Below are 218,836 nucleotides of genomic sequence, written 5' to 3' on the forward strand. Positions count from 1 at the left end.
CTCGACCCCTGCCTGTGCCTCCTGCCTGCATCAGCTGGCCTCTTTTACCCCAAATCTGCCACCACCAAGACTCCAGTTTTTCCCCCTGTTTTTTTAGCAGACCCTTCTTGACCCCAACAGTTCCCCGCAGCCTGGACTGGGCTGTTCTGCTCTCCCACAAAACACCAACAACCTCAAGTAGCTTTGAAGGGAAGCTGCTACAAGTATACTTGAAATTGCTAATGTACAGGGACCTGTAAAATAAGACATTTAGTTTTAATGTTAGACATCACTTACATTTTACTAGCTTTTATTTTTTCCTGTATTTTACTGTAATGTATATAATTTCATTTATACTTTTTCCTAACTGCCCTCTGTACTCATTACCCAGTTACCCACTTGTAAGATGTTTTGAAACCTTTAACTCCTTGCCTGGTAAAGATAAGACAGACCTTAGACAGTCTGAAAAACTCCCTGAGTACATCCCTAATAGCAGGAACCTAAAGAAACAAGGGCCTAAGGAGACGCCAGTGTCAAGAGAAGTGCTGAGAGCTGGAACAAACAGGAGCTGAAGGACGGACGAAGTAACTCTCTGACCAGAGATGGACAGTAGAGACCTAAGTTTCACTGAGGGACAGTGTGAGAAAGGCTGTGGGGACCCCTAAGGAGGGGAGAAGACCCTCACTCTATTTTTACTACGCATGCTCAGGCTATGTAAATGATTCTAAGAACCCAGTAGCATAAGACTGCCTTTTCTAAGAAATCTGATGCATATGTATGCTTTCTGTGTGTATTAGTCAGAGAGTTTTGTTAGAAAGGGCGGCACTTGTGGTGGAGCGACCCCCAGTGCTGCCCAGCACTGCCAATAAAGAATCCCTGCTGAACAGTTATACTCATTCCTGACTGTTGAGTGAAGCTCTTTGTTTCAGCTTCACCTTCCGTCTTCTCTGAAACTGTAATTTTCAAAAACTGAGCTTTCTGCCACCGGTGAGGCTGATGAGAAAAGCAAAGACGTATTTTCTGCATATTAATGGACAGAGGTGGTGACATCCTTCCCATCCCCAGCATCGACACCGGGTCGTGCCCCCGACACCAGCGACGGGCGTTTTGGGGAACGCCGGACTTTGCCCCCTGCCCCCATCCCAGAAGAATCGTCCCCACTCAAAAACGGGACCAGGCGTGGAACCCGCCACCGAAACCGTTGGGCGGTGGGTGGGGCGATGTTGCGCGGGGCGATGCTGCGCGGGGCGATGCTGCGCGGGGCGATGCGCGGCGCGATGCGCGGGGCGATGCGCGGGGCGATGCTGCCGCCCGGCGGAGGTTGCGCGCCGCGCAGCAGCCCGGGGGCGGCCGCGGCTTTCCTCCTCCCCGCCCCCCCCCCCCCCCCCACGCCTTTCCCCGTCCGGGTGTTTTTAGGGGGAAAGCGGGGGGGTGACGCTTTGTCCCGGGTTCAGGGGGCAGCGGCTGAGGAGGGGCTGCGGTACCATCGTGAAGGCAGCTGCAAGGAGATAGGTATAGCTTAAAATAAATAAATAAATAAATAAATAACGGTTTGCTTTTGGTTTGAGTTTTTCTGGGGGCAGGAGGGGGCGCTGAAATATTCCAACCGAGTGGTTCCCTTTGCCTGCTTCTCACGAAAAAAAAAAAAAAAACCACACAAAAAAACCAAAACCCCAAAACCAAAACAAACTCTGAGAGCCGAAGGGCCCGAGCAGGACGCAGGGGGGGGGCTGCGGGTTTTGGGGAGCAGAGCCGGCACCCCGCAGGAGTCTCCCGACACCCACCCTCTGCGGAAGCTGCATCCACAGGATCCCACCCTCCGCTGCCTGCACCAGCCCACAGACACGTTCATCTCTACCAACAAGAGTTAGAACAGCCATCCTGAACAGGTAACCCCTAATTTTTGCTATAAACAGGTATAAAGAGCGAGAAAAAGACGGTCCACGAACGGCGTCCCCAAGGTCCCCATGTGCCGTTCCCACGGTCACCCCTGCCAGAGTGGCCTGACAGTACCCCCTGGCCACACGCGGGAGGTGGCAGAAGGCCTGCCTAATCCTGAAACCCAGAATTTACGGGTTATTTCCCAAGCATGGACAACTGTCGCGCCACATTTCTGGGAAAAGAACTTTTTAAAAGCTGTTTGTAATTACAGGAAGAGAGGGAGCCCCTGTCCAAGCTGTCTGTGTGTGTGTAAACTGGCAGTAATACTACATTCTCAGTCAAAAGGAATGTCTTCGGCGATACATACAGAACTGTTTACTTCTGCCATGTCACTGCAATGTCCAAATAGTGTTTGTTTTCCTACCGACTGCTTATTAAAGGAAGGGAATGACACAGGGGCGGGGGGACAGGGATGTGCAAAGCACAGAGCCTGGCTGGTTTTCTAAAAGCTTCCCTTAACTAGACAAGATTGTAGCCCCCTGTAATACATACAGATAACATCTGTGCTTATCACGGGACACGGAGCTCCAGGGCACCAGTCACCAAATAATCAAACAGCCCCGCAAGCTTGGCCGGGTTGCCTATGCGCACAGGATGGTCTGGGGTGTTTTACACCAAAACTCACATTTTTTTCTCGGTGACTGTGCACAGCCAGAGCGTGCACCCTTGCAGACTCACACCACACCTTTAGCATCACAACCACAACCTCGTGTGTGTGGGAAATGCTCCTACACACTGTTTTTCTCTGATTTTGTAAATACCTGGTGAACAGCATCCCAAACCTCTCTCCCTTTGAGATGTCGGGTCTCTTTTCCCCCTTTTCCCTCTTTCCCAGTCATGTTTCTCCACCTCCACCCCTAGCTGGCTCTATCTAGCACCCACCACAGCAGGCAGCTCTCTGCAGACAATTTGTTTGGGGGATTTTTTTTAACCTGACAATGCCTGTCCTGACACTGGCCAGCCATGGGCAAAGCCTTCCCGAGGCTCTCTGCGGAGAGCGAGCTGCCGGGCTGTCATCTGAAATACAACCTGCAATTGGAAGACGTGTGGGCACCACCTGCCAGGAAGAATGGACTTTTCACCGCTGGATTACAGTTCTTATTTTCTTGTTTTATGGCACAGCAGCATTTATACGTGGATTTAAACAGAGGGTTAGAGCTCCAGCTAACTCCACACTGAGAGCTGACACTACAGACTATGACGTTTCACTTATCAAGGTTTAGTAGCATCCCCCTTGTTGTCCATTTAGTTTTTGCCAGATATTGTCAGGTGTTCAGACAGGGTCCACGTGCCTTTATTGAAAGTTAAGCAAACAATGCAATGAGAATAAATTCAGTATTGAACCAGACAAGAAAAAACCAGCAAATGCAAGTGATACATTCATCAGCTCCCACCCCCTGCTCCCTTTCCTCCCCCCACCCTCCCCAAAGGGGAATTTATCTGCCCATGCACCTAGACCAGGGGACGCAGAAGTGGGGCTGTACCCCCAAAGGCACCAGCAGCAATGGGTATCACAAAACCTCTGAGTAGCCCAGCTGGGCTTTTAGCTTTTGCTGGTTTCCCTTTTAGGCTATTTTTAAAGGGTGATAAGAACAGAAGCTGACTTTTCTTCTTCAGGGAGAGAAATGCTTGTACCTAAAACTGGACAAATTGCAGGAAATACTACTTCAGTGTTCTTATCACTGCGGGTAGGATTACTTAGTTAACTTCCCCAGCTGCGCTTTCCCCAAACCAGTCACCTTTTAAATCTGTTAATTTGATGTATGCAGGACTTAAAAGGTGCACTTAGGTGGTGCCTAACCTTTGCTGTAGTTTCAAGATGGGAAATCAGGTACTTAAACCAGATGACACCTACTCTGAAGGCTAATGCACACCAGCTGAAAGGGACTAGCAGAGAAAATAATCTGGGAAGAGCATCTGGTCTCAGGATGCTTCTGTTTTCCTACAAATAAGAGAATGAAAAATAATACTGAAAGTTGAAACTGAGGAGAAATTACGCTGCCCAGGACTTTCTGTGGTGTAGCAAGCAGACGGCCGTTGCCTGGAATGCAGCTGTGGTGCACAAAGACCTGCCTAAATCCAACTGCCTAAATTTTACTTTCTGAGGACTGAAAAGCAGTGGATTGAGCTCAAAATGCATATTTTTCTGTAGACACTGGAGCAAGTTTCCTTCTACAGTGCTGATGCTGCAGAAAACTGAATTTGGGACGCCCTGTTTGGGTGGAAGCAGAGCTCTTGTGCCTGCTTGTCATGTGCAACGTCAATTAACTGAAAAAAAGATAGTGTGGGCCCTGATGTTGGTTTTCCCCTTCCAGACTCACGAACCTAAGTTGAATTTCTTTGTTCTCCTTCTCTTTATTTTAAACAGCTATAATGTCAGTGGGTTGCTTATATTTGGTGAGTGGCCCAAGGTGTTTGTGGGGATTTCTCTCCCGCGTAGACCAGTCCTGGGCTCCCTCCCCAGTACGAGGGAGATGTGGACATAGTGGAGTGAGGCCAGCAAAGGGCCATGGAGGTGATGAAGGGATCAGAGCATGTGTCACACGAAGGGAGGCTGGGGGAGCAGGGACTGCTCTGCCTGGAGAAGAGGATGCTCGGGGGCGGGGGGGTCTTGCCCACGTCCATAAATACCTGATGGAGGAATGAAGATGATGGAGTCAGGCTCCTCCCAGTGGTGCCCAGTGGCAGAACCAGAGGCAACAGGCACAAGGTGAAATGCAGAAGGCTCCACCTAGGCATAAGGAAAACATTTTCTTTGTTTTGGATGTGGAGGCTCCATCCTTGGAGACACTCAAGGCCTGATGGGCCACAGCCCTGAGCAACCAGCTGGAGGTGGCCCTGCCCTGAGCAGGGGCTTGGGCTGAGTGATGTCCACATGTCTCCGTTACCCTGTGCAAATTAAACATTTGGGAAATGTTAGTGACTCCCAGGCAATAAACAAACTTAGTTCAACAAAAAGCGGAGCAGGACTGAGCCGCTTAACAAAATCTGAGCTAAATATTAGACTGCATGTGCCCAGCGATGGTGTGATGCGTTGTGTACAGTTGTTTACCACCCCTGTAATAAAGCAACTTTATGTTGGTGCGTGGATGGTATGAGACAGATTCTGCCTGCAGGAGGGACGCTGCGGCGCTGGGGACGCCGTGGTCCCGCTGAGCTTCTCACTTGCGGGGGCAATGGCACCGCCTCAGCTCGACAGCAGAAGTCTGGGCAGGTTTAGCCCCACGGGGCTGGATACCCGACTGCAACGTGCACGGCTTCGGCTCTGTGAAGGATTGCAGTCTTCAGATTTCTGGCTCTGCCACGTTTACAGAATCGGACTTAGTTGTGTCACCCGATATTAATATGTTCCCTAAATACATTTTCAACATGCAGACATTTCAGCCTTCAGATTCCTCAGATGGTCTTGAACCTGATCTCCTACAGTGGGTGGTTCTTCATTCTCCCAGTCCCCACCTTTGCCTTCCGTGCCCTGGGAGGTGTGGCTGGAGCCTTTGCCAGTGAAGACTGAGGAAAAAACTTGTTGAGTACCTCAGCCTTCTCCATATACTGGGTGACCAGATCTACTGTTTCCTTCCAGAGAGGGCCCACACTTTCCCTGGTCTTCCTTTATCCCTGAAGTACCTATAGAAGCTTTTTTTGTTGTCCTTGACATCCCTGGGTGTTACATTTCCCCTTTTCCAGTCAGTGGGAACTCCACTGGACTGCCACAACTTCTCAAATATGATGGATAGTGGCTGAGACCCTTCATCCACCAGTTCCCTCAGGACCTGCGGATGCATCTCATCAGATCTCATCAACTTGTGCACCTTCAGGTTCCTGACATGGTCTTAAACCTGATCTCCTACAGTGGGTGGTTCTTCATTCTCCCAGTCCCCACCTTTGCCTTCTGTGACTTGGAAGGTGTGGCTGGAGCTCTTGTTGGTGAAGACTGAGGCAAAAAAGTCATTGAGTACCTCAGCCTCCTCCATATCCCAGGTGACCAGGTCTCCCATTTCCTTCTGTCGAGTGCCCACATTTTCCCCAGTCTTCCTTTTATCACCAACATACTTGTAGGAGCTTTTCTTGTTGTCCTTCATGTCCCTGGCCAGATGTAATTCTATCAGGCTTTTGCCTTCCTAACCTGATCCCTGGCTGCTCAGGCAGTTTCTCTGTATCCTTCCCAGGCTCCCAGTCCTTGCTTCCACCCTCTGTAGGCTTCTTTTTGTGTCTGAGATTGTCCAGGGGCTCCTCGTTCATCCCTGCAGCCTCCTGCTGTTCTTGCCTGACTTCCTCTTTGTCAGGCTGCATCGCTCCTGAGTTTGGAGGAGCTGATCCTTGAATATCAACCAACTTTCCTGGGCCCCTCTTCCCTCCAGGGCTTTCCCCCATGGTCCCCTGCCAAGCAGATCCCTGAAGAGCCCAAGTTTGCTCTCCTGATGCCCAGAGGCCCTCCTCACTGCCCTCAGGATCTTGAACTCCCCCATCTCATGGTCACTGCAGCCAAGGCTGCCCTTGAGCTCCACACTCCCCACCAGCCCCTCCCTGTTGCTGAGAACAAGGCCCAGCACAGCCCCTCTCCTCGTTGGCTGCCCCATCACCCGGAACCTCCTGGACTGCTTGTGCCCCGTGTGCTGTCCCGCCAACGGATATCGGGGTGGCTGAAGCCCCCCGTGAGGACCAGGCTTGTGGAGGTGAGGCTGCTCCCATCTCTCCATAGACGGCCTCATCTGCCCGCTCTCGCTGGTCGGGTGGCCCGTCCCGGTCCCTTCCACACCACTGGCCGTGGGGCTGACACGCTCCGCGGCACAGACCTGGCACTGAGTCGGCAGGGGTAAGCAGCGGGGGTGCACCAGTAAATAGAGGAGGGGGGTGCACCCGTCCTGTCCCGCCTTGCCGGGGCACGAAATACCTTCCTGATAGCGCTGCAGCACGGGACCATCCTCACCGCTGATTAGCACGTCTGTTATCGGCTAAGGATAGCGACCCTCCGTCCTCAGGACAACCTCTCTGCTCTCTTTCATGAGCGTTGGCCTTATTTTATTAAGTAACTGATTTATTGCTGACTCAGTAGCGAGGGACCATCCCGTGGTAACTCTTAGGTCTGCACTAGGGTAAGATCTCGGCCAAGGGGCAGCTCTCATCTCTGCGCCTGTGGTTGCATTTACAGCCGTAAGGTTTCCTGACCACCTTCCAGAGAGGTTTTGCAGCCTGTGCACTCGTGTTTGGATGTTGATTTAACCCTTTATCGCCCTGTTTAGCGGAGGAGCGCCGCTTCGTAGAGAGGCACCGATGGCCTTCCAACGTGTACCTGAAGCAGCTCGCCGAGTACAGGAACTACGTCCACTCCCAGAAGTGCCACTGCGCGGTCATGTAAGGGCTGAGCAGGCGCTAAGCGCGTCTCGCTGGGGGAGTCTCAGCCAGGGACTTGCGCGGAGCACGAACGTCCAAACGAGAGGCTGAGCTCCCCTGGAGCACGGTGCCCTGCTGTAGTGCGCTCACTAACGTTCCTTGCTTTGGTACCAAACCACGCTGCTTTTTCCTGGAAGCACTGAGAAATAGATCTAAGGTTTCTTTCAAGCACAAGGGTTTCACGCCCATGGGGATTAAGCGTCGTACGGGGCAGTGTCGTGACAGTCACCTGTTCCCTCTTGTGATTCCTTTAGTCGTTATTTTATTGGCTCTCGTGATTATTTCTGGCTGCTAAACCAGCATCTGTTGAAAACAGATTTTTTTGTAGATCTTGTGCAATATGAGCGGCGTAGCAGCGCGGGGAAGCTGGGAAGCCAACTCATAAATTCTTCATTTCAGAATGCAAAGATTTTCTGCAGCGTCTGTTGGATTGCAAAGCAAAGGACAGGCTTAATAAGCATTCTAGTTAGTCCTCATTTTCTACTTCAAGTTAGGCCTGTAGTTCCCTTTACTGAGAGACTTACAGCTTTGTAAGCAGCTGTTTGAACCCCAGAGGAATGCCTGTGCAGCGCTGTATTCTCTAGTGCCTCCAAATACCTAAAAGTTGAAATCATTTTTCCTCCCGGTAAATGGGAGCAGAAAGTCTGCTTGAATAATCCGAGAAACACCTTGGTCAGAGTGGCCGTATTGTTTTTCTGCCCATGAGGGAACGGTCAGGGAGAACTCAGTGGGCTCAGAGCAAACCCCCACGGTGCTGGAGGGACTGGGGGCAGAGGGAAGGGGCTTGACGGCCGTCCGTCGGGTTTGTGGCAGAAAGCTCCCTGGCAGCAGTGACATTTTGGGGAGAAGTGGGTCTCGCACTCCGCGGCCCCCCGGCAGCCGAGAGCCTGAATGTCGGCCGCTGGTCTGAGGGGTGACCCCACGGGTTCGCCCGTCCCGTGAGGGACGGCGGCTTTTGTGATGGGGCTCTGAGCTCGGCCCTGCCCAGGGGGCCCAGTTTAAACTGGATTATCCTCACGTGCTCATCAGCTGCCCCCCGTGAGACAAACCCGGTATCTTCCCTGGCTGCCGGGACCCTTCCCAGATAGAACAGGGAAATCCAGAACATCATGACGAGGACGGCCCTTGCAGACGCTGTGGAGAGTTTTCTTGACCTAAATCCTTTGTTCGTGGTGCCACTGACTTGTGTGTGTGTAGTGACATTAATGACAAAGTGAACCCGACCTTTTTCTAAGGGGATCTACCTAAGCAAAGGTGCTTTTCTGCCGGGGAAGTCTGAGCAGGGAGCTAAACGCTTCATTATCATCATTCTCGGACTTTGGGTTCTGCTTTGCCAGCTGCCTTTAATTTTGGCATGGAGTCTGAGCCCAGAGAGACAAAGAAAAGACCCTGAAAACGATTATTTGGTGTTTCCGCGGTGTCCGCAGCAGGCCATCTCCGACGGACCTGGAAACTGCAGCTGTGCGATGCAGACGGAACAGCAAATTGCTGGAGCTGAATCTTTTTTTTTTCTGCTTTTAAGAATTGTTTTTATATTTCAATACAGTTTTATAGGCAAATCGTTCTTTTCAAATTCCATGCTAGAGTCATAGGGATTTTATTGTGTGTTTGGGGTTTTTTCCGGTGATATTTTGCAGAGGTTGAGAGGGTAATTCTTTTTCTATTTTAGGACACACACAAAAAAATTTTAAAAAAGAGCTTGTGACTCAGCTGGCTGCTGCAGGCTTCAATTTCTGAGGTTAGTTTTATGTAAGAATGGTAACTCTTTTTTTTTTTCAACTTTCTACCTGGAGATCCTAAAGTTCTTTAAAGGGTGAGAAGTACTCAGCTACATCTCGCAAATAAGGAGCCTGAAATGCAGAGTGTCACACTGCTTCTTCAAGATCACTAAAGAAAACTGAAAATGTTAAAGAAAAAAATGAATAGGAAAGTAGCATGTGTGGAAATTAAATGTAAAAAAAGCTGATTTTCTGTCATTATGGTAGAAATTAAAAATTGTAAGTATGAGCTAACTGGAGAGCCACGAATAAAAGATGCAGTTTTCAGAAGCATAAAGCCACGCAGAAGAAGGAAGATGGAGCTGAAGTGCAGCTTGCCTGGGCCCTGGGAGCACCCTGGGTCACAGCACGGGCTCCAGCCAGCAGCCAGCCCAGTTCTCGAGAGCACGGATTATGTGTGTGTCCTGCTGACTTCTTGTACAAAACCGATACAAAATCGTGGCGATGTTCCTCCGCCTTGCATGTACTCCTGCATTTTTAATACTTGGAAGCTTTCCCGGGTTTTTGCTAGAATTTAGCCTGTTACTAATAATCTAAGTATAGATAACACATAACAAAAAACTATTTTTAACTTTCTGTAAACGTTTTATAAGCATTTAAATCGAGGCTTAATGGAAGTACAAACGCTTTCTATCCAACCAAGAGCAGTATTTTGTTATTCTCTATTTCAGTCAGTGGTAACCGCAGGTTTTCTACAGAGATGCCAGGCTGTGTAAAAATGTTTATTCTTTTTTCACAGATTACTGCATCCTTCTATTCAGTCACTAAAACAGCTTTCCATTTTACTGAGCGTCCCATAATGCCCCCTGTATCAGGTGCAGATGTGCTGTCCTTGCAGACGTAGATCATCTGGTAAATTGAAACTCTTAAAAGAATTCTGACTATAAACTCTTTTTCTGTAGGATGATTTTCAGTAGAAACGTAGTGCTCTTAAAACTATTTTTTAAAACGACACTTTAGCATTCAGAAGCGTGACTGAAAGTAGATTGTGATGCTGGGTGAGGTGCTGTCGGCAATTTTTTTTGGTGGAGGCTTTAGGGCCGCATCCATCACGGACAGCCAGGAGTTCGGGCAGTGCTGGGTTTGGTATTTCTGAATAACTTGGTATGGTAGAAAGGAAAAATTGCTATGCTCTAAAAAACCTCTCTGTACTATGGTGTATAGCAAAAACCAGGAACCAGCTGAAAAAAGGGTTATTTAAGGAAGTGGTTTTGAAAAAAGTCAGATGTGTGAGGAGGAAGGTTTGCGCTGGTCCCAGCATCTCCTGAACTCCCGGGGCATCGGCAGCGTTGGGGTCGAAGAAGGGGTCTGGTGGCGGATTCAAGTGCCCTTAGGCGGGACTTAGAGGGTCTGACATTACATTTCCAGACGTGGGTGTAAGTGGAGTTTTGTCTCCTGAGCCCTTCATGAGAGGTAACTCTCAAAATCCACTATTTTAGAAGACAGTGCTTAGAGTAACGGATCGCACGACATAGTCCTTGTAGGCTTGTCCTGAGCCAGCACGGAGCTTTACCGGGACTGACAGCAAAAGCTTTCTGCTCTAACGACGCTTTCCATCGAGAGTCACAAAGCCCTGCGTCCTCCTCTGGGCCTTGGTCTCTCTGATCTGAATAAAAACTATTTTATGAGGCATGTGCTGAAACTCCTGCATGTTTTCCTTTGAACACACCCTGACTAAATGTTTGTGGATTGAATATGTAAAATTTTGATACAAAATAAAAACTCTTCTCCGTCAGTCTCATGCGATGATTTACCCAAGTGCCTTGGAAGGTTTGAGCGTCGCGCTGGAAATCCTGTTTGTAGCTTGGCAGAGTCACAGGGTGGTTTGTGTGGGGAGGGGCTTTTCAAGGCCATCTGGTCCAACCCCGCCACGGGCAGGGCCACCTTCACCCAGAGCAGGTTGCCCAGAGCCCGCCCAAGCTGGCCTTGATGAGCCGTTGGCAGGCGGAGCCGCTCCCCACGTGCCGCACGGGCCGGCCCTGGCGTCTCGCTCAGATCTTGGCGAAAGCACCCAACACCCAACACCCAACGCCCCGAAGCTCAGCCCTGGGGCCACTGGAGCACCCCGACACCCTCTTTCCACATCGGTGGCCAGCAAATGCCGTTTCTGTTTCTCCCCACCGGCCCAGCCCACCATAGCCCTGGCCCAGGGAGCAAAGCCTTGGCCATCCAGTCAGGCCTTCCCCGGCCCCACCCGCCGGCCGCTCCTGAGCTTCGCGAGGCGCTGCCGTGTGCCGGCGCCGTCCCTGCGGATCTCCGGAGACCCGGCACCCCACGGCGGAGCGTCCCCGGGTTCACAGCGGGGCACGGAGCGGGGCTGGGACCTGCGAGCTGCGTCCCAAAAAAACGTGTTTTCCCAGAAGCGGGGGATTTGGGGAGGGCGGGAGAAGCTGCCAGCTGTGAGAGCGACACGACAGACCGAAAGCAGAAGCTGATTTCCCAGCAGGAGCGGGGTTGAGAGGAGCAGCAGCGAGAGAAGCCACGGGAAGTGGAAGCAGATTCCAGGCTGGAGCGGACTGGTGGGAGCTTTGCCAGCCAGAGAAGCCCCTTCGGGGAAGCAGGCGGGGATTTCTCGGCAGCAGCGGGATCGGGGGGATGGCTGACACCAGGGAGGACAAAGGGCTGGCGAGTGCCACCGGGGACGGGGGGTCAGCAGAGGAATTGTCTCAGGAGCTGCTGGGGGTTTGGGGGATTTTCAGTGATGGGAACACTTTGCTCGCCGAGGTGACCATGCCGGGGGAAGAGCCACCTTCTCGGTGCTCTCTGCAGAGCTCTCTCCTCTCCACTCCCCCCAGGATCCAGCCCTTCCCTCGCCCCCCACAGGAGGGATGCTGCGGCGCTGGGGACTCCGTGGTCCCGCTGAGCTTCTCACTTGCGGGGGCAATGGCACCGCCTCAGCTCGACAGCAGAAGTCTGGGCAGGTTTAGCCCCACGGGGCTGGATACCCGACTGCAACGTGCACGGCTTCGGCTCTGTGAAGGATTGCAGTCTTCAGATTTCTGCCTCTGCCACGTTTACAGAATCGGACTTAGTTGTGTCACCCGATAGGGGTGCTGAATCCCTTTGGTCCCATCAACGTGTTCCCTAAATACATTTTCAACCCAGGTCAGCTAAAGGAACAATCTGGGACTTTTTCAATGCTGGAAGTGGTTCTTCGAGCACTTTTGGTTCCCAGTTCACGTCTGGGGGAAAACACAGACCTTCTGGAACCACAGCAAGGCCGAGCAGCCGTTTCGGCCCTCGTGGAAGCTGTAGGCAGGGAATCCCCTGTTATGGAAGGTCTGCAGGAAGGAATACGGACACACCACACAGTTTTGGGTTTTTTCCCTTCTGGGGTGGGAAGGCTGTATGGCACAAGAATGGCTGATGATTAACTTACTCACAGGCTTCCTACTGTCCGTACTGTCCCCCCAAGGAGATTTCAGCATCCTGCAAGAGGTGAGCTGAGGGGCAGGTCAGGCCTAAGCAAACCCGGCATCGGGGGGCGAGGCAGCAGCAGGAGCTCAGCCCCGGCAGCGCTGCAGCTCGTGAGCAGCTGCCGCAACCCTCGAACCACGGCACGAGCTCCGAAAAAACAGCTGAGTGTCTTCTGCCCGTGAACTGTGACTCAGTCGGGCAGTTTGGATTTTCCAGAAGGACAGAGGGAAAGCAAAAGTATTTCTGCTTTGAACCCTCAGTCGGGTGAAGAGATGACATCCTCGTGGGGAGGAGTTTCCAGGGAGGGAGGCACCGTGCAGCTGATAAATAGCTCGGCCAAGATCGAGATCGCTGCCGTCCCGTCCCTTCTGCCTGCGGAGTGGTGGTGAGGGGCAGCGCTCCGCTCGGCTGGGAAGGGCAGCATGGCTGAAGCATTCGTGAAGAGCAAACTCCGGGATGACAAAGTAACCCTGTTCGTGAAGGACGGCTGCCCTTACTGCAGGAACGCCATGGAGATGCTCAAGCAGTACAACTTCAGGCCCGAGTGCCTGCAGGTGTGTGACATCACTGGAATGCAGAGCGTCCAGGAATACTTCCGACAAACAACTGGGCAGAACACGGTAAGTCCTCGCAGCCGTGGTTCGGATCCTTTATCCCAGCTGCCCCGTAACCTGGCGAGCTGTTGCAGAGCCCGAGGCCGGGCGTCTCTCCCCACCACTTTCCATGTCAGGTCACCGCAGACGCCTCCCCCCCTTCCCACTTTTACCGATGCTCCTTGTTGCGGTGAGGGGAGCTCACAGAGAGGGGGGACCCTCCTCGGCATGGGGGTGTCCTCCTCCCGCAGTCAGACGTGCCCGTGGTTGCACAGGAGCCAGGGAGAGGCTTTCCCAGTGCTGTCTCCCACTGTCCACTTCTCCCCTTACTGTGTTCTGCTGCTCTTGCCTGTGCTCTTTGTCTTCAGCTGCTGACCTATTCCCATCGCTGTGATTTCACTTCTGCCTCCGTTTTCATTTCTGTTTACCTTCCCTGGCTTTAGCCGGGTGCTTCTTCCCAGCTCGACAGGGATTTTCACTTCCCTCTGCGAGGAGTGGCACACACATGCCTGGGGGAGGTCTCAGAAGCTGAGGCTCAGTAATTGCTCCTGGTCTTCAGCAGAGGGTTGCTTTTCTTTTTTTTTTTTTTTTTTTTTATTAATTTGGCTCTGCATTGGCCGCTGCTTGTCTTGCAGCCTGGCAGTGATCGTGAGATGGGCAGGAAAAGGGACCAGAGTAGGCAGGAAAATAGCAGATGGGCAGGGCTGTGAAGGCGGAGGGCAAAAGGCCCAAAAAAGGGCACCTGGAGAAGGGGTTGTGCCACAAACATCAGTCCGCTGTGCCAAGTGACCCTGGCAGTGCCAGTGGCCATCGGGGCCGGCATCTTCCCATCCCCAGGGAGCACTCGAGAGGACGGGGTGCTCCTGGGCGCCCGGGGGACCTGCCACGGGCACGGCCTGCGCTGGTGGGTGGTTTCATCCTCCCGCAGCCTCTGTAAAGTGCAGAGGGTTCCCCTGCCCCCCCTTCTCGCGCAGCAGGCGGGAGGCTGGGGGCAAGAAGAGGAGGATTTTGTCAATCACGGACTCCTTGGTGTGAAGTCTGCTCGCCAGACAAATCCTCTCACCATGCTTTGCCGCCGGCAGCCCAGCTCTAGTGATGAACCCGCGGTGTTGTTTTTGCCCAGGTTTGCGTGTTCATCGGGAGACACTGCATCGGAGGATTTTTCGAACTGCAGAACTTTCGCTACAGGCTGCCCTGTATGCTGCAGCAGATCGGGGCCCTGCACAGTAAGTCCAGGGCGGGTTCTGCCCAACAACAATACTTTTTCACCAGTCACAGCAAATCTGAGCACTTGTAAGAGTGGAGCGGGACTTGATAGAGCCGTGTGGTGTGTCAGGACACAACACCAGAGTGGGAATTTTGCCTGGGATCTAGACAAAATGCATCGGCTCCGCGACGTTTCTTTCTTTTTTTCTTTCTTTTTCCCTACGTCAGGACATGGAGCCTGCTGCTCTCAAACAGTCTCTGAAGTTTCAGCCTGACAGCTTCTAGACAGCTGATGGCTTTTCTTAGAGTGGAATTGATTTTTACAACCGCCTGGACACCCTGTGGGGGCCCCACTGTCCTTTCCTGCTGGTGGGGTGTGTGGGGACCCTCCGCAGGACTTTCTGTGGTGCCTGCGTGGGGGCTCGGGGAAGGCGGCAGCAGGGAGCCTCTCGCCCACAAGAGATGGAGCGGGATGAGGTTCGTGCAGGGCCCAGACGTGCTGCAGCTGCTTTCACACAGGGCAACGGCCTGCACGAGGGGAGCAGGGCAGGGAAGAGCCCTTCAGCACCCAGGCTAAGGTGGTTTAGGGCCCTGGGCTTGCAGGTGCCCCTGAAGGGGCTCCCAGGACCCAATGGCCACCAGTTAGAGCAGAACCAGACCCCAGAGCTGCCTCAGTCACCAATGGCCTGTGCTGGGTTCACACTGCCCAAAGCCCCACCTTCAGCAAAGCCTGGGCAACCCGGAGTTTGGAAAAGAGTCATCTGCAACTTCAGTATGAAAAAAGGTCACTGTGAAACAACTGAGGCCACTGACTAGTGGCTTAAGGTAGCCCAGACACCGGCCTGCAGGCAGATGCACACGACATGGGGTGCCCCAATTCCTGGCAGAGGGGGGAGCAGACCTTGCACCACCTGAACCAGGCGATACCCACAAGTACCAGGCTCTGAGCCCAGGTTTGCTCCTTTCACGCGCTTGGCAATCGCTTCACAGCGTGACGATGGAAGGGACCAGGAGAGGAGACTCACAGGATGGGTCTGGGGGCAGGAGAGCTCCGGGGGTTCCCGTCCAACTCCGTGCTCCCAGCAGGGTCACCGACGGGACCCGAGCAGGTGGCCCAGGGCTTTATCCAGCCAGGTCTTGGAGGATATCCCAGGACATGGAGGATATTCCTCTGGTCCTCCCTGCGCCGAAGGGCAGGTGCTGGAAAGGGGGCAAGGAGAGACTCGTGTGTTTTAGGAAGTCCCAAATCCTTGGCTTTTTGCAGGAAAGGAGGCAGGGCCGTCAGGGCAGGTGGCCCCATGGGCAGGAGGAGGCAGATGGAGGGTCCTGCTCCAGAAAGTGCCTCAGGGACACTCAGACGTTGGGACGTTGGTGTCAGCACCACGTCTGAGGGGGCAGGAGCGGGAAGGGGGCGTGAGAGGGCTCTTAGGGACATCACGGAGGAAAACCCCTGTGGGAAGAGGGACAGCCCAGCTCCACGTGAAGGCGCGAGCTGCCCTAATCCAGCGCAAGGAGAGAATGCGGGGTGCTCCTCTGCAGCACACAGCGGAGGGCAGGTACGGACGGGGCTCCGGTGCTCCCACTCATCAACGTCCCTTCAACAACCTGTTGTAGCACGTGGAGCTGTTTTGAAACTGATATTCCCCGTCGTCAGAAGCCAAGAGGCAGTTAACTGTGCAAACAGACACGGGGGTGCTCGTGGGCGTGGGTGTGCACAGTCCTGCTCCTGCGTGTGCTGCACGATCAGGGGCTTGGAACCGCGTCAGCAGCTGGAGTCAGACACACAACGGCTCGTGTGGCCGAGTGCTGGAGTTCACAGAGTCAGCGGTCCTCGGTGTCTGCACCGAGTGAAGCTTACTGCTTGGGGAAGATGGTTTTCAGCCAAGATGGGTGGACTTAGGGACGTGACACGTGATGTGCGTGTGCACAGGCACCCAGCATGTGCGTTACACAGACACACAGGTGGGCTGTACGAGCGATAAAGAGACAGGCAGGTATGCGTATGTAAAAGCGCGAGTTAAAAGGTCTCCCCAGCCTGTTCCCTACCGCTGTTGTGTTAATCAAGCAGTTGCTAACGAACAGCAGAGATCCGCACCCTTGACGTCGGCTGTTTCTACTTTCAGGCCTGTGATGACCGTGAGCTGGGACGGCCTCGTTCTGCCGGACGCAAGTCCTGGAGCCAGCTCCTGGCACCCTCCTTCTGCGGGACCAAAGGCACCTTCTTGGGGAATGCAGCTTCTTTTCCTCTCACTGATCAGTGCTTCCATACGTTCACATCTCTGATCCTCTCTGTAGCTCTGGAAAGAGAATGTGTCCAGCACGTGATCGGATTCAGCCCAATAAAATACACTTGCTCTGAGTGCCCACGGTCACCGTTGTGGTTTTTTTCACACACCCATTCACGCGCTCACCCTAAACGTCTCTTTTCACCCCACAATCTTCTTGCTGCCGCCTCTCCCAGGCGGCCCTTTGGAAATTCTCAGTGTTTTCCATGGCCAGTAGAAAGTCCTGACGATGCTCTGAGCTGGAGCTGAGCCCAGGCTCCTCTCTCGTGGGTGTCCTGCAGCGCAGCCCCGCAGCCTGCGCCCGCGTCCCTGCCCCCACGACCCGTCACCTCTCGGCAGGGCCACGACGACGCGTCCGGGCAGCGCTTTTTTGGTGAGGATTTTGTCACAAGGCGCTGCCGCCGGGGAGCCATCCAGCTTGTCACGTTTGCTGTCCCCGTCCCGAAGGCAGAGCTGCTGGGCACAGAGAGCGCCCGGGACCGCGCAGGCAGCGGGGTTACTGGCTGCAGAACACCCCACGGAGACGGGGCACGGGCCGCGGGCAGAGCTGAAGCCGACAGCGCTGTGTCGGGAAAGGGATGTGGGGGAAACGCGCAGTCGGCTGCTGCCAAGACAAACTGGGTGAGGAGCTGCTTCAAGACTGGCATGGAAGTAGCTCTGTCTCCAAAAAAAGGTTTCACGGCTGCTTCAGCTCGGGGATGAGGCAAAAACCAAACGTATAAAACCCTTCTGATTCTTCTCTCTTTTACTTCTCTCTAACTTCCACACACCCCCCCCCCACTTCTTTTTTTAAACAGAAAAATTAAAAGTTTGTTTTCTTTTTTATTGTTTTCCGGTTCAGTTAAAACCTGCGGACTTAAAGTTGCTGTTTGTTTAAGGCCTGGAGCTTGTTTGGTTTTTGATAGCCAGTTTAACCCTTCGGGTCTGCTGAGCAGACAAAGGGGCCACCCTGCCAGCATGGCCCCGCAACAACCCCTGGACAAAGGCTCCCCAGGGCACGGCCCCTCTGTCCCAGGGCCAAGCCGGGATGAGGCAGCACGAGCCCGTCCCCGCCGCCGGCTCAGCCAGAAGCCCTGTGACCTCTTCCAGCTGGAAGATTCCCCCGTGACACCAGCTGGGGCTGTGTGCTCCTTACCCTCATCAGGGTGAAAGAGCAGAAATCACAGGCTTCCTGCCACCCTTGGGAAGGAGTGGGAAAGCCAAAAGCTTCGTTCTTGGCAAGTTTAAAGTCCGTTTCCTCTTGGCAGAATGGCAATCCCCTCGTGTGGCGAGTGCTAGAGAACTTCAGCTGACTTGTGCAATTTTCTGCAGATTGCTGGGTTTTCAGTATCTTAACCCTCTCCAAGACAAAGGGCAGCCCTTGAATATGAGAAGTTCAGTGCAGACATTTCCTAGATTGCATGACAGGCTTTTTCAAAGCTGTTCTCAAGCAGAACTCGCTGCTTCCCATCCTTTTATGCAGTTAGAACTGCCGCTGGGTGAAGAGTTTAAAATCTAATCACAAAGTTTGGAGGTATTACCCTCCAGAAACAGTGTCACGGGAGGCTCTTGTAGGAATTTTCTCACGCTTGATCACACCCTGCATGTCTGGAGGTTCGTCAGAACTGCTGCTTCAGGTTGTGTTTTACAGAATTTTGCATGATGTGCAGTAACTATTGCTGCTGATGATGACAAGAGAAACTGCTCAATAACAGTGACGACTGCAGCCACAAATTTCTGGTTTTAGTGCTTGAAAAACTCATACTGCTTCCCTTCTGGAAGTAACTCCACATAAATCCGAATAATTAGAAGTTTGTGGCTGGAAGACTCCCTAGAGCTGGTGTGCATAGCGTGCAGCTCCCAGAGCAATTGCTTTGACCCGTGCTACTCTCTTCCTTCAAAAACCCCCAAATTCTGTCAGGTTTGCCTTGCTGCATCCCCCTTATCTCCCTGGCAGCAGCTGGTTGTCCCATGGTTGGGGCCAGCCAGGCTGTTGGAGAGATTTGAGGGCAGCTCCGGTGTTGGTCTCTGTGGGTGGTCAGTGGGACAGGGACACCCTTTGAAAATGGGGAAAGGGGGTGTCGGTGTTGGACTGGGCAGGCGGTTCTGGGCACGGGGAGGTGCGGTACGAAATGGAGAGAAGCGAAGCAAGAAGGTGAGTGGGATGTATTTATTGAATGTCAGCCTCTGTTGCTAGAAGAGGGAGTTGAAAGGGAATTGGGAATTGGTTTGACTTACCAGAAACAAGAGGCAGCATGGAAAGTAAATACAGAAGCAAAAATTGGGGAAGAGTGCAAAAAGCCTCCAGCAGCGTGAGAAAAAGGAAGAAAAGGGTTATAGAGAGTGGTTTGTCCAAGGACTGAAGGAGACGGCAAAGAAGCAGAGCAGGGGCTGAGAGGCAATAGTGACTCAGAGTTTTAGAGGTTTGAAGGGTGATCGCAGGGAGGTTCAGGTCGAGGTGAGGAGATGGGGAAACCATCCTGTTCCTGTGGGTGGATGGGTTTTGACTTGGTAGCATGGAAAAAACCCAAACACATCTCCGAGCACCTGCTGAGTGTTGTTACCACACAGGTCTTTTGTCTCTCAAATTAAGAAAGGCAAGAAGAGTCACTTTATACTGATATTTAATCTCATCCTCTTACTCAGTATTAAACTGTGAGGTTTATATGGAACTGAATTCGCCCAGAAACCGTTGTTTCTGAGAAGGAATCTAGCAGAGTCTGGTGTTAGTGCCACGGGACACTTAATGCTCCGAGTGGTGAATCCTGAAGAGGAAAAGGCAAAAAATCCCACTACAATCTTCATACAGCTTCCCTTGCCCTGAGACACGACTAACTGGAATGAACTTTGTAGAATTTGTTTTCAAGTCAAAATGTAATAACCTGGGAAATGTGAAAGATTGTGTAGTTCCTAAAACTGTGTGTTTGAACATGCCCCTTCAGTAGGGTGGACATATGATTATCCACACTTCCACAGTCCATATCATGATAGTCTCCTTCCATGGGTGACATCCTCTACCTACATTTAACATTTAAAGTGGTGTTTCAGCTCTGTGGGTTGACTAAACTTCTCAGAGTTTTAAGAATTTTTTTCCAAATCACCATCCACCTTTCCTTCTCTACCTCATTTCTTATGTCAGTTTTGTCCACAGAGCAAAAGGTTGTTAAATAGGAATGCCATCTAATCCAACCATAAAATCCATATCATATAATGAATTTCAAGATCTAGCAAACTAATATAATTAATTTTTACCTTACTGGAAAGATGACGAAGCCCATGGCAAGTGCAGCTCTATTTGGGTTTACCTACCAAGTTGGGGTACATTGCTGCACCTTTTCCTGAATTACTGTACAGCCTCTGGAAGTTGTCATCCCCCTTCTGCTGAGCTCATTGACCGCTGTTTTCCCAGTGAGTTACTGGTTTGAGTGGCAGGGGAAGTTGGCACTCAAGCTGGTTGGCTTGTGGTAAGAATTTCTCATTTGAGATGAGAAGCATGAAAGATATGAGAAAAGAGAGATTTTGTTTCCCTGAAATCATTTACCAAATGAGGCCACGGGGCATGTAAGATTGCGGGGTGTGGATTTTACCTGTCGGCTTCCAGCAGACCAGATACCCGCCAGTGGGGTGTATCAAGATAAAAATGGTCATTGGCCATATTCACCACTGTGATTTTCTCCCTGGCTATTAGGAATTCTGATTCATATCCTGGTTGCTTCGTGTGTAGCAAATAATTTAAAAACTATCCGAATAACTGGGAAAAACACGGTGGTGATGGTTTGACAATTTTTGACAATTACAGTTTAATGCAACTCCTTGTGTATTTGTCACGCACCCAAATAAACCTCTCAGTCCAGATCCGAGAGAAACCTCAGTTTCTAGAGAAAACCTTATCAATGCAAACTACTACTCAAGTGTAAAAGTGGTGAAACCCAGAACATCTCCACACTGAACCGTGAGGTTCTTAGGCTGTGAACAAGGACAAGCACTGGAGGAGGTGTGCTCCAGCAGTGTCATTTACTGCAAATCCAAACTCTGTTACACAACAAGAAGCATTAATACTTCATAGGAGGTAAAATCACAGTATTGCACAAGACTGAGGATTTTTGAGCTACGTCTATATTTAGCTATTTCTGCTTTCCTGTCACGTGAGCTTGCAATACAAGTGCAGACAGCGGGCTGCATGGGTAAGCTCTTTCCTGTCCCTGGGAAAGGGTGACGTATCAGGAGCTGTAGAGGCCAAATATTCTAACTCTTCACTGAGACCCTCCAGTGCCAGAGTACTCAATTTATGGCATGGAATCTAACTTTGACAAAACTACCCCCGCATAACTTCAAAAACGTTAAGCAAGAAGGGAAGCAGTATGAGTTTTTCAAGCACTAAAACCAGAAATTTGTGGCTGCAGTCGTCACTGTTATTGAGCAGTTTCTCTTGTCATCATCAGCAGCAATAGTTACTGCACATCATGCAAAATTCTGTAAAACACAACCTGAAGCAGCAGTTCTGACGAACCTCCAGACATGCAGGGTGTGATCAAGCGTGAGAAAATTCCTACAAGAGCCTCCCGTGACACTGTTTCTGGAGGGTAATACCTCCAAACTTTGTGATTAGATTTTAAACTCTTCACCCAGCGGCAGTTCTAACTGCATAAAAGGATGGGAAGCAGCAAGTTCTGCTTGAGAACAGCTTTGAAAAAGCCTGTCATGCAATCTAGGAAATGTCTGCACTGAACTTCTCATATTCAAGGGCTGCCCTTTGTCTTGGAGAGGGTTAAGATACTGAAAACCCAGCAATCTGCAGAAAATTGCACAAGTCAGCTGAAGTTCTCTAGCACTCGCCACACGAGGGGATTGCCATTCTGCCAAGAGGAAACGGACTTTAAACTTGCCAAGAACGAAGCTTTTGGCTTTCCCACTCCTTCCCAAGGGTGGCAGGAAGCCTGTGATTTCTGCTCTTTCACCCTGATGAGGGTAAGGAGCACACAGCCCCAGCTGGTGTCACGGGGGAATCTTCCAGCTGGAAGAGGTCACAGGGCTTCTGGCTGAGCCGGCGGCGGGGACGGGCTCGTGCTGCCTCATCCCGGCTTGGCCCTGGGACAGAGGGGCCGTGCCCTGGGGAGCCTTTGTCCAGGGGTTGTTGCGGGGCCATGCTGGCAGGGTGGCCCCTTTGTCTGCTCAGCAGACCCGAAGGGTTAAACTGGCTATCAAAAACCAAACAAGCTCCAGGCCTTAAACAAACAGCAACTTTAAGTCCGCAGGTTTTAACTGAACCGGAAAACAATAAAAAAGAAAACAAACTTTTAATTTTTCTGTTTAAAAAAAGAAGTGGGGGGGGGGTGTGTGGAAGTTAGAGAGAAGTAAAAGAGAGAAGAATCAGAAGGGTTTTATACGTTTGGTTTTTGCCTCATCCCCGAGCTGAAGCAGCCGTGAAACCTTTTTTTGGAGACAGAGCTACTTCCATGCCAGTCTTGAAGCAGCTCCTCACCCAGTTTGTCTTGGCAGCAGCCGACTGCGCGTTTCCCCCACATCCCTTTCCCGACACAGCGCTGTCGGCTTCAGCTCTGCCCGCGGCCCGTGCCCCGTCTCCGTGGGGTGTTCTGCAGCCAGTAACCCCGCTGCCTGCGCGGTCCCGGGCGCTCTCTGTGCCCAGCAGCTCTGCCTTCGGGACGGGGACAGCAAACGTGACAAGCTGGATGGCTCCCCGGCGGCAGCGCCTTGTGACAAAATCCTCACCAAAAAAGCGCTGCCCGGACGCGTCGTCGTGGCCCTGCCGAGAGGTGACGGGTCGTGGGGGCAGGGACGCGGGCGCAGGCTGCGGGGCTGCGCTGCAGGACACCCACGAGAGAGGAGCCTGGGCTCAGCTCCAGCTCAGAGCATCGTCAGGACTTTCTACTGGCCATGGAAAACACTGAGAATTTCCAAAGGGCCGCCTGGGAGAGGCGGCAGCAAGAAGATTGTGGGGTGAAAAGAGACGTTTAGGGTGAGCGCGTGAATGGGTGTGTGAAAAAAACCACAACGGTGACCGTGGGCACTCAGAGCAAGTGTATTTTATTGGGCTGAATCCGATCACGTGCTGGACACATTCTCTTTCCAGAGCTACAGAGAGGATCAGAGATGTGAACGTATGGAAGCACTGATCAGTGAGAGGAAAAGAAGCTGCATTCCCCAAGAAGGTGCCTTTGGTCCCGCAGAAGGAGGGTGCCAGGAGCTGGCTCCAGGACTTGCGTCCGGCAGAACGAGGCCGTCCCAGCTCACGGTCATCACAGGCCTGAAAGTAGAAACAGCCGACGTCAAGGGTGCGGATCTCTGCTGTTCGTTAGCAACTGCTTGATTAACACAACAGCGGTAGGGAACAGGCTGGGGAGACCTTTTAACTCGCGCTTTTACATACGCATACCTGCCTGTCTCTTTATCGCTCGTACAGCCCACCTGTGTGTCTGTGTAACGCACATGCTGGGTGCCTGTGCACACGCACATCACGTGTCACGTCCCTAAGTCCACCCATCTTGGCTGAAAACCATCTTCCCCAAGCAGTAAGCTTCACTCGGTGCAGACACCGAGGACCGCTGACTCTGTGAACTCCAGCACTCGGCCACACGAGCCGTTGTGTGTCTGACTCCAGCTGCTGACGCGGTTCCAAGCCCCTGATCGTGCAGCACACGCAGGAGCAGGACTGTGCACACCCACGCCCACGAGCACCCCCGTGTCTGTTTGCACAGTTAACTGCCTCTTGGCTTCTGACGACGGGGAATATCAGTTTCAAAACAGCTCCACGTGCTACAACAGGTTGTTGAAGGGACGTTGATGAGTGGGAGCACCGGAGCCCCGTCCGTACCTGCCCTCCGCTGTGTGCTGCAGAGGAGCACCCCGCATTCTCTCCTTGCGCTGGATTAGGGCAGCTCGCGCCTTCACGTGGAGCTGGGCTGTCCCTCTTCCCACAGGGGTTTTCCTCCGTGATGTCCCTAAGAGCCCTCTCACGCCCCCTTCCCGCTCCTGCCCCCTCAGACGTGGTGCTGACACCAACGTCCCAACGTCTGAGTGTCCCTGAGGCACTTTCTGGAGCAGGACCCTCCATCTGCCTCCTCCTGCCCATGGGGCCACCTGCCCTGACGGCCCTGCCTCCTTTCCTGCAAAAAGCCAAGGATTTGGGACTTCCTAAAACACACGAGTCTCTCCTTGCCCCCTTTCCAGCACCTGCCCTTCGGCGCAGGGAGGACCAGAGGAATATCCTCCATGTCCTGGGATATCCTCCAAGACCTGGCTGGATAAAGCCCTGGGCCACCTGCTCGGGTCCCGTCGGTGACCCTGCTGGGAGCACGGAGTTGGACGGGAACCCCCGGAGCTCTCCTGCCCCCAGACCCATCCTGTGAGTCTCCTCTCCTGGTCCCTTCCATCGTCACGCTGTGAAGCGATTGCCAAGCGCGTGAAAGGAGCAAACCTGGGCTCAGAGCCTGGTACTTGTGGGTATCGCCTGGTTCAGGTGGTGCAAGGTCTGCTCCCCCCTCTGCCAGGAATTGGGGCACCCCATGTCGTGTGCATCTGCCTGCAGGCCGGTGTCTGGGCTACCTTAAGCCACTAGTCAGTGGCCTCAGTTGTTTCACAGTGACCTTTTTTCATACTGAAGTTGCAGATGACTCTTTTCCAAACTCCGGGTTGCCCAGGCTTTGCTGAAGGTGGGGCTTTGGGCAGTGTGAACCCAGCACAGGCCATTGGTGACTGAGGCAGCTCTGGGGTCTGGTTCTGCTCTAACTGGTGGCCATTGGGTCCTGGGAGCCCCTTCAGGGGCACCTGCAAGCCCAGGGCCCTAAACCACCTTAGCCTGGGTGCTGAAGGGCTCTTCCCTGCCCTGCTCCCCTCGTGCAGGCCGTTGCCCTGTGTGAAAGCAGCTGCAGCACGTCTGGGCCCTGCACGAACCTCATCCCGCTCCATCTCTTGTGGGCGAGAGGCTCCCTGCTGCCGCCTTCCCCGAGCCCCCACGCAGGCACCACAGAAAGTCCTGCGGAGGGTCCCCACACACCCCACCAGCAGGAAAGGACAGTGGGGCCCCCACAGGGTGTCCAGGCGGTTGTAAAAATCAATTCCACTCTAAGAAAAGCCATCAGCTGTCTAGAAGCTGTCAGGCTGAAACTTCAGAGACTGTTTGAGAGCAGCAGGCTCCATGTCCTGACGTAGGGAAAAAGAAAGAAAAAAAGAAAGAAACGTCGCGGAGCCGATGCATTTTGTCTAGATCCCAGGCAAAATTCCCACTCTGGTGTTGTGTCCTGACACACCACACGGCTCTATCAAGTCCCGCTCCACTCTTACAAGTGCTCAGATTTGCTGTGACTGGTGAAAAAGTATTGTTGTTGGGCAGAACCCGCCCTGGACTTACTGTGCAGGGCCCCGATCTGCTGCAGCATACAGGGCAGCCTGTAGCGAAAGTTCTGCAGTTCGAAAAATCCTCCGATGCAGTGTCTCCCGATGAACACGCAAACCTGGGCAAAAACAACACCGCGGGTTCATCACTAGAGCTGGGCTGCCGGCGGCAAAGCATGGTGAGAGGATTTGTCTGGCGAGCAGACTTCACACCAAGGAGTCCGTGATTGACAAAATCCTCCTCTTCTTGCCCCCAGCCTCCCGCCTGCTGCGCGAGAAGGGGGGGCAGGGGAACCCTCTGCACTTTACAGAGGCTGCGGGAGGATGAAACCACCCACCAGCGCAGGCCGTGCCCGTGGCAGGTCCCCCGGGCGCCCAGGAGCACCCCGTCCTCTCGAGTGCTCCCTGGGGATGGGAAGATGCCGGCCCCGATGGCCACTGGCACTGCCAGGGTCACTTGGCACAGCGGACTGATGTTTGTGGCACAACCCCTTCTCCAGGTGCCCTTTTTTGGGCCTTTTGCCCTCCGCCTTCACAGCCCTGCCCATCTGCTATTTTCCTGCCTACTCTGGTCCCTTTTCCTGCCCATCTCACGATCACTGCCAGGCTGCAAGACAAGCAGCGGCCAATGCAGAGCCAAATTAATAAAAAAAAAAAAAAAAAAAAAGAAAAGCAACCCTCTGCTGAAGACCAGGAGCAATTACTGAGCCTCAGCTTCTGAGACCTCCCCCAGGCATGTGTGTGCCACTCCTCGCAGAGGGAAGTGAAAATCCCTGTCGAGCTGGGAAGAAGCACCCGGCTAAAGCCAGGGAAGGTAAACAGAAATGAAAACGGAGGCAGAAGTGAAATCACAGCGATGGGAATAGGTCAGCAGCTGAAGACAAAGAGCACAGGCAAGAGCAGCAGAACACAGTAAGGGGAGAAGTGGACAGTGGGAGACAGCACTGGGAAAGCCTCTCCCTGGCTCCTGTGCAACCACGGGCACGTCTGACTGCGGGAGGAGGACACCCCCATGCCGAGGAGGGTCCCCCCTCTCTGTGAGCTCCCCTCACCGCAACAAGGAGCATCGGTAAAAGTGGGAAGGGGGGGAGGCGTCTGCGGTGACCTGACATGGAAAGTGGTGGGGAGAGACGCCCGGCCTCGGGCTCTGCAACAGCTCGCCAGGTTACGGGGCAGCTGGGATAAAGGATCCGAACCACGGCTGCGAGGACTTACCGTGTTCTGCCCAGTTGTTTGTCGGAAGTATTCCTGGACGCTCTGCATTCCAGTGATGTCACACACCTGCAGGCACTCGGGCCTGAAGTTGTACTGCTTGAGCATCTCCATGGCGTTCCTGCAGTAAGGGCAGCCGTCCTTCACGAACAGGGTTACTTTGTCATCCCGGAGTTTGCTCTTCACGAATGCTTCAGCCATGCTGCCCTTCCCAGCCGAGCGGAGCGCTGCCCCTCACCACCACTCCGCAGGCAGAAGGGACGGGACGGCAGCGATCTCGATCTTGGCCGAGCTATTTATCAGCTGCACGGTGCCTCCCTCCCTGGAAACTCCTCCCCACGAGGATGTCATCTCTTCACCCGACTGAGGGTTCAAAGCAGAAATACTTTTGCTTTCCCTCTGTCCTTCTGGAAAATCCAAACTGCCCGACTGAGTCACAGTTCACGGGCAGAAGACACTCAGCTGTTTTTTCGGAGCTCGTGCCGTGGTTCGAGGGTTGCGGCAGCTGCTCACGAGCTGCAGCGCTGCCGGGGCTGAGCTCCTGCTGCTGCCTCGCCCCCCGATGCCGGGTTTGCTTAGGCCTGACCTGCCCCTCAGCTCACCTCTTGCAGGATGCTGAAATCTCCTTGGGGGGACAGTACGGACAGTAGGAAGCCTGTGAGTAAGTTAATCATCAGCCATTCTTGTGCCATACAGCCTTCCCACCCCAGAAGGGAAAAAACCCAAAACTGTGTGGTGTGTCCGTATTCCTTCCTGCAGACCTTCCATAACAGGGGATTCCCTGCCTACAGCTTCCACGAGGGCCGAAACGGCTGCTCGGCCTTGCTGTGGTTCCAGAAGGTCTGTGTTTTCCCCCAGACGTGAACTGGGAACCAAAAGTGCTCGAAGAACCACTTCCAGCATTGAAAAAGTCCCAGATTGTTCCTTTAGCTGACCTGGGTTGAAAATGTATTTAGGGAACACGTTGATGGGACCAAAGGGATTCAGCACCCCTATCGGGTGACACAACTAAGTCCGATTCTGTAAACGTGGCAGAGGCAGAAATCTGAAGACTGCAATCCTTCACAGAGCCGAAGCCGTGCACGTTGCAGTCGGGTATCCAGCCCCGTGGGGCTAAACCTGCCCAGACTTCTGCTGTCGAGCTGAGGCGGTGCCATTGCCCCCGCAAGTGAGAAGCTCAGCGGGACCACGGAGTCCCCAGCGCCGCAGCATCCCTCCTGTGGGGGGCGAGGGAAGGGCTGGATCCTGGGGGGAGTGGAGAGGAGAGAGCTCTGCAGAGAGCACCGAGAAGGTGGCTCTTCCCCCGGCATGGTCACCTCGGCGAGCAAAGTGTTCCCATCACTGAAAATCCCCCAAACCCCCAGCAGCTCCTGAGACAATTCCTCTGCTGACCCCCCGTCCCCGGTGGCACTCGCCAGCCCTTTGTCCTCCCTGGTGTCAGCCATCCCCCCGATCCCGCTGCTGCCGAGAAATCCCCGCCTGCTTCCCCGAAGGGGCTTCTCTGGCTGGCAAAGCTCCCACCAGTCCGCTCCAGCCTGGAATCTGCTTCCACTTCCCGTGGCTTCTCTCGCTGCTGCTCCTCTCAACCCCGCTCCTGCTGGGAAATCAGCTTCTGCTTTCGGTCTGTCGTGTCGCTCTCACAGCTGGCAGCTTCTCCCGCCCTCCCCAAATCCCCCGCTTCTGGGAAAACACGTTTTTTTGGGACGCAGCTCGCAGGTCCCAGCCCCGCTCCGTGCCCCGCTGTGAACCCGGGGACGCTCCGCCGTGGGGTGCCGGGTCTCCGGAGATCCGCAGGGACGGCGCCGGCACACGGCAGCGCCTCGCGAAGCTCAGGAGCGGCCGGCGGGTGGGGCCGGGGAAGGCCTGACTGGATGGCCAAGGCTTTGCTCCCTGGGCCAGGGCTATGGTGGGCTGGGCCGGTGGGGAGAAACAGAAACGGCATTTGCTGGCCACCGATGTGGAAAGAGGGTGTCGGGGTGCTCCAGTGGCCCCAGGGCTGAGCTTCGGGGCGTTGGGTGTTGGGTGTTGGGTGCTTTCGCCAAGATCTGAGCGAGACGCCAGGGCCAGCCCGTGCGGCACGTGGGGAGCGGCTCCGCCTGCCAACGGCTCATCAAGGCCAGCTTGGGCGGGCTCTGGGCAACCTGCTCTGGGTGAAGGTGGCCCTGCCCGTGGCGGGGTTGGACCAGATGGCCTTGAAAGGCCCCTCCCCACACAAACCACCCTGTGACTCTGCCAAGCTACAAACAGGATTTCCAGCGCGACGCTCAAACCTTCCAAGGCACTTGGGTAAATCATCGCATGAGACTGACGGAGAAGAGTTTTTATTTTGTATCAAAATTTTACATATTCAATCCACAAACATTTAGTCAGGGTGTGTTCAAAGGAAAACATGCAGGAGTTTCAGCACATGCCTCATAAAATAGTTTTTATTCAGATCAGAGAGACCAAGGCCCAGAGGAGGACGCAGGGCTTTGTGACTCTCGATGGAAAGCGTCGTTAGAGCAGAAAGCTTTTGCTGTCAGTCCCGGTAAAGCTCCGTGCTGGCTCAGGACAAGCCTACAAGGACTATGTCGTGCGATCCGTTACTCTAAGCACTGTCTTCTAAAATAGTGGATTTTGAGAGTTACCTCTCATGAAGGGCTCAGGAGACAAAACTCCACTTACACCCACGTCTGGAAATGTAATGTCAGACCCTCTAAGTCCCGCCTAAGGGCACTTGAATCCGCCACCAGACCCCTTCTTCGACCCCAACGCTGCCGATGCCCCGGGAGTTCAGGAGATGCTGGGACCAGCGCAAACCTTCCTCCTCACACATCTGACTTTTTTCAAAACCACTTCCTTAAATAACCCTTTTTTCAGCTGGTTCCTGGTTTTTGCTATACACCATAGTACAGAGAGGTTTTTTAGAGCATAGCAATTTTTCCTTTCTACCATACCAAGTTATTCAGAAATACCAAACCCAGCACTGCCCGAACTCCTGGCTGTCCGTGATGGATGCGGCCCTAAAGCCTCCACCAAAAAAAATTGCCGACAGCACCTCACCCAGCATCACAATCTACTTTCAGTCACGCTTCTGAATGCTAAAGTGTCGTTTTAAAAAATAGTTTTAAGAGCACTACGTTTCTACTGAAAATCATCCTACAGAAAAAGAGTTTATAGTCAGAATTCTTTTAAGAGTTTCAATTTACCAGATGATCTACGTCTGCAAGGACAGCACATCTGCACCTGATACAGGGGGCATTATGGGACGCTCAGTAAAATGGAAAGCTGTTTTAGTGACTGAATAGAAGGATGCAGTAATCTGTGAAAAAAGAATAAACATTTTTACACAGCCTGGCATCTCTGTAGAAAACCTGCGGTTACCACTGACTGAAATAGAGAATAACAAAATACTGCTCTTGGTTGGATAGAAAGCGTTTGTACTTCCATTAAGCCTCGATTTAAATGCTTATAAAACGTTTACAGAAAGTTAAAAATAGTTTTTTGTTATGTGTTATCTATACTTAGATTATTAGTAACAGGCTAAATTCTAGCAAAAACCCGGGAAAGCTTCCAAGTATTAAAAATGCAGGAGTACATGCAAGGCGGAGGAACATCGCCACGATTTTGTATCGGTTTTGTACAAGAAGTCAGCAGGACACACACATAATCCGTGCTCTCGAGAACTGGGCTGGCTGCTGGCTGGAGCCCGTGCTGTGACCCAGGGTGCTCCCAGGGCCCAGGCAAGCTGCACTTCAGCTCCATCTTCCTTCTTCTGCGTGGCTTTATGCTTCTGAAAACTGCATCTTTTATTCGTGGCTCTCCAGTTAGCTCATACTTACAATTTTTAATTTCTACCATAATGACAGAAAATCAGCTTTTTTTACATTTAATTTCCACACATGCTACTTTCCTATTCATTTTTTTCTTTAACATTTTCAGTTTTCTTTAGTGATCTTGAAGAAGCAGTGTGACACTCTGCATTTCAGGCTCCTTATTTGCGAGATGTAGCTGAGTACTTCTCACCCTTTAAAGAACTTTAGGATCTCCAGGTAGAAAGTTGAAAAAAAAAAAGAGTTACCATTCTTACATAAAACTAACCTCAGAAATTGAAGCCTGCAGCAGCCAGCTGAGTCACAAGCTCTTTTTTAAAATTTTTTTGTGTGTGTCCTAAAATAGAAAAAGAATTACCCTCTCAACCTCTGCAAAATATCACCGGAAAAAACCCCAAACACACAATAAAATCCCTATGACTCTAGCATGGAATTTGAAAAGAACGATTTGCCTATAAAACTGTATTGAAATATAAAAACAATTCTTAAAAGCAGAAAAAAAAAAGATTCAGCTCCAGCAATTTGCTGTTCCGTCTGCATCGCACAGCTGCAGTTTCCAGGTCCGTCGGAGATGGCCTGCTGCGGACACCGCGGAAACACCAAATAATCGTTTTCAGGGTCTTTTCTTTGTCTCTCTGGGCTCAGACTCCATGCCAAAATTAAAGGCAGCTGGCAAAGCAGAACCCAAAGTCCGAGAATGATGATAATGAAGCGTTTAGCTCCCTGCTCAGACTTCCCCGGCAGAAAAGCACCTTTGCTTAGGTAGATCCCCTTAGAAAAAGGTCGGGTTCACTTTGTCATTAATGTCACTACACACACACAAGTCAGTGGCACCACGAACAAAGGATTTAGGTCAAGAAAACTCTCCACAGCGTCTGCAAGGGCCGTCCTCGTCATGATGTTCTGGATTTCCCTGTTCTATCTGGGAAGGGTCCCGGCAGCCAGGGAAGATACCGGGTTTGTCTCACGGGGGGCAGCTGATGAGCACGTGAGGATAATCCAGTTTAAACTGGGCCCCCTGGGCAGGGCCGAGCTCAGAGCCCCATCACAAAAGCCGCCGTCCCTCACGGGACGGGCGAACCCGTGGGGTCACCCCTCAGACCAGCGGCCGACATTCAGGCTCTCGGCTGCCGGGGGGCCGCGGAGTGCGAGACCCACTTCTCCCCAAAATGTCACTGCTGCCAGGGAGCTTTCTGCCACAAACCCGACGGACGGCCGTCAAGCCCCTTCCCTCTGCCCCCAGTCCCTCCAGCACCGTGGGGGTTTGCTCTGAGCCCACTGAGTTCTCCCTGACCGTTCCCTCATGGGCAGAAAAACAATACGGCCACTCTGACCAAGGTGTTTCTCGGATTATTCAAGCAGACTTTCTGCTCCCATTTACCGGGAGGAAAAATGATTTCAACTTTTAGGTATTTGGAGGCACTAGAGAATACAGCGCTGCACAGGCATTCCTCTGGGGTTCAAACAGCTGCTTACAAAGCTGTAAGTCTCTCAGTAAAGGGAACTACAGGCCTAACTTGAAGTAGAAAATGAGGACTAACTAGAATGCTTATTAAGCCTGTCCTTTGCTTTGCAATCCAACAGACGCTGCAGAAAATCTTTGCATTCTGAAATGAAGAATTTATGAGTTGGCTTCCCAGCTTCCCCGCGCTGCTACGCCGCTCATATTGCACAAGATCTACAAAAAAATCTGTTTTCAACAGATGCTGGTTTAGCAGCCAGAAATAATCACGAGAGCCAATAAAATAACGACTAAAGGAATCACAAGAGGGAACAGGTGACTGTCACGACACTGCCCCGTACGACGCTTAATCCCCATGGGCGTGAAACCCTTGTGCTTGAAAGAAACCTTAGATCTATTTCTCAGTGCTTCCAGGAAAAAGCAGCGTGGTTTGGTACCAAAGCAAGGAACGTTAGTGAGCGCACTACAGCAGGGCACCGTGCTCCAGGGGAGCTCAGCCTCTCGTTTGGACGTTCGTGCTCCGCGCAAGTCCCTGGCTGAGACTCCCCCGGCGAGACGCGCTTAGCGCCTGCTCAGCCCTTACATGACCGCGCAGTGGCACTTCTGGGAGTGGACGTAGTTCCTGTACTCGGCGAGCTGCTTCAGGTACACGTTGGAAGGCCATCGGTGCCTCTCTACGAAGCGGCGCTCCTCCGCTAAACAGGGCGATAAAGGGTTAAATCAACATCCAAACACGAGTGCACAGGCTGCAAAACCTCTCTGGAAGGTGGTCAGGAAACCTTACGGCTGTAAATGCAACCACAGGCGCAGAGATGAGAGCTGCCCCTTGGCCGAGATCTTACCCTAGTGCAGACCTAAGAGTTACCACGGGATGGTCCCTCGCTACTGAGTCAGCAATAAATCAGTTACTTAATAAAATAAGGCCAACGCTCATGAAAGAGAGCAGAGAGGTTGTCCTGAGGACGGAGGGTCGCTATCCTTAGCCGATAACAGACGTGCTAATCAGCGGTGAGGATGGTCCCGTGCTGCAGCGCTATCAGGAAGGTATTTCGTGCCCCGGCAAGGCGGGACAGGACGGGTGCACCCCCCTCCTCTATTTACTGGTGCACCCCCGCTGCTTACCCCTGCCGACTCAGTGCCAGGTCTGTGCCGCGGAGCGTGTCAGCCCCACGGCCAGTGGTGTGGAAGGGACCGGGACGGGCCACCCGACCAGCGAGAGCGGGCAGATGAGGCCGTCTATGGAGAGATGGGAGCAGCCTCACCTCCACAAGCCTGGTCCTCACGGGGGGCTTCAGCCACCCCGATATCCGTTGGCGGGACAGCACACGGGGCACAAGCAGTCCAGGAGGTTCCTGCACTGCGGGGATGAGAACTCCCTTCTCCGGGTGATGGGGCAGCCAACGAGGAGAGGGGCTGTGCTGGGCCTTGTTCTCAGCAACAGGGAGGGGCTGGTGGGGAGTGTGGAGCTCAAGGGCAGCCTTGGCTGCAGTGACCATGAGATGGGGGAGTTCAAGATCCTGAGGGCAGTGAGGAGGGCACGCAGCAAGCTCGCTGCCATGGGCATCAGGAGAGCAAACTTGAACCTGAAGGTGACAAGTCCATGAGACCTGATGAGATGCATCTGCAGGTCCTGAGGGAACTGGCAGTTGAAGTGACTCAGCCACTATCCATCATATTTAAGAAGTCATGGCAGTCTGGTGGAGTTCCCACTGCCAGGAAAAGGGGAAATATAACACCCATTTTTAAAAAGGGAAAAAATCAAAACCCGGGCAACTACAGAGCAGCCAGTCTCACTCTGTGCCCAGCAAGATAATGAAGAAGATCCTCCTGGAAACTCTGCTGGGGCACATGGACAGTAAGGAGGAGACTGGTGACAGCCAACATGGCTTCACTGATGGCAAATCGTGCCTGAGTGATTTGGTGACCTTCTACAACGGGGTGGGTAAGGGAAGAGCCACTGACATCATCTGCCTGGACTTGTGCAAAGCATCCGACACTGTCCCACATGACATCCTCGTCTCTAAATTGAGAGAGGTGGGTTTGATGGATGGACCCCTCAGGGGATCAGGAACTGGCTGGGTGGTCGCACCCAAAGAGTTGTGGTCAATGGCTCCATGTCCAAGTGTTGAGCAGTGACAAGTGGTGTCCTTAGGGGTTGGTGCTGGGACTGGAGCTGTTTAACATCTTTGTTGGGGACATGGACAGTGGGGTCAAGGCAGCCTCACCAAGTTCCCACCAACACCGAGCTGTGTGGTGCGGGGACACGCTGAGGGAAGGGATGTGCCATCCAGAGGGACCTGGACAGGCTGGAGAGGGGGGACGTGCAAACCTCATGGAGTTCAACAAGGCCAAGGGCAAGGTCCTGCCCGTGGGTCAGGGCAATCCCCAGCACAAACCCAGGCTGGGAGAGGAGTGGCTGGAGAGCAGCCCCCAGGAGAAGGACTTGGGGGGGTTGGGGGGTGGAAAACTGCCTGTGAGCCAGCAACGTGCGCTGGCAGCCCAGAAAGCCACCCGTGTGCTGGGCTGCACCCAGAGCAGTGTGGGCAGCAGGGCGAGGGGGGGATTCTCCCCCTCTGCTCCGCTCTGGGAGACCCCCCTGCAGTGCTGGGTCCAGCTCTGGGGGCACCAACAGCAGAAGGACACGGACCTGCTCGAGCGGGGCCAGAGGAGGCCACGAAGATGGTCGGGGGGCTGGAGCACCACCCTGTGAGGACAGGCTGAGAGAGGTGGGGGGGTTCAGCCTGGAGAAGAGAAGGCTCCGGGGAGACCTTAGAGCAGCCTCCCAGGACTGAAAGGGGCTACAGGAAAGGGGGGAGGGACTCTTGGTCAGGGATGTGGGGATAGGATGAGGAGAAACAGTTTTAAACTGAAAGAGAGGAGATTTAAATGAGATCTAAGGCAGAAATTTTTCCCTGTGAGGGTGGTGAGGCCCTGGCACAGGTTGCCCAGAGAAGCTGTGGCTGCCCCCTCCCTGGAAGGGTTCAAGGCCAGGTTGGACGGGGCTTTGGGCAACCTGGGCTAGTGGAAGGTGGCCCTGCATGGTGCAGGGGGGTGGAATTAGATGATCTTTAAGGTCCCTTCCAACTCAAACCAGCTTATGATTCTATGACTCAGAGGAAGGAGAAATGCAAAGGACAGGCTGCCAGATGTGTGGACACCAGATCTGAAAGGACACCAGTCCACTGCCGTGGTATCCTCTTCCTTCAAGTCAACCCACATGCGCTTGGCTCCAAATCAGCCAGCCAGGTATCAGCCACCCACCGGAGACTTCAGAAATCTCCTCCGACAGCCAACGGATTTAGTACTGCACTGCATCAACCCTGGATGCTCCAGGAATGGTGGAAGCAGAGAAGAAACTCCAGGTGATGGCAGCGCAAAGCTGTGGCGTGGTGATACTGTCCAGCTCATCCCCGAGTTACTCGGGTGCTGTCAGAGCACATGCTGACACGTGCTGATAAGTAGTGCTTATCAGAAGCATCACTGCATAAATTTCACAACAGGCTCATAGGCAGCCCCATATCCATCGGGATAACGGCGACATGGAGGCAGAAGTGTTGTTATTATGACTTTCCACAGAAAAAAAATAACAAAAACCAAAACACAACAAAACATTTAATAAGCTATACTGATAAATTGATATCCCATTGGGGAACTGGAAGATGGGTAAGTAGATGTGCCTAGACTGACCCCAAGTCAGAGGGGTCTGTGCTCTCCTGCCTCACCATGGGGAAGCCGAAGGCAGCTCCCACCTTCACCAAACAGAGGGGACAACCTGATTCCTGCAGCTTCAGGAGAACCTCAGGGTGGTTGAGACTGAAGCCCTGTAGCGAGGAGGATGCCACAAAGTGCTTCCAAACACATCCTGTCACCTGAAGCAGCAGGAAGAGAAGCAAAGCAAGTCCACTGTGGACCGAAACCACTGGTGGGTGACTCTTGCCAGCACAGGCGCCCTGCTCTCCCATGTTTAATCCAGATCTGACTATACAAAGTCGACATTTCAGAAGATGTGCAGATGGACCAGTGGAAGACAAATTCCAAGTCCAAACCAACCAAGGAGGATCTAGCTCTCCTTCCTTTGGTCCTAACAATTACAAAGTCTGTCATCACACATACATATTGCAAGTGAGGAAGAAGAACCTTCAATACGTTGGACCAGACAGAGCCTTGCCTCACTGATAAGAAAAATCCCCTTCTGGAACACCCCAGCCCCATACCAGTGGTCTGAACACAAACCCTGGGTCAAAGAGATGCACCTGTCATGATCACCTTCATCAGGGTGATGACAAATCCTGGAGGTAATTAGGAAAGCTTCCTAGAGTTACGTGTCAGGAAACAAATATACTCTTTGGGAAAATAAATATCAGTTCCCTGGAAGAACCTGGGTTTATTTACTTGAATGGACATCAGCTGTTTGATTTCATGAGACCTGCTACAGCATACTGTAAGATTCCTATTTTCTTCAAAGAAAACCCCAACCCTGAAAGAGCAGGTATTGGATGTGACTCATTACCTTGATTCAAATGTACAAACTAAACAAAATTATATACATATGGTGGAGGGGCTGACACATGATGACTGAACTGTCCCAGGCAATTCAGTTATGGGTGGGAACCTGGCCATCAGCACAGGAACCAAAAGCCAAGGGGACACGGTTCCTGGCTACGCTGCTCTTCGCGTGTCACATGCTGGTCCCACAGCAGGGTGGTGAACCACCCAGCTCAAACACACTCTGGACTGGACTAGACTCTATAGCCTAAAGCAGTCTTAATTGTCTTCTCATGCAGTTTTTCCCCAACATTAGACATTTTTAAGATTCAGCTGGACAGGATGCTGGGTCATCTTGTCTAGACCATGCTTTTGCCAAGAAAAGTTGGACAAGATGATCCTCGAGGTCCCTTCCAATCCAGGATTCTATGATTCTATGAAGTAGTATTATCCAGTACCCTACCTCTGATCTAAGCAGAACTGAAAAATATTTCTTGTTTTAAAAGTAATTGATAAATTACCTGAAAGATCTTGAAATTCAGGCTTTTGACTGAAGATGAGGTAGTTAGTGGCAATAAAATGAAGAAGCCAAGTTGAAAGGCAATCAGAATTGTGAAACTGTATGAAGGAAGGAAACACAAACAACACTTAATGCTACCATGTCTAAAACACAACCACACCTCACATGTCAACATATTCCAGATTTTCACTGTCAACGTAGCAGTTTACTAAATAACGTTTTGACTGGAGGAGGTAACAAAGGAAAAGTCATTGATGGAAATATGTAAACAGATGGAGACCCAACAACAAATGGTAAAACTCCCTCCCCCAGAGGTGTGATCTAACTCCTTGGGGCTCCTTTGGTCACGTATCTTGGAAATTTTTGTCTTCTCCACAGAAGCAGAGCTTCAGAAAAAAGAAGGTAAGAAGCGCGGCATGCGGCATGTTGGTTTTGTTGTCTCTTTTCTCCACAAAATCCTAATTAAGACAATATCCTGCCTGAGACTTGTAAACAATTCATTTTTTATTTTTCTCTTCTGTTTTCCAAATCTGTCTTTACCGTCTGTCTCTCTTTTTTCGACCTCTAATGATTTCTTTTCAAGCTTTTTACGTATTTCACTCAATATTATACCAGGATAGGTCTCCTTTGCCACTTGCAGATCATACAATGTTCTTTTTGGCTCAGAGAGGAAGTAGTGCACTTTCACTTGCCTAAAAGACATCTTTTCTGGCAGAAGCTGCAATTAAGCTGAGTTACTGCAATGCGTCCTTGATGAAGGAAATTGCAGAGATTATGGTATGACTGCACATTCTGCAATAAAAGGCTGAAGGCCTTATTTTAGCCAGCCTTGTGCCAGATATCCCTAAATAACAAATCGTATATCCATGTTTGTCCTTGGGAATAGAAATTATTAAGATCTTTAAAATCTTAACAATTAAACAGCCCCCACTAATTAGAGTCCACATCTTATCTGATATATACCACACATACCTTAGCTTTTTTGAGCAAGCTGACAATGCTGAGACTTGTGGATGCCAGTTCCCTGCTGGGCATGCTCTGAAGCTGAGTGATAATGTAAAGCTCACAAATATGCTGGAGTCTCATTACTTGGTACATCTCCGCACAGACCAGGAGAGACATAGCTTGGAGAATGCTGGCTGAAAAACAAGAAAGCATGTTACGTGTATTTTACCTTTCTGGCCAGAGGATCAAAGCCACTTCTCACTGAGTCATCTTTTAATCACCTAACCACGAACACAAAAGCAAGCCACTGTTGACCACCGTCTTTTATTTTTCATTATTATCATTATAAATTTGCTACATGACACTCTTTTTCCAGATAAACTACTTAATTAACAGGAAAAGAGTAGTTAGTACTTCTTAGAAGCTAAGTGTAATAAATGGTTGCCAATATCCTCTATCTTGAAGATGCTGAGTCAAGTGCTGCTGGTCTATTTAAAGTAAGCGATGATTAATAAGAGGATTTAGCTTTCTAACTTCTCTTTCCAAAAATAATCTCTATGATACATGCACAAAAAAATATGGTAAAAAGGCCAAAAACAACTGCAGAAATGCAACTGCATTTTTTAAAAAATATGGTCTGGTGGTTGCATATTTAAACTGAAAGACAAGGAAATGTTAGACGGACTGAAAAGAGAAACATGTGGAAAACCTGAGAATAAGGTAGAATTATTTGAAAAGACAATAAAAACAAAAACACATATCACAACATTATTCATTCATTCATTATCAAAGGAAAATTATCTGTACTTAAATCATGTTTCATATTTATCATGTAGATTTTCTTCTCACTAAAAAAGACAAGGTTAAGACACATAGAATACTCTAGCTCAATTTTCCTTGCCAAATACTCCAGTTGATGTACTATTTTTCTGGGTTTATAACATATCCATGTGTATAAATAAGATATTCTTGTAAAATAACCTTGCTTATATTAAACTTAACAAAATAGATGCTAAACAAAATGACAATTTTGAAGTAAAACCCAGAATTAAGATTAGAAAGCAGTATTACTGTGATGTAGAAAGAAAATTCCAAATATCCTAATGGACCAGAAATGAAATTTCACAGTGTTTTGAGCCTTGCTATGTAAGCACAAAACAAATACAGCATTTAGTTAGTGACATTTGTTCTGTATGCAGTTGATTTTACTTGAATAAGGCTGATTTCTTTTTTTATTGCACAATATGAACAAGTTCTATTTCTTGAGACATTACACATCAAAATATTGGTGTTTTTTAATGAAATAAGTGCTGCTACACTACTCTCTATTAATACCCTGCCACAGAAAAATTAGTAACAGATATAAGTGTATTTTAAAATTTTCTTACCTGGGCAGCAGGAGTCGGTATAAAGATACTCTAGAAAGGAGAGGAAAGTGTCTTTGGAAACCCCATACACTGGAACCAGAATACTATTTGCTTCTAGATAATTACCATTAAACATAGCGGCCATTACCTCACAGCGAGCTACCAGAACCGCTCTGTGGGCTGGTACAGTGGCATCTGCAGGACACAAGACAAAAGTCTGTGATGATTTTAGATAGACAGAAAGATCTTGATTTTAAAGCTCATATTTCCACAGAAGGCCTTCACTTCATTGAACATGATTAATGTGTTTAAAATTAACAATATCCCATAGATAACTAATAACACACTCTCTAAATACCTGTTAATATGTTTATATCTGCCTAGTGGCCACCAGCAAACAAAAAGAAACACCATTTTTTTTATGACAACCTGCTCCCAACACCAGGTGCTCCAAATAGGGCAAACTTTTATCAGTAGAAACCAGCTTTCAGCTAGCAAAAAATCTGACACCACTGTAGTTGCCCCAGTTTACACCAACTGAACCTCTGGCCCATTACATAAATAGGCAGTGCTGTGAATTATTGTGCAGATTAGTAATTTTGTTCATCAGTGATCCCACGGGCAATGAATGTGTGTTCCAGAAGTCGAACTTTCACACAGCCACACAAAGCAAAGGCAAATTATCCCAGATGAAGTTCCATTAAATCCATTAAGTACCAATTTAACCAGATTAAGTATTTTGCCTAAGTGAATTTCCTGATGGCTGTTTTATGAAAATAATGCTGATAAATTTTTCCAGAAATGTTTCCATTTTGTAATATTTGGAAGCAAATCATTTACTTTACTGCAGCATTCGGAAGACCTAGTAAGGTTACAGCTCAGGGTGCAGAGGTCTCACAGGCCCGTAATGACAAGGTTGGGAGCCTGAGCTGCCAGAGTTCTGCAGAGTCCAGCTGAACTCAACAGTCCTGAGTGCAAGAAAGTGCCAGACAAGTGCCAGGCAGAACAGCCACTGCAGGCAGAAAGAGATGTAAATTATTTAGTCAAAATTATAATAAACAGATCAACTGACAGGCAAGATAAATGTACTGTAAATACTTAGATAGAAGTTACTGTCTTAATTTCCTCCTTAACCACAGCCCTGCCACCTACTTAATTCCTTGAAGACATCTGGCACTTTTTCATTTTTGCTCTTTTTCTATTCACCTGTGCTTCTACTTCCAAACTGTCTAAGCTGCATACAAAATGTATGTCTTCTTATATAGAGAGAACACATGTAAATAATATTACATATTTACACATGTAACATGGGCACTACGCGATGCAGACATGATGTAAGATATGCATGCAGTTTTTTATGGGCATGTAATTGGATATTTACCTACTAATTAGGAGGTTCAATCACATTATGAGTCTACACAGACATAATAGGCTCCCATTTTCAATGGCTCCCAAGCACTTTTGTAAGCTAGAAAGCTCAAAGCAACTCCCAATATTCAAGGAATTCGCTGAAGGCTTAAGAATGTATTTGACCGATCGAGACTAAAGCCTTCAGTTTCTCTTAGTAAATATTTAATTTTTACACAATTATTGTGGCTGATGAACTAGGGGAAAAGGCTTGGAAGATTTATCAAACATTAGGAAAAACAGCTCACATTCTGTCAGTGGATAAGCACACTTCTTTTAAAACACATGTCAACCCATTTGACAGTAGCATTTTTTCTGTGAGGTGTATAGCGGTGGTATGGTCTCACCAACCTCCCACAAAGCCTCTCTCAGGAGTGGGACACTGAGAGAAGTTGTTCATGTCATTAAACTCAGCATCAGAATTTTGTTCTCATTTTCAAAGATTTATTTTTCTTTCTGCATATTACACAGAACATCAAGAAAGAATCTGCTTGTCCTCGTGTGCTTACTTTTGAGGGATTAATGCTTCATATTTGGCTCTGAGATTTAAAGCTGAAAATAATTAAACAATTGTCTAATCGTAAAAGACCATTTCTGCACATAGGGTGAACATGCACAACTTGAGAAAACCGTTTGCAGTTAAAAACTGTCTCATTCTTGTTCTCACAATAGCACACAACACTTTTTTCCCCCTGCGTTTTTATTTTTAAGGGGTGAGCGCATTTAATTTTCAGAAAAAAAACACCCGTGACACTGCAGCGTGCTGGTGCACACAAGCACGTTCTTTGCAGGGAAAAAGGGAATGGAAGATGGTTTGCTGAGGAGCACTGGCACCTCTGTGAGCAGACCCACGTAATGCCACAAACCACCTTTGTCACTTCAGTCCGTTACAGACAAGCCAGCACGGAAAGCCAGCCTCTGCTCCCCTACATCTTCTTAATCCTGGCCTCAAAGAGGACTAGATAGTTACCATCATCTCAAGAGACTTTTTTTTTTTTTTTTTTAAAAAACCCCACATTAATTTAGATGTTTCTTTTCACACAGGTAGGGTTAAGCAATGGGCAGGTCTAACTTAGGCATCTGCAAGGCTGGAGGTTGCTTTCATAAGGAGTCACCTATCACACAGAAGTTGCAGAAACCTGTGACGGAAACATGAAGATCAATGTGGGAGCATCTCAGGGAGGGAACACTGGAAGGGCAGTAAAATACAGGAGGTGTTGATGGCACCTAGATTAGCAGGTCATCAAAACCTCAGCACATCTACTAGGAATGCCACCAGTGAATAAAGCATAGGGAGGCACAGGAGTGGGACAGAAGTCCCTGTCAGATTCCAGAGGGTGGAGAAAGGCACATCCAGAGCCAGCACCAGAGGGAAGGAAGGTGTCAAGAGTCAGTAACCAGCACCTCCGGTCTTTTCACTGGGGGCAACGAGTGTAGGTGTGGCCCAGGGAGTCCCGGCCTCTCCAAGGTTTGATGCTGGGCAGAGCCCTTGGTTACATCCGGGTGCTTGTGCAGGTGGGACAAGAGTGAGATAAATAAGTTTTAAAATAAAATCACTGTCCCCTGAGATGCAATCCCTGGTTTAGCCTTGCTGCCTGGGTGCTATGTCATTGCAGGAGCCATTCCTGCCGCACACCCCTCGTTTTGCTGAGCCCCCTGAGGCGTGCGCGTGAATCGGAGGGGCACAAAGTCTGTCACAAAGGTGACGGGCAGAAGGTGTTTGTACAGGCTCGGCCCTGACAAACCACGGAAAGCATCCACAGGGACAAGCGTTAGTTCTAAGAAAAAAAACTGCTTTCCACAGTGATAGCAAAGCGTATGGAATTTCTTAGTTTTGACGTGGCAGACCACACAGTCGCCTCCATCTCCCACTGTCCTGTAGAGAGGATAAATGCTGGAGCACAGCAGTGCCCACGTCGACAGGAGCAGAGGTACCGTACCTTGTATTTTGAAGATGACATCAGCTAGGACAGGCGTATTAAAGAACAGCCTGAGAGAATTATTATACAGCCGTTTTATCTGGTGAGATTTGCAGTCCTTTACGGTGCTTAGCTGCAAAATAAATGATTAATAAACACCATCATCTATAGTTGCCCACAGAATAAAAGATGACAAGATGTCATTTACATGGGGAAAATAAAAAACAGCCTTTTGCTTTCCACTTTATGTTTTTTTTCCAGTGCTGCTCAGCACGTGCAATCCTCTGCAATCACCTTTACTGTTTATTTTCCTGTTTCCCACAGTGCAGCAGCTCCAAGGTGTCTCTGTCTCCTACAATCACACCCCAGCTCTCACCTTGGGACTCTCTGACCTGTGGCAAAACCCTCTCCAGCACCTCCAGGGAGGTTGGACTGCATCACAAATTTTCTGGACTCCAAACTTTCTCATACACGCCCTGTTCGGACCCGAGGCTGTGGTAACGCAAGGTGAGCACTGATGGGGGACACATCCACCCCCGGTGTGATGCTGCATGAAGATGAAAATCACCTAAAAGTTGTGTCTTTCCTGACACTGGCCTGGTGTTGCCTCCACAGAGGCAGAGGGAGCTCACAGGCTGAAGCATTATCTCTCCCAATAATCTGGGCACGCTAGTGTCAAGACCCTCCAAAACCCAGCACTTCCAGGTAGTTTTCAGTTTTGTTTTTCTTACTTTAAAAATGGAATCTGAAGCTACCAAAAGGAACAACAACCAAATCATATCGCTAGATCGTGATAAGTGAAATTCAGATGAAGTTGAATTTATGGTTAAAATCTTACCTAATTATTAATTAATATTTAATTTTATCAAGAAAAATCACAGCTCATTTCTATGTCTTTGAAGAAAAGCTTTTAAATGTGAAACAAAAGTACCCCAGAGGCATAAAAAAAAAAAAAGAAACAACAACTCAGGCTTAGTATCTTAAAAGTTTTCAGGACTTTCTAAGTGCAATCCCATGGATGTTTTAGCTGTGGACACTCAGGACTGGCAAGCCTACAACTGAGCAATCAGAAGCATTAAACAGCCAAGTAAATTTTGATCTTCATATTATATTAAGATGGTCTGAGGTGATTTCACATTTAAATTGACACAAATACTTTGTGCAAGTGCTGTAGTATCAGGGAACGTATAAACCCTAGCAGCAAATGGCTGTTAAAATTAATTCTACACTGTAACTTTTTATTAACATAATAATGTGACATAAATTACATTTTACTGTGGAGTCATCTGCTGAATTAAATATAGTTATTAAATGAATTAAGTATATATATTTAATGAGTTATAGACAGCTTTCCACACCACAGCATTTATAAGAGAAACCACCTCTCCTGATGTACCGCAGAAGCATCACTTTGGCCCATATTCAGGAAAGCAAAGCTTCCCTGGGCAGGCTGTATTACACGAGAATTAGCCACATGCAGTCATATTGTTAGACAATGTGCAAAGCTGTGGATATGAGTAGGCCTTTTAGATACTCACTTCTGTGCTTTTTACCAATTACACTAATTCTGCATGTTACTGCTGTGTTTCTGTGTTGTACACGCCTGTGAACAGCCACTGATAAAGCGATAAAAGCTGTGTAAGCCAAAGTGGGTTTAAAACTAAGACTGACAAGGAAACCTTGTCTACAAAACGATTTCCCAAGAAGTTAAGTAACTAAAACTAAGTTACCCCAAGAGAGTTAGATTTACCTTCCCTGGAGTTTTCAGGATACATTTAACTTTCTCAAGCACATGTTCAGTTTTTTCTGGATCCTTCAACTTCTTTTTTGTATCCTCTTCTAATTGTTCCCACTGGAAAGCACCTGTCACAAGACCAGGTAAAGTTGGATTATAAATCAACAAGGCACAGGCCTTAGCAGGCAGAGAAAAGATAGTGCCAATGCTAAACACATCTTGCAGAAACTATTTTTGGAACATAAATCAGCCAGGGTTCCCTTGCTTAGGAAGGGCAAGAATCAATTCTTGCACAGTAAAATTTCCATGGTATTTTACAAGAATGCAATCAAGTACAGACAGATTTGGGTCTCTCCCTTGGTTTCAAAATCAGTATCTGAATCCTTCCCAGTTCAATCGCTACCTATTGCAGGTAGACATTCAGAAAAAGAAATCCTGAATGTTTCGATATTTGTGGAAGATCTTTAGCTTCTGCTGACATTGCTAGTTGCATTGCTTTGTAGGTGTCTGAACCAGAAATGTCTCATGCACAGTTATTTTCCGAGTACTGGTAGCTAAAAAAAAAGTGTGCAGTGGACTTGCTATTTTTCTTGTTTTCGTAGTCAAAGCCTTGATGTTCTCGTAGGTGTCCCAACAGCTTTCTTGGAAAAATGAAAAGTGTTGACCAGTGTTAATAATAAGTATATAATTATAATAATAGCTATAAACAGTATTTATCTTAATACTCTTTGCTGGGGTAAGTCTTAAAGACACCATGGAGACTCCTGGTAACTCTCAGCTCTGATCCCCAGGGCAAGGAAGAGTCAGAGACAGATGAAGCTCAGGGTAAAGCTGAGCTCAGCCCAGCCCTGACAGCGCTCTGCTGCAGACAAGGCTGGAACAGCCCACGGCGCCCGCATCCCTGTCAGCCCCTGTGTGCCCCGCAGGGATGGTGAGGGCTTACAGCCCCGTGGGCATCATGTTCATGGTCCTGAGAGGCTGAAAGCAACGATGCTGCCTCACGATCTGATCCCTTCTCAGCCTGTGCCTCAAGTGTCGTCACCTTTTTTCAGGCTGGTACGGCAGAGCTTCGCCTGCAGCCGTGCAGTTTCCCACCTCTTTGGCTGGCATAAACAAAAGTAAAAAGTAAAGTCAGCGCACAAAAGGCAGCAGACACAAGTCGTAAATGGTAACAGATGAAGACACTGCACTTATCTATCACCTGCTGAAGCTCCAGCTTTAATCCTCTATTCATGTCACCGATAAATAATTTTTAAAATAATCAACTCAAACTGAAAAACCTCTGTATCTGCTCTTTATGCTTGACACTGGTTTGGAAAGAACTGAAAGGGATGTTTTCAATGTACAAACTCTAGCTGAAAGCTGAAGGAGTCTCCCTTGTACCTTCACAAGCCAGTGTTCATGTCTCAGCTACCAAGGCAGAAATCCTCTTCATATTTCCGGCAGGTATCAGTCTACAGGTATTGACTAAGCTACTTTATAGATGCAGCTCTAACATTATAATTATTTGTGGCTTTTTTAATTACAGTTAAAATCAGAATGCATCATTAAATCCCCTGCTAATTCTTTCAACAAACATAAATTATATATCCTTATGTACTGACAGCTTGCAAAATATTTTATAAAGAGCAAACGGGTATCAGGTACTTCCCGAAAAAAAAAAAAAAAAAAAAAGGTCTTTCACCTGAGGAATCCTAAGCAATATTTGAAAATTTAGAAAAATGTCAGTGCCATTTTAATAGACAGCTGGCATTAGGTAGGGGAGGTCACTGCCTGAATTGGTAGCAAAACTCACACAACACATCAGACCCCCCTGTGCTCCAACTAGTCGTTGCTGTTTTCAGCAGCACACCCAGAAGAGAAACCACCTGAGATTCCTTAAGTAACCCGGCACTCTTGTCAATGTGTTTAGAACATACAACCATTTTAAATATTTTAAGAGCCCCAAATCTGAAACTGTCTCAAACGCTAGATATTTTTGGCAGCGCTTTTGAAGATTATTGATGTTAGCTTACGGACTTTGTGTGGTAAAATATCACGCTTAGTTTATGTTCATTAGATTTGGGGTGCCAACTAATTTAATTTGTATTAAATCTAGGCGAAGGGCTTTTTGCATATAGACATTGTTTGTAACAATCACAAGGGATAAAATGGATGTAGCCACACGGCAGAACGTCATCTCCCCACACCAAGGTGTGTTCCTGAGCCTGATGCACGTGCTCCTTCGTGAGTCATCAGCTGTAGGAGAAACGAGTAGCCGGGCCCGTTCTGGGGAGGGTACCTGAATAGATGAAGTGGAGGATGTCTGGGAGACAAGAGAAGAAGACGGAGTCCTTCACCACCACCCTCACCGGCGGGACGCAGGCCGGGATGCCGTGGGGGTCCGGGGGCAGGGCTGCCCCCGCCTCCACCGTGAAGAGGGTCTGGGCCGTCCGCACGATGGAGGCGTCGCGGATGTCGGCCGGGCTCTTCACCCCGAAAAGCAGCATGAAGAGGTGGCTGGCGGAGCAGAGGATGATCTTGTGAGCCTCCACCACCGTGCTGAGGTCTTCGGGGTAGAACGCCACGTCCGCGCACTGGCAGCAGCAGAGCAGGTTGTGCAGGTCCGCGTCGTAGTGCGAGGCTTCGCCCTTTAAGATCGGCATTTTTTCTGCCAAAGACAAACAGTTGGGCTGTAGAACTGAAGCAAGTATTAACTGCAGGACAACTCTATGCCCAGAGACCTGATCAAAGGGAGGACAATTTCTGCAAGAGGTATTCGATAAGAAAATTTCTTATATGCCATTTGAGTATGTTTAGTAAAACACTCTAAAAATGGAAATACTTGGCAGAGTAAAATAAGAAATATAGCAAATACTTAGCTTAGCAAAAAGTGGCCATCCTTTTATGAAACCTCTTTAGGCACTTGCATTTGAAAGAAACCTTGCCTGTGAATCCCAAACCTAAGGGATCTGACTGAATTTCTAGTACGTGCGGTAAAAGACAACTACATATTTAGAGGTAACTACTTGTCAATAATTATTTCACTGAACAAATGCATCAGATTTGCAGAAATCACATGCAGGAACTCACGTGCAGGGGCCTACACCTCTGTTTTATTTGCAGCAAATCATTTTTTTTTATTTGCAGTAAATAAAAATATTACTTGTTTTATTTGCAGCAAATATTTTTTTTTATTTGCGGCAAATAAAAATATTACTTGATGACATTGTGGAATAATAAAGAACAATGTAATGACTTTCTTTTATAATTTGTCTGTGAAGCTTGTATGTAAAGCTTTTATTAATTAACCTTTGCATTGTTTCATCAAGTGCAGCAGAAAAAACACTCATTTTTGTCTCAAATAAATTAGAAGCCCGTTGTAATGTTACATATTGCTATGCAATTCTCCACAAATTCATTAAACCATCACTAAAAGATGATGCAACTAGAGCAACGTAACCAGAATAGCTGATGATAGATAGCACAGCTTACAGAAATGATCACAGAATGTTAACTGAGCAAAGGACATGACACACATAACGAACGAGACTAGAGACCAGACTTCGGCGAGCACCTGGCTGTTCAAGCTGAGGTGGTTGGATTCGATGGCACTTCTGCATCTTTTTCCTCGTCTTCATTTTTTCAGATGACTTCTGATTCAAACTTTGGATCATAAAATACTCCAGCTAAAACACAAAAGGTGTTTTTAAAAAATCCTAGCTATTTAAGGACAACCTAGACGTCAAACTAAGGAGAACGAGTGGATGCTGTAGGCAGGACTGAGGCTCCTGCCACCTGAACAGTCATCCAGGAGAGTCCCAGCACCCCTTTACCAGCAGCAGGTACCAAATGTAGTTGGAATTAACACAATTTAAAGGTCTATTTATTCAAATGATGGTGTTTAATTCTCTGGTATTTAATCCTCCTAGAAATGACAGGCACAAAGATATTCGGTTTACCGACTTCCATGGATGCTAATTACAGGATTACAGAGAAGAATAAGACTTGATGGATAATGATCAGGTGCAAGTGATGGAAATAACAAGATCATAAACGATCTCTTCAGCTTGCAGATAACCACCACCACCACGCAACGCTACCGTGTCCCCTGAAAAAGTCACATCACGGGGTGATCTTTGCAGGCAAGGTTTGTTCCACTGGGACAGACTACGAGCGTCATCACTGCAATAAAAAAATGTACCCAAGGGGAATTGATGCCTTTTACAGGAATGAAGAGGCACGAACGACGGTTCAGTTCAAGTTAATGCATGTCTTAAAAGCTTTTATCACCCAAGGTATTACTGTAGCACATATAGTGCTTTCTAGAAACCAGAAAAATACTCTGGCTGGACCAGCTGTTGAGTGGCTTTCTCCTTTTTAACTGGAAATTAAGAGACCCAATAAAAACTGTCTGACTGTTGTGCCAGATATTCCAAGTCACTACCAAATCCCATGGGAACACGCTGTACTTACACACCAGGGACAACAGCACCGACCATGTGAAATTACTGTGCTGAAATAACTGCATATTTTTTTTGTGCAAGTCCAGGTGCCACTGGGAAAGTAACCAAAAGGTTCAAAAAAAAGGGGCTGAGCTTAAAGCACCTCATAAAACTGAAAATGAAGCATCAGTGTAAAATAATTTTGTGGAGAAGACAAATAAATCTGAGAGACTGTATTTAGAAACTGCTCAGTGGGCTTCCCTGTCTTCAGGAGAGTGGAAGAAGAATAAGCTCATTAGAGGCGGGACATTTTAACAAGCTTCTCAACTTCTGCCTTGCTCAGCTTCACTGCAGCTGACCCCAGGCTCTGCTCAGGATTGCAAACTGCATCACGACTGCGAGCTGAGCAACCACAAGAACATGCCAAAAAAACTAGGCAATTTACCAATCTTACCTGTCTTGCTTTGCAAGTAGCACAGCTGTAGGAGTTTGAGCAATTAAAATTTAAAATATTGAAATATTATGGAATAATTCAGCTTGGAAGGGACCTGTGGAGGTCACCCACTCAGGGCACCTGCTCAATACGGGACTCATCCTCAAAGTGGGATGGGGTTGTTGAGTGCCTTGTCCAGCTGGGTTTTGGTTATCCCATCCCAGCAAGATAAAAGGACAGGAATAGAGCAGGAAAAATTCTAGAAGTAGTCAAAACCAGAGTACCCTCAGTACTGCCACTTTGGCTAGAATCATAGAACCACAGAATTCCAGGATGGTTTGGGTTGGAAGGGACCTTAAAGCCCACCCAGTCCCACCCCCCTGCCCCAGGCAGGGCCACCTTCCACTAGCCCAGGTTGCCCAAAGCCCCGTCCAACCTGGCCTTGAACCCTTCCAGGGAGGGGGCAGCCACAGCTTCTCTGGGCAACCTGTGCCAGGGCCTCACCACCCTCACAGGGAACAATTTCTGCCTTAGATCTCATCTAAAACTAGCTTTGGGGGGCGACTTGCCCTCGGTGGGAGGGCTCGTGGTGAGCCTCCACTCACTCTCCAAAGTCCTGACATCACCATGCACCTTCTGTGCACATCACCCTGCTTTCAGCCCGGGGGTTTCTCACTCACCACTCCTCCAAAGTAATTCTGTATGTAGAAATCATTAAGAGCGTGCAATTCAAGGTACGTGGCTCCTAGTTCCTTGGCAAGCTGAACTCCCTCGGTGGTGGTGACACAGCTCCTCCTGTCTGAAGTGCACAGGGGGCAGGTGCAAGGTACTCCTGGGGTAAAAAGTCATGGAGAAAAAGCCATTTTTGTCAAACAATCCAAATGTCCAAAGCTCAGCGTACATTACACCAGCGTTACTTTACATTCGGTTTTGCTAAGGCGGAAAAGTTAAGCAGGACTTGACTTCCAGAAGCCAGGTTTGGCTTAGGGCCACGGCATCCTTATATGCACAGGTGCTGTACAAGTCTGCAGGTGTTACCATTCATTAATGTCAGCCTTCAACTTGTTCAATTATTATGGCCTGTCCGTGCAGGAAGCATGGACAATAACAAAGGGAAAAATTTCCACTGCCGTCCCGGCTGTTATGGGCATGTACATACTGCAGAATATGAATCAATTATATATATTTTACATAATTTTTTTTTTAAGCCAAAATAAGTATTTTTAAGATTATGCTGGTTAACTGATAAAAATCTGTTAGCCCCGCCAGCTGAACTTTGCTTAAGGCCAGTAAGAACTTGCCGGCTGTGGATGTGCTTTCAAATGCGCCGTGCATGCTCTACGTTAATTTCCTCTGCTCAGACCTATGGATAACGTGTAATAACACAGCTTTTTTTAATTTCTTTTGGCAGCAGCATTTGCTACTACAGAGGATTAAGATCTTAGTAATTTGTGTGAGCAAACTGCTGTGTTCACAAATACCTCCTAGAAACAAAAGGGTTCTGTGTGTGCACAGCAGTCTGCTCCGGCAGGTCCCAAAGCGAAACTGCGGCTGCAGAGCCTGACTTCTCCCACGGTCACATTGGTTAGGGAGGAAGGAAAGAAAAAAAAAGAAATGAGAAGAGAAATGCCAGTAGTGGGGTCTCTCAGATTGGTGGTATCGTGTGCTTAAATAAAAAGTGTAAGAAACGGTGTTGGGGAAGACAAACATTAGTTTAGCAAGACCTTGCCCTTAGAATGGCAGATTTATTACCCCTGTATAAATCAGAGCCTGAAAGCATTTCATCATTATCCATTAATTACTAAAGGGAATAAAATAAAGGTTTAATTCTTAAGAGTTCTTTAACAGCCCTTTCTCAATCACCGACCAAAAAGGTATAGAATTGGACCCTGGCAAAACTGAGCATTATGTCCCCAGATGACACACTATTAACAGTATATTAAACTATATGTTTATATAGTTTAATATTTCTTTGTACATTATAAAATAAATCTACATCCATCGTGTCCCTTACTCATAGCAGGATGGATGCTCAGAACCACGTTTCTGTCAAAGTCATTAAATAAAAGACGACTCCCAGGCTCAAGTTTTGCATTCATTGTCTTAGGAAAATAAATGTTTAAAAATTCAGGCCCCATGATGAAAAAGACAACGAGAATCAAGAAAAGCACAATGCAAAACAGTTGGAAATGCAGAATAAAGTTTGTATCTCTACTGGTGTCTGTACTACTCTTTCTGAACTTTATTTCCCTGGTGTGAACAGACAGGAGCCACTGCCGTCTACCCAGACCACGGCTGTGTTCTCAGCAGCGCTGCCCTTGCCAGCTGCTGGACACTTGTAAGTCCACTCGGTCCTTCCACAGTCGTGCAGCTTCAATTTTCATGTTGATTAGACACCAACAACTTCTGTGCTAGCTAAAAATTCAGTGTGAAATTGATTTGCACCATTCTCACAGCAGACTACTGCCCAGCCTGGGCAGGGCCTTGTGTGAACGCACCAGCTATACCCTAGCTATACCCTAGCTGTACCCTAGCTGTACCCTAGCCACTCTGCTGTGGCAGGTCACCTCTGTTGACGTGGCAGCACGTGGCACTTCGTGGTACCCGAAGGGCTGATGTGTCCGTTCAACATCCTCGAGAATTTTGAGGCATTTTCCACCTCCCCTCCAGCTGATGGACTTTGTTTTAATCCCCTCATGCACTAGAGATATTTTATACCTGAGACATGGCCAGAGGGACCTCAGAACCCTAGGGTTCACCTCTTACACTCAAATGTACGCTGCCTAATCCAAAACACTGGATTTAATCTCCGTGTGGGATGGCTCCACAAGAAGAGCCCTTGCAGAGGTCAAAGCAGGATAGGATGCCTTTCATCTCCAGGGTTAATTAAGCATAATATTCTTGCCAATACTCCAGACTACAGAACCATAATACATGCACATATTACTGTCATCCTGACAGACTAATTGTTTCTGTTAACAGCTTGGAAGAACAATCAGCTTCTACTGAAATTACAGCATCTCTTAACTTTCAAGTGAGGTTTTAACTATTCCTACAGAAGACTGGATACATACCATTTTTTCTTGCCCCAATCGCAGAAATTATTACTGGAACAGAACAGAGGTTCAATGCTTTTTTTATCATTGGGACATAATTATCCTTTAGTTCTTGAAATGAAGTCCTGTCATTGATGGAGTATTTAATCACAATAATATCAGCTCCTCCAATGAGACTGCGAGAGGTGTACCAGTCACTGTCAAATATATCCTAAACAGAAAAAACACTGATCAGAGATTTCCTGTCTATAAAGGAAAAGGTGAACTATTCAACAGTCTTAATGCAAAACCTTACAAAAGTATTTTTAACTGATAAATTAATCTCTTATTTGAAGACATTCAACAAAGAGGAGAATTCATGCTTTGTAATTTCCTTGTCTGGAGAACAAGTTGCTGATTATAATAAACAATAAATCTCTTTTATGAATTCAGGAATTCTTCAGGAAGAAGAAAAATAGCATTTATCTAGGAATATACTTTGCAGGAAGAAACTTTACTGGTTTAATTACTTCACTTCTAGAAGTGTTCATTAGGCAAATAAAAGCAGATTTAGTAGTAGAGGCTTGCAGCAATTCACACAAAACCATTATTTATCATAATATTTTAGGGAAAGATTTATACAGAACTGTGCTATGTACCCAAGAACCTTTAAACACAAGTTTCACCAGCTGGGTGTGATTTTTATCTGCTTCACAAGGGCTTCCATGTAGCCTTAACAAGTGTTAATGTCTTCAGGACAGGCCTTTAATCACATAACTAAACTTTCTTTTTTGATTTCACATTCAATTTGTCATTGTTCTGTGCTATAAGCGTAGGACTTACACTCCAAAATTATTTTGTATCCTGTTAATTTACAACTGTGCCGTATCCACATGTAATATACAGTTATTACCTGTATATTTGTCATGAGAGCTATAATTTCACAATTTCTATTTGCCTAAAGGTAGCTCATAAATGCCACTGAAAGCCATGGTTTGCACATACGCTCAAGTGAAAATTCTTGACAGAAATCTGGAACGGGTCCAGAGAACTGAAAGTCAACTTGAAAAACTAAAATATTATGACATCTTGGAACAGAGACCTTATTGCAGCTTTTCAATACTTTAAAAGGGCTTTTAAGAAAGATGGAGAGAGACTTTTTACTAGTGCCTGCAGGGAAGGAATAAGGCAAAACAGTTCTAAACTGAAAAAAGGTAGGTTTAGATTAGCTGTAAGGAAGAAATTGTTCCCTGTGAGGGGGGTGAGGCCCTGGCACAGGTTGCCCAGAGAAGCTGTGGCTGCCCCCTCCCTGGAAGGGTTCAAGGCCAGGCTGGACGGGGCTTTGGGCAACCTGGGCTGGTGGAAGGTGGCCCTGCCCATGGCAGGGGCGTGGCACTGGGTGGGCTTTAAGGTCCCTTCCAACCCAAACCAGTCTGTGATGCTGTAACAGTCCTGTACAACATGAGGCAAAGCCAGAAGAACTTGGGATCTTGAGAAAAAAATGGAAACAAGCAATGATGAAATAAAGTTGTGGAAGAGAGAAGTAAGTGAGCACGGAAGAAGTGACGAAGGGACACAAATTTTGGGTTGGGGATGGTTAATGTGATTTTGAAGAACAGGTCACAGAATAAAAGCATTGCAGGTGGGAAACAGAGAAATATATAAAAGATCATTAGTATCAACAAGTGTCTTGCATTGTCAATATGATTATTTCTGATCACTTCAAAAGAGGTGTTGTTTCAAATCTAGGGTGAGGTAGCTGCAATACTCTTAAGTACAAGAGGTAGCGTGAACTTGACAAAAGTGTATTAGCAAATATTTGCCTAGACTGTCAGTGCACATCACACCCAATTTAGGGCTTGCCTTTACAAAGAAATAAATCAGGAAATAAAATTAAAGTATAATAGGTATTCCTGTTAATCTCTTTAATGTGTGTTCTTGTTCTGTAATAAGAAAAGCACAGACAATTAAAAATGATCAATAGCTGTTCTATGATTCACCATGTTGACAAGAGCTTTAAGAGCACTGCTCTTGGTATTTGTTTTTTCAGCCAACTCAGTAAGAGACTATTATAATCCCAAGCAAAGGAAAATCTCCAGAATCATTTAGGCTGTGTTAAAAACGTTTAATGGAAAAAGTCGATACAAACCAAAAATTACCACAGAGTATTTAGTTGTTCTGTGCTGGCAGACTGAAAGCATGCCTGTTGCTTTGCAATTTCTTTCTAGCTGCCTGGCTTCAAGCTCAGCCCAGGTTTGCACATACCCACCTTGACAAGCTTGGTGATAACCAGCAGTATCACCAGCAAGGTCTAGAGGACAGGCACACAAATACAAAAGAACTCTGCCAGAACTTTAAGAATTAATGATAAAAAACGTTTATGGGAACTTCTTACAGAATGTACTATGTGTTTTTTACACATAGCGATATGTTTGTATGTGGTTTATAGCTCCCTCCATTTTACAGTGGAGCTATATCTCAAGCGCATCATGACACCATTTCATGTTACCAAACAGAAAGATTTTGGGAAGATTTCTAAGTTTTTGCTCAATATGACCACAGCCATGCCCAAGGAAAGAACCAACTCTGACTCTTGTGCTCAGCTTCAGCATAAACCTAGTCCTGATCTAGAGCAGAGGACAGGGCTTCTAGACACCAGAGTGCCCAGAGCTGTGGCTCCATCCTGACACCAGCTCCCCAGCAGCAGAGGACAGGACACCAGGTATCTGATACACAGCCAGACACGCACTCTGCCCTCATCCTGGCTCACCAAGGAGAGCATCGTCCAGCACAGCACCAGCCTGGGAGACCCTCCATGCCCTAACCTCAACCAGTGGCAGCTCTAATGCTCTTCTTGTTGATGGGAATCTCAACGGAGTATGACGTGTGGTTGTCTGCATGTGCCTCCTCATGCATGTAACACAATAGTGTCTGAAGAGGTCAATATCATACAGCAAAACCACACAAAGGCGCTTTTTTTTCCTAATGAAAATAATGCTGATTAAAAAAGTACTTATATTTTGAAAAACAAACAACAAAAAGAAAATATGGCCATTACCTCATATGATTCCCCTCCCCTTTTTGTACTTTGCCCAACTCGCCACATTTCCATCTCTGCAGGTGTGGGGAAAACTAGCAAAATCCTTACTGAAAACAGCCTCACAGGTGTGCAAATACAGCTCCTTGTTTAACTGTCGGGCAAAGAAAACCTATGGAAAGGTGGGGCAGGCTGTAACAGCTTCCCAGGTGTGTGCGGTGGGTTTGTGGAGGTCTGTGCTTTCTGCCACTGCCCTCTGCCACCACTGTGTGTCTCTCTTAATCCTATCAGGAAGGATTTTACCCAAGTTTATGAAGTTCTGGTGGGGATGGATCCCACTTCCCCAGCGTAAGGGCCGGCCCTGCGTACATCAAGAAGTGAAAAATGCAGAACGCGCCAACCCAACATCTCCCAACACTTGGGTTCTGTTACTGTTGGGAAGTTTCCCTGTGCCCTCATTTATTTGATTTAATAGCCCTGAGAACCCATTATTGAGGATGGATGTCATGTTTAAAAACACAGAGGAGAAAGACATGTTTCAAAGGTCTTATTGCAATTATTTTCATTTTGCATCAGGACTAGCACAGACTGCTTGGATTGCTGCTCTGTGCTGGGAAAATCCTCCAAAAACATCCCCGACAACAAAGGGTTATTTGCCCAAGGCATCACTGAGACAGAACATCTGGAGCTCCTTGATTATCACTTTTAGGGAAGCTTTCATGCAGAAATGACAGAGGGAATTTCTTTAGACGATGAACACCGGTTCAGACCCAGGAATAACGTTAATTCCAGGCTCCATCTATGAAATTTATGTAGCAGCTACTCCTCATTGCGCTTCCTGCTCTTGTCATTTCCCAAGACAGCCATTGACAAAAGGAAAAAGTAACTGCATAGCTAAGGTTATTATAATATGACCTTAGTAATTATAATTATACTCCTGTCGCTATTCCTCTCAGGACTTATTAGAAAAAAAACTTCATTCTTTCCTTGCGTGTCTCCATTGTACACGCCTCATAATATATTCTTCCCATTAGTAAATCATACTTCTCAAGCATTAACGTTGAAAATAAAGCCTTCAGAGGCAAAGAAGACCCGATTTTCCTAGAAAATCACATGACCCCTCATGAGGACAATACTTGCTTTGTTAAAAATAATTTATGAATGCCTTTATGGAACAGCAGTGAAATCCACTGTGCCCTTGCAATGCCCACACTCCTTCTAAAAGCTGCTTGCAAATGTCCCCACGTCCACCTAGCCCAGCCCTTGATCTGGGGCAGCAAACGCTCTCTGGGGGGACAAGGGAGCTTGGCCACCCCCAAGGACCGTTCCCCTGGCATCTCCCCAGGATCCAAGAGGGCTACACTGGGAATATTAAAGTTCATCTCTCTGTAGGACCCATTTACAGACCCATTCTCCATTAACAGAGCCTTCCTTCCAGTGATCATTTCCACACCACGTACCAGAGCCTTCCCTATTTTTTTCTTTGCAATTTCTAATCAGTCGGATCCACAGCAGAACAAATTTTGCAGGTGTACCCTCCATAACTTACTAGATCCCTGAACTTGCTCAGCTAAGTAACATGCAGCATAGAATGAAGTATTTTCTTCAGAAATCGAGGAAATTCAGACCACAACCCTAGAATGCCACGTTTGTTTTTCACTCGAGGCCTTTAAGTGTTTGAGCTCATCCAGAAACAAAATTAATGAAGGCTAGCATTGTCCTTTATGAAAGTAACTTAATAATATTGGTAAAAAGAACAATAAAGACACAGTAGGGAAAAAATTTTACTAGGATACTATCACTTGTTGTAAACTGCCAACTTCAGACAGTGAAGCTTAAAAATGAGAAAGGATGACATACTAAAAAATTAAAAGTTGCAAGCTATGGTTTTGTACTGAAGTAGTAATAGGATTACTAAAATTAATAAATAAATTTTAAGAGTGGATCAAACTCCTTTACATTTAGACATTTAAGAGCCAGCACAAGGATCACAAGGATGCTGCTGCAGGGAAAAACCCAGATAACACCACCATGGATAAAACCATGGAGATAAGAAAGCTCAGAGTTCAAAGAACTGGTACTTCCGGTGGGGAAAAAAAAAACAAACCCACAGAAAACTAAGAAAACACTTATGGAAAGATACTGTTGAACAGGAGAATTTGAAAAAAACAATTCACAGAACACCTTTTCAACGTCTCAGTTAATATACCTGGGGGAGAGTGACTCCCATGGAGGTCTGCAGCTCTGTGCGAGCCCCTCAGCAGCCACAAGCACGGGCGCAGGCCTCACCCAGCACAGGGCACTCTCCAAAACACAGCTGCTCTGCTTTCTCCTTTTAGAATCATGGAATCACAGACTGGTTTGGGTTGGGAGGGACCTTAAAGCCCATCCAGTCCCAACCCCTGCCCTGAGCAGGGCCACCTTCCACTAGCCCAGGTTGCCCAAAGCCCCGTCCAACCTGGCCTTGAACCCTTCCAGGGAGGGGGCAGCCACAGCTCCTCTGGGCAACCTGTGCCAGGGCCTCACCACCCTCACAGGGAACAATTTCTGCCTTAGATCTCATCTAAATCTCCTCTCTTTCAGTTTAAAACTGTTCCCCCTCGTCCTATCCCTCCCCCCTGATGACGAGTCCCTCCCCCCTTTCCTGTAGCCCCTTTCAGTCCTGGGAGGCCGCTCTAAGGTCTCCCCGGAGTCTTCTCTTCTCCAGCTGAACCCCCCAACTCTCTCAGCCTGTCTTTTGTAACATTTCTGCTACTGGGAACATGACGATGTCAGTGATTCTCTAGAAACTGGGCAGTTTTTATAAACTATGGGGAAAACAAAAAATTTTTGGAGGTATTGTTCCCTGGGGAAAAAAAACAAACCAAAACAAAAAACAAACAACACAACAACAAAACCTCCAACAACCACACAAAAAAACCCCAAACAAACAAAGACACAAAGAAAACCAATCAGGTGGCTCACAGAGGAAAAAAATTAAAAAGGACAGCAAGACCCCCAGCTCAGGACCAAAACACTCTCAGATCCTTATAGTCCTGCTCCAAGTGAGAGAGGAAAGAACAAGAGAAAGAAACAACAATGCAGGCAGGGAACACTCATAGTGAATTTTTCATTCTGCCATTTCTTTTCCAGCATCATAATTAAATGAATCAAAATACAAATTATAGCTACTACGCTATGATTCATTCTGAAGTTGAAGAAGATTCACTTGCCATCAGATGTTACAAATTTTGCCTGCACTTTTTCTGAAGTTTTCACTTGTATATATGCAGAAACATAACAAAATTCAGTGTAAAGTGACTGAAGTTGCAAACTACATGCAAGCCTATAAAATGGCAACTCAGTCCCAAAGACTGTTACATTTGATACAGAGTGCTAAATAAAGCAACCTTTCCAAAGCAAATCTTAAAATTCATCTTGCAAATTACTCCTTGTAAGATACTAGCTCCCACACTGAGGTTTACCCCCCAAAAATTAGGAAAACTGGGACATGCTAGTTTAGCATGCTTTATGAGAGCACAACTCAAGCACACATTAGGAACTGATCAGCTGTCAAAAATCATGATATTCAGCACGGATGTTAGCATATATATACATTTTTCCTAGTTCTTTATATCTCCTCTCGTCCTGGGTCTGTATTTTTTTATCAAGCTGTTTTCCAGCCACGTAAATCACAGGGATGTCGGCCCTGCACGTGGCAGGTATCAGCCTGCAGCTTTGCAAACGTTGCGCAGGACACCGTGGGCCGTAGGGATATACCCAGTGACCGACACACAGAGAACAACATGGTTTTGAAAACAGTGAGATTTTGCCTCCAGAGTTTGAAAAGTATGCCCCGCCACTACCTCTACAACCCCGTGTTATCTGCGTGAAGGTTTCCATCCTTCCCAAGTCACCCTGCACCCTGCCACGGGGCAAGGAGCTTCTCACAACGCGCTGCTGCTGTTCTGCGTGTCAGCAAACATGGATTTATCTTTGTGATTTTCTAAGCAAGCAGCGCAGAGAACACAGTACTGGCACAAACAGTTAAAATATTAACGGAGGCGCTGGGGGAAAGCAGCAGTCCCACGGCAGGTTGGAAACACGTTCCCCCGTGCCTGTCTGTGCGTCTGACGGGCATTGCCGTGGGTAGTCATGCCCAAGAAGATTTGCTTTTATCTCTGCCGTTTGGCAGACAGCTTTGGCCAATCTCAGCATATAAAATACCGTGCCCTCGTGACACTGCTGCTGCCGTTTCACCAGCCACGTGCCCACCAGGACGATGCCACCACGGCAGCACTGACCATCTCTTTCCTATGTCTCCAACCCATCAGTGCACAAGCACTTCAGCAGCGGCTGGAAAACCTTGCTGCAGCACTTTCAAAGAGACTGAGAGCACTGAATAAGACACCCAACATCATAATGCCATCAGGAAGGGTTCAACCGGAGACGCTGGAGCTGCTGTCTCCTCCTGCAGACTCAAAACAGTTGAGCAGTGTCCCGGGCTGACAAAGACATTGCAGCAGAGAGTTAAACACCAGCAGGCTCACGCTGTACCACAGTCTATCTGTCTCACAAGAGGGTCCCCCCCTGCCCTGGAGAGCTCCACTTGGTAAACTTGCACCCACGCTGCTTTTCCAGACTGATAGCTGTAGAGGACAAAGAGCTCAAGGGCACCCTTGAGTTTGGAGACTCACAGCTATCGGCGTACTCAGTTGCCAAGTTTATGTCTAAGACTGGCTTGACTTAATCACATGGATTTAATCTAGATGAGATAAAGATCTCAGCTAAAATGCAAACCCACCTTCATGCTGTGCTCAGACGAGGTGTAAATAATGCAAGACCCACCACACCACCACCTCTGCGCTTCGCTAACATGCAACAGGAATCCTCTTCCATAAGGAATATGACTTGAGGCAATGTCAGCCAAGTTCTGAATTGTGCTGTCCCATTTCCCCAGGCTGCCAGAGGAACAGTCCTGGCAGGGCCTCTGCGACACGGCAAAACCTGAGCATCCCGACTGTGGAAACCAACCCTGTTCTTCTAACCCCAGCAGGGAACTCGCCTCCTCAGAACAAACAACCTGCAAAGTCCACTCCACCTATCTGAGATGTCTTCTACTGAGCAAAAACATGCCCATTTTTCCTCATCATTCCCAGTAATAACCCTCCTGCCTCCTTTATCTGAGAAAGGAAAAAAAACAAGAGGCCTCAGAAAAGTAACACTGCAGACAATAACAAGCTACCTTTTCAAGGGCAAAAATAAGGTCTCCAGAACTGAAGAACCTTGTTTGGTATAAGACCAAATGCAAACAAAACAAGATAAAAAGACATGAACTGCATCTCCTCTCCAGGTCCTTTCTTCTGCCCTTCTCCAGCTACCCCTGCCTGCCTCCCCACCTCCCTCCCCAGCCTCCAATCCTCTGAAACACCCTTTGAAGTCTTACAGCCTTAATTTATATTCAGGAGATTTTTACTCATTGCTGCGCTCCAGTGACTCCAGCAAACTGCACGTGCGGGTCACATGCAGCCTCAAAGATTAAGAACAGGGTCCCCCAGTCCATCTGAAACAGTGACTGTACGTGCAGCTGACAAAAAAAGGGCGAGAAACAGAGAACAAATTGATAGCTAAACTGGACCATTCAATTTTAAGATTACAAACTTCTGTATTTCTGGAACTGTTGGGATTCCTGCAGATTCCAAAACAAGTTTCCCTCACAGGACTGCAAAAATCATCCTAAGGATAGAATTATGGACCTGAAACTGATTATTGATTTAATTTCTAAAAGCTGCTAAGCTTTATTTTTTTAAAATCATTAAGTAGTCATTAAATATGTTTTAATTTAGATTATCAGTATCATTTCTTACATAATCATTGATCTGCTCATACTCATAACTAAATTATCTCACTTACTAACAAAAGTGCTGAATACCTGGAACAGAGCCAAAATCCTTTCCATTTACCTTCAAATAAAGGAAGCAATGTTAAGCTGCGATTATTCATTATTACAGAAGTAAAATGACTCCATATACTGTATTTTGCAAAATATCAAATCTTATAATCTGTCACTTTGCAAAGCTGGAAAACTGAATGCCTTTTCATTTTTGCAGAAAAATATATACATTTTGTTTTATTGCTGATAAATATTTGGAGAGAGTGCTTATGATGCAGTGTCACAAAAACACGGTTCTTGTTTTCCACTGTATTATCGTCCATAAAATTTTTACTCAACAGCACAGTTGAAAATACCACCTTCCTGAAGAGGAGGTGGGCAGTGGCTTGTTAATGAGAAACTTTCTGCAGCACCTTCGAGACTTTGCAGCATTTGCCTGGCTACGTTTTATATGCTTTCAGTATTTGCAATGATCAACATATTAATAAAATCCCACAATAATGGAAATAATTTCAAATTAAGGTATGTTTTAATTTGATTAAAACCACTTATGCGGTTAAGCATGGTTATAAAAACTGAGACCAATCCCTTACCCAGACAGGACAGTCGCGTACCACCAGTCTGACATTTCCAAACACGCAGGCTTGGTACTCGGTAAAAACTGGGATTCCAACGTGACTGGCAGACAAGCTGCTGTCGATGTGGGAAATGAGAGCACTTCTCCCGAGATACGTATAGATCAGGCTCGACTGCTGGCTGTCTTCAGAAAACCCATCTCTTTCATTCCCGAAGGCTACAATATTAACCAACCTAAAATAAAAATAATAAAGGCAGAGCAGTGTTAACAAAGATGAAGGGCAGGGATAAGAGAAAAAAAAAATTAAAATCCCCTTAAATCAAAACTAACATATTAATCCTTCCGAATCCTCTTCCCTCCCCAGATTTCAACACCCCCCCGCCGTAACCAACAGCAAAACACATACATGATCTCAAATCCCACAGCAGGACGAGAGCGAAGCGGAAAAGAAACCTGGAAACGCCGCTCGCATTACAAATCCCCAGCTGGCTTGGCTGGGTTTTTTATGTGTCGGTGTCCAGGCTCAGCCTCGCTGCTGTGACCTCTGGGGCTCTTGTCGCGTTCCGTCCGGGCTGGCGAGTAACTCGGTGCTGCGGGCGATGGACCGCGGCCACACGCCGGAGCTGCGGCGGTGGGAGCGGAGTGGCAGCAGAGTGGGGACAGCCCAGGCGCTGGTGTCCGCGTTGCTCAGCGGCTGTGGGTGAACTTGAGGCGCCAGGCGAGCGGCCGGCCGCTCGGTCACGGCCATCGCATCCTGACGTCAGTCAGCGGGAGCCCCGCACACGCAACGGGGCAGAGCGAGCTGACGTCTCCGCAGAGCCCGCACACGCTGCGGGCAGGTCGCCCGGGGCAGGTGAAGGCGACCCAGAAGAGCTGCCTCCCCCCCTGCGCCGGGGGGGGGTGTTTGCAGGGCTCCGTTCTGCCGCCGCCGCGCAGGAGAAGGACCAGCATCACGACGCCGGGTCGCTGCCACGGCTCCTCCGCACCGCAGGGACCATCAGGCTGAAGGAGACAGCAGCGCGAAGATCCTCTGTTAAAGTATTTAAACCTTTTTTAAAAAAAAAATAAATAGTATCTATCTTTTCAATATTAGGCTGATAATTTCCTAAATGTGACGTTTAAAGCACTCTTTTCAGAAAGGACGATCTCTAATTACAATAAAATCAACACAAGCACCTGAAACCAAATCCATTCTAAAACAGCATGTTCCCTGTCAGATACCACGTTAGAGCAAGAAAACAGAGCAAAAATATTTTAGGCACACTAAACAATAAATAAACACTCACAGTAGTTTATTTATCTATAGTAGTATCTATATTAGTAGAACTATGTGAACACGCTTAATCCCACAGGCAGGAACTCATGCAACACAGGTTTTCATACAATTATCAACAAAATAATTAACAGACCTTTGCCTGAAACAGTCCCTACTCTGAGAAAGACACTGTTCCACTACTGGCAAATGTGGCTGTCACTGCCAAAGTTTTACAACCAGTACACAATATTGTACTGATTGGGTGGGCCATTTTTAAAAATCATAAGCATTAATATCTGGTGTATGCTAATGAGGTCAATTATGGTTTATATTTTTGTTATAAATTCTACAGGGTCTACTGAAAAAAAATCACCATGAAACAACAACAGATAATTTACCAACATTTTTGTTTCCCCATGTTTTATCACATTCCAGCTTCTTCTCCTTTTCAATCTAGCTTTGCTTAGAAAATTAAAAGACAAATTACAGCTGCAGGTTTTGGTTGTTCCCCCCCCCCCCCCCCCAAAAAAAAAAAAAAAGAATTGAATCAATGTTTCTGAGGTGAGTTAAGAAAAGTGGTCAAAGAAAGCCACTGTTTTTTTCCTCAGGTGGTCCTCTGACTGTGATGCATCGTCCTCCTCATCCAAATCCTCAGGAGAGTCCAAACACCAGGTATATGAGGTTCATTTTGTGAGAGCCGATGTACTCAGAGACATCACGCTCTTGCAGCCACGTCTATCAGTGTGCTCTTTAAAGGGCACTGGATATCCCCTGAAATCCTTAAATCTGAACTTGTAGCTGTCTAGATGTTGAAAATGAGGAAACCTTCGAGAGAAAAGTTCTGTACAACACTGAGCATAACCCAGGTAGCTAAATAAATATGCACACCTGTAAAAAACACACACACCAATATATGTACACATATACATATATTCACATACATGTATATATAGATATACACACGCAGACAGGCGCACACACAGAGAACACCAATTAAAACTGGGCTGGTAAAGAAGACAGCCCTAGTTAGAAGTGACCCAATTAACCCAAATGCCAATTAGCATAGCTTCGTCGTTGCTGCAGACCTAGCTCTGCCCAAGGGTGCGAAGGGCAGGAGGCCCAACAGAAATGGAGGGTCGCTGAAAAACATTTGTTTTCCTCTCACTCCTTCCTTGAACCACCTGGGAAGCTAATTAGGACTGCCAGGAGCATCAATTCTGGCAAATTACGCAGATGGTGGAGGTGGGATTCATCTCACCTGATGAACAGCACTTAAAGCTTACAGATTAAAATATTATGCTGTTTTAGTAACACACCAGCAATCAGAAGATTTAAAACAACATTGAAAGAGCAAGCATTAAAATTGGATGAACGTGCTGTCTGTTCTTCTGCGAAAGTAGGTCCGTAAGCTCATTTTTGTCTGCCCTGCTGAGGGACTGCACAATACATTTCAAGCAAACACAGAAAAAAACAGAAAAGGAAACAAGCTCACTCTTGCGGGGCAATAAACATCACAAATGGAGAAGATGTTTGTCACCCCGACCTCTGATTCATTCTGCAAGTTACGTGGACGTGGCGAGGGAAAGCCATAAAGGATTGTTTAACTGAGAGAAGAGGATTGTAGAGGATTGCTTGACTGTTCCCTGCTTGGCAGTCTAGAAGTTGACTATCCTACGACATTTCAGCCAGCAGGCATTTGCCGTTGCTTCTGACATACAAAGATAAAACTGCAGAAGAGGGACTTTTTGACCGGGTTCAGAAAACAATGGCATATTTGGTCTTGTGCACTTTACACTGGAACATTATTATTTTGGTTCAAATTATTTCTGTTGAAGCTTTCCAGCGAGTATCTCAGATAAATCAGTGAAAACAAACACGCAGTCCTTGCTGACAAAAGGGTAATATTGTCCACGGCGAGGAGATAACTGACACCAAGTCAAGGAGAAGGATTTTTATCTTGTGGAACATGCAGCCTCACTTGCTCTGATCCACATAGGACTCACTGGCCCGTGTTTTCAGGACAGTGAGGGGATTTAACACACTTGGATTCAAAGTTGTTGCCAAGCACACTCGTTAGCTGAGTCTCCACGCTGTGCAGAGATGATGATGATGTTCTGAGCAGCTTTAGGTGCACTACGTTGTTCTAGGAGAGGTAAATTCCCGGAGTTTTTTTCAAAGATAATAGATGAGTCCAGATGACAGGAATACCTCTGGCTGAATAGAGGTGTTTCCTCCTAACGTTGCAAAATATACCCTGTGACAGGCTCGATTTTATCAGCACCCGTCCAGACCAGAGATGGCTGCTGCGAGATCTGCCAGCCGAGACCTTCTGTGCGGACAAAGCACCAGCAAACAAAAGGAGTTTTTCTGTTATTGTAGCCATCTGCCACATCCAAACCTACGAAAGCCGCCTGTGTGTGGGAAAGCGAGGGATGCATGGCGGGACAGTGTTAAGGTCCTCTAATATTTTTCAGTACAGCCACGGCAGAAAAATAGTGTAGGGTTGGTCAGGCTTGGAAGCAAATTATCTTTCCCCCGCGTGAATACTTGAGGGACAGGAGCTCCCAGGCAGAGCTCGCTGTCCCTCCAGCCCAACAGATTTCACCGTTGACTGCTTTCTAGAGGTCTCTAGATGGAGACATCAAGAAAAAAACCAGCACAAATCTGAAGGTTTTTGTACCAAGTTGTGGAACCGCCATCCTCAGAGGATTCAAGGTTTCACTGGAAAGGTCCTTGCGCAATCTGAGGTCACTAGGCGTGCTTGGAGTGGAGGCTGGGTTAGATGACCTCCAGAGGTCCCTTCCGACCTGAATTATTTCCTGACTCCACAAATCCCCTCCCTCCTGGAGAGTGACCACTAAGCCCTGTCCTTCACTTCCTCTTCTTACACCAGCTTTCAACCCCAAAACCAACCTCTCGTCCAATCTTGTGGCAACTTAGTTTCTTTGCAAAGTTTAATAAGCTTTGCAAAAAGCTTCTCAAGGGCTTTTTGAAAACGTGAGAGGATTATTTTGCCCACACGACCCCCTTTATCAGTGTACTTACTGCCCTTCCTCCAAATGCCAGCGATGCTGGACTTCTCTGCAGCCTCTCCAACGCCTTCCCAGCAGACTATGTTCATCCGCATCTCCCTTGATCTCGTGCTCTATCACAGTCTGTCTCATCTCACCGGGAACTGCAGCATCCCCATCGCTCTGGCATTCCCCAGATCCTGTTAAAGCAGTTTTTGAACATACTGGCAGCCTCTGATGGCTCCTCCAATGATACACAGACCCCCAGACCCACTTCCATGGTTTCTTATCTGAATTTCTGAGGAATGCGCTCATAAATGTTATCTACTCCTAGCCACTTACTAACATTTAACTCTTTTTTTCTAGTATAACTCTATCAGATCAAGTAACGTACTATCAGCCCAATATTGAATCAAGAGTATGAAGGGGGTGGAAAATGATCTGATGGGAGGAGAAAGAAAAATGATACTTTTTTAATTTTAAAGTAGATCCTGTCTGTAGCAGAATGGAGCTGTGAAAGCAACTACTGCATTGTGGAGAGCTGTTAACAGTGTGAGTGTGAGCCGTGGATTACCAGAAGCCAGCTCTGCTGCTGCAGAAGTCCAGGGCAAGGACCATCGTCCAAGCTTGCTGCCTCCAGCCGTGAAGGGAAAAGGTGAGTGGGGAGCCATCTGGTGCCTACGTGCCCCAACCTGCTGCAGAGATGAAGGGCTGAAAATATTACATGCTACAGAAGAAGACAATGGTAAGAATCCCCAACTGCAGATGTACAGCTGCACCCTGTAATTTAATTTAACAAGTGTTATGAATTGCATTAGAATGCAGGTCAAAGGATCAAAAAAATTAGTTTCTCTATTAATTCTGCTGTTTTAGAACCTGAAGCCATCTCCTCGCAGTGGATACGGACCATCATGGCTTGGCTGAGCTGCAAGGAGGGGTGGGCATGGGGCAAGCAAAGAGGGGATTGGGAAAGGGGTAGGTGATCCCCACCAGAGAGTAGGGGGAAAAGGTCTCTTCTGGGCTGGCCTGGTCAGATGTGCTGATCAAACCACCCCACAGGTCTCTGCTAGCTGGGTGTCACCTTCCAGAGGGTGGTCGGGGGATGTGGGACCACCTTGGCAGGAGATGCTGCTGTAGTCTGGGGGCAGGGAAGGGATGGCATACGCTCAGTGTGTTCTGAAATTTCTGGACTATTTTCACAGAATCAGAGAATCCCAGAATCTAGATTGGAAAAGACCTTGAAGCTCCTCCAGTCCAACCATGAACCTCACACTGACCGTTCCCAACTCCACCAGATCCCTCAGCGCTGGGTCAACCCGACTCTTCAACCCCTCCAGGGATGGGGACTCCCCCCCTGCCCTGGGCAGCCCATTCCAACGCCCAACAGCCCCTTCTGCAAAGAAATCCTTCCTAAGAGCCAGTCTGACCCTGCCCTGGCGCAGCTTGAGGCCATTCCCTCTTGGCCTGCCGCTGGTTCCTTGGCTCAAGAGACTCATCCCCCCTCTCTGCACCCTCCTTTCAGGGAGTTGCAGAGGGCCATGAGGTCTCCCCTCAGCCTCCTCTTCTCCACACTAAACCCCCCCAGTTCCCTCAGCCGCTCCCCATCAGACCTGTGCTCCAGACCCTGCACCAGCTCCATTGCCCTTCTCTGGACACGCTCGAGTCATTCAATGGCCTTTTTGGAGTGAGGGGCCCAAAACTGAACACAGTCATCGAGGTGCAGCCAAAGTGGATTTTAATCCACTTTATGATCCCCTGGATAAGCGCTTAAGACCCAGTGACCCAGCACGTGAATTCTAGAGGGAGAAGTGCCTCAAAGTACTTAACGTGCTCCTGCAGAAGCTCTGCCCTTTGCCTGCCCACAGTTTTGTTCACTAATGTAAAAAGTTTCTAGTTTTTCTTACTAAAAACATATCACAGGAGTGTAGATAGCATTCATCACATCAGGTAAATAAAAATGATCTAATAATGTCACCTAAACATATGAGTTAATGTGCATTTTAAGAAAATTAAAGAACAATTTACTTAGATACACAAATATTTACCAAATAGTATATGCGTAATAAAAACAGTTATTCACCTATCAAAGCTCTAAATTCTCAAAGAGTCATAAATTAAACTTAATCGGGAGTAAGTTTCCTGTTTAAAGTGGCCTCTTAACCCTTTTTTTAATACTCCAGAATTAAAAGACAGACCACATTGTTAATTAGCTTTCCTTATACAGATGTTAAGCATCTTCCAAGTGGTCACTGGATGGCCATTTCATATCTAAAAAAAGTAATTCTGGTTTCCAAAAATCCAAAGATCCGGTTCAGAGCTAGACTTTAAATCATATTTCTTTTTTTATTATTTAGTTATTTTCCTGATTTCTGCTTTCTTATTTTCCCTTCTGCCATGATTTCACTGCTATTTAGTACTCCTAGTTCTCAGCCTCCTCTGCTGCCCACATACCTCTAACTACGGAGGCAGGTATCAAGGCAGCAAGCGAGGATGATCTGTGTGTGGCAACCGAGTGTTTTTCATGGATTTGAATGTTGCCCTCACTGCTTTCACTGTAACAGAAAATCACTTCATTTTAGTCTCATAGACTCTCGCATTCCTATATTACTTATTCCAGAACAGGCAGCCCACTCTCAGGAGGTACTTGGCTGCTCAGGAGCCTTTGCTGGGTGACAACCGTACATGTGATGTGAGAAACAGCACGTGGTGAAAGGACATAAATGACAGTGTCTTTATAAATTGATTATTTTTAAGAACAGAAGCCAGTGAATGGCTATTTTCCTGCCTCAGACCCTGGGTATATAATGTATAGTCACAGAAGTGTTCTGGTTTGGGCTGCTGTCTCCAAAGGAGTGTTAATTGAGGTCTTGCTACTGAACTAGCCTATTTTTGCAAAACTAATTGGAATTTAGTATCTTCAAGGCTTTTCCACAATCACATTTTAGCCAAAGTTTACTACTAAGGGCTGACGGAGGGATGGAATGGACAACATGACTGTCTAAGCATTGCTCCTCTGGAAATCAGCCTGGCAATCGCTCCCTCTAAGAGGAGGGAGATGGAAATTCACAGCACTGCGTCATTTTTTGTTTTCACAATACTTTCTTGGATTTTTTTAAGTTGTTGTTTTGTTGGGTTTTTTTTTTTAGTTTGAAATGCACATCTGCACTAAATACCTCACCTCTGAAATCGCCGAGGAGGACCAGGACAAATTTGCTAAGTTTTCACATTCAAAGCTTTCAATAAAAAGCTGACATTTCTGAATGCCAGCTCTCCAAACGGAATAAAAAACCTTTTTTTAATCCATAAATCAGTATTGCACTTTGTAAGCTTCACTTGTAAGCTTTACTTACTCTAAGTTGAGGTAAACAAAAGTCACCACAAATTATCTTGTATTTGTTGTTGATCTAGAGTTTGCAGAGATATAAACTGGCTGATTAGCACTAGATATTTCCTGGTAAGTAGCTTCAGTGTCTATTGCTTTATTAATAGCATTGTAGTTGCAAGAAAAATGAGGCCAAAAGGCCAGACTGGACAGCATGAATGATGGTCTGCTCAGAAACAATCAAAATAGATTAGCATTAAGGGCCTAAATTTTTCATATTGCAAAAAAAAATCACCTACAGAAAAGAGCAAGAAGAGGAATTTTCCTATATTATAACAACATACTATTCTTGATACTGCAGAAAAACTAAAAGAATTGCCAAACAGTTTGAAAAAGGAGTTAGCAAGCAATTGCAAAGAGAGGTGGTTGAGCTGGATGAAAAGAACACACGTACAAGTTACGTATCAGGTTTGTTTCCCACTTACTGTCTATGAAGGTCTAGCAAACACTGCAATCAGTACATTGTCTAAACTTATTTTTTTACTTCTTTTATTTTCTGTTTCATGGCAGGTGTGTTGCTTTTCTGATGGTAGTACATGCATTATAAATTTCCATCTGCTTCTCTTCTAATAACCTCATAATAAAATGTTATGTTTTGTTAATATAAGAGAACACCATTTTGTTTGAATTTCATAAATACTTTTCCTCCTTTCTTACAGCTAACTTTTTCTTTACTGAATCATAAGAAAGAACAAAATTGGCATTGTCTTCAAAAATCATGTTCATAGCCTGCTAAGATCTCACTTCCCAGTTTAAAACTGGAGACAGAAACAGCATATGACAAATAGCATCAATTTTATGATGGTAAAAGCCCTATTTTTGCCTTACTTCCACTTCAGAGGCACTGAATAAGTCTCCAAATAGTTAAGACGCTCTGACATTTTTACACTGTAAGTAGAAACAGTGAATACTACTAAAAGGTAACATTTTAGGCACACATTTGACGTGTTTTCTTTCTTCTCTGAAATAATTTACAACAAAATTCAGGCTTTTTCTGCCAGAAAAGATTGGCAGTCCTTGGTTTTGTTGTGGTTATTTTTATATATATTTGAATCATCTGTAATCTTCACTCAGTTGTCTGCAGGGAAGGTCTTAAATTACACAGTGATTTTCAGTTACGTATTTGGCAGCAACTTAAGCCATAGTCTTGAATGTAGATTCGTATCTCCAGAAATCTTGCCAGCGTCGCCTAACAATGCTTTTTTGTCTAACAAAATTAGGAAAGTAGGGGCATGATGTTCAGAAAAGACCAAGCAGGGCAAAACATTTGGGAGCAAGGTAGAACAAAGTGGAAAACAAGTTATAAAGAACAATATCAATTGTGTTTTCTCTTTAATAGGGGTTTTTCTATAAGCCTGTAGGTTTATAGACTTTCCCATGGATTTTACAAACAGTAGTTTATTCAACAACATCCCTACAAGACAGTTTTATTCTCTTCTTTGTCTTGATTTTGACAAAAATATGTCCTACTGGGACAAAATCTTCTGGTTTTACACTTAGTTTCCCCCTCTGAAAGACAATGTTCAGTAAGTCTGTGTGCAACGATTTATGCAGCTTGTGCTTCTTAAAAAAAAAGTGGTTTTAAGTGAGTTCAAAACAAAATAATATACAGCATCATGACTAAAACAAAAATAACTCATGCTTTAAGTGGAGTTACTTAATGACTGGACTTACCTCCTATTTCTTATCCATTACATGAAAATGTGAAAATTTAAAAGACAAACCATAAATGGAACTTATTTGAAAAGCTTTGGTCTTTAAGAGTATTTTCCATTCTCTATCAGTCAAAACATTTGTACTAAATTAAAACTGAGCTGTCAGCAAAGTAATGAGTTAGTGTATAGAAATATTTTATGTGACACATGTCTACAGACTGCTGAAAGGGATTAAATTAATTGAGTTTCAATCTTATTTCGGTATATCAATGGTGTAATGCATGCTTCTCTGCTAGAGAACCTGTTGTTTTAAAATCCAGTCCTTTCACGATTTTAATTCCTGACCAAGAGAAGCTTGAAACAACCAGACAGGAAAAGCAACAAATCTGATAATATGACCCACAAAATTTCTGAACTCCAAGAAATAATTAGTTCAAGCCAGATATGCACCACAGAAACCTCAGATGGAGTGAAAGTAAGCTCTTCAAAAATCTTACCCACCTTCTTGCAACCCACGTCAATGTATGGAGCATTCATGGTAAATGCCCACCCATTAGATACATCACAGTACAAACATCTCAGAAGCTCCAGAATTTCTAAACAAAGATGAACTTTTCACAGGTGAGTGATCAAGACATTTGCTCGTGATGAGAAATGAACATTTTATGGTTCTGATGTTTTGCATTCTGCATCCATCTGAAATTGTGGCTCACTTGATTTATAGTACACAAGGGACCGATCATTGACCTGATTTTGCAATTTCATACTTGACCAGTGAAGACAGGAATAGCTTGGCAACAGTAAAAGAACTTTTTAAAGCAGGTAATGAAGGAAACTTAAAAGAAAATGGATAGTGCAATATTTTGCCTGTGATTAGACAGCATTTTTCAAAAGGATGAGGATAAGCTCTTCATTGTTAACTTCATGAAAACTGCTCCACTCGTTTGGGACGGTGAACCTTCGAGACGGATTATTGCAGGTGGTGGTCATGCCCAAGTAAACTCTGAGCACTCCTGGGGAGACAGAGGTCCAGTCCCCTGTTTTATAAATGAAGTTTATAGAAACAGTACCAGGCACCCAGCTACTCCCCTGCAAGTGGAAGGTGCCTTAGGTTAGCTCCATGCCCACGAATCTTAGAAATTTTATCCATATCACCTAATTCTCTTGGTGTTCAAAGCCCTACCAAGATGCAAGGGGAGGGGGTAGCCAGACCTCAGTCCTTGATGCTGCAGGAGGTGTTTTAAAACGGGGGGAGCTGTGCCCTGACGCTGCTTTATGGTCTGTATGGAAATTCTGAAACAGACTTTTATGGAGGGTGGATTTTACTGAAGGAGCATCAGAATGCCAACCCTTACTCCCTGGCAAATATCAAAACTGTCACTATGGATGCAGATAGAATATGTACCTTAACACAACAAGCTAGGGACTTAAATCCAAAGACTTCTCATGTGTATTGGTCTCTAACCTCCTATCAGGCAGACTGTGAAGGCGAATGAAGAATTCCTCTCATTCCTAATTGCCAATCTTTCACTTCTTTGTCCTTGGTCTCATTTCAGTTGCCATGTACACTCTGATGGTAAGACCACCATTTTTGTTATCAATAAAAGAAATTCCCCTCACTAGCCTGCAGAATCTGGACTCATTATTTAACAGCTTGAGACACAAAATAACTGAGCAATGGCATCAGTTTCTGCACGGATCACCCTTTCAGGGTCTGTTTGTACGACGTTACGTGAGGGTTAGGCCTGACCTGGCTCTGCTTGCACACACCGTATGATGCTCTGACTTTATAGAAAAGCAGAGGTGGTGTACAAGCAAAAACTCAAATGGAGTACAGCAAAGAATGATGAGATAGTAAGAAACTTCAAAAATATCAATTTAAAAGGTATACACACTTCATAAAGTGTTGAGAATTAAAGCAAGTTCACAGTTATTTCTTATTAGAATATGAAGGTGGGGCAGGCAAACCAATCCATCTTTACTTCTGACTTTAGAAGTAATTACATTCTAGCTTTATCCTGTCAAAATAAACAACCAGATTGTCACATCCATTTTTTTCTGGTTGCAATCAGCAGAAGTTTCACTTCTCTCATCTCCCTTTGGGTGATGAGCTACCGCAGCCGATACTCACAGGCTATGAAATAATGGCGGCTCCTCAGAAGCTCCTCAGGTAAGTGCTGGACTAGAATAAAGTCATGCCAAGACAGTGATCCATTTGGAAAAACAAAAGGGCTCTTACTGAACACCACAGCTCCCGGAAGGAGATCCTGCAGAAGAGTTTATTTGGCTCTCCTAGCCAGATCCCCACGTGGCAGAAAAATAAAATATTTGTGTGTTCCTCTGCGCTTGCATCTTCTCAGAACACCAGTCCAAAAGCCTGGCCTGAAAAATCAGTTTGTTTTCATTTGTGACCTTCGTACGGAGAGGAGGAGGAGAAGACTTCACATCAGGGCAATTGCCAAAAGGAAGGATCACATAAATTCTTGGTCCCATTACATAATGTGGACTTTTGGAAAAGGGTGTGTAAATGAGGCACCTAAATGAATGACACAAGTACCTGCTGTGGATGTTAGCTATAAGTCTTGCTGCCTGAAGGAAGGGATGTAAGATCACAAACGTAAGTTATCTCGTTATAAGTACTAAGGATGCCCAAAATTAGTAAGGCATTTTGTTGATCTAGTCTCGTGAAAGGAAATAACAAAGGGTAAGAATACCATGCCTAGCTATTTTAGTCTCAATATTTGCTTATAACAAGCTTAAAGAAAATCTCTGAACAATATTGCATCGCAATTAATTAAATACAAATTCTCAGACGTTGAAACAGGTTCTGGACTGTTTGGCTGCCACTTATTAGCACTGAAGCATCTTGCATTGCGCCGAGATGAATCTACGCCCGATGTCTTTCTTGACACCATCTACCAGAAAATAGACCACAATTACAATTTCATCTAGTAAGACATTATAAAGTCCCACAGCTACTCTTGGTGGATTTGGGCCAGTAGTATCAGATGGTTTGGAACTGGATATCATGTGTCAGACACCCGGTGGGATGCCATGCCACCAGCTGGAGGAACGACAGGATTTTCTGAGGTGTCTTGAATAGAGCTTAAATGACACTTTTTATGTTTTAGAAGGAGGGCCTCTTATGTAATACCATAAACTCTTTTTTAAAACTAATTTCTGATTATTAAGCAGAATGGCAAAGATGAGCACTAAAAGTACAGTCAGTAACATTATTATTGGGGAATGTAAGTGAAAAAGTTAATTATAAGAAAGGGAAACATCAGCAGGGTGATGTTAAAATGCTATCTGCGTTTTAAACAGATCTTGAGCTGTTATTTTGTGTTCATTTATTTTCAATACTAATTTAGGCCTTCCCAGATTGTTTCCAAACTCTCTGTTCTACTAGAATCAACTAATCTACATTTGACTGTTCTTATGGGTTTTTTTCTCTCTCCTTTTGGCCACACTATTCTCTACCTCCACAGTTGTGTATTTTCAAGTAAATTTTTTAAAATAAAAGTCTCAAATCCTTTACCAAGGTGACCGCACAGGGTTGGGGCAGCAGCTGTGACCATGATAGCATTAAAAAGATTCTCTTCTCAAATCTTTGGAGCACGCTGTCACTTACTGCTTGAGTGAATGAGCTCATTATAGATGTGAAAAATTCCTAGTTACTCTTAAAGAATATTTTCCTTGCTAGAATTCTTAAATAAATTTAGGCAAGTCACTTGAAACAAATTTTAATGGGCAATGACTAACCATAAATTTCTCATTTTCTTGACAGTTAATGCTATGATTCATTTAAGCACAGCGTGCTTACCTGAAACCACCACTGAAGAAAGGTGTTGTTTCACATAAAAGAGCTGGATGTTATTATGTACTCAGAAAAAAAAACCACCCAGGTTTTCCGTATCTCAGTTCAGAGATATGGGACTGGACCCGAAGTTAACAGGCACTGTTTCTGTTCATTTTTGCTTCATTTGCCAGGAATAATGGGGATCATTATCCTTTGATCTTGCTAGAAAATGGTGATATGTTTTTCAATGTAAACTTAGATGTTACAGCGGTACAGTTTGAGACATACACAGAGCAATTAAGGTAAAACAAAGATCAACAGGCAGAGAATATTTAACACGTAAGTAAAGGAGCAAGCTACTGGGCATTAGGCCTTTAATCCTGCAAAACAGTATATGTGCCTCTGCCTTTATTCACCTAATGAATTTTGTTAAACTTGCCTTTGCGTCTGCCAGCATAATTAGGGAGCAGCATGAGATTCCCGTACCTTGGTAGATGAACTTTCTGTAAAAATCTCCCAGTCTTTTTACCGCTCCAGGAGTTTTGCCCCTAACTTCACGGCTGTCATGGCTCCTCTACTTCATCACGCCGGGAGAGGATGAGCTGTGCATGTTTATGTGGTGGGATTCTCACACAGCTCAGGCTGCGCTTCACAGCCAAAGGAAGGCACTACTGTAAAAAGTACTGCAAAGTCATGCCCTCATAAAAAAGAACTGTTTTCAGCAGGTACAATACCCCTAAATTATAAGGCTTATGCTTCTGTATTGAAGCATGGATTATCAAAGTCTGAAAAACATCAACAGCGGTTATTTTGTTAGCGTTATTCATTTTTTACTAATGTTTACGTTGCTCCTGAGGTACAGCGATGACGTTGCAGAAGCCTGTGTTATGTTAAACACCAGGAGTTTGTCAGGGGTCCCCCGGTGAAGCCGTACTTTTTTATTTCACCTGGAACAACTCTGGCGAAATAAACTGATATTCTGTCACTCTTCGCACCCGCAGCTCCTTCTAAAGGGACTCGGTGGGGCCTGGGGGAACCCCCGTCCTCTCTGTAACTGAACTGGTGACCGATTCCAGCCACCCCACAGCAGACCCACCAGCAGCACCGGCTCCAGACCCCAGCCTTGCCACGCAGCCGTCAGCCGCTCTGCAAAACACCCCAGGAACGGGCACACACCATCCCCCTGCATTTCTGGCTGTTGCTGGCAGCCGCCGGGACCCTCGCAGCCCCAGCAGGAACCACCGTTTCTCACAGATGTGCGGATTTCCTTACAAGTCAGTGACTGTGAAGGAAAACGCTGTCCCCTCGGGTCCTGAGAAGAGCTCCGGGGTGAGCTCTGCAGAGCCAGGCCCAAGGAGGGTTCCGGGGCCTTTGGCAAGCAGCCTCCTACATGTTAGAAGTGGCTAAATCTGTCATTGCTTAAGTAATGGAAAAGCTAGTCATCCCTGTTAACGAGCAGAACTGCTGCCCTCTGCAAGGGGCAGCAACTACCAGCTGCGTTGCTTATCTGAAATCTCAGCGTTTAGAACAGCTCTGGTTTTGCCGCTTTTGAACTGAAAAAGACAAGAAATCAGGTTTATTTAGCCCACCGGAAATTTTGGATTCCTCCTTGTTTCCATTTTGCCACGAGGAGATACAGGGAGAGTGTTTGGGTAAATGCCAAAAACATGTGTAGTATTATTTTTGTTTCATCTTCAGTACTTACACTTTTTTTCCTAGAGGAATACTCATCTATAGCAAAACTGGGGAACATTTCAAATGTTAATTTCTACTTCAATTTCACAGCTATAAAGTACGGATAATATTATTCACTAAGGAACTGACTGATTAAGTTTGAAAATGCAGGCTACATGAAGCAATATTATTGACTTACTATATTTTACTGCTGTGAATATTCTTGGAAAGGATTCTTCCATTCTCCACAGGAAAGAAAAATTTTATAAAAGATGTCCATAGAAATTAGTAGATAATTACTGTTAAAGTTTGCACTGTCCAAATTATGGAAGACCATTGGGATGAGAGATAAAAATGGAAGTAACACACATTTTTAAATGTGAGTATGTTTTGTCTCTACAGTTAAAACTAATCAGTTATCAGCTATTAAAAAAGCAATGGAAAAAATAACCAGGAGTACAACATTACATAAAACCACAGAGTCACAGACTGGTTTGGGTTGGGAGGGACCTTAAAGATCACCCAGTCCCACCCCCCTGCCCCAGGCAGGGCCACCTTCTACTAGCCCAGGTTGCCCAAAGCCCCGTCCAACCTGGCCTTGAACCCTTCCAGGGAGGGGGCAGCCACAGCTTCTCTGGGCAACTTGTGCCAGGGCCTCACCCCCCTCACAGGGCAGGGTTTCCTTCTTGGATCTCATCTAAATCTCCCCTCTGTCAGTTTAAACCCATGCCCCCTCATCCTATCCCCACACCCCTGATCAAGAGTCCCTCCCCCCTTTCCTGTAGCCCCTTTCAGTCCTGGGAGGCCGCTCTAAGGTCTCCCCGGAGCCTTCTCTTCTCCAGCTGAACCCCCCAACTCTCTCAGCCTGTCCTCACAGGGGGGTGCTCCAGCCCTCCGAGCATCTTCGTGGCCTCCTCTGGCCCCGCTCGAGCAGGTCCGTGTCCTTCTGCTGTTGGTGCCCCCAGAGCTGGACCCAGCACTGCAGGGGGGTCTCCCAGAGCGGAGCAGAGGGGGAGAATCCCCCCCTCGCCCTGCTGCCCACACTGCTCTGGGTGCAGCCCAGCACACGGGTGGCTTTCTGGGCTGCCAGCGCACGTTGCTGGCTCACAGGCAGTTTTCCACCCACTAACCCCCCCAAGTCCTTCTCCTGGGGGCTGCTCTCCAGCCACTCCTCGCCCAGCCTGGGTTTGTGCTGGGGATTGCCCCGACCCACGGGCAGGACCTTGCCCTTGGCCTTGCACATGAATTTAGCTAACACCAAGCCTCCTTTCCACTCAGCACATGCAAATTGAGAATGAAAATTCATGTGAACACCTGCATGTCCAAACTGATAGTGAGCTTCAGGTTTTCTTTCAGTGCTGAGTCTCATGAAAAATATGGTGAGCACTGCAAGGTGACATAGGCTCCAGGGAGGTGATATTCATCCTCAACATTTACTGCTTTCCAAATTCAGATGATGGTGCTGGTTTCTGGGGTGCTGAGCCAGTACGGTGCCAGGAACTGCAAGGCCATACAACCAACAGAGGGGAAAGCCACCACTGCACTGCTCTTCTGTGCTTTCCTGGGCCAAAATGCAGCTACAGAATTATGCAACTTTTCATGGAGATATCTGTGCCAGATAAGCATGCAATTTTCCCCGGATATTTGCTATGCATTATAATAAAAATTATACTTTTTACTTGAATGGGGACATATATATGTGTCCTGGATGTTAATTGAAATTAAGGACATTTGTGAGCAGAGTTAATATCTCCTATTAAACTCATATATATACATTAAAAAATCAGAAAAGCCTTCCAGGTGCTGTGGCCCTGCTTCCGTGTGACTAAAAGCTTTAGCAGTTTTCCCACTACAGTGGCTGGCTTAATCAAAAGGTATTGCCTTTGCCTGTAATCTCTGCGCTGTCTGGGTCCTTAGTCAACCACAGCCTCAGCAAAAATTCACTGTAATCTGAAGAGTTAAATTAATTGTAACTTTTTTTTATGTATATATAACACACATTTTACTGTAACTTTCATGTAGGATAATTATTTCTGCACTAGTTTTTCCTTCATAAGCCTTGGCTTTCTAGGCTTTCTAACTACTACAGTTTGCAACAACAAACCACGCTTCTCAAACACCTCTTTTGGCAGAACAATCCCATCATTCCAGCATCACAGCCAGTGCTGGTGAGGGAACTCTCTTCATCTCATGGAAGAAGAGTCATTCACGGGCTAGTCAGGACATCTGCATCGACGTCCCAGCTTGTCTACACCGGTCTGTAGGACCGGCTCTCCCACGGCACTGCCCGCAAAGGGCAGCCTCCCCCCGCACATCCCCTCTCCCCACACACAACCAGAGGCCCAAGCAGCTCTCCAGCAACTTTATTTCCATTCCCCATCCTCTGCTTCTTCCAGTAACCTTCGAAAGCAGCTGCCAAGCCAAGTGGGCAGAGCGATGGGACACCTGGGAATCGGTGAGCACTGACTCTGACAGCCCCTGTTTGTACCATCAGCAGGGAACAATGTGAATTATTTCCCCTAATCACACGGGAAAGCACAGGTGTGAACTTCAGAGCTGATTTCATTCCAAAATTAAGCACCAGATGAGGAACTGCACAAGCTATTGAAAAGGGCTTCAACAGTAAAAGGTGGTTTAAAATGGTTTTCCTACCAACTAGATGCTTTTCCCTGCCTGGTGTGGTCTCCTATCCTGCCAAGACTGCTCTCACCAAAGTATGTGCTCCATGAACTTCTCAACCCCGACTTTATAACACTTTTTACATCAAAGGTGTCCTTTATTTCACAGGCAGAACTAAATTAAGTCAAGGGGACGCTGCAGGACAAGGCACCAAATGCAGAAGGAAAACGTACAGCATCCAGGTTTACAGCTAATATTGTCTAATTAAGGTTTGCAGTGCAGCTACATCAGATCAAGGCTCAAGCTGCAGTTCAAACCACTGCAGTCATAGCTTTCACCTGTCTTTCCTGAAAAGATGGCTCCATGACAGGATAAACATAACTTGTTTATTCTGTTCAAGCTGCTTGTGAAAGCGGCTTACAGAGCCCGAACGTCTCACAGAGTCATCATGAAAATTTTCAATCCAAAGCACAAAATACATTTCTCTGTTCTTTGCCTGGCTGATCAATGATGGGGAAACAGATGGTGTTTGCTCATTTGTCAAATTAAACTAAACCCCCAAAGCTATCACCAACAAAACACTCCTCCTGGATGACTTGGAGGGTTGATCTTAACGTCGCTCTCATCAACACATCTCTCTGGGAAGCTCTAAGTACCCAGACACTCACTTTTTGGTCTCTTGCCCACAACTTCTCATTCCTTCTGTCCCTTCATTGTCTCCTACGTGCTGCCTCCATCTCACTGCCTTAAGTTAACCTCTCCTCGTCTCCCTCCTTCTCTCGCTATTTGTCTCTGATTGCCAACAGTCACTTCCCAACTTTCCTGAGCCCCCACAGCGTTCCCTGGATGGGTCTCGGTCCCCCACCCTGCTTCAGCCTCCTTGCTCCCCAAAGTGCCTTTCGCTGCACTTCAAAGCTCAGACAAATAAAACAGAATAGTGCATAAATTTTTTTTAAAGGTAGCAACTTTAACACCCTGTAGGTTTTGTTCTTTGCCATCAAAAAAAAAAAAAACCAAAGAAAAAAAGGAAACCTAACAGCCAGCCAACTCTGTTTCAAGCCAACTCCTTTGTTCACAGCCACCTGAGTTAATAACCCTCTGTTCCTTCTGTGACCATCGACAAGAAAATTGAGGAGAAAGACAACTAACTGACAAACTTTAGATATTAAATAAACACATTCTCCCTGAGAATAAGAATACGTTTAAAGTAAAACACCTTAAAAGCTTGCAGACAGTTATTATGCTTGAGAAGTACTGAAGGGACTTATCTAAGCCTGGACATGCAGTTCCACTGATTTCATATGATTAACAGTAAACGTATGATTAAACACTTTGCTGGATTTTAGCCAGATAATTAAATTCTGCGAAAGCCTGAGCACGCTTCCACTAATACGAATATGTTCATGAAACTTTCAAGGCTTCCTATTACTAACATTCTGCTAAATGTCATACAGGCAACAGCATATTACTCGTAATTGGTACTTTTGTAAACTGAACTGCATCTTTATTACCTTAAGTAATAGTAATTTTCTACTAATGCAGTACTTAAAAAAAAGCAATAAAAACACTATCTAAGCAATCACACGAGGCAGCGCAGGTATATCTGAAGATCTTACAATACTTTTCTTTTACATGATCCACGTCTGTCAATAGGACAAGACATCCACCCTTAAATTTCGTCGGAGGTGCAGGTAGCTGGGTGGGGAGGGAGGGAAGGGAAGGTTTTCTCCACCCCTCTCTGCACCACCCAAAGGGATGCGTGCTCCAGGCCCCTCGAGTGTCACCTGCCTCACCTTCCTGCCCTGTGGCTGCAAGAGGAGAAGGCTATGTGTCCCTTGAAAAAACAAACAAAAAACACCCACAGAACTGGTCAGTACATAACAGCATTTTCTAGCAGATGAAGGAGGAGGAGGAGGAGGAGGAGGAATAGGGGAAGGGGGAGGAAAGCGTTTCCATGCTGTAGTTCTTATAAAATACAAAACTGAATCAGGTCAGGTCAATCGCACTTTGGAGGTGCCACTTCTCCTTGTCAACCATGGAAACAATGTAAGGAGGCTTGATCAGAGGTGGGCATCTAGATTTAAATGCGGTGAAACAAACTGATTGTGTGCTTTGTTTTTTTCATTGATTGTCATCAATCAGGCACAGATGTTTTCCTCTGATACCTCCCTACACCTCACTACCATTAAATACATTTATATGAACAATGCTGTTGACACAGACCTACTTACCCTTCACATTCCTCAAAAACAAGACAACCCACTGCACTCACAAGAGAAACTTACAGGCGAAGACCAGGTGAATTCAAACTGAACCTGATTATGACCGGAGTTTGCCAACAGCCAGCAAATCACCCGAAAACGCACCCCAAAGAATTGCAGCCATGCAAGAGGATGCGTTCATGGGGTATCTCTGCTCTCTGGACCCCAGGGGCAGGGCAGGGGAACCCACCGTGTCCCGGTGCCCAGCCCAAGCAGAGCTCTGATGGGTTATTGGGGCAAAGCAGTTTTTATACAGTGAACGCACACAGAGAAACCTAACTTTTGGCTCTAAACAGAAAGCACACTTTTTCAAAGGAATGTATAAAAATGCATTTACAATACATAAAAACAAACAAAATGGGCGACTATGTTACATATCAGGTTTTTATATCCAACAGCTTCTCCTTTATCCAAGAGAATCAGCAAGAACAAGCTATACATGACAAATGCTTGCCACATTATTTGATGAACTGCCAAAAGGACCTCAGTGAGGAAAAGGAAAATAAATCTTCTATGGACTCATGGTAGCAATACACAGATAGGCATAAAGAACATCACTAAAATATCCTCAAGTTTTGTATGTCTCTTTGTGGCACCTAAACATCCAGAGATAGCTCGCATATCTATAAAGTTAAAAATTTCCATGTCATTTATGCTGAAGGCATTATAAGTATAAACTGTTAAGTATATAAACATAACCTTTACACCTGACCATTTACCTTAAACTATGTAATGTGTTTTATAAGCAGTGACATACTATATCCCCTCCTAAAAATTAAAACAATTCTAGCAAAATTAGCATATATATAAAATATCAGGTATTATGAAGCACTCTGCTGTAAATGAGTCTTTTTGAAATGCAAGTGCAAAAACCAAAAATCATTGGCACAAGATCAGTCACATTTCTGACAATGCAGTTTCTTATCTTGCTCAATTCTACGTGTTTCAGTGCTTTAACATAACATTAACACTAGAGTTTAATCTGGAGACAATCTTCACGGCCACAGTACATTTTTATTTCACAACAATTGTTCTTCAGTGGGGCATTCACCAGGATTCTGCTTTCTGGGCATGACTTACTCTGCTGCTTGTGAGTTGCTTTGTTTTTCCATAGATAAATCACTGCTATTTTTGTACTTGTCAGCAAAATAATCAGAGTCAAAGCTCACAGACAAATCTGGAGGACTCACATAAACATTTCCATTGTCTATTGTGACTTTATGAATCCTTTGTTTGACTCCTTTTGATTGCCACTGTGGTGTTGGTGATGGCTCCAAAGGGTTTATTCCCTCATATAATCCTTCTCCTGTTTCCAAAGTAATTCTATACTTATGCCAAGGACAAATAATACATGCTTGACCATTGATATCCTGCAAGAAGAAGAAGATAAAAACAGCAAGTCATTGTCTTCTAAATCTTCTCCTGGAAGAATCTCTAGGACAGAAGACGTGTTTGGTGCTTTGGCTGTATGGCTGTCTGCTATTTTACATATAGAACCATTTCTTTCAATGTTCTGTTCACATAAAAGTATTTTAAAAATACAGTAGAGTTTTCACATGACTCTATGCTGCTACATTATTTTTGTTTACCTACCTCTATTTCTCCAAGACATAAAGGGCCTCCTTCATCTGAAACATGGTAGAACACAGCATTAGTTTATGCAGATTTCCTGCTTAATTGTTGCAACATTGAGATCATATGTGCAAATATCTTACGGTAGCAGCGGGAGTCCAGAGCATGAAATTTCCCTTCATGGTAGAAAACAACAACTTCTCTGCCGTTGACTTTGGCTGTTATTCTTTGGGACTTCTTTATGTCATCTTCTTTGCCAATTAATATAAGACCATCTGGCTCCCTTTCAACAGTTCCTGCGTCTGAGCTGTGCAAATCCACATCCTTAAACACAAAAAATTCAAAAAGCCACTTATAAATCAGTTGATGTTTGGATTTCTGTGTGTAGAATGGATGTCTTGATCCCAGAGAAAGCCCCGACCCGTGAGGTGAAAGGAGCAGAAGTTTTAGTAAAAGACTATCAACGTGCACACGAGGCGAAGCGCAGGAGTCTGGTGATAACGTTTGGCCAACGTGTTCACTAACAGAACCAGGGCTTGGAAAACCAGCTGTTGCAAACCTGATACCTGAGGCTGAGGCAAGATAAATTCTCAATCACTATTCATTTACTCTGCACTTTAATCGCCACCACCCCTCAAAACCTACGTGCAAACAAATACAACGATGGGAAATGTAAAATAGTGTCCAATTTAGCTATGCGATGGGTGGCATTTACATGTAAATCCAATGCTCTTTAAATAATATTATGGCTAGAGACACAAAATGATACAAGTTGATTAAAAAATTTGATCTGCAAAAGGGAAAAAAAAATATTTAGAAGCTGTATTCAACTTGGTCTTTTTAGCAAATGTCTCTGCCCTTCCCCTCCTCCTCTTACACATTTCAAATGTCTAAGAGCCTCTCCCAGCAGAGGACATAAGTAGTTTTATCACAAAACCTGCCTTCTGATTAATTTGCTATTAGCTCCTGTGTTCCAGTTCCCTCTGAATTCCCAGTACAACCGCACGACCACCCGTTCCCCAGCAAATCAGGCTAAAAAAGGTCTTTGTACACACCGAGACCAAAGGGGAACCACGGGCGGGGGGTGGTCCCGCTGCAGGGGGGTGCAGACTGTACCTTAGGCCCACGCCAGATGGCCAGGGAGAGGAGAAAGCAGATGAAGAAATGGAGGCCCAGAACAACGAGGTCCAGCATCGCCTCTCCCGGCTGCGCCTATCGCAACTGTCCTGCCCGGCCTGCCGATGTCATGACGCGCGTCGCGGCCCCTCTTTACGTGCAAGCAGGCAGCAGGGCCAGCCCCTACAGCACCAGAGGCAGGATGTATGGAGGCTCCGTGCGGCAGCAGCCAGCTCTGCCAGGGCTGATAAGGAGCCGGGACGTGCTGGGGCTGGCCTGATAACGGGAGAAGAGAGCCCCAGGTTCCTCCCGCCACTGTCCTCCCCGTCAGCCCCGAGCAGGACGCACCGAACCGAAATGCTGCTCAGAGCCCGCATTACGTTACGGGTTTATTCAGGACCAGCAAACACGTGTTTCCCAGAAAACTGTTACACCGGGAAGGCTGGTATAAGCGATGGTGTGGCCTTTTTAAGGCCAGTTGTTTTCTGATTTGCACATGAGCAACCATAAGGACTGGCTCTCTGCCTTCCAGTTTACAGGAACTTCCACCCAGTCTTACCCAGAAAGTGAAACGTCACTGCCAGACTCACAGGACGATCCAATAAGGCGTCACGCTTATTTTCTTTAGAAATAGTTAGTAGGTGGTTAGTGGTTAGCAGCAAATTCACCACAAGAACCAGAGTAGGAAATCCCCAATTTTTCACTATCACCTTTTGGCTGACTCTGCCTGTAGACGTTCCAAATTGGCCAAAATCTTAAAATTCAGAAGCCTGTAGTTAGAAACACTCTTACGGAGACACCTCTAAAAAATTGTGTATCTATATCCAGACACATATAGAAATAGAGACACACACATACATATCTACACACACCAACAGACACACACAGACGTATATATGTGTATATATATGTATATCCAAACCAGCATTAAAATAACACTTGGCACCAAACCTCCAGCTCATTTACTGATGACATTTCCACAGTCAGCCCGGATTTCGTACACAGAAATTATCCAGGCACCCCAGCCTGCAACCTGGCTCAGACTGCCAGTGTCTTGTGGACCCTACGTGGCCCAACTGGTGCAATCAGTAGCCAACGGCTTCATTTCAGAGTCAAGGCTTGCTTATCTACAACCGACTGCAGATTCAGAACTGCCTGGGCACATCTTCCAGAAGAAAGCCCTTGAGGCAATGTATGCTTGTCGATAAGTTTAACCGAGTTTGTTAAACACGTGGCGGCAAAAGACTTTCTTCCCTTAGAAAAGGAGTGCAGTTAAGGACTCCTTATCACCAAAGACCTGTAACTAGGCTGCTGTGGGCCACCTTCTCCTCCATGAAGTGGACGTGGACCTGCAAAGTACGAACAGAACGTGAGTGAACTCAACCTAGAGCAGTCCAGGAGGCGGGGAAAGCTCAAACGGAGGTGGCAGTTTCTCACCTAGAGGAGTCCTCTGAGTTTGGGACAGGAGCCAGCGTAAGGGAAGGGCAATGGACACCCATGGTGAGGTTGCTTTCACCCAATCACCTTCTCCTCTGGAACCAGATGAACAAAGACCTGCTTTCTCCTCCCTTTCTTTAAACAGGACGGACATGGGCATTAGGCACAGATCAGGAGGTAGGTGAGCATCACTTATCAAAAGCACATTAAAATGGCAATTTTTCTGCCTGCCATCTCACAGCCCCTTGGAAAGCACACTCTCTGTCACACTTTAAGGTGAAATAACCCAATTTGCTGGTGTTAAAGCACAGGATGACTGTGTTAAAACCATCCATTCGAACAGGATATGGAGTACAACAGCCCACAGAACCCCTCCGGGTCCCACGACAGAATCCTGAGCTACCAACAGGCCACCAGAGCGGCACCTACCGATGCAGGTACAAACATTTCAATCAAAAAAGAGAAAAGGCTGTTTCCCCCGAAACACACACTCTTTAAGCTGATTTTCTACTAGATTTTTTCCAAATGTTTTCTTAAGAGTTTGGCTGCTTTGATGTTTTCTGAGTCACTCCACACCGCGCTGGATGGAGGCATCTGTGCAGCCAGGTGCTATCTGGTGAGAGCAACGAGGGATTTGGGAGCTGCAAAAGGATTTGTTTTCCGGCTGGAAATACAGCTGGGTTTATATGCTGCAGTATCACGGCAGTTTCCTGCTCTAACTCCTTTTCCTCCCTTTGGGGACAGGGAAAAATATCACAAAACACCAGGCATGGGCCCAAGGTGCCCCAGAGACAGGGGTGTCGGGGTGGGGAGCTGTCGGGGGGGCTGCCCCGGGTGCCACCAGCTCCTGTGGGGAGACCAGAGTAAGCAGCAACATGATTCCCCCTCCAGCCCCTCACCCCCCAGATCCCCCCACTCCTCCCCTGTTTGCCCCGGCTGTCCTGCAGAGGATGCTCCGCTGCAGGGATTGGTCCTGGGGCTGCAGGGGATGAGGACCACTGCGGGGAAATGCCACCAGTGGCAGGGGGCACAGCCCAAGCCCATAGCAGGTGACAGTGAGCCCCTATATTGTGGCTCTGGGGAGAGCCATGCCGCCACCATGGGGGGAGCTCGGGGTCCCAAGCGTCGGTGGCGATGGAGGAGGATCCCCCTTCCCTGGTGGCTTCAACCTCTCTGCCTCCGTCCCTCAACCCTTACGCCTGCCTCCTCCTCCTCCGCCACGCTGGCACCCCTGGCACCCCCAGAATCCCAGGCACCCCTGTCCCACCCATCCTGAGGCTGGCCGCGCATCCTGAGGAGGGGGAACAGGAAGGGACTGAGCTGCCCATGGTCTTTTACCTTCTATCAACTTGGAGTATATCTTTTTTAAAAAAAAAAAAAAAAAAAAGTTTTTGGGGGTGTGTTTCTGTGTCAAACACATGGCCAGGAGGGCAAAAGCTGCAGGGTGGCTGTTGCAATGCAGAGTGCCTGAACATCGTTCCCCTTCAGAGCCCAACTATGTCCTTACAAAGATGAGTATTTTGGTCATATTTTATGGATTTCGTGATACCTCATTCAGAAATAAAATCAGTCAGTCCAAGAAATTACTCTTCCTTTTTTTTTTTTTTGTCATTGCTGTTATTGTTTGAATTCACTACGAAAGTATGGATGCCACTGTTTAATTTCAGGTGGGCTAGTGTACTTCTTGCGTTAATTAATTATTAGTTAATTAATTAGCTGTGCAGACGGAGCAGGGGGCTGTAACAGCACGCTGCAATGGGATGTACGTGTATAAGATGCACCCCCGCTTGTGGCAAAAGCCTTCTAAAAATTGTTCTATTTATTCCTGCCTGGCACGTTCCAAGCAGGGAAGGACACTGCTGCGAGGCTGCACCCCTTCCAGTTAGCTCTGGTTGTAGTCACAAGATTTCCATTACACCCACACCGCCAGCTATTTTTTGTCACGTCAACATCCCAAATTAAGCCGATCCCACATTTTTCTGCGACGTGAGCGCTCTATTTCTGTAGGGCTGGGCAGGAACCACGTGCAGTTCACAGCAGGTAGCAGAGGCGTGTCGGTACCCTGCGAAAGGGATTGAAGCAGAGCAGGTAGCGGCAAGGGCTCTGTGCCGGCGGACGGGAGCGGGGTTGGATGCGTTCACAGGACGTGGTGGATTCCCTGTCCAAAAGACTGAAAGAGTCTGAAAGGCTGAACACAAACCAAAAAGCGTCTTTTCTCGGCGTCTGCTCTGGTCCGTGGGCATCACATCTCATATCAAAGCTCTCTTGGCGTGCCCGGTGAAGGCACCAGATGCTGACAGGCAGCCGTAGCCTCTCCGCCTCAACAATCTTCCCCCCAAAAAATTGACCTTTCTCAGAAGGGGATGCTACTCCAAAACCAGTGACCTCGTGCGATGTTTTTACAGAACCCCATTCCAACAATTCGCAGCTACTCGTAATTACTGCTGCTAAGGGTCGTTGTAAAGGTGGGTAAAGCTGAAACTGCTGTGTAAATGGGACTGAACTCTGTTCAGTATGAAATAAACAGTGGTGGAGCCTAAATCCCCACCCAGCACGCAGAAAGGGGCTGTAAAGAGCATCCAGGGGGCATTTGTTCCTGCCCCCTCATCTACTGCAGGTTCACACATACCTTGGCAATTCTTGACAAGTATTTTTGACTTTTAATAAATTCCAGTGACAGAGTTTAGACCACTCGACAGGCTGTTTTAAAGTGTAACCACTTAAGAGTTCTTTTCTTTTTATCTTCCAAGCAGCTCAGAAAAACAGCCCTGTCTGAAAAACAGACAGTTTTTTTTTTCCACTCTCAGCGGCCGCATTTGCTGTGCTCTCACATTCACAGCTGAGGACTTGTCAACATTTCTCTGATGGCTGAAACATATCTAGTATGATTCACAAGTCCCTTCTTTATATTAATTTCCTCCAGATTCTCTCATCTCTTTACGCCATTCCTAAAAGACAAAGCCACAGAGCAGAGACAATCACCTGAGGATTCGCTAGTGTTAAGAATAAAACAATTGCCTCTTGTGGCTTACACACAACACTCCTTTAAATCACCCTCGAATGTCACTCACTTCCTTCGCCACCACATCATGCTGTTGATTCATACTCTGCTTCTGGTTCTGTAAAACCTCCAGCCGTGCAGGGCTTTTTTTTTTTTCCCCCCCAGCAAAAGTGCAGCCCACACAGCTGGCTGTTCACCGTTTTAGTATCCTCCCCTTTCCCTTTTGTTTTGACCTTTAACTAATCCATGATGAATTTTGCCTGATTGATTTAAAATAATTTCTCCAGCTAATCAAGAAAACTTGGAATTTTAGCCTATCCACGGAAGAGCCAATAGCTCTCCCAGGGTGCATTTTCTCATGTTTAATAAGAAAAGAGTGCCTACTCTTGCATTCAAAGTACTTACCAAAAAAGTACCAAACAGTAATACATCCAATTCTTGCAGAATTTATTTGATCAGCCTTCCTGCTTTTCAATTTTCGGTATCTATTAGAGTCTGATTTTAGCCAGTTATAAACCTAACTAACAGGAATTTTAGCTAGATTCAATTTCCATAGCTTGCTTAAAATAAGATCAAATAGGCCATTTCCCAGGTGTATTCAAAGTCTGGATTTCCCCACTGGTTTTTTCCTTACTGACTAGGCTAGTTATCCTGACAAAGGCAGCAGATGATTATTTCAATGTGATTTGTCGGCAAATTCACAGTGGCAGTCTCTTACCTCTCCAGTGACCCCTAGGACCTTGTATTTACAAAAATAGCTCCCATTTTTGTTCATCGGGACAGTGGTACCTCTCCTGCCTTTGCAGGCACCTGAAGATAGGAAGAAAGGTTCAGAAGCTGATCAAGCCAATGCCCTTGGTAGTCCCAGATAAATCCCAAGAGGGTGGGTTGACCTGGCTGCATCTGATCAATACGCTCGAACCTGCTGACATTCCGGCCCACCCCCCCTTTTCCCTTTTGCTCCCCAACGTCCCTTCAGAGTTAATGCTGCCTAACTCGTGCAGCATGTCTGAACAACAGATTTGTTTTCCCCTGTTAGCTGGCCAACCTTGGACGTTGCAAACCTCATTTGATTCATGTTACAATAATGCAGATGCATTAGCATAACGAACACAGAAGTAACTGAATATCACCACATCCTTAATGCATGGTTTGGACTTAAATTAGCTCAGTTCTGTACCAACATGGGTACATTGTTCACTGCAAACGGAGGCAGGAAGGGGGCATGAGGGAGCTTTTGCCTTCTAACTCTTCAGAACAAAGGTTCACACGCAAATAATAAATAACTTGCAAAAGTCCAAGTTCTGTTTTTAACAAAGAAGTCACTGCTTTCTTTTTAAATAAGCATTTTAAGATGACCAGACACAAAAAGAAGCACTAGACTAGACATACTGACTTAGGATCTGATCACAGCCTGTACTGGGTGGCTCACACGCCACAAAACCTCCTTGCAAGGGAGCATCCCTGCCTCCTGACACTGCTGCTCCACCCTGTGAGCTGGCACATTCCTGGGCTCTCCTGCATCATCTGGAAACCTGCCCCGGACAGCCTGTGATACAAGAACTTGTTGCAAGGAATTACGGTGAGAAGTTTGTTTCTCCAATTCGTTTTTCCATTTCACGGAGTGGCACAAACTGCACTTTTGTAAGCCCAACACTTCAGAAGTACATCCTAAAAGCTCCCCCCTTTAAAGAAAGAACTGTCCACAGAACTGACAAAAATACAATTTTCCTTAGTGATTTCTTTAAACATTTTCCAGTAATTTCTTTAAACATTTGGTCCTTAAAAAAAAAAACGCACACACACAAAACACATACAGTTCACAGTAATTTTATTTCATTGTTTTTACTGTATTTTAATGGACTGCATTCTGTCCAGACCTCTGGAAAGTGATCAATTTGTTTATTCTTTTCCCTCCTGAACATGCCTTCATATGGATATATTTATTTTTTCTACTTATGTAGCCAGTTTACATTACACTTCTAAGACATGTTTTTTGTTTAAATAATTTAATCAGTGTCTGAACTCATTTTAGGAAGAATGATAATGGCATGTGCTACAGTGCTTGAAGGTTTTTTTAACTATTAATTTGTTCCTTGCCTAGCAGTAAGTAGTACAAGGTTAGCCTTAATGTTCTGTGAACAAAAAAATATAAACCAGCTAAAGCATTCATAAATATAAACCTAATTCTAGAGTGGCAAATTGGTTATGAAATGCATGAGTGCTTAGCCATCAGAAAACACACGTATTTTCCATGTTTAGTTTTACTAGCTTACTGCTGAGTATTTCATTACAGATTCCAGAAAGCATTTAGGTACAAAGTATAATATCATCCTGATTTGTTATATAGCAGCAACAATTGTGATCAAGAATAAGCAAACATTAGTGCTGCTACAATTATGTTTTTTCTTAAGCAGAAGAATCACTAGCTAAATCTTACCTTCTTCCAAACCTGCTTTGTTTTTTTGTCACATCCCTGGAAAAATGTGAACTAGTACTTTTACATTAACCGCTTCTGCAAGCTTCAATTGCATCTCCTCTGTGTACCCCACAGGTTCCAGTTCTCCACTTGCTGATGCACGTTAAAACATTTACCTGCAGAATCTAACTGCACAATGAAGATTTATTGAAGCAGTTTTCATCTCATGCTATGCAAACCACACTACCACTTTTCAGAAAACTGCTCTACTCACAGTTTGGTCAGAGGGGTTTATTTAGGTTTTGTTTGTTTGGTTTTTTTTTTCATTTCCAATAGTGACCAGAGACCAGATTCCTCTTCACTTGCACACACGTTCAATTAGTAGCCTATCCATATTATTAAATTTTAAAGAGCACAGAGTGGTAAGTACCAGTTCCAAAAGCAAAATTAGAAGGCAGATCTTGAAAAGATGGTGAGTCAATCATGTATAAAACAGGAATGCTGACATAGTAAGTACTTGAATAAACTACATCTACGTTCGGGCCAATACTAGTTGTTAACTTATTGATTATATTTTAACCACTATAGCTTCTCCAAGGTGAATGTTTATTTATTGTGGACTTACAATCCATCTTGATGGAAAGTTGGCTGCAGCACATTCCCCTGTAATTGGTATCCCACTACAGTAAATTTTGTAATCCTTGCTTTATTTTGTCCTTGGAAATGGAAATTCCTGTTGAGCGCTAACGCTAATACTCTGCATTTTTGCCACCAGCTAAATATTCTGTACATGCAATTAGTACTTACGTACTATCCTTCCTATGTGTAATTAAGTGTTACAGAATTGTAACATGTAAAAATCTAGATTTGTTGTGCTGGGTAGTTATATAAAATGCTTCTGGCTTTCTAACACAAAGCGGTCATTGTTTGGGCATCTTTGGTTTCAGTAGCTTATATAAGACAATAATTCTAACACTTGAAATACAGCATAATATTACAAATGCAGAAAGTTTTCATATTCTCAGTCATATTACATCTAGGTTGTTTTTATTTACTTACTTTGACTAAGCCACTTGTCAATTGCATCCTCGTATTTTTTTGGTTCCTTTAACCAGTCTTGATGCCACCTAAGGTTGGCAATTACATTTGAGTAATTCTGACCCAAACTTTGTTTCCAGCTGATAAACTGTCTCTTGTTATACTCCTGAACAGATGAAGAAACCTTTGGGTAGTTTACTACAGAGTGGAGTGTTTTGTCCAAGGAATGCACAACTACTGGGAATTTCATGGCAACGTTTATTAGCTCATCTGGATCGGCAGAAAGGTCTGGAACAAACAAAAAGTCAGTTAAGGGCCAGTTTGCATTTAAGCAACTTATTGAGCAGTTAGGCCATAAACGTTGTAGCATACCGAACAGCTGTGGAAGCACTGAACGGCCATCGGAGTACGTGATGTATTTCCATTTGTCCATTCGCAGCATGTAGGTGGAAGAATTCACATTGCAGCCATGGAACTCGCTCAGCACCCACGAGGGACGAGGCCCTCTGGGTGACGCTTCGTTTTCAGCCTTCCCACGCAGCAGCGGTATAAGAGAATATCCACTGAGGTTCTGTGGGACAGGAATCCTTGCTATATCTAAGCAAAGATAGACAAAGTCAAAATGCTACTGCAGTCACTGTGATTAAAAAAGCCGAATGTAGTGCTACAGGTGTCTGAACGTAAATTCTATTTCAGTAATAAAACACGCATTCCTAAATATTCTCCTTGTAGAACACAGGAACCTCCAAAAAAAACTTAAGGAACCAAGGTCAGCTGGCCGCCATCTTGATTAAAAAGAGTATCATCTATGATAACATTTTAACAGATGTTAAAACTGATCACAAGAGCCTCCAGTGATGGGTGGTGGGCTTTTATCTTTTTTAATCATGTTTTTATGCCCTTCCCTTCTGCTCTGACTATGTCAGGCAAGAGAAAGAGACTGTCATAGCATGAAAGGACACTAAAAGCTTTATGTCCAACGAGGTCTAACCATTCATTTCTTTGATAATAGTGGTGCTAAGATCCTGTCCAGCATTATTGATCGGCAAATAACAAAACACTTTATGAAAGGTGGCCATTACAGTTATTAACTGTAACTGATGGGGAAACTGAGGAACAGGGCCTCTTGCTTCTCTGGTAGGGCTGGAGATAAAAGATGGTGTCAGAGGTGGTATCAACACACACATGGAAAACACCAGGTGACTCTATAGCCTAGTAGATGTCCCCTAGAAGATGCTGTAACTAGAATAAGCTCCACAGTATCAACCTACACCACAAGTGTCTCTAGCTCGCCAAAATCACGTCAATATTAAGAGGCTGCAAAGACCTCTCAGAGACATTCCGAGAAACAGAGCTGAGAATCCCAAGGATGTTACCTAAGCATATCCTAAAAACAGGGTATGACAGCACTGCTGGTTTTAATCACCCTACTGAACACAGAATATATTCATGCAAAATTCAACATTTCAGAGTATCCTGGTAGTATTTTATCTTCTGTTCTATGCCAAGTGGCGATACTCAGTGCATAGAAATCATCCATACGTGACTTTTTCCTTCATCAGCACTTATCTTCCTTTTTCTCCTCTGTTTCTACAGCATATATACCTGTCATTAATCTGCAGTTCTTCCTCTGGTAAATAAAAAGGCCATCATTTGACTGAGCACTAGAAAGACCTGCAACATGTAAAACCAGCAGCTTCCAGCGTGTGGGCTAAAAACTGGAACAAATACATACTACGTTTAAACAAATGAAAAAGGGGATGTAGACCTTCCTCTTCTGTCATCCTAAACCAGTAATGCTATTAGTTGCAGTAACGGCAGTCTCCACATGCAAAGAAAGCTCCAGGCTGGCACCTTCAGCAGCCCCTGCTTTTCCAACAGAGATCCGAAGGTACTTCCACACAGACCAACAAAGCCAGCGCTGTCTGGAGGAAAGGTTATGCTACACCCTGTTAAAAAATGACTTCTGGCTGAGTTATCCTTATCCCACAGATTCTGCTGGAATCAAAACATCTGTACCACACTTGCTATAGCGTGCACCTAATCTCAAAGTCAGTAAAGAAGGAAGTATTGAGCAAAGGACTTGAGTGGTGCCATCAGAGAGATTATTGCACTGAGAGAACGCAAAGCAAAGGGGTTACATTTATCATGAAAAAAGGCTTGAAATCTGTATCCTCACTAGTCAGCAGTATCATGCAGCCTGAAGAGATAATAGATGACAGAGATGATCCTTCGTGTTCTCACATTCATCCTGACATATGTGCCTCTTTTGACATTCAGATTGCAGGAAAGGGGAACTGCCAGAACAGAAGAAAAGGACTTATAAAGACAAAGGTTCTGGGAATTAAAAAAAAAGGAGGAAAAGAACAAGGAAGGATGTTAAACCCCCTGACCATTTATGTGATCTGGGGAAAAGGCACAAAGAAGAAAAAAAAGAGATTTTTCAACTCTTTACATGCGATACCACAACTTACATAAGAACCGTATCTAATACGGAGTACTTATTATATATAAAAGATTTGATATTAGAATTTGGAAGAGAAAGCTACTCAGATTATATCCTACTTTCAGCTGGATAATTGGTTCAGAAGTTTTGAGAAGAGACAGGCAGATAAATATTGTCTGTTCTGTTTTTAGAAAGTCAACTTAAAACAACAGAGAAAAGGATGTTTCCCTGGCTTTTACTGCTAAAAGTACAATTTTATCTACTGCCCTGCATTCTCTCAGGCAATTGCTGTGTATGAAAGGCACTTCTTAAAGAACAAGCCTTGCATACCGCCTTGAAAAGAACATTTTTCTCAGCAGTAGCCTAAAAAATCCCAGATAAAGCCTCGAATGGTGACTTCGCCTTACGCTTAGTTCCACTGAGATTCATCTCTTGCATGTTTTATCACAGATAACTGTTCAAAATTCACTCTTAAAAGTAATTTCCATCTGTGTGTCAGCAATTTGATGTCAGTACTTTTTGTCTGATTCTCTGCCCCATAATGAGTGTTTCCATACCCCAGAAGGTAGGAATGGCTATCCATTACCGTATCTCATTATGCCCAGATCAATTGTACATTTCCTATACAAAGTCTTTATCACATTTCTTCCACGTGACACTTCATTCCTTTGATAACCTACTGCACCTGCCATCCTTTCAGGTTTAATCTCATCTCTGGATGCATTTACACTGTAATTTCTGTAGTGAACTGTTAGGTATGAAGGCTAGCAAGGATTAGTCACATCTAAAATGCATCTGATTGGTTTTTAGCACCTTTTTTCTTTATAACAAATAATCCTACATATAATCATTCACTGTAATTGTGTTGATGACAGTAACAGTAATAAGGAACATCATCAGCTCCTTTATTTCATATTTATGTCCACTTTCTGCATTTTATGTTAGGTCCATACGCATGCTCCACAGATAAACTGCTATCTCCTGCTGTTCACTACATTGTCTCACAATGTGGACACCTAATTCTCACTATAATAGAAATGCATAATAATAATAGTAACTGGGAAAAAAGATTTTCATTTGAAATGACTTAACTCACCAAGCATAGTAGGGTATATATCCACAAGAGATACCACGTTTGGTATTTGCTGCTGTTCTTTTACACCTGGGCCCATAACCAAAAGAGGAACATGGGAACTTCCTTCATACATGCTCATTTTATAGAACTGCCGGTGTTCCATAGCAAGTTCTCCATGATCTGCTGTGAATACAACGACTGTTCTTTTAAGAAGCCCAGTATCTCTCAGAGCTGAAATAATCTCACCTGCAACAAGAAAATGATACTGAAAAGGATACCTTCAAAATATTCCTTCCAACTTCCATACCTGCAAAGCAGCATGCAAACCCCGAGGAATCCTAGTCGGAAGATTGGAAACTCCTCTCTCTGCCCCAGAAGGCAGAGCCCAAAGCACTCAGCCCAGAAGAACGTACAGTCGTCAACGAGTTGCAGGGGTCTGGCTCCCAGTGAAGAGTGGAGGGCATTGGCCAACAACCGTAAAAATTTCAAAAGGCAAGGAGGCACCACAGGACAAGCGGCATTTCTGCTATCATCACTTTAATTAATTTCCAGCATAACTAATAAAAGTTATTTCAACAGCAGTAAAACAGATCAGCAGAAGCCCTGACACTAGATTTAGGGTGAAGGACTCTTGACGATATCCACCTTACACACAATCAGTGGAAGTTCCTCCTTCCTGTGCCCACATCCCCACAGGAGTCCCCTGCACATACATTTGCGCAGCGAAGACAGGGCCAAGATCAGTGAAGTTGGTGATTAAACAAAGCACGTACACATCTTTAATGTTAAAACATTAAAACGATTCTTGCTTAGATAGTTAAAAACTGAAACTGTTACCAAATTAAACCGCAGTGCGGTTACTCTAGTAGAAGATGTCCCTGGCTGAGGCAGGGGGGTTGGAACTAGATGATCCTCAAGGCTCCCTCCCACCCAAACCGTTCTGTGATTCAATGGTAATTTCACACTTTGCAATACCTTCATTCCCTAAAACTGTCAGGCTCCTGTTGATCTCTTTTCTTTCATAAAATGTGGAAGAGTAATTCTGTGTCTTTTAAAATACTTTTATCATTCTAACATTGCTAAAAAGATTAGCTTATTAATGAATTTCATATTAGAATGCAAGGAAATTCTTGTCCTTTCATGGTCACTTCTCAAATTAAGAAATAAAATAAACAGACCAACTTGCATTATCATTTTTATGTATGTAGATCTTACAGCAAACTAGGAAGAATTCTGAATGCCTAATTAATTCTTTTTTTTCTTCTTAACTTTCAATAATATGCTGCTAAGGAAGACTTCAAAGGTGACCTTATTGTTTAGTCTACGCATAACAGCTGCCATCCACTCTATGCATTTGAAATCAATTTCTAAGGAAATTGCTTATGCCCTAAAATTTATCTTTCCTTCCAGCTCTGCTTTGCTGGTCTGTCCCCTTCACAATTGTTTCCATTGTTTCAGTTAGCACTTAATCAGAGTATTTAGTTCCTCTTGTACAAGGTTTTGCTGCAGTTAATGGGCTTTTACAGGGTCTCTGACTGGTGCTTGTGATTAATTTTCAGAGCACTCTGAATTCACCTTGCAGTAGCCTTAAAAGCTACCCAGTTATTTATCATATAGACAGATTAAGCAACATCCATGGGACTTACTCCCATGATCTGAATTGTGGGGTTTTTCTTCCCCAGAAGACCAGCCCTATCAGCATTTACTTAAAAAAATCCAAACAAGAAAACCCACTGTAAAATGAAACATCACCTACCCAGCATGGCATCTGTCTCCGCACACATAGCGTAATAAAATGCTCTAATATTTCTCACTTCTTGCTCTGTAAATTCTCCTGTGCAATTCTTGGTGTAAGAGGAGTAATAGTCTACTGGATGCATCTCTGAAAGAGAAGACCACTTGGGTATTTTAATAGCTTCGTAAGTTACCTAAAAATAAGAGGAAATTAACATTACTTTAGCAACTGAATTAAACAATTCATTTAAAAAAACAGATTCAATTTAAAACTTTTGAGCATTAATTCACAGTTCTCAATTTGTGGTCCAGGAAACACCGGCTGCTTATCTGTTACATGGTGCTGCTACCTCCTCCATACTTCTTCCCCTCAGCTTCCACAGGTACCAAGTCATTTTAAGAGAGAGCTGTAAAAACCAGCTAGAAACTAGGGCTAGGAATACGTGCTTTACCAGCTGATGTCTTTTTTAAAGAGCAATACTGCAGAAAAACCTTCTAGAATTGCACTCTAGAGTTAAGTACAGAAGTATTGGTATAGTGTCTCATTAACTACAGGATAACTATAAACTGTATGTATCAAAAAGATCGGGTGTTATGTGAGCCTACAGAACATGGAAATTCACTTAGTCTGAGGAGGTCTCCAGGATAGCGGATGACAAGTCTTGACATCTTGTTAAAGAGAATTCACTATATTAGTCCAATTTTCTAACACTTTTCTATTTGTTTCTGCAGATTTCAATCCGTTTAGTTATAAAGAAGTGTAAGATCAGTCTGAAACTAAAAAGTAGGAGCCAATCAGTTACAAATAATACTGGATTTTATATTGAAACTGGAATGCCCAGAGACATTGTGTGCTACAGGACCAGCTTTAGAGCCTCTCAGTTTGCCATACACATTTAGCCTAGCAGACAGACTTGTAAGCGCTCGTTTAAGTGCTGCATTTAACAGAGTTAATTACTTCTATATTGTAGACTTAAAGCACAAATTACCACAAAGCAGGGAAGATGTAATCTCAGTATGGAAAACTTAAGTTTATTAAATAGTAAAACCACACCTGCTGCTCTCATTTACCTCTGAAAATCTTTGCTAACAAACAGAGCTGAGGCCTAGATTATGGCACAGTAACTCCGTTACCTGTGTAGCACCTTCCCGGGGCTGCAGCCGCAGCTCCACTCCTGGGCTGGCCCCAAACATGGGCAGCACTGGTTCCTGATAAAATAACGGAGACACTTAACTGTCCGAGGGGCTCCAAGCAGCACAAGACTGAAGTCGTCCCCAGAAGCATTACATCCCTCTTTGCTGCTGTAGCAATTTAAGTATCAATCCCTGCTGAACCCAACTGGGTTTTGCCCCAAGGTGCAGCATGGATAACTGAGAGCTGTCTGGGGAGCTACTAACATAGTGTCTGTCCCTCCAGCATACAGTGTATCTCTGACCACCAGTGCTGCTACAGCCACGTGTTCCAATACCCACAAAGTTCCACCTCCCACAAGAGTCAATATTCCCTCTTGAGTTATCTACTGGATGTATTAATTCACAAAATCACAGAATTGTTTGGGTTGGAAAAGACCTTTAAGATCATTGAGTCCAACCATTAACCCCACTGCCAAGCCCACCACTAAACCCTGTCCCTAAGCACCAAGTCTACACATTTTTTAAACACTTCCAGGGCTGGTGACTCCACCACTCCCCTGGGCAGCCTGTTCCAATGCTTGACAACCCTTTTGGGGAAGAAATTGTTTCTAATATCCAGTCTAAACCTTCCCTGGTGCAACTTTAGGCCATTTCCTCTCATCCTATCACTTGTTTCTTGGTAAAAGAGACCAACGCCTAAACAGTTGGTAAGACAGCAAGAGTTACAGTACCCACAGGGATAAAACCCAGCTTTGTAATAGCCAAACTGACATACCAAAATCTAAGTTTCCTTAGGCCCTATAGAAAATAGGCTGTGAGAAGAAATCATGGAAGACAAAATAATAGCAGACAACTGCTTCAGTCATTTTCCTATTGCTGAAGGTCCTTGGCTACATAAAGTCACATTTTGCACTCCTCAATGGTATTTATGAGTTGCTTAATGGGAGCAAAAAGTGTCCTTTTCCATCCACAACTTGTCAGAAGACTGAACCCTTTTCTTCAGGACTACAACCTAGATATAAGGATTCACAAAGTCATAATCCCTCCATCAGTCTGTTGTAATTCACAGCTAGGAAAGAAGCCACATGCCCTGAAAAAGCCCCAGCTTGTGCAAAATACAGGGAACCATCTGCTTAGCCACACAGGGTTTCATAAACATACCGTGTTGATACTCCGTTTTGTGTTAGCTTCCCAGTGAACAGATCACTGAACTCAAGTTCTTCATCTATGCACTCAAACCTCCTCATGAGATTGATCCCTGACATTTTCAAAGACTGCTTCTTCCATGGCCAAAACACAGATACATTCCAGAATAATCAGGCAATGGTCACGGAATGGTAATGTGTGGGTCACATAACTGAGTATGTATCTGTAGTGTGGAAAGGACCTCAGCAAACTATGGAGTTTAAGAACTCTAACTGGATTAAGGATGACAAAAATTTGTCACGAGATGTTAATAACTCTGTCTGTGACTTGAAAAAAGGTAGCCCCACTTCCCAAGACATGTCTAACCTAGCAATCAGCACCTAGAAAGTCTTCCTTAATATCCAAACTAGATCTTGCTTTTTGCAAATGAAGGTTTTTTTCCCCATGCTCTTCCTCTCCCCACAAACTTCTCACCATTCCCAGAACAACACACAATCCTCACTATTACAAAGAAATTCACATCTCTCAACCTCTATTTGTATATCCTTTATTCTGTGTCTTTGTATCTTTGTTGCACCCAGGTAAAGAGATTTTACAGTGCGCCACTAGAAAAGGCCAAATGAGTTATATAAATTGTGTATGGGTTTTTCTGAAGTAAGCATGAAGTGTTTTCAAACCTAATTCTCAGTTCTTCAGCTGCAAAGAATCTTCATGCCTTTATGCAGTGAAAGCTGTTGTAACCCATTTATATTTTTATGACACCTGGAGACCACACAAGACAGAGAAAAAGACAGAGAAAACAGATTTACTCCTTGTTTGGAATGGAGTGCTACCTGTTAGCTTTCCACATACAGACATAATGGGACTTTTCTGCACTCTAAAAACATTGAAAAGCTACAATAGCACAGAAAGTAGGTAACAGAAAAGAGAGATTTCTGCTGTGTCTTGCTACTTCACATTCTAGGTTCATATTGTAAGAAAAGTCAATCTCTCACTATAAACCTCGGACAGAATGATTACATATAGCATCATTTATAACATACAGAATGTCATAAACAGTGAGCTTCAGACCATTGCTGAAAAAAATTATAGCTAAGTATAGCAAGGATTTCATTCTCCATTTAATGCTTCTAGCCACTGCACACCAAATTTCTTTACTGATTCGGTGACTACTGCTAACAAACCCTTTCCTACAATAGAGAAAAATTCTTCACTTCTATTTGCTTAGCCTTGAATCAGAAATCTAACATCTCATCCAAGTGCTTACTGTGTACTGAAATATCAAAACTAGGTCTGAGTTGAAAAATCACGTGAGGAATAAAATGCTGTTCATAGTAAGTACAGTTATAAATTAATTTATATTTACATTTCATCTTCACATACCTTTTCAAGCCAATAGGGAGATGTTAAAAATGTAGAGGATCCAAAATTTTCTCCCGCATAGGGTGATGGATATGGGTGTGGTAAATTTAGTCCCAAGTAAAGAACAAACGGTTCAGTAAAGTTAATGGCTTCTTCCTTTATCCAATTCACAGCTTTATCAGTATTCCGCCAATCTGCTTCCATCACTCGCACATGCTTCCTATCACCAGTAAGATTTACCATGGGTCTCCCTTCTTGCCGGAGCAGGAAGTCAACATCCCTAGTCCAGGCTTCCACACGGTTACTGAAAATATATACACAAGACACTTACTCAGTGGAAAATGTGTTCTTTGGTTTTCCTCCAAGTCAAAAGAGTTAAGAATTCCTGAAGAACCTCCCCTATACTTGTAGCTGCAATCTATTTGTAATTTCTACATAAAGGAGAATTGTTATTCCATTGATCTATTCTGCATCTATTTTACACTCAAAGCTTTAGCCATTTTTTTCTGCTTCTGAGTCTTCTTTCTTATTTATTATAACTTCACATCAGAACGGTTCTTCTCACATCTACAAAATAATATTCAGCAATAGCATCTCTATCTTGTTGACCCTGCTCCCCATTCTGCCATGGATTCACATACTATTTATCTGGTAAACAGGGCCTTAAGATTTTTGTTATTTGAAAAAGCCATGTGGGAAATTACTTTCCTGGAGAGGCTGCCTTTAGAAGCAACGTTCTGGTTTTGGATTGTACTATTACAGCATTTTTAAATACTATCACTTGCAACAAAAATCTGTAAGAGTGATTTATCCTGTACAATTCCTTTTGATACAGTTGAGAAATGCGACCAAGAAAAAGGAATAACAGAGGAGAAAGGTGTAGGGAAAGCAAGAACAGGAAAAAAAAAAAAAAAGGACAACACTTTAATGATAAAATATTTTGGGAACAGATTTTCTAATATCATGACAATTGTTGCCTCTCTAAAGCCCTTAGAAATCTGAGCCGCAGATGTCCTTGTTTCTTTGCCCAGACTGAATGGCACCACAAGTGCCATAAACAAGGGTTAAGAGTAAACAGCCCATTTAAGAGCTTGTCTAATCTTCATTTTGTTCATGGCAATTTCAATATAATGAAAGAAATGATAAAAGAAAATACTTAACTGCTCAAGGTTTGATCACATACTTTCATCAAAACACAGCACTATTATTGTTTAAAGAGCATCTAACCAGTTGAGTCCCCACAGGAATTTTACCACAGCACTTTTAACCTCCAGAAAAACTATTCAGAATTATCTGTAACAACTTGGTTTATTGTTTTAACTCCTTGTTTAGGCTAACACTTTTAAGGTAGACAGTCTTAAACAAATGACTTGGAACAAAGGCAGCTAGATGGCCTATAGATAAAGCACATTTCACAAGCATAAAAATGAAAATTGTGACTATTGTCTTAATACTGACTTGTATAGAAAAAAAATATTATGTAGGCCATAGGCCAGTCTGACTAATCAATCAGATTGAGGTTAGGATCAACCCCCCAAAACTCAACAACCTCCAACCCAATCCCACTTCAGACCCTTTCCACATTCTGGAGCAACAAAGGAGATGTTTAGACACATCCAGGAGGAAAGCTAATCCCCAGGCAGAAAAAGAGAAACGTGCCAAAATAAGAATCTTCAAAAAGCCAGGTGGAGAGTTGAAAAAGGGGGCAATACTAGATTCAAATCTTCAATTTAAAAGGAAAGAGCAAAGGCTCAAGAGACAATTATTTAAAAGCTTCAGAAATGAATTCCACTTTTCAAATGAAGGGGGATCATATCTCCTTTGCTAGCAGACAGTACTCCAGTGACTCTAACGAACATACAGCCGAAAAAAAGCCGATAAATAAAGGATGGGAATACGACAACACAACATCAAAGATAAAGCTTAGGGAACTACCATTATTATTAACCCAGGTGAAAGTAATGACATGATAGACAGTGACTACATCTATTTTAAATTTTAAGTGAAGATGGCCACCAACATTCAAAAGGACACATGCAGTCTTTTTGACAGGAAGCAGAGGCTTCACATGTTCAACATACCAGAGGCTGAAGATACAGCTCTTCCTCTTTGTATGCACTTCCTAGAAGCCCTCTTCCTCAAGTTTCATTAATTCACAGCCATGAATAATTATCTGATGAGTAAGTCACATTCAAATGGATACTTAGTATACTTTACTGTGCATTTGTATTTTTAAGATACCTAAAACTATGTAGTCAGGGAGATGATTTGTGTTAGCAGTGCACTATTTGCAATAGGTTAGGACAAAGCAGGGTCAATTTATGTCACATAACTTAAACGTTGCAGCAGAAAAGTTAACAATTCTTTTTTTATTAGGTGAATGTGGTATTGGGGGCAGTGGTGGTTCTGTGGTTTAAAGAAACAACATGTGCTTAAGAAAAGTTCCTGAAGACAAAACTGCCCGCTGAATCCTGTGCTAGCTGAGATGCTCTAGCTCCCTTTGCTAGTCTCCCTTTTAACAAGAAATTAAAAGCAGACCGTTTTAATTCTCTCCACGATGAACAGGAACTTTTGTTATAATTCTTTTACACTATTTATAGATTACTTAATTGGCTACTGAGGGTTTTTTAACATCTACACAGATGCCATGCTAGGAATGAGATCTACATTTTTCTCTGACTGAGGAACTGTATGTGCAGTTTTCATTTTTTGAATTAAAAACTGTGTAAACTGCCATTTTCAAATTCTTCTTGTGTAGGCATAGAAAGGCTGACTAACCATGTGTTTATTTTCGTTTATTTTCAACCCCTACCCATGATTATTCAAATCTCAATAAGGGCTTGATCCAGTTAAGTACAGATCTCAAACTCTCACTAAAGAGAAAGTTAGGAAAAAACGTATCAAAAATTTGCACCAGGTGAAAATATAGACTAAAGGCCTAGGACAAAAGAAAATTAAAAACTGCAACACCACAGACTTTGCAGTATTTTTCTGCTACCTTTGAAGTGCCTAAGACTTCAGCTTCATAGGACCAAGAACTGTGCAAACATGATGTAATTATATGGTTACATCGTAATTTCTGTTCATGTGACTCAAACTCTGTCACTAAAGTAGATGAAACTATACATGGCAGAATGAGAAAAAACAGAGTACACGATTGTAACTGCACTGATACTGGTGTCGCCACAGTTTTGCAAAACCCTGCGTTATCTTAATTTATTTCTCATCTGTGGAGACCTGTAACAAAAATATTTAGAATGGTATCAGCAGAACCATTCGAACGGGAGGGTACCAGACACAGTAAGTATAAGAGCAAGGTTAAAGCCACGGCATGCATTGATAGCCAAGAGCATGAGAGACATCAGTAAAATGGGTCAGCATGAAGAAGGGGCTCTCAGTGCTAAGATCACCGCAGAGACGACTTGTCAGCAGCATCTTGATAGCAGGATGGTAACCAGGTCATTGTGCACTCTGTGCACCATTCCAACAGAAAAACAGAACACAGTAAGATAGCCACAATAAGTAAACAAAAAGGCTATTTGCCTAATATTCCTGAAGACTGAAGTAAGCAAGATTTCAAGGCAAAGCATCACACATTAGCAACTTTTCACTCCTAAAGAGTGTAAAATACCTGTGCAAAATGCCATTTCATCGTTGCCAATCAACAGAAAAATAGGAAAGACCTCATCAGAGACATCCCTTGCCTTATCACCTGCCAGCAATCCTGTTCAGACTACCTGAACATGAAACTTAGTATTTGTGAGTATGCTTGTGGGTATGAGGTTGTGAGTCAGCAGAGTTTATCAACAAAAGTTAAGCAACATAAAAATTATGTACCTCTTCCATATAGTCTGGCATGAAGGTTTTCTTTGCATTAACCCCTACACAATAAAATTCATTTGAGAAGTAAGCACTATCTGTTCAGCTTTGCATTCCCCATGTGAAGGCCTTTCTACTGAAGCCAGAATTCACCTATGGTCTTCAGCTCCGGCAAGACTTCTGGAATCCAGACATTTATACGCAACCAACCTTTTTTTCAGTGCCACCTTTGTGTTCCAGTTACCATGTGAACAGCCAGTAACATGGGGAATTACTTAGAGCTGCTCTTCTTTAAACCCAGAGTGACTTTAGATTAGAAATAAACAGATTTCAATGTTATAAAACATTTCTTCTATCTCAGTGAAGGGCAGAGTGAGTGCATACTTCATACTATCTAGACAACACAGAATTTTCTCTGCACAAAAGCAATTCAGAAGAAAATTGTAAGGTCTGCGTAATAATGCAGAGAGTAATTTTAATTTACTGAAAATCTCTTCAAGAAATGCTTAAGAATGATGCACCCACAGAATCGTTCCTGTCTTGCTTAATTACACAGAACAAAATCTGACCCTTTGCTTTCTCAAAGAATGGTCTGTTACTGGCATTTTACAGTATGCTGTTAAGACTAGGCTCTTTTGAAAAAATATGAGCACCTGAGGCAGTCACAACAAATCATCTCTGCACTACAATAATACAAACATCTGTAAACATTCGTTTAATGTTCAGTTACTTCTTGCCAGAGAGGAAATTTTCCAAGCATTCATATAAACAAGCATAAAGAAGGAGAATAATGCTATAGCTGATGATTTTTTAGTACATCATACAATTGTCTCTTACTGGAAAAAACCCGAGTTTTAAGAATGATACAGAATAACATAGACTTCAGAGAAAAAGAAAATCCAAAGCAAAAGACCATAGGTTGAACACCCACCTGTCAGATGCAAAGTTACTAAGAGCTGCAGAGACAAGAGAGAAGCATCAGTAGTGCACAAATATGTACACTGCCTGGTAAAGTAAGTAAACATGACGTTCTTGCTCTAAGTCTGTATCTGAATCACCTTTTATATACAGTGTAGAACTGGTACATTGAAAAAGGGAAAAAAAAGCTTTATTTTCTTTTTTGACAGCCTTAAACTGGAGAGGAAATCATTACTTCGGCCAGATTCTGAAGTGGATACCATTTATAAAGTATTTTGTAGATGAAAAGCAGTGTGTACATGCAAGATACTATTAACTACTAGTGTGACCTTTCAACTTGTGACTGCTCCTTTTAGTGAGGGAAGTGAGGACATTTTAAGTAACTCTAACATCTTTAATATCAAGTAAAAAGCTACTCTTTATTATTATTTCAACAACAGACATCATTACTAATCGGGAAGAGAGTGCATCGTCATAAAAACTATGCAGAAGGAAGACATGATATTTTGTCCCAACTGTCCAGACATACCATGTTCATTATTTTTTGAACACAATGCAGTAAGTTTCTAAATGTTTAACTGTTTTTCATAAATAGCAGTAATTCTAGTAACTTTTTTTTTTTAAGAAAGCTTTACAGCATAGGAAGTTAGGAAGTTCATTGGGTTTGCGTGGCAAGGGTTTGGTAGCGGCGGGGCTACAGGGGTGGCTTCTGTGAGAAGCTGCTGGAAGCTTCCCCATGTCCCGCAGAGCCAACGCCAGCCGGCGCCAAGATGGACCCACCGCTGGCCAAGGCCCAGCCCATCAGCCACGGTGGCAGCGCCTCTGGGTAACGGGTTTGAGAAGGGGGAAAACTGAGCAGCAGCAGCAGCAGCAGAGAGGAGTGAGAAGAGGCGAGAGAAACCCCTGTGCAGACACCAGGGGCACGGAGGAAGGAGGGGGAGGAGGTGCAGCAGGCGCCCCAGCAGAGACTCCCCTGCAGCCCGTGGGGAAGACCACGGTGAGGCAGCTGTGCCCTGCACCCAGGGAGGCCCACGCCAGAGCAGGGGATGTGCCCAAGGAGGCTGTGACCCCGTGGGAAGCCCGCGCTGGAGCAGGGTCGTGGCAGGAGCTGTGGCCCCACAGAGGACCCACACTGGAGTTCATGGAGCTGCAGCCCGTGGGAAGGACTCACGGGGGAGAAGTTGGTGCAGAACTGTCTGCTGTGGGAGGGAGCCCACGCTGGAGCAGGGGAGGAGTGTGAGGAGTCCTCCCCTGAGGAGGAAGGAGCGGCAGAGGCAACGGGTGAGGAACTGACCACAACCCCCATCCCCATCCCCCTGCGTGCTGGGGCAGAGCAGGGAGAGGAATCGGGAGCAAAGCTGAGCCCGGGAAGAAGGGAGGGGTGGGGGAGGGCATTTTAAAACTTGGGTTTATTTCTTATTACCCTACTCTGATTTGATTGGTGGTAAATTAAACTCATTTCCCCAAGTCGAGTCTGGTTTGCCTGTGATGGTAATTGGTGAGTGATCCCTCCCTGTCCTTATCTCGACCCACGAGCCTTTCGTTGTATTTTCTCTCCCCTGTCCAGCGGAGGAGGGGACTGATAGAGCAGCTTTGGTGGGACCTGCTGTCCAGTCAGGGTCAACCCACCACAATAGCACAAGCCTGTCAAAACATACAGCCTTCAAAAAAACCCAAACACCTCATGTTTTGTGATGGTAGATTTAATATTCAAGTACTATCAAATATGTTTCTTTGTTCCACTTTTCCTATGCCATTAGTATAACGAAGCCAGGAAATCTCAAGGCAAGGCAAAAAACAGTTTATGAATATCAGTCAGGAAACAGTACGAATGATAGAAATAACCTTCACTCATCTTGGGCAAAACCACAGTCTTGATATTCACCTTTCAGCTACAGGTAAAAGCCAATGTGCGTCTGCACGGCATATGTTTGCTTCTACATAAAGTTGCAGGACAGACCCCTGTTAGGCTCCTAACCCCATTTCTTTTAGATTAAAGCTACTACCATTTCAGATACAGAAGCCACTTGCCAGACCATCACATTTCATAGCAGGAGAATCTATCCGATTACCTTACTGAATGATGTCCAGAAGTATAGTCCAACTTCCCATACTTCTGTGTGTGGTAGCCATGCCTCTCCATGAGATCCATCCACGTTACATAATCTGGATCTAGACCTTTGAAGTTATTCCAAGATTCTGTTAAATGAGTGAAAAGACCACTCCACATAGCTGGGAAAAAAAAATAAAAAAAATGTTTTTTGACAAGTGGTACTTCCTATCTAAATATACTTGAGAAAGGATCAATCTTCTCATTATTTTAGAGGTAAAAAGTCCAGACTGTGATCCAGTAGAGCTGGGAATATAAAGTATTACTCTTCCAAATCCTATTTTCATCATCAATATGAATAACAACATTTACTAAAATAATCCCCAGAATGGCAGAAGAAGGTCCCATCTTTCCAGGTGCTACATAATCATTAAATCAAGGTTTTCTGTAGATCAGGAAATACTTTTATTGATCACAGAAAGAAAATGCCATGGTAGTACAGATCCTTATGAAACAGTCACATATTTACATGTGTTCCAGAGTTATTACCTCCCATTATTTCAGTTAGGTTTTAATGTGAATTTAAATTTAAGTATGTTTGTAGATGGAATTAGAGTATACTATTTTTATAAAAACCTATGTCCTCAATTTTATCCTTTTTAGGTAATCTCCTTCACTGCCAGCTGTAGAAACAAAGCAAAAGTATTAAAGAGGCCAAGAACAAATGCAACCAAGAGTTGCCGAAGAACCATAAGGAAAGTTTTGATTAGCAAATTCCTGTGTTTCTTTGCAGCTTGTCGAGAATCATTCACTCTTCCCACACTAACTTAGAGTCAAAAGGAGTCCTAACAGTAAACTAAGCTGTTCTATAAGCAATGGAAATACCCTGTAAGCACAGTGTGTCAACCCCAACCCAATACCATGGTAATACTCCTCCTCTCCCTACCCCAAAGTCCCCCTTCCTACCATCTCTTCTAGTACCACCCCTGACACTCCCACCACAGGTGCAGCCTCAGTTCCTTGCAGGTCTCCAAGCCACTGGCTAAACAAGAGGTGTCCTGCCGGTTCAGAGCTACACTTGTGACGACTGACCAGCCGCCACGATGACGTTAATGGAACACCTAAAATGCTAAACAGAATTTGACAAATTGTTGAATCATCATGCAGCTCTTCCTCACTGGGAGGACTAGCTGCTACTTTCACAAAGCTTCTTAAAATTAAGTAACCTAACACAACGTTATTGTTCTCAGCAACAAAGCCTGGCTGAAAGACTCAAAAAATCAAGAAAAAGGAAACAAGTTCATGTAATCTCATTCACTGAAAATGTGACCTTGAGAAATAGAAAAGGGGACCAAGTTATCAATAAATGGAATACTAAACACTAACACTAAATTTGGCAGCCTGTGCCTGCTGCAGTCAGGACAGGTTGCTTCTTCCAACATATGCTTGAAAGAAAGGGGGATCTCCCTTTCAGTTCTAGATGAATTTCATTTATGTCACCTCTGGGAGGTCTTTGCAACAGTTGAAAGGGCTAGAAATGTTTTAAGATGTAACCTTTGATTCAAGAACATAGCTTTCTTATAACTTCCCAGCAAATTCTGCAAGTGTGATGATTGCCACAAGTAAAGAAAAATACTGAAGTATTGAATTACAGCTACTGAAGGGCACACTATGTATTTAACAGTGTTTGGAATAAATGTCATTGGAAGGCAATGCTAACAGCCACTGATTTATTCATCTGTTATTATTTAATACTTTTTCCTTAGAACAGGAAAGATTTATTAACTTTGTGTTGGGAAAGCAGAGTAGTTCAGAATGCAGCTTCAGCACTGCAGCAGACAATCTGATGATTTCTCTAGAAATCCTGAAGATTTTTTAAAAACACTGAAGCTTCAGTGGAGTTTGCAAAAAGATTTGGGAGGTCACACATGGTTGGAAAAAGGAGAACCAAAAAAAAAAAAAGGAAGAAGCATGAGAAACAGAAAAGAGAAACAAGAGAAACAGCTCAAACATGAGAATAGTGTATAAATTCATAAACTAAAAAAATTGGGTCTGGTTGAAAAACAAAACAAATCCCTCAGAATTAGATCCTTTGAAATGTCCTACCATTACTACATATTTAAATTGACACATGCAGATATTTATCTGATGTTTTTCTTGGGCCTACCTGCACGGGAAGGACAACAAATTGGAGAATTGGTGTAGGCATTGAGAAAGACAGTGCCATGTCTTTTCATAAAATTTATGAAAGGCAAATCCACAGTCTGATTTCCTGGATAAAATGTCAAGCGCCCATCCTGCAATGAGAGAAAAAAACAGTATACAGACAACACTAACCTAAACTATTGGTGGCATTAGTTCATAGATCTATTACCTTGAACTTGTATTACTCAAATGTTGCCAATTTTACTCAGGTATGGAAAATAAAGTGTTGAGCAGCTTTAATTAGATCAATATAAAATGGATTACTTATGAAAAAGTGTAATGTAAAAGATAACTGGATTTCTTCGTAGTAAAATTACTTCCTTTCTATCTCTATACATATTCTAAGCTCCAATTCTTGCAGGAGCAGGGTCCTACCGTGATGCACCCATGGGTATAGTGAAAGATGACAAGGAGTCAGTCTGAATTCTGACGCAGATGTGTGCGTTGTACATATTTCTGTGAAGACAGAACTGATACCTCATCCTTCTCCTCTTTTTAAGGGTTTATCCACACCACATCTCTGTGAACTTATTTTAAACTATGGACTGGAAAAGTCATCAGCAAGCTGATGGAAGGCTGAAACACCATCTGTAATGGTTTCCTTTTGATACTTAATTGATCCTTCATTTTACCTGTTTCCTGAGCTAGAGTTTTTAACCAGTAACTTTAAAAAGACCCCAAATTTTGAATCGGTACTTTTACTGTACAAAATTTCGATGGCGTGAAACCAGGTTTCATGTCGACTGCCCTGTTTCAGGTCACTGTCTTTTCCTGTCACTCATATGTCTTTCCCTGCTTCAGAAAGATGTTCTCAGCTCAGCCCCAGTCTTACGGGTCAGCTTTTTGGGTGAAGAAACTGTTGACACTTTTAATAGATCTCCCAATCAGAGACATTACTCAGATGCTACTCTGAGTAGCTGTCCTCTAGGTCTGTGACAGAAGCACAAACACCTGAAAGCATGGGTATGCTTACAAGCTCTGTTTTGCACAGCATGTAGTTTGCAAGAGCATTTAAGCAGGCAGACCAGAAGGCCAGGAGAGTACACCAAACTCCAGTTACAAATTTCACCAGCTGATGGCTCATTTGTTCCAAAGACAATGTACAAATTACCACATCAGCCTCTGCACAATAAATGCTAGCATGTAAATTCTTACCTCCAATCCATATAGGGGCAGCAGACCATCCCACCAAGTCAATTTAAATTATTTTTATTAAGTGAGAATAGATCCCTTATGAGAAACCACAGCAAAACAGCTGGTATGTGATTGCTTGTAGCCCTGCAGTAACTTCCTTGTATCCACACGCAGCCTACCAGCACCAGCAGCCTACAAAAAATGCTCTCCACGCCATACACTGAACAAGCCTAATTTGGCACAAGGGGTTCTTGGTGTCTGCTGAAGCTAACAGTCATCATTAGACGTTAAGTACAAAACCGCACTGTGGCTTTCACTGTAATCTTTTTGTTAGGTGAAAAATTTTGAAAACCATTATTTAGTGAGATATTACTTCTTCAACAGAAAAAACTCAACTGAGTGACCACTTTGCTCCTGCTGAATCAAACCCAAAAATCAGCAGATATGACCAACAGGGAATCATGGAGTTCCTTTCTCTTAATACTGAATAGGTAGTTTTATTCAACTAATAAAAACTCCATGATTTCTTCAAATAGAGGCCTTTGATCATCTACTTCAAAATGTAAAGAACATGTACAGTCTCAGGGGATGCAGGACCAAGGCCTCACCTTCTGTGAAATTTCACCTTTAAATAATGGTACATTTGAAACAGGTACAAACACTTCTCAGGCATCTGAGTCACGGTGAAAACTCCAAAGGATAACAGAAGATGATATTAGCTTAGAAAAAAGCAGGAAGGTGGATGCATGAGCTCTGAGAGGAGGTAGCCTCCACAGGTTTTTATTAAGAAAATGAGGTTTTTTTATTCTAAAGACTGTATTAGTTTTGAAAGGAGCTGTTTGAAACGAACATTGTACCTAACATAATATTCTCCTATATGAAACACTAGGCAAGCTTACAGGGAAAGAACAGTTTCTTTCTGTCTTCAGCTTTTCAAGAACACAGATCAGACAAAGACTTCCTATCAATTTCATACTGTGCTGTTTCCGCACATTAGCAGATATGTTTCTTTTTTCACTTTAGTTGAATTTTCTGGAATAATTTGAGAGAGGACAAAAAAAACCCAACTCCAGACATAAGTGAGAGCAAACCTGAAGAATACAGTCTGTGTTACTACTGCTTCCATTACACATGATTCCCCGGGGGCAGGCACTAATTGTCCAAGTGAGAATTTACAAAGAATACTGCACATAATCAGATTGCACAGGGTTTCAGAAAGAACCCAGAAAACAGAGTTAAGCACAGCATAATTGTGCTCCACAGCAGGAAATAATTCTTACAAATTACTGAAATATTTTAAGATCACAATTATTTGGTCACTGTTTAAAATATTTTAACCTTACAGCATGAGCACTTCATTACCTCACTAGCCACCCAGCCACTGTTAGTATACTAAGTCCACAATCAGAGACTAATGTAATTTTCTTTACTCTTGAGTTCAACCCAGCAACTGCACGCAGAAGAAAACAATTTCATTTGTTTTCTGGCAGAAAATGTTATTGGATAACATGGCATCGTCGAGAGAATCACTCCCTTTGGCACCTGTAGAGCTAAGTGTGGCATCTCAGTACCAGAATGCAGTGAACGACTGCACAGTAAACGGGGCCACTGGAGATCAGAATGGGATAAAAGACTGATCACCTAATTTTGTACACTGCTACAAATGTCAACTACAATAACCATTCAGTAGGACAAACTGGAAATAAAGCTGCAATCTGCAAAATGAACTTCAACTTCGGGCTGAAAGTGCTCTTTAGAAAGTACAGACTGATGTGTCATTCTGTCAACAACATATTCACAAGTTTCGCCAACAAAGGTATTGTTTGTCTGAACAGCTGGAGACAAGAGTTCGTTCTTTCGATACCGGACAGACAGGCGACACGTCTATCCCGGGAAAGAGTAAGCTGCTTTAACAGGCTGGGAAGGTGAAAGCTCTACAGCTATTTCTGGAAATCCACTCTCCAAGAACTGTGCAGGACTTGCAGGTTTTGAAGCACCCGAGGCAATACAATTATTCTGAGTTACAAAAGCAAGCAACTTGCCGCACTGCAAGCAAAGCCTGTCATCACTCAATTAACCTCAAGTAGCAGTGTAGGAGCTGAACTGCCTACCAGCACGTTCCACCACCAAGCCCTGTGCGGAACACAGCGCTTGGTGTGACACCGCAGCAGAAAGCTGGGCAAGAGGTCACTGCTCTGGAGACCACACACAGTCCAGCATCACTGAGAATAACATTTCTGTCAGGCTTGACAAAAGAGGTGTGAGTCTTTCACAGACAGTGTCACCCATAACAAAGGCAGGCAAATTTTCTAATGAAAGCCCACACCTTTTAAGAGCCTGCAGGACTTAAGCTTTGTTTTCTTCCAGAAAAACTGTGGTTTCAACAGTACCCAACTCTTCCTGTTCTTTACCAGCTATGTAATCAAAAGGGTTCATCTATTTCTGCCTTCAAATCCATCTCATAAAAAACTTATGCAACAGCACAATTCTTTTAACATACTCTTCTTCACAGTCAGTACAGAAATACGGTACTTTTCAGAAACAGCACCTTGTTCTTAACTGGTTTTGTAAGAACATCACAAACACGTGGGGTTTTGTCTTTATTTTTGTAAGGGTTACCTCACTAATCCCTGCAAGACAGTCATGAGAAACCTCCTGTTTACAGGACGTACAGAAGCCTTACTAAGATTTGTCTGCAGCTTCTGCTAGCATCTGGAGACAAACCGGCCATTGACAAAGTCCCAGAACCTAAACTATTACAAATTGGGCATTTTAACTGGTAAATAATAGTTTTAGTAAAAGCTGAAAATTCGGAGAAAAATTCTCATCTCCAAAAACCACACATTACATTGGAATGTTGAGATAATATTCTCAAAATAAAATTAACAAAGAATACAGTCAGAGGAGCTATTGCTTTATTTTTGAAATCACAGCAAACACAGGTTTTATGAAAGGGTTTGAAGAGGATAATACGTGTTTACCAAACACTTAAGAAGAATTCATCCCAAGACTGACAGGCAGCTCACAAGAAGTCAAGCACTCTTACCTGTGCAGTCAAGGATGGAATTCTGAGATGACTGGGAGCCAAGTGTTGATTTCTCAACAGAAAATGAGAAGTGGTGAGATGTGAAAGTCCTTGGAAGTAACACCATGGAGCTTAAGCTTGATTTAACAGGAAGGAGAGCTCAGATGAGGCAGACAAACCAAGGTCTTCCCTTTCTTCTGAGCAAAACCTTCACAAAAGAGGGACCTGGGGGTGTTGATTGACAGCCGGCTGAACATGAGCCAGCAGTGTGCCCAGGTGGCCAAGAAGGCCAATGGCATCCTGGCTTGTATCAGCACTAGCGTGGCCAGCAGGGACAGGGAAGTGATCTTACCCCTGTACTTGGCACTGGTAAGGCCGCACCTCGAATACTGTGTTCAGTTTTGGGCCCCTCACTACAAAAAGGCCATTTAATTACTCGAGCGTGTCCAGAGAAGGGCAACGGAGCTGGTGCAGGGTCTGGAGCACAGGTCTGATGGGGAGCGGCTGAGGGAACTGGGGTTGTTTAGTCTGGAGAAGAGGAGGCTGAGGGGAGACCTCATCGCCCTCTACAACTACCTGAAAAGAGGGTGCAGAGAGCTGAGGGTGAGTCTCTTTAATCAAGTAATGAGCGATAAGACAAGAGGTAATGGCCTCAAGTTGCACCAGGGAAGGTTTAGTCTAGATATTAGGAACCATTTCTTTCCAGAAGGGGTTGTTGGGCGTTGGAATGGGCTGCCCAGGGAGGTGGTGGAGTCCCCATCCCTGGAGGTGTTCAAGAGTCGAGTCGACATAGCGCTGAGGGATCTGGTATAGTTGGAAACTGTCAGTGCTGGGTTAACGGTTGGACTAGATGATCTTCAAGGTCCTTTCCAACCTAGATGATTCTGTGATTCTGTGAAAAGCATTTCCATTATGCTGGGTGGGTAGATAAAAGCATGGCGAGAAAAGGGTGAAAAATGTGCTGTCTTTAGTTGTAAGCAAGGAAATATACTTTGTGAATGAAAAAAAATAATCTTTTCTACATGTCTGGACATTAAATTTATCAATAAACCACTGCAATAAAGCTACTAGAAATTTATAAAAACATACCTACTGGTTCTTTTATCCTTTTAGATATTCATCTGATGAGTTTATTGTAGTATTTGTTATACCTAATAAAAGTCTGAGTAAGTCAATATATGATGCCAAACAGCTTAACTCAAGTCATTTCATCTGTGATTACAGAAATTCTCCATCCCATCTGCTGTGGAGACCTAACATTTTTAGAATTTACAACGGCAAGAATAACTGGGCTTAGTGACCTCTCTTTCCTTTTCGCTTTTCAAGCCAACATAAAGGCGTTCATTTTACACATCAGGTCTGTTCCACTAATTGCTGCCTCGCTGCCCTCCACCGCCAGTTGCGGTGAGAAGCTGTATGAACCACAGCTGACCGCGGGAACCACCTATGCATAAGTTTCTGACTATTGTAACACACTGGATGAAAACACGCAGCAGACTCCTGGGAAGAAAGCCGAGTTTGGTTCAGAATACAAGTTACCTACTGTCTCAGCGACACGGGAGGCCTGCCCTCATTTTCCCAAGCAAGCCCTCCACCCTGTGGAGGTGGTGGAGAATAAAAACCAGCCCTATTTGCGCAGGCCTGTGGCTGTAGCCGGGGCAAAGCCACGGACAGCCCTCGCTGCCACATCCTCGGAGGTGCCAGTCAGGCCAGGACCGGCGAAATGCCCCCGCCGAGACAGCCCCCACCGCTCTCCCGCCCTCCCTCACCCCGTGCGGCGGCCCGGCCCCGCTCCGCCACCCCGCCCGGACACTCACCAAGGAGTCGCAGGTCACCAGCACCACGCTGGGCCGGGGCTGGCCCCTGGGGGCGGCGGGCCGCGGCCTCGCCCCTACCCAGGGCGCGGCGGCCATGAGGAGCAGCACCAGCCCGGCCCACTTCAGCGGCCCGCCGCCCCGCATCGCCCCGGCGCCGTGACCCTCCTCCTCCCCTCTGCGGGAGGGAGAGAGGGGAAGCGGCAGCACCGACAGCCGATCTGGCCGACCGCGGAACCCCGGCCGCGGCTGCGGGGCCGCCCGCTGCTCTCAGCACCGCGGACTACAGCCGGCCGGAGGCGGGAACTACATCTCCCACAGTGCCCCACACAAGATGGCGGCGGCGCGGGCGGTGTCGCCGCGCTGACGTGAGACTGCGCATGCGCGGCGGCCCGAGATGGCGGCGGCCTGAGGTGAGGCTGAGGTGCCGGGGGGTGCTCGGGGGTGATGGCGGCCCGGTCCCGCCCGGCCCGGCTCGTCCTTCCCCCGGCCTGCGGCGAGCCCAGCGGTCGCACTCGGAAAGTGCTGGGTTGTTTTTCCGCGCCAGCACCGGGCCCGGCCCGGCCCGGCCTGGGCGCCCTTCGCTGTGAGCGCCCGGTTATGCGCTGACGTGGTGTCCCTGTTCTGTGTAGGTGGAAATGGAGCTCAGGCTCGGAAATGTCAGTGTGGGGTTATGTTTGTGATGATCGAGGTGTCTGGGCCCTCTTAGAAAGCGAATTTATCTCCAGGAGTTGTTGAGCAGTGTAAGTTCGGCAGATTCCTTCTTTTTTTTTAGGCTCTGAGGGAATCTTTGAAATCCGCTCTCTTCCTTTGTCCTTTGCTTACTAATTTATCTCTACGCTCTTCACCCATTTTTTATCTTTTGCTTTTCAGCTGCTAAAAGGCTTTTTTGTTTTTCGGTTTGTCACTTGTTCAGTGCCCGCACCAGCAGTTATATTTCTCAGCCTCATCCCGTTTAGGCAGTTTCCACTACGGTGTTTCTGAAGTTCATTTGAGGCAAAGCTCTTACCATATGCGTCAAAATAGTGCATGATTATGTCTATGTCGGACTTGAAAAGCGTGAATGCCTCTTAGATACGTTCCTAAGTGCATGGTTTTTGCTACCAGCTGTAGTCAGAAGCAGGGTCTGCTGTAAGTGTGTGTGAAGGGAGAGGAGGCTTGTGGAGCACACCTGAACATAAGTGACGGGCTGGTGACTGTCGAGAGCTGTCTGTGTACAGCAGACTGCTGTAGATAGCACACAAGAAAAACTCTGATCCTTAGGACCCCCTTGAGCACATGTCCAGTGCCTCTTAAGCACAGTCCACTGCTTAGGAATTCCTCTTTTGAAAGAAACTCTATGCTGGTTGTCTTTCTAGGAGTCTAACTGTGGTGACTGTCATATAACACCTCTCCTATTTAAACTTATCTTAAACCTTAACCAAATTTTTTTTCTGGCATAGCCTCTTTGTATCATTCAGCTATTTGAAATATTGACTTAACCCTGTGTTGGAGCTAAGTGTAAGTAACTACTTTTAAACATATTATTTGGTTTTAGTGCTGTATGCATTTTGACATATTGCATTACATTTCTGTGTTTAAAATGCTCTCTATGCAATTACAGCAGGATATAAACATTTGAGTTCAGTTTGTTTTTTTTATAAGAACTGATGATATGTCCTTCTTACTTAGTAGCCACAATGTCAAATAAGGAGGTAAAAACAGCATTGAAGAGTGCTAGAGATGCAATACGAAATAAAGAATATAAGGAAGCCTTAAAACATTGCAAGGTAATTAATTTTTTACTTGGAAGGTAATATTTTTTGCACATTTTGTTTGCTGTTCCCACACCCCTACAGCTGGACAGTAATGCAGAGTGTGGAGTACCTTATTGACATAATAGTTGAGACTGATTTTCAAATTTAACTTCATTGATCATTCATGTTAGTTGCCCACAGATAAACTTTTATTCCCTTCTTTTTGCATTTGCTTATATGTGGTGATAAGAATATTAAGCCTAGAATGATAAGAGATAAAAGTCCATTCCTAATCGAGACCTCGATGGGAGTGCCTTAATTGCTGAGCTTCAGATATGGTTACTGGCAGAACAGTTCAGATATGAAGTATTCTCTGGCATGGAAAGCTGAAGTTATTAATCTTAGCCTTTTCCTAAGCATTACTTAACTTCTATATAGAATAATTCACCAAACTGTAATGATAAAACTCAGTACGTGGATCTATAAGATGCATTTCATTCATCAGTGTCACTTAAAATTGTGTATTTCTAGGCAGTGTTGAAGCAAGAAAAAAATAACTACAATGCTTGGGTATTTATTGGCCTGGCAGCTGCTGAGTTAGAGCAGCCTGATCAGTCCAAAGGAGCTTATAAGAAAGCTATTGAACTTGAACCAAACCAGTTACTGGCATGGCAGGTATGTGAATGTCCAGATTCACTTTTTCTTTTCCTGAAAAATGTCACTATGGAGTTAAATATAGGAACAAGGCAGAGTTGAGACCTGTATCGTGTTTTTGTGAGGCCCTTAGTTCTGCAGAAGCTTCAGAGTAGCTGAGGTTTGTATTGTTTGTGTGTCCAAAGTAAAGCAATGGGTGGCTGCATATGTATGGCAAGGTGAAATTTAGTTTCAGTATATTTAAATTCGTATTTTTGTGAAGACTAGATAGCAGTGAAACATGCAAGGGAGAATGTGAATTGAAACAGATACAGTAAATTCGTCCATGCTTAGGAATTTCCATGCTTGTAGCTCAAGAAACATTTGACAACGCTTCTCTCTTAGGAGAGAAAATGTTTTATCTAGTAATTTATTTTTTCGGCACCGGGTGGGTTGTTACTGAATTTTGTTGTTACTTAAAAATGATAGTATTCATGTAAAATAGCTGTGTGCTGGGTGGTGTGTGCATGACAACCTGTAACAGTATATAGTTACAACATACGTTATTTGGAGACTTGTGAAGCATAAAGTTGAATATGAAGTCTGTCTCTGATCCCAACAATCGATGTTTTTCTAAGGTAGTAAGGTTCTTAGGATTGTCAGTATAAATACCTTTTTAAAGTATAACTGTTGGTGCCTGATTTCAAGGTATATTGAAATTTCCAGTTTTGCAATCAGATTCTGGCTTTCTGTTACTATACAAGACAACATGATACTTGGGTATAAATCTTCTATCATATTACTTAGTGTGCTTTGTGTATTGTCTTACACAGACAAAATTATGTAATACAAGTTTCAAATAGTTGTTGGTATTAGCTAAAAAAGTGAGGAAAGCTTTTAATTTAAAATAAGTAGATTCAGAAGGCTGTAGAGAAGAGTCAATGTAGATTCTGTTCAGAGATTGCTACGTTAACACTTGACCTCATTGAAGACAATGGAATAATTTTTGTAGGCAGAACTTGCATGTTCTCATAACCATAACTGTTGACATCAAATCTTACTTATTTTATCTTTTTTTGTTGTTGTTGTTTAAAGGGATTAGCAAATTTATATGAGAAATCCAACCAAACAGATGTCAAAGGAGACTTGGCAGATGTTTACCAAAAGCTCTTGGAACTCTATGAAAGGTAAAGGATACCGAATACTGTAATTCAGTCTAAGATTTCTAGTTCAGTGAATGACATTGATGATACACAGGGTAAGCTTTTATTTTTTTAAAGCCTTGTCACATCAGTGGGTCAGCACTTGTTACTAAGATTTTCTGTACCTGTCTAAGATTTCTTGATCCTGTCCAGACCCTTTTGATAGGGCAAAACCTCTTGGAATAATTATACTTGAGGTCAGTAGTTCAGAGGATTCTGTGTTGTCCTGTGTCCTCTGTCTCATCTCACTGCCTTGAAGCTTTTAGCGCTGATAGTTCATTGTCTGCATTAATAAGTAGGCTTATTTTTCTCTGCCTTAAGGTCACCGAATACACATCATCCAATTCATACAGGTACAGTTCTAAACAAATCTTAACTCTCAGCTGTCACTGTAGCTGACTGGAGTGTTTGTTTTGTTTTCTTAATTTGAAGATCTTTCAGAAAGAAAAGTACAGTTCCTTAAAGTAATTTTTTTTTTCACTCTGTTACAGCAGCAATGAATAAAACTTTTAGGGTGATCTGCAGTATTTATTCTAAGTATTTGTTTGGCAACTGAACCTACTAAAAATTATCTGTCAGAATTTGAAAAACATTATACTATTTTATGGAAAACTTAGCTCGTTTCTGTGGTATTTTCTTCCTCCTTTCTAGTGGTGACAAGCAGAAATGGTTTGATGTATGTAACAAGCTCGTGGAACTATATCATCAAGAAAAGAAATATTTAGAGGTAGGTTGAGTGCTTTACTTTCTTTCTTCTAACCAGAAATTTCCATTTGATCAGAACTAACTACTTTTCGTCAAGGAATCTGCAATTTTTGGGGGGCTGCAGACCACTTAAGATCTCCTTGTGGACCACAACCAGGAAGAACTGGTTTTAACTATATTCCTTTCTTTTCCACCGTGTAAGGCTCGGATGCAATCCATTAAACTGACAGAACTGGACAAAGAATATTAGTATATGGGCTGAAAGGGTGGAACAGCATTCTTCAGGCCACGCAAAGCTGCTCCAGGGCAGCCCAAGGTGCAGCCCACCCAGCACTCCCAAAGCGTGTCAGCATGGCCCTTGCAGAAACACTCCTGGCTCCTATCAGTTTACCACGAGGTGGAGCTGTCAAATCCCTGAATGGTTCAACAATAACATGGCCTGTAGTCTCTGCAGTAAGGTTACAGGATACATATTTTTGCAGTTCTGCTGCTCACTCTTCCTTTACTCATTAGAAAGGTTTCTTTCTTACAAGTCTTACTCCATGTCATCTTCTCCCCTTTCCTCCAACAATGGAAAATGAAAAATTTTATATATCACTTAGCTTCAGGCTCAAGACTATTCATTATCTCCAAAGCCTCTTTGTATACCAGTTTCTGAAACTAAATTCAATGCTAATTTTTCAGCACACAAAGGCAGACTTGCTCTATGTGCAACAGAAAACCACAAGTTAGGATTCAGAGTCCTATTTTCTCTTTTTCAGTTAGTTCTATTGATTTTTTCACACTGGAATCTCAACATGGACTGCTGCTGTTGTCTTTCTGTTCATAGTGCTGTAAATCCAACAAGGTTTCAATTTTTACTTCAGAGTTTATCAGAGGGCTGTTTAGGTCGATTTTTACTGTTAATTTCCTCCAGGAACCAGAGGCAGAATTCATACTTTGCCACCCTTTTTTACTGTACCTTGGAAGGTGGACAGGTCCCACACCATGTTCTGGGACTTGTTATTGCTTTAATCAGAAAGCAGGTAAATATGGGTCGTTACTGTAAACATTGCTCTGTTGTGTAGCCAAGTTTGGTAGAGTTTAACAGTAACTGGAAAGCTTGTAGCAGACCTCCAGCTCTTTAAAGGGTGACAGCATGGCTCATTTGTTCCTCTTGACAGGTGGCTGAAACATGGCAGAAACTAATACAGAAGAAACAGGAGGAAGGTGCAGAAAAGGCCGAACTTCACCAGCTTTGGAAGAAGATGACCCAGTTACTGAAAGACAGTACACAGAACCAGGATAATAAGACTGAGCAGTCGGTAATGTTTCTCACTCCTCATCTAGAGACATGTATTTGTACAGTGCAGCTAGACTTCAAGTGAAGCCTTAAAAACCATGCAAATCTTGTGACTATTTGTCTCATTTATGTTCAGTGGTACTAAACTTCTCAGGAAAAGGTGGGTGATTCTACCTTCCAACAAAAACAGGGCGCAGGGTGGAATAAGACACCTACATCCAAGCAGTAGTGCTGGAACTCCTTCATTAAGTTCTGCAAGAGGCCGAGTTTTCACTGTAGCACAGTGATGCATTGTTCTACATCTGCACATTATGAGAAGCATCACTCTTAAGCTTTGACAGTGTGGTGGGTTGACCCTGGCTGGACAGCAGGTCCCACCAAAGCTGCTCTATCAGTCCCCTCCTCCGCTGGACAGGGGAGAGAAAATACAACGAAAGGCTCGTGGGTCGAGATAAGGACAGGGAGGGATCACTCACCAATTACCATCACAGGCAAACCAGACTCGACTTGGGGAAATGAGTTTAATTTACCACCAATCAAATCAGAGTAGGGTAATGAGAAATAAACCCAAGTTTTAAAATGCCCTCCCCCACCCCTCCCTTCTTCCTGGGCTCAGCTTTGCTCCCGATTCCTCTCCCTGCTCTGCCCCAGCACGCAGGGGGATGGGGATGGGGGTTGTGGTCAGTTCCTCACCCGTTGCCTCTGCCGCTCCTTCCTCCTCAGGGGAGGACTCCTCACACTCCTCCCCTGCTCCAGCGTGGGCTCCCTCCCACAGCAGACAGTTCTGCACCAACTTCTCCCCCGTGAGTCCTTCCCACGGGCTGCAGCTCCATGAACTCCAGTGTGGGTCCTCTGTGGGGCCACAGCTCCTGCCAGGACTCTGCTCCAGCGCGGGCTTCCCACGGCGTCACAGCCTCCTTGGGCACATCCCCTGCTCTGGCGTGGGCCTCCCTGGGTGCAGGGCACAGCTGCCTCACCGTGGTCTTCCCCACGGGCTGCAGGGGAGTCTCTGCTGGGGCGCCTGCTGCACCTCCTCCCCCTCCTTCCTCCGTGCCCCTGGTGTCTGCACAGGGGTTTCTCTCGCCTCTTCTCACTCCTCTCTGCGGCTGCTGCTGCTGCTCAGTTTTCCCCCTTCTCAAACCCGTTACCCAGAGGCGCTGCCACCGTGGCTGATGGGCTGGGCCTTGGCCAGCGGTGGGTCCATCTTGGCGCCGGCTGGCGTTGGCTCTGCGGGACATGGGGAAGCTTCCAGCAGCTTCTCACAGAAGCCACCCCTGTAGCCCCGCCGCTACCAAACCCTTGCCACGCAAACCCAGTAGAGGTGCTCCTCAAAACAAAAAGCTTCGCCTTTCCTCCAGGGTGTGCTGTTTTTCTATTTCTCTGTACCTAGTACTTATCTTAGGTAGCAATGTTTTGGTTCAAATTTTATTTTCTCCTGTAAATTTTAAGCTTTCACCTCTTAGGAGAGTGTCAGAACTAATCGGAGCAAACAGAATGAACATGAATTGTACTGATCCTGTGTACTCTATGGCCAAAGTTAATTTTGTTTTATCTGATTTATCTGTTCCTGCAAGATTAACCTCCTTCAGGAGGAAGGGTGGAAATTTCTCTTCACCAGTGTGGTTGATAGCACTGCTCCAGAAAGATAGAAAATATAAATTGAAATAATTTCAGACAGCAGAAAGTTCAGTATGGGTTTCTTTTTGAGCAGGCAAATGCTTTAAATTATGAGCTATCATAGAAAAGAGGTGCTGCAGGCAGCACTGCTTTCTTTTCTGGGGACAGGAAGTCTAAAAAAAGAAGTTGCCTAAACATCAGGAATGGGTTTGACATGCAAATCTACAGTTTACTTTACTGCAGTTTTGAGTAAAGCACCTGAACCTGGAAGGATGTGGCATTGAAGGCAACATCCTATTCAGTATTTCACTTGTGACAAGCTGTGGGAAATTTTTGTTTAGCGTGATAGCCTGCACTCTGTGGAGCCTGTATTCTCCAATATATAAGGAGTCACGAAATAAAAGACTATTTTCTAGGCTAGGGCAGGGTGGAGGGCTGACAGCTAACCATAAAGGATAGTATCCTGGGTTTTGTGGTACCATCTTCGATTTGGGATTAGGTATGAAGAATCTATGTTCTTACAGATTTTTGCCTTCCTTGTACCCATCTTACGTTATGAAACAGGGTATTACTGCATCACCTCGAGACAATTAACTCACCTTGGATCCTATTTGAGTACTACTACATGATAAGGAACTTGCTTTGTGACTTTCTCTGTTCACAGTACTAGTGTAAACTTAATGAGTAGGATGCAGATAATAACGTGTAACTATCTGCTTAACTGTGGAAGGGCTGGAAGACGTGTCCTGTGAGGAGGGGCTGAGAGCTCTGGGTTTGTCTCGTTTGGAGGAGAGGAGGCTGAGGGGCAATCTCATGGCTCTGCGGCTGCCTGAGGAGGGGACGTGGGGAGGGAGGTACCAAGCTCTGTCTGGGATCCAGCAACAGGACGCACAGGAATGATTCAAAGCTGCACCAGGGGAGGTTCAGACTGAATGTTGGGAAGCATTTCTTGTACCAAAAAGGTGGCCAAACCCTGGAACAGGCTTCCTGGAGAGGAGGTCGATGCCCCAGGCCTGTCAGTGTTTAGGAGGCATTTGGTCACAGCCCTTAAAAACATGCTTGAACTCTTGGTCAGCCCTGAAGTGCTCAGACAGTTGGACTAGATGATCCTTGTAGGTCCTTCCCAACTGAATTACTCTATTCTATGAAGATAATGTTCTTCTAGAGTCATTGTGGCACTCCTAATTATTTCTTATTTCAGCTTTTGACTGCTTTTGAACATGCGGTGAACTCTGCTGAGACTGTTCCCAGTGAAGACCATCAAAATCTTTACAAGGAGTTTATTCAGTGCTTGTCAAAAGTAAGGTTATGTTAATCTTCATCAATGAATTGATGTAATATTCTGTATCTGATAATTCACACAAATAAATATTTATTTTTTTCCTTCCAAGTTTCCTCATGAAGCAGCTAGGTTGGAAAAGGCCTGTAACGATATGATGGCTTTGTATCCTACTGTGAGTTATCCTTTAGAAGTACTTTGCTTGCACTTTGTTCAGTCAGGTGAGTAACATGGATTTAGACATTTTTGGGGCTTAAATTATTTCTTTCATGGTTAGTTTTGTGACAATCTTTTTACAAATTTTCACCCTTCACAACCCAATACAAGTGCACTCTTTACTTTTATATTTCTGCCTGTCTGGAAATGAAAAGCGTTTGATCCTATGATTTGCTGTTTCCTAGCTCTTGTAACTAAGCGGTGACTGTAAATTGCCAAAAAAACTTCTGCGAGTTAAGTCCAGCTCTGGCAGTATACAAAGTCGCCAAGAAAGATGCCTTACAAAACTCAAAGCAGCCTCTGTGGATAAATGAGGGTTAACTTCTTAAGCTTAGAAGAGGGAATGGAGAATGTTAACCAGTGCCCCAGGGCTGAGGATGGGCTACCCTTAGGTTATCCTTGACACAGAAAATCTCTCTTGGTGAATAAAACAAACGTTTGTGAAGCTTTGTTGAAAAGAATGCCTGGTGAATAGGGAGTAAAGAGATCTGTTTAGATATTTGTTCTAAGTAGAAAAGGAGAATCTCTGAGGAAAAAAAAATACCATGGTGTGTTCAATAATGCGGGGATCTGAAAGTAAACAATTGATATTTTCAGTAGTTCCCTAAACAACGTTGCAATAGTGTTGGACATTTTCTCAGCATTTTCAAAGATAACTACTAAATTTTGGTCTTTCATTTTATTCTTTAAGGCATTGGAAGTTGATTTTATTCTTGTTAAAACCAGGAATTAATTTCTTTCTAAAATCTGGAAAAAAAACCCCTCTGGTTTATATAGAGAGAAATAACTTTCAGCTTAGGTAGAAGAAAGCCTTTTCCAGCCTTGAAGGTAGGCTTCATGGAATAATACAGCAACACAAAATGAGAGAATTTTTCACTTTGATCTGAAAGGGTGAAGGCAAATGAGGCCCAGACTCTCATTTCACATGAGAATGCTTTACAGTTTGGAGAAACATGCAGAAACCAATTTCCAAAGGAAAAGGACCATCTGGTTGGCACAGTTCTCGTATAGCAATGCTCTGACAACATCTCACCATCCCACAGCCATCTTGGGGTGGGGAGGATGATGCTCAGGTTTTAGTAAGGCTGTTTATTTCTGAGTCATTCCAACCATGTCATAGTCCTTCATGACCCAAACCTGTGGGCTCGTAACTCCTGTGGGCATTATTAGTCGCCTTTACCAAATGCAAAATCAAAGGTAACCTATATGTCAGATGAGTCCATAATTTTTTAAAGAAAATAGTAGTTCAAAGACTTGCTGCAAGTCACAACAGGTGCTTTAAGCAAGGACTGCAAAGTCTGCAATCGCAACTAAACACAAGCATAATAAGTTAGTGGCACCAGTTAAAATTAAGCCAAGGCATTAAATTATGTGATTTCAGAAAAAGACTGTTTTAGCAAACTCATCACAGCAAAATTGTAGCTACAAGGCCTACTCTGGAAGGAAATTTTGATGTATTTGGGGCAGATTTTGACATGGGGACATTCAGCTGGGTTCACATGAAAAGCATATGAAGGAACTAGTTTTTATTAATAAAGGAAGTATGCCTGTAGTAATTTAACACAACTGGTTAAAAATTCAGGTTTCAGACCTGAATTTTTTCAGTTTATTTTGTTAATTTTGTTTGGTGGTAGTGGGTATTTAGATTATTGCTTGCTTTTTGGGTTTGGTTTTGGGGTTGGAGGGTGATAAGTACATAGTACCTTTGGAAAAAAGTTTAGTTAATAAATTCATTACATTGAGCTCAAAGGTTAAGGGTCATAATTATGGAGATAAAGATTTTAAAATCTGAAACTCTATAAAATATTTATTTTTCTGAAACCAGGTACTTTGTCAGAAGAGGCCCTGCACTGTTTTTCTAGGCTCTTAGAGATGGACGCAAGTAGTGGCCCAGGCATCATTGGTTTTGGTATAAAATGCTTCCAAGAAAAGAAATACAAGGAGGCTGTTAAGAGTCTTACTGAAGGTAAATGTGTAATACGAGGTGTAAGTACTCTATAACTTGAACACCAGCTAGTTTATGCTGGGTATTTCGGGAATCTTACACTTGAACAGTACTTTGCTAGTTCTAAGACCAGCTAGATTTAAAAACTCTCTCTGGGCATGGAAATTTTTTTAAATACAGCTTTAACATCTCTGAAGTTTGTCATTGCTGTTATAGTCAGCTCTGTAGTGTTTTAGAGTGATCAACTTTAAACTTTTCTTTTAAATCTGACTGTTACTGGGGAGATACCTAGACAAGGCAGTAAATACCACAATAGCAATTGATGAAGGAATATGAAATTTATAAAATAAAATATAATGCAGCTCCTCTAATCTAGTCACTACATTTCTATACCTGAACAAAGATGACTTCCCTTTAGTTACATCACTTTAAGACCTCTTTAACCCTCATGTTGGGTGAACGTTTGTATTGGGTATCCAAAGAGAAATATTGGAGGACTCTTCTTTTTTACAGTAGCCAGATTTGTTGAAGAGTTGGTTTACTAATCTGTAATTACCTTGCTTGTATTGAAATAGCAAAGCACTTTGTAAGCGGTTTGTAAGTATACTAGTGGGAAAATAGGACTCTTCACTCTCATGGTGCTGGCCATGGAAGATTCAAAACAACCTGTTGACAAAGGTGGGTAAATAAGCATTTGGGATCTAAGTGATCAGGAGTCAGTCAGGCTATGCTGAAATATGCTGCATCCTTTCACCTGGGTTTAGAATAAGATTGCTTCTGAAACAGGATTTTGGAATATTGTACAGTATTCTACAGTCGCTTACACACAGTGAAATAACATGTCTTGCCTAAAATCTGAAATAAAAATTTCAGGTGCCTAAGAGGAAAAAGCCTTCCACAAAAAGCAAATGTTCTGACTTAAATGCCACTGGGTGTTTTGACAAAACATACAACCAGTTTTTGACAAAAGATACATCTCCCAAATGAGTTAGTTTATTTATTTTTACTTTTATGTGTAATACTCTGCTCATGAAGAGGAGAATGAGAAGGGCAAGGTTCTTGCTATGATGTGTAAATGTATAAAGCTTGGAAATAATTTCTTTTCCAGTTTGCATTTTAGGCACTGAAACTTCAAGGCATTATTTAGTAGTTATATATATATATATATCTCAGAAGACTCAAATTCAGTTTTGTTACTGAATCTTGAATTAAGGCAGGTTTATCAGGAAGTTTTGGTGGAACACTCTTGCCATAATTTTTTGCTGTCTTGAAGTTCCATAGACCTTTTCTGGTTTCTAAGAAGAACTTCATAAAGCCGTCTACAGGCTGCTGATGTTAATGTCTGATCAAAGTGAAGAACCTTTTTCTTTTTGAAACAAAAGTGCACCTTAAGCTAGCGTTGTATATTTCCTCGCTTTTCGCCCCCTTTTTTTCCCTATATATCTAATGTGATATGCAAAATGAAGCCCAAGAAGCTTACATGCTTCTTAGTCTTTGCCATACGGCATGGAGACCTGTATGTTTAAAACAGTTTAAAGTAAGACTCGAAGAAAAAATTAACTGTAGATCTTATTATCGGATTGATAATATGTTTTTCGTGGCATTATATGGCAATACCACATCCGCCAGCTACAGTTTTTTTGCAGCCCTAAGCAATGCTTTTCAGTGCCTTTTTTAAACTCCTTTTTTATTAGGTTTGAAGAAGACTAGCCAGTGTCCAGCAGCATGGCATTATTTGGCAGAGGCACAGAGGAAAATTCACAGATACAGGGATGCTGTCCTGTCCTGCAATCAAGGTAACTGCCCACTAATTGAAAGAGCAACTGCAAGGTTACACCACTTTATGTAGTCCAGCCAGTGTGGCCTTTGCATGGTAGGTCTGAGTTAGCAGCAGTCGTAGTCCTTTGCTTTTTGCAGTCTTAAGTCTTGTGTGGTTCTCTTGGTTTATGACAGCTGAAAAGCACCTTGTGCTGCTTAGTTTCAGGAAAAGAGAACCAGAAAGCTGTCTGATGGTTAATATTTAGAAGATTTGCATGTTCTGATGTGCTTCTTCAGCTGGTAGTTGACCAACCTCCACCAAACAGCAGATAATTGCCTGAAACCATGGGGGTAGGTGTCACAAATTTTTAGTCTGGTAGACTTCATATTTACAAGGTTTTAATCAAGTTAATGTAAAATGCATAAATGTTGCATATTATGACTGCATGTTAAGAAACCTTACTATGAGTGTAACTCTTCATCCGTGTTAGCTGGGAATGAGGGCAGTTTTATGACCTAGTGATGCGTATCTAATCCGAATAGAGCCATTATCTGATGGTGATAAATGAAGGGGCAGCCAAAGTGGACTTTTCTGACAGGGTCAAAGGCAATGAAAAAGTTTTCAAGAGATGAAAGTATGCAGACATGGCTAAACAGTCATGGGAAACTATTAAAAGCAGGGGGAAGTACTTGGCAGTGAGGGAGATTGAGAAGGCAAATTTGAGTGGAGGAAATGTGAAAACAGACCAATGCAGGTAAAAAGAAATTTATTGCAGAAAGAATGAAAATAAGATGATTCTCTTCCCATCTCTGTTAAGTGTGGAAGAGCTCACCATGACTTCTACACCATGACGCTTCTTTTCAAGGGGATTCATCAAACAACTTCTGTGTGATTATGGCTTTAATAGAAGTGGCTATAAAATTAAACAAGAAAAAATAGCATTAAGGAACTAAGAGAGACCGATCTAGGAATTGACTGAGGAACATAAAGATGAAATTGCTGAAGTACTAAGTGGTTTTTGTAACTGTTTGTTTAAACAGTCTTGGTACCCAAATGCTTGAAGGTAGATAGCATGACCCTAACCTTTAAAAAGGGTTCTAGGAAAGATCAGGGAAACCTCTGGCAAGGCTGGTATGTTTAGTGGTTAAATTGGTTAAAACTGAAAGAACAGAGTTAGGGAATTCATGTAGAAAAGTTATTCTGGGGGATAGACAGCACGGCTTTTGTGAAGATTTATTTTTTGAAACTCCTTGAAAGAGTTTACAAGCACATGGATAAGGGAAATGTGATACGGTCTACTCTGATTTCCAAGTGGTAATTTATAAGATCCCTTACAACTGTTAAGGAAACTAAGCAGCCTTGGGTTAAGAAGTAGAGTTGTAGCATCAAGTGGTTTTTGTCAGTTTTAAATAAGTTAAAAGCTAGAGCACAGTGTAGTAATAATGTCTATTTTCAGGCTGGAAGGAGGTGTCCTTGACATTTCCACGGGTACCTGCATTGTTCATCCGCTTCTTAGTCCTTTGTGAGTGCTGAGTAATAAGGTTATAAAGTTTGCTGCTATTCAGAGCAGACTGAAAAACTAAAGGGAGATTACCGGAATGGATTACTAGGTGTTAAAATAACGGAAAAAATTCCAGTCTTCAATGCAAAATCATGCAGTTCTGGGAAGAAGTGTTCTCACAAAGCTATCCTACAGTCATCTTGAAGTAGAGAGCAGAAAGGTCCTCATTTTGTATGAAAAAATAGGACTGTTTCTTTCCTCTGCTGTGCTTTACCAGGCAAGTCAAATTTTAGGAATTACAGGGCAGGGAATGGTTAGTGAACAGAGCACCAACATGCAGTTGCCTAAAGAACATTACCAGCATGGTGAAATCTGTGTGCAGTTTTGTACCCATCCATCCCTTCTCAAAAAGAAAATAATAGCAGAAGTTAATAAACTAGTAATAAGGATGATAAATGTGTGGAAAATGCAGCATATGAAAACAAATAAATATCCTGTTAAGTCCTTTCCCAGCCCGTAGCAGAGATGATTTTTGAAATCTGTGAAGTTGCAAGTGATGTAGAAGGTAAAGAAAAGTGTTTTGTTTTCCTGTGCAAGGTCTAGTTAGTACCAAATGAAACTAAAAGCTGTCAGGCTCTGAAAAAACAAATTAGGTTTTGTTTCTCAGTGCAAGGTGTGAGTTAAGCTGTTGTGCCTTGCCAGAAGATGCTGTTGATGCACAAAATTTCCTTGAGTGCAAAGAATGTGTGGGAAGTGGGAGAGAATTCTGGGGAAGCATTGCTTTGTGCTTGGCCCGTCTTACTGGCTGTATCAAGTGAGACAAAAGTTCATCATAGGTGAAAATATATATAGTTAATTGAGTTATTCAGAAAGTTCTTGCCTTTGGAGAACGCTGAGGCTCAGCAGAGATGCCCTCATTCTCTGAGGTGAGATTGTACTGTGTACTGGAGAAGTAATCAATACTGCGTAGAAGGGTACAGAGTTACCTTTCCACAGGCACAGAGTTAAATCCCTGGTTTCAGTAATATTTTTTCCTTTAAACACTGAAGTGTCAAACAACTTGTTTATTGAAAGGTCATTGTTTCTTCAGAACACAGATTGGAAAAATGTAGCATTCCATTTATAAGGCCAGCATCTAGAAAGCAATCTGTCTCTCACGTGTCTGAGAGGACCCTTCTGAAATTGATTTATCTTTGAAACTTGAACGTTTTACAGAACAGTTTCTTCAGCATGGGGGAGAGCAGTCATAAAACTTGTTCTGCTAAGTGGTGCTCTGTTAAACTGAAAAATTGTAATTAACAAGATTTAAAAAATACTGGGAATGGTGGTGCTCTTTGTAGGTCCTTTTTCTGTTTTTACTTGATGAAATTTGTAACTTGTCAACAGCTCTTGAGGCTCTTGGAATACCTGAGGGTCCTAGTCTTCGGTGGAAGAACCTTATCCTTCAGTTGAAAGCAGAGGCTTTGATTAATATTGCTGATGCTGATGCTGCAGAAGCAGCCATTAAAGCACTTGAGCAGGTATTTTCATTGACTAAAATGTGGGGTTTTTTAAATTTTAAAAAGTGCTCTCATCTTTCTGTACTAAAAACTCAAGCTGTATTTCTCCCCGTGCTTCCTTTGTATGTTCTCTGTGGTTTAGACAACTCATACCAACTATGGTGTAATCCAAACACTCCTTCCTTCTCTGTTGTTTTAGGCTTTGCTCCAGCTTTTTTTCACTCACAATTCTAATTTTGGAAGCTGTCACTTTTGACCTTGTCTGGTCTTGCTCAGTGCTGCCAGGTTCTTGCTAGTTCTATGGCTGTTGTTCGTTTTAATTTGAATTGTTATAATCCTACTCCCCATGTCCTTCATTCACTTGTCATTAGTCATGAACAAGGGCATATTACTTTTAAGATCGAATGGTTAAGGTTGAAGCAGAAGTTGCTTCCCCTCTTTTTTTGTCTCACAGTTTCATTCTTCACTGTTTAGACTTCTGTACCTTTGTCCTTGTTCTCTGCAATCTTCTACCTGTTCTCCATCAAAATTACTCTGTCTAAGGCTTCCCAAGGGTATTCTATCTAAATGTTTTGTTTTCTTTATCTTCATGCTGTCTCCCTGCTTTTGACACCTTTGATTTCTTCATCTGGGGAGAGAATAACTTGGTTGTGTCTATTACTTTGTTTTCTAGATTGTGGATGCAAGCAGCGATCCAGTGGTTTTAGCTATCAGAGGTCAGGCTTATCTAATCAAAGGTTTAATGGATCAAGCCTCAGAGGTTAGTGCTGTATTGTCATTCCTGTAAACTAAGGAGAATTCTTGGTTTCATAGAGGAAATGCCTAGGGAAGAATGACATCCTTTTGCAGATTTCACAGGAGCTTCTGTTGTCCCATCCTGATCTGGCTCAGTCCCATGCTCTAGAGGGTTTCATCCATTATTTCCAAAAGAACTATGAACAGGCAGAAAGAAGGTAGATTTATTTTTTTCTTTCCTTTAACAGGGAAATGTTGGGGGAGAATAGAATATAGTGGTTTGCAGCTTTTGAGAATTTGTCTGATCTGACCTCTGTTCCTTTTGTTTAGTTTTCTGAATGCTATTGAAAGAAGGGCTGAAACTGCAGAGTATCATCAGTACCTGGGGCTCACATACTGGTTCATGAGTGATGAGACAAAAAAAGACAAAGGAAAAGCAGTCGCTCAGTTCTTGAAGGTAAAGGCTGGTTTAACTGTTCATGTAGAATTAGTGTTTTTCTATATCAGAAACAAATATGGAAAATACACTGACTGGAATGACAGACTTGAATATTCTGCTCTGCTTGTTACCATTCACAAGCCTCCATAGCCTGTAAACCAACTTCAGCTGTGAAAAAAAGACATTGCAGGGAGCTGTGCAGTTACCTGGAATCTCCCTGCTTTTGTTTTCCACTTTTCACCTAATTCTCGAGGCCTTTCATTTAGCCAGACAGAGTGGTGGCCTCTAGATGAGCTGCCTAGATCTGTGAAGGCATTTTGAAATGGGGAGGGCAAAATTCAGATTGAGGGGGGGAAAAAAAGGCGAGGAAGGAAAAAAATTGAGAATGGAGTTAGAGTTTCAATGTCTGTCCAAGGAAGTAAGTCTGCAAAACCCTACAATTTATATACTCTTCCTGATCTTTGGGTTTTTGGGGGCTGTGGCTTTTTCTCTGAACATAGGTAAGAATGTGAATCCAAAAGATTTAGTCAGACATCTTGACTGGGAACCTGGAAGTATGTAAAATAAGACTCCAGACATTGTAAACTCACCATATAACTTCATGATAGGTGTTGGCAGCTCAAATCATCGCCCGCTGTTTGCACTACAGATACAGCAGAGTATACTGGAGAATGTGGTTGGCGTGAACAATACTTTTGGTTCTAAACCATTCTATGTGAGCGCTTTTTTTTAATTATTATTGTCAAAGCTGTTTTCTGCTGCTTAAGGGCTGTGGGTTTCTTAAGTATAAATAAATCTGCCAATTGTTTCTAAAAAGGACCTTAAACTTTAGAAAAGAATGGAGTTAATTGTGATGTAATGTGGTAAGAGTATGAGCATAATGGTTGAAATCGAGTAAAACGTGAAAATGATGGGATGTAGTAAAGGACTGTTTTCTCCTAACAAGTTAGCTGTGCTAGTACTTCATGTGCAAAATGCTTTGTGCCATGACGTTTGTAGCAGATTCTGCAAATATTTAAAGCTCAAGTAATCTCTGCAATCTTAAAATAAAGTTTGACTACTCAGATGTATCACAGAAGGAGCTTAAATAAGTTGGTAAGCAGAGACTGAAGAAGTAGTTACCACTGGACCTGTCCTTTAGTATAATCCTTCAAAATGCTGTCTTACATTGTGTTCATATTTCCTTATAGGCTGCAAAATTGGACAGCTACTTGGGAAGTGTCTTTCGTTATTTAGGTAACTACTACCGAGACATTGCTGGAGACAAAAGTAGAGCTTGTGGTTGCTATAAAAAGGCTTTTGAACTGGATGGAACTGATGAAGAATCTGGAACAGCAGCTGTAGACTTAAGCGTGGAACTTGGAGACACGGTATTGTACATTCAGGGCTTTGGATTACTGCTGTTTTGTGTTTTTGTTAATCCTGCTCTTTAAGGAATCACTTCAGGTGATTCTCTCTGTGGTTGAGAATAACATCTGAAAACAGATGTTCTGTCATTGCTGAGGAGTTTTCATATTTTCAATTTTATGCTCTAATTCCACATTAAATCTCTGGGGAGAAGGGAAGGTGTACCAAGCATAACATTGTAGCCATCCCGTGTGTGATTTAGATGAAGGATTTTTTCAGTAGGGAGCATGTTAGAAAGTTAGTTTTCTTTTCATATTTCACTTGCGTCACTTCTTTTCTCCATCCTCCACCTTGCTCCTTTCAGGAAAAGTATACAGTTTTAAGATATTTTAAAAATATTTATTATATAGCATTTAGTAAGAAGTTCTTAGCCTATGCTGTTACAGAGCAAATGTAGCCCATGCTTTGACAGACTCCACTGAAACATCTGGAAAGTCAGTCTTAAGTATCTGACTTGCTGCAAATACTCTTATCCTTCTCTAGTTTTAAAAAAAATAGTCTCTGCAAAACTGCAGGAAGCTACTGTCTATTTGCAAAGACAGGTGCGTAAGAAATAATCACATCTTTAGATGTGATAATTTCCTCCTCTAGTCTGCCACTCAGCCTGCCAGCTTTAAAAAGCCCCTGTAACATTTCTTCATTACAGTAATTAACAGATTAGACACTTTAATGGTTTGCTGGATTAGGAGTATTTGTTTTTAACAAGAACTTTGTTCTTTGCACATACATCTGTTTACTAACCTGGCATTTTTGGTGTGTTGTCAGGACACTGCTCTGTCAATCCTGAATGAGGTAACTGAAAAAGCGAGTGTTGGTACAGCAAAATGGGCCTGGCTTCACCGTGGACTTTACTACCTGAGAACTGGTCAGCCGTCGCAAGCAGTGGCTGAGTAAGAGAGCTCGTGGTTGGTTTAAGCCGTTTTCTATAAACCCCAATAATACAGTCTTTTATCTTAGCGAGTTTTGAAAATAAGTTTGCTGATGATAGAATGGCTTGTACTAAACAATGGGAAATGGGTCTGAGCAAGCTGTGCCTCTCTTCGGTTCCAGAATTAGCACAATGTAGTCTTTTTTCAGCATAGCAGTGTTCTGTACTAACAAGCCTGGTGACAGGCTTGTCATAGACAAGCACGGTATAGCACTGAATAATGAGCCAAGATGAGGTACAATGTCTCAACTTGTATAATGTGCTCTGAAGATGAAAACACTACTATGCTGTCTTTAAAAGTTCCTCATCACTGTGTGTTTGTGTCCTGAGGATATATAATGCGAGGAAATAATTTATGTTAACTTGTATCACTTGTTGTTTAAATAAATTTACATCTTGATACCTACAGTTTGCAGGCGGCTCTCAGGGCTGATCCAAAGGATTCCAACTGCTGGGAGTCTCTAGGGGAGGCTTACTTGAGCAGAGGTAGCTACTCAACAGCTCTGAAATCCTTCAGGAAAGCGAGCGAGCTGAACCCAGAGCTCGTGTACAGCATTTACAAAGCTGCAGCAGTTGAGCAGATTCTAGGCAAATACGACAATGCTATAGCTACCTACCAACAAATCTTGAAGAAGGCAGAAGATTATGTGCCTGCACTGAAAGGTAATATGTCTGAATTTGAAAGCATTAATTAACCCTTTCTCCCTCTACATACTGCAGTTCGCACTTGATAGGATAGGTTAAAAGCAAAGTCTCTGCCGTAAGCACTGTGGGTCTTTGGATTTTGGCATAACTTGCTCAGGGTATAAATCTTTGTAACAAGCAGAACACTGAGCAGGCTTCCACCCTCCCACCCCACCTCCTTTCTCAAGCATATCCTAAAAGGATGTCTTTTCACGGAGGGTATTTTCTCTTTTATTTTCAGGACTTGGTGAGTGCCATCTCATGCTGGCAAGATCAGCCCTTGATAACTATCTCGATAGGAAGGCTGTGGATTACATAGAGCAGGCTCTTGAATTTTTTGCAAGGTAAGTACTAAATTTTTGCTTATTTAATTTCCACTGGGATTGTGAGTTGACAGGTAGAAGAATAAGAGTTAAGGGTTTGAGGATTTTCAGTTAAACTAAATCAAATGGACTATGCTTCTAATTAGGAGTATGAATGTACTTACTCAAAGTAGTTTAAATAATACATGCTGGCTGCTTAAATGAATGCTAGTTAGAGTTTTGTTTTTTCTGTTTAAACATACAGAGTCATTTGCTTATAACACAAGTGTGAAATGACACACAGTTCTCTCTGGCAGTCCTCCTGTATATGTGGGGCTGGCAGGAGGAGATTTCTACAAAAAATGGTGGCTGAGAGGAAATTGCTCCTTCCTTCCCTCAATCTTTTTGTTTTGCGTTTCATACAAAATTCTTTAGTGTCCTAAATTAAACCTTGGGGTAGCTGCTGTTACGGGAGAAGGTCCATCAGGTTTCTGCAGATGAGTCATGACTTGTAATATAACATGATGGGGCTCTGAAGTGCGAGAGTGGGTGTAGTCAGCTGACATTTTGATAGATAATGGCTAATTTTCAGAACTGACTCTTAGTCCCAGTACAGTTGGGATACATTGGCATTTTGTAGTTTCTCTTTTTTTAGTTCTTTTGACCTTTTAGACCTATAGATTGCATAGGAAGAAAACTGAATCAGAAAAAGAAGTCAAACAGCTCATTGATTAATTACGTTTGAGCTTCTGCCACTCCTTGAAGTGGTGAACTTTCTTTCAGAAAAGGATATTGAAGTGTCTGAATGGGTGTTGTGCAGGTTTTCTATATCATTAATTACAGGGCAACAAAGCACCGTCCTGATGTATCTTGCCTCTGGAAACTGTTGGGAGATACCTGTACCAGCGTGCATGTTATTTCACCAACCAAAGTGAATGTTCAAGTTCTAGGATTTCTTATGGGTAAAAATGCAGGCAAACAGATGCTGAAGAAAAGTGAGATGCTCAGACTGGGAGAAAGGTAATAATTTTTTATTATCAAGAGCTTCTGTGCAGCTTGAGACTCTAGTCTTAAGTATTCTAGACTGTTTGATTTCTAGAAAATTTAAGACATGCTGATCTGTCAACACCTGCATATTGAGCAAAGATTAACGAGGTGATAAGTAGAGTCTCGTGCTTCTTCCAAATGACACTGCTCATTTCAGGAGACATTTTGTGTATTGCAACAGTGACTGCCAACACTTCTTCTAGCACCTGCTCTTCTCCCTGTGTCTGTCCCCAGAGCACGGCAACATCCCGCCTGTCATCCAACAAATTGTGCCTCTTTAAACCAAGTGGTTGCTAACTAATCCTTCCAGGACTGCTGAAGTCCAGGATAATACTTTAAGCTTTCTGTCTGTACTTCTTTCTTATAAAAATGTCATTAATTCTTGCCCTAGGTATGGGGACTAGAGTACGTTGGAAGAGGGAATTCCTTGTTTCTAGCCCTGGAAGCTCATGATGGCAGAAAACACTTGTAGTATTTCTGTAGCCTCTTCTGTGACTCCCTCTGAGCTCTGTGCAGTTGGGTGTGTAAGGCAGGAAATGCAGCTGCTTAGTAAATCTCAACTGTGTTATGTGACATCAAATGCTTCCTGGGGGAAGCCTGATTAACTGTAAAAATGACTGATGTTTGGTTTAAGTGAAAGCTTTGATTTAACGCACATCTGTGGCTTCACAAGTGGTGGGCACTACAGACTGCCTTTCGACCAGGATAGATTCTGCAAAGATAACTTAATGAAAATTGGTTAGTTGTTGTTTGCTTTCTGTTCTTTGGGGTTTTTTGTATTTATGCATGTTTGCTTGGTTTAGGTTTTTAAGCACTCTTTTGAATGTTTTTTTCTGCTTTCTGCTCTTCATCGAGGCTCAGAATAATGCTTCTGTGATTCATGTTTCTGTAGGTGTTACGGCACAGCTTTAAAATTGATGCCTTTGCCTAGCATATGGTGTGATCTTGGAATAAATTATTATCGACAAGCAGAACACCTCACAGCAGCGGGCACTGACGTGAATGAGACCAATGAACTGCTAGCAAAGTCTTTACAGGTATTGCCTGGTTTTCCTGTTACATTCTTTAAAATTTAAATTGGTGTTGGTTCTTGTCTGCATGCTCTCTGTCCTAAATAAAGACTGCATGTCTGAATAAGTAAGTGCATAAGGTCTTAATTTTTGCTTTTCTAGTGATTATAATCCACACTTGATTTTCTTCCAGTGTCTCAAAAAAGCCGTGAGGCTTGACAGCAAAAATCATCTTTATTGGAATGCACTTGGTGTGGTTGCTTCCTGTAGTGGTAAGTCTTCAGCGAAAGCCCTAGCTCCATAATATCCTAAATTAGAAGGCAACTTGACTAATGGTGTTTATGAAATTCAATTAGATCTAGCTCTCCTTTTTTCTCTTTCCCCCACCAGCTATTGGGAATTATGCTCTTGCTCAACATTCGTTCATCAAATCTGTTCAAGCTGAGCAAATCGTAAGTGCTGTAGGCAGCTGCCATCTGTTTCAAGTGGGCATTTAAAACTTTTTTCCCCTGATCCAGTGTTATTTTTGAATATAGTAATAGTACATTGGTTTTAACTTTATTTGTTCTGTCTAGAACGTTGTTGCCTGGACCAACTTGGGGGTTTTGTATCTGGCAACTGGAAACATTGAGGTAACTCTCTTTCCCATCCTCAAATGTAGTTTCCTTTTTTTTTTTTTTTTTTTTTTTTTAAAGGGAGTGTATAGGGGCAGGAGTGTGCATAAAACACTGAAAAATGTCCCTCTCAGATTCAAGAAATTTACTTCCTTTGAGTGAAATAAAATTGGCACCTGTACCTTACTTGAGGCACACAAATTAATTAAGTATTTGTTCTGGAGGGGATAAGTGAACTTTTTCTGAATTTGTGAGGTTGCTTTCCAACCGGCTGGATGGAATGAAAAGTATTTGGAAGGACTGAGAAGTAGTTAATCAAACTAATGCACACTGGGTTTGACCAAGAACTCTTTTAACTGTAAGTCACAAACTAAACTTTGAGTTTGCGTTTCCCATAGCTACTTTCTACTCGTTTACTGTAATTCTGTGTAACCTTCAGTTTCTCTGGAGAAGAATTAGAGTACATCTTAAGCAAAGTCCAGAGTTCTCATGCAGCTAAAACTACATCCTATCCTATTTCTGGTCAGAATTATAGAAATTTTGTTTTAAATGGAAATGTGATGGTCAGAATTATTTTTAATAAAAATAACTTGCTACTGCTTAGTGCTAGGACTACTAACACTAGGACTTGTTCACCTTATGCTGTGTTGAGGGAGGGACTTCGAGCACAAGCAGTCTATAGGGAAAAGATGGTAATCAGTTTTACCATGCTGAAAATGTGTTTGTTTAACTGTTTGCATGAAGGAAAAGGAAATTTCCAAAACTGGATCCTTCAGGAGTAGAATTTTAAAATAATAATTCTTCTAAGAGGTAATCTAGCTGCTGAACTGTTTTAAGAAGGAAATATATTTGTAAAGGAGGGGAACTTAGGTCTTGTAAAGTGTTGGGCTTTTTTAAATAAGACTGAACTGGTTTATTTCTCTGGGCAATGCATTCTTCTCTGTGTCACAGTAGATATTTTTAGTAGTGACCTAGTTTTGGCCATGAAATCTCTTCCAATACTACTGCATGTCAATACCTGTTTATACTCAAAAGTGTTCTGTTACCACGCCAGACAGTACAACAGTGCTGTTATCTTTGGTTCTACAGCCAGCTCATGAAGCCTTCAAGATAGCCCAGTCTCTGGAGCCTTCTTACCTACTGTGTTGGATTGGGCAGGTAAGATGACGAAAAATCATAATACTGTGCACCAAAACCAGTTGTTAGTCCAAGAGAGGACTTGGACTCCATCCTAATAATTGTCACTTAAGCATGTTCCTGAAAATTAAATGTTATAAGTTATGCTAACACACACAACATCTTTGTCCTGAAGAATGTAAAGTGGCAGCAGAAGACCTTAAGTTTCAAGTACAAGCAGAAACTGCTTGTGCTCCCTTTAATTGTGTTCATTTTATTCTTAAAACTGATGTTTCTTGGAGAGTTATGAGGAAAAGAAAGTGTCTTCATGTTAAACACCTAAGATGTGCGTGAAGTAACATGAGCTGAGTTTCTTGTCTGTGTCAAAATTTTTAAAGTTCTTGACCACAGCAATTCTTGCTTCTCTGCAGGCACTTATTGCGGAGACAGTAGGCAGCTATGATACTATGGATCTCTTCAGGCACACAACTGAACTCAGTATGCATGTAAGTATAACGGTTTTATTGCCCTGAAGTTTCCGTGTATCTAAGATGTCTGCTTAGGTGATGTAATTTCTAAGAAAAATAGAAACGTCTTGAATGATGAAACAGTTATGGTCACGTTCCAGATGAGATTGTCTGACTTCCATGTTGTTCCTGGCCTGTGCTGGCACTGAATAACAGGCAGCTATTTTATTAAATATGTTAGTCCCAATGGTCCAAGGAATAATTAGTCCCAATGGTCCAAGGAATTGGTTCCGTAAGTCATGGAAAAACATTCTTGAGTTCCACAGAATTGGACAGAGATCAAAGGCATAAATTATAACTATTCCAGGAGAGAGCCAGGATATTGCCGGTACCCTGACTTCTAAGAAAGTGGAGGGCTTTACATTCTCTTACAGCTTTTTTTGTCTGTCATCTCTTCAGTGGTGCAGCAAGTGATATGTTAATGTAAGGATTCTCTTTGCCCAAAGGACAAGTTAAAACTATTTGGAGTCATTCAGTTTGGTGTTTTCTCCCCAACACTGATGCAGTTTTTTAGCTAAGACTCTGCCTTAAAACACTGAATTGTTATTAAAATCTTTGATTAATTCACTGTTGCTTTGAGCAGGTTTAATGACTCCTATTTTGGGGTTTTTTGTTTGTTTCTTGAGAATGAGGGAGCAAAAGGCTATGCCCACTGGGTGTGTTCAACGCTGCAGGATAAAAGCAACAGAAACACTGAACTATATCTGTACAACATTGTTCAGATGAATGCTATTCCAGCAGCCCAGGTGGTCTTGAGCAAATACACAGGTAGGTAATCTAAATACCTCACTAACCTGGCAAGCCTAGCAGCTGCATTCAGAATGAACAGATTCATCTGCACTCATTCTGGCAAAGAGTGATCTGGCTGGGTTGGGGAGAGGATTTTGAACTGTGAAGTATCTAAAACAGGGTCAGTGGGCCACTGATTTTTGTTACCATACAAAGGTGAAGTAGATGTGAGTTCTGTCTGCCTGCTCATTCCAGCAGATTTTGTTTCAAAGACTGATGAAAATAAGGACCAGACCTTGTCATGCTTGTCACAGGGTGTTTGCTGTCGGGCTTCCTCTTAGCGTGTCTGTATGCATGGGTGCTGATAAACGCTTGCTCCTCTGGCCCTGTGCCCTGCTGCTGGGCAGAAACCTGCTCCTGGGTGCTGCCTGACTCCATAACCTCCAGCGTATGAGTGTGTTAACCTTCAGTAGGAGACAGACCATGTTCTTGGGCATGGTTCCAAGCCAGCATGGCCACCCTGTTGGGGTAGAGTCTAGCCTGGAAGGTAGATAGAGCAAATGTGGATTTTCTTTAATCGTCATTTATTACTGTAAATAAATCATTTGAGTAATCTGCTGCTGATTTTTGAGAGCTACAAAATAAGGTGCAAGCACTTAAAATGAGATAAATGTGAGACTGTATTTCTTTATCAGTGCAGTCCTTGTTCTTAAATGGACTGCAGGAGAGGCCTAGATGATCCTTCCTAGTTTGGGAAAAAAGGTTAGGAGTCTGAGATGAGGTGACAGCTGACAAATCTGTGCCTTAGCTACTAATAAGCATTTCAGAGTTGTCATATTAAAAACAAACCCTAGGATTCTACTAGCATTTTACTAGAGCTGAATAGTTTCTCATTTCATTACAAAAAAAACCCCCAAACCACTGTGTGCTGAAAAAATTAAAATATATTGAATATGTTAATGCTGTGTTGTAAGATTTTTAACCATTTTTGAGCTAACCTGATGTCATGTTGTGTTGTATCTCCTCTATATTTGCCTGCAGCTTCTTCAGATTATTCCAGTGAGCAATTGACAGAAGTGCTTGGCAAAGTGTTTTGTATATATGCATACACTGTAGCGTCAGTGAGGCAGTGTTTTTGTAGTGCTTTCTCACAGCTCTTTCTGATCATGTTCTCCTGTATTGTCAATTCTGATTTTCTAGAAAGAAATCCAGATGATGCGTCTGCTTTCACAATGCTTGGTTATTTGAATGAGTATCTGCATCTAAAAAGGCAGGCAGCAGATGCCTATGAGAGGTAAACTATCAACCCTTGGAAAATTCACTGGTAGAAGCTTGACCTCTTTTTCCCATGCAGCAGCTAGAAAACTCTTTTCCTTTAGTAAACCTCACTTTGTCAGTTCAACAGTACATTTCAACTAAGTGTATTGTAAGGGGAGGTGTGGGGATGTTCTTGTATCAAATTTGGAAATGCAGAACACAGAACTAGAGAAGTAAAGGCATTCCAAAGCTTGCCTGGACTTTTAGCTAATCCACTGTGTGGGATTTAAGTGAAATTTTGAGGGTTGATAAGCCTGGTTTTAGTTTTGGTTTCTACCCCATTCTAATTAATGGAGGTGGTTGGGCTTTGGTTTTGGTTTTTTCTCCTCTGTTCAAATAGTAGAGGAAGTGGCAAAGGAAACCTGTTTGAACATGTTTCCTGATGCATTAAAACTGTAAAATAGGCTCTGTTTGTGCTTAATTAGCATAGAAAAGCTTCTGCATAAAATATTTGTCCATTCTGCTCTGAGAACTGTTGTCAAAACATGCATGTTATATTCAGACGGTAATTATTCTTAATTGCGGTTATTTTCAGGGCTGCTTCATTGCTGAAAAACTCTGAGGATACTGAGAAATACAATACAGCAATGCAAAACTATGGCAGGTCACTGTGGTAAGTGTTCGTCGACGTTTTCCCAGCCCCTGATTTCAGCTGTGGATTTAGTGAATGCAGCGGCGCAAAACATGGTTGAGGCTGAAAGGTGGAAGGTCGTTGCTAAAAATAATCTATTAAACATCATTCTTAACTGTAGACAAGTTTGACAGAACTTGGTATGTGCTCCAGAAATGAGTAGTATATTTTAAAAAAACAAGTAATCAAATTGCAAGGAGTTGCTATATGTCTTCACAGTTTATAACATGTCAGTGATTCCCTTATCCTTGGCTTGATACTTAAGTGCCTTAACATAGTCTACACAATGTGGCTGTTTTATGGTCTCCGGAATAAATCAGGTTTTTTACGATCTCCACACTTGTAGTAGGCTTAGTCTGAGTAAAACAGCTGCTTCAAGGTTTATCTGGTCTCTTCTACCTCTCTTTGAACTTGTATTGACTTGTACAACCTGAAGCCTGTGAAGTTGGGTTGTTGTGTATGTGTCTGTGATCTTTCTGATGACCCTCTCCTCTACAGTCCTACTCACAATTGTAAGTTCCCTTCACAGTTCCCTTCTGCTCCTGAGGGAATGCAGGACACAGTTCTTAACAGCCGAAGACTTTCAAACTTCTGTTTGATATGAGATAGCTCAAGCTCTGCTCGTTAGATGTTTGTCAGCTCTCTAGAGAAACTTGGTATATTCTTAAGTTTCTGTACATGACACTGGAACTTCTAGGCCGTGATAATGTGATAATTCATTCTTTAATGCCAGGGAAGATTTTAGAATCAACGCTACAGTTTCTGGTAGTCTCACATCCAAGCTGTATGCGTGGTGATTCCTGTGTGCAACTTACACAAGAGCAAAGCTCCAGTAACTAATAACTAGTTTTAATAAACACAGTCCTGTATAATTTCTTCCACAGCAGTCTTGTTAACAGTGCTGCACCTCTGTCTGTACGTGCATTTGCCTGTCTGTGTGCTTGCATACGTGGATTTGCTTTTTTCATGCTTCTCCTTTGCCATCTTCTTCCACTCCGTTGTGTTGACCATGAAGTGACATCCTTACATAGAGCTGTCATGCAGATGGAGAGGACTTTTTTGTATCAATTATTCTTCATGCAACAGATAGTGGGATGGAGTAACTGCTGTAACAGAAGGAGGGTGGGGAATATTGCACATCCTTGTCCTAATCTTGCTCTTTCCAGGTGTCCACTTACAACTGCCATGGAAAAGAGGATACTGGTCTGCAAGCATAGCTTGTCTGAATCATAGCAGCTCTTGGTACATCCTTCTCACCAGTGACTGATTTTGTTTTCACAGTGCCCTTGGTCAGTGTGATAAGGCCATCGAGGTTTACACATCCATACCCCTAACTGAGTTTGATGGCATTGTGGGGATAGCGTTAGCCTACTTCAAGAAAGGACTCCTACAAGAAAGTATCAAAGGTAAGCGTCTGATGAATGCCAAGCCTTGTGAGACGCTTCTCTTGAGATGAATCTTACCGAAATCTGTTTGTCTGGCCAACATAGCTGTAGTTCAGTTTATTTTACTCTTTCAGTCCTAATGCATAAGTACAAATTCCCCAACTATTTTAATTATTAGGCTGTTCAGCAGGGTGCTAGAACTCTTGAAGTGTACAGAGAGAAGCTACATTTCTTCAAGTCTTTCATTCTTGTCCATTAAGCTGTTGTGCTGTTATCTTCCCTTCTTCGCAAATGCAATGACTTTCCTGGAAAAATCAGTTCTGGGTAGGAGATTAATGTCTTATTCAAACCGCTTTAGCTTTAGTGCTAGAAGTAAGTGCTGTATTGTCATGTTCTGTGCTGCTAGGATGTGAGACTTCACAAAAAGGTACACTGAATTGTCAGTGTAGAAGTGTAAGCACTCGCAAAGGAGCAGCCAGCTCAGCATTTTAAATAACTTTTAGTTTTTAATTGGGATGATGTGTGCCCATCTGAAGTACTATTTCATAAATAAACTCTCACCAGGGAGCATTTAAACTGTTCTGTCAGGCTTTTTCTGGATATCCCAACACTGCTTTGCAGTTCTGTTTTCACTTCCTACATATTAAACAACTCCCAGGCTCTGAACAGCCCTGTGAATCTGGCATTTCCCAACATACAGTTACTTCCAAAGTCTTAGTCAACTTTTGTCTTCTGCTTATGATTTGAGGTGTGAAAATATAGTGAACCCGAAACCAAAGTGCCCCTCTGTGTGTGTTCTAATACGGCGTCTTTCTAGAGGCTTTATAAACATGTATTTTTTTTTCTCCTACTTAATTCCATGTCTTGAATTTTTACCAGCATATGAAAAAGCCTTGCCTGTTGCTGAGTCTGAACAAGATAAAGCACATATCCTTACTGCCTTGGCAATAATAGAGTATAAACAGAACAAACTCGATGCTGCAAAGGCGCTGCTGTTTAAATGGTGAGTGGAGGAAATAATTATCAGTGTGTGATGTTTTAATACTGCTGAATCCTCAGATTTATTTTTTGGGGGGATCTCAGGTGGATATTTTCTTTTTGTGTTGCAGAGTAGAAACAGGAGGGGATGCGGAGTTCTTTTAAGCTTATTGATGTGATATATCTGTTTTGTTTTATGGCCTGTGCCATCTTCCATAATCTTAAAGCAGTGTGGAACAGAAGGGTTAGTGAGCTGGGCAGGCTGGATGTCTGATATCCTTGAATGGTAGTTTTAATATGTTTGTCTTTTAAGATAATATTAGTCTGTAGCTGTCCTCAGCACTAAGCAGTATTTTTGTTCTTTAGGTGTAAGAAATCTAGATGCCTAACAAAAACAATTTCAGTTTAAATAGTCAGAAATCTCCAGAACAATTGTGTTCCAAGCTTCATAGACAAGGGCAATCTTGTAGCTTCCCCATGAAAAGAAACAGGTCTGTATCAGTTGTTCTCTTAAGTCATGAATGTCTTATCTTTTTTTCAGAGCTGTGGAGGCTAAAAGCCTGTGCATCATTGTTAGTGTCCTGGTAGCTACGGATTACGAGCTAACATCTCAGCTCTCAGGATCAACTCTCTGTCAGTAGAGAACTCCAGTAGTGGCTGTACAGTCTCTGTCTGGCCAGCAGAGTCCTGAAGTTACTGAAATAGTGAAGGTCCATGACCTAGTACACTCTAAATCCTGAGTAACTGATGACTAACTAGATAGGAACCTGCTATTTCCCACATCCTATTAATCCCTGAAGAATTCTCTTTTTGTCGTAAACATCAACAGTGAGAGTTTTCTAGATGACTATTTGTTTCTGTTCAAAGAAAAAAGAGAGTGAGTGATTTAGGAAAGTAATGCTACAGTGAATATGTCTAGATCTGAATTGGAAGCACAGTGCTGCAAAGGTACACAGTGGATTTTAGTAATAAAAACAAACCCAGTGCATTCTAGTCCAACAGACAGATGTCTTGATTGGCTGGAATCCATGCTAGATGGCTTAAAGGGCCTGAGCAGGACCTTGGACAAGCAGTTGCCTTTCTTTGTTTCTCATGGTCAGCTTGCGACAGAGAATTTTTAGCTATGAGTATGTCTTTATAGTTTATATGGTAGAATCCCACTTCCTGCTTGTCGAAGGGCAGCACCTTTGGACCAGGTAACATAGTGCTGGCTGTGCAAGTTTATATTTAACAGCTCTTAGCAATTTTTCTTGCTAGGGACTGAAAACAAAACATAGAATCAAAAGTTTACATTCTTGTCTTTTGTTTGAAGGCAAAAGTAATCATTAGAAGCTTGATTAGGAGCCTGTAGTCACCTGATAAGTGAAAGTAAGCAGCACTTCATTCTGTAGTTATGTTCAGGACATTACAGTGAAGTAACTCCAAATTACTGTTGCCGTGCACTGTTTTGTTATTTGTCTCCATTCAGTCCGTATTGCAATTTATTGAATTACCTTTATTGTAAGAACACCTTCAACTAGCACATCAGTTAAGGTCTTTGATTTTTGTTTGGTTGTACTGAGCTCACTGTTTGTTTTCAGCAGAGTTAAAGATCAGGGCATTAACTTGAATTAAGAGTTCTCCACCTATACTAGAAAAATTTGCTGAAAAATAAAAGTTAACTATATAGTAGGTCTCCAGTAAAGCTTGGAATACTATTGACGTGAGGTTAAACTGCCTCTTGTAATAAAATTAATGGAACAGTGCAGCTGATAGTGGTACTAAAATGAATAGAAGGTGGAAAGCCTGTTCAAATTACCGTATGTCAGAACAAATTTTCATGTAAACAAGGTGTAATTTCTCAGAACATCCCTGTTCTCAGAAAGAGCAGTTCTGTGCAGCAGGCTCATTTCTAGTTTTTTTTCTTCCTGGATTTCTGTTGCAAAGCTGCACACTAAAACTCTGGTTTGATACTAGTTAGAAGTACCAATGTCTTCAAGAAAAGAAAATAGTTGTCACTGTTACATGTTGTTTTTTACCATTTCTTTTATGGCTGCTGCAGAAGGATAGAGGTCAGAGTCTTGCCAAGCAGTTACAAGTTATAAGCCTGTTCTGAAATGGCACATAACCACAGCTGTTTTCCATATCCTGACACCTCAAGGATACTTAACTAGCTTGATCCACGATTCCACAGTGAGAGGCTGTTAATTCTGTGTGCCATACGTGATGCATTGAAGCGAGAGGGCTCAGAAGTAGCAAGTACTCTAATGTGAACAGTAGGTTTAATTTTGTGCTCCAAAACATGTCTTCTTCCCTCCCTCTGATTCGACAGCTCATTAAAGGAACCTAGTACAGAAAGTCTGACGGCTTTGTGCACGCTAGGACTGGTAAAGCAGGATGCCACACTTGCAACAGCAGCGTTAAAAGAATTACTGAAGCATGAAAAAGGGGATGATAGGATTTATGAGAGGTGCCTTCTTGCATCTGCTGTTTATGCATTGCAAGGTAGAAATGTGGGGGTCCAGAGAGAAGTCTCCAGAGCAATACACAGGTATGTATTTTGTCTGTCTTTAGATTGCCTTGTAAACATATTGCTTTGATTACACTGACTAGTAAGCAAACATCTGTTCACTTGCAGCATTCTTCTGAAAAAAAACAAAAAGTAAAAATTGTTTTTCAAACATGAAGTCCTTGTTTAAGGTTGTAGCGTCAGCTGACAGAAGCTTGCTTTCTGATTTATGGGATAAAATGGCAGAAGTTTCATGGCTTGTTTGGGGTTTTCTGGGATTTGTTTTGGTGGCTTCTTTGCTAGTTAGATCAGATCATTGTTCTGTGAAAACATTTTTCATCATATGCAGCAGAACCTTCAACCTAAAAAGTCTCTAGGACTTTTATTTAACAGCCTCTGAAGCTGTTCATTCCATTAGCTACATGTCTGTGTTTAAATGTGTTTTGATTAGCATTCTAGAAAGGGGGAACTTTAATCAGTGCCTTTAAGCAAGACACACCTCATAGTGTCTCCAGGTGTTATTGGAAATTTTTTTTCTCCAGCTGAATTGAAATTCCTTGTTCTTCACACTGTGAGGACAAGACCTGTAGTCCTAAAGTTTCTTTTCTTCCCATGAATATTGATATGCCTATTGTACATTTTATATTCAGCAATAAAAAACTTCAATATTGTTTGTTTTAAATTACTCCCCATGTCAATTTTCAACCACGCTGGGTTGTTTTCTTAATAGAAAAAGATCCATTGGGGATTTATAGCAACTGCCTACCGAGTCGGTAGGTAGGCCCAGTTCATATTTAAACCAGAAAGTCATAACATCCTTGTTCTTTTCCCAGTAACCCTGATAATCCTGCCCTCTGGTCTCTTCTGTCTCGACTGGTTCCACTCTATGCATCACAAAAGGCAAAAGTAAGTGCACTGTTGTAATACATGTGTGCTGTTTACATCCTGAGTAGTCCGTGTTGTTTCTTAAATAAAAAAATCCTCACCCTTCACTACGTGAGTGTTCATTAGTTAAAATGAAAACTTCGGGCTTACGTAGACAAGCCCATCCAGAGCAACACATGGGTACATACTGAAGTTTCATATCCACTATGTGCATCTTTCATGGGGTAGCAATTCCTCATCTCTTGATATAATCCTACAGGAAAAAATCTGCTAGAATTATTCCAACAAGAAGAGGCTGTACTGTGTATAATTTTTTGTTTGGTTTTATACACATGTGTGTATATATAGATATTAGGATTTAAGTAGGTTGAATTTGGTTAATCTAGCCAATTTCGTTTTTTGCATTAGCCAGTATTTCCTTATCACTTTTATGCTTATTATTAGCTCTTCTCCAAATAAATACTCTTTGTCTTAATTTCTGTCAATTTTGTAAGTAGAAATAGCACCTGAAAAAAAACCCCTTTCTATATGGGGCGAAAATTAGAAACACAACGTATGGAAAGCTCAAATCTGAATATCTTTTCCTAATTCTTTATAAAGAGATTGTGCTGTAGGCAAGGAAGAGATCGCATTGTGCAAACTTTGTATTTCTGATTAACAAAGATAAAAAGATCTTGGCATTACATTTTGTATGAAATCTATTAAATCAGTCATATAACGAAACCAGTTTATTTTTTTTTAATCTTGCAGGGGGGAGCTGTGGCAGGAAATGTCGCACATGCACTTGATGTAAACCACGGAAAGGTTTGGCTTTCTTAAAGTGCAGACTTTATAATTTCATAACCAATCCTAAAATTAATTCCATGTGATCACTTCATAACATAGTATTAAGTCACTTTTATGTTCTGTTTTATAGGAAGTCCTGTTGAATATTGCAGTTAATCAGTTGGCAGCAGGATGTCACATGTTAGAAGATGAGAAAAACAATCCTCTGAAAAATATTCAGAAGGCAATCCGCCTCTGTCCAGGTTACTCTTGTTCTCAAACAAACTAGTGATTTGGTTTTTTTTTACCCATCAGAAACAAAATTACTGTGCTAACAAAATCCCCTACTTTTCTTTGGTTGTTTTGTTACTTTGGGTTATCCATGGATGTTTTGGGGAGAATGCTTAGAGCTGAAATTTTAAGTATCATTCCAAGTTTGGACATGGGGAATTAAACCAGACAAGAAGAAAAAAATCACTGTGTTTTAAGGCTTGTTCTGAAAACGTGGGCAATTAGTTAATCTGTTAATCCCTCACCAGGTGAAGAGATAAGTATTATTTAATATATTAAGCAAAAAAGAAAAACACATCTTCCCTCAGAGTCAGTATGGTATGCCAAGAGGAGAGATTTATTCATCTAGCTTGAGAAATTGGGTTGGAAACGTGCTGTTTACAGTATGCTGGTGATGAACTGCAAGCAACTGTTCTGTCACTAAACAGTGATCTTCATTAAATGTATGAAGCGCAGATCTAGTGGCATTTTCGAGTGCTAATTTGCACTTGATAGTGAAATACCAAAACTGTTTCTTCCGCAGTAATTTTGCTCTGATGCATTAGTGTGGCTGCAAGTTAAAAATTTCAATTAACGTTCCTACAGGTACACACAAGAGTATGACTGCTATTCAAAAGCAGTGTACTTTACGTTTTCTTTGTTAGATCTTCAAGCTTTGTTTCATTTTGCTGGCAAAATTCATTATCTTTGGGATGAAATGGTTGAAGTCTTTAACTAAGCTCTGTCCAGCCGTGGTTGCTCTTCACAGGGCTAGGTCAGATTGAAGCTGACACTGGAGTTAGCTGGTACCAGAAGTAGGCACCTGTGGCCATAACTGTCATGCTAGTGGTCAGACTATATTGTCTGGCTTTAGAAACAGCATCTTTGTCTTACAGTTTGAAGATTGTACTAGTTAGAGGCAAATAGTTATCAGCTGCCTTGGGCTGAGCTGATGTAAGGGTCTGAGCGAATTCTTTGCCTTCTTCTTGCTATCTCTTACTTACAGTGTGTGGTTCCATTGATGGCTATGTTTTTATGCTTAATCTGGTAAAGACCATTCTGAATGAACTACCAGCATGTTCAGAATGGGCACGAATTGCCTTTAACCATTCTTTTCTAGATAATCCTGCTGCCTGGGCAGTGCTAATGGCAGCCTGTCATGCTGAAAACACTGTTGTCTGTCTCAACGACACTCAGCCGAAGCGAACAGATCTAGAGATGACACTTGTATCTACAGTTTCAGCCAAAAGTAAGCTATAGTTTTCCGGTTTAAAAAAGTAAAATAAAATTGAAATGCTCTAAAATTGCAGTACTCTTCTGAATTTCAGAAACTTGCAAATAAGCTGAGAATTGCTCAGTAGTTGTTTGAGTTGCAGTTGTATTTTATCACATAAAAATGCTACATCCTAGCGTGCACCTAGGGTTAATTACTCAATCACAGCTTGCGTTCCCCTCCAAAGCCTTGAATGCTTTTTAAAAATAATATTCTGAACTCTGATGCCTACCTGGATGGATGTATTTCAGCACAGGAACACTGCTTACAAGGAAAGGCTGAGGTACTCAAGTTCTGTAGCTTTTGCAGTAGAGGGATGACCTCAGCCTCAGTCTTGCTCAACATCCATAGAGTTTTGAAAACTGGAATTAAAATTCCATTGATTTTTTTTCAACCCATTAACTCAAGTGGTGTATTCTTTTTTCCCCTCTTCTTGCTTTTAATTTTACTATCTCTTAATGTTCCTATTAATGAAGGAAGCCATGTCAGGTGAATACGCCTAAAAGTTCTCCTTTACCAGGTCTAGAGCATGTGACATGGTGTGGCACTGCAGCATACACAGTAATCTGGTTAAGTGTTTTATCTGTTTTTGCAGCTGGAGAAAACAACCTTCCACATAATTATGTCCAGACTCTTGAAGACTGGTGTCTATGTCAAGCTATTACCAGTCTAGAGGAGAGTGGTAAACTCTCGGAAGCTGAAGCTCTTTGTACCAAGGTATGATGGCAACATATTGGCAGATTGTGGTAGAATTGTATAGAAATCCTGATTTGTCTGCATTTTACAAGAAGGTGGTCTTTGAATTAGCAACTGTCTGTTCCATCAGAGCTACAAGGTGTAATAGGTGTTGGCATTTTCTCCCCTCCCCGAGATATTCTGTTTGCAACACCACAACTGTGTTAGTAGTTGAAACAGGCAGTGTATGACACGACAAAGCTAAGTCTGCCCTTCCTGCCGCATTCATTAACACAGCATGAAGCAAAACATTACAGAAATTCAAGGCAAAAAGTCCCAGTGGGAAACTTGCAGGGGACTTCAGTGCCTTCTGCTCTGTTGTGGTAGTATTCCGTTTCAGAGCCACAAGTAGCTGCTAGAGGTTTAATTATTAAGAAGAAAAGTCTTGAGGCAACACATCTGGGGAAGGAGGCTAAGGTGTTAACAAGCATGAAGTGTGTGTTTCATGTGTTCATGAACAGAAGACTTGGCAAAACATAAGCAAAAAAACCAACTGGCCTCAGCAGTACACATCCCTGAATTTCATTAAGGAAAACTACCTAATCCCATGCAGATGTGTTTCATGTTTATGGCATTTCTGTATTAATGGGGAAGGGAGTTTAAAAAAACCAAACCAAATCTGAAACACACACATTCAGTGAAGGTGCTGCTTTTTAAGGGGGAGGTACTTTCTTGCCTCTTTGCTTGGTGAGAAGTTTTCCTTTTCTGGCCAGCGCGTCTACTGACCTGTCTCACATTAACACAGATCGGAGATTTCTAGACAGACATACGAGGTGGTATCTGGGCACGGAGGAAGATTATGGTGGGTTTGGGGGGTTTTTTTGTTAAATAGCTTGGGGAGAGGACAGTCAGTGCCTGCAATTTGTGAAGAAACAAGAGTAACACACTCTGACAGTTTTGATCCACAAGATTCTCATAGAGCAATATAAGCAGGGTTGGTGAGCCAGGCACCGCACTCATTCAGTTTGAGACAGGCAACATGATTCCACACTTGTTAATGAGGGGAAATTGCAGGAAATTCTAGCAGCTTCTATTGTGTTTCAGAAACTCTCTGCTGTCTGTGTATTCTTCGCAAAGCAACAGCTTGTTAAGGACTCAAAGGCAACGTATTTTGTTTTTTAAAAAAAAATGGGTGAAAAGTACGGGTGGTTTGAGTTATAATTCTTGGAAGTATTGTGATTTGAACAGGTAAAATAAGATGTAATGTGACTGCAGAAGCTTCACACGCTTCACCTGAGAAGGATAAAGCAGCAGATGGCTAGTTTTCTGTCTGCATTTTTGCGTGAGTTTGTTCCGAAAAATATCAATATCTGCTGTTATTGAAAAAGAAGTGTCTGGTAAAGTCTTTCTGTTCCAGTGAGAATAAACCACCTTAGCTAGGAGAACTGAAATTACTCGGAACATGCGCAAGGTCACTTGCAGCCATGGGACAGGTTTTTGCCTCCATTAGCCCAAAACTTGTAATGATTGTGAAACCAAAGGAGATCCAGAGGTCTGCTATTTACCTATCTATCTTTCAGAAACGTCTAAGGGTTGGACATGTACAAGATTTAGAATAGACTTCAAATGTATTTGGAGGACAGAAAAAATGTTATCTGTTTTCATGTGTCAGTTCCTGGAATGCTCCTTTGTGCAGAGTAGGAGGAAGATGCCATGCTGCGAGCATCCTGAGAATGGTTTCAGTGCTGTTCTTTGTAAAGAGTGAAATGGAAAAATGAAAGCATCTTCTGATATTTGGAAATGGTAATTCTGGTATCACGCTGGGCCTTCTTTTTGGTTTTAGGGTTTAAAAAGCCGCCCTGAGCACCCAGCTCTGTTTTTGCTTTTGAGACAAGTTCAGTGTAAGCAGCTGTTGCAGTCTCACAAAGAACTTCCAGACAACATCCTGGAGGAGCTTCACAAGACAGTCATGACCAGTTCAACTTCAGTCGCAGCCTGGCAAGTAAGTGTGGATCCTCTCCCTGACTTTCATGTGCCGCGCTCAGCAGAGTATGTGCTGTAGGTGGGTGACAGTTTGTTTCACTGCTTGCTTTTATTTTTTCACTGACAGAACCAGAGACAGAAAAAACAGCTTATATTCAGTTCATTATAAAGTTGTACCGTTACATTAACTTTAGTAGTTGAAATAATATGGACTGTTAGTAAGAGCAAGCAGACATGGAGGCTGGAGAGTTAAAAAGTTGAGATAAATCCCTGGCATTTGTGCCTTTAGAGGCCTGTGACTTGACGTGTGAGCAGAAACCAGTGAAATATTTCATAACCCATAAGAATAGGTGGAAGTAAGTGGCTTCCTAAAATAGTAATATACAGTTCCTCATTCAGGGTCTGAAAACCTGAATTTCTCCATAATCTCCGAATGTCAGGTGTCACCATTCTTTTGAGTAAGTTGAGTCTGCAGGGAAGATAAATCACTCCCAGTAACAGTGTTCACTCACTCCCTTCCATGGCATCACGAGAGATCACTTTTAGTTAATACAAAAGTGCTATAAACTCACTTCTTACGCTCCTTCCATGAGACAATCTGAGAAGTCTGTCTCACACATGCCAAAAGAGCTTTCTGGTGATGCAGCGTATTTATTCATTTATTTCATAACCGTTGCTGTTAGTTACAGTCACTCTTTACCAATGTTAACAGCACATTGTTTAGAAAAATTCTGTGAGCTTTTAGTCCTTTATGTAGTTGCAGGATTTATGGCGCTCCCTCCGCCTGTCCAACAGATAAAGCCCTGTTTGTGGTAAGATTCACTAAACGAGATTTCAGTCTTAGAAAATCAGTACAAGACTGGTGCAGAGATCATTATCTCACTTGTTACAAAGCTGCAGATCCTCTTCCCTTCTGGAACATATGAGTATCATTTGTGGAAATGTGCTTTTTTTGACACATTTTTCTTTGGCTTGTGAGACTTCATCTTTCTGAACTGCAGAACTCATTCAGGTGGGATATGCAAAATATGGGGGCATGCAAGACATGATTGTATCTTCTGTTTTAGTAATATATTTTGAAAATGGAATTAGGGCTTATATACATCCTTCAGGCATGCCCTGCATAGCCAAGTGTCTTGCTTATGAGCAGGGGGAAGAAGTGAACTGAAAGCATATGTGGTTTGGGGAGGGGGAAAGGGTTGGTTTGTATTGGTTTTTTAATCCAGGTCACAGATAAGATAGCTCTGAGAAAGGCTTTTCAGTCTTTAATTAAAAAAGATATTTCTCAGGGCTTGGATAGCGTTCTGAAAAAGCCTGGCTCTGCTGCATCTGTTCCTAATAGATAGATCTATGCTTTTATGTTTTCTGGCTCTGGACTTCTTGAGTCAGATAAATGTTTTGTCTTACTCAGAAGTGTCCATCGTGATGCTTACAGTTTTACAAAGTTGGAGGGGCCATTAACTTTGCTTTTTGCTTAAGTTTTTGGCTTTTCTGTAAATGGTTGTTTTGCAGGGTTTGGGAGCGCTGCTGAACTACTGATTTGATGGCTGTTCTACTTGTTGTGCTGTGGCTTACCAGGAAAATAGAGAAAAGCTGATCTGGCAGAGCTGCCATTGTGCCTTTGCATGGGGGTTCTCTTCTCCTTCACGTCTTCAGTGCTAGATATCTTCAGCTGCAAAGAGCTGAGGCCAAGGAAGTATTTTTTTTTTCTGCACAGGAACGGATGTTTTACTTTAGCAAGCAGTCCTGCAGCTTGGTGCCAAGGATGCACAATCTCATTAGTGCTAATAAATACTTTCTGGTGTGTCTCCTCTTAATGATAAATATCTTATACGCATCAGATGGGATTAAGAATTTTATCCCCTTCTAGCACCAGGCAGTCTATAGCTAGGAAAAGTATAAAGACCTTTGCTTAAAAGCAAGGGAATTGGTTTTTTTCATAAGAAGTTGCTTTGTTTGCTTGGTGATCCAGCAAAGAATATTTCTAAATGTGGCTTATGCATCTTGATACATGTAGGGAATTTGCAAGCTTGTGGCTACATCTGCTTCAAAAAATGTGACATGACTACAGAATTGGAGAGGGAGGAGTTAGAATCCTTTTCCTTCTTTTCATGAGCAAGTCCGGGACATCTCGTGCTGGCAGAGCAGGCAGCAGGAGTGTGAAACTCTGCAGAGATCCCAGTGTCCTCTGCCTTAGCCCCATCCAGCTCCTCCAGCATGACCCTGCTGGGTCAGAAACTGTGTAGCCCAACCCATCATCTGAGCTCAGGCTCACACTGAAGTCTGTCATGTTCCTGGCATTACTCAGATGGGCTGGAAAAACCTTTGTTCCAGAGGGAAAATCACCTTTTCATCTCTACAGAACTTTTAGAGACAAATGAGGCACCACACAGTGCCCTTCTCATCTGAAGGATGACTTCCACAGAGCCAGTTGTGCTATTTGTTCATCTGTGAGCAGTGCCCACATGAAGACAGCCATCAAACAGTTGTTGATGGGTGCTCAGGGGAACTTATATCACTATGTTGCTGCAGTGAGGTGTACTGCCAGCTCTGCAGCAGGCTACATTTTCCCACAGGGCAGTGCGCAGCATGTTTTTGGAATGAGGGCTGGGTGGGTGGTGGTGTTTTAGCTAATACTGTGGTACTCCCATAAATTGAACTACATGATCTTACCGAATGGATGTGTGTTTTGGTGGCTCCATAACTGATTGTGCTGGATGTTTATTTTCAGTGGCTGGCAAAAGTGTATCAGTCTCAAAGAATGATGATTGGAGCAGAGATGTGTTACAGGAAGAGTCTGCAGTTGGCGTCACAGCAGGGCAGCTGGAATGGGAAGTTTTCCAGTCTGCTCAGGCTAGCTATGCTCGCACTGGAGATCTGCATGGTAGGATAATCAAAATTACATAACTGCATGATTTAACGGGAGTTCATGGGAGGTAGGGCTTCTGCAGTCTTTAAATGAAGCCCCTGTTTAAATGACTTTGCATTTTTTGAATAGAGAATAAAACGAGACTGCAAGGGGCAGTGTGCTGTTTTTAGCATATCTCTTTGTAAGAGAGATTGCTGTGAAATAATCACATAAAACCACTGTGTCCATAAAGAGGCTAGCTTGTTCAATAAGGCTTATTTCTCTAAAAGCAGATTCAGTTTGATCATCCAAGTTGACATACCCTTCAAGTCTCTATGCTCTTGTTCAGACAATGGTCTTAATAATCATCTTTCCTGGAGACTTCAGTCAAGTTTCAAGTAACTTTATGCTGTATGGTCATTTCTAGATATGGTGCCTTGCCTTGAAGTGTAAAGACAATGTAAGGGAAGTGTACTTTCTGGCATAAAGAAAATTATTCTACTCCTTGCACCGAGGGGCCAGGTGAACCGAACTCAAATCCTTGGCGAGTGTCTGTTCTCTTTAAGCATTGTCACTTTAGAAGCTTGAAGTGCACTGCCAGACTTCCTTAAAGCCTGGTGCAAAAGGTGGATACTGCTGTGATCTTGGCTAATGCTTTTTCACATATTTTAACAGATGATCAAGCTAACAACCTTAATCAAAGTTAGGCAAAGGAACCCCATCTGTCCTGAGTGATTATATAAGAAAGGGCAGTTAGTTTTACCAAGGATAAAGCCCCAAAGCTGTTGCTCCTGGTGGGAAAAGAAAATCCCCCTCAGTGCAGAGAAGTTTCTTTCTCACAAGCCATATGCTTCAAAAGGCAGAAGACAAGTGGCAGGATTTTTGCTCCCATGATTTTTCTGTCCATTTTCTAGTGTTCCACTCCCTGTTCCCTTTAGCTCCTAAATGTCCCCACAGGTCACAAGGTATTCTCTAACTTAATTAATACAACTCCTTCAAAGGCTGACTTGAATTGCCTGAGAATGTACCAGACTTTGTCTAAAAATGTAATTAGTACAAATTTTATTATCTCATCTCTACTTTTTGCATGAGCAGAGCAGCTGATGGTGGATTTCTGTTTGGCCTCCCTAATCTGCACTGGCTTAATGAAATGTGAAAAAGTCTGGTGAAAACCCTGCTCAGATCCAAGAAAGCTCTATGTTTGAGAATTGCTTGTCTCCTAATTATCTGTCCAAGTGAAAATTTAGGCTCCCCTTCAAGTGCAGTAATTTGAATGCTATCTGGACACAATAGGGATAATAAGATTTTTCTTAAGCCAAAAGATACAGGGATTTGCTCAGTAGTTGCTCTATTAGGTAATTACCATCTTGGAGTTGTTTCTTACTTCTGGTAAAATATGATGTCACTTCTGGGGATAAATTCTACATTCTAGAATAGTTTTGAATATGGGATGAGAATTTGCAAGCTGAAGAGCAAACAAAGGTTTGTGATAAAACAAGCATTACTAAAACATGTATGGAAAAACTAAAAGGATTCTTTGCATAAATGAGCAAGTGGAATGCTGGCAAGAATGTTTAGAATATTTAACATGACTTTTCCAGGCTCTTCTAACCACTGTTGATTTTTTTTTTTTTTTTAAAGAAATCTCTTTCTAACCTGCCAAATACTTGATATAACTCAGAACAGCTTGAATTAAACCTGCTCTCCGGAGAGCTGCAAACAAAAACTGATTTAAACTACACACTACAATAAAACCCTTCTTTTTTTTTTTTTTCTTCGTTCATTATAGGCTAATGTCTCAAATGAGCACTGGCCATCCTTGGTTCAGGAGGCAACAACTGAAGCGTTGAAACTTTCTTTTTGCCCCCTGGCAGCTCTCCTACAAGCGCTGCTCCAGTATAATCGCAAAATGGGAGCAAGGTATGCACGATCTGTTAACCTGAAATGGAACACGCTGTGTAAAAGTACAGGGGGTCATTTGCCCCAGATCTAACACCAAAAACTAAAAGAAAATTGAAAACAGGAATTAATTCTTGAAGTAGTATGGCAGTTAAAAGGGAGAGGGGGGAAGGGGTTAGTGTGGGGAGCAGGAAGCAGCAGAGTCTTCCTCCCTTTCTCAAAAAAAGGTATATGACCTTCCTACCAAGACAAAAATAGCTGTAAGACAACTTTCATTTTAATAGCTTGTTACCTAAATAAATTAATTGGGAAGACTATACATGCTCAAAGATCTTCTTAAATAGCACAGTGGAAACAGATATCACTACCCTATCTACTGCTGGGATTCATTTTGATCCTAAACTGGGCTCAAGTCAAAGTTGGTTCATACCTGAACTACCAGGTGCTCATTGTGGCTTTTTGAGGAAGGGGAGGAAGATTTGGGGGATGGGGGCTTGGAAGCCTCCTACTTTGTGAGTTTGGTTATTAAGTCTAGTTCGTCTTCTGTGGTGTTTTTGCTTAAACTGTGGAAAATTGGAATATTCTTGATGTTTTTGTTCAATAATTTCACCTGATTTTATAGGTAATTCTAACAAACTGGCTTACTTTCTCAGTGGGCCCTAAAGAAGGTGACAGGCGGCCTAATGTGATCGTGATGGTTGTAGGTTATAACAAAATTGGGCTGAAAACTTACTTAATCAATTAAAATTGGTCTTAACTACAATTTCAGATGTTAAACCTTACTGTTCACGTAAGTTATCACAGGATCTAATTCATCTGCCTAGGTGTTTCAAAATCCTGAAAGGAGAAAGTAGTCTCAAGTACAAACAGCAAACAAAAAACAGATGTAACTTCTCAACAGCCTGTTAAATCACAATGTACTGGACAGTTACATTAGTTATAAAGGACAGAATTCTTGAAACAAGAGCCAAAGCTGATGGAGCGCCAGTGAATTAATGTGACATCCCTAAACTTAATTGCCAGTTTCTACCAGATTTCTAATGACATGGGGAATTTGAAAATGTCTTGGTTAGGTATAAGCTGGCAGTGTTGAAAGGTGGTATCGGCCAAATAGAATTTCAGACTTTGTGTAGTACTTTATTTCAATTTTCTTCTCTTCAGCAATTTCACGTCTTGCCTCTGTGTTTGCAGGAACTGCAGTACCTTTTGTGAGCACCTGAATTAAATATACTGGCGTATAATATTAAATTCTATTGGGATTATTAAGATTTGTTGCAGTACCTGTGGCTCTCTGTCTTCCAAAAGATTTATTTCATAGCTCTTAAACAGGAGAATACCTGCTGCACTTGTTCAGCAGATCACATACTGACATTGGAGATTGAGCTGAGTTCACAGGTAGCATGATGTTTGTTGTGTTTTTGCAGCAGTCATAAAATCTGCTATGTTGATCTAATTTGGGTTACTTGCTAGTTAAAGGACTAACTTGAGTGTAATGGAGTAAGCATAACAATGGTGGTGGTATTCCGTAGCATTTTACATAGGTAAGAAAGGAGTGTCCAGCTCTGCTCCCTCCCTTTCCTGGGTGGTGTGGAAATAAGGACTTTCCCTTAATTTACTCCTGATCACTGTTGCTTGCTCTGGGACACAGGCACGTTACATGCAACCTAGTCAGTCACACTTGATTTGGATTATGTTTTGGTTGTGCTTCCAGGGAGACTCGTCGGATGTTGGAAAGAGTGGTTTATCAACCGGGGAATCCAGAAACCATAGTGTCAGTGGCACGCTGGTACCTCCTGCAACATCTGTATGCCAAAGATGATTATGAATTAATAGATGTAAGAGTCTGATTTATACAGAAATTCAATCTATTTACAGTGATTATCGTGCTTGCAACTTGGAAGTGGGGTAGAGGGAGGCTGGGGAGGTGCTGGCTCGCCTGCTCATGAGGCTGCAATGTTTAAGGATTCTCTACTGACAAAATGTACCTCAGTTTTCGAAATTTCATCGTTTGTTTGACAGTCTTCCATTCCTCCATGCAATACTAATGAAAAACAAACAGCAAAATCTCTCTCTAATCCAAACTGGCAAGAATTCTACTAGTGACTCTTAAGTAGACATGAGGACCATTTTATCAGAAGTTTACCGGAACTTATTGATGCACTAAAAATGTGTAATTTCCCCTAGCCTTTCTGGAACACTGTGGTATCCTTGACCCAGAAGATCTCAACAGTGGAGTGCTGTGCTCTCTGTACTTAAGACTTCTATTGTGTCTGTAATGGTGTGTTATTTTCAGTACAGAGTCAATGACACATTAGTTTCTGACAGTACTTCACCAATGGATTTGGTCAAACTCACCAATCCACACAGCTCTCATGGGTTGCAAAGCGGGATGGTTCAGTTTGGCTTGTAATTGGAATCACTTTGCTACTCAAACTCTGACCACACTCCCAAAAACCTCCTCACTGCTGCCACCTGCACGATGAGCTCTTGTGCCCTGGTTAACAGCTGTTCCCTGGGGAAACTTTGAATCCGTAACAAAGTACGTTTGGAGGTACAGCCCATCAGGTAGGCTTAGTGTTGATAAAAGTCCATGCACAGACACACAGGTTCATAAAAACACTAGAATTAATGAGTTTGGATGATCCTGGTATGATCTCATTGCACTTGCTTATGCAAAGTCATTTGTACTTCCTACCAATGAGTACAATAATAATAATGGCTAAAGATTTGCTTGATACTGCTTAGTGGTTTTCCTTTTTAATATGTATTATGTGATTAGATTACAAGAGAAGTGCCAGAAGCTTATGAACATCTGTGAGCATTAGGCTGTCGTGGGAGCTTTTTTAACTAGTGGAAAAGCTGCTAATGCGAGCTGTGGAAAATAAATCAAGGAAGGGTAAATTTAAATGGGGGAGGAAAAAAGATAACTTGGCAGTTTTGCTTAACTAGCTGGAGAGAATGTTCCTGTTTGGCAAATTTAGATTGATACTAATGTACTAGCAGGAGGCAAGTGTGTGTCGGCAGGGAGATAGGTCTCGTCTAGCTCTGCTTGTTTCTCTGCCAGCAGGTAACTTACTTGTCAGACTTGGTCTCAGCCTCAAGTAAAAAATGATGCTGTAGCAGTGCGTTGCAAGCAACTACAGGTTTAGCAAGCCACTACAGGGTGGGGGTCTTAAGTGCCTGATACTTTAAGCAAGCTGATGTGTAATGTTGAATATTGCCTATCTGGGCTTATGGGTTACTCAATCTTTTAGGGAAACTGTGTAGCAGGAAGTAAAATGCTTTACAGATTGACAGTAAAATGCTAACAATAAAATTATGAAAATCTCAGTTTTTCACTGTTTGTTTTCCTCTTTTTCTCTGCAGGTACTTATAGAAAATGCCAAAGCTAATGGAGATGTTAGAGCTCTGCAACTAAATGAGACATTGTCATCAAGTGCCTAGAATGGACTATCCCAAGTGAAACATCTTCCATTCATGCAAATTAATCAGTCCATCTCTAGGAACATACGTGGTTTGGGCTTTGTTTGTTTGTGTCTGGTTTTGGTTTTTTATTGCATCAGCTGGAACTTTGTCTTTAGTTTTATTTCTCTTGAACAAAAGCAGGTTATATGGGTTCCACCATAAAAATACGCTTTATATGAAAGGAAGACCCTGAATTTTGCTTTTGTTTTCTTCCTCACTGAAACTTCAGCGCTATTCGCAATGGAAAGTACTTTGTATTTTCCCCTTGGCCACATACGGAAGTACAATATTAACTGCACTGGCCATGATGCAAGGTTTTCTTGGCACAGAATCTTACTGGCTAACTAGCACCAATCTCTTGTTCTCTCCCAGATACTGTAAAACAGTCAGAGATTTAAAATGCTTTTATTCTTCTGATACGCTTTGTTGTGGAGTTGAGACCCAAATCCACTTGGAACTTCATGTGTGGTGTCAGTTTATACTTTTTAAATTTTTTTTTTTTTAGCTGATCTTCCTTACAGCAGTGTATCTTCTTGACTGCAGGCTTCAGTAAACATTCCCATCAAGAAAAGCTTGTGATCATCAGGGACAGGGTCATATTTATAAATGTGTATAACAGGCTCTATTTATGTCTTGGTAGTTCTGCTGCTGACTGCTTAATTGGATGAATCATGACAGTGGTTTTAAAGGCGTGATGTTATTTTGCTTTTATGTACATGAAAATAAAAAAAAGAAAGAAAAAGCAGTGATTCTAATCTGTTAGTGTTACTGTTAGGGTTTTCAAGCTGTTGACAAGAGTCACAATAGCTCTGTTTCCTGGTTTAAAGTTTCTTAAAATTACTGTCTGTCCACCAAAGTCTTAGGACAGCTGGTACGACCCCGTATTAGAGAGGAGAAGGGGCCCTTCCAGGCCGTGCAGCGGGGCTGCGTCGAGCATACGCTTTGGTTTCAGAACCGGTTGTTTTTGGGCTTAAAGAAAGCAGGATGCTGAGCTGGGGTGTGTGGGGTGTGTGTGCCACCAGCCACGCGCGGGGATCTCTGGAGTGCGGCCGAGAGCCACGAGCGCACCACTGTCGTTTAAAGAGGAAAACTGAGCTCAGTAGGCTGGGGTTTCTACTCTGTGGCAGTGCGTGGAAACCTCTCTGAATGGCAAGAATCCCTCCTTGTCTCCCACACTTTCGTTCTCCCACCCACCTCAATGCAAAATACCTTCCTTAAAAAGACTTTTTTTTTTTTTTTTTGGTAAATTTAGATCGATTGTGGTTCCCTTCACAGCCTGCTGTCACGTCGTCTTGAACTATCAGATATTAAAAAGGGAGCATTGCAAAAGCCAGACTCGTGACTCTCAAGACTCACTGTAACTTTTTTTTAGCTTGCTGCTATTAAAAGCCTGGAAAAGTTCTTGCAGCCTGTAGTTCATATCCTTGGCGTATGGTCTTGATATTTGCGCCTCCTACTCTCGCGGTGGGAGAGCCGTCGTCACCAGCCTGGCGTTAGTCTGTGCTTTGTTCAGCACTAAACCTGAACTGCTTTCTAACACCTCGGAGAGCAGACACATAACAAGCCAGAGAAACCAGCTGAGGAACCATCAACGGTGAATATTCCCTATTAGGAAAAAAAAACCAGTAGAGTGCTTTTTGTCTTCAGAAGACCATGAAGTTACTTTTCCTGTGATCAGTGATGAACTCCTGGAACAAGATAATTACACAGCCCGAAGTTGTGTTACGTGCCCTGTAGGAAGAAAACCCAACACATATTTCTGACACCTACTCAGTGAAAAGCACTCTGGGAACATGAGTTTAAACTTCTGTAAAATCCAACAATATGAGGTAAAAATCTTGCCCTCCTCATTTTTTGACAGTGTATAGCCTCTACAAAATTAGCACTTTGTAGACGGTCTGCTCTAACACTGAAAACACTTGTAAATTCATGCAGCTTGAGACAGCCCTATATTTTATATTCTTGTAGAGCTCAGCTTTAGAATGCAAAGTACTGTGCGAAGGCACATAAACATCACTGAGTTGGGGCATGGAGAGTTGTTGATGGATTTCACTGCCTGGGAAGTCGTGCGTTCGGCTGCTGTGGCCATAAAGGGGAGAAAATAACATTCCCCAACTGTAATTTGTTTTATGATGTTGGCTTACGCTGAAGGCAGAGTGGAATGAGATCTAATTAATTTCAGGGTAGAACTTTTTGCCACTTCAGCTTTGAAGGATTTTATGTGCTTCTTACATTTCCAGTTGTACAACTGTGAGTCAGTGGCTAGCTTCTGAGAATTTTATTTATTTATTTGGGTCATACATGTTCATCTCCTTCTCTCTGTTTTCCAAGAACTGCTGGGTTAGATTTCTACTCGACTTCTGAGCTTCTCTCAGAACGGTATCACAAAGTACAGGGGGTAACTACGTTAATTTTGATAGTCTTCCTAACCTTGAAGTTTAAGAAAAACACAGATCTATACTTCTCTCTCCCCAGTGCTTTTGTTCAATACCTTTTGTATTTAAAAAAAATATTTTTTTAAAATTCATAGATACAAAAACCCTCGAGAACTGTTATAATGTGCCACAAATGCACCTTTGCGAGGAAAAGTACATCCCTAATCCCTCAGCCCAGTTGAATATCATCCTGACTGTATAGACTTTAGCTTTCCTTCTCTCCCAGTTAATTTTCTTCTTACTTATTTAACTGAACTGCTGGCAGTTAAATAACTTTCAAATTTGGTGTTCTCAGGGGAGAGAGGGATCATTTTGAGTTTGGTCACAGTGTGGAGCGATAGTACCAAGGTAGCTCCTTCATGCAGTAAAGTCACTCAAACAATAGCAACATTCCAAATATGTATTCGTGCGTGATCCGAATTTATCATTAGGCCCTCAGACCCTTCTGCCATAAAATTGGTGCTTGGATAAAGCAACGTTTGTCTGTGCTGTACGGCCCTGTGAGCATACGATGAGACCAAAATGCAGATTCAGAGCAGCTGAGAAACTGCTGGACGTTGTCGGGGTTTCAGTGTTGCTGGTTCCCTGCTGCTTGTAGGAAACGTCTGTGACTTCGGTGGCTGTTCTTTGTCTTTGACAAGCTGTGAGTGATTTCTAGGACTTTTTACTTCCTGGAGAAAGTTTAAATGTACCAAAGTTTCTGCCTGCAGGAGCAACATGATTAATTGCCGAAGTGGCATTCCATCAGTTGGGTTCTGGCCATCACGCTGTGCAGGTCTGGCTTCTCAGAGAAGCCACCTGAAATCCATGGCTCTGAGAAGTCTGCTTTTCTGTAGAGCAAAAAGCACAACAGAATTGAGATACGGATTATCGGAGGAGGATTATCTGAGCCCTTTATGAATTTTCTTCTCTGGGCAATGGATGGTATTAGGCTTTCTGGAAACAAATGTACTGTAGAAATTCAGGTTTCTATTGCAGTTACATTGTGAGCTCCTTTTTTGGCCTCCCTGCCAAAGAACTCACATTAGCTCCTGTTGGGAAATTATACTGAAATGTTTCTTTTGCCCTGATCCCAGAGTTTTTCTGCTTATTTCCAGATTGTTTTTCTTGTATTTTGAAGGAAAAAAGCAACACTATGTCAGTGACATTTCTGAGCGTTCTACTGCAAACCACCTCTTTTATTCAGTCAAACAGAAATGAGAAATAAATCTTCTTGATAATGCATCTGCTAATAATTAACTTGCATTTTGTCACCTGTACCCAGTTTATTAGTTACTTTTAATAACCCAGTGATTTATTATAATAGGTGCAAATCATGCATCGGTAGATGTTGTGATACCAGTTTTCATAATGCTGTTACTACCCACACCTTGTGTGCACCTGGAGGAATTTATTAAATCTGATTTCAGTAGTCACGCCAATCTAAAACCAATTTAGCTTATGCCAGGGCTGGGTTAACCACACTTAATAACCGAGTACTTGTTTTGTTAAAGTCCTTTAAATACTATGAATACTCTTGTATGAAATCTTGTAAAATTGTAAATCAATCCTTAAAGCTTAACTTTTCTTCTACAGTGAAGTACTCTGTTGTAAAATTGGTGTGAAAATGACTGTTGGTGTTACAGAGTTGTTGGTTTTGTCACTGCACGATATCATAACTAGCAACAACATCCTGCGGGGACAGGGGAAAACAAAATCAGTTGCGTCCAAAGTCAGCGTCCAGTCTTCAACTCAGTGCTGCTTCTCACTGGAGGGAGCACCTGCAAGAGTGGGCAAGGCTTGCTCCTGGTGTTCAGTCTTCTGGCAGGTCACTTTCATTGTATCTTTTTCATGTCTTTCTGAATTTTCTTTTTTTCAAGTTTCAGCTTTGTGTTCTGTATTTGTTTGAGCAGCTCCAGAGACTCGTGAATGGTTCGAAATCCTGGTAGAGGAATAGAAACAATTAATTAGTGGTTGCTTTCAATACATTAAGATTCTTCTTTTTCTTTGCAAAAGTTTCTGACCCACGTTAAATACAGATCACATTAAATCCAATCTATTTCATCATTTTATTGAATACCATGGATGTGTGCAGCTGGGGGTGCAAACTCCTTGCTGTAGGAATCGTATTTTCCAATACGTTGGGCAACACCAAGCGTGACTACACGTAGCCATAAACTGCGATTGACATCAGATTTGTGGTGTGGAGCAAAGAAAATACCATGTCCTTAAAACCAAGAGTATTGTTAGCCTTAAAGCGTATTGCTTTTTCATTGAGCACTGGGGGTTTGGTTTGGTTGGGGGTTTTTTTACGTCCGCAGTCCTCACTTTGAATCAAAGACTCTGTGCAAGGTTTGTGCCGCGGATCTCCCAGAGTTGTAGCAGCTCTAAGTAAGAATTACGCTTCACCCGAGATGGAGGCGGTTTTGTTGTGCTCTTCTGGGAGAACGAGAGTCAGCTTCACCAGTGAAGCATCTCTGTCTGTGTACAGGTGCATAAAAGGAAAGACGGGAGCATGCAGACACGCTTTTTTTCCAGAAGAGAGCTACAGAGCACGTGATGCACCTTTTTTGGACCATTGTGCAGTCAAATACTGTCAATAAAGACTGGAAAAGTAGAATTTCAAACTGCTGTTACCTACCTGTTTCCAGATTGAAATTACTTTCAAATTACAATGTAGTAGTTCTTTACATTTGTCCAGCATGTCACATAGACTTACTAGCAAGGATTAAAATTAATTCTCTTCCTCTTTTTCTTTCTTAAAGTGGTTATTGTAACATGGCAGCTGATGACATGTTTTTCTTTTTGAACGGTGGTTTAATATGGGTTAATTTTGTCACTGCTAAATCTAGATAGTTCAACCAAATCGCTGCACGGTGCTTAGAATTTTATAAATTCCAGACATGTCTCTGACTCCCAAGATGCCAATCTGTGCTGAAGCACAACCAGCTGCTGAGACGGTCTAGAGGCTGCCTCTGTGCCCTTCATGCTGCTCCGCACCTCTTCAGTGGCCTCTTTTCCCCCTTTTTGGGGGGTTGGCCCCTGCCAGAGGGCTGCCCTGGGAAGGAGCGATCCTTGGCCTTGCGTTTGTACATGAGCGCAGCCAAAGTTTGGTTTAAACAGATCTCTTCTGTCGTTAATCTCTGTAGGCAGGACCTTGAGGTTAAGAACGCTCCCCTTTCAGCCGCAGAAACTTTTATTCAGAAATTTCTTAGCTACAGCTTGCTTTGAGACGCAGTCTTGAGCTCACTCCGATGGTCTCCGATGGTAGACAGCCAAGCCTTCCTGTGTCAAGCTGCACACAAACCTGACCTAATTTAGAGCTTGGTTTGCTGCGGCCTTGCAGCAAGGCTCGTAGGTGGGCTGCAGCTGATCTTCATCATTGGATGCTGAAGCAATTGGAGCTGAAGCAAAGCGCTGGGGTCCTCGATCCCAGACAGCTTGGAAGATGAGAACCAGACGCTTGAGTTTCAAGTGAGAACATGTAAGATGTGAAGCCCTTGTGTAATGATTTTCAGCCATCTGTTCCCTTGGAGAGCGGGCTGAGTGGGTTTTTTGGATAACCTGATGCCTCCACTCTACTTCCATGATCTGCTGCAAGTGGAGGGAGTCGCAATAGATGAGGGAATGGCCTCAAGCTGCGCCAGGGCAGGGTCAGACTGGCTCTTAGGAAGGATTTCTTTGCAGAAGGGGTTGTTGGGCGTTGGAATGGGCTGCCCAGGGCAGGGGGGGAGTCCCCATCCCTGGAGGGGTTGAAGAGTCGGGTTGACCCAGCGCTGAGGGATCTGGTGGAGTTGGGAACGGTCAGGGTGAGGTTCATGGTTGGACTGGAGGAGCTTCAAGGGCTTTTCCAACCCAGATGATTCTGGGATTCTGTGAGGTTTGAGTGTCACAGGACAGATTACAATGGGCACAATCTTCCTTGTGGAGGCCGTGTGCATAGTGCCAGGTGAAAGCCTTTCTAATTGCTGCTGAAAGCTGAACAGCCAGAATAATCTCAGACTGGTGAAGCCGTTCCTGCTCTGTGCGATACACCAGTGGGACTGTCCCCGCGGGAAGCAGCTGCCACGTTATCTAACCGCCCCCCGCTTCGCTTGCGTGATGCTGTGGCGGGGAGCTGTAACTCATCCAGATGCCACTTTCTCCAGCTGCCCTTGGTTGAGAATGGGAAGTAAACGATGGAAATGATACAAAACCATCAAACATGGCTTCAGCAACAGGCTCCGTGCAAAAGGGAATGACTGGTGCCTCCTGACGAAGGGTGGGGGCCTTGTTAACAGGAGAAATGGGTGCTCTAAAAAATCTGGAAAACAGGTTGTGAAATTGCCTTTTAAATGATCTTACCTTGAGACTCTGAGGAAGGGAAAGCAACTGTGGTGGTTTAGCCCCTGCTGGGGTCTGAGACCATGCGGCTGCTGCCCCTCCCCCACAAAGGGAGTGAAATACAAAGCCCCAAGACTGAAATAAGGAAAGGTTTAATACAACAGTGCAATAGCAACACAACCACCAACAACAATAACAATAACAGTAATAGTGATGGCAATGAACAGAGCAAAATAGCTACCAAATACAGCAGTGGGAAGCACGATGTACAAAACCACGAGTGCACCGCGCTCCGCGCCAGGAAAAATGTGACCTGCCAGGATGTGACGTCCGCATGGTATCTGAATAACCCGGCTAGAGCTCCCCCCCACTGCTGGGGAAACTTAACCCTATCCTGGTTAAACCAGGACAGCAACCTGTGTGCAAATGTCGTGCTGGCTGTTTGCAAAGACAAGCGGGTTAGCCCACACGCCTTTCTATACGGGGTTCAGGAGACAGAAACAGTCATTTTAATGTCTTTCTGTCTTTACTGGAAAGTTTTTTCCTGGAACAGGAAGTGACTGCAGAAATTTATTTTAAAAACAAATTGCATGAAAGCCCATCCTCACCTGATCTGTACTCGTTCTGGATTTCCTCAAGCTCCTTCCAGATCTGTCTTTCAAATCTGGTGATTTTTGCACGCAGGTTTTTTTCACCACTTTTCATCTGGTTCAACTGCTTTTCATATTTCTGGGGTTCATCCATTTGTTCTAACTTTAGTGACAGAAGTAGGAGCTTTTCTTCTACCCTTTTTTCTGCTCTTTCCTTTAAATACACAACACAGGGTTATAGTAAGACACTTTACATATGCCCACATTAACCACCTCCTGCCAACCACCCCTTTGGTCGGTCCTGCCTCCTGATCCTGCACGGGACAGCACTGAATAAATGCAGGTGAGGTCTGGTACCCTGGAGGATGTGTCAATCCTCTCTTCCCCAATGACCAAATAAACTGCGAAATTGGGGCTGGGCCAGGACAAAGGTACTTTATTAATTATTATTTGATTTATTTATTCATTTAAATCCAGTGATTTGTCTGTGGCGGGGAGCTGTAACTCATCCAGATGCCTCTTTCTCCAGCTGCCCTTGGTTGAGAATGGGAAGTAAACGATGGAAATGATACAAAACCATCAAACACAGCTTCAGCAACAGGCTCCGTGCAAAAGGGAATGACTGGTGCCTCCTGACGAAGGGTGGGGGCCTTGTTAACAGAAGAAATGGGTGCTCACATTTTGCAGTGTGAGACAGGGGACTCAGAAAACCCGTTTCAGGTTGCGTTCATGCAGCCGTCTCAAGCCCAAGCTTTCCGACCCAAGGGGTGCAACACCATAGTGTAAACCCAGCTCAGCTGCTGGCATGACTAAAGAGGCTGAGCCCTGTAAGAGCTGCCTAACTGAGGGGTGGCAAGCAGTCCTCCCTCTTTTGAGCTCAGCACAGCTTCCCTTCCTCAGAGGTGGGCTCAAACCTGCGCCGCACAGCTGCCCACCCATTCCTTGGTCTTCAAGTTGCACCAGGTCCTCTGGTCAAAATCTGGTCAATATGGTCAAAATCCTCCGCCCTTCTCTCACCCTCGCTGCCCAGGGGAGTCCTGTGGGCCCGAGGCGATGGCTCTGCCTCCCGAGGAAGGTGTTTGCAAACCCGCAGAGCTGTCTGAACCTAAACGGAGCTCGGCGCAGTGGTGGAACATGTGCCGAGTCTACAAACATCGGAGGGGTCACCTCCGGGAAAGGAGGGGTTGAAGCTCGTCTCCAACCGCTTTTCTCCCACGTTCTTGCTGAGGTTTCCTTCAGCTCCCAGGGATTGAGCTCTGCTTCCACCGAGGTGACATCCAGAGAACCACCACGTGCATGTGTGCACAGAGAAACAAACGCGTTCCTTATTCAACCTATTTAAGAGTGGCTTTGGAAGCTTTATCTCCTGTTAACTGTTAAGAAATAGATGAAAATCTATTTTAATGGTTACTCATAGATAAATTATATCATAGAAATAAGAAATCAATGGTCATTGTGATTCTGAATAAGAATCTAGAATAAGAATAAGGACTAGAAATTAGTAAACTGTTGTGAGGCTGCAGGTCTGAAGTCATACAACCACGCTGTGCTGCTCATTCGTCCCGTGTACAGCCCTCAGCATGACTGGCCAAAACCCAGCCTAGGTAATCCCTGGGTAAAGACGGGTGGATTGAAACCTTTAGTTTAGGTATGTTTAAGCTGATTATAATATTTTAACTGATAGAGACATAAGAAATGGGTGATAATTAAAGCATCTGGTTTTAATGGTTCTTAAAGGTTGTAAGATGAACTTCTCAGAAATTAGAAATGTTAAATGGAACATCGAGGAAAGGTTGCGGAAGATGGATGAAGAAAGAGGCTGTTTGAAGCTGGATGACTTGATGGCCCTGAAATGGACCAACAGACCCTGTGATCAGGAGCAGAGCCAAAGACGAGAATGAAAAGGACTTGCCGACTGAGGGAAATTTATGGACATTTTTGATCACTGAAGTAGTAGAGAATTGAAACATCAAGGGAAACTGAGGTAGACTTTGTATGATGTGGTGGTTTAGAATCCTGATATAAGAAGGAGCAGGGACTGGTGCAAGTTGCCAATCACTGAGGTGGGGGCCCAACTCTGAGTTGTGTGTGTGATAATAAAGGCAAACCCAGAGTGAAGCTCATTCTGTTACGTGATACTTTTATTTGTCTTTATCATTAACGCTGTATTTTTTGGTACAGCAGTCTCCCTTAGGGGAGAGTGACCACATATATTGGTGTGTTTTCTGCAAAATAGTCACAAAAACCATTAGCGGAGGAAGGGGATCCCAGCGGTGGCTTTGAGGCAAGAAATATTTTTAATATTTTCCTGGCTGCACTAAGTGTTGGTCGCATTGAGTACAAGAGTTGGAGATTAAAGCTCAGGAGTGTTTTAGTTCCAGGCATCATCTGAAACTGGTCTTTGATGAGCAGCCTTCACCCTGGCGCTAAGACACGGTGGTCGTGTTTCGATGGCTTTTGAACTCTGAAGTGGAATGAACCGCGCACAGCAAAGGAGGAGAAGCTTTAAAAGCTGTGAAGGAATTAATTAAAAGGCCTCGTTCCTGTGCCAAGCACTAACTGCTGCTGCGGAACCGAAACACACCTTGTTTCAATGTACTGACCGCAGGACGGTGAGGGTTTGTATTTCAAACCAGGCGGAGTCTGCACAGATGATCGCTTCCCTTTCTGAGCCCGTCCCTGAGTGAAGCTGGGTGCTGCTCCATGGTGGCACCGGTGCTCGCTGGGGGACTGGAAAACGCCACTGTCAGGTACATTGGGGTTACATGGATGTGAAGCGGAGCCATAATCCGGGGAGGTTTTATTTCCTAGAGTATTTGGGATTGTCATCCTCAGAAACAGAAATCACCTGGATGAGGCTCGAGCCCTGACCTCGCTGTTGGCCCTGTTTGAGCGAGAGGTTGAACCTTGTGACTTCCCGATACCCCTTCCAACATAAATTTATCTACGATTCCATGATTTCCGTAACTCATCATTTTGCCGGTCGTCCTGACACACCTGGTTTTGTGTTAGGTCTCGCTTTTTGCGTGTGTGATTTGGTACCTGCTGGGATCGAGGTGGCAGGAGCTTCTCGCTCCCAGTCCTGGGAGGGCTGGAGGCCGCCCCAGCGCCCTGTCCTGGACAGTCTTACCAGCCTCTCCTTCACCCAGTCAAGCAGCTGATGCCTGCGTTGGGCTTGATCTTCTTCAGACCGGGTCAGCTGCGCTTCCGTCCACTTCCGATGAGTCTGCATCTGATCCCTGAAGTCACTTAGAATACTTGTCAGCCTAAAATCATGATTATTTTTTTAGTAACAAGACTAAGGCTTAGTCAGTGTTATGGAGGAGTCTTGAGTCACTTGAGTAAATTGCTTAAATTACTCCAGATCTCCTCAATAACTTCCTAACAAGCCCTAAGCTCAATTATTTTATTAATCCTTACCTTGAAGGTTGTACCTACATGCCACAATGTTATTTCTGTAGTGTGGTCTGCTTTAGGAAAATATCTGAGGGCTGAAAAATGTTAATTCCCCATTTGCATTAACTCTATTCAAAGTAGATGAGGAAATCACACTACCCCACTGAACACTGACTGCATTGCTGGGCACTGGGGAGAGCAGCAAAATCACTTGTGGTCTAAAGATGAAGTTCATAAGAATAAAAAATGTTTATAACTAAACCAAAAAGAGAATGTGGAGTTGGCTTTGAGGCAGAAGCTGGCTAGAAATGTAAAAGCCCACCCAAAGGGAACGCAGCAGGCAGCTCCCTGAGGAGAGTGGGGAACAAACGCTGCTCCCATCAAATCTGCAAAATGTCAAGTTAAAGGAAACCACACAGTTTAGATTTTGCTCTTCTTATGCTGCAACATGTAACTGACAGCATGAACCACGACGAGATGTGAACTTAGGTCCAAGTTGTAGTCGTATATATAAATTTTCATGCTTATGCATACGACCTGACTGTAGGAGTGTCACGAAGGATTTTAATGTAATGGTATTAATTTCTAAGACATTTCTGGGCACAAACAATGATCGCTTGAAATTTGCTTGGGCCTCAGTTAGGATACAAACCGAGTAAGGAGCAGGATTTTACAACTAGACTTCATGCTTCTGGCACTTCTAGTATTTAATATCACTTTTCAAAAGGGTGTTTGAGTTAAAGTGGTTTTTATACTGAGTGATTGATAACAGCTCTGTATCAGCCTAATGAAGTGATAATTACCATCAGCACTCGCTGTAAATGTGGTAAACAAAAATTAATGATAGCAAGATCTCTCTAAGTGATGTGTTATTGCAGCTTGCTATAGTGTCTTTTCAAGACCGACATAATCAGCCTGTTAGGTCAGTTTATCACTATTTCTCATTTCAGCAGTTCTAAGATCTGATTTTTCAGGAGTAAAATCTTGTAGCATTGAGTTTGCCATTTCCAGTCCTACTGAGCGCACAGAGTTTGCTTCCTGGAGCACTAATCTTTGTTCCTGGGAAAGGCAAACGCTCACGCGATAGCCCGCTGACGACACAGAGCAGTGTCCACCTGAGCGCGGGGAGGGGAGGTGTAAAGAGCTTTTCTCAGACCCAACAGCGAGCCGTCTGGCTGGACTAACAGGAATTGCTGTCCAGACCCTACTCTGGAAGGTCTGCCCTAAGGTCGCTGCTCATGACTGCAGGATCTTCATCCCTGAGGATGAGTGAACGGGCCGGTCGTTACGGGAGTTGTAGCTCTGCAATGACAGGACTGGTGCCTCTTCAGACAGATCTTTCACGTGGTTATTTTCATATATATATATGTAAAATCAGGAGATTTTGGTCTGTCAGGCACAAAACAAAGCTGCCATGACATTGTTTGTGTTAAGATTGCTGAACAAATTTGGGGAATATGTCTCAATGGGTGAAGGTGAATTAACCATGGATGACAGAAGTGATGGTCAGCTCTGCGGAAAAGGCTCAAAACCAAACATCGTGCAGCTGGCGTTTGACTTCGCTTCCATTTCTCTGAGGTTGGCAAAGGGGGAAGAAGGAAATATTTAAACCTAAAAATTAATTACCTGAGACTGAGTTTAGGCAACTCAGAAAAGATTTGGCAAAGTCTGCCTTGGGGAGAAGGGGGCAAACTACACAAATAATTGATTTTATAGAAAGTTATTTAACAAATACTGGAAGTGATTGCTATGAACCACACTAGTTACGTGAGGTTACATGGCCTGTGTAGTTCAGACCAAATGATCACAACGGGATTTTTGGGATGCAAATCCTGCAAATCGCAGCCAGGGTGTGGCTCTGCTGAGGGGGATAAAGGTGGCTGGGGCCTATCTTGAGGGACACACTTGACAGTGACATGATGATTAATAATATTATTTTATAATTTTTTAATTTTATATTATAACATCAATGATTTAATAATAAAACAGCACCGTGTTTTATTTTATTTCTTTGATTAGCATCCCTCCTGCATGGAGCTTACAAAAGTATATCTACCAGGAGTGAGGCTCCAGAGGCAGACGATTTGCCATAGTCTCAGCCCAGCAAAGCCCTGAAATATTAATAAGGGGATACTTGTAGATATTTAATAAGGGCATACTCCAGTAGTGCTACGATAAATTTTCACATGTGAAAATAGATCTATTGGCAACTGAATTGACTTTGTGGCGTGGAGTGCAGCTATTCCAACCTAACTGACCCTGAGAGATAAGAGTCCACTCCCCTGCCAAGGGCCAAATTCCTGAACAAGGGACAACTCCCATGAAATCCATAAATATGTTTAAAATTCATCCGGCTTTCAGTAACAATATCAGTTTTGACTTTTACAATACAACTGCCAGCCCACAGTCAAAGACAACTGGGTCCCAGACAGATACATGTCAACTGAAGAGGTAACTCTGGGCTTTAAAGCTGATTTAAACATGCCAAATTTTATGTGGAAGCTCCAGTCTGTTCCAGAAGTTAAATTTTACTTCAGCTCTATAAAAAGAATACATAAATTTGGTAGGCTTTTAAAGGAGATATATAAAAGGAGACAGACATTCCCCCAAGGGCATGCTATTTTAATTAAATTTTCTATTAACTGGAATAAAATCTCAACATTTAGTAAATAAGTCTTTTTGATTTTACGTTAAATAAACAATGCCAGCACATCTCCGTGTCTTGAAAGCCGCCTCTTTCCAAGCTTCCTATTTCTGATGACAATTTCAGCAAGCTCTCATTAACTTTTGAGAAACTCACCATTTACTTCAATTAAGTTTTCCAATGTCTTTCTTTTCTGGCATTGTTCCATTTTTCCTTCCCTCTTATTTTGGTTTCATTTCTTGTCCCTTTCACATCATCTTGGTCACCACTGCTCTCTGTCTCCATCTTCCTTCTTCCCTTCTCCTGATTTTAATTCATTGACCACTTTAGCTGTTTTTTCCCCATTCACCCAAATTCCTTTTACTGTTGTCCTGATAAGAACTTTCTTCTGTTTAAAAGTTCTAACTTGTTTTTACTTCTGAATACAATTCAGGTAAAATATAATTAAAATAAATCTTTACTCAAATGCTTCACTATTTTAAGAAGTGGAGCTATTGCCTTTGAAATATCATTACTGCAGGATTATTATAATTACATTTTCAATTATTTGTGCTGGCTCTGCTGTTCAATGCTGGGGTGTTTTATATTGTTTTGGATACAGATGCCAGATACTTTTGTTCACTGCGTCCTTCCCTGGAGCTCCCTCCTCTCTAAAACCCATCAAGATTAAAATGGCGCCCTAAAAATACTTCTGCAGATAGAACGGGGAAAATATACAGGTAAGTAAGAAGGAAATAAGTCACAAACCAGTGGGCACATGAGGCTGTGCAGCTACACCAGCCTTGTGCCCACCTTTCTTCATCAGCATCACCCCTGCCCCGGGGCGCTGTCTCAGAAATGGACAGACGGTGCAAATGCACAAAGAAAATGTCTTGTTCTGTCATTAGGCAAGTCACAAATTAGCCCCAATTATAATGGTAAATAGCGTCTTTGTATTTGCTGCCTTTCTTTTAAGTATGGGAAGTTAATTGGTTTCATACCTTTCTTCTTACAGGGTGGCATTTAGTGCCTCATTTTAACAATTAACGTGCAAGACAATATACTTTCATTACGTATTTTCATTATTTTATGGCATAGATCTTCATTAACCTTCTCTTAGTGTTTTGAATGGATGTTAATTAACAGGTTTGTTTTGCTGTTTCATGGCAACCTGTTAATCACGCTGAAGCATTCCATGTGAATTATCATAATGAAAAACCCTCCATCACCTACTTGAAATCCAGAAGTTGCAATTCGTGATGTTGATCTCCCTGGACCGCCTTTAAATTCGAGCTTTGATCAGAGTTGGAAGCCTCTATCTTGCCTAATAGCTGCATGACCTAGTGAGAATTCAACAGAGAAAGCCTTTATGAGCCAGACTGTGAGCACTCACATTTAAATATGCATTGTGATTGCAATTGTGGAAAAAGAACTGCTAACATCAAGGTACAGCTGCACAAAAATGAACTTTTCTCACAAATAGTTTCATTCAGTTGACTGAAAACTTGAAACCCTTGAAAGCATGTGTGTGTTGGCTGCCCAACACCTAATGGCATCCCAAGAAGAGCAAAAAGAGGAGAGGCTCTCCTGCAGTAACAGATGCTCCGGTGGCTACGGCATGAAGCTGGAACCTGGTGGACCCCGTTCAAAGTATCTGCCCCCTTGCCATGTCCAGGCGGGGGTGTGCATCCCCGTGCTCTCTAGGCTGCGGGGTATCCCAGGTACCTGATGCCCTTCTGTGCTGCTTTGGTTGGAGATGCCTCCTCCACGGGACCATTCGTTGTTGGGGTGAGGGGAAGAGAAACTGCTTCACCAACCTGGCCCACAGGCTGAGGGACCTCAACTGGGATGCAGAGGACAGGGTGGACTGGCGAGGTGAAGCCAAGCAGCCCACATCTTGCAGGGACGGACATGGGCAAGCTCTCCCTTGCCAGTGGTGACCTCTCCATGTTGGGCCCCACGGGCAGGAAAAGCTGGAAACATCCCTTCTAAGAGGGATGCAAGTTCAGCCCATGGAAGATCCAGCAAGCCAAGGGCACTGAGCTGCTCATCCATCGTCTGCACATGTCTGACTTTGCACAATTGGTGTGAAAATGTGATGCCGAGGGGTCCCCACGCGTCGGTGACACAGTGCGGTGGAGCGGTTTGGAAACACTATGGGTGCTCCAGCAGCTGCATCCACTAGTTCAAGAGAAGTTGGATGTCCATGTGCCTCTGAAAGATGGAAGGTGAGCGTCTCAGGAGACTGGAAGCCACCAGAAACCCATTTCTCACTCAATCTCATCCACCATAACCCTGTGCAACCTGGGTTACGTTGCCTGCTGCTGCAAGTAGACACTTCATCTTGAAGGGCAGTCTGATGAGAGGGATGAGGGATCCAGCCTGCCTACTCCCAGTTAATTAAAAAATTAAAGGGGATGGAAAATCCCCAGTTTTCTTCACAGATTTCACACCAAACTAGCACAAAAATTCCCGGTGAGGAGATGCCACCACCTGCTTGGTAGCCGTGGCATGTCAATGACAAAAAGATGCCGCTGAAGACTCATTATGTTGGCTTGTACTTTCTTCCTTTACAGCAGCAGATGACTCCTTTTCAGAAATCATTTCCTTTCTTCTTTCCTACAATCATGTGAGAACAACGTCTTCCCTTTTCAGCTGAGGAAGTTTCTTCTGCATCCTGCTCCATGTCTTCCCTGACTTTAATGGTTGGACTTAGTTGGTCTTTTCCAACCTCGATGATTCTGTGATTCTGTGATAGATGATTCTGTGACTTACTTTTACATGATTTTGTGTACTGTTTCTTGCAACTCTGACACACACACCTGCTCCCTTCCCTGTTTCCAGGTGAAGAAAAACATTTTTCATAGGTATGCAAGGAGACAGATGTCCAAAGAGTGTCTTTTAACAGAATTCCAAGTAAGAAATCATTGTTTAAGTAATTTGAATAATTTTTCCTTGCGGAAGAGGACCTTGGGTAGCCAAGGTACACAATGGCTGGCACTGTGCCTTGTGCAGCAGTCAAAATACACCAATGAGATTATATTCGATACCAGAGTGCATGAGAAATTGAATGTCCCACATCTGCTCCATCCTGGCAGGTACGGGAGACGTCTAGTTTGGAGCAGGAGCAGAGAGCCGTCATGCTGCAGGTTTAGAGAGATGTATTTTCCAGTACAACAGGATTCTTGTAAAATATTACTGCTAATGCTCCTGATCCTGCTAGAGACTCCAAAAATGCTGATGAACTTAGTGAACCTCTCGCAAGGAAAGGCCAGCTATAAGAAATGATAGGCACTGACAGGTCTTATCCCCTGTTGACTTACCCACCCTGTGGAGAAAAAAACCACTCTCACACAAAACACTGTTTTCCAAAACTTTTTCAGTGTTACACTTTCAAAAGCTTTTGAAATACTGCTGAAATTAATATGGAATTAGATATATGCTATTAGATGTCTCCCTGCCACCGCCTTAAATCTAAAGAAAAAACAGCAGACTTAGACGGCCTTTTTTAGATCCAAAATGCCTGCAACTGAAATTACCAGATGCATTTGAATAATAATCATACTGAGAATAAGTAATAGGTCATTTATGATCTGAGGATCCCCAAATCCTTGAATATTTTTACTATCTGTTTTTATTACCTTACATCTATTATAAATGCCACTGCCAGACGGAAATCAACGATGGGTGGTGTCCCTGGGGTGTGTACTGGGACCAGTATTGTTTCATGTTTTCATCAGGGACACAGTGGGATTGAGGCACCCTCAGCAAGATTGCAGATGACACCGAGCTGTGTGGTGTGGGGACACGCTGAGGGAAGGGATGTGCCATCCAGAGGGACCTGGACAGGCTGGAGAGAGGGGACGTGCAAACCTCATGGAGTTCAACAAGGCCAAGGGCAAGGTCCTGCCCGTGGGTCGGGGCAATCCCCAGCACAAATCCAGGCTGGGCGAGGAGTGGCTGGAGAGCAGCCCCCAGGAGAAGGACTTGGGGGGGTTGGGGGGTGGAAAACTGCCTGTGAGCCAGCAACGTGCGCTGGCAGCCCAGAAAGCCACCCGTGTGCTGGGCTGCACCCAGAGCAGTGTGGGCAGCAGGGCGAGGGGGGGATTCTCCCCCTCTGCTCCACTCTGGGAGACCCCCCTGCAGTGCTGGGTCCAGCTCTGGGGGCACCAACAGCAGAAGGACACGGACCTGCTCGAGCAGGGCCAGAGGAGGCCACGAAGATGCTCGGGGGGCTGGAGCACCCCCCTGTGAGGACAGGCTGAGAGAGGTGGGGGGGTTCAGCTGGAGAAGAGAAGGCTCCGGGGAGACCTTAGAGCGGCCTCCCAGGGTTGAAAGGGGCTACAGGAAAGGGGGGAGGGACTCTTGATCAGGGGTGTGGGGATAGGATGAGGAGAAACAGTTTTAAACTGAAAGAGAGGAGATTTAAATGAGATCTAAGGCAGAAATTGTTCCCTGTGAGGGTGGTGAGGCCCTGGCACAGGTTGCCCAGAGAAGCTGTGGCTGCCCCCTCCCTGGAAGGGTTCAAGGCCAGGTTGGACGGGGCTTTGGGCAACCTGGGCTAGTGGAAGGTGTCCCTGCCTGGGGCAGGGGGGTTGGAACTAGATGACCTTTAAAGGTCCCTTCCAACTGAAAATTTTCTATGATTCTATGATTCCACAGTATCATGGAAAACTTATATTTTTAATTAAAAATCCTGACATATTGTATAAATACTGTGACAGTCTTTAATATCAGTCAGCAATTAGAAGAAGCTATATCTATATATGCAGAGTCACGACTCACCAGGTATTTCACCGCATGCTTCTCTACTCACCTTCTTCTCAAAATCAGCAGCACAGTTTTTGAGGGCAGAGTGAAGGCCATAAACCTCTTTATCAGTCTTCTGGGCCTCACGCCTGATGACGCTGATGTCTGCCGCCAGCTTCGCAACGCTCGCCTCACATCTGGGGTCAAACCAGGGACAGGAGAGCCTCTGCGGGGGGTGCTGGAGGCTGGTGCGAGGCAGACACTGGCCTCCAAGAGCTGCCACCAGACCAAGTCCGGCCCCCCGGGACCACCCTGGCGAGGGGCAAAATAGGCAGAGACACCCCGTTGCAACAGCCCTGGTCTCCAGTCTGCCTCCAGAGTATTGAAGTGCTGTTGGAAGTGATGGGGAAGCGGGAGGCAGCCAGAGGCGGGTGCAAGGGAGGAGCTGCAGGAGCTGTCCAGAGCTCACCCCGCCAGAACAAGTCCCCGGCCTAATTTCCCACTGTCCAATCTCAATAAATTAAATTAAATCTGAAGTGTAAATCAAGAGGCTAATGTGAACTCCAAGCACCCCCAGGTTTTGGATGCCTACCAGGAGAGGTGGCACGCCACTGCCACAACCACCCCGGCCTGCAGCCTCCACCGGCCGGACCCAGATGTTGGGGAAGATCACTTTTAGAGAAAAAAAAACAAACAACTTGCTATTTTGGAAGGAGCATTTGTCAGTTGCTGTTTGAACTCTTTCAGTTGCATTCACCAAAACATCTCATAGCATTTAAAATGGACAAATGAATGATTTGAGAGTGGTGGCATTAATTGAATAGCCCAGGAATTGAGTAACAATCAAGCAGATATCCTTCCCAGGTAGAATGAAGGAATGCTTCAGCCCCTGTCTTTCGTGTGTATATATACATATACACACACACACGTTGTGTATGCATAGTATATATGTACTGAAATATATATATATAAAAATATATTACATTTTTTAACATGCGCAAGCAGCTTTTCTTCAGTGTATATGTAAATATACATAAAACATGTAAATATACCTAAAACAGTGTATATGTAAATATACATACTTAACACAAACAAGGAGACACAGAATTCCCCTTCTGTACCCCTTCCTCGCACTGTTCCCCCCAAGAATTACTGCCTGCCCCGGTGTAGGTAGTACTCAAAGCAAGAGTGTGGGAAGAAATACCTTAAGGCCACAATTTAATATAAATAACAGAATAGAAGTTGAGTGAGGAAAACAGCTAAGTTTTAAAATGCCAGAGAAATTATCCTTCAAAGAACCACCACTGAATAAAGCCAGTGTTGTTGACAGATAAAGGATCTAAAGGGAAATTTTGACATTTTAAATAGACCAGCTTTTTGTCATCTCCTGATGATGCTTAGATATTGTGATACACCTACAGAGCGTGTAGATCAAGGAAATGGGAAAAAAAAAGTTACTGCAGATAACAAAGACTTTTTACAAAGGCCAGAACTTTGAGCAAAAGAAACCATTGATTTGGAAAACAAGTACAAAATAGCTGCGAAAGTGAACATGGATCTGGAGAGGGAGGGCAACAATGGCAAGGCTCTGCAAGAAGTGCAGAGTGCGAGAAAGAGAGGATTCATGGAGGAAGACACCACTTCAGTTACAAGAGGAAGGAACCTGGATATTCTATACAGAGAATACTTAAAAATAGAGGATTTACGGTAGGATCCAAGACCTCGGCTTGCAGCGTGGGATTAGTGCAACCACACCTGTGTTACTGTGTAACCGGAGGGGTCAGAGCCCTGCCCAGGGATCTGCAGACGTGTCGAGCTTTGCAAAGACCCCCAGCACCGCCGATGTGCCTTGAGTCTCTGGGCCTGCTCGGAGCTGACTTTCCCTACATGTCTGATGGGGAGCGGCTGAGGGAACTGGGGGGGTTTAGTCTGGAGAAGAGGAGGCTGAGGGGAGACCTCATGGCCCTCTACAACTACCTGAAAGGAGGGTGCAGAGAGGGGGGAGGAGTCTCTTGAGCCAAGGAACCAGCGCCAGGCCAAGAGGGAATGGCCTCAAGCTGCGCCAGGGCAGGGTCAGACTGGCTCTTAGGAAGGATTTCTTTGCAGAAGGGGCTGTTGGGCGTTGGAATGGGCTGCCCAGGGCAGGGGGGGAGTCCCCATCCCTGGAGGGGTTGAAGAGTCGGGTTGACCCAGCGCTGAGGGATCTGGTGGAGTTGGGAATGGTCAGGGTGAGGTTCATGGTTGGACTGGAGGAGCTTCAAGGGCTTTTCCAACAGAGATGATTCTGGGATTCTGTAACTGTTACGTGCAAAGCAGCTAAATGCATTATTGCCGTTTGGCAGATTAGGTCTGGAAAAGAATGGGGATGGTTGGCACTGGCTGCAATCTCTCTCTAATTTGATACGTCACGTAGGAAACATTCCGCAGCTTGCCGTGAGGTCGTGGTGTTCCAGTCACACAAGAGAGATGCCAGGGAGTGCGCAGGCACCAGTGTGGATGGACTGGGAACGGTACAGAAACTGTGCTCCTATGAGATTTGCATATAAATCAGAAAGTTTGAAGGAATAAAAGACTCTGATGTTCATATCAAAGCACTTAATTAGAGACAGGAATATAGCTACCTGCTATACGTTCAAGGAGCTTTATCCTCCAAAGTCAGGGAAGGAACAGTGTATATTGGACTGCTGTACTTACCAAAGTATGGCATTTTACAAAGGGTCGAGAAACTTCCCGGGTACACACCAGGGATTTTGATTGTCTAGTACTATGTTGGACTTTCTTCTCTGAGCAACAAAAATGCTCATGAGAAAAGTAAGTACAATGCAACCATCTGTGTAAAATGCATTGTTTATTCATTTGTGCATTCATTTATTCTTTTGTTGGTGAGGCTGAAGAGAATGAATTAATATTTATCAGAAGTGTGGCTTTTTTTACAGTTGATTACCTAATTCTTATTACTGTAATACATATTCCCATGTCTAAAGGAATTCATATTAAGAGTTAGAATGCAAATAAAATATATAGTGAATTCAATGGGCATGCCACTATAGCTGAGATGCTGAAGGCTCTTTTTATTAAAGCTCACCACTGCTTGACACGTAAATGTTTACACGGTGTATTAATGTAGTCAGAAGGTCCAAGAATTAATGGACAATTACCTCAGTAATTGCAAGAGGTCTGTCTATTTTGCAAGGAAAGATAGAGTAAAAGAAGAGACACAATTTGAATTACAAGAACTAATCCACATTAATCCTTTTACACGGCAGAATACAGGAGGATGAATCATCCACTGTGAGAAAGAGCAGTGGCTCCATTTAAGGTTCATTCCATCCCAGATAGTCTTGGATGAACCTTAGGCTGCAAATCAAGGGGAAAACTGTCATTGCAAGTTTGCATTTGGAAGATTTCTATTAATTGAATAAAGGTAAATGATATGAGCACATGAATTTGTCTCCAGCCATTCTGAGGTCTCCTTAATATACATAGAAATTTTAAATCCTGAAACTGAAAAATCAAAGAAACACAAAAAACCAAAATATTATTTGTCCCCGTAACGGCAGTCCTCTGTCTGTCAGTTCTGGCTCACTCCTCAGCCACAGCGCTGGGGGCAGGTAGGCAGTCAAGGCTCGGCACTTCCAGAGCAGAACTTCAGCAGCAAGAAAAACAAGGAAGTGCTGATGATTCATGATTCTATATGCTTGAGCTTAACGGTGATCACTCACCTAAAACCGCATTATGATATTGCTGTTGAAATGCCACTAAAATGCCAGCACTGGCTCTGCAATACCAGTGTGTTTGGATGCAGCTAGAAAAACCTGCTGTTTTCCTTTTTCTCTCCTTAAAAGTGAATAGGGTCTAAGGACCCCAGCATCATAAGGTGATGACTTTGGTCCCCTGATAGTTTTTTATGTGCAATTGCAGACATGTTTTTTGGGATCCTCCCTTCTACCCGTGGGAAGGACCAACCAGCACGCCCAAAAAATGGGCAAGGAAGGAGGAGGAGGAGGGACCCCATAAAACGTGTTGCTGTGGACCTCCACGAGTGCTTGACCTCTTGCTTCTTCCAGTTGTTTCTTTTTTTCTTTATGCAAGCAGAAGTGGACTGGTCATTTTTTTCCCCACAATTTCCCTGTTTTCCCTGAGTGCTTTTTCTTTCCTCTGCTGCAGGCGAACGCTCAAGCCCAGAAGATGGGAGCAAGCCCCGGTGCAGCTGATGAAGGGAAGCATCACGCCTATGAAAATGCTGGGAGAAGAGGAGCGAGACATGTCACCCCTCAAATGTTATGGCTTCACTAAAAGCGTATCGTCTAGAGAGTCTGCCGACCTGAATTGGAAAACATCAGGAGGCTCTTGCAGGATCACCTCCTACTTGGTTCCAATGCTAATCAGCCAAGGTTTAAAAAAAACCCATCTTTTTCCTGCCAACTTTGAAAGTGTTGGCTTCAGCTTCTCATTTTGGATTCTTGGGTCTCTCTGTGCTAGTCTGGAGTCCTTCAGTACCCTATGGTTTTTTTTCCTTTCTCTCCCGGTGGTTATACATCTCTGGTTTTATTTTTTTCTGTAAACTATATATAGATGTATATTTCTCTCAGCCAGAAATTTTCTTCATCCCACCATCACATTCCTGTCTCTTCTTTACACCACAGCAAGTTTTTCCTTTCAAAAAGAGGGCTCTGGGCTGGGTACAATATTCTGGTATCCATCTCTGTGACATACGTAGAGCTAAAATAACCTCCCTATTTACTGGTCCTCTGCTTCTCTTGTCCAAGACCATACTGCTGGCATTTCTGATGTTGTGTCATTGTAAGAGCTCATGGTAAGTTATTTACCTGCCACATTCCCCAAACTTTTCAGGGGGCACTCAGTAGTGGAACAGCCTCTTTCTGGGTTTACAAAATACATTTTTTCTCAATCAGCCCACACTGCCAGTAGTCCTGGTTATTCCCTATCACCACCTTGTCCTCACTTGATCAATTTTTGTGTTATTCCCAAATGTCAATAACAGTATTTTATATGAAAAACAAATGACTGGCCTCTGGAGGGAAAAAAATCACATTAGAAACACACCAGTACAGGGACATTTGTTCCTTAAAGACCACTGTTCCTGATATATCAGTTCAGACAGTTCTTAATTCATGTGCTCTCTCAATATTACATGGCAAGTTCAACTTAGTCATTCTTCTAACCATAATATGTTGTGTTACAAAGTGCCCCACGGAAGTCCACCTGTGTTGTGTGCCAGCAATTATTTGTAGCAATGAAAACTTAACATCTTATCCAAGGAAGAAATCAAGTTTGCTCAACAAGACCTACTTTCCAAGGGAGGAAGTGAAGATTTTATTGAAACAAGAGTAGAGTTTCAGTAGGAGGAAATAACTACTTCAGCTGAAGTCTAGCCAGACTGGAGAAGAAAAAGTTCTCTAAAATGTTAAGTAAGTACGTGATGAAGAATGAGACAGGAAAATACAGTTATTTTTCCCTGGCTTGATAATTTTTCTAACATGGAGAGTGCGAAGCACGGATCTGGCACTAAAATGGAAATACAAAATGAGTGCAAAGTACATCCATGCCCACTCCTACTCTGCTCTGCACAAATTGACTAGCAGAGATCAAAATGAGGGTCATGACACATTCCTTACCTTGTCACTCTTCCACGCAGGTCTCCAAGACCCTGGATGTATTTATGGTCCAGGCTTTGAACAGCAAAATTAGTTTCCACTGCGGCACCATCCCTTGTTCTTATTTGCCTCTCCAAAACCTGCGAATTCAAGACCATTAACGCCATTTCCATTTTCTACTTTGTTCTTTTATCATTTCAAAATAGGGCTCAAAGCACCATTTATGACAGCAGGTCTAAAAGCTTGCTTTTCTTTCTTAGAGAAAGTACCTGTGTTTTCCTTTCAAAAAATCTATATCTGCATAAATAATATGCTTGTTTTTCCCTTTAAAAATGTACTTTAAGTTGAAAAGTCTAGCACACAAAAATTGGGAAATGCAAAACCTGGGACAGTAATTTCATGCTCTCCCGCAAACATCCGCACTATGTCTTGTTTTACCCTTATTGTTCAGTACCTGGCCTGATATCTGAGTTATTGCACAGTATTAAAAGTCTGATAAAGGTGGAAGGAGTAACCGCCCAGCAGGCTTCTCTGAAGTGGCTCATCCTGATGGTATCTGAGTGTGTCACAAGCATCAATTTTAGGAAGCCTTCGTGCCCTTTTACAGATAAGGAGTGGAGAGGAGGGAATGGTTTCTAAAATCTCCCAAATTTACTTCTCCCATTGAAAGGAGAGGCCTGGGGCTGATATTTCAGTGTAATTCAGCATCACACACCACTTCTCCAGGTCAAAGTACAGCTTTTACCCTTTTTAATGCAAATACCCTGCTTGTGCAAAATAGAGTGGCTTTTGTTGGCTTTTCATTTGAAATGTTCCCCACTGAGTGAATTTTAAAAAATAATAATAATATAGGAAAGGACAACTATTAGGGAAAACTTCAACCGTAAATGCTTAAAGTTTGGCAAAGTTGTTGCAGATGGGTTTGCCCATCCCGCGGCCCCTTCCCCTGCAGCTGTGTCCCTGCAAACAGAGCCAGGGGAAACATTTCCCGGCCGGCTGCTCGGAGGGAAGGTGTCGTGGCACATGCAAACACCCCTCACGCTGAGTCCCCGTGCTGCACCACTGTCCCCCTTCGCCAGCAGAAGGAGACACTTCAGCATCCATCAGAAGTGGGGCACAAGCGAGCAGAGAAAGCTGTAACAACTCTGGAGTAAAATGTTCATTCAAATCTGTCATTTGTGCTGTTATTCCTGAATAATCCTGGTTGCCCGGCACGCAGAGTGTGGATAACAGAAATACTGAGGGTAGCGGGCATTCCCAATTTTTGTTCTACGTCGGAATATAATGTTCTCAAAGGGTTGAATGTGCTGCAGAGCTCAAGGTATTTCTGGCAGCGTGTTTGGCGAGGGGAGCCTGGTGCCACGAGTCTGTGAGGCAGGACGGGACCATCGCTCCCTCGCTGGCAGAAGCAGCGCGAAACGCTGGTTCATTTGGATGGAAAGCAGCAGCCTGATCTTTACGGAGGGAAATTGATGCTCTCCTTCTCCAGCTTGTTCCCGGGGCTTCTGGCAGTGCTCCCGTCCCAGCGCTCACCACCCCGGGGCAAGAGTCAGACATGTGGTTCCAACTGACCGTCACCCCTTTGCCCCGGTGACACCCCTCGGCTGAGACACCGTCACCTCACGGGTGTTATCGGGGGTGTTGTCAGGCTCACCCCCCCTCTGCCTCTCAGTTTTTAGTTTTGATGCTTTTCTCCTGCAATTTTCAGTCCTCTCCTGGGATGGCTTTGTCAAGGGCCTGGTCATTTTCCACCTGACACTAACGGGTTTGACGTCCCTACGGGGCGTTTTTCTGGCTCTGGCAGAGGGCTGTGTTTGCTCAGGCTCCGCTTCACTCCTGGTGGCAACAGCATGCCAGCATCTTGCCCAAAGCAGCCTTTTTTGAAGGATATTCTTCCTGCTTTGGGGAAGGTTTGGAGTATGAGTGAGTCACTCTTCCTGACAGATCCTTTTTTTTTTTTTTTTCCCCCAAATGCTTGAGAAATCGACATTGCTCAACCACTCTCAATTGCTGCGTGCCAGGAGCAACCTCCGAACTTCCACTAATCATGTAGCAGCTTTGATTGACATGTCTCATTGTCCTGTTTTCTGTGCTGTCGGTGCTCTACCCTTATCAAACCCTCACAACCAAAATACACAAAGCAAACACCCACCTGAGATTAGGACTTAGAGAAGAGTAATTTACAACCAAAGGACAAGATTAGATTTAGGTTCTGATACCATCTTTGGTGTTTTTCTATCAAAACAGCCCTGTACATATTTCATCTGGATAGGGTTAGAGGAATTGCACAATCTAAAATAAATAAGTGGTTTTATGGCATCGCTTATCACCATAGCATGAAAATCTTGAAACTAAAATCAGTACGAAATGAACACAGACCCCAGTTTCAATTCAGATTAATTTCAGCTGAGCCATGATTACATACTTCTTAAGATGAATCTGCAGAAGATCAAATATTTCCTCAAGCACATGAAAAACAAAATGTATTGTGAATTCAGCGGCATTTGTAAGACATTTAACACTTCAAAGGACAAAGCAAATCTCTGGAGAAGTCTATTTCAGGATATTTTTGTATTTTACTTCTTTGCCCAAAAAAGGTTTTGGTAAGTTTCACATATAAATTTGACAATTAACAGCAAATTATCAACAGTATTTAGCCAGAAAAAGGGCATCCCATGCATTTCCAGCACAGAACCATCAGTCAGTTTAAATAAAATGTGAACCTGAACCTTCACGCTGGTCTGCACTGAGCTTTGTGAAGAGTTTCAGCAATATTTGATTATTTTTTGCATGCAGAAGTTTATATAAAGTAGTAGAACATCTGCATCAGGAAAACTAAGAAGTAAACCCAAACTTGAGTCTTGATGTTATACGTTAGATGAAAATACGAAAAACCAGCTTGTTCCTATTTCCCTTGAACCCAACCTCTGTCACTCTGACTAAACTGAAAGCAAATAGAACTTGAACCTTTGAATTAAAACACCACCAGACTTCATTAATCTGTTTTTTATCTCATTTTACTCTTCTTTTTTTTACTTTACTGTCCCTAGTCACATCCCTTCTGTTTTCACAAGCAACTGCAAGTGCAACTATACAAGAAAAATCAGAATTTAACTAAAACACAGCGGTCATGCTGAGTACTTTTCTGCTCCTGAAGCCAATATTAGTGCTGAATGGAGCACGGGGTAGAGCTGCCCCACTGAGGCAGGGAAACGCTTCTCGGTGTGTATTACCTCAATGTCCTGGCTGAGCTTTTTCACGATGCTTGTGATGGTCTGGATGTGGTTTTCCAGCAGCTGCCGGGCAGCAGTCTCTCCATGCTGACAACCTCTGCTTCCCTGGAGGTAGGAGACAATGTCGTCTTTGACCTGGAAAGCCTGATGGAGGAGGAAAGCCGTGGTCCTCTCCTGGCTGGATAAGCGCTCTTCCAGCAGGCGAGCCCTGTCTCCAGGGCGAGGAGGAGGGGAAGGGTCTCTCCTGTGAACACCAAAAACATCTGTGTGACCCCGGCCGTGGCACGTGAGCCAAGGATGCAAGTGTCGGTGGTCTCCTGTCCTCACTGGGACCAGTCTCAGCCCCAGCTGTCCAGATTGGCTGTTGTACTGGGGGCTTTGATGTTCCCGTGCATCACTTACACATCCCTGCAATACCACTGGTCATAACAGCCTCTCCACACAGGGCTAACGTTTGGGTACTGGCCCTTTTAATGGTCTTGGAACTGTAAATGACATTTTTGCAGCTATTAGGCAAAACCCATGCAGCTTAAGCACCTGGGCTTATTTTCAGAGGCCTTGAGGTACTTCCACAGCACGTTATCATTGCAATCCTCATTTTAAGCTCTTCCTATTTCTTTTTAAATAAAGGCCAAAATGAACACGCCCAGTGACCACCTTCAAAAGCACCCCAGTGCGTATGGTGATGCCCTTCAGAGCATCCCCAGGAGCACACCCTGGCTGAGGGAGAGCTCACGCCAACTACAGCAACGCTTGTGTTTGGTTTTCCTTTGTATTATTTACGCCTACCCACTGGAAAGAAGTCTGAAGTCCTAATGGTTTTCTTACAGCCAGCCTGTCCCCATCCGCCTGCTGAAAGCCAGGGGAACGCGCCAGGGGCTCAAATACTCTCAGTGAAACTGCGTATAAATATAGAAGAGAGGAAGGATGTTGCAAGGATCTGAAACTGGCAGGTACAGAATGAAGCTCAATTTAGACAGGCACAATCTGGCGTTTGAGGGAAACTAGAGTCACCGTTTACTTTTTTGTAAAAAGCCAGAGAGAAATTTAATAACTACAGAACTTTGGGTTTGCATGCTATCCAGAAAATGAAGTTTGATTTATGTCTTAGTTTAACCTGAATGGCATATTTTTTATGCTCCCAATGCTATATGAAGTACCCTTTCATCACGCAGTTTAGCTAAACCCTGTAGCTTAATGATGAAGAAAAATAATCAGTTAGTCATTTGGGAAAGAAGTCATACACGTTTTCTCCTGATCTCTGCTTTTAGACTGCTATAAATAAAAGTTCTGATGTAAAAATAATTTTTTAAAAAGAGAGGCGAAGAGAAGAGAGTTCAGCTACCCTACTCAATCAGTACACAAAATGCAAAGATGACAGTTTAATGACTGAAGTGTGCCTAAGGATACTCTGCAGCAAGTTTTACAGCCATATGGGCTGAAATGATGTTTTGCAGCTGGCTTATGTCTGTGTGTAGCAGGAGCTGCTTTACATTTGTCTGCACAATTAAGGTTTTAAAATAAACACAACCTTTGGCAGCCATGAAGTAGCAACAAGATCTGAACACTTAATTTCAATCTCTTGGTAAAAACTCTAAATATCAAAGTGACCAGCTGAGGCTGTGTGAGCTGTCTTCTTCTTGTGACAGCAGAGTTGAAAATGAAGCATGTCCACAATCTGGTTTTTTCCCCTTCAGCTCTCAAAAGCATCTTGTTTCTTACAAAACATATTTCTTAAAAAACACATAAGTAAGAAGATAATGTTTTAGGGGAAAATGGTTGTATGAGAGTTTAAGTCCAGTGAAGTCCTCTGGAGCACAGCTTATCCTCCACAGTCAATCTCAAGACTTAGGCTCCAGGTCTGGTTATGTCAGCCTGACAAGTTACACAATCTTGTCCATGTCTGACTTGTCCACGGCCGTGATTGTAGACCGTAGTGCACATGGAGTAGGACACCTTAACTCCAGCACTCTCAGGTAAGCCAGACACAAGCTTTAGCTCTTCACAATTTTTGTGCACCACGGCTCCGCTGCTGCACAGCGATGAAGAGCAATGGCTCAGTTTGAGCCTGAGCCCTGCTAAGGACTTGTAGAGAACTTAAATGTCTGATCTCTGGAGCTTTATTCCACTTAAACCGCTCTGCCTTTTCACCCGCCTTGCAGCCAGTTTCCTCCTGAGGAGTCCCAGGGAATTCCCTTCATGGGTAGCCGAGCCAGTCAGTGACTCCTGTGACCAGAAGAGACGCCTGTTGCTCTCATGTCCCTCTCTCCTGCTCTTTCCTCTGCTCCTTTTCTCCACTCCCAGTCACTCGGTCCCATTTTTGCATCCAGATCAGCACAGGAAGGAGACCTGAGGAGGCAGCGAAGGCAAAAAAAATACACAAAAAAACTGGAAACCAGCAGTGACTCATCAGGCTAACGAGAAGTTTTGCTGTCACAATTACTGTCTCAAGCCCCTTGTGAAGGGTTGGGGCCTGCAGGATGGCTGTCACAGGCAGCATCCAAACCTGGGGGACTTCTGAGCCTTTTCATGTCACTGGCCTGGAAGCCCCCGCCGGCCGGCCAGACCCTGAGCAAGCTGCCGTCGGCCCGGGGTGTGTCCCTAAATGTGAATGTCTGGGAGCACGGGAGATGGCTACCTCGTGTCAGCTTCCATAAATATCTTCCTCCTCGTTACAAGGCTGGGACTACCATCACCCTCTACCCTCTGTCACTTTGTGTCAGTTTGAAGGCTCATATGCATAATCAGGGCGATAAAACACCCTCAATCCTCTGTCAGCACTGGGAGATTTACCAGAGACTTAGATCCATCATTTACAGAAATTAATTTCTGCCATGAACCTTGTTGGCCTTCTAATTTAATGAAAATTTTAGGTTTTGTTTGGCTTTAGGAGAACTGATGTGGATTTAGAAGGTCCAAGCCACTTTGATTTATTAATGACCTCCTTCAAAAGAGCTGAGTATGTGCAATAAGCTAACCCTGCAATCTACTGCTCTAAATACATCAATTACTACTATCAGTCATTATTAACCGCTGAGTGGAGAAGCCAAGGAGGTTTTCAGATTCCAAGGACTTCATACCCTAGCAGTACTTTACACCAGTTTCTCCTCCCATGTCAGAATGTTTTCTGCAGGCAGAGCCGTCGCCTGTGGCTCAGGGCCAATGCGGATGAGATCCTCTGGTCTCCAGCTGAAACAATAAAGCTTAAATGCTTAAATATCCAGGTATCACCAGCAGAGATACTGATAGAAAATTAAGGAAGCTGACTGAATAAAAGCTCCCTAGTCCTGGATAAGCTGCAGCAGGCCGAGGTTTAGAGAGCCAGGAGGAACTGGCTGTATCAGGAGACATCCCAACCCTGAGCTCAGGTGCTCGTGGGGTGTTGAAGAGAAAGCATGTCAAGCAATTGGAAGAAGAAAAAGAAGTGGGGAAGCAAGATTAGTTGTGTCAGGTCTACAATCTGAAGGCTGAGGCTAGCAGAGATGACAGGAGCTGGATGGAGGTGGGGAGAGGAGAGCGAAGAGGTAGGTGAAGGCAGTGAGGGCCATACTGCTCTCACTTTATCAGGCAGGAGAAAAATGAACGTGCCTCTGTGTGACAGCCCCAACCTCACTCCTCCCCATGACAAGTGTCACTGGAGAGGTGCAGAGGCATCTGCAGGCTCCAGTGCAGCTGACTGGCACAGTCACATCCCTCTTTTGGAAATTTCTTCAGGAGAGGCAAAACCAGGGCTTGCCACAGGCTGCTGGAGACCACGCTCTAACTGCTTGCACTGGGCAGAGCCCCGTTCAAAACAGTCTGCGAACAGACCACGGTTCTACAGCCCCTCGCCAAAATAATCCCTCTTCGTTTCCCTGTTTCCTGTGACCTTTCCCATCTCTTTAGTTCCCTGCGGTGCCCAAGACCTTCCCTCCCTCCGTCCCTCCCAGTAACGAAGCCTGAAAATCTTTTCCACCACCCTAGAGGCATCACACCTGGGGTAGCTGCAAGCTGTGTTCGTGTTTCTCTGTGCTGCTGGACAGAGGACCAAATAAAACAAAATAAAAATCAAATAAATGACCCTCCCTTCACACTGAAGATCAGCCCTGACATTTCTCTGCAGCTCTACAGGAACACTGAGTCTCTCTAAACATGCAGGAAAATCAAAACTTTGAGCACTAAGCTTCCATCAGATCTGTTTGAAATGTCCCAGGAATTAAAAAATTGTTAAAAGCAACTTCACTTCTCATGAAAAGCAGACAAACAGCAATGCAGGGATACTTGCAGTTAATTACTGCACATAGGGAGAAAAAAGATTCAACTGGGGCAAATACTTCTGGATGCTGTATTTCCTGTATTTTCTTTGTTTATGTTTGTTACTACAGAGAGTGGTTTAGTCAAAAAAAAAAGGAGGGGCATATGGCTCCTAGAAAATAACTTAATTGTTCTGCCATTTAGACTATCAGCATTTCCTAACAGACTTTTCTGGTGGTACAGCTGCAGTTTCATCTTTGGGAAACCAGGTTTAAGTCCGTGGCCTGCAGGGTTAAAGAGACTGTGAGAAAATATCAAGAAAAATCAGAGTAGGAACGTTTATAAATGTGACATCAAGGGCAGTTAATCATTTTGCCATTACTTAAAATTCTTCCTTCAGTTCTATGGGAAAAAAAAAAAAAAAAAGAGTAATTTACCACCATGGCACTTCATGGTCGTGAGCAATCAACATGCACCTTCAACTCACATGGACCTTGAATGTTCTCCATAGATGCAAATCCATCCTCATTTCTCTGCTTATTCAGCTGAGAGGGAGCAAGGATACAGCTCAAGGAGAATCTGGACTTTTTCTGGTCAAGCTGCTGACAGGGACGTAGGAGAAAATACATCTGGCCTAAGCACAGACTATGTATTTCGTGCATTGTTCCTCCTGACACAGGGACTTTCTCACCAGCGTGTCCCACCCTGACCACCCACCTCCACCATTCCCACGCGGTGTTAATGTCAAAAATGAGTCCCTGCAGTGCACGATGCTACTGATCGAAGGACAGGACTGAGAAAGCAGAGATGTTCCTCAGAGCTGAAAAATAGCTCCTGTCCAACCCAAGATGTTGCACGACTGAATTAATTCATATATGGCATAAATAATTTATTTTTTGTTTGGCTTCTGGAAATCCATACCCAGGAAGAATTTTTATAACCGCCACCGAGCAGTTTGACAGCGACTGCACATCCTGAATATTTTTACCTGCTGGGGGTAGAGCAGTCTGCACTTTGGAGGTAGGTCACTCTGCCCTTCCTGCAGTGCCACAGTCACCCTTTCTTCCCCATTATAACCCAGCTGCCAAATTTTTCCATCTCTCCTGAGAACTGGGGTCTGTGCCTGCTGTGCAAAAGCTCTGTTAAAATATACCAAGGCCAGTTTTAAGAACTGTTCTGAAACACGCAGTAAATCTGGCCACACGGAATGTTTTCACTGAAGCTATTTTAACACAGATCTCGAAAAAGCCTTCCAAACCTTGCAGAAATTTACTGCGCTACAGTATAAATTACGTGCAGCTGCTGTTGCAATGCAGTGATCACTATTTACCTCCTGGCTCAGTTACTCTAAACATTTCCCATACTTCAGCATGGGAAAAAAGGTCTCTACAAAATCTCAAAGCTGGCGCTGCATTATCTCGCATCTTTTTTCCTTAGTTGAAGCAATTATCCACGGCACCTTCCGTGCTTGCAGCGGCTCCAGAGTCCAGAGGGAAGAAGCCCGGTGAGCTGTGGGACTTGACTGCTCTGAGACAGCTCACCTTGAAGAGTCGTTGAAGTTGATAGCTGAGAGCATCACGCTTTGGCCAATAAAATGAACAAACAGAAGTGCCAACGTTTTAAGAAGAGTTCTTATTAGCTTATTCTCCCAGCTAGTCAAATTAGCAGGTCAGATGTTTGAGACAGGGGCTTGAGACAGTGTTATTGCCCAAGCAGAAGCGTCACGATGCCAAGCAGAGCAAGGAGTTGTGAGTCTGTAACTGCATCGTTGCAGGGCGGGAGCTCCAGCAGTGCCTGCCACGAGCTGCAGGTGGGACTCGGGCTTGTGCTCACCCCAGTGACGTGATTTCACCTTCCTCCGTCACTGTGGCACTTGGAGCAGACGTGGAAGTGCAGCATCTCTGCCGTGTGAGCGTGGACACGAGCGGCCCGTGAGGAGGGGGATGGAGAGGCCAACTGCGACGTCAACAGCCATGAGGATGGCTCCAGCACCTCCAGCATCTCCATGTGCAGAGATACAAGCCTGCCTGGCAGCTCAGCGTTCAGAAAGCTTGTGATCTTCACTGACTGTCTGTGAAACACACCTGGGCTACTGGTAAGTTGTTGGTGGGTGACAAGGAGAAGCCAGGAGCTTCCCGTGTCCCCCAGCTCTCCCAACAGCAGGGGAAGCCAATCCTTGCCCAGAGGCGAAGGTGATGGAAATGATGATCTTATTTCAGAAAAATACCTCCAGCCGGTTCTGGCCGTGAGCAGAGCAGAGCCTGGGGTGGGTCAGGATGGGGTGCTGGGAAAGGGCAGTGCAGGGACCAGTTCACCATGGGGACTGGAACCCACCCTATGGGCGAGGGAACCGCAGCAGTGCGGGAGAGCTGCTGCCATGTGACCAGCACGTGGAGCTCCAGGAGGACCTCAAAGGTCCTGAGAAAGTACATGAACGGACAGCAGATGTTCGTAATACCTCAGCATGAACCACTCAGCTCATGATAACAGCCTTCCTCCCTGTTGTAGACAGGATGCCACAGAAATCTTCTACACGGAGCAGCGCAATTCATAACCAAGGTTACCCTGGGAAGGACTGTAGCTTGGGAATCAACGAATACTGCGAGGTGGTGAGTTGAATTTATTTACATTGTTCTCAAAGTAACCTCCTGAATAAGATGATTGGGGATGTGACTCATGTCTTGGTATTTAACTAATACGGATGTAAATGGTGATGTATGTCCAAGAACACTGAACATAAGGTCCCGTTTCTAAAATTATTATCCCTTGTAGCTATGAACAAGCCAAGGAAAAATTCATCAAGTAGTTTATTTTTAATTTAATATATTTAATATTAATGTATTTTTAATATATTTTTAATTTCTTATATATAAATGCCATGAATTATTATCTGATTTTTATTTTAGGTATTACAGAGCACTTACCCCATTTCTAACACTAATCAAATAAATCATTATGAAGGCTTTTGCACAAAGAGAAACGAGACTATAAAATAAGCACAAAATTGCATACCTCTCTTAAATAACCTACACACAACAAAGATGCATACAATTCCTCATAAAACAAAAAGTACAGCAAAGTAACATGAAATGCAGTGCGATAAGTGCAGCACAATGTGACTGCAGTTTCGGTAGCGCACCCGGCTGCCCCGATCTAGCACTGAGGGATCTGGTGGAGTTGGGAACGTCCAGTGTGAGGTTAATGGTTGGACTGGAGGATCTTCAAGGGCTTTTCCAACCTCGATGATTCTGTGATCTCTTTTTATCTCATGGGGGTCTAACGCTGATGGGTGGGTTGGGCCAGCAGCAGAGCAAAGGTCTGAGCTCCTCCATCCCACCCCCAATACCACCATGATCCCAGGACACCCTGGAGGAACAAGGGTGGGGATTTGGGGGTCGTTTAGCTGTTTTTCCATGCTGTTTCTCAAGAAGCAGCAGAGCAGTCTGGGACACAGGAGAAAAGGCAGTGGGCGAAGGGTGGGTGACCCGGACCAGAGGTGAGCAGAAAATATTTGACAAGCTTAACTCCAGGCGTGTTCCTTGCTAAAAACCAATAACAAATGTTCTGCAGCACAACCACAATAATGATTTGTCAGTGTTGCCTAATTACTTCTGTCATGAATTAAATAATCCTGGTGCTCCTGTTAGCAATTCCTTGATAACATCTGTTGAACAAGAGGTTTCTAAGAAACGATAACGATCTAAGGAGTTCAGCAAACGGCTTTCTCAGCCCTCTGCTGTGCTCAGAGCTGTATCCTGAATTTTTATTTAAACGAGGCTGAAACAAGAGCTGTCTCTTCCCATACTAAATAAAACCCAGACAAGCTGGGATGCCTTGCAGAGCCGAGTTTAGAGTTGTTGAGTATACCCAGCACAGCGAGTACTGTTGAGTAGACCATTTAACAGCAGGAAAAACTAACATCAGTGAGAACTTTCTGGGAAAATGGCTCACTATCGGTGATCTCTGCTGTTAAACTGAAAGCCATGCTCCAGGGGCAGTGGGCTGCTGCTTGGTGGGGTTTGAACATGGGCTTCAGGCTGGGAGGATTCGGTTTTTTCTTCTTGGTAGAGCTCTTGGTTCAACTCTTAGCTTGCTTACTTCAGCTTTCCTCAGTTTTAAAACTGTGTGGACTTTTAAGTCTGGCTGGACTTCCCCTATAACACGTTTCATCAAGCAATCTTGCGGTGGCTGAACACAGGAGACAACCTTCAACAACTGATTTCAACCCACATTTTGACATAGGATCAAATCTCCAGAACTGGAGGCAAAACCTGATGGTTTATTGCCTGCCCACCACACATAAATTTTTAACATTAATGATATAATTCCCCTCACATTTTTATCACCACAACAAATTGGTGGCACTGTAATTGTCTAAAAGCAGAGATACCAAATACATGCAGATACTTTTAAAATATTTTGAGATAAGTCAGTCTGCAATGTTGTGCAGAACATGGCTTCATTGAGTATGAAATTGTGTAATGGCAGGTATTTTCCCCTTTTTCCTGGACCAGTTTCAGTCCCTATTTATGAAGTCAAAGGTAGAAATATAATTAGTACTTGCACGCAGTTTGAGTGTTTGGCTCTGTTAGTCTGGGGCTGCATATCTCTGCCTGTGCTTGAGGAGGATGCTGTCTGCAAAGGTTTTTCTTAGGAAGTATTTCTTTGCAGAAGGGGTTGTTGGGCGTTGGAATGGGCTGCCCAGGGCAGGGGGGGAGTCCCCATCCCTGCAGGGGTTGAAGAGTCGGGTTGACCCAGCGCTGAGGGATCTGGTGGGGTTGGGAACGGTCAGTGTGAGGTTCATGGTTGGACTGGAGGAGCTTCAAGGTCCTTTCCAACCCAGATGATTCTGTGATTATCTGTTCTAAGAAATCCAACTGCAGGCCTTATTTGCTCTGTCACTTAATCACATTTGCAAAACATCACTCCACCACCTTGCATCAGCTTGCAGAAAGGTTTGTCTTCAGCCCTCCGCCCTGGCACCTCCCAGGGCTTTCCTCTTTTTTTGAGGAGCATCCCTTGAGATGCTCTGGAGGTGGAGTCTTCCTTAATCTGGCTGTGGGCATGCTCAGAAGATACCTGTGTGCTCAGAGGAGTCAGCAGACCTTTAAAAAGCCTCTCAAAATGAGCCTGGAAATGAGGATTACCTAAAAGGCCCGGCAAAGGAAAGGCTCAGAAGAGTTCTGTGTTTTTGAACACTTTGTGTCTGGACGTGGGCGTTCACGTGCACAGGGTGCCAGGAGGTGTTTGTGCCACAGACCTGGGCTACGAGATCCTCCAGACCTCTGCCCGTGGCTGCCGGGAGCACAAAGCTCACCCTCCGTCCCGCGCTGCAGGAGGCTGCATTAGACAGTTCTAGGTGGGCTTTCAGCGCACCCTCAGGGTCTTACAGACACTTCCGAGAGCAGGACAGGGTCTGTGTCAAGCTGGACTTTCTCTCCTATGCTTTCAGCAACACCACCAGGCTCAGGAGGTTGGGGAAACACGGCTGATTTCCCAGGGAAAAGTCTGATTTCAGATCCAGGAGGAATGACTTTTGCTTTTGTCTGGCTGAATCCTCCCCAGGCGGAGGATGCCAATGCGGGTGGCCGTGCGGTGAGGACAAGGGGCAGCTTTCCAGGCTCTACCTGTGGTGCAAACAAGCAGCGAGGCCCTCAGTTCCCGGGGATGCCAACCCCACAGAAACGTTCGTTTTCAAAGAACAGCAGCGAAAGGTTTTATTAGATAGCGCAAACGTGGCACAATGTGTTGGCTGGCATCAAAGGCACATCAAAGAGGAGAATATCCAGGCTGGTAAAGCTGGCAAATAATCACAGTTTAAAATCACATGCACCAGGAAGAAATTCTGTTTTCAGTGATTCAGAAACAACTTTCTCAAAACCAGTACGTTTGCAACAGTGTTGTCAAAAGCAACACTTTTGGTCCATAAATGTCTACAGTGGTTTCAATGGTGTAAAAACTTACACAGATGTTTAATAAGAGTTAGACTGGATAATAAACATTTTCCTAACACTGCTAGTGAGAAATCTGAGTAAATAACCATAACATACTTCTGTCTGTACAGCATTGCTTGCACTGCATCGTGAATTAGGAATGCATAAATTAAGATTAATAACATACATGGTTATGACTCTGTATGAAAAACAGTGGTAAAGGGTTTCTGGAATTCAAATGTCTGAGCTGGTGCTACATACGTAATACCTGCTTAGACAACAGCAGTTTCATATATAAACTTCTTAACAAAAGTTTTTGAAAGTATAGAAAATAACAGAGCTGCAGACTGGGACTTGTATAAATACCACCCTAGTGCCAGAACAGCCCCAAATTGTCCCCTTTGACAGGAGCAACTGAAATCCTCAGGGAAGTCATAAACTGTCAGCTTTACCCTGAAACTGAGAGATTCCTCTCCCTTGGTCTTTTGAAACTTCAGCTAATCCTAATCCCGGACAGCTGGCTCTCCAAAAGCAAGTGCCAGGGCAGCAAAGGTTGTGTCTGAACGGCACCAGCTCCGCTCCCCCCGCAGCCAGCAGCCGCTTCGCAGGTTTGCTGAGCAGACCAGAAAAACAGCAAGCAAACCACAGACACGCCTGCTGCTAACCCCCCCAAAGTCCTGTCCCCTGGGAGTAGGCAAAAGGCTTTAAATTAAGAGTAAGATCTGAAAGGTGCACAAAACTTGCCTCCTTAGCATGTTGTAGAAGAAGCAGGCAGGCGGAGGGGCCACCGGGTCCCTGGTCAATGGGGACTGCTGCTGCCAAGAGGTTTGTGTTTGCTCTTGTCTCCAGGAAACCCCAGTGCCTGCTCCGAGGAGGAAGCGTGCTGAGGATTAGTAGCTGCGTTTCTCTTGCATAACCCATCTAAATTGCCGTGCTGGAGTCACGATCTCTTGTCCTCATCCAAGAAAGGGTGGTGGGGCTGAGGAGCTGCTGCTCCCCCAGCCCGGCAGGAGAGGAGCCGTGGTGGGGTTCTCTGGGTGACAAACCCCCAGCACTGACTGCTCCATGGTGGGGGCTTGGCCCCATCTCTGGAGGTGTGTGGGTCCCTCCACCTCCAGCTGAGAAGAGCCCTTCAGCTCCACCTTCAACACCCCCCCAGGAAAGCCTTGGCACAGCAGGTTGCCCTTCAAGGGAAATACGTGATCACAGGTGAATAAATCACAAGTGATTTGCAGATAATTTCCCCATGACAAGTTGCACAAGACCTCGCAGGAACCTCTTCTGAAGGCTTGTCATTACTGTTCGCCCAGTAGTTGTGGTGTCAAAGGGGTGAGAGCTGAATTGGCAGAAACACCCAATGTCATTCTTCATTTCCACGTGGTCTGGAGAAATGTAAACCTGTAGCCAGCATAAATGAGACGAACATCCAAGAAATGGTAAATGCTGCTGTTTCCATGCAAGGTCTTGCACGCAGGGCAGCCGGTGGTAAGATGTAAGGACCAGGCTGCACGTATGTGGTGCACGTCATCATCAGCATCTGGAGGTACAGAGAGGGATCAGACCCAAGCAGCCCACAGTGTGAGTGATCTGAGAATCACGTTTGACAGCCCTCTCCTTATCAGTGAAATCTCCCAGCTTCTTGCTTGTGTTACGCAGTGTGGATGTGCAGGGGACCACAGAGATGATCACGTCAAGATGCAAAACATGAAATGGCAGTGCCTTCCCTTTTATTGATGCTTCTGCAAATAGAAAACGAGTGGTTTTCTACAAGTATATGTCAGAAGCAAGAGTTGAATATGTAAGAAAACTAAAAGGCCCTTTAGGAAGTATCACTGAACCCAGGCAATATTTTAGCTTGAGAAAGTGGCCTACAAATCAGTTTAAATCCTTCTGTGGCACTGTGGAGGTAAAGCACCATATAGTGACCGCTGGACGGCTCCCCCTGGGCAGCCAGAACACTCCACGGCCAAACATTGGGGCACCCCTTCTCAGCTCTGCTCCCGTCAAAACGACCTGCGAAACCATCCTAGGTCAGCCTTTGGAAGTTCAGCTGCACTGGGTTCTGGAAGAGGTGAGAGTCCTGTCTTGTAGCACCCATTTTGGGAAAGATGGTGTGAAAATCAGCCTCCTGGCTGAAATAAATCCACCTTCTGACGCAGCCGGGGGTGACACACTCCCAGGCAGTATCACAGCACTTGTCTCCAAGGACAGTCGGTGTTTTGCCATTAGTTTGGGTAGAGGAACCAAGTCCAAAATCCACCCTAACTGACTGCTTCAAATTTACCTGTGTGCCCTATCTGCTCCCCAGGGATCTCCTTTCCTCTCTCCAAAATAACATTCTAGGGTGACCAGAAGAGGAACTCCATATACATGTTGCTGAGGAAAGGGAACATCCTAGAAGTAAGGGTACTGCCTAATTTACCAATCAAACTGAAGGTTAGCTACTGTTAGAAACTCAGATCCACTAAGCATCGAAGATTGCAAGGAAAGTCTGTGAATAAACAAATTAAAAAAATAATTAATCACCAATATAAAAAAATAAATATATGTTTTCAGCGAGGAGTTAAAATTATTTATGTATGATTTCGGGTTGACATAGCGCTGAGGGATCTGGCGGAGTTGGGAACGGTCAGTGTGAGGTTCATGGTTGGACTGGAGGATCTTCAAGTGCTTTTCCAACCTCAATGATTCTGTGATTCTGTGACTTTCCAAGATATATTTCAAGACTCTCTGAAGGTTTAACCTACTTCTCAGATAGAAGGTACAAATAGGAGATATATATGCTCCTTATATATGTAAATATTCCTTTATGCTCATTACATGTATAGATATCTATCTTTCTTTCACAGTACCAATGCTCTGAAGAGGCATAACAAATAACGGTCCGCAGTGGGATGTTAAGGTTGAGACAAGAAAGGCCCTGAGAGCAATCATCTTAAAAATGAAGAGTCAGATCAGAAGATTTTCATGGGGGGTCAGAGGCTCACATTTCATTTCTTTCTTTGACTCTTGGAAAAGGAGGAAGTGGTTTTTTGGGTATTTTTGTTCCTGTTTCTCTAACCATGGAGTAAATCTGAGCTGTGTTCCCAGCCCTGACAACTATATTTTGGTGGCAAACACAACCCAATAAGAAGTGCTAAATAGAGAACCTGAAATCTAGCCAAAAGCCAGTATTTTGCTTGTTGAGGGGAATCTATAGAGAAGACAGAATAACTGAAAATTGTTATTAAATGTGGCAATTGTATAAAAAGTGTAATTATTGTATTCAGAATTTTTGTCAGGGTATGACCTTGAGAAGTACGAGGTAAACCACACACGTTTGAGCTTTCTCAAGTATGTCCTCAACTTGCTGCTCTTTTAACGGATCCCACTGGCTTGGAACAACATTTGCAACAAACCAGAGAGAAGTGATGACTGGGAAATCCTGACTGCCTGAGCATAAGAAAAGCTCAAAGTAAATTACTATAATAATAAATTATCTTATTTGTAGTGCTGGTCTCTCTTTCATGCCAACAATTGTTATTGCTCGAATTGAGTGGTGGAAATTCTTTTCCTGAATGGAAAAATTAAGAAAAAATGAATCACACTTAGGTATTAAACTGAAAATTCTTAAGTTCCACTGGAAAACTTGTATTTTCCAATATAAAGCATTATCGCTCTTAAAGTACTTCTAAGCAGCTGCAGTAAGAGTTTAAAGATATCATTTTTGTTACTTCTTAAAATATGTTGATACTGATATACTGTCTTTTCAAAAAGAGGAAAAATCCAGACTTGTACCGCACTGGATAAAGGTTTGGGGTTTTTTTATAGCCCCTCCCAAGAGGAGCAGGAATATACCCTTAACAAGTATTGCGATGGACTTACTTTAAATTCATTTTCAATGGAAAATATTTCAATGCTGTAGTGTCATCTGTCAACATCGGGATATTAGAGTAAATATTATTGAAATAAGATAGAACAGTCTATCCTAAAGCAGGTAGGGTAGAAGGCAACAGGGTAGAGTCACTGTTTTCTTAAGTTTGTGACTGAAACACCTGTTTTTTGGTCACCAGGTTGTCAGAGCAGCTGGGCTGGGTGGGCAGGTCCCTGTGACCCCCGCAGACTAGCGCTGACCTTTAAAAGACATAACGAGAGGTGCCTCTTTGCCCAGCAAGTGCCACCACCTCTGGGGCTGGTGCAGTAACGCGGGTTGTGTTGCAGTCCTCCCCGGCGCCTTCAAAATCTTCTGCAGGTCTTGCCCCAACCCTTTGTTGCACCTCAAGGTGTTCCTGCTCATGTCTTTTCCGGCGGTGGGAAGGAGCAGAAGGACATGTAGAAATTCGCTGCTACTAGTTTCAGTGGTGTTACACATCCCTGAAGCCAGAGGATGGGTGTCAGAGGGCCTGGTGTGGGCTTGGGTTTGTTGTTGCCCCAGGAGGAGCACCAGTGACGGGCTCCTGGCATCCACCGCCGCCCGAGGAGACCTTCTGCCGCATTCTCCCCAAACGACAGCACGGTGACGAGTGGCGTTCACGGTGCCTGTGACAAGCTGTGTTTTCAGGCAGATGGGCTCCCACGTCTCTTGTACCTCGGAAAGCTCTCCGGGGACCTGGCAGAGCTGCCGGGTAGCCATGTGTTTCCGAAGGCAGCCCCTGCACGGCGGGCTATGTTTAGCGTGGGGAGGAACAGATGGGCTGTTCGCACGGCGCGCGTGCAGGCTGGATTCCCTCGGTGTGAAAATAATGCCTATCTCGTCTAGACAGGGTTTAAATGGAGGCAGGGAGGATTCTTGTGGAAGAGGTGCCTGGATCTTCCCGTGCCAGGTTTTCACCGATGGTGCACTTCTAACAGGAAGGTAGGCTGCTCCGAAATCAGATTTCTTGGAAGTTTTCCATTTACTGCAACTTTTCTCAGTCATATCATTGTGTTCTGCGTAGACAGTGCTACCTGCTCTCGTGTGTGGCACCCTGTGTTTCTACCTTTGTTTCTACTCTTTCCAGTTATTTGGACTTCTTTTGGTATTCTATTCTTCAGTAATTTTATCTATGCAGATTAGTGCAATTCTTTCACTGTAGATAGTTCAATAAGCCACAAACTCACTAAGAGCAAAAATAAAAATCCAAACTTTTGATACGCGTCTCAGTAGTGACCCATATAAATTTATCAGCTAAACCCTTTCCATGTTACTTTAAGACAGCTTTTGTTTATGAAGTTGGAAGTTTTGAGAAGCAAAATGAGGAGTGGGGTCCTGTTTGTGTAAAAAAAATCCAAAGCTCAGGAAAGCACACTGTGATTCAACCACTTAAATACAGTATGGCTAGCTCAGAGGTGGGCCACAGTTTTGTGACATAAACCAGAGAACACCATGCAAGGAAAAAACCCACAAAAGATAATGAAACCTGATGGCTGGTTCCATCTCATGACCTTTTGAGTACAGCTGTGCACAGAGGTGGTGGCTGCCGGGCGGGAGCTCCATTGAGGAGAAACCCTTGGGAGGAAAGATCAGAGACAATCACTTGTATGGGAATCACCAACATGCAGCTGTAGTCACAGAAGACTGGGGTGGGAGCTAAAAAGCTTACAGATACTTACTTTTCTTTTTTTCTTCTTTTTTTCGGGGGGGGTGTGTGTGTGTAACGTGCATCTGAATAGCACCAGGATTTGGTTTCAGATGGGAGCAGGCCATTAGTGCAGACCTGCTCTGTGAACTTGGACTTGGTGGTTGGGTTTTCACATTCCAAATGTAATTAAAATTATTGCAGTTTTTAGTTCAGTGTAAAATCTGTCAATTCTAGCTTCTGTAAGCAAGAGTCATGACATTCTCTTATAACTGAACATGCCAAGCTACAAAGATATACGTAGCAAGAATATGAAAATGGAGGGTGTCGGTGAAGCAAAGATGATACTGCAACAGATTGTATGTGTGTGTGTGTACACATGCAAACAGTATAAAATGCAAAATTTTGGAGCGTTAAGCACTTGACAATTCAGGTCACTTTATGTTAAAACATCTAGAAGACAAAAGTAGCATGATATTACCACTATTCCCATGCATCAGACCACTAGGTCTAGAGTGATGTGCTGCTTTACCCTTTTTTATTTGCTGAATGACTAGACAGTTATTCCAATTAGATTTTATGGCTTCCTATCTGAAGGTTATTAGCTCCACATAAGTAGGAAATGTTGTTTCAATTATTTTAGCTGGACATATGGTCATAATATTTTCAGTGATGAGCACAACAGAAGTATTTATTAAATTCAGTGAATCAAATCAAGTACACTAGCATACCTAACACAGCACAATAATTAAATAAATACCACTATAAGAGAATCTGGCAAGAATATAACTGCTTTATGCCATGATTGAATTAAGTAGAGACTTATACTGCTCATGAAACATAGTAAAGCCCAAGTATAGCTATGCACAGGATATTGCAATGAGCCATTCAGATTCTGCTAATGCTTTTTTTATAGTTAGGAATAACATGCACTTTGTAAACAAATTAAGGAACTTGCCTTCATAACTTTTTATTGTCACCTGACTCTTCTGAAGGGGATAATTTGCCTGAGGTCAGTTACATGTTACCCTTGGAGAAAGTTCATTATATATTTACATTAACACAAAGATACACCTGCAAAACACAGAACTTCCCTGGGGCTGTGGTCTTTTGCAGACATAATTAATACAGCCGACTCCATTTCTCTCAGTATGTTTATTCTCCTCTTAACTTTCTGTCACCGTGAAGGTCTTGTAAATCTCCTTCAAAGTGAGAAACATTAGCCAGACTTATTTCTCAATAGGATGAGAGGGGAGTAAATTTTTAAATTTTTGTAGAAACATGAAATTGCTAGGTATTTAAACCTCTACCTATTTTTAGTCTTTTTATCCTAATGATAGGATATTTATTAAAGGACATAACATTGAGTAATGAGCATAGCAATTTTAGGGATTAATCTAGAAAAAGAGCAAAGATATTTAAGGGCATGTGTCAAGGTGTTCGAGCACCCACAGTCATTATTACCCTCTGGTCAACAGTGTTGAGTCTGCAGTAGACGGGCAGGAAAGTAACTTCTGCGCTATGTGTTCTCAGAAGAAAAATCTCCTCTGAGCGTCATCCAAGACAAAAAGATTGAGAAAAAAATTTATTTTGTAGAAAGAGCAATAAATGTGCTCCCAATTATTATTTCTTGTTTCACTTTAGCTTGGATTCTTTCTAAGTACGCTCTTTCAGCAGCATAGCCTGCTGTTTCTGGTTTTATTACAGAAATGAGTGCACTTTACGAGCTTTGTGTATCACTGAAAAAAAAAAAAGATGATGAAAGCTGCTTAATATTAGCAGCTCTAATGCTGATGAAATAGAAAAAAATATGGCTGCCAACCTCAGTTAATCCTAAAAGGAGAACAACTATTGCAGCTATTACTGGGATTACATACATGCAGCGGGGAGGACACATTTGCTACCACGCTGTAAAAAAACTCACAGTAGATGAATCCCCATATTGTCAGCAAAAGTGCTCCGTCATGAATATATTGAGCTATTGTAAGATGTAATATTGTAAGATGTAATAAAGGTGTAATTTCACATTAGTGACATAGCAACATAGGTTGTTAAACAGATTGTTCTAAATACAAAAAGTATTTGGATATTCTGTTTTATAGTTGCTAGTCTTGTGCGATTGATCCCGTGGTATATTTTTATCAATGCTTGATCAGTCTCTGTATGAGTGTGATATTAACACTGGACATATCAACCCAAAACTTTAAAGTTTGACCAGGTGACTAAGACATGTAACAGGAAAGGCTGAGCAGCTCTAAAATAGGCCACCCTCCCCATAATCTCTGCTCTCATTCAAAATCATTTATTGTTCCAGTTGATGCTCAGGAGTGGAAAATGCTTTATGTAACGAAGCTCAGTGCAGTGAGTTTAAGTCCCTTTCAAAAACCCAATTTATTTATCACCCTTCTGACCCTTGCTGGTCCTCACGGCAGGCAGCTGTAGGGGAGAGCAGGGTGGGACCAGACAGGTCATCACCAGCCACTGCAGGTAACAAGTGGCTCCGGCTTCCAGACCTGCTCGTGTGTGTATGAAGACATCTCTCCCTTGAGATGTTGTCTCTGTGCTTTAACTCAAATATTATGTTGCTTCCTTAGGCAGCTGATTGTTTTTATCCCTAGTATTTATTGTCAGAATGGTCTTGCAATTATTTTATAAGTCGCAGTGCTTGCAGTGGTTGTGGCAGGGTCAGTTTTAGTGTGATCCCCTCTGCTGGTCAACACTTAACTTCTATTTCAGTATTATCTCTCTGAGAGGTTCAGTGAAAGCATGAGACAGCCTGTATAAACTCTAATGCAGAATGACTCTCTTGACAGCCATGGAGAAGAACAATTAAAGTAATTTAAAGCTTGGAGCAATACAAATATAAAATCATCTTCACAGAAGGAGCGGACATGTAGTCATGTTCCTCTGAATGTCTTGAGACTCACAAAAAACGTCAACATGAATGAGCCTTTTTTGGTTAGTGGAGAAAGCAGGAGCTGGCTCAGAGAAATGTACCTTGTAATGTAATTGAAGGAAGCAATTTGGCATGCAGCTGATGGTAGAAATTAAATCTATTTGGTTCAAATATTTTTCAGTCAAAAAATATAGAACATTTTGTTGCCAATAGAGTAAACCAAATTTGATGGAAACTGGCACAGAGTCCAGGATGAAAAAAAGCGCAAAGAGAGATAAACATAGGGGAGCCTGGGAGCATTGCCTAGACACCACCAACACGAAACTAGTGAAAGCTGCCAAAGAAAAGAGGAGCTTGCCCATTGCCATCATGCTGGATGAAGGTAGAAGAAAGTAGACCTCTCAAATCCTGTGCTGTTCCAGAAAAATAAAATACCAGAGTTAGATATGGGTATCAAAAATATTAACCTTCCTCGCAACTCAAAAAGAGGAGACACCTCCAAGTGTATTGATTTCATGTTGTTCTTCCATTTATAGTTCAGGGGTTTTTGGCTGAACATTGTGATGCCTAGCAAGAATTGTGCAATGTTACCCAGAGGAAGAAAAAGCTGCTATAAAAATCATATAAAGTTTTGCCGCACTTCTAAATACTGCTTCGGAAGAACTTGTCTTTTTAAATTGATTTTTGTTGAAATTGATGAAACATGCTGTAAATATAAATTAGTCTTTTTCTTATACAAAAAAGTATACTGAAGTGTGTATAACACACCGCGTAATGAAGATAATGTTATTTAGCTCTTCTAACGACGTGGCATTTCTATTACATTGCTTTGAACATTTAAGTCCCCGTCCATGACAGATCGTCAGCTTATGAAGACAAGAAGGGTGTCGGTATTATGTAGTTAATTCAGATGGAGGTGTTTATTACTAATCCTCTCTGATGTTTGCTAAGCATTACTAAGTAAACATCTCACCAACACATTTTCCCTTAAATCTAGGATATTTAATCTGCTTACCGCATGTCAAACAACTTTTCAGTCAAACTATCACTCCAGAAGAAATTGATGGCTGATTCCTCCAGACTTGTGGAGGCCACTGGTCTGGTGCCCCGTTCCATCCGTCTCCTTCAGGTCACACAGGACATGACCAAGGGCAGTCAGCAGCCTCCTGTGTCGCCAAGGAATAACAGACAGATTCCCATTCCCATCCCTACGCAGCGCTAGGGTAGCCGGGGTCACCTTAATTCTCAGTGCAAAGTACAACAGAGAAGGCTGTGTTATTTTTTCCTACCTGACAGTGACTTTCCAAAGCTGTGATGACAGTAAACACGGAGAACTACTTTAAAAAACCATTTGAGCATTGATGTATTCCAGGCACGAAATGACTCATAAACTTCTTTATTGTTTTAACACCTCTTTATCATTTATTCAATATTCCATATGGGAAATTTGTAAAGGACTGGATTTGTCTTTTTTATGGCTTCTTTGTGCTGTCCCAAACCACTTGGTGTCAGGCAGTGGCCCACACATTTGCGCGGGTACTGGTTGTGGTTTTCTTCCTATTCTTAACGAGACAGCGAGCGCTGTTGTGCATATTCACTAAGGAAAACAGGTCCTGCATTAAAATGCCATTTATCATATTATTAATTCAGATGAATGCTTGAGGATGTCTAAGAAGGTTTCATCAGCTGCAGCAAGGGAGAAGGCACAGAAAAACTCACTAGAAATTCCTCCAGAATATTGCTACTTTCATTGTCCTCCAGCTTGGCTTAACCCTGAAGTGCAGGCTGACCTGAATTCAGCGAAGAGAAATGTCATTTTGACTTAGTCCAAACAGGCATCATCCTGCCTTGCTGCCCACACACGGGCGGGCTGCGCAGCCCGGAGACCTCGGCGGATGGCAGGTTATGTAGGTCTCCGTGAGGAAGCGGCATTTGTAAACAATCCCCGGTGAATTCTAATTACAGGAGCTGCAAAGCGGCGGTAGTGATGGATGTGGGCCGCGGGCCGTCTCAGCATGTGACAGCCCGCTTTCATTAAATAAGCAAAACCCGCAGCCTTGTCCATGCATGTTATTGCTGATCTCGGAGTGCCACGGGGCTGTTTCAGGTGGGAAAGGTGTGGGTTCCTGTTGCAGAATTACTTTTGTAGCAGTGAATTTACTAATATACGGAATACTCTTTTCTCACAGTGTTACGCACTCATATTTCTGATAAAAGTGTAGTCCTTTTCCGAATAGACACAGCCATCAAGTTTTGGACAAAATAATTGTTGGCAGTATTTTGTGATTACTCATTGTTTTCCACCTGACTGTGAAAGACTGAATTAATTAAGCCTCTCAATATCCCTATGAAGTAAGTGTTACATTAATTAAAACATGCACGGCCCCGGAAAGCCTACTGCACATCTAAGAATTCATATTGTAACAGGACAAAATACAGGTCAGCTTTCTGTACGTTAATGAGACCAAATGAGAAATGGATCTGCACGCCAGCTGATTAAAGCACTCAAAGTCAAAGGCAGATAAATGCTTTTTATGGGCTCTATTCCACCCCGTCATTTTCCATTGGAAATCCATACCAATAACAAGACACTAGAAAGAGCAAGCTACTGTTAACCTCAGAATATAAGGGAAGAATATGTACTTTTATACCCATCTAGGGTTCTTTTTTCGGAAACTAATTGATCAAGCCTTTCTTAATTTAAAAATAAAAATGATGCATGTCACAGGGAGCATGAATTTTACAAGATGTTTTATTCTCTGTGTTGAAAATCATGATTGTCTCAGAGACAAGTGGCTTAATTAGCTCTGGAGGCTAGCAAATGAGGGTCATGACAGACTAGGCGTACTTCAGCATCCCACTCCTTGCGATCAGTGATAAAGAACATTACCTTTATTAATTCATACTGCATTCTTTCCTAAACAGTTTTCAGGCCAGCTGAACAATTTGCCAAGGGATATTTTTCAGAGAGGAAAGATGCTGGTCTACAGCATCTTCCATCTTAGATGTTTTGGGTCAGTAGTATTACCTCCGGGTAGTATTACCAGTAACACAAATCATCGGAGATGGAGGATGCTATATCCTTAAAGCCCTTTAAAGTACAGTGTTAATATACATCCAACACATATTGCAGCACAAGGAAAGAAAAAACAAACAAAAAGGGGTGTTCTTGTGTCGTGAAGTTCTACCTGGGCTTACTGAAGACACTGTAACTGCTCAATAGAGGAGGTATTTTTTGGGCATATGTAGGTTTTCTTCACAAACACTGAATTTAGAAGCATCATTGCTCTCCTGTGAAGGCTGCCGCAGGAGGTGGGGACCTGTACAGCACCCTGACGCAGGCCTGCACCAGACCTTTGGAAGGAGGGATACACTGCTTTGATGCAGGGGTGTGGAAATGCAGGTGACATTTAATTGGGGTGTCCTCGCTGGCACTCCTGGGCCGCAGGTGACCCCGGTGTCCCACAGCACCTCATTAGGGACCTGGGGACCCCAGCACCTCTCCCACAGACATGCAGGGCTCCCAGGATTTTGGATGTGCAGCACAGCTTCATAAACCCTCATGGGAGAGCTTTGCAGCTGGGGCTCCCTGGTGTAAGTGCATTTCCAAGTTTTTCTAAAATTCTTCTGGATGAATTTCCTGTATGGGCCAGCGTATAGTTAAATGTCTCAAGGTCAAATGATCGGACATTCATATATAGCTCTGCACGTCATTACATAAACAGTGCACACTCACTCACCCTTCAGGAGTGCAAAATCTACAAAAATGAACATTGCAGTAGTCACCTGTGATCCTCGCTAGTATTTATTTGTACAGGTATTTTAAATACAGTCAAATATTTCTTAATCAATTTGTTTCATAGACTCTAGTCTCCACTTCAGGAATGCATCGAAGGATTTCCAGCAATATTCAATCATCCATTAGCCCTTTTGATTTATTTGAAAATGTTCACATTAATTTCATTAGGCAAAAAATAATTTTTCTATCCATAATTAACTCTTTGACCAGCTGTTGTCACTGGTACTTTGAGAAAACCACATTAAAAGCGCTCATTATAAAAGAGAAATCCTTAAACCTAATTGCTTATTTCCCACCAGTGACTGGGTTTTCTCATGGATGCTTTCAAGGACAAAGAAAAAATAACCAAGAAAAAAAATCACAGCTGTCACAAGTAAGAAACAAATGAATTTTTTTTTTTTTAAATCTCTTTAAATATCTGTGTAGTGCAAGCAAGCAGGGAAATGTGCAAGTGTTGCTTAGATGGATTTTACTTTTTTACTTTTTATCACAATATTCCCTAAAGTGTTCTGACACTTTAAACTTCTTAAATCTGCCACTCAGAGTTAAAATGTGGTATGACAGACTGTAGGACTGAATCTGACAGAATTTGTGATTTCACTTCAAATGAAAAGGCAAAGACAACTCTGAAAAAGCAAACAAGTCAAAAGAAGAGTGAATGAGAGAGATGAAATAACACCCAAAAAGGAATAAACAGAAAAAGGCAGAGAGTAATCACAGTGCTTGAAAGGATTAGTGGGAGTGAAATGATGGAAAAGGTATGTGGGCAGTGAGAGCACTTACAATGTGGATTAGAACTTACCATCACAAGAGGAATTTGGGTACCCGGGGATGGAGGCAGCTTGCTCAGCTCCCGTATTCTGGGATGCTGTTGGAAGACCACATCGTGCTGTAAGACAGAGCGAAAGCTCAACACCAGGATGTGCCCTTGAACGCTTGTTACACCCCACATCTGCCCACGGTGGCCCACAGGAAGGACACCACGTGCTTACCGTGCTGCTCCACGGGGAACACATCCCTTCGGGGCATTTTATCATCCTGCAACCACTCGACCTATAAAAACGGAGAGGGAAGCACCGTATTAACCCTGAAAGACCAAATTCTTCCTGTGCAAACCACAAGGTGTGGAAAATCCTTCGAGTAAAACGCTAATTTCTTGTTTCCTTACAAAGGTCATAAAAGGATGGGCACTAAGGAAGCCTCTTGCAGCGCAACCAAAATCAGCTGGTCCCAGAAGAGAGGATCCATGCTCGTTTCCTAAACGGCAGCTACTTTGGCATTTTATATAATCACAAAGTCCTGCCATAAGTAGCCTGTACAATTAGGGATGTCCCTTCCCAGGGAAAGGTGTGGGACAGGCCTCTCACGCAACACAGCTGTCAGACAACCGTTCTGCTCCTCAATTCTCTTCAAAACTGGTCCTTGCTCAGCAGAAAACATGGCACAAAGTGGGGGAAACACAGGTGAACCCTTCTGCGGTCTGGGGTTCCTCTGACTAAGTATAAATATACACACATATATGGGTATAGTTCCACATATGTAATGGGAAAAAACATGCGCCTTTAAATAAATAATATACAAATAATATACCATTTATCATATTCAAGAGGTAGTTCTTTTCTTTAAAATAAAGGTTAATTTTTTTCACTTGCAAATATCCCCCTTACAGGTTACATCAACTCATACCACTACACCAGGCAGACCACCTTGCACAGATACTCTTTTTTCTTTCTAACTCCTTGTTTTCAGGTACTCTACTTTTTCTAAGTTTCTGCTTTTCCAACTGAAGTTCTCTGATCATAACTTTCTAGACAAAAGGGATTTCTTAAAATATTTGATCAAAATAAGAACGCTGTTCTGCAAAGCAGCAGGCGAGAGCTGGGAATACTTACTCTGCTGCTGAATAGCTGGTAGATTTTCTTCTAATAGCTTTACAAGAAAATGACTTTTATATTCTGCAGAAAATTAGTTTACCTGAATTGAATTATGAGGCAGCTGCCAGATTAGCGGGACAGCTCCTCTCTTCTTCTTTGACCACCCCCATGACTTCAGCATTGTCTCCCCAGGACCAGGTAAATAAGTGAAATGCTCTGGCATCTCCTCATGACCTTCTAGTGAACACACTATAAACCTGAAAACCAAATTATTGCTCGTTTGCAGTACTGCCTGGCTGAATTTCATGCAGCAGAAACTTCAGCAGTATGAGAGTTCTTTTTGCATCTTCTCTACTTTTGCTGAAAACAGATTATAACAAAACATAGGGAAAAATCAGATTTATGATATTTTTTTTCATTTGCAATGCATCGGCTACACAGAGATACACAGAGATACCACACTGGCTCCCAACGACAGCATAAATTCTGAAATGCTGAAGTTCTAAAGTAGGAAATAGATTTGGGTTTGTGTGTGCTGTTGTTTAAATACTTAAAATTGATAAGGAAAATGTCAGACAGAGCTACCTCTATTAATTCCATCACCTTGTAAAAACATCAAATCACTTTTCATAAAGGAACCATGAGTTACTGCAACTGTGACGTGCCCCAGTCACACACCCACGATGCATCAGCCCTGCTCTGCGAAGCTTCACAATTCAACAGATGGAAATGGGCCAGAAACTTTCAGCAACACAACTTTCAGTGCTGCGTTCTGAAGCTTTATAGTATTCCCTAGTGTACAAAGTTGTTCAGCCAGAAGTTAAAAGGCTTTCAGCTTCATTTTCAGACAGAGTCTGTTTCACATCTATTCACTGATATAAAAATCCTGCTCTCTTAATTGCATGTGTGACAAACCTATAGTAATTACAACAGTTATTTAACCGTAAAGGCAGTTACTTTGGTTCTGTCTTTTATTGGTGCCCCTTTGTACAAGACAAAAAGTTAGCCCCGTGTGACAACGAGCCGTCTGCGACCAGTAACGTACAAAGAAGGGTAAGCTGTAGTTCTAATGACACATCAAGGAAAACAGGTGCTGATTATTAGTAGGTACACCTATTCTTGATTGTATAAGGCAAAATTCTGCATTAACAGCCGCATCTTAGAATTTGCTTGCAGTTAACTGCATGTTATGAAACAAGCTCAAATGCAAATGTACCTACCCTGGACCCAATGTGCAAAATGAAGCACACATTTTGCACATTAGATGAGTTGGATTTCACAAAGGTGTGATCTCAATTGCTTGTAGGCCACTTCCAGGACAACAATCAGCTTCCTGAAAAATGTTCATTGATGGGGAAACCCCAGGAGTCATGGCTAATCTCAGTAATAAGAGTTTGAGAATAATATATTCAGATTACAATACCTCACGTGAGCAGGGGAAATTAATTCGGTGGTGGTATGAGATTGCTACAGATTGAAAGGACTAGTGTTAGAATCAAGCTGCTGAAAAAATTATTTCCCTTGTCATATGGACACTCATTCTTTACAACATACACAGTGTAGAAAAGGTACTAAACACAAAACCATTTTAACATTCAGAGAGGTTAAATGCTTACAGCACAAATTTCAGGTGAACTGTATGCGTAATCATCTCCAGCTGATAAACAGATAGCTAACAGGATTAATAAGGGGCTAGAAAGTCTCCCAGTTTCTGTGAGAATTCCTCCTCAAATGGATGGGAACTAAAAAAAAAAAAAAAAGGTTATATTCGCATTGCCCAAATGGTAGCAGTTCCATTGCTCAATAGCAGCTTAATTTTTCAGAGCTCTCAGACTTGTAATTTTTGGGTTCGGTTCTCAATGTGGCTTGCAGTTTGGGCATTTACACATGCAAATAATTGCACATGCAGTTAAAGTGTGTGCAAATACAAGCTGGTAGACATCCAGCCCGAGATTTTCAATGCTCAGTTCGAAATATAAAAAATAATAAAACGTGTCTGTTCCATACATTTCTTTAGGAGTTTGCATGTGCAAGCAGGTAATTAGATAACAAGTTACTACTGCTTGCATCTGTCATTTTAAGAGTCCAAATGCAAAAGAGTACCCAGAAAATATGACATTGCACTCACAGCTCTGAAAATCTGTCTGTCGATGAACATTAAATCCACCATCTGGCTTCTGCGCTGGAGATGCCTTTGCAAACCCTCAAAAATCAGTTTTGTTTGGGCTTCTGCAGGATCTTGTGCACCAGATGGCACTTTTATTGAACTTGGCTCTCAATTAGCTGGCCACAAATTATTATGCCTTTTATCAATGTTGTAAAAATGTTCATCATTTAAGGTAACTCTAGCTTACCCTTGAGGTTTGTTACTCCCTCTTGATATGCAGAAGTTCTCTCTCTGTCATGCAACTCAAATAAATGCATTTATGAACTTCAAAAAAGTTGATGTCAGAAAATATATGGTAAAGCAAATGAACAAATCAAGCCCATAAACACTGTGTTTGTTATGCGCTTCATATTGAAGTTATTTATGAAAAAAAATGGAAATAAGGTCAGAATTGTATTAGGCAATATTATATACAAGGGAAACTCCTATTATTTTTTAAGTGTCTTTGTCCATTGAAAGCATACTGAAAGTGTAGTGAGCTGTTTTAAAGTATTTGGTCTAAACTAGAGATGGGGAATACAGATATCACCTGAAGGAAAAATCTAGCAATGTAAGTTGGAAAATAGAGTTGGTCCAGCAGGACCATAAAATCTTTGCTTTCCAGGAGTGTAGGTAATCGCAGGGACCATTTCCATGTTTTTGTTGTCTATTGCAGTTTATCAGACACAACACCTGCATTTCACATTGGCCATTTTACGCTGGCTACAGATGCAGGCACTAGTAGTCAGGTATTTAATTCCCTATTTGCATGTGTGCGTTCTGTCAGGATAATATGGATCTTTAATCAATCAAAGCAGCATGGACATAGGGTTGTATTTTTGAGACTGTCCTCACTGCATTACATGTACATCAGAAGTTTTACTTTTGTCTGCTGCTGTATGTTTTATGTCCCCAATGAGTGTGGTGGATGTAGGCTTGGTCCAACAAAACCAGATTAATTTTATCAGGTGAAATATCTACTGTTCAGGAATGGGTAAGCCTGTGGAACACAGTACTAAATATATCCAGAAACACATGTCACATATATGACAGAAACTAGCTTTTTTGCATCCTCTTCCTCGTAGATACAAGCAAGAGCTTTTAAAAGAGTAACTTATGTAGGGCTCAAAGCAAGCCCATTGCATTTTAAAGAACCACCAGTCTAGTCCATAAATATCCAGTGTGTGTACATATATATTTCCCCATGTGTAACACGGCCTGTGTGTGTAAGTTGTACTCATGCCTCTTCTCCCACACAGATGTGAGGGGGTATTAGCAGTCAGAGGTTGCTTCATCTGCCGCTCCCAGAGACACCGCGGCATGCTGGGCAAAAGCAATGCCAGTGTTAGTTACCTGTGACTGCAGTTACTCTTCCTATAGAAGCTTTAGTGTTTTAGACACACCTTAATTTTACATTACCTTTTCCTAGAAATTCACCCCACAAATTATCCGACATCGTCCTTCTTCCCCTGTCCTTTTTAACTTATTAACATCTTAACCACAGACTGTGTTACTTTCTAGTCTTATTGCTCTCCACTTCTTTTTCATTGGATTCTGCCTCATGAGCACTGAATTTTCAATCTCTTGTTTCATTTTGTCATCCTCCTCTGCAGTCATGGAAGACTAATGGCTTCTGAATCTGAGCTACGGTTTTGAATCCCATCTGACTGAACCTCAAATTTAAGCAAAATACATTTGCCTAATTTGCCTGCGTGTTGTAGTAGGATTTTTTTTGAAGATCTTTTATTTTAAAAAAACCCAAACCACAAATCACTTCCTGAGATTATTCTCTGTCATCCCCATGTTAATTCGGAAAATGTGTCTTTTTTTTTCCTTCTGTAAAATGCTCCTGAGGGAACAATGTCCAGAGACACTTTGTGGAGAACGGCCGACGCTGAATAAAGCCACTGTGATGACGATGGGCTGTCTCCAACCTTGTTTCAAATAGTGATAAAACAGCCTTTAGATTATAATGGTTCTTTTATTATTGATTTCTGAAGGCTAGCTTTGACATACTGAAAATCATGAAGTTCCGCAACTCCCGTAATTCCCCAATAATCAAGTTCATCAAGTTGTGGTTTTCTTTCAGACAGCTCTAATAGTCATCTAAATGTACAGTATAGATGTGGAGTTGACTACATACATTGCCCTCAATGTTGTGTTCACCTCTGCAATCACTGGTAACACTGGGGCTATATCAGATTTTTGTGAGAAGTCTGAGAAAGAAATACTTCATAAGTGAAATATCTATGTTTATCTGCTATCTCATTTTCAGTAAAAAAAAGAAAATATTTTTCTTCTACTCTGCTAAGAGCAGCACAATGCTGTAATGTTTCAGACAAGTAAGACAGACTCTTTTTCTAAGCTTTACATACATTACTAGTGTATTAGAACAAAATATAGTTGTGGCTTACACAAAAATGCATTAAGGAAACGTGATGAAAACCTCCCTTATTTCCAGACTCAGTCATTTAATGAGTCAGTAAATGTTCTCCTTTCTCAGATCAAATGCCATCCACATGGAGACAGAGAAACATAAATTATAGGGAAACTTCAGCATAAGATCTAACGTTAAAAAGCTGACTTAAATGCCAGCAGACAAAGAGAAAATATCCAAAATACCAACAGAATGATCAAGGTCCACAGCAGATAAATAGTTAAAAAAATCGTACCAAAGTCACTTTAAAGCAACCCAGACCGTAAGGCGGTTGCGTACCAATTACTTCTCATGAAAAAAAAATGAATATTTAGCACTCAAAGTTACTAGTTATGATCTAAAACCAGCATTGCAGTTTTACTAAATGCATGAGCTTCCCTGGGATTGCATTGGAATATGTATTCAGGTTTAATTGCAGTTCTGTTACTAAAAGAAAAGCGGGCATCTTGCAGACGCTTATTCACAATGTTTTTTTCCGATTTACCTTCTCCAAACTACAACTGTAGGAAACACCTAACAGCAAGCCGTAGTGACTAACTATTGGATTCCCAGCAGGCAATCACGCACGAACGTGTCGGAGCAGGAGCAGATGACGCACAAGAGGTGTAGTCTGACCAGACAGGAGAAGAAGCACCTTCTTGTCTTACCACCGCACACTGCTGGAGGTTTGTCCATCTGCTGCTCGGTGCTGCCTGAACTTCTGACGGGTGCTTCTCACTCAGATAAATTCTGCACTGGGGTTTTTTCACCTCTGAAGGTCCTGTAGCGGCTGAGGAAGCAGCTTCACTGGCCTCCAAATCTGCTTTGTATCTCGGCATGGTCCTAGCGAAGCCCTTGCTAGACCTGAAGGACACATGGATGAGGGCTCATGGTGGGAGGAGGGAGTGGAAGTGCTTTAAATTTGGATTAATGCTGTCACAAGGGAGATGGATTATGGCTGCAGACCAAAGAGGAGCAGCAGACAGCCTTGTCGTTTATCCAGCATCCAGGTGATCAGCAGCTCTGAAAGATGCAAAGGACAGGGGGAGCAGAAAAGCAACAAGGTAAACCCAGGAAACTGCACCTGAACAGAGGCTCTGTAGGTGATGGGCAATACGAGAGTGGCACCGGTAACTTCTGACAAGGTGGTTGTTGTTTGGGGAGCCAGAACAAGATAAAAATAAAAGAAAAATTAAAAAAAGAAAAAGAAAAAAAGAGACACTCACAGCAGTGAATACTCAGCTGAATAAAGTAGCAATGACGGCTACAGAGATGGGTCCTAGTACTGAGGAGGACTTTGGAGATAAAAAGTGAGATAGAATGATAATAATAGCTGTGGAGCATCAGAGACAAATATTAGAACTTCAGAGCTGTGTTGAAAACATTATTACTCTAGGACTGCTATGAGGGGCCAAGAGCAAATCGTCCTCACTGAGGCTTGAAACACAGGTTAGCAAAGCCTGGAAGGTGGCAGTCCAATAAAACTGCAGTTGAAAGCATACATCAGAACAAAAACTTTATTAGAGTACATTCAATTAGAGCAGAGTTACACAGTTATAGAAACGTCTTTTGATTCTCAGTGCTGACAGAAAATCGAAAAAGGTAAGTATGGAGACAGCCAAATTGAAAAAAATAAGCACAGAGACAGCCAAGTGTTGTTTTATTTGAGTAACTCGATAGGCAGTTATAAGAAAAAGTCTGAATTTAGAGACAACCAAGACACTAAAACTCTCAATCAAAATTAAGAACCAAGGCAATTCTTAACTTCATACCAGATAGCTTTCTATGTCCTTAGTCATGAAAGCACCTTAAAAAATACGACCCAGAGGAAAAATCAGGCAGCTGTATACAACCAGATTTATAGTTTGTACAAGCAGTGTTAACATAGCTACTAAACTCCTGCTCCAAGGAATTCAAGACGTGACAACAGCAGTAGGAAGGCAGACAAGAGTTTTCCTAGAACAAAAGTTTTGCAAAGGAAGGGGAAAAAAGTTATGCAGAATACCAGTCGCTGTGTT

At 43.8% G+C, this 218,836-nt stretch overlaps 7 protein-coding genes across 20 annotated transcripts; 2 read left to right on the forward strand and 5 right to left on the reverse strand.

The window, feature by feature from the left end:
• Positions 1–12,851: 12,851 nt before the first annotated feature.
• On the forward strand, positions 12,852–16,664 carry LOC141937749 (glutaredoxin-1-like). The gene is made up of 3 exons (XM_074855855.1): positions 12,852–13,126; positions 14,223–14,325; positions 16,429–16,664. The coding sequence occupies exons 1-3, from the start codon at positions 12,929–12,931 to the stop codon at positions 16,434–16,436; spliced, it is 309 nt and encodes a 102-aa protein (XP_074711956.1). The 5' UTR covers positions 12,852–12,928; the 3' UTR covers positions 16,437–16,664.
• A 5,934-nt stretch (positions 16,665–22,598) lies between these two features.
• LOC141937759 (glutaredoxin-1-like) lies at positions 22,599–26,411 on the reverse strand. The gene is made up of 3 exons (XM_074855873.1): positions 26,137–26,411; positions 24,938–25,040; positions 22,599–22,834 (listed from the first exon to the last, which is right to left on the reverse strand). Exons 1-3 carry the CDS (start codon positions 26,332–26,334, stop codon positions 22,827–22,829), a joined length of 309 nt encoding a protein of 102 aa, XP_074711974.1. The 5' UTR covers positions 26,335–26,411; the 3' UTR covers positions 22,599–22,826.
• A 2,027-nt stretch (positions 26,412–28,438) lies between these two features.
• RHOBTB3 (Rho related BTB domain containing 3) lies at positions 28,439–66,876 on the reverse strand. Its single transcript, XM_074855823.1, has 14 exons — positions 66,004–66,876; positions 65,464–65,629; positions 61,570–62,165; positions 61,180–61,396; positions 51,717–51,909; positions 49,323–49,474; positions 47,342–47,453; positions 46,067–46,435; positions 43,801–43,913; positions 42,072–42,183; positions 38,746–38,919; positions 37,385–37,551; positions 36,414–36,510; positions 28,439–32,102 (listed from the first exon to the last, which is right to left on the reverse strand). Coding segments are annotated over exons 3-14 (1,824 nt in total). The 5' UTR covers positions 61,572–62,165; positions 65,464–65,629; positions 66,004–66,876; the 3' UTR covers positions 28,439–31,986.
• A 14,258-nt stretch (positions 66,877–81,134) lies between these two features.
• On the reverse strand, positions 81,135–83,708 carry RFESD (Rieske Fe-S domain containing). The gene is made up of 4 exons (XM_074855269.1): positions 83,508–83,708; positions 82,535–82,715; positions 82,413–82,447; positions 81,135–82,189 (listed from the first exon to the last, which is right to left on the reverse strand). The coding sequence occupies exons 1-4, from the start codon at positions 83,583–83,585 to the stop codon at positions 81,896–81,898; spliced, it is 588 nt and encodes a 195-aa protein (XP_074711370.1). The 5' UTR covers positions 83,586–83,708; the 3' UTR covers positions 81,135–81,895.
• A 1,414-nt stretch (positions 83,709–85,122) lies between these two features.
• Positions 85,123–115,545, reverse strand: ARSK (arylsulfatase family member K). 5 transcript variants are annotated; one of them, XM_074855267.1, is made up of 11 exons: positions 115,268–115,321; positions 113,472–114,365; positions 109,254–109,383; positions 107,109–107,268; positions 100,321–100,603; positions 96,680–96,851; positions 94,945–95,169; positions 91,775–91,999; positions 91,424–91,690; positions 88,664–88,755; positions 86,666–87,892 (listed from the first exon to the last, which is right to left on the reverse strand). In XM_074855267.1, the coding sequence occupies exons 3-11, from the start codon at positions 109,321–109,323 to the stop codon at positions 87,854–87,856; spliced, it is 1,533 nt and encodes a 510-aa protein (XP_074711368.1). In that variant the 5' UTR covers positions 109,324–109,383; positions 113,472–114,365; positions 115,268–115,321; the 3' UTR covers positions 86,666–87,853. The 5 variants fall into 5 exon arrangements, 4 of the variants coding, with proteins under 4 accessions (XP_074711366.1, XP_074711368.1, XP_074711369.1 ...); XM_074855265.1 differs by lacking the exon at positions 113,472–114,365 and having other exon boundaries at positions 85,123–87,892; positions 115,268–115,545; XM_074855268.1 differs by lacking the exons at positions 113,472–114,365; positions 115,268–115,321 and adding an exon at positions 111,034–113,447.
• A 56-nt stretch (positions 115,546–115,601) lies between these two features.
• Positions 115,602–161,783, forward strand: SKIC3 (SKI3 subunit of superkiller complex). 10 transcript variants are annotated; one of them, XM_074855257.1, is made up of 42 exons: positions 115,637–115,677; positions 115,897–116,007; positions 116,936–117,033; positions 117,532–117,675; positions 118,729–118,820; positions 119,487–119,562; positions 120,704–120,844; positions 123,641–123,739; positions 123,831–123,939; positions 125,760–125,900; positions 127,574–127,675; positions 130,526–130,659; positions 131,312–131,398; positions 131,488–131,591; positions 131,704–131,830; positions 133,003–133,182; positions 133,985–134,109; positions 134,557–134,810; positions 135,073–135,175; positions 135,977–136,153; positions 137,073–137,217; positions 137,384–137,462; positions 137,581–137,642; positions 137,766–137,822; positions 138,894–138,962; positions 139,352–139,426; positions 140,074–140,215; positions 141,377–141,470; positions 142,029–142,106; positions 143,406–143,530; positions 144,389–144,512; positions 146,799–147,017; positions 147,809–147,881; positions 148,611–148,664; positions 148,777–148,888; positions 150,016–150,144; positions 150,764–150,885; positions 152,687–152,845; positions 155,558–155,710; positions 157,464–157,594; positions 159,285–159,408; positions 160,940–161,783. In XM_074855257.1, exons 3-42 carry the CDS (start codon positions 116,944–116,946, stop codon positions 161,015–161,017), a joined length of 4,689 nt encoding a protein of 1,562 aa, XP_074711358.1. In that variant the 5' UTR covers positions 115,637–115,677; positions 115,897–116,007; positions 116,936–116,943; the 3' UTR covers positions 161,018–161,783. The 10 variants fall into 10 exon arrangements, with proteins under 10 accessions (XP_074711360.1, XP_074711362.1, XP_074711358.1 ...); XM_074855259.1 differs by lacking the exon at positions 115,897–116,007 and having other exon boundaries at positions 115,602–115,677; XM_074855261.1 differs by lacking the exon at positions 115,897–116,007 and having other exon boundaries at positions 115,633–115,677; positions 116,939–117,033.
• A 3,094-nt stretch (positions 161,784–164,877) lies between these two features.
• Positions 164,878–217,657, reverse strand: FAM81B (family with sequence similarity 81 member B). The gene is made up of 12 exons (XM_074856181.1): positions 217,487–217,657; positions 211,375–211,435; positions 211,185–211,271; positions 201,468–201,582; positions 200,573–200,641; positions 187,985–188,228; positions 184,773–184,891; positions 179,201–179,330; positions 175,618–175,724; positions 171,496–171,631; positions 168,384–168,579; positions 164,878–165,394 (listed from the first exon to the last, which is right to left on the reverse strand). Exons 1-12 carry the CDS (start codon positions 217,655–217,657, stop codon positions 165,288–165,290), a joined length of 1,542 nt encoding a protein of 513 aa, XP_074712282.1. The 3' UTR covers positions 164,878–165,287.
• Between the last annotated feature and the right edge of the window lie 1,179 nt (positions 217,658–218,836).

The sequence above is a fragment of the Strix uralensis genome, chromosome Z (assembly GCF_047716275.1).
Source record: "Strix uralensis isolate ZFMK-TIS-50842 chromosome Z, bStrUra1, whole genome shotgun sequence".
Classification (NCBI taxonomy): domain Eukaryota; kingdom Metazoa; phylum Chordata; class Aves; order Strigiformes; family Strigidae; genus Strix; species Strix uralensis.

Bases quoted from the DNA above. Each gene is read 5' to 3' on its own strand.
- LOC141937749 (XM_074855855.1), top strand. From the start codon at position 12,929: ATGGCTGAAGCATTCGTGAAGAGCAAACTCCGGGATGACAAAGTAACC. The intron at 13,127-14,222 runs GTAAGTCCTCGC...GTTTTTGCCCAG, and splicing joins AAACAACTGGGCAGAACACG to GTTTGCGTGTTCATCGGGAG.
- LOC141937759 (XM_074855873.1), bottom strand. From the start codon at position 26,334: ATGGCTGAAGCATTCGTGAAGAGCAAACTCCGGGATGACAAAGTAACC. The intron at 25,041-26,136 runs GTAAGTCCTCGC...GTTTTTGCCCAG, and splicing joins AAACAACTGGGCAGAACACG to GTTTGCGTGTTCATCGGGAG.
- RHOBTB3 (XM_074855823.1), bottom strand. The intron at 49,475-51,716 runs GTATGTATCCAG...TTTTTACCCCAG, and splicing joins GATTGGGGCAAGAAAAAATG to GAGTACCTTGCACCTGCCCC. The intron at 37,552-38,745 runs GTAAGAAAATTT...CTTGTTTTTCAG, and splicing joins TACCGACTCCTGCTGCCCAG to CCAGCATTCTCCAAGCTATG.
- RFESD (XM_074855269.1), bottom strand. From the start codon at position 83,585: ATGCTGGACCTCGTTGTTCTGGGCCTCCATTTCTTCATCTGCTTTCTC. The intron at 82,716-83,507 runs GTACAGTCTGCA...TTTGTGTTTAAG, and splicing joins CCATCTGGCGTGGGCCTAAG to GATGTGGATTTGCACAGCTC. The intron at 82,448-82,534 runs GTAAGATATTTG...ACCATGTTTCAG, and splicing joins TCTGGACTCCCGCTGCTACC to ATGAAGGAGGCCCTTTATGT.
- ARSK (XM_074855265.1), bottom strand. From the start codon at position 115,411: ATGCGGGGCGGCGGGCCGCTGAAGTGGGCCGGGCTGGTGCTGCTCCTC. The intron at 92,000-94,944 runs GTGAGTTAAGTC...ATCTTTGCTTAG, and splicing joins TATATACCCTACTATGCTTG to ATATAGCAAGGATTCCTGTC. The intron at 87,893-88,663 runs GTAAGAGACTGC...TTTGTCTTTTAG, and splicing joins TCCTAGGGGTCACTGGAGAG to GAATGGCGTAAAGAGATGAG.
- SKIC3 (XM_074855254.1), top strand. From the start codon at position 116,914: ATGATATGTCCTTCTTACTTAGTAGCCACAATGTCAAATAAGGAGGTA. The intron at 148,889-150,015 runs GTTACTCTTGTT...ATTCTTTTCTAG, and splicing joins GGCAATCCGCCTCTGTCCAG to ATAATCCTGCTGCCTGGGCA. The intron at 155,711-157,463 runs GTAGGATAATCA...CGTTCATTATAG, and splicing joins TCGCACTGGAGATCTGCATG to GCTAATGTCTCAAATGAGCA.
- FAM81B (XM_074856181.1), bottom strand. From the start codon at position 217,657: ATGCCGAGATACAAAGCAGATTTGGAGGCCAGTGAAGCTGCTTCCTCA. The intron at 201,583-211,184 runs GTAAGTTCTAAT...TCTTATGCTCAG, and splicing joins CCCAAATTCCTCTTGTGATG to GCAGTCAGGATTTCCCAGTC. The intron at 188,229-200,572 runs GTAAATTAGGCA...TGGTGTTCACAG, and splicing joins GCTAACCTTCAGTTTGATTG to GAGAGACCCTTCCCCTCCTC.